Source organism: Phaenicophaeus curvirostris, chromosome 13 (assembly GCF_032191515.1).
Source record: "Phaenicophaeus curvirostris isolate KB17595 chromosome 13, BPBGC_Pcur_1.0, whole genome shotgun sequence".
Lineage (NCBI taxonomy): Eukaryota > Metazoa > Chordata > Aves > Cuculiformes > Cuculidae > Phaenicophaeus > Phaenicophaeus curvirostris.
This window is the reverse complement of record NC_091404.1, coordinates 13,922,740-14,162,878: the sequence shown is the minus strand read 5'-3', so window position 1 is coordinate 14,162,878 and position 240,139 is coordinate 13,922,740. Positions and strand designations below refer to the sequence as shown.

At 45.2% G+C, this 240,139-nt stretch overlaps 1 protein-coding gene across 1 annotated transcript; it reads left to right on the top strand.

Annotated features, from left to right (window-relative positions):
• The first annotated feature begins 87,963 nt into the window (after window positions 1-87,963).
• HS6ST2 (heparan sulfate 6-O-sulfotransferase 2) lies at window positions 87,964-216,974 on the top strand. The gene is made up of 2 exons (XM_069867322.1): window positions 87,964-88,514; window positions 215,262-216,974. Exons 1-2 carry the CDS (start codon window positions 88,003-88,005, stop codon window positions 215,962-215,964), a joined length of 1,215 nt encoding a protein of 404 aa, XP_069723423.1. The 5' UTR covers window positions 87,964-88,002; the 3' UTR covers window positions 215,965-216,974.
• The last annotated feature ends 23,165 nt before the right edge of the window (window positions 216,975-240,139 follow it).

Genomic DNA, 240,139 nt, shown 5'->3' with positions numbered 1-240,139 from the left:
GCAGGACTGGAGGCAGCTTTCATTGCGTATGTCTTCACATCACCCCTCTGATTTTGGGGTGAGTGGCTGCCCTGCCCTATCTGCAGGTGAGACTGTTCTTTGATTGTGCTTTCAGAAACACTTCAGTACTGGGTGAGAACTTGTCGCTGAAAAATAGTGGGATTTTTAGGTTTGGGCAGGAATAGTTGGGGCAACACTGTTTACACGAGGCTTGGCTAGCCAGAGGCTGAGAGGGTCACTATTACAAAGAAGCTGTTGTCTTTGATAGAGGTCTTCTGGAGCCTTCTTGTCTGAAAATAATTAGCCAAATAAATTAGGTGTGTTGTTCTCTGTGTTTCACACTAAATAATGCTGACATGTGGCTTCCTAGCAAAAGTGGGGGGTGTATATGTAGTGGGTAGCTCAGCTGGTCTTTTGTCAACTGCTCCCGTAACTCCCCTGCTCACTGCTGCCCACCTGGAGGGAGCAGCTATGGAGAAAACAGGGAGGTTTGTGCTTTGCACAGGTAATAACGGGGAGAAGAAGCTGTTGGGGAGGCTCCTGCTGACCAGAGGGATGGGGATGAGGTCCTTGGGGAGCTCATGTCTGGTGGGATGGTGGTTGGGTCGAGCTGCCCCTTGGCTCCCCGGTGCAAGCGTGTCCTGCCACCGAAGGCATGTTTACCTGCAGCCTGGTGGTTAGTAGAGAGGTGTAAAAATTCCGTTCCTTCCATGTGTGCTCCATCACACTGGTGCAGGCACAGCCTGGGGCGAGGCTGCAGTGCATCCCGGAGCTCCCAGCATTGTGCGGCCGACAGGTGATGGCTAGAAATGAGAGGGACACATGAGATGAACGCCATGGGCAGCACTTGAACTGCTTCTCTGCCACCTGTCCTTGTCTTAACTTTGTTGCTATTTAAAGTACGTTAAGTGGAGGTCAGCCTTGTGGTGTTGTATTAGCAGCTTCTTTCCTGAGAGGGCTGGCAGTAGCTCCTTTTGACCCATGCTCCCGTGTTGGTTTTCTCCATCAAAAGGCAGTGGGGTTGCAGTGTTTCCTGTGTTCCTCCTTTCAAAAATTGCAGAGGCTCTCACTGACCACCCTACCGACAGCTGTGCTGATCTGATCTGTGCTTTTTACAGCAGTGTTTGAACCCAGCTGCAAGGTTAGAGCATTTCATTTGCAGCTCGGATGCAGCTCACAAGAGGGCACAGGAGCCAGGTTTGTACATGGGTTTTGTGCTGCATCCTCCAGGCGAATGCAGAAACCAGAATTTAATTTGAGGCTTCTGGAAAGGAAAAATTCCTCTGGCAAGATTTGTCTCTGTTGCGTTGGTGGTTTGCTCCCTTCCTTAGTTTCATGCCCTTGCTGCTAACACCTGGAGCATTAAAGAAGCAGGAACCCCAGCTGTGGGGAGTCGCTCAACTTACACAATTGAGAGGTGCATGGAAAACTTGAGTAAAACCATGAGGAAATGAGTATTTTTGTCTTGTCTAGATGGATGGAGAAAGCAATGGATTCCATCCTTTGGTTTTAAAAAGCATTAAAGGGGGAAAAGCCCCAAAGAGCCCTCCAGCCCCACTGCCACACGCACACTTACTGGGTAGGAGGCTTCCTAAGAGCTGGCAAGTGATGGAGGTTGTGCTGAGGCTGCATGTCCCCAGGGGACAGACAGGACCACGGCGCAGAGCCAAGCACAGAAATAGTCCTGGTCGTAACGAAGCCAAACTCCTTCTGTGAAAGTCAGCAATGCTATGATGTGTCTGCCGTCAGAGTGAAAATTGGGACTCCATGCAAGTAGCCTTTCCTCCAGGAAGATGGGGATTTTGGGGACCCGTGTAAGCAGCCTTGAGGCTTAACCTTGGTCAGGCTGGGGTGTGGTGGTGTAGCCACCTCTGACAATCTGTGGGCGGTGAATTCATGGCTTTCCTTTCTTTTTCCACTTTTCCTCTTCTGGGTCCGGCACTGAGACCGAGGGGTTTTAATGAGAGCACATAAGTTAAAATTGGTTTTCTCCTTTCAAAATTAGTGGCAGACTATGGCTGTTCAGGTTGCTATTTTAACTGCTCCAGATGTCAAACATGGCTCAGCTGAGATCAATGAGTAATCCAAAGGAAATACTATTAATTTCAAAGGAATGTGGTTAATATTTAAATGTTTTGGATCTTTTAAATATGTAGATGGTGGTAGTGGTCTAGCTGGGCTTATTAACTCTGCTTTTGGAGCGGTGATTCTATTAGCATGAATTAATGTCTGTTAACATTATTGATTTTCATTTATTTTAACATGTGGGCCTGTAACGATATTGGTTATTTTAGACATTCTCTGAGGCTGTACTGAGTCAGGAGCTGTTGGTTTAAGGCCTGATCCCACAAGCTTTTATCCTTCCAGTTGCTACTCAAGCCCTGACTTAGCTCCAAGCTTGCAGAGCGGCTCCTGCTGGCTCCAGCAGCTTGAACCTGCTCTGGGTCCTGCTTCAGCCAACCTCTGCCTCTCCATCTAGAGAGGCTTTGCCGGTCCTTGTGTGGTCAAGGTGGATTTAACCCTTGGAGCACACCAGTAGGCACCATTAAATATCCCCTCTGTTCTTCCTCCACATCATTCTGCTCTGCCAGTATACAGCAGGGAGCCAGCCTGGCTCTCACGTTCGTAACCTTCAGCAGCAACAAGTGGGGTGGATCCATGTAAGTATTAAACTCTATTTCTAAATCAAGCCTGGGTAGATGAATTTTCCACCCTCCCCTGACTTTTTGTGCCCATTAAACATATAAAACGCTTGTAAGGCAAAAAAGTTTGTAATGAGGAACAGAGCAATCTTGAATGTTTTGTTGAAAGCATGGAAAAAATTGAAAGCTTAGAAAAAAAATAATGTTTCCCTTTAAATCGGGTTGGAGAACGACTTAGGAAAACAGTTGGAGATAGAGCTGCATCTTTCATAGCTAGAAATGGACCCGTTTTCAATGAAACAAAGTTCATACATACCTCATTATTTTCTTAAAAAAATATCTGTTTTCAATAGCTGTTGAAATATTTTGCTTGTAGAGGTCACACATTCTTAGTGAAAGACGTATCTTTTTTTGGTAAGAATATTTTTAAAAGTCAAATTATTTCCACTTTAAAAATGTTTAAAATCACTGGTAAAAATACAGAAAGGTTGCACAAGAACAAAATTATGATCAGACTACATGTATGTTTGGAAAAAGTAGGCACTCAGGAAAAAAAAAACGCAACCCAAAACGCAAAATATTTCAGTCTGCGTCAGAGAGCGTTCTCAATAAAAGAAAACTTTGCTTCCTTTGTCTGAAGAAACCTCATCCTTTGTTCATGTCTAAGAAAAATGTTTCTTGTTACTGAAAGACTGTTCGCTTTGCATGAAAAAATGTTTCTGTGGGAGATGTTTTACATTCGAGTGACGCCAGAGAGCCAAAATGTTGAGCTATATTGGCTGTAAAGACCACGGGCTGATGAAGCTGGAACAGTTCAGTTAGAACCCTTGGGGGAAAGGGGAGGATTTCCCTTCCCTCTCAAGGCAAGTGGGGATTTCTGGATAAGACTGGGCTGTGTGAGCGTGGTACCCAGGGGCCATGCCCAGAGCCTGGTGCCTCTTCTTCCAAGTGACAGGGGACAGGACAAGAGGGAATGGCCTCAAGCTCCACCAGGGGAGGTTTAGGCTGGACATCAGGAAAAAATTCTTCACAGAAAGGGTCACTGGGCACTGGCAGAGGCTGCCCAGGGAGGGGGTTGAGTCACCTTCCCTGGAGGTGTTTAAGGCACAGGTGGATGAGGTGCTGAGGGACATGGTTTAGTGTTTGATACGAATGGTTGGACTCGATGATCTGGTGGGTCTCTTCCAACCTGGTTATTCTATGATTCTATGATCACTGTCTCTACCGCTCTGGCTGAGAGCGTATCTGGCCTGCACAGCTGGCGTTGTGCACGCCTGCCCGCCGGTGGACACTGCTATTTCTGCCTCTATGCACTAGATGGCATTGCCAACTTAGCTACGGGGAGTGGGCTCTGCTCGCCTCCAGCACCCTGAGACCGCTGCCCTCTCCCAGAGCATCCTTCTGGGTAGTGCTTGGGGAGCATCCTGAAAAGGCGTAACGCGCACACATCCCAGCTTTTGTGGACTCTGCGCATCAGCAACGCTGTTGATGTGTATTTGCGATTTTTATGTTCTGTTTTTAAACTTTCTGTGAGTGAGAATTGGCTGCTGCAGTGTCTGACACAAGCTGGCTCCGAGGTGCTGGTAGCTGGGTGTCCCAGAGCTGCTGGCACAGTCAATGTGCCTTTTGTTGTCTCAGAGAGCCTTGCACCCCTCCTCTCTGTCTCAGTGTCTCACCAACTGTGCGTGCTGAAGTGTAACAGAAAGGTGTGAGAAGAGGGTGCACCTGAGCAGTAGTTGTTACCTGGTTCTTTGGGTATGGCAACTGGCACTGAATGCCTAAAACGCATCCTAAAGCTAGAGGAATTGTAAACCTGGGAGGCTTCCTAAGCTGTCACTTGCTCCTTCAACTTTGAGCTTCTTCTCAAAGGCCAAAGGTACCTTGCTGCCACTTCTACGCTCCTCGATCCTTAGATCCATTGGCAGAGAGCCTGCAGGGGCTCCTAGGATGAATTTGCAGCACAGCCGCACCCCTGAGAGCACAAATCCTCTCCCAGGGTGGCTTCTCCAGAGCCGCCCTCCCCACTGCACAGCCCTGGGATGCTGGAGTTAGTTGGTGCCATCTTGGGTATTGGTGCTCCAAGACTGTGAGCACCTCCTGCCCTGCCAGTGCCTGCCCTGAGGCTTCACTGGGACAAATGCCTCGTTGTATCCTGCCATGCAGTTTCTCTTGAAAACAGTTTTTCTTGAAAACAACATCCTGAGTAGCATTCAAGTAAAACTGAGTTCATGCTTTCCCAGATGGTGGTCAGCGAGGCGTATGCTCCCCTAGAAACACAGGCTGCCTCTGGCTCTTGTCCTTCCAGAGCATTCAGGCAGGCTGAAGGCAGTTGACTTTTGGTTTGAGTGCTTTTTGCTCGTCTAGGGTGTCCACACAGGGCACGGGTGTGCGGCTGCCAGTAGATCTAATGATGAACAAAAGTATTATTTGTGTTGTGTTGACATCCCAAAGTATCCATGCCCTCAGACTTTCCAAGCTGCTGGGTTACGTGATCAGTGCTGAGGTTGCTGAAATGCAACCAACGATTCTTGGTTTCATGCTGACATGAGACATATTTTGTATCATCTTTGTGGAGTCACTTCTGTCTCTGTTTCTCCCTCGAAGGAACAGACATAAAACATCATCTGTAGCAAAGAACTAAGATAGCCGCGTGCTACAAGTGCTGCTGCAGGACTCTCCTCTCCTGCCAACCCCCTGCTTTACTGCCCTGCACCAACAGCCCCACCAGTGCCATGTCCTGCCTTTTCTGATGGATTGTGGCAATTCTGTTAGTGTGAGCCAGCTCTCAAACTCAGTTTGCTACACAATCCTCCAAAAATGTGGTGGTTTATTTTAATGCTGAGATGTATTTTAGTTTAGCTTCCTCCTTTAATTTAAACAAACATGCTAATTGCCTTCGGAAGAAAAATATCTGGCATCCTAAAGCAGATAAACTTGCTGCCCCCACCTCATTTCACTAACCTAAAGCACAATTCATTCCTGGTAATGTGACTTGTTGGGAAAACCAGAACATCTGTGTTGGGGACTGTGAGGTGGACAGGAAATGTGCATTTTTACTGCATGCTCAGGAAGGAATCTCATTGGCTTCATGTGATGTCAACTCAGTTAAATTCCCCACGCAAAAACCAGGCCTCAGGCAGTACAGCCTGTATCTTTAGGGAATGAAAATGAAGCATCATCATCTGGGGTGTCCTTCTTAATGGGATGAATTGTGAAGCGTATGCATGGATGTAATCCTAGAGAATATTATAAGCATAAATGATCGTAGAAGGAGGGTAAAAGACTGTGTCAAAGTCTTCAGCTTTATTAAAGGAGTCAGTTATGCATATGCATGAACTTGAGTGCCAGTGTCTAAGTATTATGATTGCACCAGTCACTCCAAGTGGCATTTGTCTGCTAGGTAAATAACAATGTGATATTCGTATTTACAGCTTAAATTCCCTGAATATTCAGATGGCTCTTACTCTGCCAGGCTCGACTATTTTCATTACAGGTTACTCACCAAGGCAATTGGTGTCTTGAGAAAGTCTTTTGATGAGACTTTTCTTGAAGGGGCTGGAGAACAAGTCTTGTGAGGAGCGACTGAGAGAGCTGGGGGTGTTTAGCCTGGAGAAGAGGAGGCTGAGTGGAGACCTTATTGCTCTCTACAACTACCTGAAGGGAGGTTGTGGAGAGGAAGGAGCTGGGCTCTTCTCCCAAGTGACAGGGGACAGGACGAGAGGACTCAATGATCTGGTGGGTCTCTTCCAAACTGGTGATTCTATGGTTCTATGACTGTGTGATGACTTCAGTTGGAAGAGAAGGTTAGAAACTCTTCCCAAAGGTTCAACTGATAGCTTAACTCAATTCTCAGTGTCTTTCTTGGCTGTGCAGTGATACATCCTCCCACCTGCATCACTACCAATGGCTCTTGCTCCATCCCAGCATCCCTCTGAGCATGCTGGGCAGGCTGAGGAGGTCAGAGCAGCCTCAGTAGCCCATAGCAGTGGAGCCGCCAGTGCTACAGGACTTTGCTGAACCCCAGACTGTTGATCTCACCACAGCCTTTTCAACTCAAGCATCAGTTGGAGGTCGACTACTGAATCAGCCATGTAAGCCCTGCACCCCTGTGTCAGTGGCTGAGCAGTTTGTAAACATGGTAGGTGCTGTCCCAGCTGCTTTGTAACTCTGATGCGTGTCCGAGTAATACATCATGTGATATTTCTGGATTGTGTGACTTTGGATTGATTTGGTTTGGGTTTTTTTTCTGGTCCTAGAAGCAATTCCTTTGGCTGCACGGAATGTGCCCTTAGTGAAATCTAAAGTAATGTCTGTGCTACGTGTGATGACAAATCAGGGATGACTCTAGCTGCTTAAGCTAAGCCCTTTTACTCCTGGTTGTAACTACCTCAGGTTGGTGCCCAGTTCACATATGAATAATGCAGGGTATGCTAGTAGGCACAGGCCATCTTTAGAAGTTAAAAGAAATTCAAGTAAAGACTTGGACGTTGATAGGTTCCTAAATTATGCCTCCTTGCACCACCATTCAGTACTAGTAGCATAATGGGTAAGGCTTATTTATACTGATTTTGAGCAACGTGCTATATTCCTGCTATTCTGAAAGGATATATAACCAGCACATTCTCATATTCAACAAATGCTTCATTAAGTTTCTTATGGAGATGATTTTGTGTGGAAGGGATGGTGTTCATTTGCTGCTAAACAACATCCGACCTGCTATCCCCTCCACCCTCTCTCCTAGAGCAGCTTCTATGTAGGGATTCTGAGTAAAGGAGATGGAGCAGATCTGCGCTCTTCTGGCACTAAAATTAACCTTTAGCCTGATGGCAAACTATCCATTTCTGAAGGTGATCTCAAAAATAAGATAACTCCTAAATAATCCTAGTGACCAACAAATCTGAGAGTCCAGCTTGCAAGCTAATACTCAGAGGTTGTATGCCTGTGCAAGATATGTTGTGATTTTCACGTGTATTAGCATGATCAACTCTGGTGTAAATGCAGAGCCAGCTCCATCTATAGCTGGGGGCTGATCTTATTGCTTTCATAACAGAATTAATACCTAAAAGTATGTTTTAGAATATACTTGAGACATGATCTGTCTTTCAATGTGTGAGCTCTATCTTAAAATTACAGCTAAACGTCTGCAGTTTTAGTATCTGGGTGAAAGTTTGATTATCTAGGAAGAAAGAAAGAAAAAACCTTAAGCATACAGTACTGAACAGTGGGTTTTATCTCGATGGATTTTGTTCGTAACCTCCTTGTGGAACTTAACAGAAAATTAGATCTCTGCCACCGAATTCTTAAAGGCATTAGAAAACATTGTGGAGAAGATCTTACCTTCCATCAAATTCCACTCCAGTGACTTTTAAAGAATGCAGCTGCTTCACTCTTTTTTTAGTTCTTTCAGACTTTTCTGTAGGGGATATTTCTAGGTTTCGCAAACAGTTTCCCATCAACTCAGTGAGGAGGAGGGGGAGGAAAAGAAAGGCATTTTGTCTTGAGGAAAATCTCATGTGCTCAGCCGGAGCCCTTTTCCTGCACTGCTGCTCTCCCAAGGCCCAGGGAGCTGCTTGAATTTCCCATGGCTGCTCCTTTGCTTTGTGCGCTGGGGACTTGGGGCGCTCTCCCTGAGCACGAATAACGTCTTTATATTGTGCTGTATTTGTAGGAAAACTGCTGGTGGGTTCCCAGGGCTGAAGTCCCTGAGGATATCAGCCAGCAACCCCCACCATGCCCCCGAATCACCATATTTTAAAAAGAAAACAAAAAAAAAATTAAGAAATATTGTGAGGAACATGTTGTTTTGACTGGCCGTGTCTTTCAAGCCAAGGAAGACCCCTCTGGCTACTAAATGGCCCTGCTATGAGCCATTAATAAATGTCCTTCCTCCCTTTGTGACCACCTGCACCTATCCTGACAAGCAGGTTTTCCTTGGAAAAACTGGCCTTTGTGGCTGAAGTTTTGCTGTGTTTCCTCCTAGCCCAGAAGATTATTATTTAAGGATCTAGTCTGAATCCAGCCAAGTGACTTGAGTGAGGGAGGAAGACTAATTCATGGAGAGCTTTGCAGCCGGGGCCATGAAGGAGCCCACTGAGCTCAGGGACCACCTTGGCGCCCAGTTTAAACGCCAAGCCAGACTGGGAGCTGTACTGGGAGGTTTTGTCTTTCCTCTGCCTCTATCCAGGTGACTTAGGTTTGGCTTCACCGAAGGATCACAGCATATTTTGTGACTCTGGCAGCTTATGTTGTTCAGCTGGGACAGGATGGAAATGGGCTTCAGTGGCAAAGGTATGAGGAGCAGGGTATTTCCTTGTGCTTTTCCAAAGTAGCTGTGCATGATGCCAACTATGAAGCTAAAATGAAAGATGTCTTTTGGTGTGCCTTGGGTTTTTTCCTTCTTTAAATAGATCTGTACTTGTGGAGGGAGAAGGAATGAGAGAATGGGGAGCTTTTGGCTGGTGCCTTTGAGCAAACAGAAGAATGACCCAGCAGCGTTGCTGGCAAGTCAAGGAAGTTAAATGGAAGTAAAATGATATTATTAAAACAAAAACTGATGTGAAGGAGAATCGTGTTTCCTGAAGGGCTTTGCTTCTCTTGGGTGTGGTGGTCTCTATTGGCTGAGTGTCGGGCTGAGCTCACCGCCAGGCGGTCACGGCACAGCCCAGGGTGACCGCGTACCCCGCTTTGTTCTCAGTGTGCAGGGTGGGGTGTTTTATTTATCTAGATAGTTTAGAGCCCTGGAGGACTCCAGGCTGCCATTTATCCTTCTGCAACATCAGCGTTAGTACAGTATTCCTTTCTTTTATCTGGCATCTTTTTATTTAATAAGTGCTAACTAGAACTATATGCTTTCCAGCTTTCCTCTCGCAAATACTGTGTAGATTTGGACTTGCAGGGAAGATAACAGGCAAGTAAAAGCCCAGGGGAATGCTGAGCCCTTGCCTGCAACACCCTGTTGCAGCCACAATCAGGCTTTTAACCCTGTCCCCATCCTGAAAATGAAATGTGCTGCAGGCAAGACCTTTGCCTCACAGAATAGCTGACATGAGAGTAAGAAAAAGACAGCAGGAAAATCTGGGGATAACAGAAGGAAAAACCTTAGGTCAAGCCAAAATACGAGCGTAGATGTGTTGTATGTCCCAAGCAGGGAGCAGCAGCAATGCTGTTGAGGCATTTTTGGGACTCAGTTTTCTCTGAGGTATTTAGTAACTTGTGTGATGGCACAGAAAGATGGTTAACAATGAATCTGCTGCCATTCAGGGCAGTCTTGAGTCATTGTGGTTTAAAAAATAAATTATCATATAAATAGCTGCTTAGGAATCTCAGCCTGAAGACCACAAAATCTCACCAGTGCACAATTTTTTTGGCTTATGTAGCACCATGTCTACTTGCGGAATGTTTTGGCCACGTGTCATAAAACCACTTCCTATTTAAAAAAAAAAAGATATAACAGGAAAAGAATAGAGTCTATTGTCAATGACGATGGCTGGTGGTTTCCTGGTGCCTCTCGTTCCAAGAGGCTGAGCATTCCTAACTGGATTTTGTATGCTGTCTTCATTGAACCCACCCTGAGATGCTGCTGCCTTAAGGGACCTGTACACCCACCACTCCAGTTACCCAGAGGAACACGGTGATCAGCAGCACCCAGGGATTTGGTTTAACATGCTTTATGGGTAGTTTTTATGAAGGACTGGCAGGTTTTGAAAAGGCAGAGGAGAGTGTGGTGGTGAACAAGTTAGTGCTTGCACTCCTGCAGCTGAAAATTAACATGGGATTTTCTTTTGCCAGCTTCCTCTGTCCATTCTGCTGTCCCGAAGCAAAGCTGAAGATGACCCTTTTGAATCTGGTGACTTTATAATGTGAAAAAAATGTTAAGGCCTTTGTTACAGGCATCCTTCCCTCTCCCAGTGCTATGGATGGTTAATAACAAAATTTCCATTGACTTCAATGGGAGCAGGATCAGATACCAAGATCTAAAATGTTCCCAAGAAAATTGTTCTGAGTGAACTGCAGCCAGTCAGCTGAAGCATAATCCATCCTTGGGTTTTCCCACTATACTAGTTCTGCCCAATAAACCGCTCATTTGTTTTATTTCTGTTTGGGTTTGTTTGCTTTATTTGCTTATTTGTGACTTCCCTTTAAAAAGCAAAAGCTGGGAGGTGCAGCAGTGCCACGGGAGGCTGTGGGATAGTGCCTATGGTAATGACCCTTTCCACAGGTTTTTTCTCAGATGTTTGGCAAAGGTTTGCAGTCCCAGCACAAAATGTGAGAATGATGTCTGTATCACAAAGGCATTTTCCCAGCGTGGCTGAGCTGTGATATGAAACAAGCTGATTTTCTCATGAGAGGGGAGTAAATCCTTGGAAGTGTTATTTTTCTAATGTTTTATTTGAAAAGTCCTAGCATGACCTTTTCTTGATGTTGCTTTTTCTTTCTCTTTTTTCTTTGTAAAAACCCTGCAGGACTATGATTAGCCAGATAATGAATACCATCTGCTTTTAATCAATTCCTTCCTTTTCTCCCAAACCTTCTTAATTTCTAATATTAATGGAAACAGATTTGAATACTGGAAGGGCTTGCTCTGGAGAGTGCTTGGGTATTTACTAGGTGAAAAGTGAAATTGCACAGGTTTATTTCATGGGGTAGGGCATTTGACAGGTGCAATTTTTCTTCTAGATGTGTTGCTCGCCTGTTTTATAAACCAAAATGGATACTGACACTTGAGATTATAATTCTGCATTGGAGGGAAATTTTGAGAAAGGGAGTTGACCTCTCACATGAACTGGAGCTGTTGCCCAAGCTCTTCCAAAGGGACAGCTCTAGTTTACTGCTGCAGTGACACACCTAGGTGTAAATATGGTTTACAGTAAAGGAGGGAAGCAAAGGGTGTTTCCTGGGAGGAAGGCAATGCTGACAATAGTTTGAGTGTCACCTTTCAGCTTGTTTGGCAAAATATCCAAACGGGACTTATTAATAAAACTTTCCTCAGTGCCCATGCATCCAGATTTCAGTTGTATTAGTTTATCTTGGAAGCTGAAAAAATTTTAATTCATCTACTGTCAAGCCTTGTCTCAGATCAAACCTAGCTGGTTCTTTTTTTTCCCTGGCTAGGAATAGGTTTGATTGGTGCTTTTCTCTTACGTTGGAATCAATCATCCTGCTCTGATTTGAATGACCGTTTTACCCCTCTAAAGGTTTGCATTAACTGGCATTCCTGGGATGGCTTCTTGATTGGGTTCAAGGCATCTGTCTTAGCTGATTACAAACCAGCTCTGCCAGCTAGTGCTGGCTGGGAAAATTTTCTTTCATGCATTGGTCCAAATTGGGCCTTAAGAGGAGAAATCACTCAAACGTTTCCAAACCTGTAGCGATTGTGACAAGGAGGTCCCAGCTGGGATTGCTGGAGTTCTTCTGTGCCTGCTAATGGGATGGATGCACAGTGCAACCATGCAGCAAAGGCAGGTGGTTGGGATGCCATGGGTACCTTGTCCCAGAGAGCTTGAGCTACAAAAAGACAAGACAAGAGTAGCTGAGAAAGAGCTGAAAGAGGATACCCAAGGGCTTGGGATCTGTAGTGTCACTAGAAGAGATGCTGAGTGAAGACTGGGTTACCTCCGGAGACCTGCATGGGCCAGCGAAGGCACTGGGCTGCTTGTGTCATCTGTTTGGACCAAACCCACAGTGGTTTGCTTGTATAGTTCCTACGGGAAAGTTATATCACCGTGATTTTAATAACCTCTGTTGATATTTTGCTCCACTTTTTGAAAATATTATTCACCTTTTCACTGAAGTCCTGGATGTTCATTCTGCCTCATGCAATACTTGAGATTTTAGGGTTCAGATGGGTGATAACCTTGGAGCCTAGTCAGATAGTCAGCCTTCCGATACCCCTAATCAGTGACTGTGACCCTTGGATCAAAGGCAATGCGCTTGTTTCCATTGCACAAAGCTTTCTGGGGGGTATTGCTGTGAGGGGTCCTGTGTGCCTGTGTCACTGTCTGAATTAAATCAGGACTTTCACCATGAGAAGAGAACAAGATGCTTTGTCCTCGACTTGGTGCAGGTTCAGCTTGTGGTACCGTGTTTCTGCTTGTTGCCTTTATCTTCGCAGGGTTGTTTGGTGAGAGTTGGGCTGTAGTATTTGCCATTTTTCAGCTTGCCCTGTGCACACATGATCCTTGGGCTCGTGAGGTAAAGCACAGACAAAGCAGCCTCTTTTCTGAACAGGAGCTGGCTGTAAACATCTTGAAACAAATTTCCAGTGGAGAGTTTTTACCTTCACCAGCCTATTCTTTAATCTCTTGTTACAGGAGCTTTTGGGGTGAGATGTCTGAAGTCGTACACGAGACATGCATGTAATACAGCTGATTAGCTCACACAATTGCAGGAGCTAAAGCCTGATGCTACCAAACAACGCGCTCTTGTTCCCTCTCTCACTTTACAGAGTGATGCTGGCATAACATCTTGCACTTCCCCAGGACATGGAGCCTGAAGTGAGCAGGCGTGGGCTGGGATGGAGCCTGGATTCTGTCCAGGGCAGAGATGCCGATACTGCTGAAGCGTTAACACAGGTGCCCAATTGTGCTTCTCTAAAGAGGGGGGGGGTGTGTGTGATGCTTTGCCATGTGCTTTTCCCTTGGAGAGCCCTGAATAGGGTGACTGCAGGAGCCAAACCTTCTTCTTGGAGCTGTTGCTGAAATTCAGTGGTGGATGGAATGGGGGGTGGAAAATAACAGTTGACCCTGTTTGCCTCCAAGAGCATGAGTGTGCTTTTTCTGCTCCTAGGGACATCTGAAAGGCTCCAGTTATAGTCTGGTGAGGGCACTTCTGGGATATCTCAGGAAGATGCCACCTTCTTGGCTTGGCCCTGAAGCTGTGCATGTGAAAGCTGTGCATGGTGAAGGCCACATCAGGCACATGGAAGGAGCTCCACATCTGATCTCTACATGGAGGATGGTCCTTGTGCCTCTTGTTGGCAGCCACCCACTGCCAGCCAGCCTGCAGAGTCACATGAAGGTCAGTCAAAAATTATAGTTCTTTTGCAAGGGTGATTAAATGAAAGAGTTAGGGTGGAGAAGGGAAGAAAAATGGTTGTGGTTTGCCAAAAAAGCCTATATCTGACACCTACAGATTGCTAACAGGGACAGGCAGAGGCAGCGATGGGTAACGAAAACACTCTCAGCAGCCATTTCACATGTTGTAGACTTAAGAAGCATCCCTTGTTGCCTTGCTTGTCTGCAGCTCCAGTCAAGGTGGGTGTGGAGCTTGGAGATTTTTCAAATTCTGCATTTCTGGCCCCACCAAGGCTGCCCTGGCTCCCTGCGATGTAACCACAAGGGAATGCGCTTGCCCTGTGCTGGGACATCTCTGACCAACACCAGATACCCTTCCTTCCTGCCTGCTCCCATGGTAGGGATTATTGCTTTTGGCTTCTCCTGGCTTTGAAAGGCATCCAAAGAGCTCAGCTCTTGCAAGCTGAGAGCAGAGACAGAAAGCCCCACCTCACCTGTTTGTGGTTACTCAGCTCTCCCCCTTCAGCTTTGGCACAATAATGGCCTGAGAGTAAAACAAGAGGCAAGTTCTCCCCTGGCTCAACGCACTGAATGGAACCGAGCCAGCGGGACCGATTGAGACAGCATCGAGACAAATGTCAACTTTAACACAAAGAGGCTTAAATGACTGACACGAAAACGAATAATCTCGGATCTGTTTTCCAGGCTGCTCCCCAGCATAGTTGTGCTGCAGACGGAGACAATTTTCCCTTCCCCAGGGAGATTGCGTAGCCAAAAAAAGATACTTGGTGGTGATACGCTATAAGACTAGGTCATGAGAATGGATGTTTGGAATAATGACAGAATTCATTATACACAAACTAAATTAAGAGAGTGTCTTGAGAAACATATGGGGAGGAAATTGCCACTGAAGCCCTGCGAAGTGTAGCTTTATTTCTCATTGTGCTGGACTCCCCCAAAGGCCTCCATGAAACAGGACAGGGGGTTATGAGAGTCATTTTGTGTCAACTCATTGAACTGGTTGCCTTTTTGTTTGCAGATAGGGAAGGCTGCTATGGCTATTTGCCTCTGAATCTTTTGGAAAAGTAGAAGTAATTAAGTCTCTTAAATTATTGAAATGAAAACATAGCCAGTTTCTCCCCAGAAGTGAGAAGCAAAGGATGTCCTAACGGGTATCTTCTCAAGGCGCACCTTGCTCAGACCTTAGCAGTTAGGTGGGCTGAAGCATGGGTGCTACACTCACCCATGGCAGGCCCTGAGAACATCCCTGCCTCTCTCTGTGCTGCATTTGTCCGTACTGGGCACTGCATATCCTTGCTGCCCCTGTGGCACCTCCCAAAGCAGCCACTGGTCCAGCTGTGCTTGGTTGCAAAGAACTTTGATCCCACAGCAGCCCTCTGAGGGATGTGTCTGGGGGCTTACAGGAGGCTCCACGCAGGGTGGGCTTCTCCCTGGGGTGTCAGAGAGAGCTGAGGAGCTCCCCAGGAGGGCCCAAGGAGCCTGAGCGGTGCAGGATTAACAACAACCCCTTGGTTCAAGGGGTTTCCTCTCCAGGGCTTTGATCATCAAAAAGTGTGTTTACCTTTTCCAATTATCTCTTAATTCAAAGCTGCCTGGTAACAGCCCCAGGAAGTGTCCCTGTGCCTCTAGAGCCGGTGATCCTGTGGTGCTTTTGGGTGTCAAATTGGTGACCAGATACTTGGGGTCCTGGCCATGGGCTTCCAGCAGGAACAAGGGTTCTGGTGTGAGGCCAGACACCCTCCCCACATGGAAAGCTGGGGAGCTTCCTGTGCATTTCTGACTCGTATTCCCCTAGAGAAGATCCCCCCGGACTGTAGCAAGGAGCTTTTAAACTCATGAAACAGTGAACAGCTGGAGTATAACAGAGTAACATTATGTACAAAATAATCAGCCCAGAGAAAGTCAAGATGAATAAATGAATAAGAGGGAAAATTAGGTGGTTACTCTGTCATGCTTTATTTATATTACTATTTATTCTTACACATACATAGGTAGCACCTATACATACATGTCTGAGAAGAAATGGAAGCATGTCACAAATCCAGAGCAATGTTTGCCTAGATCATGGTGGAGGAAAAGCTGGAGGATGCTCTGGTTAGCCTGGCATCCTTTGCTAAGTAATGGCAAATATGGTCCCAGATTCAATTAGTAGAGAATTAAAGGATTGAGATTCAATTAATGTGGAGCATTATGGAAATAGTCCTTTTTTTCAAAAGAAATCTGCTTTCATTTTTTGCTTCCCCAGGATCTGTAAGTCAAGGTGATAGGGAAGCACAATGCATTTTGCAAGATGCTTAGCTTAATATTTCAGCAAGTCCCAGCGACGGGACATGGCAAAACGTTTAAGAACAAGCTTAATGAGCAACCTCAGATTGGAGCTTAGTGGGAGTCTAGCGCAATAGCCTCCTTGGGTCTGGAAGAGAAGAGCTGTAGTTCACAAAGTAGTGTTATTTTGGGGGGGTTGCTTTTGGTTTTGTTTGTTTGTTGGTTTGTTGGTGTTTTTTTTTTTTAATTTTTCCTCAAAACCCCTTTCAGAGTTGTAAAGATTTGGGGCTTGGTCCAGTGAGAATGAAAACATATAAAAAGTGTGTATGTGTATGTGTATATATACTTACATCTCCTTTTTGTTAAGTGTTGGTGCTTTAACTGCCACTGAGCTGGAGGCCTTCGGGGAAGGCTTTGCCTTCTCCTGGGTGGTTTGGAGAGTGGGGTAGGGGGGGTGAGACAAAGTGCTAACCCCAGATTTTTTGGCTGTGCTTAAAAGGATTTGCCCTTGCCGCTAGCTCTGATGCAGTGTGGAAAAGGAAAGGGACGGGGAAGCTCAGAGGAGCTGACAGAGGCAGAAAAAGAGTGTGAAATTCATACTATCTGGTGTGTCTCCTTTGATGTGTCACGCAGAGATTGTGCAGGCGCTCAGACGGGAAGGGGTTAATGCGTTTCTCAGTAACCATTGAAATAGGGGCTGTTATGGTCTATTTAGGCAATGATCTGTTACAATATCAATGGCATTTTCGATGGCAGTGTCTCCTATTCTTCTATTGAAATCACAATGGCTTTGGAAGTTCATGGCCATGGCAGTCTCAGGGACAGATTTCTGTTCATTTTTCTTTGTTGTGAAGATTTTTTTCTTTTTCTCTTTTTCTTTTTTTTTTCTTAAAGTAAATTAACTCCCACAAATGCGAAAGAAGCAGCAAGTGTGTGACCTTTACACAAAAGCTTCAGATTTGTCATTCTCTCTCCTTAACTTATGCCATTGCTCTCAGCAATACCCTGATACAATATAGAGCCCAGCTTGGGCTACCTGGCCACAAATAGCTGGGCAAGGCTGGAGTGACAACGTGAAATCTCCATTTCTATGCTGTTGTCAGCTTTTAACACTTAAGGGGGGGAAAAAGTCAGAGTTGGGGAGAGGTTTTAGCTGTCTGCCTCCCATGAATTCAGATAGAAGGGGAGCCTCCCAGCTCAGCCCCTCTCTGCTTCTTTAGAAACCAGGGGCTAATGCGTCCCCAGGACTGTCTGGAGAGGTTACTCGCCCAGCCTTCACTTTGATGATTGATGACAGTGGAGAAACTAATGATATTTTATTCACCTGTCAAAAAAATTACTTGCCCTGGGCAAGGCAAGGCTAGCACAGCAGAATTTTAACGCCGTCCTTTTTACAAAAATGCGGTTTATCCCATTTCCCCTAAAATATTACCTCAAAGGGAAAAACGCTGTCCTGCTGAGCCCATTGCTCCAGGATGCTGGTGAGGGGAATCTCTCCCACCTACAAAGTGCCTTGAACTTTGAATTGGGAGCATGAAACAGGCATTGCGAGTGCATTCCCAGGGGGTCCCATTGCCTGTGCCCCTTGCTGCGTACCGGCAAGAAAAAAATCACCAGGGCTTGTGGATGTCTTGAAGTATCTTCCCAAAGAAGGCGAAGTGTCTTTAGATCAAGAGGGGCCCCAATAACCAGTTGTACCTAAGTGTTGTGAGTTTGAATCTCTACCGCAGACAACTTTCTTTTGGTCTATTCCACTTGGGTGATTTATTTTTACTGTGTGCATTTCATGTTATTGCGATCATCTCTTTCTTGTCAAGGACTGAACTAAATACCACCTGCTCCTGCAGGTACCTGTTACAGATGACTCTTCCTAGACCTGGTATATTACATATAATCGTTAGCAAAACTGTTAGCTACCCTGTTTTCTTTCTGGCTGTGAAGCCGTTGTCCACCTGAACCAGCCTAGATGCCCCATCTGAGTCTTTCTTACAGTTCAACGAGAGCTGGAAATCAGTCCGGTAAAGTCAAAGCCATGAAAGCTGTGGATACATTTTTTTTTTGTGCATCCTTTATCAGCAGATAGTTCTGCTGGATGTTACTCCATGCTCCATCACGAGTTAGAGAGGAAATGTCCACCAGAGCCCAGCTCTTCCTCCAGCTTCACCCACAAGAGGCTGGGTGGCGTGGGATGGTTATGAGCTGACCACCTGCAAGTGCCAGATGAAAAGGAGTTTTTTGAAGCACACTGGGCAAAACATTTGTCTCCTGGGGAGGGACACTGGGAGCTGACTGTGCTGGCAGCAGATCCTGCCTCCCCTGCTGCTGCAGTTTGATCATGAGGACCTCCTTGCATCTGCAGCATCTTCCCTTTAGACAGAAATGGCAACAGCACAAAGTCACCCCACTTAGGGTCCTGCTGTGTTTGCCCGGGGATGTTCCTGTGGCAGAGCACTCCTGGCTCTCTCTTGGCACATGCTCCTGAGCCTTTAATCATCCATGGTGTTGGCAAAATGTTTCCACAAAGAGAAAATTGATGAAACAGATGAAAATGGATCTAAATTCCTAGGCAGGCTCAAGCCTTGAGAAGCTGGATTCCCACAGCACAGCTTAAAGTACAGATGTATGAAAAGTAAACATTTCATCTTAATGCCAGTGCAGGTAGACCTGTTAAAATAGGATGCAAACCACTCTGCAGCTGAACTGATCTGAAGTACCATTAAAATTCATAGCAAAGAAATCCATAGCACAAAACCCGGCTTCATTTGACAGGGGACAGGACGAGAGGGAATGGCCTCAAGCTCCACCAGGAGAGGTTCAGGCTTGACATTAGGAAAGAATTTTTCACGGAGAGGGTCATTGGGCACTGGCAGAGGCTGCCCAGGGAGGTGGTTGAGTCACCTTCCCTGGAGGTGTTTAAGGGACGGGTGGACAAGGTGCTGAGGGAGATGGTTTAGTGTTTGATGGGAATGGTTGGACTCGATGATCCGGTGGGTCTCTTCCAACCTGGTGATTCTATGATTCTATGATTTCTGAGCTTGCTTTGCTGCTGTGGTCCCCATGGGCAAGATAAGGAACCCCCTTATTGAATGCTGAGAGCAGGTCCTAGAGGTTCAGAGCACCTCTGTTCATGGGCCATAGGGGCTTCTCGTTCGCTCCCCAGGATAACATTTTAAGCTATGCAGGGCAAAGTAGTGCTGCAACCTGGTCCTGTATGATGAGGTCTCCAAATTACTTCAGATATTGTAAGGAAATGGAGTTATAGTGTCTCTTTATCTGCTTAGTGTGAGAGAGAAAGGCAATACATGTTTCCAGCCCCTCTGGCAAGGGCCACTGCTGATGCTCTGGTGTGTGCTTGGTGTGTGTGTGTGAGGGAAGTCAGTGAGCAGCGATGCTTGCCTGGTGCCAGAGAGCCCTTCAGGTGACTTTGCAAGGCTGTACTTCTGCAGAAGCTGTGATTAGAGTGAGAGGTGAAATTGAGGGCTTGGGTGAGGTTTGAGTACTACCATTGTTTTATTTAGCTCAGCTGACTTTTTTGGGTTTTTTTAAAAATCAGATAACTTGACTGCCACTTTGAGTTCAGGGTCTGGTTACAAGGACTTACCTCTATTTCACAACAAGAAATTTGTCTCGACATTAATCAATGTGGGTTGTAAAAGAAAAGAAAAAACCAAACTTAAAGAGTTTGCAATGTGAAGGCTCCAGTGTGCTGTAATTTCAGTCTCTTCTCTTCCGCCTCCATGGAGGATACAAAAAAAAAGTTCTTTTTTTGACATCACCAGTGTAATTATGGGGATAGAAACAAAACTTATGGAGATGAAAGGTGCAGGGACACCAGAATTCAAGTACAGAGCCTCCACAGAGAGTGCGCAAGCTGCTTCTCTTGAAAATCTCATTTGATTCTTTAAAATGTTGTCCTGTTGTGATAATTACAGTATTGATGTTATTGCCCCCTGTAAAATCACAACGTCATGACTTACATTCACAGTTTCCATAGAAAATGTTGGCATTTCAGCAGAAGCTTGAGAGCCCAACAGCTTTGCCTCAAAAAGAGCAATCACAACATGGCAAGTGAGCAGGAACTTGGACGGATCTTCCCCTCGTGCTGGGAAATCCCATGAGATATGGTGCTGGATTGTCTGAAAAGGCTCACTTTGCTTTCCAGTAGTTTGCTTTTTTCAGCACGGAGCATGCATATATTTTTCCCCCACAGAAGAAAGACCTATCTCATGGGGTGCAACAGACCCACCTGCGATGCTGTATCTGCCTCACTTGGGGGGCTGCTGGACATTTCAATGCTTCCAGCCCTGACCTCTGAAGGCTGGTGGGTGCCAGTGGAAACCACCAGCCTTCTTATGAATGAAAAGCGCTGTGGAGATGGACATTGTCTTCAAGGCCGTGCTTTTTTGATGGAGATAGAATTTTGTAACCTTCTTCATAACCTGTGGAAAATGCTCAATATTTCTGTTTTCACTCCATACAAGTAACCTGCCCCACACCTCTGGGAAGAGTTACTGAAGTATTAGATTGACTTGCAGAGCTGTGGGTTTGCCCATACACCTCCCAGAGCTATTACTTTACATTGCCACTAAGTGGCAGTCAAGTAAAAATTATAATAAAATGAAACTTTCCTGAATAAATATTTCATGTCAATGCAAAGCACAGAAGCAAAAAAAAAAAAAAATTTAAGCTCCAGTTCCTGTGCTCGGCACTGCCCCACTGCTTTCCCTGGAAAATTAAACATCGGGAGGAATCAACAACAGCAGAGACTGTAGGAATACATAAAGTGTTTTCTTAGAAGAAGCCAAGAGTGCAGTTTGGGGACCAAGTAAACAGTTCAGCCAACTTCTGACTCCTAATTTGGCCAGCACGCTATTTAGCATCTACAAAAATCAGCCAAGTTTGGGGCATCAATAAGTGGCATAAAGGTGTGCGCGGTTGGAGTAAAGGCAGGGAATCAGGCTGGCAGTTTTCCCTACTCACAGTAACTACAAACGATGCCATCCTCAAGCAAAATGAAGATCTCCCACGTAGCAAGCCCCTGGGTAACATTTGGCTCTGATGCATTATTAACCATTTTAATTTTTAAGTGGTTTGAAAGATACTCAGGTAAAGCCTCCTGAAAGCAAGGCAGAACTAGGTCAGTCACAGAGTGCGTTGGCTTTAATTAGTAACCACGCAAATTTTTTAACCTTTTGTGAAATTCAAGGACCTCTGGCACATCCCCTGCTCTGCTCTGGAGTTGAAGTAGAGATGACCTCTTTGGGGAGAAATGGTAATTGGAAGTGTCAGTTATCTGAAACTTTTATCCAAAAAGACAGGATCCTGGGCTCTGTGCCAAGGTCCTTACGATTCGAATATTTTAAAATATTTGAAGAAAGTAGCATGCGTGGCATAAATTTTAATGTTCAAAGGGCTCCTGAGATAACATTTTTTTTCAAGCGTAAAGCAAATAGTAGAAAGAGAAGATAACTATCACAAAGTCATCTAAAAATGCCTGGGAGGGTCTGTCTCAGCCACCAGAAAAATTTGATGGTGTGGACCTGCTGAATTTCAAACAAGGCTAGTCCAAATTCAGCGTTGCAACTGCTGGTTCTGCATATAGTTTTTTCTGACCCACGCTTAAATTGTGCTTACAGATGCCAAGACGGTCTTGAAGCCAAGAAGGCAGATCCCAGTCATCCCCAGTGCGTGGATCCTGGGGACTTCCAGGAGATGCTGCAGCAGAGCTGACAGCAGTGTGGATGGAAGATATTTAGGATACACCAGCGCTACCTGTGCTCGACATGGTAAGCCAAAGCAGTGAGCTCTAATAGGTGTGGGGTGGAGTGCTGTATCCCGTTGAGCAGAATTTCTTAGGATGATCTTGAGCATTACCCCATCTGATGTGATTTCCTGCCTTCCCTGAGCACCCTTGTGTATAAAGTCCCCATGGGAAGCGGCAGCATCAGCCATGTGCCACTTTACCCTGGGATCTCAGCTCATGCAGAGCCTTTCTGAAGCTTGTTTTCCTTCTTCTTTTCCCCACAGAGGGCTGAGCTCACTCCCTTAGGCATCTTACCACCTCTGGATACCAGCAGACATGCGGGACGTTTGTGGGGTGAGGTAACCATCTGCTCTGTGCTCACTGGTGGAGTTTAAACAATCTTTGTGGGATCGACATCCATTCAGCAGGCTCCCTTGTACCTTCCTCCATTTCCTGACACCACATCTTGTTTCACTGGTGTAAGTAACACATGGGGACAGGGCTCTGCGAGGGCACTGCCCCTGTATGAGCTAATTACTGCAAGCAGCCAAGAAGAGGGATTTCAAACTCTACCCAGGCTATTTCCTACTATTTATTTAAAAGGTCTCATGAAGTAGCCGTGTTCTTAGCTTTAAGCCCATCCATTTCCAGTGCCACCCTAATTTAACCTTTGGAGAGGCAAGGGAAAAAAATTAACCTTGCTTCAAAATGTTATATTTGTGGTAAGACCGAACAATGCAATGCAGAATCTTGGCTGAATGTGCAAGATGTGCCCAGACGTGTGAGCCAGGCTCCCCCTGAGAGGATCAGAAAGATACGAGATTTCAAGGTTGTTTCCTGGAGAAGATTGGTGTTTCCAGCACAAATCTGTGCTGCTTCCAGCCCATCCAGTTGCAGCGGTAGCGCCTGCGGGACAGCCTTGGCACAGGTTTAGCTGGGGGCTGGGGCAAGTTACAGCTCGTCTGGGTGCAGTTGGTGGTACCTGCTCCTCAGGATGATGATGCTGGCACCCTAGGGGCTGGCACAGTGGAGGGTCCCTGCGTGTGAGGTGGTTTGTGCTGCAACAGGCCTTAAGTTCAAAGCACCAGGCAGGCAGGCAGCCACGAGAGCATTATCTGTGCTTTGCAGATGGGATGCTGCAGCCAAGCACTGGACATAGGCAGCACTGTGCTGGCAGGGGGCTTCTCTCAGGGTGCTGCTGGAGAGCCCATCTTGCTGAGATATCTTCTGCTGGAGCTGCTTTTCGTCAAAACTGGTGTGTTTCCTCTTTATGGAGCCCCATTCTGGGTGCTCCTAAGCCCCTTTGCTTTCCTAAGGGCTTTTCCCTCACCTTGTGTCTAAGTTTGCAGCCTCCTTTCTTATTTTTGAGCAGAAACACCGTAGTGCAGACTGATCTGTTTATTTCTAGTTGCTTCTTTTCATGGGCTGATTTAGACATCGGGTTTCCTTTGTAGTTTATCTCAGTCTCCCATCTGGATTCAGTCAGATGCTGGGTATGCTGGATAGTGTTCCCATCAGTGTCACACCATGAAATAGCACTGAGCTGCAGGCAGCATTAGGTCTGTGAAGAGGACATGCAGACACCCAGGTAAACGCAGGAATAGAGTTGTCTAGGATGCACTTTGGGAGCTGATGGCATCCCATTTCTGACCAGTTGCGCACCCAGAATTTATAGAGGAGAGTGGAGCTGTGTCAGGGTAGTTTTTCCCCAGCTTGTGACATCCCCTTGGTCCCTGTTTCCTGAACACACCCTGAGAGTGATGTCCTGTTCCCCTAGCTCTGCTCCTGCACAGTCAGGTTTGCTTTCTGTTGGGGAATGTGTTTGTTTCATTGCAAATCAAATGCTTGGCAAACAGTTAATTAGCCTGTGTTTGAATTTCTTCTGCTTTCCACCTGGTGACCCTGGAACCGGTTGCAAATTCAGGTCTATCAAATGCTTTTTCCTTAACCAACATCTCAGTCTACACATGAAAGAAACAATTCTAATCCGAGTGTGTGGTACAATATATTTCTGACTGTTTTAACCTTGTCAGTGAAGTACCAAAATGGATTGGCTGTTGGAAAGCCTACGGCACTTTTCTTTGTTGCTGAGCATAGAAGGGGAAATTACCTTCCACTCTTAAATCTGCAACTTCTGCCCTTTCCATGATGATGAATAGAAATATTGCAAGATCATCCTTTAAACTAGGAGGCATTAGGGACCCCTTTCACCAACAGAGGGAGAGACATCTGGCTTTAAATGTGTGATTACCCTATTATCTCCAAAGGGAGAGTGGTGTAGCTGGGAGTTAGGCATGTCCTGAGGTGCCTCACTGAAACAGAGCCTGACAGCAGAAGAAATATGAGGAATTCAAATTTGCCATTGCCAGTGCTGAGATTTTGCTTTAAGCAGCTAGAGAAGTGGATGCACGTGGGCTGGTGCAGAGGTTCCTTTCCACACAGCAGCTCAGGGACGCTTGCCATGAACAGGGGGTAAGTATACAGGGTTCGATCCTCCCCTGAAATATTTGAGATCTTCCTCTGACCCTCTTGGGTCTACACCAAGGTCTGACCTTCAAGGCTTCTAGAGACTTTTCATGAAAATACCACCTACTGATTTTTTTTTTTTCCATCTTTGAACTTGCAAAGCATCAGCTTGCCTTTGCATGTTCCCATCTATTTTCAGTGCATGCCTTGCAGTTAAATGGCACTAAATGTTGTGCTGTTAATTCATGCAATTGGACTGATTTATATGAAATTGCAGTGGTCTGAATAGGAGCAAGACTTGTTGCTTCTGTTAATATCTAGGGTTAACTTTTGTGTGTATGTGTGTGGAAGATAATAATGGGAAAATGTTGATAGGGAAGAATGATGTCTAGAAATGCAAACATACAGGAGAGCTCTGGGATGTCTCCTCAGCCATCAGCAGTAGCTGATCAGTCACACTGGGCAGAGTATTCCCTTCCTGTGGATGGTCTGCGTGGCTCCCAGTGACACGACCCCTTGTGCTGTACACACACTTGGAGAAGGTTTACTGGTGCGCTAAGACATGACAGGGTTGAGGAATGATGAGTATTCATCTGCACCTAATTATGCTGACAGCAGCTCATGCCCAGCAAAGGAGATCTAAGCAAATATACCGTAATGCACGCATGATCCTCAGCTGATTTCTTCCTTCCACAAGAGTACATGGATATGAGTGGCTGGGCACCACTGGAGTCTCAAGGCCAGCTCTAACGCATCTTACCACTCACCTCACTCGTGTGTCCCTATGTTGCACAACAGGCAATAGTTGGAGGAATGTGTGGTGGCATCTGTTTCAGGGAGCTATGGTACATTTAGTGCAGAGAGTTACTTTGCAATTCACAGCTTTAGAACCAGTTCAATCAACAGGAGTTTACTTCCAGATGCTTTCACTGTGAGGAATGCTGTTGGTCTGCTTTGCTGCTCACATACAGCCTTTGGTTTTGCTTTTGCAAGTTTGATTTACAGATTTCCTTTCTCATTACAAGCAGTGGTGATATTAAGCCCAGGAATCCTTGATGGATTTCAGAGTGAATACTGTGAGCCTTGTATTAATGTAGGCTAGCTGCAAATAAAACAGGAAATCCATTAAGCATGTGGTGTTCATCATAAATATTCCATAACATGAGAGTAGTAGTGTAATGATAAGAAAGGGAAAATAAAGGTGTAGGAGTCAGGAAATGCCGAGTGCTGAAAGCCCACTCTGAACACCCCTAACTTCTGCTTTAACAGCCTTTCGGATGATAAAGGCTGCGCTGGACTCCACATTTTATTTTTATTTCTGAAGAGATTTTGAAATCTTGTGCAAGTTTTGCATAACCAGCGAAGTTTGAGTGAAATAGCTAATCAAATGTAACACTGCAAACCAAGTCTGCCATGTAACCAGTAATGACTTGAGTGATGCTGTGCCCACTTACTGAGGGTGCATTGGTCCTTTGATGTACAATTGGGTAATTGAAGGCCCTGTTTATTAATCAACCCAGAATGAGGCACCGTGCTCTAGAACCACGTAAAGTATGTGGGAAGCCCTGGTGTAACACAGGAAAGTCTGTGACTCCAAGTCTGCTTAATATTTTTATATTGAGACCATTACAAATTCTGAGAGTTACATTAGAAATCAATCCAGTGCATCTGGCTTGGAGTCTAAAAACCTTGAACCAAGCATGTGGAGCATTCAGGGCAAATACAAAGGAATGCAGTGTATTGCTGAGGTGTGGAAGTCTCTCTGCAAGCTACTGTGACAAATGTTCTGGCTGGATTTTAATAGGTGCGTTCATTACTTGTGCAGCTATGCACACTGAGGCAAGGATGGAGCAAATCCAGCCCAACAAACGCACACCCACAGAAAACCCTGTGGTACCCAGGCACGCTCGTAAGGCACAGCCTACAAACCTTCCCCAGCACCAGTGCTTAAGGCTCTCCACATTGCTTGGTAGAAGCAATGCTACGTTCTCCACTACTTGCACCATCTTTTATGGCTTTTTTTTTTCTGGATTATGTATAGTGCACTGTATTCTAGGCATTTTCCTGCTGTGAATTACTCTTAGTGAAGAGGCTGGCTCTTGCAGGTCATCCCCTGCCTTCTGCACAGTCTTGATGCCTACATCATCGCTTCGCTGCTGCTTCACTCACTGTTAGCAAAGCAAGGATGCATTTGTGGTTATTTCCAAAATCTGTAATGATGGAGTGGGGGGAGGAAGTATGACCAAGCCTTTGGTGAACAGCTACTGCCTGTTGAGGTGTTTCTCCAGCTGGCAAGCACCATACACAGGGGAATTTGGCCAGCCAGGGGGAGCTGGTGGCACAGATTGAGTGGCTGACTGCGAGACTTACAGTTTTTATAAGTTTGTTTTCAACTACCAGGTCTGAGCATCACAAGGGATGGGCTCTAGGTTGAGGTGTTCAGGTGTCACTCAGAACTTCTCCAGATTTCTCAGCAGCCATGCTGCTTTGTACCAGGTAGAGATGTTTCAGGTTAACTTCTGGCAACTGCTGCACGCATGGTGTGAGCAGCAACACCTTGATGCAGGTGTGCTGGCAAGGATGCTCTGACCTGCCTGCTGTCTTAGCCCAGCACTGCTCCCCTCTGGAACTTGGCTGTTTGCCCATCCCACCTGCGACTGTCTAGGTGGAAGTGCAGCACTGCCCAAGCCCCACATCAGGGAGGCATGTTGGATACTTGCTCACGTGAAAGCTCAGCTGGGCAAACAGCATTAGTCTCATAGGGTTTGCATGCAGCTCAGCACTGTGGAACAGTGATAACACCTCTGATGTCATCGAAATATCAGGATAACAAAAGCAGTGAAGCCAAAAGAGTGTGGGTCTTAATATGAGTCAGGTTTGAGCTGTGCTGACATCCTCTGGTGACACAGTTATTCTGTTGGGGAGACAGGACTCAGCCCCCGCAGCCAGAGAGCTTGGGTTGGAGTGCACCTCTTTCAGTTCAGGACATATCTTTTCTGTAATTTGCTCTTCTGTTGGTTTGTGGAGAGCCCCTGCAGCACTTCAGGGCTGTCGTGCCTTGTGGGATGAGCTCTCTGCTGTGTGGGGATGCCAGCAAGGCAGATCTGCTTCCTCCACACTGCAAGGCAAGGGCTCCCCGCAGACAGCTGCCAGCAGCAGCAGGGACGCTGTGGACGAGGGAGCTGGGGGTCTCACCTTCTCTCCAGGCTCTGAACTATTAACACAATGTGCTCGGGCTGTCCCAGTTGTCTTTGGAGCCCATGCCAGGTTGCATTTCAAGACTGACTACCCAAAATTATCTAATGCATTTTGTTTTCCTATCCAAAAACTAGTGCTGCCACTGTTGCTCAGTATTTTCATCCTGAAGCAGCACTTAGCCTGACTGAAGTCTTTTGAAGCCCAAGCCTTTTTGAGACCAAAGCTGTGTTGATTATTATCGAACCAGGCAGGAGGGACTGCAGCTGAGGTGGGAGGAGTGGGGAGCATCCTTCCAAGTGCCCATGCCTGTTCTGGGCCTCTCCGGTGGTGCCGTGTGTTTTTGCGTGGTGGTGATCTGACTGTTGGAAAGGATAAGGTCTCTCTGCAGTGTGCACCAGGGAATATTTTCAGTTTGTTTTCAAATGCAAGGTGGTGGCTGGTTGGCTTTTTAGAGCCGTGTGTGTTTGAACTGCAATTTGAATTGGCTGAATGAACCCCTCACACCATGCTGGTTTGAAGGATGCTGTGAAGGATCATGTCATACTGTCCCATAGGCAACCTGGGACCCAAAATCAGCTATGAGATAATAACTTAACACATTGGATCAGCTTGATTTTGGGTCTAATGCTGGGGTTTTCTGCTGAACAGCTCAGTTTGAGGATATATATCAAATTCTAGGGGAATGAGATCCCCTTGTTTCGAGGCTCTCATCAGGATTAGAGCTGTAAGTTGTTTTCTCTGGCTGTTGATGGTGCTTACATATGCTGGATTTGGGGCTTTCTTGTTTTCTAATGTCTAGAGGCTACTGAGCACCAAGCAATTAAAGATGACCTTTCCCTCAGGGGTGCCCAACCCAGAGCACCATGTCCTTCGCTGAGATATGTAAGGCTTGAAGCACTGTCTCTTGCTTTTGTACTTGCTATTGTGTGAGGAGTAGGAGGGCAGATGCTGGGGAACAGCGTGGGCCCTGGCTGCAGTAGGTGTGAGCTGGTTTGTGAGACTGTTTGAGCCCTGCCTGTGAAACCAGCTGGTTTCTGCTAGGATATCCTCAGAGAGCGTAACGAAATTCTGTACAGTGAGCTAAAATGGTCAGATATCCTGCACCCACAAGAGAAATGTAGTTTCAGTACAGGTGTAACAAGATGCTGTGCAATGTGATGGATAGGTATGATGCATGCAGTGTGACACATTTCTTTGAAAATGATGTTAGAAATCCTTGGTTTATTCTCAGTTTATTGGTAAGAAACAGAAGAAAAGAAGATAAATCCATCTATTGCAGAAAGTTTTCCAACAAAAAAATAAGGCAGGTTTTCTCACATGTTCTTTCTACGTAACTGACACTTTCCTTGCCAGAAGCTTTTGGTGTCTTCATCTTCATTCTGTGCTCAGATTATAGGTAAGACATCTCATCAGGTGCTGCCTTAAAGTAATTAAATAGTAGAGGAAGAGCAAGGTTAAAACAGGGGAAAGGCAGAAGTACAAATGGTCTGTTAACTTCACAGAGCCTAAGCTGCTGATTTCTACTAGATCACCACATGAATTAGCAAAGCAGCAGGAATGGGAATGCTCCCGTCCAGCTTGCTAAAAGCAAGACAGTGACCAGGTTCTCATATTGTCTCTTTCTCTGAGTCATTTAGATTCCTTCCTCTTAAAGGACGTTTCTTGAAATGACAGCGTTTAACGAATGCAGAATTCCTATGTCTGAAGGACAGTCTGTGATCCAGTCCATTGACTCCTGATTTCATTCTAACTGCAATTCATTATTTTCTTCCTGTACTCATTCAAGAACCCATTGTTCATTACTCTTTCATCACTCTATGATTGGAACAATTTGTATCTGTCGTTCATACATTGGCCAGATAATGAAATAATCATTTGTGCATCTACACAGTATTTTACATTTATTTTTCACAGTGTAATTCACTTCATAGGGTCATTTTATCATGCTGGAACAAATTGTGATCTTGTTTAAGCATTTGCTAGTTGGTAACAGTCTGCAACTGCCAATGTCAGGACATATATCTGAATATTGGTGTCCTCAGACAGAATGGCACTAAAATTATTGCTGATCCTCCAGCTAACAAAAACCAGCCCGTTTTCTAGGAGAAAGGATTCTGCTGGCTGTGGTCTTCATCCAAAGTACACTGATGTTATTGAGCAAAGTCCTGCAGTTTTTCCCATGGTTTGGGTCAGCCTTTCAGAGAGAGACATAATAAGAAGGATAAGATTACCTTAATAAAAATGAAACTAGATGATAACTCACCCAGAGCACAATTACGGTGCTATTCAAATGAGTTCCTGTTCTCAAGGAGGTCAGCAAGGTTATGATTTCTAGAGGGGTCAAGAGATTAGGAGAATAAACTAATTATTCTGACATCAAATAGATAGAAAGGTGATCACTGATTGGCTAATTCATTTTTCTTCTGTGAATCTATTTCTGTTCAATTAATTAAAATGACACATATGTTATACTCTCCAAATATCACACACATTATTATGTAAAGGTTGAGTTAGTCATTATGTTGGAAAAGGTCAGGGCTTGAATTTAATGCTGGAGGGAGATACTGTCTTCCATTCACTTGTCATAATTGCCATCCAGTTCCTGTCCTGCCCACGATGGCTTCTCAGCTGTGGTTTTCAATGGACTTGCCACACAAAGTGGTTTGGGCCTCCATCCAAGACCTTCTCCAGTAAGAACAGGATTAAATCAAACAATACAGTGTTTAAATCCATAGAAGAGAAGAAATGGATATTGACAATGGTGGATTTTGTGTGAGTACAGACAAGGCACGGAGACTAGTGTTCCCACCTTGTCCTGCAAATAACTCCCTATTTCAAGTTCCTTACAAAGGTGATGCTCTTGGTACTTCCACTATATGGATATGCAGGGTTCGGTCTTCAGGTCCATCACTCCAGGAGACTCCTCTATTCATGGGCTCTTCCCTCAGGAAACACTAAATATTCTAGAGACGGAGAAGGCCAGATGGCTTTTTACTGGCCTCATAAAACACCCACAAAATATTCCAGGTTACTATTGTGTGAAGAGTTTAAACATTTACTTATGCTCTTTGGAACAGGACTGGCTGAGGTGCCACATGTGGCCATGGGGTTTGCCAGTGTCTGCAATCATAAATCTGTGGTCGTGTTTGTGATTTTAATGCCTTATGTGAGACATTTTACACTTATTTTAAAGGCCTAGAAGTGGTTGGGTTTTTTTGTAAATATATTAATTCTTCTTAGTTACGCTCCATTAACTGGTGTTTAGTTAACGTGTGTGTAGACTGTATCAGCCTTTTTAATAGAAAAGAGAGAAAGGAATGCTGTAAGACCCGAGCTGGGACAGATATATCTAGAGAGAAAAAATATCACCAGAAGCAAACTGTCGCAGGATGTTAAAAAATCACCTGCTTCTTAAGGAGATACAATTGGGTAACGATCCATGGAAACATGAACATTTCAGATTGCAGATCTTCTATTCAAATTTATGACCAGCTGTCAGAGCGCTGGTGCCCCTCACTCCACGAGAGGGATTGCTCTTCGCCAAACCATAATGAGCAGATTATGAGTGGTGCTAGAAAAAGTGTGGGACTCTTTGAGGAATTGCAATGCCTCGTGTTAACTTCTCTCTGATGTTAGCAATTTCCCATCATATTGTATTACCAATCACTGTCACTAATATACCATGAAATTCAGACGTATAATGTAGTGTACAACTCAACCTCTCATTTCAAAGGTTTGTTACCCATAATCCTGCATGAGTCATTAGTACTGGCACTGAACAGAGTAAACCTCATTCACTTCTTACAGTGTTTCCCCTGCCGGCAAATAACTGACATATCACACGTGGGCACAATGCTTAATTCTCCAGAGAGCTTTGATTGTGATGTTGTGAAACGAGGGCCTCGTTAATGGGCGATCAGGTCTACACGCAGCCCTCGGATGCCCCACCGGATGGCTGAGCAGCTGGGTGCTCTGGTAAAGCATCTATTTTCTTTTTTTAATTATTTATCTATTGAACTATTGCTTATAGCATATTCATAATAAAGGGTAAAATCACACCCAATAAAATAGGAAAACTTAAGGGTTTTCACAATAAGAGGGACAATCTCTTCCTCCAAGAGGAAAAGACGTGGCTTTTAGTCTCAGCCTACTTGTCAGGTTGTGGTATTCCACAAATATTTTTCCTGAATCTCACCATGGTGCTATTGGGTGATTTCTTCCACCTAGGGAGGCCATCCCGAGCTGTGATCCTGTTGCCGATAGCAAGATGCCCTTTTGCAACCATGCACTTAGTTTTGTAGGTGAAATACTCATCCTGCCAGAAGAAAGACAGGCTGCAGGACAAGGCTGTGTTTGATGATGTGCTGCAGACAGTAATATTGAGAGAGTAGATTGGCAGTAAATTTTTATTTAGCTTCCAGTTCTTCATTTTGCTTATGTGAAAGTTAAATAGGATGGTGTCAAGAGCCTTCCTGTGCCAAGATGTATCACATCTACTGTTCCCTTTTGCCTCCATGCTAATTATCCTGATAAATTGTTTTGCCGTGATTTGCTTGGCAAATCCATTGATCATTTCCTACCTTCTTATTGTCAGAACACACACACAGTATTCAGTTGTTTTACCCAGCCTTTTTTGCAGGTGATAGTTTGTCATGGCTATAGGGCCTCATTCTCCATGGAAACTCAGAGAGTTCCAACTCCTAAATGAACTGCAGAGCCTGCATCTCTAGCAGGAGAAAAGGTGAGTTATGGTAACAGCATAGCCATGCTGATGGGTTAGACCTAATGATGGTGGTCACTAGTGGAGGAGACTGTGCTCTGGATATGCTACTCGTGTCAATCAAATGTCAAGGTCATGCTTCCTTCTGGTTCACCTTGCTTCACAGCATTACGTAACATCTAAAAATTCCACTCTCTTGCTGACTCCTGGATGAGAAATACATCAATAGATTGCCTATGTGTTCAGTTTCTTGTTTAAATTAAGTAATTCTTTTTATATATTTTATTTTTAGTCCTTAATATCAGCTTTGCCTTTTTCTTCCACCACTCTTTCATCAAGTCCAAGATAAGGTCACAAGCTTTTCACCTGGCAGGTCACTCTTTTCACGGAAACACTTTGACAACTTGACACTGCAGCATTTTTAAGGCATTTAGAGAGAAAAAAACACATTTAAAGAAGCAGATGAAGTACACGGCAGGCTGGGTACCAGGGTGGAGTAGGTCTGCAAGATCACTCACTAAGGCACGGATGTAGCCTCTTAATTCTCCCTCACCTGGGCTGTGTGGAGGTGATGTTGCAGCTCTACTCCCAGCTCACAAAGCCAACGAAACTGCAGTGATTAATGCTGAAGACAGCGAGGTTCGTTGTCGATTCTCCCAGCACTAGTGTGACAGACCCAGTGGTTCCTGCATCGCCAATTCAAGTACTTAGCCTGCCAGTCTCAATTTATTTTGTGAAGTGTGTGCAGTCTCCACGTTTGCTGATGTCGTGATGGTGATGTATCTATTCTTGTCCCTGAAAGAATGCAAAAGAGGGACGTTAGAGCCGGGGCAGCTCTGTTAAATACCCGGTTGGCAAGGCATATCAGAAACGCAATCTGGTTTTTAAACACAACTTGCTAAAATTTATATTTCATGAAGTACACGGTTCTTAGGAGTGATGCTTGTGATGGTAACATACACGGCATTTTAGCTGTTCTTCTATATGATCTAGCCGAGTGATGGTTTATGACCTGATTGCCACACCAATATTTTTTGCCTATGCAAATAACCAGACAATTATGCTCAAACTGCAATTAAATCTGAGATCCAAGCTGTTACCAGTTTAAATCACACTAAATACATACCAATCCAGGAATGATAAACCATCAGTGACACTATCAGTAGATTACAGCAAATTAACTTCTGCAGCCTGGCCCAGGCTAAGTGTCATAGTGCAGAAATGTGTTATCTGGCAAAGGCTATGATCCTGTTTCTGGGTGCTGTGTGATACAGAGAGCTCATGAAAAACTTTCAGCAAAACAATTTTTCATCAGAAAATATTAGTTTATCCAGCCCAAAACTTTTGGCAGAGAGTATTTGCTCCAGCAAAGCACAAGGGTTATGGCATTCAACAGAGGCAACTTTATTATCCAAACCTTATTTTCTGAAGCCCAGGGAGAGTGCTTACACTCCTGAGACCTAGGCTGCACTGACTCTCAATCCCTAGTTCATAAGGATTCAATTTTCAGCACTTTTGAAGTTTCAGATCTATTTCTGGCTGCCTCTACCAGTGTACCTCTGCTTGGTGTTGAAATGGCAGGAGGAACAGCAAGGAAGACTTCACTTCAAATCCCAGTTCAGCTCAGCACTTCGGTAAATTTGAGAATTTGCATAAAAACACCAAGTCCCTACTGTGATTGCTAAATTGGGCTGTAGGAGAAAATTATTTTAAAAAACGTCACGAGTGGAACAGAGGGATGTCTAGATGCCTACATGCATCTCACATCTACATGCTTGGGGTTTTTTGGCAAAATTTTCAGATCTAATGCCCAGAGTGGCTCAAAGGTGTTCAGGTAAGCCAGATGTTTAAAGGTTTGTCCAAATGCAACTGCTGAGCTATGAGAAAGCAGAATTTCAACCACGCCTGATTTTTAGTCATTCATATTTGTTATGAGTCACGTTGGGGAACAGGTCTCCTTCTGCTCTCTAATGATGATTTCAGCCCATTAGAAAGTGGCACTGGTGAGACCAGTAAGGTGAGATATGGGTGAGATCCTGAGGCTGGGCTTTCTTTGGAGCCTGAAGGCAAGCAAGGCAAGAGATGCCTTGGCTTAGTGCACGGGTTCTTTATAGAAGAGAGAAAACTTAGCTGCAGTTCGAGGCCTTGTTGGCACAAATGAGGGAGCTGCTTGCTCTTCCAACATGTTTTTCAACCATGGCACTTGCTGCCATGTCAGGCTGTGGTGTCCAAAAGCTTAAATGGTATAAAAACCAATTAGATGAGTTCATGGCCAAGTGATTCAGTGACGGCTATTACACACCAGGAGACTGCCTTTGGCTCAGAAAATATCTAAGTCCACTGGGGACCATCAAAACACCCCAGGCAATAATCCTTGTGTGTTTGTCTTGTCCTTAATCTTTTCGGTAGACATCTGCAGCTACTCGGTATTAAAGACAAGGTTCTGGGCTTAGAGGGACTTCTCAGTTGAGCCAGCCTGGCCATTCTCATAAAGCAGAAGGAAATGACTCGGTTTTTTCTCTGTTTTAGATGACACTTGAAGATGTTAAGTCTGTACTATCTCTTTGGTAAGTGATGCGAGGTCTCAGTGTCCCTGAAAGCTGTTTCTGCTGTAAAGAACCTCAGCTCTCTGTTTGGGGGTAGTCCTGAGGAGGCTGGCAATCACTCCTGTGTCCTGCTAGAGCATCGTGTCTGTGCTGGGGTCTGCGTTGCCTCAAGCTTCGAAATAGAAAAGAAAAATATATGGAAAAAGCTGAGGGTGATTTGACAATTCCAGTGTCAGGAGGAGGCTGATCCCAGCAGTTCAACATAATCACTGAAAGCAGAGAAAATCCAGGAGATTTCACTGGAACTGAGCAAGAGCTTGACAGCTGGCAAATGCTAATGTTAATAGGCAACTGGGAGCGAGAGGTAGAGGGGAGGGTGGTGTCATTTAGCATCGCTTGTACAAGCGTTGTTTATGTCTGAAAAGAGCCTGTAGAAAATGTGCCCTTTTTGCTCAGCCTCCCTCCTCTGTCACGCGTCTCTCCCTGCCCAGCCCTGTGTTTCTGCACTGGCAGAGTCTCATCTAATGCAAAGCATCTCCAGAGCAGCCTCGGTGTATCCAGCCTGAGGAAAACTGCCTCCTCCGCTGCTGTCTGGAGTGTCAGCACAGAGATGCTCACGGTGCAGTGGAAGCATCCTCTTGCTTTTTGCTGAACCGCTGGTTTCTGCTTGAGGGATGGGGAGGGGGCTGATGCAGGGCTGGCACAGGGCAGAGCTGGGTGTCCAGCCTCAATGCAATGGTATTTTTTTTTTGTGAGTCCCTGCTCAAATAGGCTGTTCCTTTTGGTAGAGTATAAAGGCTGGTAACATTGGTATGTGGCTGCCGTGCTTCTCCTGGTGGCAAATTTTCCCTTTTTTTTCACCAGTCACTGGGTTCTCTGGATGCTCAGCATTCAATTTAATTTCTGTCTTACTGCCTCTCTGCATTTCTGGCAGGGCTGTCACCAAACGAGGCCAAATCCTTTTTTGGATAGGGACAAATGCAGCCACTTTTGTTGTATTAGAAGTAAATTTCTTGCATCAGCATCAAATTCAAAGCAATATTCTTGCAGTGGTGAGTTGGTGCCAAGCACCCATGCTGTGCTGCAGACAAGATCTACCCCAACTCAGTCCAAGATTGCATCAGAGTAGCTCACATAGTATTTAAGCTGTCAGTACACCAGCAATAACCTCCTCTGCAAATAGCAACATTCCCTGGCTCTTCTCCCTCACTGTGGAATTAACTATTTAGCATTTAACAGCTCAGAAAAGCTTGATTGTGCTTCGGCAATAGTCTCTCAGCCCATTTCACAACTTAATGCTCTGAAGTCACTCCTGTCCTCCTTTTCCAGCAGCCTTGTCCACTGCTGAAATAAAGACCTGAAGTGATTGGAGCATGTTCATTTTCTAACATCAAAATTCATATTTTTCTGCATGTAAATAATAATTTTGTTGTCTCAAGATAAGCATTTTGACCTGAGAGCTCTTGCTTTGATTTTTTCTCTCACAGGCACCTATCGTATTAAATATCCATGCTGGACGCTCATTTTCTAAAAGAAAATCAGCAAATGACATGAAGTTTGTCACTGCAAACCACAATCCTGTCTCATTTCCTGAATGGTATCATGCTGTTCAGAGCTATCATTTCCTATTGTAGACCACGTAGCATGAGATACACTCTGGTAATTCTCCATGGAATAGGCTTAATATTGAGCAGTTAAATGTAAAGTTAAAGAATCAGATCTATAGGAAAGTTTTTTTTGCTTTGTGTACTATGTTAATGGTAAAGTTCTGCAAGAAGATAATATTGGGGTTGCTGTAATTCAGCCTGATTTGTGCAGGTTATTTCTGGTTTCCAGTGAAACATTTAAGCTTAAGGTACTCTATAAGGAATTTTATTTGGATGTTCTGCAGGCATTCCTGAGGCAATACCTTACTGGTAATAGGCTTCAGGAGCTTGTTGGTGTGTTAATTTGAATTAATTATAGCATATCTGACTTGCCTTTGCTATAAAATTGACTTGCCTAATTTATCTAGTAAAAGTTGTCACTATTAAATCCAGAAGCTTTATGAGGATAAAGATCTTGGGATTATGGTTACTCTCCTAAATACTTAATCAGACCAGAGCTGAAATCAGTCAAACACAAGGTCCCATGCCTGTATTTAGAGCTGATGGGCATCCATGAACCCAGGTGCATGCAAAACCCAAACATTTCATTTTAATCATTGATATCATTCTAATTCAGAAGGTGTGGGGAAGTCCACAGTGTCCTGGGGAACTGCATTAAATATGGATTTTCACTTTGTGTTTCCAAAACAGGCAATAGGTCGTCCTGGCAGAGGTGAATAGAGGCATATGCAATTCCTGTGACTTAACAGAAAGCCACGACAGGGACAACTTCATTAACCAGAAGGATGGTTCCCTGGGGCTGGGGCTGCAGCTGGAGACCCCACGTCTGGCAGAACCCTGGGGAAGCCTGTTATCACATGGGGAATGACCAGGTCCAGCTGCTTTGGTAAGTGAAAAGGTAACAGCAGTTCCAATAAGACTTCTCAGCTAGATATCAGTTTCTTTGGGATGGGGAGTCCAGACACATTGGACCATGTGGGTGCCCTGGACTGGGAATGCTGGTATGCAGCTCCAGGGTTGGCAGGGACCCTGCCTATGGTCCATCAAGGAAAAGCTTAATCAAAATGAACGCATTTCTACAGATTATTTCTTACCCAGTATGTTGATGTTTCCTTAAGGACGACATCACCATATTGAATTAACAGTGCTAAGCCAGCAGCCCCTCAGTTTGTGCCTCTTAAATCTGAAAATTAGGGGTCATGGTGTTCAGTCTTAATGTAAGAAACACTGTCAAATGGGTAACAACAAAAAGAAACTACCATAAGGAAATAATATATTTTTAAAAGGAGAGAGAGAGAAAGCCGAGGACCCTGGAGGTTGAGGATTTACCTAGGGCTGGCAACCTTAGTGCTGGAACAGTCACTCACATCTCACACATCCCTGTGAAAAGTTTCCACTTCAACACACACCTGCCTTTTTTTTTTTTTCCTGTTGAGGAATAAGAAGAGCAGGAAAGAGAGATGAAGTTTTGTCAGCAGTTTCTGAATGAGCTCTAATGTGAGGCTTTTTACCTTTCAGTGAAAACAGGAGAATTATATACTGCCCTGCCGAGCCAGACTCCAATATCCTGTCCAACACTCATGTGTGGCTAATTCATCTTTTTATATTGTTAACATAAAGACACTTTACACCAAGATTAACTCTGCTGGTAATTTGACTTCATTGGTGCCTGGAACACTGCACTATGTAAGCTGCATTTATATAGCTAATATGGGGAAGAATATTTTTGTTCTTTTGCGTGTGCCTCTCTTGGGCTTTGTCTTCATTAGGCTCTGAGCACGTCTAAGATGGTAAAAAGCCCTGCTCCTGCTCGTGAGCAAAGCCAGAAGGGTTTCATACAGGCCATGCTACAATTTTGAAAGGAGTCTTACTCAGACTTAAATGCCCTTTGATTAATAAAACAGATTAATTTACATCCAGTTGGAAATTAAATAACAGCTGATGGGAGGCACAAAATGAGGCAATTCTTTTCAGAATATATAAGAGCAGGTTTGGAGATTCTCTGCTGTGTAGAAGATACACAATCTGCAAAATGTGACGTGTTGCCTGACAAGCCCTCACAGATCACTGATGCAACTATTTCATCCTCAAATGATTAAAGAATATATGGCAGGGACTGTATGTAGGAGAGTTGGTGCAACCTGAACTGCAACACAAAACTGGGAACAGATTAATAAATTCTCAGTCTCTTTTGCATGTAATAAGAAAACTAAAGTAAGAACAAGATTACCTGTAAAAGAGTTAATTAGAATAACTTAAACACAGTTTAAACTATCTTTTCCATAATAATCTGTGTGGCTCAGCAAATGTAGATTTAAAAGTTTGGCTGCATCACTTTTTAGACAATTATTATGAATCAGCATGGAATTTAAGGATAAATTATCTATGGCGAAATGCAATCAAGATAAAATTTAAAAAATAAGTTCACAAAATTGAAATGACTGAATACAGCATGGAATGATAAAACTAAGGACTGATGAGATGTGAGGAATGGGAAGAGCTGCCCAAGTGACCTCAGTGAGCGGGTTGCGTAGCTGAGGAAGTCAGCTTGCCAGGGCAGCGCTAAGCTTTTCCGTAGCAGGCAAGGTTCAGACCTGAGAATAACTTGGCAGGCAGCTACTCAAAGTGGTATTTCTTCCCTGAATTGGAATTACCAGTTAGTAAGGATCTGAGGCTAAGAAGAATTCCATATTTTGTTTGTTGTGTTTCTTTTTGCAGGGCATTAGCGCACCAAGTAATGAACCTGGAGCAACTGACTGATTTGGCTGAGTGTTTGCTCAGATGATAAAGGTGGTTGATGATAAATTATGGTTTTGTTGTTCAGGAAAACGCTAGTTTCTAGGAGCATTAACTTCAGAGTGTGTAGTTACAGAGGAAAGCAATGTGGTCTGAGATTATTTTAGTCTGACTAGTTCTAGAAGCCTCATTATTGGAAAAATGAGACTCAAAATTATGCTTCCTATCATATTTTGAATTAATTTTAATTATATTGTTCTTCCTTTTATGGAGCATCTCTGGTGCTCATAAACCACAGAAATTGATATAATCTACTCTGACTACAAGTTTACATGATAAATTGTTAGATGCAGAATTTGCCCATTTCTTTATGAGATTTAATACCTGACTTTGTTTTGGCATTAAGAACATTTTCCACCACTTTGCATGCAGGTACAATCTATTCCCTGCTCTGGCCGTCCTTCACACCTGTCAGAAATGCACATAAACATCAGACATCAGTTATCTCAAGATCAAATCAAATAACCCCACAACCACATGAATGCAATTAAGATAAACATACTCACAAATCCCCAATGGATTCCACCCAGCCCTGCCAACCTCCCAGCACAGAATTAGAGAAAGAAGTGGATTTTTGACTATAGCATGTGCCTTTTCTATAAAATTACTGTCTGTCTTTTTTCCTTACTAATTTCTTTTAGGTTTTTGGTGCATATTGGTTGGTTTTTTTCCTCAGCTTGGGAGCTTTCTGAGTTTGCATGTGCTTTTAGCTGTCTCTTCAAGCTCCAAAGCAGGCATGCATCTATTTCTGATGAAGATCTTGTTTTCTTTAGGCTCCCCTTTGACTCACGTAGTATGTGTTAATTAACCATCTTATTGGCTGATAGAGAAATATGCCCGTAAAGCCAGGCTGACAATCCACATGAGGAAAAATAGTGCAAAGGAAAGCTTACTGTTCGAATAAAGAAAGCTCTGCAACTAAAATTCTATTCACAAGAATGAAACAGTGGTTTATTCAATGACAAATTGCCAAAGGAGCTACACATGTGCATGCACATACACATGAAAAATCAATATAGTTGATGAATTCCCTTCTATTTTACTGTTAAGGGTAATTAATTCCTAGTGACCCTCAGTATTTCTGTGTGGGAGCATCAAGTAGATCAAGAACATTAACAATCCTAAAAATTTGGCTTATGTGTTTCTTATTTTGTGGTCTTTTTGTTTGAAGTCTAAGAAATTTAACAGAATTTAATAGACAAATGGACTAGACTACAAAGTTGAATAGCAATAAAGAAAAGGAATATTTTATACATTAAAAGGTGTACCTGACAACATCTATTTTCATAATAGTGTTTTGTTGAATGAACAGCTTGGACAAAACCGCTGGTAAATCGCTCCAAACGAGACTGCCTGACGCTCAAATAGCTGCTAATGGTGGGTAGCTCCTTGACTCCTTGTTATATTTCTTTCTTACATTAAATCCTATTCTTCTCAGTCCATCATGCAGAAGGACATTGCTTTGCTTAAAGGGTTATCAGTGTCACTAAGCATTGGAAAAGGTCTGGGTACGTTTTAAACATCTTTTTGCAGGGTGGACTCAGGTGTCCTATTGAGATTCAGACCTTCACTGAGGTTGGAAACCTTTGGAGAAGACCCCTGGGAAGGCTTTTCTGCTGCTTCATGGTTGGTGAATCTCTCCAGGGGAGCAGAGCTATTAGCAGCTGTTCTATCACTAAACACACAGGACGTTTTCCATTTTAACTCCTATTTTTGCTCCTTTACCAAGGGAATGATACTTAGAAGTGGGAGCTAAACCTCTCTTAATCTTAACAGCATCTTTAGGCTCTGCTGCCCTAATCTTGCCTTGTCTCCGTTGGGTGTTTCTATGGCAACTCCCCAGGGAGTTTTTCTGTTATCTGGGTGAAGTTAACTAGAAACAAGTAAATACGCTTGAGATGAAGTGGTGTTGGAGAAGGCTGATGTGGCCTTCAGTATGCTCTGAAAAGGAGCCGAATTATTTGTAGGAACTCCCCCTTGGAAGGGGCTTGAAGCTCCTGTGGTCAAAGATTTCTCCTAAAGTGCATTTGCCCTCCATGGTGCCAGCACCGTCCCAGGTAGTGGCAAATTTTGCTGAATTATTAATAAAGCAGACAGATCCCAAACTGGCCAAGCCTGGATGTGCCTTGCTGGGAATGGTATTTTCTCACACAGTTTGAGAAGATTGATAATCCCCGTTCCAACCAAATTATGATAAACCTGGTGCAATGTTCTTTACTACCCGTCCAATGGTCCTTTACGCCTTTACCACCCATCCAATGGCAGCACAGCGGAGCCAGACCCTGCATCACTGCTTGCAGGAGGCTGCGCTCCCGAAATGGGGGTGAGGGACAAGCCTGGCTAAAGGGATGCTCTAGGGGAAGAAGTCTTCTTGCAGCTTTATGCAAGGTGCCTGGAGCCTGTTGTGGCAGCTTTTCCCCAAAAGAATAACTCAGATTATACCAAACCAGAAAATCTGTGTCCTAATTCAAAGCACGCTCCCTTCTTCACCTCCTCTTTCATTTCAAGGCTGTGGATCAGACCTCTCCAGGTCTTAATACAGGACCTTAACACACCTTTTTTTTTTGTTTCAGACCACCGTAGACCAAGCTGTTGCTGAGCCAGTGGCTATTTCAAAGCTGCCAGACCTCTGCTAGCCGGTGAGCATTTCTCTTGGAGGCTGGGGAGCTGTGACCTCCTGCTGCTGTCACCGTGGGGAATGGAAAAACCTGCCTCCTTTGCGGCATGAGCTGCGGATACCAGCCAGCTCTTTCCCCTGCTTTGATTTTTTGGATACCAGCCATGGGTTGCTTATCATCGGTTCTGATCCCTAAAGCCGAGGTGCTGATTCTAATCTGTGGCTGCAGCCGGGTTTAAATCTTTATCTGCAATTGGTGAGTCTGAGCGCTGAGTGTGCAGAGACGTTATTAGATTATTAAATCAATGACACTCAGGTTATTAGTCACACTCATCCGCATTACCTGACACTGTAATGATGTTCTATTTTTACTTCCAGCCTGCTAATGTCCCAGAGGTACTGAAATTATGACCAGAAAATTAATTTCTATACATTTGAACAAGAAATAGAAATATAGGGAATAATCCCACATTGACAGTGCAAATCCTAATGGAGTTGTCTAGAAAAGCAACGGGAAAAGGGAAAGGGTTGAGATCTGCCTCTCACATGCAGCCTTCCGTCCGTGCTGCTATGCCAAGTTCTTACAGGTATAATGGTTGCTAATAACTGGGCCAGACTGTTTTAGCTTGTAATTAATTTGGGGCAATCAGGACTTCTGAGCTGGCATTAATGATTTTACTCGCTCAGCCAATACTTCCTTGCAGAATCCCTCCGCCAGGATGTCGCAACGGGCTTTTTTTTCCAGGCGTGAAATCAAACCCAGTAAACAGAAAAAGGCCAGCACATAGCAAGATGTTGTTTATGTTTTCAAAAATTAGTCTTTAAGTGCAGGCAAATTATCATGCCAGCCCCCAGGTTGAGTTAAGAAGGGAGGCCCAATCTGACAACTCCTCAAGACTGAATGTGATGTTATTTCTGCTCTGCGTCACTAACCATCTGCAAGCTGGGAGGAATCTGCTGCTGTGGAAAAATAGCACAGGAGGTGCTTAAGGTTCATCCCCACCCTTGTTTATCAGAGCAGGGCTTGCACCTTGCCCCTGCAGGCAGAGACACATAGAAATGTGGTCCTAAGAGCTCTGCTCTCTGCTTTGAAGCCGCAGGTGGGAGCTGCAATGGGGTGCAGGCATGGGATGGTGCTGGAATGGGGCAGAGAAAGGGAGACACAGAGACATGGAGTTCGTGGAGACAGAAGCTTGACCGCAGGGGAGGTGGCTGGAAGAGGCGAGCTCTGGCGGGGCACCTACAGCACCCAGCCAGCTTTTGGCTGGAGCATCTCTCTGGTTCACGCAGAGCTTTTATGAGGGAAAAACAGGGAGAAGCATATGGTGAAACACTCCATGAGGGGTGAGCCGTTCACACGCTTTCCCCACGCCACCCACAGCCCCAGCTTCTCGCAAGTTCCCTGAGCTTATTTATTACTGGCTGAAAAATCTCCATATTGCTTAATTATAACTTGCTTTTAATGCATATCTTCACAGCGTATTTATTTCATATTTTGCAATTAATTCTAAAGCACTCGCTGTGCCAGAAACAGAGCCAGGATGATTTTCTGAGGTCTTCAGCTGAGGAATTTCCACTTAAAATGGGAGAGACCTATGAGTACGAGTGTGGGGGTAGGTGGCATTGGTACCTGCTAAATGCACATTGTAGGATGCTCTTGTGAGCAAAGTTTGTAGTAGAATTGTAATATGCTGACTTGTTTAGGTGTAATTAAAAGATAGGGTGAGAACTTGCATGGAAATCTTTTTCTCCAAGCTTTGGGGAGGCTGCTAATAAGACATAAACATTTAGCAGCTCAGCTGGAGTACAGTGTGCTCTTTGGTTAAACATTAAAGGGACATTGTCAAGTGGTTTTAATTAATTAACTATGTTTTAAATCAAATCAAATCAATTTGGAGCCGTTAAGCTCAAAATTAAAGTTGTTTTCACCTGGTGGGAAATGTCCTTCAAATTCCAAGCATCTTAAAGACAATGAAAATTAAAAATGTCTTTAAGAAATTGCATTCACACAGTTCCCTTTCCTTTTCTCATTTACCCAGAGAATGGCCAGTCTTCTGATGATCTGTGATTACTGTAATTGCTATAATAATATGTCTAAATTAGAGACTTTTAGTCCATATCCCTTACAGTCAGCATTTACACAACTTCTTCTAGACATGCAATACACAGAATTCATGTCAAACCTGGATATACAGTCTTGAATATACTTTTCTCTTTTTATTGCATCTTTAGATGGTGCAAAATGGCTCTTACATTAGCTGGTAAATAAAGAAGGTGAGCAAATAAGTTAATTTGCATGTTGTTAATGTGATGGACATGGGTGGGATGTTCGTATTTTATGCTCAGCCTCCAGTATCTCTGAGCTTTCTCCCCAGTTTTGGTCACATTGGGTGTTGGGAAAGAAGTTTCAAGACTGAAAAAACTTTTTCAAGTATTGTGAAAAGCCACAGCTGGGAAGGGGTGGGAGACCAAACAAGTGCTTGCACTGAAGGGAGATGGAGCAAGGGGAGACCAGGGAGGGAGGCAGTGGATGCAATCCAGTTCTGGGCAGGGAGGCGTTTCTATTTTCTTTCTTGCTGTTTTTGGAAAGCAAATGCTATTCTTGATTTTGGCTTCTTAAAAGAAAAAAAAAACAACAAACAACATAAAAGTGAGAGTTTAAGCACTAGTTATTAGCCCAGCACAATACTGTATATTATCTTAGAATCTTTGTGTTAGATTTAGGGGGGAAACATCACCACAAACGTCCTGTGACACAAGAGGCCATAAATGCTGGAAGCCATTATGATCTACTACGTGAAGCTGTTATAGTCTATTGAGTAAATAATCTACAGATTAAAGCTTTCTAAGTACACAGGAACTTGATAGGTAACCCAAGAAGCCATTACAATATGTCATGTCAATATGAGGAGGATTAAGGTCCCCGACACTTGGTGCAGTGACAGAGTCTGTGCTGCAAACTCATGTCAAAAAAAGTGATCGACTTTTAAAAAAATCTGCAGTGCTGTATGCTCCAGGGCTGGGGACCGGGATTTGGAGAGAGGCAGCTGCTTCTGCTTTAATTTATTGCAAACCAAGGATGATTGTGCAAATTAGTGACTGTGCTCAGTCTCCAGCCTCGAGGGCTCACCTGCTCCTGGACCACGGGTGGCCAGGGCCAGGACCATCTGCCATGGAGAAAGGAGCAGGTTGATGTGTTTGAGGGCAGTTTCCAATCCTCTTCATGGAAATAAGGCACAGGGTGCTATCTTTCCAAAACTCTGTGTGTGGAGAGCTTTACTGTGAGGCAGTAGGACAGGAGGAGATAAAACCCCACAAGCCCACACACATCCCAGGGAGAAAGCAGCATACTTGGTGGGAAGCCAATGGGTTTTCCTCAAGCAAAATGTATTTCTGCTTTTCTCCCTCGCCACCCTGACAAGCCACGGGATGCTGCTCCTCTCCCCTTTGTGGGAGCCCAGCTCAGTGCTGCCCCAGAGCACCCTTGAATCCATCCAGGGACCCTCCTGCGCTTCCTTTTGCAGGAGCCTCTGGGCTAAGGGCATGCAGTGTCCTGCCTCCCCCCCAGCATTTAATTACTCCAGGTTTCCAGTCACTCTGGTGAGTTTAATATGAGCTATGTAAATTCCTCCCAAGAATGATAGGATTTTGACAGCCTGATTTGCCTTGCAGGCATCCTCAAACCAGCTCATTTTCTCTTCCCTGGAATTTTTGAGTGGTTGGGTGGCATTTGATTATCATTGGCTGGCATATCTGAGCTCTGGGGCTGAGCATAAAGATATTTTAAATTTAATAGGTTTAAGATGTCATTATTTCCATGCTGATGAATTTATACTTGTAACCAGAGAAACTTAGAGCATTTAATGAACTTATTTAGTTATCATGGTGCAAGCTTTAAACCCAATCCCAAGTATAAAATTAAATCATGTTGGATAAAAACTAACACCCAGAAGCAAAAACTGAACTAAGTAAATGAATGAATTTCAAAAGACAGAATAAATACAGACATAGGGCACCTAGGGGACAGATTTGCTAAGAATTTTTGCACTGTTTTCAATGGAGCTTGTAGCAGCATCAAAATATTAAATCTGATTTACTAGAAAGGATTTGTATAGCATTTCATTGTCTGCTTCCCAGTACTGGCAACCCCTTCCCCTTTGCTCCCAGCCCACTAGCAAGAACTCTGGACACAGATGAACTGTGTGGAGAAAGCTCCAGCTTTGCTGAGGGGCATGCAAGCAGCCAGAGAAGGAAGTAATAGAACCGTTGAATGATACGAAAGGATTAACAATGTGATCCTATGAAAAGCAATTCTAATTCCAGAAGGGTCAATACAGAGCAGCCCTGCTGCTCTGATGGGGAGATGGGTACTGCGTGCTCACCCATGGGACAGTCCTGCCTTCCCTCCTCAGGGCATTAGAAGTTTGGAAACATCATAAATGTTTATTGTTTTGTATTGTATTTGTATTGTTTTATATTTTTGGGTTTTTTTAAACCGTCAGAGAGCCTAGATGAGGAGAAACCGCTCTTGATTTACTCCCAAGGACTTCATTCAAGATGTAAGTACTGATAAGCTGCTCTAGTAGTGATTGTTGTTATCAAATTCAGCATCCCTATGGAGAAAATGGTCTACCACTGTTGTATTTCATTTTAAATAAAGAAGCTTGAGGAGAATGATGAAACAGAAGAAATCGGAAGGCATTAAACTAAAAAATAAGAAAGAGAAGAAAAATAAATGTTGCCTTAATGTTACCTATAAGCAGAGATTCCTCATTTTATGCTTACCAAAAGCATGCAAATGTACCAGAAAGCAAAGTAGCAGGGCTGAATGACAGAGAAGAATCACTAAAAGGACTTAATGGAACTAGGCTTTCACACGATTAATCTTCTGTGGACTAGTAACAAGTAGGAAGCCAGGATTAAGAATTAAGTCCTATGTCAGTTTTTACATTGAGTGGAAATCAGAGTAGAAATCCCGCAGGTACCTGTGCTGGACACAGCATATTCAGAAATTATCTGGAAAAAAGAGGCGAGTGGTGAGGTGTCAAAGTCTGCAGGTGACACAGATCTATCCAGGCTTGCCAGACCTAAGCAGAGGTTTTCAGAAGGATCTTGGAGAAAGAAAGAAGTAGTAGGGTGATACAAACTGGCTGGTGAGACTCAGTGCTGATGCCTTTGTTAGAACAGGTTTACTTACATATACATTCTGATGGACTTTGAATTAACACTTAAACTTAAGCAAGAAAATGTGCTGGAACCTTTGCGACTCTTCCTCTCCAAACGCTGGCACCATCCTCATGGCCACAGGGAGGAAGGCTCTGACAATGAGGAGCATTCCTATGCCAAGGTTAAATCCCTGCACACCCGCACCTCCGATCCTGTGCGCAGGTCTGGTTGGCCATTGCAGAAAGGCTGCAGGAGAACAAGAGAGGGTGCGTGGAAGGCAACAAATCTCATTAGACCCAGGCACCAGCCCCTGTGATAGGAAAAGCTAAATACATTTAGGGCTCTTGCCTGGAAAGGACATAATTGAAGGGAAAAGGGTAGAGGTCTGTGCCGTTATAAGTGATGTGAAGGTGGATAGGGATGAGTGTTGCTTCTAATGCAAGAGTGCCAGACTCCTGGTTTGGGGAGAAGAGGGCTTATTTCTTTATTTATTAATTTATTCTGAAGTGCAACACTCAGCTGTATTGCTGAATGATCAGCTACCAGTGGAGCGGGTCAACAATTTTCCAGCAGAATAGTTTTCTGAGCTACTTTCTGTTGCAAAATGCTGATTCGATGGTATCAAGATGCTCTGTGGGAACATGTCAATGCCATCAAAGCCGTCAGCAGAAGCCAGACATCTGCCCAGCCTCCTTGCCTGCTGCCCAGCTGGCTGGCTCCCGGGGACAGCTGGGCCCCCACGCCACAGCCTGCAGCCCATTTCATTTTTCTTTACTTCATCATTGTTCTATTTATATTGCATTTTTCCTCCATTTTCATCTTTATATTTTATATCCAATATACTTACAGCATTAGAAAATCCCCTGTTGCCTATCAGAACATCAGATGTCAAATCAGAGTGCAAGTCACACAATGAGAATACTTTATACTACTATTTAAATGAGTTTCAAACATGTATTTTAAGATAAAAATACACAAATCTAAAGAATTCATAGGGTAAAGTGTTGCTTTTTTCATTTACATATCATGTCATATATTAATATAAAGTCATATTTTATCTTGCATAGAGGTTGGGTCTGTGAAGCCAACTTCATATTTGGATCTCTTTCTAACTCACTGTGCTAAATTGAAATAGCATTTTCATAGGACGCAATTTCAGAATTTCGCTCCCTTGGCAATTGAAACATTTTACTGTGTTTGGTTGCTTCATTTCACAGATGTTTCCATCTGTGCAGGAAAGATGGACTGAGCGTTCTCTCTGTTTAAATGAAAATACCTGTTCTTAACCTGAATCAGGGCTAATGGATCACACAAAATGGATGAGTCAAATTTTAAAGGTAGGTAGAAAATCAGCCGTATGTGGGGTAAAATGAACAAGCAAGACCCCTTTCTTAGTCAACAAACACACCACTGGAAACGGGAACAGGATAAACTATGTAAAATACCCATCTTTGTAATCTAAGATGGAAAGAAATCAGATGACCTGGGATTTTTTGTTTTGCCTGCAACAACTAACACCTACAGAAGAGCAAAAACCTGCACTGACATGAATAGTGCTCGTGCCATGGATGAGGTTGTCACTGGCTGGTGGTGGGACCAGCTCTCACCAGATAACCAGCCCTTGCTCATCACTAGATAAGCTGCTCCTTTGCAGTTCCCTGCATGCATATTTCGATTTGCAAGGCTTAAGCTTGAAAGGTTGATTTGCAGGTTGTTTTCCTGGTGAGTTGATGGTGCTGGATCCAAGTTAGTTCAACTCCTGTGTGCAGTGAGCTGCAGGAGGGTTTGTGCCCAGCATCCATCCCAGGTGAAAGCAAAAATGCTGGTTGGTTCAAGCAGCATCTACAATCCTCCCAGTGTGATGATGAGTCTAGCTCATTATACTTATGAGACTGCTCTCCTTCAGAGGAGGGTCGTGGGGACGCAGGTGACGGAGATGATGTTTCAAGTCATATCTGGTAAACCACCACACCATCATCCCCAGATACCATGATCACCGCTATCACTTCTCTTTCTGGGGTGATTATTTTCAATACACTTGAACACTTGGCTGACATAAGTGCAGGGGGCCGCTGCGCCACGGGCCACCATTAGCAATTAAAATTAGATAAACAATTAGCCTGTGAACTTGGCACTCTGAACACTGCTGCCTCGACAGCCACCGCAGGAGCCTCCCGCAGCCCCTGTGTGGCCTGGAGTTCTGGGGTCAGAGCAGGGCTGGCAGGCTGGGATGCGGTGGGATACCTCGAGGAGGTGCCAGCATCAGCAAGGGGACTCCAGGGTATATAGTGTTATTTATTATGCCTTCAGTTTCTTTTTCTTCTCCCCTTCTTTATCAGGGCACTGGAGGGAATAGGAACATGCTATCTAATTTCCTAATTTTCCTGTCAGCTTTCTGGCTTTCAAAATGATTGCAGCAGAAATCTAAAAAACAAGGGTGAGGGAAGCAACCTTAATACCATTGTAAATCTCAAAAATGGATGCAGAAACACAGTACTCAGATAGGAGTAAATAAAAGCAAGGAGAGATTCATTCCGGTTTTCTCCTCTGTAAACCTACTGGCAGCTTGGAATTATTCAGAAAACAACATTTAACTGAGAAAAAGGGAACCCTGTAAAATAGTAAAGATTATACCGTAAAGCTAAGCACTCTCCATAAATCATAGCTGGGAACATTGCTAAGTTATAGGAACCTGCAGATGGCTGTCATTAAAGGGAAAGAGCCTCTCCCAGCCTGGCGGGGCCGTGCTGTGCCGTGGTGTACAGCTAACAAATCGAGCTGCTTTCATGGGGGAGCCACAAAAGTGGTTTTAAAATAGGAATTTCAACCAAAAGCCGCATGAGCTGTTCAGCAGGACTTGGGCTTATTGAGAAACCACAGTGGTAATTTCAGGCCTGATTTACAGGAGACTCTAATAAGCCTTCCCTGCTTGAAATAATAGGGCTGGGAGGGCAGGCATGGGGCAAGGTGCTCTGGTACTGAACCTGGTGTTATCCCCGTTACTAATGGGGACAAGCTCTGCCCATCCAAAGGGATGGTGGCTACTGGAACAGGTAAGAGCCTGGGGGTTCTCTCTCCCAGCTGTTTTTGGGAAAGGGGGTGGGACGTGCCAGTGGGTTCCTTCCCTGCTCTGGACACATTCCTGTGTGCTCACCCGAAGCATTGCTGCTTTTCTCTTGGAGATGAACTTGTCTGAGGCTTTGACTGAAGAAATGGAGAGGGCGCAAGCTCAAAACAACCCGGCGAATCTGAAACAGCACACAGGTGGCTCCTGCTTTCAAGATAAAGATGTCACCAGGTGAGCTCCTCTAGGATTATATACTAAGCCACACCATGACTTAGCATCAAGACCCCATGGGGTGGTGCCAGCTATCCAAGCCATGCATCACAGATGTGCAGGGATGTCCATGCCAGCACTGAGCTGGGGAGCAGCCCAGGCTGCGCTTGCTTCCCACAAGGGCTCTGCCAGGCATCACTTGCCAAAGGCAGGTCACACTTTGCCTTGAAAGAGCCTCTATGGAGACTTAACCCTAAATGCTGTCCTGAGGCACAAGTGCTCCACATGAGCCTTGGTCCTGTGCCAGGAGGTTCAGGTGTAGGTCTGGCAATCAAAACACTCAGTGTGTAACCAGACCTCCACAAACCTATCCTGGTTTTGAGCTTGGAAATGCTGCGTCTCATTCAGCCACACTCACCAGAGTTCATGGTTTATCAAGGCCACCATCTCTAACAAGGTCAGCAGCTTTTCCTGATAGAAAATGCACAGCAGCTGATGGCACTGATTTTAATTCCTTCACTACCTCTTATTTTTAGTGTACCTTTCTCATTTTCCTTTGTTGGCATTTCTGCAAGAGCATCATCTACCTGCAGATACTTGCGAATACTTGCTGGGCTCAGTATTCACAAGGCTGGAGGCTTTCCCAGGTGCTAACCAGGCTCCCTGCAAAAGCTATAGTCAAAATGTTTTCCAAAAACATCTCCGGGGGTGTGGATCCCATGGTATTTTTCTTCTTCTGTCTCTGGGAGGAATTGAGAACTGCTCACTGTATCTCTAACAACTGTGTTTATGTCCTTGATACAACTCCCTTTTGTGCTTTGGTAGAGAAGTCGTCACTAGCAGATGCAATTTCTTTCAGTGCTGGAATTGTGTTTATTTTACTGGAATGGTACTCCATTTATCTGGTTGCAAAGGGACTAGGCAATTTATGTTGGCAGCACTGAATGTACCGAGATTGGCAGTGGTTGAGCTCTCATGGCTTGTTACCCAAGGAAAGTTCAGAGCGTACTAATTTATCCCACTGTGGAGCAGCAACAGAAGAACCGTATGGTTGGAATCAATCAGCCTTACATTAGTAACACTGTAAACATTTTTTAAGACGGTAAAAGATCCAATAAATCTACTTTATTCTATTTCATTGTAACGTCCACTTCTTCCTTTCCATCATACAAACAACTTCCAGGTAATGGAAAGGATATTGCACTCACTATTCACAAATCACAGTTTGACCTATTATTTGTAATTTTCAGTGCCTGCCTCCTTATGTGGTGTTCATAAAATGAGATTAGAGTGATTTACAATAGTGAGAGATGGAACAAGACGAAGAGGAGATGGGACTCGTTAGACATCGTCCTGTGGCTGTTGGAAGAAACCTGCATCACTCACAAAGATGTGCTGCGATTTTCAAAAGTTGCCTAGAGGAGTTAGATATACACTTGAGGGGTTTCAGTACCAAATGTCTGTGTTCCATCTGAAAACGTGACCCACCAGCCCTGCTTTTATCTTGCACAGAACTAGCCAAGAAATTCTCATTGAAAGCTCCTGAAACTCCTTTCTGACCCACTAGTCTTCATTATGATTTTGTTCTAAAATGGTATCCTTCAAATATTGAGCCACTGTGCTTTTCAAAAGTGAAAAAGATACTTTCATTTGCATCCAACACAGGGAAATTATACTTGGGTTGTAATTTATGGTGCTTCAAAATGACCACTATTTGTTATTTTCAACTGCTTAGCTGCTGTATCTGGACTTATGAAGGAATTTTCTTCCCTGGTGCACCAACCAAAAATAATCTTATGTATTCTGTTAATAGGTATGAATTGAGCTTCATTGAGCAAATGCAAAAGAAATAGGAAAGACATCCACGGCTTTATTTTAATGAGCAAGGAAATGAACTTCAGCACAAGCCAGTCCACCTCCTGGAGTCACGGATGGTATTGGGAGCAGGTGAGGGGGTTCCTGTACAGACATTTGGAAGGTGGTAATAGCCCTCCCTGGTTTAGTATCTCCTGCTGCTTGGTTTTCTCTTCTTGAGCACCCACATATTTCTGCCAAACTGTTTAGTGCATCTCCCTAAAAAAAAATTGCTTGTCAAGAAGCAGTGCTCACTTCTGTTCTCTCTGAGCAGACAGGATCTGTTACAAATGACTCACATGCAGTAATTACATTCTATTTCTTCCTATCTTGCATTGATTATTCAGATGTAGGAAGAATAGCTCTCCCTCAAACGAGAGAATAGATGTGAAGACCCAAGTATTGTTTCGTTGTTATGGTTTTTTCTTTTTTTCCTCCTCCTTTGTTTTTCAGGTACTGTTTACAGCCATGGTATGGTGAGATGAAACATTTATAAACAAAACCTCCTGTCAGAGTGCTTGTAGTTTATGTTTATTTAAAGGACAATTTTGTGTCACCTCTTTGTATTTTAATAGTCAAAATAAATTCTGCATAATAATTCAACTCCTCTCTGCTGCCTGTAATGACTATCTGCATTTTTCTGATGGATGTTTGTATTTGTTTCCTATGATTTACATGACCTGACATCTCATATAATGAGCTTCCCAGCACAAATGCCATTCGTGATACTCTGTGCAGCACTAATCTATCATTTGATGACCTTACAAGTGCTGGGGTCACGGATTCAATCAGTGAAATGTTTCAGGGTGCAATTAATTAATTCCCCCCTCCCCATTCTACAACTGTTCACTTAAAATTTGATGAAAGTGGTGCTTTTTCGTAACACTTCTTCAATACATACAGTTTGTTTGTGTAATCAATCATGCTAAGTTGGGGAGTTCTTAGTATTCATGGCTTTATCTTGCTTGAAACTTCCAAATGTTTATTTTCCAGCATAATTTCATACTTTAATTAGCCAAACAACTAGCTGCTGTACTTTTTGAGTGTACACTTAGGTTGTGATTTAATAATGTGGTTTTGCCTTTACTAAGGCTGGTCTGGATTGCTGTGGTAGATCTATAGGCTGTCTGCTTTAGGCTTCTCACCAAACTAAAAAGGGAGTTCATGGCCTTGGTCTTTAGCACCCTTTGCTTGTGCCCATATTGCTTAGAGATGGTGTGAACGTCAGATTTGAGGGCTGCAGGCGATGACTGTCTTGCACAGGACTTTCATGCTGTGGTTCAGGCCACTCTCTAGAGGTGCGTGGATCACTTTCAGGGGTCTGTGCAAAAACAGCTAGCAAAAGCTAAGCTTAAATTCCCTGTCCTGGGATTTGCATCTTCACCAGAAAGACACTGGGACCTGCACGCTGGGGAGAACTGCCACCTGCTGCAGCAGCACTGCACGACCTGGTGGCATCTCTTAATGGAAAATAAATTAATGGAAATAAAAATAGGGAAAATGTTCCAAAACAGCCTCACAAATTTTGGCTTGGAAGAGGCACAGGCATGTCTTTAAGGGACAGCAGCCCTTTAGCACAGAACAGCATTGCTTGGAAATAATGCATCAGCAGCATCTCCCCAAAGTTGGTGGTTTTCATAAAGGGCGTGACACAAAGCAAAAACTCTTTAGAGTGAGGGGTTAAACCAGTGCTGGGAAAGCACCAGATGAACAGGCTGCCCAGGGAGTGGGTTGAGTCCCCTTCTCTGGAGGTGTTTAAGGGACAGGTGAAAGAAGTGCTAAGGGACATGGTTTAGTGATTGATGGGAATGGTTGGTCTTGATGATCCGATGGGTCTTTTCCAACCTGGTGATTCTATGAGACCAGGCTGCTAACCCCATCCCTGGTGCTACTCATTTGCTGGACTAGGGTTATCCCACATGGAGCTGCCCCCATACCAGAATGACCTGTGTAGGGAGGGGGCCTTATACCAACAGGGGTACTTATACAAGGGGTACTTATACCAACAGGGAGGTGAGACGGGGACAGAGGCTGGGAGGTGATTCCCCAACATGACCTCAGTTGCTGCTCCATGACTTGCTAGAAAGATCTCTTCCTCACAGATGATATTTTCTTTCCACTGTTTTGAACACACTGTAAGTAGTAAATCACAGTGACGCTCAGCTGGAATAATGGACTGTTGTGAAGTGGTGTAGCAACATATTTTTCTCATAGTCTATAGCCATTACTTAGATGGAAACCGGGCAGGGAATGCAGCAATCCAAGTGTTTAGGGGTAGCATTTTAGACCCATCCAACTCCATGGGGTAGCTCGTACCTACTATAAACACACATGTAGGCATTCGCAGAATTAAGGCTTAATATGTTAGTTCACTGGGGACTGGCTGTATCCAGCATGAGACATGGTAGATATTGAGAATAATATATACACGTCTGCTGCATAGACTATAGTTATTGCAGCGGGAGAATCGCTATTGCTGCACAGACTTCTTGCAGTGGTATTTGGGCTATGTAGGATCTGTGTTTTCTCTGAAATCTTAGTGGTCAGGAGAAAATAGTCCCAGCTAAAGAACTAATCACCAGGAGCAAATTTGTCTATAGTGAGAGAGTATTAAAGTAGCATCTGAAACTATGAAAAAGTCCCTGTGCTTTTTGCTCTATCAGCAGACTTTAATGAAATTTTGAAGGGGGAAAAAATTGCTTCTTGGCTTAAACCATGAGCTATGTTATTAATCTCTGCTAAGGAGTTTTATAATTGAAACACCGATGGAACGGCAGTTCTACTAACTCAAATGATGACCTAACAGTATCTAACATGAGCGTATACGAGGCTGTGTAATGCTATGTCATGATCGTAAGAGCTCCCAATAATGCAAATAGGTTGAAAACTATGGCTTATGCTCTTAGCTAAATTCAGTCTCTTTAACATTCTTGTCTTGTCATCTTTATGTCACCTGGTTTGTGTGTGATACCATAAGGACCTGGACTGTCCCACAAGGTCACATGGATTGCAGGGGTTGTCTTTGTTAGGTTATTGGCATGGATTACGGAACATATCGGTAAAATAGCATTAGCGTGCGCTGTCGCTTTTATCAGTAGTTTTTGGAAAGAAAGAAGTGATTTTTTGTACTTATACCAACAGCATCTTGTGGTCTGAGGTCAGTAGCTCACTATTAGGAAAGGCAAGTGTGTTCTTCATTCTACTGTCTACCCACCAAACCATTTATTTGAAATACAGCTGCCTGGCCAGGTTAGCTTGAGGGCCTCTCAGCCAAGCCAGACGCTCATCTTTTCCCAGCTTATCCTGGTCTGCATATCTTATTTTGGGGTTTTGCTCTAGTTTGTTTCAGTTTGCACAGCCCTAAGGAAACCATGACCTCACGGGGCTGGTGCACTCAGGGAGACCTGCTCAGATCTGCTCTCTGAAATGCAGACATCTAATGGTAATTTTTATTCTGATTTCTCTATGTTTTCTTCTTCTTGAGGTTTCAGAAACACTATAAGGAAAGAGACATACAAATTACTAGTCTCAGCCTGTGCCTTCCTGTGTGTTTTTCTGATTAACGCATGCCAACATGCCTTCATTATCACCATTTCTGTACCTATCCATCAGATATGTAAAGCAACGCCAAGATCAGAAAATCTCATCATCTTCTTCCTTTTGTTTGAAAGTAGGTGAATTTGCAAATGAGGTAGGATATATGAAAAAAAACCCCAAAGAACCTGTGAGAAATATCTTTGGCTTTTTAAATAACAATTTTCTTCCCTGAACGGGAACACTGATGTTAAAGCGGACAAGAAATGCAGCGTGTGCTCTGCCTTCCTCATATTTTACATCCAGACATTGAGGAATCTTTCAGAAGATGGGAGGTAGGGAGAAAATAGGGACAAAACCCCATCTTGGAAGAGGCACTGGGGAGCCCCTCGCTGGTGGGAAAGGCAGCAGAGGGCACTGCATGTGCAGGCAGGAGTTGCCACAGTTTTGCCTGTAAGCTTTGAAATAAGAGCAGTTATTTTTGGCGTTATCAGATTTCCGCCTTGGCTGCTTAGACCTAGCATTTCTTCTTAAACAAAGCACGTGTTTCACTTGCCAGGCAGATGTGTCTCCACGAGAAGGGCAGGGCAGGACAACCAGACCTTCTCTGGTGCCACAGACCAGCCTAGCTCTGCAGTGTCATGATGATTTCCCCATGGAGAATGAGTTCCAATTCAAGCCTCTTATGGGTACCTAAAAAGTTCTTCACTGAGGATAGTGAAGAGGCATCAGTGCCACAGAGACCCACATTTTGCTGCTATCTCCTGATCCTGAGAGCTTATGAAAAATGATGCCCTGGTTGTATCGACTGGTTTAATATCTTCACTTTATATTTATGGTGCATGCAGTTCTTTGTGCACCTTTTAAATGTTACATTAAATACAGAGTGGCACCAGATTTAAAGAGTTGAAGCACAAAAGCTCTTTTCCTGCTCTTGTCTCCTACTGTGAAGAATTTGCAAAACGCTCAGGGAGACTCTTGAATTATGGCTCTTCTTCTTCCTCGGGATGCATGGAGAAAATAGATGTATTATTAATCTGCCCACTGTCAGAGATCTCTGTTCTCTCTCTCTCTGTCTGTACACAGAGAGAGAGATTGACAAGAACAGCAGATGTATGCAGAACTGCCTAGCGTGCACTCAGGGTGGTGAATCACCAAATGCTTGGGATGATGAGATGCTTGGTTTGAACTGAGGCTGCAGAGCCCTGAAGGCATATTTGGTGTAGGAAGGTAGCTGTGAGGAGCATCTTGGTCTTGGACAACAGCATCCTTCAGATATTTGCAGGAAGCTATTTATTTATTTAAATAAAAAGCCTGTTGGTTTGGGGATGCTTAGCTCTGGTCAAAGTGAGCTGCATTTTTAGAGGACTTTGGAGGACAGCCTGTTCAAAGGGAGGAGGCACAGTGCCTGGTGGGAGGGAGCAGGAGAGCGAACAGCCACAGCGTGTGGCAGGGCTGCCAGGAGCAACGTGGCCTGAAGAAGCTGAGGCAAAGAGAACATCTCGTCCTTCCCCGAGAATGTTGTTGTATGCAGAGCAGCCTGGTGCCCCTGCGCGCCCACCAGCTGCAAGCCACTGCACAGCTGTGCTCCTGCTTGAACTCTCCCCTCTGTCTGCTCAAACCAACCAGCACAGCTCTGCACCGCTGCCTACACCTGAGAGGTGGGGACTGAGTGAGACTGGGAGCTCAGCAAGGGCTTGTTTTAGCTTAGGAGCACAAGAGCCAAGGTGGGAGTTGGCAGACGTGAACGTGCCTCTGTTGTGACTCAGCCCCTGTGGGATGTGTCGCTTCCCTGGGGGAAGCCCAGCAGCACAGAACACGCCAGCGTATGTCTGCATCTTGCTGAGACTCCTGCCAAGCGCTGCCTTGGCTCCCAAATAAAGAATGATTTCATGTTGGTTTGTAAGCAAGGGCTTTCCCACCGGGGCTGCGAGGTGCCTCACCTAAGGAGAAGGATTGTGCTGATGAAGGGAATAGCCTGGGGGATGCGGGGAGAGACTTGCTGAGGTGAAAATCCTAGACGTTAAGGCGACACCTGAATTGCTGTGGGTGCTGGGTACTCTCGGAGCCCACTGGGTCCCCTCAGTGAGATGATGGCTCTTGGCCACACTCTGTTTGGACTGTCCATCCTCCTTTCGGCTCAGGGTGCAGGAGATGTGATGATGACACGTCCCAGTGATGTCTGTGGGTATTGTGGCACAGGGATGTTGTTAGCCCGCTCTGCTGTGTTTCTTGCTCCCATATGGACCACTTTCTTCATTAATGCATAGCTCCTGTGGGAATATACTCACACTTAGATGATATTCAAAAGGAACTGGTTTGATAGTGTATCACGCAGATCCTCTGTGGTTTGCTTTTTGCAGCTCCCTGAGCTTAGCTGCAGAGCTTTACAGCTTGTAGAAAGTCAAGATTTATCTGGAAAAAGACAACCAGTATATCTCACCCTCCTACTCCCCCAGATCGGATTAACTTCTATCAGAAAGCCTGTTGGAGTATCTGGGCACTGCCAAGCTGAGATAACTACATGTGTCATACATACCATGTGCAGCATAGTGGTAGGGGGCTTCTAAGGAGTTTTAACATCTCCCAGTGCCTATATAGTGGAGGTCCTACCACTTTCTTAGCCCTCCGCTTGGCCATACAAGAATTTTGACTGGTAGTTCTGGGTTCCCAGGAACAGGAAATTCTGCCTTTCCCAGACCAGAGCACAAGGCTCAGCCTGGGACAGCGGTTACAGGATGTCTGGTTGCAGTGGTCTTAGAAGAGCCAGGCAGGGTGTCACGTTTTGCCCACTGTACGCATCCCTGACCGAGCAGAAGAAGGGTGGGAGAAAAGCTGTGCTTGCCACATGAATTGGTAATGCCTCTTTTACGGCTAATTTTTAGTGGTTTTCCTCTGTTGTTATTCTGCTGGCGCCTTGTTAGTTCTGTTTAGTGCTCAGCAAGGCCATCACACTCCTTATTGCATACCAAGAAATTGCTGTTTTCTTCCAGAAATTCTCATTTGTGCACCCCCCTGTTTTCCAAATTCTTTTGGAGGATGGTTCGGCTCCTGAGCGTCACGGGGCTTCAGGAGGGAAGGTCGGTTGTATTTGTATGAGCAAGTTAAGAGTCTGGAGACACGTATCGATGCTAATTGATTTCCTGTCTCTTTTTCCATGCCCAAATGATCCGCTCTATCGCTGCTATAAATATCAATAACCTCCGGTCTGAAGAACGTGGCACCAAGTCATAGCCTCATTGCTGCATGTGCAAAGGGCAAGAGAAACACCACCTGCTGATCAACTTTTCTGACGTCAGGCCCTCTCTCCTTGACACCTGGATTTTGCCTATGTGTTTTCATCTCCATGACGGACTGTGGAAGCTGGTTTTTCCCCTGCAGAAGTGGATAAGGGGTGGTGTGACAGTGCCTGCAATGCACCAGTGGTGTTGCTGGAAAGGCTGCATTTGGCAGATGCTCGTGCTAGTCTGATAGATACATGGAACCTGGAGGCAAGGAGGGCATCCCAGACAGCTTTGTCCCTCTAAGGGGTCCTGTAGACTGTAAGTGTTATAAAGAGGCAAACAAAATCACTGACCCTGTGAAGGCAAAAGTTTAAAAGAAATGCAATACATGAGGAATGCAAGAATGACATGACTTCATGTCAACTGCATGGAAGCTGCGTTCAATAGATGGATAAGTTTGAGAGAAAGATACCCGGACTTTAGATTTTATGGGACTGCTCTGATGGTTTGGTCTGCCCTAGAAATCCTCGGAAGAGGAGGATCCTTCCACCGAGTCTTGCATTAAAGCAAATTTCTTCTGCTTTGACCAAGGATATACCTCTTACTTGGCACCTTTTGAAGTAGAAGCTCCAAGTTTTAGAGAATTCACCACAGCCTTTGAGCTGGCAGGTAATTACCTTCTATATTAAAAATGAGGCTTACTTTCATCACAAGGGAAGGCTTGGGAAGGTCTGATAAAAATCTGTGCTCCTTGGCTTCGGTAACTTCTGGGGAATGATATGGTAGAAAAGGAAATACAACTTTGTCATAAATTCACCATCAATTAGAAGAATAATTTTCATAACCCTAATAACAATCTTATATCTCATACTCATTGAACTGATTTCCTGGCAAATAATCATTGCTGATGAGACGTTAAGGGAATTCTCTGCTAGGAAGAGGGTAAAGACTGTTCTGTGAGAAACAGGTGGGTAGTAAGATGGTGCAGAGCCTCTGCCAAGGTAAGTTTCATTAAAGCATTGTATGACAGGCTGTTTAATTTTGCAGCGTAGGAAGGGCTACCAGAGGTGGTTGTGGTGTTACTGTGCTGGTCCAAACTTCGTAGAGATGTTTCCAGTATCACGCTCCAGATTATTACAGAGTAAGATTGGGCTGAAGAAGCTGGGATGCATGGAAGTAACATCCCACTCTGATGGCACCAAAGTAAGTCCTGAAAGGACCTATATTTTGCCATTTTCTCAAAAAAGTGTCCTGATTTATTAGGCTGAATGGAAATGGTTAATCCTAGACAGCAGGGACAATTTGAAGAGCCTGGAATAATGTCCTCATCTGCCTCTTGCTCGGGGAAGGTGAGTGACATGGACCGGGTCATGATGTTGGGTCAGGTAATGGAAGGGCAGATTTTGGTAAATAAAGTGCTGAAGGAAGGTGAGATAATTCATGTCAGTCAATGCAGGGTTGTGAGAGGATTAATGCATTGTTGTTTTCTCATTAGATTACACCTGGGGTCAATAAAAGCAATAGTATTGACCAAGTACACGTAGATGTCTCTAAGCATTTACGATTTCTGCAAATTTTTACGATCAATCAAGAATGATATTTAGTCATTAGGGCACACATTAAATGTTTTAAAGAGTGGTCAGGTGCTGTCCAAAATGACAGCTGTTTATCTCATTTCTTATTCCTAAAAATCAGCTCTTGTTCCTTTGCTTTTTCTAATATTTTTATCTACAGCACAGAAAAAAGTATTCTGAAGGTACAGATACAGTTTTCAAGTGATTGGAAGATTGGATATGTAGTAAACAAGAAAAGGCTCGCTGATACACAACCTGGGCAGCTAGCTGGGCCAAGAGCAAGCAGACAACTATGCATTTCAAGACATGCAAATATAAGGCCAAATATTTAGAAACAAAGAATGTAGGTCAGATTTGTGGATGAGGAATCTGTCTTAGGAAGGAGAAACTCAGGAATGGGATGGTGAAGAACTAAATGCATATGACTTCCCACTGGTGGTTGCAGCTGAAAGATCAGTAAGATTCCCAGGTTTATGGCTAAGTATAGAAGGCAGCAGGAGCAGAGAGGCTGTATTACCTCTGGGTTCAGCGCTGGTGCACAGCTGCTGGGTGCTGTGCTCATTTCTGGTGTCCACATTCCAGAAAGTATGGAGAAAAATTGCAAAGTGACCGAGGAGAGACACAAGAATGATCAACGTGTTGAGAAACTGTCCTGTGGAGTTTGTGAGAATTGCTTTGTTTCATTTATCAAACTGAAGGCTAAGGAGTGCTTTGAATAACAGTCAGTGAACGCGCACTGGAGGAAGGCAGCTGTATGGTGCCGCAGAGTTCTTCCATCTCTAAGACAGATAAATTCAAGTGGAAAATAAGTTGTACATTTTTGACAGCCAGGGCAAAGACCTGTTGCAGCAATGGCTGCAGTTTCTCCCTCTCTTGAGATCTTAATAACCAGATAGGTTTTTTCCAAAGATACATGTATTGCCCTCCCAGGACTCTTCCTAATGTCTGTGGCCAAGGTGGGGTGTAGGATACCCGGTCTCTAGGCTGCTGCCCAACCCAACTGATGTACCTGGTACAGAACTTATCTGCTGTGCAGGATGGTAGCCGTGCCGCAGAGGCAGGCAGAGAGCCACAGGCAGGTTATCTGGGAAGTGGGGTGCTGCAGCCAGGATCAGTCCTTGGTGTCCTAGGGGTGGTTGGACTCGATGATCCGATGGGTCTTTTCCAACCTGGTGATTCTATGATTTTATGATTCTATGTGTGCGCTGCTTTCCGGGTGCATTAGTCTGCCCCGCTTTGTGTCTCGCGCTAAGTTTGATACCTCTCTGGTCGCTTCATTGGCCGATTTGATTGCTAGGTGGTTTTGTCTGTTAAAAATGTCTGTTTGCACGCAATTTATTTTCTCTTATCAACGCATCCCAGGCCCACCTTTACATTTTTGCAGGAGTTATTTATATAAAACAATTTCTTTTCCCATAGGTCTCTCCACCTAAAGTAATACTGTAACCTAATTCCCTCCGGTAAGCAGTCTTATCCAGACTTTCCGCATTCATCTAAAATCCAGCAGTAGAGTTTTTTAGAGATCTGAGGCCCCAAGATATCATGCTGGAGCAGCTGAAATCAGTACAGGAGATCAAATATTAAAGCAGGTGGGTCAGGGTGAGGTACAGTGCTCCACGAGGGCTTCTGAAGCTCTCAGCTGTGCTGCTGACTTCTGCAGAGACTGCATTATTGGATCCCATTTCATTGCATGATTGTAATTATTGCTGCATATTGTCGTTATTGTGTCTTGGATTTTTGGTTTGCCATTCCCTTGCAGTGCTTCTGCACTAACGGCAAGTAAAGAGCATTGCCAATAATAAATAACCTCTGATTTCAACATACTGTTATTTCAAAGGTTAGGTTATCTCCATGACAGCTTGACATTCAAGGATCACAAAGCTTCCCCATAACAACAGTGTGTGGAATGGTCTAATTATGCTTTGACAGGTCATGCCACAAAGCAGTTAGGTGGGACTGGAGGGATTTTATCAGGTTGCTGTGTGCGCTACAAGTCAAAGACATGAACACAGGAAACCTTTAAAGCAAATAATGCTTCCAGGGCTAGAAGTTTCTGCTGGGGTAACCTGTCTGATTCCCTTCCTCCTCCCACTCCCTGGATGGAGGCTGACTTGCACCAGTTGAGGTTGTGTTTCTTAAAAATTTATCTGCCTGCTTTTAGCTATAGCAAATTGTCTAGGAAAATCCTTTTAGTGACAGAATAATTTGGACCAAGTAGACCTGGGGCTTCAAAACACAGCAAATAATTTGCTGTAAATATTTGGTTGGTGCTTTCCTTTGGTTTGTAGCTGCACCCAAGCCTTACTGTGGTGGGGCTGGGTCTCTCGTTTCCAATGAATGGGTTAGGGGAGAACTTCTCTGCAGCAGCTTAATTGCTACGCGTATAGTGTCGAACCCACAGGCTCCTACCTCTGCACCCATGCAGGGATGCCTTCTTTTATCTTGGAGCTAGTCGTACTGGTATGCTAAATCCTAACTAAATGCTTCATAACCAAGCTGATATTTTTTCCATGAACTGCACCTTTCAGCTTGTTGCTTCCTCCTCCGTCGTAATTTGCAATGAGATATTGTCATGTTCTAGGCAGTAATTACACGCGTATTATTATAAAGGTTTTGTTGATTAAAAGGCTAGAATGCATTATTTAAAATGGTCCAAATATTGTTTCCATTAAGATAAACTGATTATTTAGTATAATAGAATGCCGTTGAGCACTTAGATGGCACTCTTCCTCTTCCAAGCATTTTAGCAAAGTTGATCTAAGGAAAAAGTCTTTTACTAAAACTGGAAGAGAACACTGGGACCAAGGGGGCAGCTCTCAGAATTTAACATGTCATCATCTTCTGTTGAAAGGCTGTAACTCTTCAAAAAGTCTTCCCAAATAATTTTATTTAGAAGAGAGAACTTGACGTGTTTTACTTGCCTGCTATGCAGGAAAACGGTCCAACCCTCCAATCAAAACTCCAGGAGAAATTGTTTCCTGTTTTAGAGAGCCTGTGCCAAGGTTTGGCCCCAAAGAGAGACCCTGAGCATTAGGAAATGTGCTATGAAAGGAGAAACAGAGTCATCCCGACTAAGAGCGGCTGTAGTCTTTGCAGCACCTTAAGAAGGCACTAGGAAGTTTAAAAAAAAAAGATACCTTTAATTGCTTTTCAAATTATTATCCCATTGTCCTTGGTAAATGCCAGCCTAGAAGATGCTTCATACAGCAAGTTACCTTCCTTTTTAAGATAAAGGTTAGTTTAAGCTTACCAAGAAAATTAATTGCCATTGCAATGTACCATGAAAAAAAATGTTTTCACTCTATCCTGAAAACAGCTGTGAGGCCGTAACTCTCCTTCTGGATACAAGAATAAGTTCTTTGCCAGGGCAGTAATTATCTCAGCATCTGTCTCTTCCTTTTTCTACTCTGAGAGAATTGAAAGCCTCTGACAAGGTTTGCAGATCAGCAAACACAAGGGAATTCTCAACCTCCCTCCCCAAGGACCAGCATTGTACATCTTTACCTTCTCATATCCTCTCTCCTTTTCCTTTGCTCCAGAAATAGGAGTGGAACCACTGTTCCCTGCACATGGCTGAGGTGTGTTCCCCAACTCCACCACCCCAGCAATGGGGGGGTTTGTGACAGCCCCTGCAATACGGTTTGGCTGGCTCATCATTGCTCCAGCACCGTTTGGGCTCCAGCTCTAAGCGGCTCATGGACAAGCGCTGGCAGGAGAGATGTGCGTATGGCTCCTACAGCGCCAGGGGAAGCCACGTTTCCCTCTTGGAGGAGGAAGGGGGTAGGAACAACAACAACAAAAAGATATCATTTGTTTTATCAAAGTTTGACCCTAAGTCTTTTGAGAAATTAATCCAATCAGCTCCAGCCCTTCTCTGAAGGGCTCTCCTATGATGTAGTCACAGACAATCCTGCTGCTGGTGCTTTCCATTTACATTGTCCCTGTTCATCCAGTGGCTGAAATGCAGGATGTTCTTGGACCCAAAGGAGGGGCACAAAGCCCAGTCCTCCCTACACCAGCACCGTGCCTTGTCTGTCCCATTTCTGAGACCCACGTCTTCGCAGGTTGGTCTCCCAGCTGCCATGCCAGCTCCTGGGGCAGCTAATCCTCACTGCTCAGTCCACTTCATGGAAATATGTCTAAATTTGTGAGCTCTCCTGACCTTTGATGTGTTGCTTACGCTCTTCCCCGTACAAAGGTTTCAAAACGCACAGGACTGCAGAATTTGCCCATTTCCCTACTGACTTCAGTACCTCTTCCCCCTTGCTGGCTGAGGTCCCTTTGGCAACCCTTGCAGTGTGCCTCTCGTGCTCTCTGTGGTCAAGTGCCGTGCTTGAGGGCTGAACTTTACTCATTATTAGTGATATTTTGTTGTGTGAGATCACTGAGATGGACCCTGCCTTTTGTGGCTGTCCCTACTGTCACTTCAAGTGCTCTTTGCTTGCACCTCGTTTCTCCTCATCCAAGCCAGAGAGCATGGTCCCACGTGTTGACAGTTCCTTTTGTGATTGTTTTGTACCGTGAACAAATTGCATTGCTGGTCTGTGCCTTCATCCTTCCAGGTTATTGATCATACAGATTAATTAAACTGATTCCAGTATCGATCCCAATGGCAGTCTATATTTTGCAACTCAAACTGCTTTCATTTAACTACTCGTTCTCATCAATATCACAGCCAGTTCTTTCTCCACTCTAGCAGCTCCATCCATGCAACAGCCAATACTCACGTAATGACCTTCCAGAACAGCACTTGCCAATTCCTCCTCTTGCCTAAACCCTTCTTTACGGTTTTGTAGGGTGTGATCACTTCTTATGCTCCTAGCAGAAATTTAAAAAAAAAAGAAAAAGCGATGAAGGCTGTACAAAGAGTTTAAATGAGGAAATAATCACGTATGGAAAGAGGGAAATAATTCTCTATATGCACAGCATCTTCCACTTTAAAAGGCAGCCCTTGTTTGTGATGACTGCAGTGCAGCTTCCAAGGGTAGAGCTCCCCATTCCAGGCAAGCAACAGGCAGGGTCTCTGGAGAACTCAAACTTACTTCTCCTCAGAAGAGAAGGCAATGTCTGTCCTCTCCAATTTCACTGACCTGCTACTGGCAATCAGCACGCTTGTGCTCGGCAGAGGTGCCAGTTTGAATCTGTGTAACTCCCAGGGGTCTGATATGTCTCTCTTCTCTCCACTCCATAACTAAGAGAGAGCCTCTCTGCCTGTTTCCAGTTTATCATGATCTTCTTCTGCCTTGGGACTGACGCTGCAAGATCTATTAATTTCTCATTGCTCTGAGTTTAAAGTGAAGACCCTCTTGTAACCCACTCATAACCTTCATGGGAGAGTGGAGTATCCTTGCCAATTATCTTAGAGATAGCTTTATAAACTCATTCCCTCCAAATATATTTTACAGCAGGAATAACTCATATGAAAAAAGATTCACCTTCCTTTCAGCAATGTCACTGGAGTCACAGCAGATTCAGAAAAAGTTGAAGCACTAACAGGAGTTTTATGAAATCACACGTGCCTCCTGCTTGCTTCTTGTTTTCCCTCTGCCATCCCTCCTGGCTGTCAAAGCTCCCAGTCACATCTAGAGCAAAAGGATCTATATTTCTAAGTCCTTGTGCCCTTTGACATAGTCGATTTGTCCTTCCCTCCCTTCGGACTGAAAATAAATGGGAGACTTCTTCATTATCTTCCAAATGAGATGTGAAACTGAGGTCTTGACCACTTGTGATCATTAGAAAAATCCCATGGCATTTCTTGCAAGAGCAAGACCATTAGCCCTGATGTCCTGGCAGAACTCCAATTTGCGTGATTATAATTACATTTTGCCTGCTTTTTTAGCTTCAAAGGGATAATATAACTTCCCTCCCTTGCTGTCCCAGCTCGCCATACAGGGCAGCAGCACCAGCTGTCCTGCTCCCCTATCTATGTGTTGGGGGCAAGTCGAACGTGGGTTTGCTTGGCCCAGGCAGGCTCTGGGAGAGGCAGGTCATGCGCTGCTTTATTTCCAACTGCATTTGCTTGTCTGGGTCCCTAGAAAGATTCTTGTGTCTCTCTGCCAGAAGCCCCCAGTCTGAGCGCGGGCTGCAGCTCCAGTAACTCTGCTACTTGTTGCAAAAAGACCTCTGGGCAATTTTCTGGTATCTCACTGTGGTTTCTTGCTCCTGGTCATGGCCCTGCTATAAAAACCTTCCAATACATAATCTTGGTTTTCTATTCAGCCCATGACCATTTGTATTATATGAGGTTGAATAACTGCTGCCTTCCGCTATTGCACTTTTATTTGTGTTATGTTTTAAGTTTTTACAGCCACGCAATCAACCCAAATAACATGCCCATCTGCTCCAGGTGGAGGAGAATGAATCTTTACTAACCTTTTGCATGTTTGCCTCTTGCATCTGTGCTAGGAGGTGTCTTGCCTGCTCTCCACAACCCTTTGGAGAGCCAGTTGCATCAGGGCCTAGGCGGACACTTCTAAATGCAAGTTACAGGTCAGGATCCAACATCAAATGGAGCTACTTGCAGTGAGTGAGTGCCACCGCGGTTGAGTGAAGCCCTAAGCCTATAAATAGCTTAGCCAGAGTTTGAGCTATGTTGAGTGAGAAGCAAACTGGGACGAGTTATTCTTCAGAGCTGCCTCAACGGGAATTAGGTGTCCCTGTCCCTTTGAGGACATGTTTCAAAAGCCTTTATGGGGCACTGTGAGCAAAACATTATGAAACTGGGTAACGCAGCTAACACTCCCTTTGTTGGCTGTGTCATAGTCTTGAAGGGGAACTTTAGAAAACCCAGGATATCTCACCTAGGTATTTTCAGATGCACATTTGCATTTAATGCAAGCTGAGGTACACGACTCTCCAAATCAGTGTTGATCAAAATGAGGGAGGAGGGTTATTTTTTCAGAATAGCTACCAAAAATTATTAAAGGTTCTCCTACAGAAAACATCAACTTCACTGCGAAGCAAAATGTTAAACTCCAGAGGGGTAGCGGAAGGTGGGACCCCAGTGTCTCTGCAGCCTGTCTTCCCTGGGGAGGGTGGGATAGACAGTCTCACTGCCCCAGAGCTGCCGTGCACCCACACTGGTGCTGCGGCTGCAGGGTAAAGCTTGGAGCTGCTGTGCTCTGGACATACCAGGAAGCCACTCAGCTCTTTAAGGCCATTCCAATTTTTATTTTAAATCCAGAGTTTTGATCTGAGTTCATTTGGTCAGAGGCTCTGGCTTTTTTTGCCTGTGTTTATTTGCCCATTCAGCTGGCTCAGTATGTGTTTCATTTCCCTGGCTCCTTTGGCATTTCTTTGAAGTCTGATTAGAGCAAATATGCAAACTGCCTTTCCTAGTGGGAAATTCCTTCTGCAAACATGTGGGTGCCAGGCTGCCTCTGAAGCAGCCACCCCAGCTTGTCTGGGGGAGCAGCTTGAGGGGGTTGTCAGTGCTAGTCTGCACAGCCGTGCATCAGCCAGGATGCACAATACCAGTTCCCATTGGCATAATGTATGGATTCCCATGATGAGATGAGCTGCTGCCTGCACCACATGAGTCTTTGCAACATCATCATCTTCACTGTTAAGCAATACAGGGACTAGCAGTGAATGTGCTGGTGCCCAGGAGGGTGCGGGGTTGGCACACTGGACCTGGGGCAAACAATTTAGGTCAGGGTTGCCTCTCCCCACTGCAAGGTGCGGAGGTTCCACATCCCCAGAGGCTGCAACCTGGGCAGCCGTGGGGATGGTGAATGTGCAAAGTCATGAGGTATCCTTCACTGGGCTGGGAAAGTCACTGCTTATGTTGTGCATAGACACGTCTTGGCATTATTACTCCCTGCTGCATCTTGGAATGGCCAAATACTGCAACAGAGAAGGACTTGTAGAAACAAAAGATGTTTCTCCCCAAGCCAAGTGTCACTGAAAAGGGCTCAGGCTGCAGTAAGCTCTCACTCCCCTATCTCTATACATAATTAAGATTTGCATTAATATCAGATGAAATTAATGCTCAAAGCTTGTTCCCTATTAATTGAGAGGGTGGTTGCTGTTGTGCATGTGTGTTTAAAGCAGATTTGTACCTGCTGATCTTGATGAATGGGTCATTTGTGCTCTGCGTTTTCTCTGGAAATGAGGAAGAGAGTACACAGCCCTGTGCTGATAAGGGATGCTGTTATTTTGTGTTCTCTAACCATTTCTCCAGGAAGTCGTTGCTTCATTTGCATTGCTTTTTTAACCTTATATGCTCAGTGGGCCCAGGCAAGGCTTCTTTCTTCTTGAATTAAATGTAATCAGCCTGAGCAGTGAGGAAGAAATGATGAATGAGGAATCATTTTGGAAAACACATATCTCCTGACTGCTTATCTCAATGACATAAGAGGACTTGAATACAGTATGGAAAATAAATGCAGATGGGGGCTCAGCATATCGTGCTGGAGAATAATAGCTCAGAGGGCTAGACCTGGCCAGAAACTATTATTTAGAGTATTGCTGTTGTAATTTATAAAGGTTAATCGTTAAAACTTTAATTCTCCTAGGGGAAAATGGCTGAAGAGCTCTGGCATTTGTCATGCTTGCAGCCAGAAGGGACCATAGCAATGAAAGAAGCAACCTTGCAAGGAGAGGTAGAGCGTATGCTGACCCATCCAAGAGGGCATCATTGTCCTTCCTACCTGCGACCTGATTCCGCGCTGACCAGAGCCACTGCAGGAGGGCTTTGGGGGCAAGGATGAGTGGCAGGAGGGTGCGTGCAAGGAAGTGAGATGTCAGTGATACACAAGAAGGCATGCAGAACTGTAGGTACAGCACGGAGCCATTGAACTTCAGGGAGGGCTTCAAATGAAGTCCCCCCACTCCTGCAGCTCACCTCCTGGCCACCCTCCTGGGCTGGCAGCAGCAACTCAGAAAATGCTGCAGCATGCGAAATCTCTAGAGGGAAAGAGAAGAAAAGGACCCAGAATAAAACTTCATGGCATGGAAGAGTGGTAAGGTTGTCTTATCATTTCTACTGCTATATTTTCAGTCCAGGCTGCATTTGTTAATGGCCCTATAAACCAGCAGAATAAGGAGGAGAAGAAAGGGGGAATATTTGCCAAATACTTTGCTTTTTAAACATTCCAGTATAGCACTGAAGTTATTTATTTGTGATGTGACTTCCTCTAGATAGAATAAATCTGATAAAGTCTAGACACGCAGAGCTAAAATAGCATTTGAGCTGGCTTGTTCAACACAGGTCAGTGTGTAATTATGGAAACATTCACATTTTCATCTGGAGCAGAACAGACCACTTTGTCATTAAAAAAAAAAGGAGCTTTTTCTACACTGATAATATGAGTTCCATAAGAAACAAAGTGCCTTTGCAAATTCAAGTCATGGCTGTGTTCTGGTGGGAGATGCTGCTCTGCACAGGAATGAGGGGTACAGCACATCCCAGAACAAGTCCAGGGAGAGTCCGCATTAGAGGCACATTAATTATGGCAAATAAAGATGGCAGAAAAATCAGTGTTCAGAAAATAAATAGAGGCCCAGCTCAACCCATGCTTCACCTCAAACAACCCTCAGACTTTGAGTATTTGAACTTTGCGACTGGAGACAGTCTTTGGTGCTAATTGAAAAATGCTTATGAATGCAACACAGTGCAGTTTATCTGACCTCCATGTCAAGCGTATTTCATTGCAGAAAAGACCTTGAACATCACGGGAATCCTGGCCCACCCACCAGCAGGGCTGTGCAGTAAATCAGCTTACATTACAGCTCATTGCCCAGGGAGCAGCCAGATTCTTTGAGGAGCCGAGGGAAATATCCAGCCTTGCTCGAAGGTTTGCAATATCTGGGTGGGGGAAGAGCTTTGGTTAGCAATTTGAGTCCCAAATGAATCGAACTGAAACAGGTATTAATTAGTGTCTCTGTTCATGGGCATTGCTGTAAGATTTTCCATTAATTCACAGAGTAGCTGCTTTGCCTTACCCATGAAATCCAGGTATCAGGGCCCTTCGATATCCTGGGATGCAGCCCTTCACACCACTGGTGTGCAAAACACTTAAATGCAGCTGCTGGGAACAAGGTGAAAGCAACAAAGAAAGCATTATATTTATGTATTTATTCTTGTTGTTGATCTCATTCCTGGGAGGCATTGGTTTGAGCAATCCCAGCCTGGTGGTATCTTGCACTTGCTTGTGGTACTATGGGGCCACTGCAGCCCAAATATTGAGAGCAGCTGGATTGAGAGCAGGCACATGGCAACCCTCCTGACTGCAGCCTGTGATGGAGGGCTGGAGGATTCAATTCAGAAAGCCTATGGGTCCCTCAGGATTGGCTGCTTAGGCTCATTGCAAAATGATGGATAAAGGTTTAGCAAGGCAAACTGAGAATTGGGACTGGCTGGTTTTGGAAACCCTTCAATGTCCTCCTTACTGAAAATGACAATTATCCTTTTGGTATTTCTTTCTCCTCCTTTTTTTTTTTTAAAAAAAAAGTCACTTTTAAAGAGTATGATATCCTGTTTTTATTAGATATCCCCTTATTTCTGACTTACTTCAGCAATTATCTCTAAGTAGGACGGCACTGCCACGAAACCAAGGTGCTCTTCTGCCTGCCAAAAAGCCACTGAATCTTGGAAACTAACCATGAAATCTGAAAACTGAAGAGAGACAATGGCTGGAGCAACGCATCCTTGGAAAAGGGATGGTAGAAACCTCAAACACAATGAGCTCTTTGCATCTAAGACAGTGTGTGATGAAGTAGAGGGTAGCACGTGGAGTGCTCCCATCCTGCTGTCCTGGGCTCAGCGGTGTCCTGCTGGCTGTTGTAATCGAGTCAGCCTGTGCATGGAGCTGCCCTGAAAAATATGCCTCTTTCTCCCTCATTCTCTTTCCATCTGTAAACTGGGACTAGAGAGAGAGCACCTGCAAACTGTAATTGTGCAGGGGCTGCTTTCTTAATATTCTGAAGACCACTGTACAATGATCTCACAGATCACATGGTAAATGGCAAAGCCTTATATGTGACAAAGGGAACCTCTGGCTTGCAAAATAACTCTTTTTGGAGGTGCCATAGGAACCTGTCAAGTGCTCATCCTTCAAAGGCTGCTGCTGCATAGGCCAAGGTCTCTGCACCTGCATGCAGAACAAAAACAATGTCTGTGAGGTAAGAAAGTGTGAAGGGGAAATAGTCTTCCCCTCCATATTTGCACACTGGGTTTTAGATTGCATTATATAAATCAGCCCCACCAACTAAACGTGGAGTGTTCTGAAATATTGTATTTGCTTTGGATCAGTTCACAACCAGATTGCTTTTATTTTGTCTCATAAGAAGTTGAGATTGGAGATGTATGGCCATGTTACACTTTATGTTTGCATCTGCCACCCTGGCAGGAGAAAAATGGTTGCTTGGGTTTTGCAGACATTCTCCAATTATTTTCCTAAAATGGTTTGGATGAAATACTGTTGGTTCATATAATTAGCTGAAATAATAAACTGGCAAGAGTTTGTTTTTGTTTCCTTTTGGAAGGAGAAAATACTGCAATGAGCTCAATACCCTATAGTGCAGCTTGGCATGAACTGTAACGCTGTGATATGAACCATCTGGGGAAGCTGCACTCAGCCCCAGTGGTGGCTCTAGGTGGAGGGACCTGAATTCCCAGAGCTCTGTCTTCCCTACAGCCACAGGATTTCCATTCAACTCTGGAAAAGGCAGCGCTGTTGGGATGGGATGCGATATCGCTGCGAAATGGGATGTTTCCAGGGAGGCAAAGGGAGATGCAGAAGAGGACAATGCTGTGGAGCCTCAGGTGTGCATGTGCCTTACATGCCAGACAAGCCAGCTCAGGTTTGACTTCTCATTTTCTTACTAGTGTCATTATCCGGACAGAGTGAAAACTTACTCCAGTGAGTGCCGAAGAACAAACCTCTGATGCACACGAGAAGAAAGGAGAGACGCTGCCAATGCACAGCTACTCATGGGCAGGAGAGCGCTGCCGCAGCCCCAGTACGTTGCGCCAGAAATTCATGGCATTACGGTGGGCAACTCGGTTCTCTCCTTAATCCTTCTTTCAGCTCTTGAAGCAATTTGGTGATTTTATCACTCCCCTCAGGAGCAGACAGAGGTGTACTGGGCATGTTCATTTGGGTCTGCTCTCTCCGCTCTGCATCATCTGCTGGTGCTGGCGAGCAAATGCACACATTGCCCTGTTACACGCACAAACCTCTTCTGCTTCCATTGCCCACATGTAATATAAGAAAAGCAAGCAACAGCCTAAGTAGCAAATGGCGCAGGCTACTAAAATGATCTAATTTTGAGTCAGCTTTGGAAAAGATATGTGGGTGTTTTAAACACTTCTGAACCTGACAGTACCAATTTTTATCCCTGACCTCTACAACAACCCTACCTTCTTTCCCATCTCTCATCATACCCTTCCTGTGCAATAACCTCTGCTCCTTCATCCTGCAAGAGTTGTGTACGCTTGGATAGCGGATCAATCACCATAATAGCTGTTGTCTTCAAGGTTTATTAATGCTTTCCAACTGAATTCCTGTTTTCCTGCTAATAACCCTACCAGTGGAACACTTCTGTGGACACGCTATTATTCACATGGCAAACTTGCCACCCGAATGCTGGTGGGTAATTAGTAAGCCTTGCATCCAACTAGAAGCAAGCAATTTTTAATTTCTGCAGTAGGCTTGAAGCTGTGATTATTTTGCTGCAGAACTGTCTTAACTCCAAGAAATGCTTAGGAAGAAAGAGCAGATGGTGTACATGGAGGGAATGAGAGGGGCAGAGGTGCCACTCGCAGGGATTTGTTTGGCCCCATGTTTCGTATTAGCAGCTTTGTTCCTGCACTTGGATTTGTAGAGTTGCAACTGAAAGGAGAGAGGTCTGAAATGAAGGGCGCAAACAGAAGCTGCTGCTGATAGGGGTGAGGAAAAACTGTGTAGAGAGAGACGTATCATAGTGCTGGAGCAATGAAGTTCTGATGGGGTTTATGTGGGGCAGGCTTGTTCCTGCTTTGAGCAATAGTGGGTTGGTCAAAACCATGACAGAAATGCTTCTGCAGGAGAAACAGGGAATTTGGCTATGGAAAAAGCCAGGCTGGGTTTATTTATGGTCCTTTTGTTTAAGCAAAGCAGCAGGCATCACTTTCCTAGCTCAGCTAATAGCTGCTCTCTGTGCCCAGCAGTTCTAGTGTTTTGGAGATAGGCAAGGGTCAGGACTAGATCCAGCTGCTGAGTACAGTTCCAGTTCCCTGTGGTAGAGGCAGATATAGGCCTGTGTATGGACTGAAGATAGTACGTGGTCTTTAGCGTTGTTCTGCTTTGTCATTCACTATATATTATATTTGGCAGTCAGAATAGTTGGCCAAGCTGGGACTCATCTTTTCTTCAAAACACTGTAACTTGGCAGCTTTGTTTATCCTTTCTGATTCATTTTTGGTGGAAGTTAGAATCTGAGAAGTTTTAAAATTAAAAGGATTGCTGTAAAGTATGGGTTTAACTTGTGGCTTACTTTTTTTTCCTTCCTTACGCTTTCCCGTTTGGCCCCAAGCACGACAGCAGAGCTATCCATACAGGCAGCATGAGCATTTTTATGCTGACTGTAAAAATACCCCGAACCATTTACTCTGAAGAAGCCAGCACCTCTCTCAAATGCAGCATTGCCAGGCCCAACGTATTCCTTTTCAAGACTACTGAATATGGAAAAGGATGCAAAACACACTGGAACAGCAGAACCTGTCAGTCACCCCTCGACGGCTGTCAGCATCAGAAAGGATGGACGCAGAAGTCAAACACGGTCATCTTCATCCGGTCGCTTGCATGCCTAGCTTAGAGGTAACTCTTGGGGAGGTGGGATGGAAACTTCTCTGGGATGTTCCTTCAAAATATGTGGCTTTGCAGCTGAATGGAAGCACTACTCTGCTGCAGGGCAGAGAGAGGCTGTCACCAGTACGTGTTTCACAAGAGGCTAGAGCAGAGAGATCAAGAGTCCCGTAAGCCATCCCAGGAGCTGGGATGCAGGAGCTGGGTGTGGGGTTATCCTGGGGGAACCACCTGTTCACAGGGCACCTCTGACTGCACCTTCTGCAAGAGCTGCGTGTGCTGGACCTGACCCCACCCCACACGAGGATTTAGGGGTTGGTGGCTTTGGCTCTCCACGAGCAGGGCTGACACTAAGCCAGGTTTGCCATGGCAACCAGGGCTGCTGGCAATGTTTTCCACCTTGCCTTCCTGAGCATACAACATATCAGAAAGCTCTTGCACGGCTGCAATGACCCTACCGCTAGCCTCTTCTCCATCCATCTCCTTCAGCATGAGTAATGCATGATAAATGAATCACCCTGCATGCATGGGTACAATCCTGATCATTCCTTAGATGGTCAAGTGCCCACCAGTCCACTGGAGTCATTTTAGACTGCTTTTATTCTATTTGTTTCATTATGCTGTTACAGCTCTCCTTAGACACCGTGCTAATTAACTCAGTCCCATCCTAGCAAGTCTTGGCTCCCACATCACCTCCAGGGTTTCCAGTCCAGGGAATCGTAACAGATCATTTATCCCAGTGGGTTTAAACGGATGCTTTTCCATAATGAAGCTATAGGCAGAGGGACTCATGACTGCAGAGGTGAATTCAAGTCTCTAATTCACTGTGTAGCATCAAAATTTGTATAAATTTTAAATAATACATCACTGGATTTCAATATATTTAGTAATTCAAATTAGGAATGTAGAATTCTGTTGTGCAGAGAGCTAGTGTGTGTCATTGTTAGAGGGTAGCCCTGCCGCTTGTGTCCATGCAGAGGAGTTCAGACAAATTAAGTTGGAGGAAGTCACTGACAGCAAGAGATACAGGAAAATCTGTGACACTTCATAATGCCATGTGAGCCTGCAGGCAGCTGTGGGCTGGGTGATGTTGGTATGTGGTCCAGCAGGACCCACACTACCCAAGTGTTGGGAGACTAAATTAGCAAGGATTATTGTCTGGGATTGCAGAGTTAGAGCCATTTGCATGGTCTAGGCAAGGTCTCCAGCCCTCAACCCATGAGCTTGAGGTGCTTGAGGACAGTCTCCGCCTGTTGCCCGCTGTTCTGTGTGTGGCTTGCAAACCACTGGAGGCAGCGAGATGCCCTTGCTCCTTACTGTGTCCTAACTGTGACTATAACACGGGTGACGCAGATGCTTATACCCATTAGTGAACACAGTAGCAGTGGTGTTATAGCTGGTAGAGACCTGAGGTTTGGCATATTCCCAAACCCACCACAGCGGCACTGAGTCCTGCTACAAAGCTGTAGTTTAAAAATATGGACAAATAGCTTCATTTTATCGCTACATGTTTTCTAGCCTGGATCTACCTTCCCCCCTTTATTGAGCTGAAGGATGTCCGTGAGAAGGTACTCCAGTAGTGATGAAATGGGAGATGGTCTGCGTGCAGCATCTCCCAGATGATGCATTGTGCTCAGTGAGTCAAAAGTTAACCCAGCCACAAAATATGCTGGGGCCTTTTGTCCAAACAATAGTCTATTTACGGGAAACGTTGCTGTTCAGGAGGGGGTTTGTTCTGCAAGATCTCAACATCTATTGACCTTGACAGGAGCAGGAAGAACTCTGCACCTCTCCTAGGATCTCAGCACATTGCACGGAGCTGAAACCCTTTGTCTCCCTCTTTTTTTTTATGCATTACAGTCACATTATAAAGAAGTCCTGCAGAACATTCAATTACTTACTGCACAATTATAATCATATTTGTATACCGATAAGTAGGTCACCAGTCTCTTAGGTTAATCAATTATAATGGCATTCACACCGGTTTCTTTCATAAATCACTGGCTTTTACTGTATCTACTGAGATAATGGAGGAAAACCATCTAATTTTGATCTAACTAGAATGAAATGTGAACGTGCATAATTTGCTCTTACAAAGTGTATCTAATGTTCTCTACATCTGTATTTATTTGTGCTGTTTCATGCTGCATATCTCTTAAGTAGCAAAAAAACCACAGAGGCTGCTGCACTTAAAACTAAATGACCCAGAGTAACACAATTTATCTGCATTTATTTTACATTGTTCATCATGACAGATATTTTAATAACCCACTTCTGATGGTTGATGCACTGATTACCAATCACACTGAAATTGGAGGCTCGACAGCAGGATGGTTTGATGTGCTGTGAGAATATTTGGGAGAGCTGTTTTGCCATGTAAACTAAGCAGTTAAGTGGAGAGGGAGGACTTTACTGAGGCTGGAGGCTGCAAAGGCTTTAGGACATAGCTAGATGTCACCAAACAGTGAACGGCTGCTGAGCCACAGACACCACAGCTGCTTCAATCCTGCTCAAGCTGCAGTTTTCAGACAACTCAGTGAATGGGATAAATCATAACTAAATGCTTTCTCTTTTTTGCCCACTTAATGTGTGTGCTTCAGCACTGCTGCCAGAGAAAAAGGGTGGGAGGTTCCTCAGTGGTGGCTAAGAGCAGTTATTGCTTAGTGGGCTCCAAGGGAGTGAGATGTATGTTGCAAAGTACAGAGCAAGACTGTGCTACCAGATCTGGCTTATCCCAGTTTAACTGGAGGAACTGGAGAGGAGATGTTCAGAGGCTTGGGATGCCTAACCTGCAGATCTGGCTGCACTCGTTGCAAACAAACTCTCAGTGTCCGAGTGATGTGTTGGCTCAGATCCCTCGTGTAGATGCAAACCACTGCTCTTCATCCTGCCGATCCCAATGCTCGAATGGCATAGCTAACAGGGCTGCTGTCCTACCGTTAATCCCAAAAGCTTGCGAAGGAGAGCTGACAATAGCGATGGATGGAAATTGCTCTTTTTTTTTTTTTTAACCTTAATTACAACCTGCTACTAAAAATCTCCACATTTTCAGAAGCTGCTACGTGAGAAATGAACAGTGTTTTCAAACCGTCTTCTAAGGGTTTTCATGCGTGTTTTGCAGAACAACAAGATACTTTTTTTCCTGGTTTTCTTATGGAAAAAAACAGCAATTTTTATCCAGGGAATGCTTGCTGCATGGAGCTGTTTGTTTTTGACGAAAAGTTGCTCTTTTTCTTGCTCTTTTTATTTTCCTGACATTGTTCACTGACAAAAGAAATACTCCAGCTACCTGTGACTTGGCCAACTGGAAGTTCTGGCTCATTATTAAAGTAACTAATTAGTGTTTTGTTTGTGGTAGCAGCAAGTGCCCTCCACCCATCCATGGGCCCATCAGCCTTAGGAGCTGTTTGGTTTCCTATGCAGATCTGGTGACCGTGGATGGTAACGGGTTGGGGTGAATGGGATAGAGATGTTTTAAATTGTTTTATATCTGACTAGATGGATTTAATCCATTTCTATTTCTATGGGATTTCAGAAGTCCTAGACAACTGAAATGACAGCAGATGGCACAATAGAGGGTTTAGCGGAGTTTTAGGTATGCAGAAGAGTTAAATTAATTAACGTTAATCTCTCGAAAATGTATGGCAGAGAAATAACACTTTAGTCTATAGAAAGATTCTTTGAGCCTTAATAAAGACCTGGGAGTAATTAATTGTGCAATAACCCACGGTTAAGCAGATGATATCAGCCAGTCAGTGAGTAGTTTGGATTTGCCATTTTCCAAAGAGAATCCTTTGTATTTGCTATGTGAAGTCAGCCTGCAGCAGCATTTATGAGGGGTGTTCATGGCTCCTGAAATTCCCCTGTGTATCACGGGTGTAGTTGTCCACATTTTGCTGGAGGAAAACTATTACAGCATAAAGCATGCAGGCTCAGAGCAGGTATGGTTGCCAGGGAAAATGGGGTACTTTGTTAAGAACAGACAGTTATCTTATTACCTTATAAGCACCTATCTAAGCTCTGTTCAATTAATGAAACGCGATTTAAAGCACAAAGGATTGGTACCAACCAAACCACTGCACTATAAGCTTTTCTAATTATGCAATAAGATAATGTCCACCAGATTAAAATTTTAATTAGCTTAATTTAGAAATAGAAAAAAGCATTAGATTTCTAGTTCTGGAACACCTAAAATGACCTCGGGGCAGGGCAGAGAGGGGTGTGGGGAATCAAAAATCAGTTGAGAATTGTGCATGTCCTCATGTCTGCTGTTTTCTGCAAGACAACAGCAAATCTCAGTGGTTCGGGGCTCCTGGATTTGCTTGTAAGAAGTTGTTTGGAGGGTTTGTGGGGTTGTGAGTGCAGGCAGCAGTGCACAGGGGTGCCCTTGGTGTTCCCCAACACTCATTTCTAGCTCCAGCTGTCTGCTTTCAGAAGGCAGAAACATGCTGCCTATAATAGGGACTTTTGTTTGGTTTTGTTTTTTTTCTCTTTCCTTTTCCCTATTCACAGATTTAAAGGCGAAAACAGACCATTAAGTCCAACTAATCCTACATCCTGCATAACAAAGGCCATCCCGCCCATCCCTTAATTCCTCAATACCATGGTTGACCATGACCATGTGATTATACACCCTCCTGTAAATGCACTGAGAGCCTCTGTGTGCTCCAGCCACTGAGCGAGACCCCACTAAAAACACCCAGTCTTGATTTAAAGACTTTAAGTGGCAGATGATTTATCACATCCCTCATGAAACCACTCCAATGCTTAATTACACTTACAGTAAAATAAGTCATTGGGGCTGAAAGCATGGGGAGCCGTAACATGCAAAGTGCACGGTACACAGTTGTGTTTGGTTATGAGGTAAGGAATCCAACAAATCTCTTTTATGTCTTTTCAGGGAAGAAACAAAGACATCTGAAACATTTGCACAATATAGAATCCCTCTAGCCCATGCCTTGAAAGCGCTAGAGGTTTGCTGGGGAAGCTCTGAGGAGAGGGAGTAATAAAGAAAAGAGGTTTTATGATGCAAAGTCAAATGGGAAACGTTTATTGGAGGGGTTTGGCCAGCTCCTAGCCCCATAGGGGAAAGGGAGGAATTTGAAAGTAGTGGTTTTCCCATTGGGAAGGTCAAAGCCATTCCGTACAATTGGAAAGCAGCATAAAAGAAATACACTTATTGCTCTGTCATGGCTGCCAAAAATGGACGAGGGGAGGAAGTACCAAACGCTACATTTCATCAAAGCCCTGAAGGTAAAAATGATCTGCTGGCTTGGAATTTATCTTAATGAGCGAAATCCAGCCAATGGAACAAGGTGCAGCTGAAAGTGACAGATGGGATAATTTAAAGTTTGAGTCTTTGCATGAAAGGAAATAATATTTTTGATAAGTTCTTTTTCTCCTCGTTGTTACAGTGTTCTGCATAGTGTCATAGCCTCCCACTGCCAGTCCCAGGTCTTTGGCAGATGAATTTATCCAGAGTCCCTTGAAAATTCAGAGTTAGAGGGAGCTCCTGGAACTCCTCAGCTCATGTAAACCCATGGAGCTGGTCCAGCAGCCAGTGACAAGTGGAGACAGTTTTCTTGGCCAAGAGATTTTTGCTAGGTAGGGACTGCAAGTGAAGACATGAGAGAGTTTATAATCCACTGTGTGCTTTAGTCATTCAGTTAAAGGCGAGCAATGATGGATTGCTCCCCCAAATGGTTAAAACTGCACATCTGATGAGGAAACGCATTTTGCTGGACATCCTATGGAGCAAGGTGAGTGATCCTGGATTGAACAGTCTAAAGGAGAACGTGTCCTGCATCAAGGTTCCTCCACAGGAATGGCTGCAGCAGCTCTGCTTTGGGAGGTCCATCTCTGAGGCTGGATCCTGAGTCTGAAACCCTCCAGGATCAGCACTCTAAAAATATGAGCATGCATCAATCAGGCAGGTTGGAAGAGTGTATAGAAACGCAGCAATTTGTTCCTGAGCATTTTCAGACACAAACAACTGCGAGAATTTACCACTTCTATATAAAAATATCACTTGGGACCTTGGCAGGTCCCTAAAAGCTCCGTGCAGTTGGACGATAACATTTCCTGCTGCATTTTGATGCTGAGAGGTGCTGTCATCCACCCCTTGGTGTGCAGGAATATATTGTTAGGTGTTGGTTATCTTTAGTAGGGAAAGACGAGCAGGAAAAGGAGCAGAATCAGCATGAAAACAATAGCTCTCTTTACCATCTCTTTCCTACAGTAACCTAGTGCATGCACAACACTAGTGTATAACAGAGCGTACGCAGAGCAATATTGAACCTGCCACCAGTGGCAGGGCAGGAAAAAAGCCTGAAACCATCCTCCTCTGCCCCTTTGTTTTCTGGTTAGATCAATTCGCAGTTGACAAAGGTTCAAGACAAAGAAAAAGTCATCTGTTAGCTTCTCTTATTTAAGCAGCGTTGGGCTAGGTTTTACAATCTACACGGCAAATGTTTGCCTGTGCAGCCCTCAGCCTGGCGGATGAAGAGCTCCCGTTGGCATCAGGCAGCTGAGGGGAAGCTGAGGCTGTGGTGGGGCTGCTGCTGGTCCCCAGACATCCCTTCTAGGAGCCTGCAGCATCCCAAACCAACTCCAAAGCACTGAGAAGGAGGCGCACCAACGATGGGGCCAGCCCATCCTGCTCAGCCTTCACCTGCTGAACTGGTGCTCACAGCATGGAGCGGGTACCCTCACATCTAATTCTCCTTTCCAAAGCAAGGATGGATCCGGCCAGAGGACAAAAACTCCCTGCCACGAGGCTCTGTGCCAGCTGGGTGGAGAAGAAAGGGACTGCAAGGAATTTCTTCAGATGTATTCCAGCAGCGGATTAAAATAGCTGCTACTATTTTAATCTGGGGAAGTGGCAGCTAAGGCACATGCAGGACTGGCAGCATCTCCTACAAAGCAGGGATTCAAAGACCAGCCTGTTCCTTTAGTGTAATGCAAATGCAGGGCTGGCTAGGAGCCCCTGGGAAAGCATGGCCCCAGGCCAAGTGACCCCCACTAGACAGAATTTAGGATCAGGAGGTATAATTTCAGACTGCTCTGGTTTTCTTTTAGGTATTGCAAGGCATTGTAATGCTATGAACCCTGAGTATTTTTGGGAAGCAACAAGAAATCACAGTGCTCAATAATCTTTATTTACATCCAGCCCAGATGGGGATTGCCTACTGAATTCTGTTGTGGTGACATCTAGATTTTAAATGTTGATTTTTTGTTTTCTTATTCCAGAAGTGTCAGTGTAATATAATGCAAATATTCTGCTTCCCTGTGAACTTTTGGCAGTGAAGGAAGGGGCTACAGAGAAAGGTGAATTTTTCCTTTTTTTAGGAGTCCTTTTACACATAACTGGAAAACAAAACTCTTGCTTTGTCCCTCGTTTGTATTTTGTAGGGGGATGTTTGCTGTGGGCCTTTTGCAACTGGCAGAACTAGATATTAAACAAGGGAAAGAAAATTTATCTTCACGTCCTCAGAAACTGTGAATTATTTATTTGCTATCCCTGGTAAATCTGCGTTTGCAAAATCTCACTGTGAAACGAGCATTTCTTTGTTTCACTGGACTACAAGATCACTGAAGATTCATCAGCCCTGCTGCTCAAGAGGCTCCGGGAAGAAGCTGGCCTCAAAGCTTCCTTTTTTATTATTATTTGGTAATGCTTGGGGTTCTTTTTGTTTCACCTTCATTTATTCTTTCATTCATTTTACAAATTAAGTAATTGAATGAACTCATCTGTGGAAATTTAAGACCTCTTCCTGTGATTTTGTTTTGCTCCTGTATCTGATTCCCTCTCCCACAGATTACACAAGACACTGTTGCCCAAATTCAGCATCAGTGTCAATAAGCAAATATTTATACAGCTTCCAAGATGCAGTCTGTATACAGAATGACACCAAATTAAGTTAAATCAATATCAACTACACTAGGATTGAAGAGTGTCCAGGCAAATGGGTGGCACCAGTTTAACTGAATATGTTTCAAAACCAGCGTAATTAAACAGAGGCAATTTCACTGTGAAGGGCAGATATTGTCTTTCAGATTTCTTGAATGCCATTGGATCAAATCCCACTGTATTTACTCCGCGCAGGACTGCCTATTGAGACAGCGTTACATAATATTGTATCTTTTCCCACTGTTCCTTTCAGGGCCATGTGAAAGAACTGCCCCCTTGGTTTTAAAAAGATGCAACAAATATTTGTACGAGTCTTTTAACAGCCTTTCTCTCCTGCGTGAAACCACAGCCGAAGACCACTCTGCATATCTAAGTTAGTCTCTTACCCACCTTAATTGGGCAAATGCTGCAAGTTTTGTTCTAAAGTAGGTCAAACACACCAGGTTTGCATTATATATCTCGGAAGTGGGCACAAAATGTCTCTTGGACCATACAGCCTGCAGCCCTGGGCTTCATTGGCTCAGGTTCTTTCTAATTTCTCCTAATCTGCTCATAAGCACCTCCAAAAGGGTGCTTCACACACACCTCACCACTAATCTCTTTCAATGCCTGGTTGCTCTTTGGCTCTAATGCCAGGTGGCACTAATATACCCATCACTGTAATTGTTCAGACAAGCAAACAGTGGCAGGAGCAGTCCCAACTTCTCCCTTTTCCCACTGATTCAGAGGCATATTTGAAAGAGTCTTTTCATCCCCATGGATCCTGTTCCCTGGAGTTGTCCCAGGCTGTCCTCATCAAAAGGGAATGTGATGTTTCAGCAGTTTCTCAGCCAATGCCATGCTGGGAGAAGAATCAGTGGTGATGGGACAGTATCATTTATTCAGCCTCTAACTGTTGCCCAGAAGCCTGGTATACATCCAGATGCCAGCCCCACATCAGGTCCTCCAGTTAAAGCTTTTCACAGGACTGAGATCTAGGTGTGAAATAGAAATACTGCCGATGCCTCGTAACTTTAAGGCTAGCCTGCCTTTCGTATGGCTCCAACTGATGGTGAAAATTCAAGATTTACTGCAATGAACAGCCATGTGTTGGCAAGGAGGTACTTCTGAAAGCTTCCTGCACCCAGCAAGAACTGTGCAAATACCTCACACTAAATCCATCTTCCCATGTGTGATTTCTACAAAGTCTACTTAGCAACCAGTCAGCGGCGAAATATAGAGGATTATCTTGCAAGGTGGGTCCCTCGAGTTTCCAGGTGTTTCTCTCGAGCTTTTAAAGCCTGCCCACTTTCCCACGCACCCAAAAAGCTTTAGGCAATGCTTGTATTCAGGAAGACAAGATGTAGAAGTGGAGAAAACGGCTAGATCAGTTCAATAGCTGGAAAAAAACAGAGGTGGCTCAGGCTCTAATACCCATTGCATGATCCAGAGTGAAACCTTTAGCTCATATACAGTGTGCTTGGTTTTAGGAATGAGTGGTGGTAATGCCATAGTGACAAGAAGAAAGGTTTTGATGCCCACACTACAAAGGATACGCAAACTTGTATTATTCCTTTGATTAGCTACTCCCTGATATGTCAAGCCCATAAATAATCAAGCCTCACTTTCTGATTAGCTTTACTCATCACCCCGCTGCTCCACGCCTTTGCTCATTTGCACATCCTTTTTCCAGACAGGGGCCTTATTCTGTGAGGTGCTAGCAGAGCTTCTGCCCCTTTCTCACCACATAATTTCTTTGGTCCCTTGCCAGCCATTTCCTCGCTGCTTCTCCACCCGTGCAATGACTGTCTCATCGCTCTGTCTCATCCTCAGGGAACAGAGTGGTGTCTTCATGCTGTCTGTCCTCCTGTGATATCTTTTAATTCCATAATCCAGTTTTACCCAGCTTCAACAGTGAAGTAAAGCTATCAAAGTATGTGGTTTTCACAGGTCTTATGGAAGCGGTGGTGGGAAAGGTCCTTCTGGGGCAGTGGAGGACAAGGCTGGAGCATCACTTTGGTCACCCACAATGGGAAGCGTGGATCACAAACATGTTCAGCCATCAGCTGCTCCAGCTGAGAAAGACAATTCCATAAAACAAAGCTGCAGCACTTGGACTGATGACAGTTGTGTTTATTGTTTTCAAAAATATGCCATTTTCACGACACAGGAAGGTTTTTCTGTAGTTTTTTTCATGTACCTTCTTCCCCTTCCTGCACAGGTACTGGAAGAAGAATCAAATTACAAGGAGATTTATCAAAGCAAAGTTAATGGCTCGTTTTCATTCCTTTTAATCTAGTGATTCTAATTGTTCAAATATAGTTTCCTTTCTGATTTGAAAAGACCTCAGCCTCCCAGCAGCAGCTGAGGGAGTTTATAGCTGCCTGCACCCCTGCCCGTACCCCTGCAGAGCAGCCAACCCTGAGAGCTGCCCTGGTTGAAATGGCATGACCCTTTCAATAAGCTGCAGGCGTCAATGCCTAATAAAGCTCAGGTTTACACACCCAGAGCTCAGCTTACCTCAAAGCTGGTGTGTGTTTCCCTTTTGTTGGGGCCAAGCAGTCACCGATTGCCAGCCAAATGCTGAAGTGAAATTCAGATGGTGTGGAAATAGAGGTCTTTAGAAAATAGGCAGGGATGTGATGATCGGTCACACATGAAAAGCTAACAATATTTTCCTAAAGCTGCAAAGATCAATTGAAGGCTTGAGGCATGAGGCATTGTATTGATCTGGCTCTGGACAAATACCTGGTACCTTTGCAAACAACCCCCTGCCTTTCAGAACGCAGAGAAGGGGAGGTCACCCTAAGATGAAATTCAGCACCAAATCAGCTTGACCCTGCTGCTGCATCCACAGAAGCAGAAAGGTGCTGTGGCTGGAGCAGCTGCTGGGGCAAGGGGCACAGAGGACCAGCCAGTAGGAGAGGATGCTCGTAGATGGGAGAGAAGAGGAGCAGTGGCCATTCCCACGTGCTCATCTGGGCACAGCCATGCATGCACACATCGGGGTTTTAGCAGAGGAGACTGGTGGTGTATGGGGAGCGGGATGGGGGTCCCTTTGTTTGGGGTCCGTGGGGTACTGGGAGACAGCAAAGATTTTTTTTCCACTAGATGCTCAGCACTTTTGCTTGACCTCTTAACTTAAACCAGCTGCTGCGCCAGCCATTGAAACTTGCCCATGCTGTAAAACCTTAACAGCTCTGTTCTGTCCTACTTTTATCTTGTTTGGGGCAATTTTGATTTCTTTAGAGCCTAAGCAAATGTTTTGCATCCCTGGATCAAAGCTAGGGAGCATCATTTACATACTGTGGATGAGAAGGCAGCAGACTGGAGACCATCACTCATCAGTGAAAGGCTGATCATTGTTTGTTTAGCCCATTCCAAAATAATGGCTCTGCTGGGAACACCAACCCAGTACGCATCATATCTTTTATAGTATATATTAATTCAGCATAGACATTAGGCCATCGTTATTCCCTCCTTTTAATTCCCATGTATTAGCATTCAGGATCAGTTTTAATCCAGCACACATCTTTGTTATTTCATAATGTAAAATAAATAAAAGCTGGAGGCAAATGTACTTCTTTTTATATAAACGACTGTGAGAGAGTGATGGATATAAATCACAGAAACATCTTCATGATTTTAAGGCTTGGATTTCAGAACACAGCATTTTCATTAAACGGTGCAATCCATTCATTTTGGAGAGAGATATAAACAGAAGCAAATTAACTCAGTAGTTCTCATGCCTAGAATCTTTGTGATAAAATTGCCTATTCTTGTGAGTGTAAATGTTTCCAAAATATTAGAGACAATTGGCAAAAAAAAGAGGAGAGACAGCATAGGTTGCTCAAGAATGAAAACCATAAAAACATCCCCTTCAAACACCACATGTACTTGGTGAAATTACTTAAAGTGAATTGCAGTAGCACTGTGAGAGGAAGAGAAAGGAGGCAGGCAATTTTTTTTTTCTTTTTATGATGGATAAAGGTCTAGGAGAGTGTTTTCAAATTATTTTCTTTGCTGTCTGCTGTGCATATTAGAAAATTCAGCTCCTGGCTGATTGGCCATGCAGAGAAATGTAGGCATCACAAGCAACAGGAGAGCGAAAGCTGAGGCGCTGCAGAGGACTGCTCCCTCCTCCTGCTCCTGCTCCTGCTCCGGAGATGAAGGAGAAGCTCAGGCATTTGCAGCCCTACCTGAAATCATAGATTATTGTGAGGGAAAGATCATTTCAAGATGCTGCACCTCGGTGTAACATCTGAGCCCAGCAGTTAAACATTGGAGGATATCAGTTAAACTGGGGGCAGCCAAACCCCAGGTCCTGCCCTGTCTGCTTCTCCTTGGAAGGACAGAAGGACACTAGGGACAAGGTGAGAACCCCTGTTAGCCTCGTTTGATATTTGAATTTTTTAAGTCACTTGCAAGGCTGCGGTTTTCCCAGGCATCATTTGCTACGACATCAGTTGCACTCAAGAGGGAATTAAAAAAAAAATCCAGGCTTGCTTGCTGTGCTCCCTGGCTGTGCCGGGGGATTTGCACGCAGCGGGCAGGCGGCTCTGCAGCACAGCAGGGTGAACAGCAGCTCTGCAGCCACGCTCAGAGCACACCTGGACAAGCGCTAGTGTGATCCCATCCACCAAACCTGACAAGACACCAGGAGCCAAAGGGCTGAACAGAATTTGCATATAAATATAGAAAGGAGTTTGTAATCAGAAATATACCCAGAGTCCTTGTTATTGTTGTTTTATTTACAGAACACACACATCGTGCAGAGGGGTTTTAAAATATGCTGGCAGAGATAGCGCATGTATTTGATACCTGAATTAACTGAAGCCCCTCGGGGCATCAAGGGAAACAGTCAACGTACTCACCCCCCTGCCAAACCTGGGTGTTAGCGTAGGGAGAAAGGGCGGCTCGGTGCACAGCGGGGCCAGTACTGGAGGTGTGTGTGATGGACGGGCTGGATGGCAGCACTGCGGGCCTGCTGCTGCCATCAAACCTGATGTTACCTGCTGGAATGGCAGCCTGTGCCCAGGGCAACCTGCTGGGAATGGTTACAGGGGCCATCCCTGGGCTTCGGGCACCCGGTGCCAGGTCACACTCAGAGTGTGGTGTGTCCAGCACCCAGTCACAGTTGCATCAAAAGGAAGGATGGCCAGCAGGTCGAGGGAGGAGGTTCTGCTGCTCTGCTCCACTGAGATCCCACCTGGAGTATTGCGTGGAGTCCTGGAATCTCCCACACAAGAATCACAGAACCACCAGGCTGGAAAAGACCCACTGGATCATCGAGTCCAACCATTCTCATCAACCACTAAACCATGTCCCTCAGCACCTCGTCCACCCATCTTTTAAACACCTCCAGGGAAGGTGACTCAACCCCCTCCCTGGGCAGCCTCTGCCAGTGCCCAATGACCCTTTCCGTGAAAGATTTTTTCCTGATGTCCAGCCTGAACCTCCCCTGGTGGAGCTTGAGGCCATTCCCTCTCGTCCTGTCCCCTGTCACTTGGGAGAAGAGCCCAGCTCCCTGCTCTCCACAACCTCCTTTCAGGTAGTTGTCGAGAAGGATCCAGCGCTGTTGGGACGGGTCTGGAGGGGTAGGAAAAATGGAGAAAAATGGAGAAGGCTGCTGTGGGGACAGGCTGAGAGAGAGACGACTCCAGCTCCGAAGGGGCTGCCGGAGAGGTGGGGAGGACTCCTCGCAAGGGCAGGAGCGATAGGGCGAGCGGGAACGGCTTCAGGTTGGAAGATTTAGATTAGCCGTGAGGAAGAAACCCTTCCCGGTGAGGCCCCGGCGCGGGACCTGCCGGGAGGCGGCGGCCGGGAGGCGCCGGCGGGGGGGGGCGCGAGGCCCCCGCGCTCCCGGGCCGCGTGCGGCGCGCGCCGGGGGCGGTGCCGGCGGCGGGGGCGGCGCCGGGGCGGGCGGGGGCGCGGGGGCTGCCGGGAAGGGCCGGCGGGGGCGATGGCGGCGGAGCGCGGCCGGGGCGAGCCCCCGCGGCGGCGGCGGCGGCGGAGGTGGCGGCGGCGGTGACCGGCGGCAATGCGCGGCGCTCCCGGCGGCGATGGAGGACCGGTCGCACAAGGTGCTGCTGGCGCTGGTGATGCTCTTCCTCTTCGCCGTGATCGTGCTGCAGTACGTGTGCCCGGGCACCGAGTGCCAGCTCCTGCGGCTCCGAGCGCTCAGCCCCGCCGCCGCCGCCGACCCGTACCGGGCGGAGGACGAGACGCCGGCGCGGTTCGTTCCGCGGTTCAATTTCTCCGCCGGAGACTTGCTGCGGCGGGTGGACTTCAACATCAAGGGGGACGACCTGATCGTCTTCTTGCACATCCAGAAGACGGGGGGCACCACCTTCGGGAGGCACCTGGTCCGCAACATCCAGCTGGAGCAGCCGTGCGAGTGCCGCGCCGGGCAGAAGAAGTGCACCTGCCACCGGCCCGGCAAGCGGGAGACCTGGCTCTTCTCCCGCTTCTCCACGGGCTGGAGCTGCGGGCTGCACGCCGACTGGACCGAGCTCACCAACTGCGTCCCCTCCGTGGTGGACAGCAAGAAGGAGGTGCGGCTGCGGCCGTCCAGGTGAGGTCCCGGCCCTTTCGCGGGGGGCTTCCCCCCGGTGATCCGGGGCGGGGGGGGGGCGGTCCCCCCCCACTTCCCGGCGGGGGACGGAGCTGCGGGGCTGGGAGCTCGGTACCGAGCCCTCCCGGCAGGGACCGGGGTGCAGCGGGGGCTCCGGGAGGCCAACCGGCTGCCGTGGCGGGTGCAGCGCGCCTTGAGCTCTGCGGAGCCAAACAAAACCCTACACACACCTCCCCCCCGTCTCTGCTGCGGGACTGGGGCTTGAGAGACTGTAACCGCTGGTGGGGAAAGACTCGGGCTCGAGCGTCTTGCCCGGGGAGAGGCGAGCAGGCCTGGCAGCCCCCGCTGCCCCGCGAGGGTCCCCCAGGCCGGTCCTCGCAGCCCCGGCCCCCGCGGGTGCCGTTCACCGTGCACCCCAGCGTCAAAGGAGGTTGTGGAGAGGAGGGAGCTGGGCTCTTCTCCCAAGTGACAGGGGACAGGACGAGAGGGAATGGCCTCAAGGTCCGCCAGGGGAGGTTCAGGCTGGACATTAGGAAAAAATTCTTCATAGAAAGGGTCATTGGGCACTGGCAGAGGCTGCCCAGGGAGGGGGTTGAGTCCCCTTCCCTGGAGGTGTTTAAAAGATGGGTGGACGAGGTGCTGAGGGACATGGTTTAGTGGTTGGTAGGAATGGTTGGACTCGATGATCCGTTGGATCTCTTCCAACCTGGTTATTCTATGATTCTACCACCCCAAGTTTGGCTTATGCGGGTGGCAACCTTGCAAAGTGAAGGTTGCTCCTGCGGCTGAATTACCTGCGGGTATTCGCCTTGTCCTTTAGCCCTAACCTTGTTTGTTTTGTGCTTGCGTTTTGATTTCTAGCGGCGCTGCTCCCTCAGCCCTGCACCTTCCTAGCAAGTTGCCCACCTTGCTGGCCGTGGCCTCTCAGGAGCCCAGCTGGCAGCCTCTCCTGAGCAGTGAGGACCTGCTCCCTCTGCTCCTGGAGCTGTTTGCTTCCCTTCAGCTGTAACACACGCAGTATCTTGTCCATGGCTGCTGTACAGCGTAGTAGAACAGCTCAGGGGTTTAGTGTCTTTTCAAGTAGCTTCGTTAGGAAATTAAAAACTAGGGTATTGCTGCTGTTGCGCTGTTAGGCATGTCCCCTTACAATGAGGGTACTGCTAGATATCGTACTATCTGAAGTCAAGTCTAAGCACAGATTCACTTGAAATAGAAAGCAATTTCTTTCTAGAATTCCTTTTATATAGCGTGACACTACACTGCCATCTAGTAGAAAAATGGTTAGCGTCATTATCTTCCTGTACCCGAGAAGCAGCTCTTTATGAGACTTGGCTATTGTGATTCGTGCTCCTTTGTTTTCCTTACTGCTTTAAAATTTAATTATCTCGTTTTTGTGACATCCCATTTGCAATCATCGGGAACCAATTCCTTCCCCTCCAGGTCTCTTAGCTTCCTGGTTTCGGGCCGCTGAGTCTTGCAGGCTACGTAGTTTATTTTACCTGTCCTATAAATATGTTGTTTGTCAGCAGAAATGGAAATTGCATAACTTGCGCTGTCTTTTGCTGAACAGCTTCCAGTGATCTTTCTTTCTTTTCCCCCTGAGCCTGGTCTGCAGAGCTGAAGATGCGGGCAGGGATTCGCTTTCCTTCCACAGAGGGTCCATCTGTGCGTGGACTTAGTTGTGCCCCCTGGAAAAATTGGAGGCTCCTTGTCCGGAATCCACCACCGTAGGCAGAAGGGAGTGCAAAGCTTGAAGAGAAGAGTGTTTTTGTGTAGCTTTTGGCTTTGTGGGTTTTTTTCTGTTGAATTACCTAATATGCTTTTCTGAATCAAAACAGAAGTGTCGCGTGTACCTGCCCAGGAGTTCAGAGCAGTGATTCCTCATCCAGAAAATGATGTATATCATCATAGCAGACTTCCGAGAGGTTACTGAGACCCATGACTTGGGATTGAAGCCAGGAGAGAGGGAGGAAAATGAAACTGTGATGATTTTCTTAGGTAGAGGTCTACTCTCTCAAAGGCTTTGAAATTATGTTGTATTTTTAATAACATAATTGCACAGCTTGCTTAATAGCTACAGTTAGTCTCCCAAATAATGTCTTGACAAGCAATTATTTGGACTGCAACTTCTGAATGTTTAAAAATACAGGAAGAGAAGGTCTGAAATTAACAATAGTCCCTTCAAGTCTTCCTGCCCATTGTAATACCTTGTCTTTAACTTTATTTTGCGTTTTGGATTCAGGCATATTCGGCTGACAACTAGTTAATTAGCACCTATTCCTAGTGCCTGTAACAGAGGTAATCTAGGCACTCTCTGGACAGATAATAGCTGCTTTCAGAGCAGCAGCAGGGGCAGGGTGAAGGGGTCTGAACAGAGGAGCCTTGCTGGCTCTGAGTGGGGCCAGCCCGGCAGTTGCTGCTCTGGGGTTTGGGGAGAGGCCTTGTGCTGTGTTAGTGGTGGCAGGGAGGCAAGGAGAAGCACAGCCCTGATGTGCAAATCCTGAGAGAGAGGGGAACAGCTTGGAGGAGACTATCTGGGGAGCATCATCGGGGCAGGGAGCGGGATTTGATCAGAAGAGGAGGATGATATCCTCGAGTGAAGCTTGGCTTGACAAGGGTGGGAATTCTTGCATTTACAATCAGGGTGATTAAAAAGTGAGACCTGCTGTAATGGTGGCTTGAACTTCGTGGTAGCTGCATAACACAATCTGTAGTTACTATCTTTGGGCTGTATAGGCTTGTCTGGCAATAGGCAAATCATAGAATCACTAAGTTGGAAAGGACCCACAGGATCGAGTCCAACCATTCCCATCAGTCACTGAACCATGGCCCTCAGCACCTCGTCCACCCGTCCCTTAAACACCTTCAGGGAAGGTGACTCAACCCCCTCCCTGGGCAGCCTCTGCCAGGGACCAATGACCCTTTCCATGAAATTTTTTTTCCTGATGTCAAGCCTGACCCTCCCCTGGCGAAGTTTGAGTCTTTGTTCCAGCAAACTTCTTAGCTTGCACCTATGTGATTCCTTTGCATGGAGGTTTGCCTTGTGGGGCATGGAGAGTGTACTTGTCAGACTGCTGGGTAGCTGTGCTGTTCTGTAAGGGCCTTTTCTTTACTTTAAAAGTTGAGCCTTTGTTAATCTGGAGAATACCTTGTCCTGGGCCTCGTGATGCTCAAGACTAGGTACAGAGCATCACCATGATGTGATTTGATCTGATGGGATCAGCCTGGAGGGTGTGCCCATGAAGAACCCTGTTGCCTACAACGTTCATCCTCCAGCCTCTCTTCTTAATCCCATCACTAAGTCTGTTTCTCTCTTCTTTGGAAATTGCAGGGTTGGAGGGCAGATTCTGGCACTGGAGCAGAAGAAATACTTGGGATGGATGTGATTTTTTTTTTGTTTGTTTTGAATTTAACACAATGATGCTTTCCTGTCTGTGAGCATGTAGGTTCCCAAAACTTACTTTCCTTTGTATAGGTGGCCTGTGCTCCTTAAGCAGTTAGGTAGCTAAATAGATCTCCCTCTCCTCCTTTGTTCCCTCCCTCCCTTAGAGGAACATGAATCTCTGGGTTTGGGGAGAGGGATTTTTTTAACCCCCCTCTTTGTGTGCCATCAGGGTGCATGATTTCTGTGCCCCCGTTCCTGCTTGTCTCCTGTTTCACCACTGCAGCATCCAAAAATCCTGGGAGAGGGAAGGGGAAGGTGCAGGCACAGCTGAGTGCTCTAGATTTGCTGCTTGGGAGGTTGGTGAAATGGGCTGATGGTGGTGGCAGAAAGGAGGGGGTTGTCTCAGACACTTGGCATCCATGGTGAGAAAGGAGAAATGTGCATTTTCCTAGTCATGAGTGACTGACTTGGGTCACTTGATTGATTGTGGAAGGCTCAAAGCTTTTGGCACGCTGAACTGAGGCAGCATCCAAAATAACTGTTTGTGAGAGCATCACAGAACTGAGATTTCGTTTGCTCCGGCTAATTATTATGGGAAGTGTCTACTGAACTTGTCTATAGCAGTAGATCCAACGGCACCATTGCAGGAAACAAAAGGCCTTGGGGTTAGACAGGAAAATGTAACAAGACATGGGAGCAAATACAGATATCTACATTCTTAAGTGCTGTCATGGCTTTGTACCCTCATCAGGTGAGAGTCACGGCTGTGGGTAAAGGTCAGGCTGTATTCGGCATCCCTCCCAGCTAGAGTTAAAGGAAAGAAAGAGTCTCTTGTTGAAAGGAGAATGAGCTTGCCAAACTACCTCTGGAGCCAGAAAGTCTGAGATTGGAAGAAATTTTACACTGCTCGTACAGGCCTGTTGAAGCAGGACCAGAGATGGTACCTACTGGCTTTTGGGAGACGACGTGTTGTGATGTGGGACAGAAACCCCTGGCAATGTGTAGACATTCTTGTCTTGTCCCTACATGATAGTTAAACTCTTCCAAGTCAAGTCTTGTGAAAGTTGCATTAAAACATTTCTCAGCTAACTGGAAGTGTTTCCTGTGTGTGGCTCTGTTGGCTGAACAAATTAATCCTCACGTTTGTGGAAATGTGGTGGGATCTGCAAGTCTTACCCACTGCTGCGGTGTGCCCAGCTCCTTGCAGGGACCGCTTGGAAGAAGGCAAGTAGTTGCCATCAGTTCTGGTGTGAGCCTGGATCCTCCTGGCACAGGCTGGGCTCTGCACGTGGATTTTCCCAGTATGCTGCTTCTGTGTGGAGGGGGAAAAAATCATGTAAGGCTGCCAGGGAGAAAAAAAATCACTTATTGGGGCGGAGAGTGTCTTGCTTCATAGGGAGAAGTCTGCTATCGAAACAGCAGAGGTGTTACATAGCTGTGGAGGGGATGAGCTCTGTTGTTTAACCTGTAGCGGTGGAATTTGGGGAATATTTAAGCCCTGTTAAATCAACAGTAAACGTCTTGTAGGCAGGAGCGATGCTGTAGAGTCCCACAGCACCTCAAGGCTTGGGATTGATGATAAAGGCGTTGGCGGGAGGTGGATGGTTTAACACCTCTGGGTGCTGATGGGGTGCACACTGTTTCCAAAGATGGGGATCCCCCAGTGCGGCACCTTTGGATGTGAAGCCTGGTCAGGGGGGCTGCTTGGGAAGAGAAGGGGACCAGCATGGCTGAGCTGGAGGCTGTGAGTGAGCAGATGGGGTGACCTGCTGTAAATTGGGTCCTGGCCAGAGCACTGGGATGGTGCCTGCCTGTCCTTGAAATGCACATCGGTGAAACTCCCCAGGAAAAACTCTGTAACAATTATAAAGCTGGAAAAAAAAATTTAACAGAGCATTTGCAGGGATGCTGCCAGGCCTGAGTGACTCTGTGCTGCTTCATTTATCAGCACGATTTCCTAATGACCCTGCTCGTTTCAGTGCGGTGGCTGCTGTGGCTGCAGGAGGAGATAGGCAGTGAGTATTGCCTCCCCACCTGTGAGTGTGAGCCTGCAGCAGCTCTATTTCTCCACCTGGCACCTGGTGGGACTGACACTACGTCTGGGTTTGGGGTGTTGGAAGCGGTGGGCCAGGCTGCAAAGCAAAAAAAAAGGGCCTTGGAGGGGAAGAACAGGGGATTATTTTTCATAAGTGCAGGTGGTTACCTCACCTAATCCCATTACGGGGCCTGACCTTGAAGGTTTTGGTTGTAAACTTCAGTTCATGGGGTTTTTTTAAGTTTGGAATGTAGGACTTGTAAAATACTCTAAATGGATATCACTGGTTTTGCAGATCAAGTGTTGGACTTCTTAAAGGGATTAAAAAATAATTTTCCATATTAGGTCTCTTTGGTTCTCCTCTAAATCTTTATTAAAGTGCAAATTGACTTTTAGTTATTTAAAAGTATATGGTTCCTACTGCCCTTCATTTTAAATTTGGAGACCTTTTTTTAGATAGAGGGATGCTGTTAATTGTTACAGAAATAAATCCCAGTGATTGTGGTAGAGCAAGAAATGAGACATGGGTGTTGTTTCTTGCGCTATTCATTTCTTTTGTTATCTGAATTGGTCCTCCCTAAAGAGTGGAGTGTGAATATGAACACAGTGGCATCATGCTGTTGTGCTAAGACAGGATTACTTTTTCTTGAAAAGGTGCCTTTCCGCTATTTTAACAAAAAAAATTGTAAATATGAAAATGAAATTATAAATGCATGCTTTGACTCTTAAAATAGACACAGATTGTGCCTTGTGATCCCTCTTCATAACTTTATAACCTTTAATAAAGGTTATCAAAGATGCTTGTAAGTCAGGCATCGCCAATAAGTTATTTTTATTAAAAGACAAATTTTTAAGTTTAACAAGTTGGGCATCAGTTCGGAGGCGTATTAACTGAGATTAATTTGTCCCTCATTTATTTAATCTGAATTGTCAGGAATCATGTTCTCCACTGATGTAAATGTCAGCAAAAAGGACTTATTAGTAGATTTGATTGCTTTTTAAATTTAACTAGCAGAGATGCACCGGCATGCCTAAGAGAATTGGTGTGTTTCCTGTGAACAGTTCAGTGCCTAATGAATCACTTCAATGTACTTTTCTGAAGGAAAGCAGAGCAATTCAAATGTGCAATGCATTGATTTACCTCAAATGGATTAGACCTCTGTGTGCAATCCTTTGCATTAATTTGCTTTATCCACAACTGTAATAATAAAGGCAGTGTTTCTGTACGGCATCAACCCAAATTAGCTCATGTCACTTGCTAGAAAGCAAAATAATTAATATGTGGCTGAAACTGTGATGTGGGAATGGATCTTTCCGAGAGGGCATGGGTCTCGAAGTGCTGTTGGGAGCTGTGCCGGGGGCAGGACAGTGGGGCTGGAGCCCAGTGCTCGCTGTGAGCACCATCTCAGTGTGAGAAAAGAGAACTGTCTCTGAGTACCGATGATTTCCTGACTTTATTATAAGGGCTAAGTACGAATTTGGTGCAGCATTAAGTGATATTTTCTTTTTGTGTGTGTCACGGCTAGGTTTGTTTTTTAAAATGACTGAGGGAACAGTACAAAAATCTAACTCCTGTGGATTGGAGCACGTTTTATTGCTGTAGTAACTTTGCAGTCCCCCTCTTCCCCTCCTGGAAACCTCTATGCTGTGCGGTTACAGTGTTGGACTAGCTCTGTCCCTGCTTAGCCAGGACAAAAAACTTGAGTAATTTCTTATTTAACTACTTAGCTGCAGAAATGGTACCTGGGCTTTGTTCTGCTCTGCAGGGATTGCTGTGTCCAAGCAGCCCTCACCATTTTCAGCCTTTTTTGGAATTACCCTTGTAGGCTTCTTACATACTTGTGAGGATTAATTCCTCCCCTCCTCCTCAACTGGCTAATTCCCATTGCTGGGCAGCTGCCTGCCCAGATGTAAACTTGTGGGGAAGCAAAAGCGATGGAGCATCTCCAGCCACTGCTGGAGCCTGATTCCCTTCTCCCTGCTGTGGGCTGGGTGTTTATCCACGTGAGCAGCGCATGTTGGAGTGTGTAGCACCTTGGATGGGAGCAAAGCCCATCAGGACAACAATGTGGGACAGCTTTTTTTTTTTTTATGGGAGGATGATGGCAGTTGTGACTGGGTTGGGGAGACAGTGCTGCTCCTGCCTTCCTCCTTCTCTTCTCCCTTGGCAGCTGGCACCAGAGAGCGAGCGTGAATTATTGTTTGTGATTGATTTGCTGATGCTGGCAATTGTACAGTGTGTTCTGGGACTAATAGGGTAGCACCGAATTATTCAGGCATTATTGAAATGAATCACATTTGTGATGAGTAATAAGTAGCAGACTTTGGTATTTATGAATAATTAACACAGTAAAGTTTTTCTTAAACAGACATGAAGAAATGATTTAATTTCTACTGTGAATGCTCTGTAAAATTAATGAAAGATAATTGCATTTGCTAATGTGAGACAAAGCACTCTATTTTTTGTATGTGTAAGTTCATATTGCTGATGTAAACAGTGAATATATAATTCCTTCGATATGCTTTCATTGGGTGGGACCTGTGTTTAACATCCAGTGGCGTGGTTTTTGTTGAAATAAAAAGTCTGTTTGTGAACAGTTAACTCACTGTTGCCATTTCCATCCACTCGCGTATTTCTGGGTGGGTAGCATATATATATGCATACAACAAAATAGTGTTTTTGAATGAGTGGCAATTAGAACCAGCTTTTTTTCCCTACTGCCAGACTCTAACCTTCTTCCTCAGCTGTTCATGGTTTTAAAGACAGAATCCATTTAAAATATTGCTTATATACATCTTCAAGTGAAAACTCCATTTATTTAGTCTTGGAAAAAAGCATCAGTATTTAGAGACTTATAAGTCATAAGATTCATTAGGGTTGAGACTCAAATCATGTTACTTCTTGATTCTCAGCTGCCTTTCTAACTCTGAAGAAGCCAAACTTTTGACATAACTGAATTTATGCAGCTATGAGGGAGATAATCTTGTGGCAATAAATGATTTTGCACATCCCCATAAAAGCATGAAAAAAACTATGCCTTTCATGAGATCCTTGTAGCAAATGCTCCTAATTTCCCATAATCAAAAGGATAGTGAAGTTTTGATGCTGTTAGAGATCCAAGTAGCTGGAAGATTAGGTCTTCCTTTATTCCATTTTGGTTGGGTAAATTAAAACATTGCAAGGCTTCCAGCAGCAGGAATCTGCTAATTCTCGCTGCTATTTGAACTGTGGGGTCATTCAGCAGATGCACAGATCAAGTGAGCAAAGTCCTCTCTGCAACTGATTGTTTTCTCCAAGCTTCCTTGTGTTCAGAGTAAAGCAACTATTTAAAACCCCTTATTAAAAATATCAATATTTAGCCTGCTCTAAGTCAGAGAAGAGAGTTGAGGGTGACTGAAGGGAGAACGTTTCCCTTTTCCTGTGAGAAAGCTAATCCCTGGAGCAATCCCAAGCCGTTCAGGGGCTGTTTTTTTAGTTTGCATGTGTGTTGTTTTGTTTGTTGTTTTTTTTTCCTTTTTCTTGCCAGTTTAGAGAAGGTTACTGGGAATGTTTTTGTCCTGCTTGAGCAAAGCCTACCAGGCATTAATTCCATCCCTTCCTTTGGCAGCAGTGAAATCATCTTAACAGGGGAGATGCTACAGGAGTCATCCTCTTGTGGTACTTGCTGCCAGGGGAGGACTTTAATGGGGTTGGATGTGGGTGGAGGCATCTGTCTGTAGGATGCTTCCAGAAGAGCAGCAGCCTTTGTTCCCCCTGGAACCGATGTTTCTGTCTGGAGATGGGGAGGAAGATGGCTACATGGCTTCTGCCTTTCACAGAGCTGTTTGTTTTTCTGTGGGGGTGTTGGATGTAATCAGTACAGTGGTAGCGGGGAGAAGGAAGACAAAGAGCTCAGGGAAATGTCAGACACAACAGGATGTGTCTGCCTGATGATAGCTCAGTGAATTGCAAAAAAACATTAATGGCATAAATTAGGCTTTAACTTCTTCAGTTCTGGTGTGCTGCAAGTCAGTCACTGTTAAAGAGAGAAAGGTTTTGTGTTAGCATAGTCTCATTACATTTTCTCTTTTCTTAGGTGTACTTCTTTCAATAGTGGTGTTTGTTCGGTTTGGTGGTTTTTTTCTTTGTGATTTCCAATAACTTTAGGTCGATAAAACATGGAGTGGAGTTTTGGCTTTCAAATAAAATTGATTTAAAGGTCAGTTTTCAGTTTCCTGATGGCGGGATGCTGATGGGATCTGTCTTCTTGGCGCTGGGCTATGTGGGAGGAAAGTGGTGGCTAGATGTATGAGTGGGATTGGAGAAGCCAGGCTTTTACACCTGGAATGAGATCTGTGTCCATCACCCTGCCCTCTTCCTATTGCCTCTGCCTTCTCTATTTAATTCAGTTCTTTGCATCAGGATGTCATTCTGTGTCTATGTAGCATGAGGGGTGTTGGATTTCCTGGCCTGACAGCATGTAGTAGCTCTGTTGCCTGTGCATGACTATTCTTAGGTAAATGCACTGAAAATATTTTGAAGTGTTTAATTTGAATGCAGGAAAGCTGTAATTTTTATATATAAATCAAATGTACTGTACTGACAGGTGACTCCAGCCTGCTGTATACACCCCCGTGCTGGTGTCCTATGGGGACTGTGATGTTGGTTCCCATCCTGGGAAGGGAAGAAGAAAGCTTCCTGACCACATAAGTGCTGGTCCGTGGTCACACTGCTTGGAGCTTTAGTGCCAGAGCTCCTGCAATATCTAGTTTTCACCCCCTTTCATGGGTTAAGTAGTCTTTGACTTCACTCTTTGGAAGAAACAACTTGGGAAGGTTGGGAGCTTGGTGCTTTTCCCTTAAAATGTTGCCTAATCATGCCCTAAAGGTAGGACAGTGAGCCTGGTGCCCTGGCTCCTAGAAAAATTTAGTGAGAAAAGCAGGTAGTAGGACCTGCTCTCCCAAATAGATGACATTGGGCACCTAACACCAGGTGTCCTCACCAAAATCAGTAGGAATGAAATGTCACTGATCTGCTTTAAACTTTTGCTTTGCCTGCTCACAATGGGTGAATGTTAAGGCTTTCTCTACTCAGAGTGAACTGCAGCAGTAATAGAGACCTAAGGGAAGCTGTAGTTGGTTTGTTATATCTCTTGAACACTGTTAGTTTGCCAAACTATCCTATATAGCCATTTAAACCAGTCCTGCTTGTGGAACAAGACAAATAAACCCCAGGTGAGCCCATCTTCTTAAATAGAACTGATGCATTTTGCAAAGTAGTTATAAATGCTTTTTTTCATCCCACTTGCAGAGGAGAGGCAGAGAGAACAAATGAAAAGAGTCGTTGCGCCTGCAGCTGCTTCTCCTGAGAAGCTACTGGCTCACTTTCTGTGCTGCTGGCTGTGTTTGGGATGTAGGCAGCATTCTGCGTTGGAATATGAGCACTCCTAGAATTTTTATGGATAGAGGCAACTATCTTGTTGAGTTAGATTTATGGGGTAGTGCTGAGGTTCAGCTGATAATACCTGCTTGAGTTTAGAGATTGCAGCTTGCTAGCCGTCATGTAGGGAAGCTGAAGAAGAGGACAGTGGCTGGGAATGAATGTTGTCTGGGGAATGGTTCTGCAAGCTGTTTTTTGCAGCATATTCAACATGCTACCACATGCAAGAAGAAATTGTGATTTTGCTAGAAATATGGTCAATAGAAAATGTTGCATGGGAAATGCATGAACGCTGCCCTATGTTTGGATTACTGAGGGCTTTTGTTGCTTGCAAGGACAAAAATGCAAATAACTAGTCTTGTCCAGACATGGCTAAGTGCATTGGACCTGAGCTTTGGTACAATACAGCTTTTGGAAAAATCTTCCCTGAATCTTCTAAAATTTGTTTATTGGAACATTTAGCTGGAGGCACATAACTGAGGGCAGGGCTGATATTTATGGAGAAGGGTTTGGAAGGAGGTTGTGCATAGCTAGGTTTAAGATGGATACAAACTCTATCTTGTCAAGCCTGAACTCTTTAATGTGAACAGAAGTACTTAAGTATATACTTAAAAGTGTTTAAATGTATTGGTAAGAGCTGTGCAGAGCAGGGGTCAGTGTAATGGTGTGAGCACCTGTTGTTGCCGTGGGGTGGTGAAGTTTCCTGCTCTGCAGAGTTGGGATTTCACATGTGTCTCATTTGGGAGACCAGCTTACCCTGCTGTAATTCTTCCTTCCCTACAACTTGGAACTGATCAAGGCTGCAGCTGTGTGTGGACCGAGAAGAGCAGAGTCTAGGGTCCAGAGACTTGCTGAGACAAGTGAAAACTGAGATTCCGTGTCACAGAACCCAAAGACAGAGCAGCTTGGGTAAGTGGATGCGTCCCTGTGGTGGTGTCCATCCTGGCTAGTGTACATTGGGCTTGGGGACCTGGAGAACCAGAAGCAGCAGCTGTTTCAGACTGTGTAGCAGCCAGGCCTCTGCAGGAGAAGGCTGTTAGATGCCTTTCCCGGGCAGGTTTGGTTTGAGGGTGTTGGGAGAAAGCGGGGTTTTAGACCTCTTTTCCAGCAGCATCTGTGAGAGCAGATCCGAAAGGCCAGCTTCATCTGACCTGAATCCAGACCTCCCGTCAGCCAATCCCTTTAATAAAATTGGTCAGTGGATCAGTCGGCACAGAGGAAAGAGACACAATGAATTTAAGAATAGCTGAGCTCATGGTGAGATAAAAATTTCTCAGAGCCTGGATTATGGAAGGATCCGGTTATTTGTAAAATATATAAGCAGATTCTCTGCCTCAGCGGCTCAGCAGTTGTGCTAGAGGATTTGATCGCATGCTCAGCCTGTCCCCAGCTCTCCCAGGTATAGCTGAGGTTTGGAAATTGATGGCAACTTGTGTGCTAAATGTTGCGAATTAACTGTGCTTGGAAAACAGCAAATACAGGGTTTTTAAAGGTATGTAAGGTTCTCTTGTTTCTTGTCTGAGGGGTTGGTTTTGCTTTTCCTGTTGTGTCATGTTATTTTCCTGGAATTAGCAGGATGGTTTTACTTCTGCTTTTCCTCATGTGTCACCTGAAGTCATGAAGGTGAATTGCTTCCTGCAATAAACCCGTACATTTGTGGAAGGATTATGGGTGTTAAGTACAGTATTATGCTTTATTTTTTCCCTTACAGTAAAAATATTTAGTGTCTTACATGATGTTCTAGCAAGATAAGTGAAATTCTGGTCTCTTTATTCCTGTGATTTAAAGATCTTTTTGAAGGTATTTTGTGTGCATTTGGTACATGCTGGAATCCCAGTGCTGCTACCTGTGGCTTAAAATGGAGAACAGCTTGGTTAAACCTGAGTTCTGATGTCTTGAGATGATGGATACCGGAGCTGAAATCTGATCATCAAGACAAACTAAAACAGCTGTAAAACAAGTTGCTTTTTTTTTTGGCAGCAGGTGTTACTGAATGTTCTTGTGACTTTCCTCTGCATATTCAGCTCACCTAGAACCTGTTTCCTTATTGAGGACAGCTTTGGGGTGGAAGCCTCATCTCTTTCCTCAAACATGGGGCAGGTAGAAGTCATTGGGCACATGAGCATTTGTAGATGGCTTGCCTGGCTAGAGCTGCATCTTTTACAGTGCAGCTAATAGCTCTCATTACAGCAGAGGGCTGCGGGAAAGCAGGCATCTGGGATGTGATATAAAGGTAGCAGTTGCAGTTCTGTGCTGCAAGAAGTCATTGCATTTTTGTGTTTGTGGGAATTTGTATTGGGCTCTGTTATAGGGCTTGGGAGACGCGCTTTCTTTTGGAAGTGAGTTATGGTAGGATTCATAGATGCTGAACAGCATGTTGTGTCTCAAGGGCATGACCAGTGTAAGTGGTCCTAAAATCTACAGTGTGCTATCTCGTGTGAGTCAATTTGGGAGCTTTGGAGAAGGAGGGAGCAAAACACAGGGATTTTGAATCGTATGGACATCATCCCTTTATTTTACAAGTTGTTTTTAATTGTCTGGGTAGCTAAGATGAAACATTCCTTTTTGTTAAGAACAAAAGCCTTTAATGCAGGGACTAGAATCGGGATGTGCTGTGGTTACTTATTGCATTGCTTGGCTTTGATCCTTGGTTGTGGTGTAGGAGTGCACAGTACAACTCAGGAAGTTGTACTTCTGAGTGTTGAAGTGGTTTTAAGTCCCTGGTCTAGACTGATGCTTGTGTTTCTGGCCCAGAGTAAGCTGAGATTGCTCGAGGCTCAAAGTGCTGTCTAGCTCTTTGGGGTCCCCTAGAGCAGCCTGATGTGCCCAGCCTAGCCAGCTCTTCTCTTACCACCTGCTTTCCCTTCTCATGTGCCCCCCAAGCAGGGAGATTGGAGGAAATATTGCTGGGAGGAATGTTAAAAGGCTTGTCCGATCCCTTCCCTGTTTGAAGACTGGGATTATAATACTGGGTTTTATTTTCTACATGGGGTTTGTGTTAAATAAGAGCAGCCTGTTTGCAAGCTCCACTGCTCCTTGGGCTGGGAGCAGGATGAGTATCTGCCTAGCAGAGATTTTGTGGTAAAAATTACTGTTGCTGTACTTGAACACTAACCTGAGGGATTTTTTTTTTCCCCTTCTCTCTTTAAACAAGGATTTTTGTTGGGTTTTTTTTTCCCACTAATGGAAAATTTCAGCTTGTCCTCTACTTAACCACAGTTCTGGCTTTTCTGGGAAAATGGAATGAATCAGTAACACTTCCCTCTTTTGATTCTTGTGTGCTTAGCAAATTGTGTTATTTTTATTGTGGGTTTTGATTGCATACAGGCTGCCTTTTTCTCCCTAACAAACTAGCATTATTTTCTAGTTGAGAGAACAGCCAGGACCTCTAAGGTGATGCTTCTCCCTCTGAGGCTGTTATCCTCAGACCTTCAGAGTCTGGAAATCATGGATTTAGGAAGAGGATGATGCTGAATAAGTGCAGACGGGCACTTCTTGCTGTTCAGTGTTTTATTCTGCGTTGAGGGTTTTTGGTTCAAATGATATGCAGGGATGAGCATCCAGGAGCACATTCGAGTTTCCTATTTGACAGCAGAGAAGCAGCAGCTTCCATCCGCAGCTGCCAGGCAGCCTCTTAGTATTGCTTGGCTCCCTTGCTACCACTCACTCCTCCTTGGAGCTTGTAACACTGTCCTAGAGGTTTGTTCTTGATTGTTTCACCTTTCACATAGACTCGATGCTTTCTAGATTGGTGTTTTGGGGTGTCAGTTTAAAAATCAAATGGCTAATGACTGCACTGTAATGGATGTTATTGCAGTAGACGTTATATTTTAGAAGTCACTGTGGTTAAGTGGAGTATCTCTGGAATCTTGTTTTTATCAAGACGTTTATGTGCCCCTCTATTGTTTTGTGGGGAGTAGTTTAGATGTTTTCCAGATTAGAGCATAATGGAACTGCTAGCTATAAATGTTCAGATGAATCCATTGCACATGGTGATTTAGTGGTTAGTCACAATTACTTTGGAGTTACGATGTCAAATTTAACGCTAGCCTTCAAAACCATGTGTTGTGAGGTCCAGTCATCCTTTCTGTAGGATGCTTCTCCAGCTTCCTAGGGAAGAAAAAGCAGTTTGGAGGGGACAGACTGGTACTGGAGGAATGACTCTGTGTAAGAAGCAAACATGCAGGCTGTTTTTCCCCTTAAGAGTTTTAGCCATTTTCTTTCTACTTAATTAAAATCTAGACTATTGATGGTGGCAGTGGGTTGGTGCGCTTGTTTCCTTTCCTGCAGGAGGTGCTGGTGGATACAGTGACTGATGGAGCTGGAGCAGGACAATCCCACATGCTGCAAGCTGAGATCGTCTTAGAATCATAGAATTCTTGTGGCAGCATGCGGTGCAGGGCTCTGGCTCCTGCCATGGGACAGCTGGTCTCGTGGAGATCCAGACTGATGTTTTTGTTAACACTAGTGGAGGTGTTTGTGCAGGTTTGTTGAAGACGATGCTGTAGGCTGTAAAGCTAGAGCTAATAATTGGGGCAACTTTTTTGTAGCAGAAGCATCAGCAGTTTATTTTCACTTGCTATAACTATGTATAGACACCTGCTTTAACCACAGCCTGTGAGCGGAAGCTGTTGCCTCTGTTTAGTGTTTGAAGAACGATGTTTTTCCTGAGATAACCACCTGCTTGTTGCAATTGGCTGCCTGTTCCCATTTCTGACCCAACAAGAGTTGTGTGCAGTGTCTTCAGCTGCACCTTCTCTGACCTCCTGGGGTGGAAGTCATTACTCTGAATTGAATGACCTCTGTCATGCTGGTTTTTGTTTGCTGAGCAGAGGTTTTATGACCTGCAGGGCTGTGTGTTTCCTTGCTCTCAGCTTGTGAGTCAAAACCGAGTGCATCTCAAGGTTGTTGTAGCACTCTGTGTCGCAGGTTTTAAGCCCAGGGTGGAGGCTGTCAAAATGAAATGCCTAAATCTGAAATTTAGGGGATGAACAAGTAAATCCCATTAAATTTGTGTGTCTTGGAGTCTGAGAATAAAATTTGGATTAAGGGACAAGCTTGTACAGTTGGGCATCCCAAAGCTCCTTAGTCATCATCTTTGGACATATTTGTTTCTGCAGTGGTTGGTACTAGAGATGCCTGCAGGATACCTGAAAGTGCTTCCTGTCAATATTTTAGTAGCGATTACTTAATATCACATTTTAAACAGGACATTATTTGGGATTGTTAAGACTGGATCTTGGTTTGGAGTTCCTTCTTGATACCTAGAGGAGACACTGAAATTCTAGGTTTGCGCAGACTTGAAAGGCTCATTGCTGAGTTTACTGATGAAGCTTTGTGAATTGTCTGGGAGTTTTCAGCTAATTCAGGTCAGACCCCCCCTTCTTACCAGCTGCCCAGAAATTTGAACTGCTTAAAAGCTGTGTAACACCCATCATCCAGCCCTTTCATTCCCTTGGGTTTAGAATGTTACTTTCTTTAATGAGCACAAAATAAGCTTTTGGAAGAGGTAACATTAGAGGGCTTCAGGTTTGTGTTGAAATAAGAGTTTTCTGGGAGCTGCAGCATAGCAGCAAGGTTGCAGAGAGTCTGAACTACCTCAGGAAGGAGTTTGTGCTTGCTGGTTGTGCCTTTTGGAGCTTGTCCTCTGCTTACTCCTGGAGGCATTTGAAAGGTATGGAAAATGTCAAGGTGGACAATGTGACCTGGGGTGTGTCTACGCTGCCTATTCTTTGTGTCATGGGGTGCTGCCAGGTTTGATTGTGGCTTGATCTCCAGTGCTGGTCAGTCTGGCTGCTGCATAGCTAAAATTTGCACACTACCCATCATGGATGCTGTAGGCTTGGCAGGGGCGATGCAGTCATGGCCCAGCTTCTCCCTATTAGAGAACACGGCGGTGATCCCATTGATTAAATGAAGAACCCCATTCCCTGGAGGTAATTCATGCCCTGCACCAGCTCTGGCCTAAATTGGTTGAAGAATGGGATCTGGTTAGCTTAAATAATAAGAGCTGGGTCTTTGCAGTGTCGGCTGTTTTCCTCACTGTTAATGCTGAGACCACAAAACTCATTAGAGTTGTATGATGGGATGAGAGGTTAAAAGCCAGTGTGATATCTGCAGAGTGCTCCAGCCTTACAAGAAATGTCACTGCATCCTCCTTAAACACTTGTAATTAGTAATTCCTGATTTGCCCTGGCTCTTCAGTGCAGTCTGCTGGGAGGACAAGCCTGTGAACAGCACTCAGCTCCCTGGCTGAAGCTGTTAAACAAGTATGCAGTTTTTCCCATTCTTCATTTTTAGAACTTAGTTTCCACAGCTTGCTCTAACTGTTTTCATTAGCAGTTTGCTGGGCTTCATTTTGGTGATGGGAGAGCGTTTTGTGATCTCTGAAGCATTCTCTAATGCGGCAGTGTACGAGAGTAGCAGGATATAAACCAGAACTATATTATTGCTTTCTAAGTGTATTTTTAAAACTTATTTCTTTTAAACTAATTCCTCTTGGCAACTCAACTGAGCATATGTGTCATTGCTAACATTTTCTTAGAATGAAATCTGGTACCTACAGTTTTTTACTGTTGCTTTTCAAGGACTAATTTCTCTTTTTTTTTTTTCTCCGGTAGACTGTGTTCATCCTGCTCTCATGACTTTTTTCCTGTTTAATTGCTTTAGTATTGTATTACATTCTGCTTTCACTTTTTAATTGGCAATCAAAGGATGTCCATGGTGGGAAAGAGGGAATTTCACTGTGGAATTGAAAGCAGAGATTTGGAGCTCTGTGTTTTCATTTAATGAGAAAAATACTTTGTACTTCTCTTTACACTGTATCTACTACAACAACAAATGGTGTCTGCTTATGCGATGCCTATCAGGTATATAACACACACTTCAACTTTCTCTTTAAAGAATGATAAATTAGGGCCTTGATGGCAATTAATGAAGACTTTGTGCCACGGCACAGCTGAGGAGGAAGACTGGTGCTGGCATGACTGCCGGTGTGGGCTGTCACGGGTGATAGGGATGCAATCAGAGGATCCTTTGCTCCTCTGGCTCCTGAGTGGTTGGGTGAGAAGGGTTTTTGCCTTCTCTGATAGACAGCTTTGTGACCTCTTCTGTGCTTGTGGTCTTTGCGTGGCAAACTGGTCAACCTGGCATCAGCACTGCCACAAAGTGGGCATTATCAAGATGAGCCAGCAGTGGCCCAGGTGGCCAAGAAGGCCGATGGCATCTGGGCTTGTATCAGAAACAGCGTGACCAGCAGGTCCAGGGAGGTTCTTCTCCCTCTGTACTCGGCACTGGTGAGACCGCTCCTCGAATCCTGTGTTCAGTTCTGGGCCCCTCACCACAAGAAGGATGTTGAGGCTCTGGAGCGAGTCCAGAGAAGAGCAACAAAGCTGGTGAGGGGGCTGGAGAGCAGGTCTTACGAGGAGCGGCTGAAAGAGCTGGGGTTGTTTAGCCTGGAGAAGAGGAGGCTGAGGGGAGACCTCATTGCTCTCTACAACTACCTGAAAGGAGGTTGTGGAGAGGAGGGTGCTGGCCTCTTCTCCCAAGTGACAGGGGACAGGACAAGGGGGAATGGCATCAAGCTCCACCAGGGGAGGTTCAGACTGGACATTAGGAAAAAATTTTTCACAGAAAGGGTCATTGGGCACTGGCAGAGGCTGCCCAGGGAGGGAGTTGAGTCACTTTCCCTGGAGGTGTTTAAGGCACGGGTGGACGAGGTGCTAAGGGACATGGTTTAGTGGTTGATGGGAATGGTTGGACTCAATGATCCGGTGGGTCTCTTCTGACCTGGTTATTCTGTGATTCTATGATTGCAAGGTTAGAAATTTTTTCTCAGTGGGTTGGGATGCCCCTGCTGCCCTTAAATACCCCGTGCATGAATGCTTAGGTGCAGCTTTTATGTGTTTTCTTTGCAGTGACTGTGCTGGGAGCTGGCTCGGGGTAGAGCTACAGCTGAAACTGGGCAGCATAGCTGCTCATACTTTTGCCAACTTCTCTCCCTGGGTCCTGTTTAAACCACACAGCCGATTTTGTTAGCAGATAAACACTTCAGCTCTGCCGAGTTAGTGTATAAATAGCTTTTTGATATTGGAGTTCAGCCTGTACAAATGCTGTAATGTCTTGTCTGTGATGGTTCCTGCACTTAATATTTTAGGGTTCTTAGGGTATGGCACAGACTAGTATTGATCGCTTCTTATAGGTGCCTGTAGTTAGCATAAAACAGGAAAGTAGAACTTGTATTGTGGGATATTTTTAAATATCTCAGAGCATCCAAGGAGACTTGGAGGGTGCAGTTTGGGCCCCTCAGTGTGAGGCTGTGTACTCAAATCATCCCAGCGCCTGGACCAGGGAGTTCAGAGCCGAGACCTCTAGCCCTGCCTTCAGCAAGCATCATCGCCGTGCTCTGGGAGCTCGCTGCGTGGGTAAGGAGGCGTGAAGGAACAGCAAAGCAAGTTGCACTTTTGCATAATAACTACGAGTCTCATCCTGCCACCTGCCTAGGCATTGTTGCTTTGAGGTCACATTGATGCAAATGTGCTGTGCTGTATGCGAGGGGAGCCTGCATCTTCCCTGCCACTTCACCCTTTTGAAATGCAAGCTGCACAGCCCTGGAATTCAACTTCATCAGAGGCAGGAATGTTTGTATGAAGATTGGCTCATGTATTTATTTTACCCAGGATTAATTTATAAGCTCTACCGCTACCTGGAGAAGTTTGATTAGCATTATAAATCCAATGCACAGTGGATACTGAAGGAGCTTAATCTTAAACAAGAAAAAAAAAAAGGTGGAAAGCTTGAAATTCAGGTTTAAATTTCAGGGTTGCCTGTGGTCTGAAGCTGAAGTTGGCAAGGTTCTGTCCTTTGATTAAAACATAGCCTATTTGAGATTTATTTTGTTATTTTATAGGTATCTGAAAGAGGCTTGACGCAGCATCTGGACATGTCTTAATGGATTAGAGGTGGTAACAATAGTAGTACTTTAAAAAAGGCATAAATTTAGTTGCTAAACTATAAGATATTTCATTTCCAAATTTGAAAATAAAAGCGGAAGTTCCCCTAAGCAGCCGTGGTTGTGGTTTTTCATCTCCACGATGCATGAGGTTTTCAGCAAATGTGAGGACCTGAGTGACTAAACAGTAGTGACATGACGTGCTTCTGTACCGCAGGCCAGATATGCGTCTCAGCCTTGGTCAAGCTCCTCGTGGCCATCCTGCAAACGTTAGCAGAGCTGCTGCTTGCAGAGTTTACTTCTACAAAGTTGGGATTTTCCCTCAAGGGTGGATGCACTGATTAGGGAGTAAAGGGAGGTCTTTTCCTGAAGTGTAGTGCCCAGTGTTGGTAACATTTACTATTGAAATTGGTTGTAACAGCAAGCCTGTTTGAGGGCAAGGGATATTTTTATAGAATAAGGAATTTCTTGGGTTTTTTTCTGTTATTCCCAGGGAAATATTGCTTGTTGCAGCTGCCTCTAAGATTTTTGGAGTCATTGGGGAAGGTACTGGCCTGATTTTTTTTTTCTTTTTTGTTTGTTTGCTTGCCTTCCCAGCTGTTCCCCACTACATGCTAAATGAGTCTTGTAACCTAAATGGATGCAGCTCATGGATGAAAGAAGGCAGCTACAGGGAGAGAGGAAAAAGTGAGGAAATATTTCATGATGCAGTTGAAGTGAATGGTTTTGTGATTGGTGATGGGGCAGGCGGCCATCTGCTCATTCTCCTTTCCAGTTGACCTTAGCTTTGTTCTTGGTGGCTTTCACCTAAAGCCCATCATAGAGTCATTGGAGAAGCATTTACAGAGAGGAAAAATCTTCACCACAAACTGATGTAGAGGAGGTTACTCCTTCATCTCAGACCTTACCTCCGTTGTACCAGGTTGCTAAAGCCACTCTTGTGTCATCTGTCCTTATCCCGGAGCAAACGTTAATGTGGCCGGTGTCTCTGTACTGCTGACGCAGGCAGAGGGTCCTTGAAAGCAAGCAGTGACAATGCAGCGTTGGCATTTTCCACTAGGTCTGCTAATTAATTAAGATCACACGTTCCAGCTATTAGTTTGGCCATTGCTTTTCTCCATTAAGCAGGCAGCAAAACACCAGGGGAGGGGAAGAGGGCTTCTCCCCTCTTCTGAGCGCTACCAGGAGGCCCAGGTAATAGTTGCAGGGGGCTGTTGTGCCATGGGTTGGCCAGCCTGTTGATGGAGCAGTATCATTTGCTGCTCCAAATGGGAGAATTTGTTTCATGTGGCAGTAAATGATGGGAGATTCTGTGTGATATTGTTACCTGTTTATCTTTCTAAGGGTCTGCTATGATGACTTGCTAGAGTGAGATGTTAGCAGAGAAACTTGCTAGGTGCGTGGTGGCGATGCTGAGAACTAAGCTTTGTTATTTTTAAATAAGCAATCATTGGTCTGGTTTGGTTTTTTTAAAAAAATATTTTTAATCAAGACTTATTGTTGAAATCCAGTGCAGAGTATGTCACCTCCGTGATTGTCTAGACAGGTTACCCGTGTCCCTGTTAAGCAACCTCATTATTTATTTATAGTTATTTATTATAATAAATGTGATTGCCTGCAGTAAGATGCTAACACTACTGAGTCGTATTGCAGATTGCACAGCTGTGTTGGTTGAATTTTCAGAATAAATAAAACATTTGCAGCTGTACATAGAGCAGCCTCTTTGACTCCGGGCTGACTCCAGTAGGTGCTGTTCCTGGGAGAGGCACAAGAGGAGGAGGTGGTGCTCGTTTTTGGGGAGGAGGAGGCGGCGGTGCCCTTCAAGCCTGCATGCTGCCTGACCTTGGATGATGTCCTTGTGGGATGCAGGAGCCAGTGGAGCTTGCTGTTGTTGTTGACTTCATTAGGGCTAAGACAGTACCACAAGTGCTGCGTTTCAACACTTTAAGCAGTTTAAAAACGTGCGGTCTCTACATACAAACTGATGGTTTATGGATTTCATGTATTATCACAGAGGTCATGTTCTCTGTTTGGTACAGGCCCATTGACTTTGGTAGAGTTACTTGAGATTTGCTTCTGTCAGTGAAAAAATTGGTGTTTATTTTTACCAATTCTGTGGTATGGAAGGAGCTTCGAAGCATCCTTACAGCTTGGGTTTACAGGGAGAAACCAGAGGCTGGAATGTATTTGACTTCTGTCCAAAGAAGGGTGACTTTCTTTTTGCCCAGTTACCCAAAATCTGTGGTTCTCTGAGCTGTTTGGGCAAGGAGGAGAGATTGCTAGGAATCCCTGTGTCTCCTGTTGAATAAATACATGGTACCAAGCCCTGTTTTCCTAGATGCAGATGAGACTTGACTGGAGGGAACAGTTTCTAGTTCAACCTAGAGATGTTCCTTGCTTTTTCTTCCATCAGAGTCTTGGGTCTGGAACTACTTTAACTGCTGTCCTGGCTGTTCAGCCTCTTTCAGAAACTTTGCAAAATTCCTCTGGATTCCACTAAATTTTGGACACGTGCTACTTGCATATGCCCATCCTCTGGGTGGATTGCAGTCAAACCCATCTATTCGGTGAGGTGGGATCAAAACCCTATGCAGAAAGCAACCTTGCACACTGCCAAGGAGTGGTGGAAAGCTTATCCAGTAGTATATTTTGTATATATTCTGAGCAATGGGATTATGTACAGTAGATCTGTTTTGGTTAGGTTGATATGATGGCAACTTACAGTTAAAATGGTTGAGCTCGGGTAGAGGGGTATTTTCTTTCCTATAGAACTTGATTTTATTAAAGTGTGAAAGAACATTAAGTTGGCATTTGATGAAATTACTTGAGGGAATTGAAGTTAGTTGTTCCCTGTAGCATTTGATAAAATACACAAAGTCCAGAAGGAATGAATGATTCACTTCTCGACTGTCAGCTGTGGTGGAAAAATGAGGTGAAGCTGGATTCGTGATTTGAAAATCTGTTCATCAGCACTGGAACTTGTCAAAACATAATTTCATCTTGTTAATTTTAGTGAGTTATTGACTCAAAAGTAAATCATAAAGATTTGTAGGAGAGCAAAACGGTGTTTTACAGCAAGTGCTTATTTTTTTCAAGCTTGATTTTTTTTCAAGGAAGATTTCATAAAACTTCCTGCTGTTATAAAGTTAACATGTGCTTGCTCCAATAACGCCTGCCTGATTGCAGAATTTGAGGTTTAATCATGCACCATCAAATTCTATTTTCAAATTTAGAGTTAAAACAGTCTTTCAGGCTTAAGTTAACCTGCTCGCTTTCATTTCAGTGCACATAAAGTGGCAGATAATTATTTTGCGTGCTGTATTTCTCTCATTAAGATTAATAGGTTAGTATTACAGCTTCTGCCAGACCACAAATAATAAGAGGCACTTCAAGTATGACTTCAAAGAAAAAAAAATCCAAGGAGTCGCACACAGTGAGGTAATGAGTGTCTTGCAGCAGAGACCAGGTAAATGATTTAATGAGTCCAGATCAGCTGAAAGTCAAACATAAAACCTGTTCAGGCTTGTTAGCTAATCTCATCCATAAAACTAACTGCCTATTCTTCATGGACGTTAACTCACTTATACTAATGTTTTAAGGTGAAAAACGTACAAATGTGGAGAAGTTGCATTTGAAAAGTGAATAATAAATGAGCCTTTTTGCTGTAATTAAGCAGACTGTTGATTAAGCAGACCTGTGGGCTGATTCAGACACTAGTGTTCATTGTGCACAACTCATTGTTCAGTTACTGCTGTTGAATGTGATTGACCAGCTGCATCCTAAGCAAGCTGCTAGGATGGGGACTTCCCAAATTTCTGTGCCAGTAGACACTGGCACACAGTAAAGAAAGTTCAAAGGGGAGGAAATATGCTGGCTGAGGGAAGGATGTATGCGCAGGGAAGGTGCATTTACAAGCCCTCTTGTATCATCATTGACTTAAGTGAGTTCATGTCTGGTAATATATGCAAGTAATGCAGCATTTTAGGTCTGAAAATTACTCTAGGATCCCTGGATGAAAGAACGTATTGCTATGAATTGCTCATAAGTAATTTTGCTGGAGGCCTAATGAAATAGCAAAACTTGAGTGGTTTGGGCTGTTCTTGGGCAGTGCAGGGTTTGCTGTATCCTCCCCTCCTCCTGCTCTCTCCAGAAACACTGCAGTGGCACACAGAAGTCCAGTTTTGTAAAAAAAAGTACTGGGATGTGTCAAAAGTAGTGCTTATCTTCAAAACTGGCTTGCCTGGAAGAGTCCCTCTGCAAAGCATATTTTTTTCAAGTGATCTTGCTTTTTTTTACTGTTAAAAGACAGTGCAGCCTTGGGTTCCAGCTGTTCTTCCCGCTGCTTTTGGAAGCACGTGCCATGGAGTAACACCCCATTTTGCTCCGAGGTGTGTGACAGTCCCACCTCCAAAGAGACCGGAGTTGGATCAGGAGGTTTCAGGGGAGCTGTGTCTGTTGGCACCATCAGCAGAGACCTGGAGGAGCGGGAGGTGGAAGGTTCTTGTAGACACGTCAAGGCACTCTTTGAAGTGGTTTGGTATAAGTAGGGGAGGTGCTTTCCAGGTGCTTTCCTTGAACTTTATGGAGGGGCTTGTTATGGGAGAAAGCCCTGAGGCTGGTTGGTTTGCTTGGCTTATGGATGGGGTATGGAGGTGGCAATTGGGAAAGGGAGGGAAGGGCCTGGAATCTGAATCCAAACAGCTGGTTTGGTAGAGAAGCAAGGAGTAATATATAGGTAGAAGCTGCTGGCTATGAGGAGGACCTTTCTCTTCAGCTTTCTGAGTGGATAACAGCAGGGCAAGATGCCATTGTCAAGGTCAAGGAGTGTGCTGTAATTGAGTTGTGAGATGAGTGGTCCCCAGGTGGGAACTGCTGTGTGTGGCTGGGTAGGAAAGGCTGTTCTTTAAATCTTATGCAGAAAGAATCTGCAAACCTTAGATACAGCCTGGCTGTGAGGATCTCAAGTGGTTTGTTAAAAGCATGTTTGATGAGTGTAGAGATGAAGGAAAGATGGGGAGGCAGCTGGAGAGACAAGTGCAACAGAGCCTGGGAGAGAAAAGCCAGTGTGCAGGGTGAGGGCAACGAGCTAGCAGGGAACAGGAGGGTGGGAGGAGGAGGGCTGGGGGTTCAGGTGTGCGGCTTCATCGCTGTGGGAGCAGGGCTGCTCCTCAGTGCTTTACATTGCTGGTGATGGGCTTGGAGAAATAATGTGCTGCCTAAAGGAATGAAAATCCAAATACTACTTTGCTATTGAGGATGCAGGGTGCTGGTACGAAAAGCTGGAAGAAAGGCCTGCATTAAACAATGAGGATAATTTGACACATTGTCCATCTATTGCTTGTCCCCTCCCACAGGTTTGCTGAATTTTAGTAAAGGCTTAGTAAGGGGGGAAGAAGATCCTGTGATCAGTTTGCTTTGCAGTTATTTTGGAGCTGATTTCTGGTGGCTGTGGCTGCAGCTGGGGTGGGCAGGCATTAGGAGAAGGAATCTTTAGCAGAGATGGTGCTTGGAAAACTAAATCAGCCTCCCCGCAGGTAACCAGCTCTTTCTTCCCATGTCCTGCTTTTAACCTCCGATTAAAGTTTGCCCTTTTAAAAAAGGAAGAGGCTTCTAGAAGAACTTGATGATGTGTTAGTGAAACTTCTTGGTGTTGGGTGTTTCTCCTGTTTCCTTTATCAGTGCTATTGAGACTGAGCTTTTCCGTGGTTCTGGTCTCAAATTCTTCGCAGGAGTTGTAGGGGCAGGGGGAATTGTTCACTGCTTTCCTGGTTGTTTACCCTGTAATGTATCTGTGAAATTGGTGCTTGGCAGAATCTTCAATATATGTAATCTGTTAAAGAAATATTCTCAAGTTGGAGGTGAAGAGCTACAGTATTAATTTTGGAGAGATGCATTTCTCTCTTCTGCATATTTTGTTGGGTTTTGGAGGTTTTTTTTGTTGTTTGTTTGGTGGGGTTTTTGTTTATTTGTTTGGGGTTTGGTTTTTGGTTTTGGTTTTGTTTTCTGGTGTTAAGATTAATTTTGATTAAGTGCTGTTTTGGTGGCCAGAAGCAGTAAACACAGACAGCAGTTGAAACAGTCCTAACATGGCCAGGCAGAGGAGAGTAATCGTTCATCACACTCCTAGTTCGTTAGAAAGATAATGTTTGAGGAAATTAAAGCGTGGTGCAGAACTGTTCAGGGGTTCATTCCATGGACCGTGCATATGCTCACGCTCTATTTGCAATTATTCTGCTGTTATGTATGTTCAGCTGCTAGCAAGCACATGAAAATCTAATATCAGGCTCAAACTGTGCCTCCTTTATTTATAAACAGCTTTTCTTTTGTGTTATACTGGTGGAGCGTGATACAGACATCTTGCGATAGACTATGTCAGTGTATGGTGCCAAAAATGAAGAGGAAACATTTTATGTGATTAAACAACTGAGACGTTCTGACAGATGTTTGCCTGACAGAGTCTGCAGGAAAAGCCGCGCTGCTCAGATCTGGTTAGTACTTGTGCATGTGGTTTTGCCCCAGACTCAGGGGGAGGTGTTAAGAGCTGGCTGTCTCGGCAGCCTTCTAGGATCCCTTCCCTGTCCCACCCTCTAGGACCCCTTCCCTGTCCCCCGGTCTCCTCTCTGGTCTTTCTTCTCTAGACAATTCCATTTTCTTAGCATCTTCACATTTGGTTTTCTGGCTCTGTTATTTGCTTGTCATTCAGGAAGTTATTACTGGATTCAGTGAAGGTTTTTAACACAGATCTTGCCAAATTTAGATCGAAGCCAAGGTACTTGTGACCTCTTAGCCCTGGCTGTGAATGTCCTTCCATTTTAATTCCCAACCAGATGTTTTTGTGCTTTAAGGGCAGTTTATGTTGGGGCTTTGGCAATTTTTGAGTATTAAAATAGCTTTAATTTGAAGTTTGAATTCAAAATAGTACAGCTATGGCTTTTGAAAAGTTGCAGTTGTTTGTTTCTTATTTTGCAGGTGGCAGAAAGTCCTTAAATATTTTGAAATTGTATTTGGAGAAGAAATAAAAATTAATACAGACCTGTCCAAGGTTTTTTTTTTTTTTTCTGTCAGATTAGACCTTTTTGTGATGCGTAATCAAGTTGGAAACGTGTTTTGAGTCAGACTGCAAAGGTGTAATCCCCTTCAGGGATTATGGTACGCTTTGCATATTGCCTCTAAGTGTCTATCCAAGGATTGAATGGATGCTTTAACCCTGCTGCTACCTATAGCACTTTGGTAAGCAGTCATTCATGAAAATGGATTTTAACAACAGCTTTGCACAGACCTGAAGGAGAGCAAGGGTACCTGGGAGAACAAGGAACAGCATTGATTGCTCAGGAAGACATTGTGCTTCTGACAACTGCGGTGATGGAAAAGGACACCTACCTCGTGTGCCAGGAGTACTGTAGTTTATTTGGGGTTGAGTTCACCCCAAAAAGCAGGAGCAGGGTGAATTAATACAAAACCAGCTGTGGGCTACTGAAGATGCAATGCTTGTAGAGCCAGCCCAGGCAGTTTTCACGTTGGTCCCCTTATTTTTTCAGACTTGGAAATAGGGTGAGTTTAAAACATAGAGTCAGATAATAAATATTTCTCCTGCTGCCAACCTGTGCGGCCCTCTCCTGGGGAGCCTGAGCAGTATTAATTCTTCATAGACTCCCGCTGTGTCCATCTGTTAAACCATCTCCCCAGCTTATTGCATGCCCTGTCATGAGTCAGTGTACTAATACAAGAAGGAAAAAAGGGTGTTTGGTCTGCCAGCTCCCTGAACCTGGTTTTTACTACAGGATCACTAAGGTGAAGTCTTATGACAGCAGCATGTGCCAGGGACGTTCATGTCCAGGAGGCACAGCTGTTCTCTTGTGGCCCTGTTAAATTGCCAACTGCATTGATACAGCAAAGTTAAATCCACCTGAGCCTGTCTGCCCATCTGCCAGGTCAGAATAAAGGCTTGTCCAGCCCTGGTGGCAGATGCTTGGGGACGAGTATAAAAAATAATCCAGATCTATTCCCTCTATACCTGATAGAAGTCAACAACTCAGTGTAAGCTGCAAGGCATTGCTAAAGTGCCTCTTTGTGTTTAATGGCAAGAATTGTCTGATTTTCATCAGTGGGACTAAAGATATTTTTGAGTTGAATGACAAGATTGCGAGTGTTTGCTTTCCTAGGCCAGTTCTCTGCTTGTAAACAGCTGGTGGTGTTGGAGTAAAACAATCATAGTTTGCTATTGAATCTTAATTAGGTAACAAATGGTAATGTGCTACATTATATTTATTTAGTCTAGTTTGCATAGGGTGGAAGGTAAAATGAGCACTCTTATTTGTTGGTGCGTGGTTAAGAGGATCAGATGTGGCTCTGTAAAGGTGCAGGCAGGATGGCAGCGAGCTGGGAAGGTGGGACCATGTGTGCTATACATGCTTATGCCATAAACGTTTAAATAAAACTCCCCCTTTATCCTGCTGTGCTCGTGTTGAAGGGTGTACGTTTGTTCCTTTTGACTCAGTTGTGGGAGAATGTTAAATTACTGCTTCATCCTATAAAGGCAGTTGGCAAACAGGGTGGAGAGATAGCATAAAGGCTAAATAAGTGTAAAAGATTTAAGTGTTTCTAATTTATGGCACAGCGCTCACAGGGGAATATGCTCACAAAGACCTGCAGCATCTTTTCCTATTGAATGAACGGATTAATGATGGCAAAGTTTGCCGTGTTAGGGACGTGTGTGAGGTCACTCCTTGTGGCTGGCCGTAGGAAATACTTCAACTGGAAAAAGCCACCGTTTCCTTGCGGCTGCTTTGGATTCTGCTTTTACAGTTGAGAGAGCAGGCTTTTTCTGGGATAGTTTTGGAAAATATTTAATTAAGCGGCTCTAATGAGGGGCCATTATAACTGCAAACAGAATTATTGTTATCATCATTTCAGCTGTTAACATTTTAAGGGCAGTTGTTCACAAACTGTTCAGTAATTAGGGCCCAATTCACTGTGGAAAAATTGTGGTTGGGCTGCTGCTGCGGCAAGTGTAATGTGAAGAGGAGCATTTGAAAAGAAGTCGTCCTTCCCAGGATGTGTAGCGGACACGTGGTCCATCACTTCTGCGTAACGTAATCTCTCCTCCGTGCAGGCCACAAAGGTTTAGGTCCTAGAAATGGTGTGGAATGCTTGGGCATACTTGTGATTAGGCTTATTCACCATCAGAAGTATTGTGAAGTTTTTTTGTTGTCCTTTTTCATCTGTGCAGAGCAGAGTTTTGCCACAGAACTGTGGAAACTTATCCTTCTGGCCCAGCTGCTCTGATGATTACAGTCTATGGCAATTCTGCAAACATAGTAGTATCGTGATATTAATAGCCAGGTGAGTGTTTCGACCTCCTAGGAAATTAAACAGTATGAGGAGGGGAAAAGCGCAAATTACCTTTCTGTTCTTAGTAAGAAACAGCACCTTTCACAGCTTGATGCAAATTGTTTCTAGTTAAGGAATGTCTTAAAATGCAACTCTGCAGGGTTGCTCAGCTGTAGCTATAGTTAGAACTGCAGCTATAGATAGCATTACATTTATTTCAGTGCTAATAAAGTGAGGTTTGGCATTTCCTCTGCGACGTATTTTAGATCAAGTCTGTCTGCAGCTTTGTTCACCTCATGTCCAAGCACCTTCCTACCGCTTAGGCTGGGCAAGTTAGTGCAGGGCTCTGTCAGTGCCTGGCTGAGCAGAGACATTGATTCCTCAGCTGGGTTTGGGATGGTCCTACACAAGGTATTCTTGTTGTACCGGCCTTCCTGCTGCTCCTACTCCTTCCAGGGTGGCCAAGTGCAGCCAGACCATGGGTCTCTGCTTCCATGGGGAGCCAGCTTTGATATTAAAAGAATATTGTATAAATCTCATGCTGAGAATTCCTGGTTCCTGTGGTTTTGCTTTCTGGATTAGAGCACAGGCTACAACTCTTGATCAGTAAATGCTTTCTAAGCTGGAGAGGTGGTGACTGTACAGGGGTGTCCATGCAGACAGCAGGTTGAGAGCTTTGGCTGAAAAATGGGGTCTGGTGGTGGCACGGAAGGAGCTCTGGAAAATGTTTGGTGTCATGTTTGAGCCCTGAGACTCTTGGAACTTTCTCGCATTTTCAACTCTTCAACTTTAGTAAATGTCTTCTCTCCTGAGACTGGATATTTTGTTGGATCTGAGCTAGGTGTTTTCTAGGTAGCAGTGGTTTGATCTTGGCAGAAAACATGGTGGGAAGTCATTCCTGGTCTCAGAGGGGCTACCAGAAACACCTCTGCGGTGTTGGTGGGAGATCATGATGTCCCTGTCCAACAGCTCAATGGCCTGTCATTACAGGACTTTGAATATGTCATTAATTTCCCTTGCTGTCCTCCAAACCCATTTTTTGCCACTTTACAGGCTGGAACCACGAATAAAATGGGGGTCTAGTTTGGCAGCATGTTGTAGCTGCGGGAGAGAGAGGTAGTGAAGTTCTGTGTAGCTTTGGTCTGAGAAAAGGTGTTTTTCCAAGGGAAGGGAAAGTTGTCTCATGCCGTGAACAGTCGCTCATGGTGTTCCTTGGGCTACCACAGAAAGAGAATTAATGATGCCTTCAGAGACCTGTGAGCCGGCCAAGGAGAGTGTGGTAGCCGCAGGACGTGTGCTGGCGTATGGACGAAGGCCAGCACTGCTCTGCTTACTTGCAAGCTTATTCCTGGAGCTAAGGCAAAAGCTGATTGGGCAGTGAGCTGAAAAACTTGTTTCAGTTAGCATTTCCAGTCCAGGGATTAGCCGTCGACACCCTGGAGCTGAAATCTTGTTGCTTTGCCTGCAGGATTGTGTCAAGACAGGCTGAGAAGCTTCCCAGTGGGCACTGCCTCTCCTCACCTCCTGGGCAACCTTGGGGGTTCCTGGAGCAAAAGGTGGTCTGGGGGAACTTTAGGGTGGGCTTAAACCTCAACTCCTCAACGAAACATCTGTGACTCATGGTAAATCATGTACACACTCTCTGTGTTTCTTCCTCTTCCCCATAGAAAGATCTCCTGCATTGTATTCTCTGTGTAAGGTACAAGTAGGTCTACAGAGCCTCAGAGCGTGGAACTGTGTGGTGCCGTTGCAGTTGTCCCCAGTCCTGCAGAGGTTTGTAGCAAGGCGAGCACAACCCTATCATATGAAAGCTTCACTGCTGTACTGCAAGGAGTAAGCCAAAGTTTCCAACACTGGAGAAGGTGATGCTCATTTCCGTTCCCATCTTAAGCAGTCTGCTAGCAAAGGAATTTATGATAACAAAAATATTTTTTGTGCAAAGTGCAGTAACATAGAGCAATAAAACCCTGTAATTGCTGTAGGAATATTCCATATTAAACCAAACTATCAATTATAGTTAGCGCAGAGGTTTGCTAGACTAAAAAGGTGGTGCTTTCATGTGAGAAAATATTCATTATCTTCTTTCAAATACACCTTAATTGCCAGCATCAAAGTTATTAATTAAGCAATACATCTTGCAAAACTGGATTGCCTCATCTAATGCATGTGGAGTGTGGTAGGAAGAGTATGGGAGAGCGTATGAGCCTTCTGGATCCTTGCAAGGGAAACTATAAAGGCTATACTCAAAGGAGTTGATTTTATGAGAAATGTCATGTTTTAGGGTGCGGTTTACTTGCTTTGGCAGCAAAACTGTAACAGAAACAGTGACAAATTCTTCAGCTAGTCATTTCACATTGGTTCCCTGCTTGAGAAACGTTGTCTGCGCAGCCCTGCACTGCAGCTGGCTCTGGGGTTGGCAACGCTTTGTGGTCAGCATCCCTGCTTCCAGGCCTGCCCATCCCTGGGGCTTAGTCCCAAATGGTCCATGTGCCCCAAAACGTGATTTGGAAGCAATCATAAACAAAAGCGGTTGGAGCAAGGAAAGACAAGGAAAGAATCTGAATTTTGTTTTGCTTGTCTGTCCCCAGTTGTACCTGTGCTGCTGGTTTCCAGTTACTTCCAGTGCTGTTTTTGAAAGTAGCTGTGTTTTTCGTAATAGAGATGTTCTTCTTGAGTTCCTTATTCCTGCATACTTTTCCTTAGGAGGCATTTTGGATTTCCATGCTAGCAGATGTCTGTTGTCTTGGATGAAATTTAATTTTAAGACTGCAGGTTTAGACCTGGAAATTTAATTTCTTTAGCTTCTGGTAACTCAGTCTTTGCTCAAAAATAGCCTTTCTCTATAATGTGGCTGGTTGGCATCATATCTGATTAGTGTGAGAAGAATCTCAGATCAGCTCTGTTATGTATCAGATGCTTGTTGTTTTCTTTCCTTTTTCCTTTTCTCTCTTTTGTTATACCACTCAGGAACTTCCCAAAATTAATAATGAAAGCTGTTGCAGAGAACAGTCCTCACGCTTACAGATGAGACTTCAGAGCACAGTTGGATCACTGGATATCCAGCTCATGCTGTGCCAACCGAACCTTCCCCTTGGTGCACCCTCCCTGGACAGAAACTCTCCTCCCTCTTTGCTAATGTGCATTAAGTCCTTTTATGACCCCAATTTTGTTGCAGATGTGAACTTGCCGTGATAACATTGAAATTTTTTTTTTCTCTATTTGATTTTAGGGAATGATACTACCTTGTTTCCCACTAGCTCTTGAGGAAACAATACCTGTAAAGTATTTGTCTCATCAATTTGCAAAGACATCTTTATTGCCCTTGGTGGATCATAAAGGCTGCTTTCCAAGAGGGATGTTTACTGTAAAAGTTAATGAAGACATCATTGCTTTCCATGACATCTCGTAGCTTGTGCTTCAGAAAGTGTGATTGATCCCTTGTTGTGGTTGTATTTTAACTTCTGCTAGGTGTGTGTTTTTATGAATCTTTTATCAGGTTGTTAATGGTGGACTTGAAGGATCAGACAAAGAGATCATAGTCTAAACTGGCAGGGCTTGCTTGCAGCAGGCAGGAAAAGTGCCTGGCACTCTATTTGCCTTCTATTTTTTTTTTTTTTATAAGGAAGTGTTAGTGTGTGCATCAATTAAAATTAAACATTTAATAATTAAACTTTTTTTTAATATTTTTCTCTCCCTTATCTCAGTGTGTGTAGGAAGAGTGTTCCCAATTACACTTTTATGACTATAGATTTTCCACTTCACATTCTGAAGAGCATGGCAACATGATTAATGGCAAAGATTGTCAAACAGCATTAATCACTGTTGATTTCTTATTGATTCCTGCCCCCACCTTTTCCCAGAGAGTCAGTGTGCTTGCACCGGCTGGTCAACTTCTGTGCAGTGAATAAAATCTTACACCTTTGGCAGTGCCCTCTTGCCCTGCCGTTAGAAGGAGTGCAGTGAAGAGCCCTGGAGCTGCTCATCTGGGATTATTGGGAGGCTTTAGTCACAGCAGTGAGAAATAATGGGAGGAGAGGATAAGCGTATTTTATTTGATGCTGTTGCTGTGCTGTTACATGCACTAAACTATGCGCTCAAGACAAGTGATTTTATATCTAATGTATATTTTCAGTCAGGGTGGCCTTTGTGAGACATAAATGACATAAGGTGAACAAACTGCTTATTAAGGTAAGACAATGAAGGCCCAGTTTTAAAAGGTTAAGATGTACTAGAAAGTATCAGTGCATCCTCCAAGTCATTAATGCTGTACAGAATGCACAGCATGTGGTATTTTGAAAGGCCACTGTAACCTTTTCAAGCATGAAGCATGCTAAAAGGAATCTATTTCCTCACTGCTTTGAAAAGGGAAATCAGTCTTTAAAAGCCTTAGTTTTTATTTGTTTTTAAAAAAACCCTTTTTTGAAGTGTAAAAAGAGAGGGAGGATCCTTAAAGCAAAGTGAGCAGCGAGCTGTCTGTTGCAAGGGAACAACCCTGCAAGTCCGTAAATGATGCAAGATGTAAAATTTCGAGTACTTTAAAGAGAAAAATATCCTCATTGTTGTATTTTCTCCCCTAGATCCTTAGCTGACTTTTAAGCATTGCACGAGCTTGGTTTTGTCTCTGTTTGGAACAATGAAACATGGCAGATGGACAAGTCTTGTGATGTGGGATCTCTGCATCTGCCTGCAGCATTTCCAGTGGGGAGCAGAGGTGAGGAGGCTGCAGGGTGGAGGAGGAAGGGGCAGCTTTGCCCTGCCTGCGTGTGGGCAATGTCCTGGGCTGCAGGATCTAAGTATTGAATCAGCAGTTACAGATGGATATGTTTGGAAGTCTTGTATTCATTTTGGGGGGTGGGAAATCCAACAGACAAGTTTTCTGGCAAACAAGCTACAAAAACCTGAAAAAGGCTTTATATGTTCCTGATAGCTCGTCTGGTATTTTGAGTTAGATTGTTTGGTCTTACCTAAAGGATGACAGCTCCCCTAAGAGCAAGCCTTGCTGTCCTGTGCTGTCACACAGCAGCAGCACTGCTCCCACTCGACAGGTCTCTGTGCTTCAAAAAGCATCACTTCTTATTACCTGCCAGCACCTGGAAGTAGCTGCAACCATTCCCTCCTGCCCCATAGATGCTGCAGCCACGTGCCCATCCAGTACAAGTTCTGGGGGCAGCAGCAGTGCCTGAACAGACAGTGATTGACCTGCTAAGCCCCTCTTCTGGTCTCTTGGGGAGGGCTGGCCAGCGCCGTGCTTTGGGTGCTGTGGAAGGGCAGTCGTGCCTCCTCCTCCTCCTGCTTGCTTCGTTCAACTTGAGGACTGTTTTTGGGGGTATTGTTCCCCTGCCTGTTTTGCATTTGCAATTGCATTTTAACAGAGAAAGTTGTGAACGGTTAACAAGCCATGTCAGACTTGAGGAAGCCCCCAAGCTGCCTTTTGCTTAAGTCAGCTTGGCTGTTGGATGGTTCTGCTGAGTTGAAGCAGCTGGGCTTTGCACTAGGCATCTTGCTTTTGTTGCTGAGAAGGTCTTCATGAAACAAATTAACCAGATGCGAGTTTTGACTTAAGCCCACTGGGAAACTAGGAAGATAGCAGACTGTCTTGCCATAAGTTAAATATGAACACTATGAAAGAACGATGTAAGTGCTACTTGTAGTCTGTCCTTGGCATCTGTTGGCTAAATGGCCTCTTCAAATATACACTACAGCTAAGCTCCTGATTGCAAGATGCTTTTTCCTTGCGACTATTCAGCATTCGACTCTTGCAGTGTCAGTGGAATTAAAGAGCATAAAGAGCAGGGTTTTACAGTCAGTGCTGGTGCTTTTACTTGTGAATCCTGAAAGCTGCTGTGGAAAAACAGAGGTTTTGTGTGTGGAGGGAAGAGAATAATTAAAATATTCTGTCCTCTCCTGAACACAGAGAAAGAGAGTCCTTATGTTTAGATGATCTCATATAGTGGGTGTCTAAAGACTGAGTGAATGATGTTCAGTGTGCTGGGGCTTTCAGTACATGTGGCATGGGAGTGTGTTTTTCGGCTTTTCTGAGGGGATGGGGGAGATTTCGGTCCATCTGAGGTTTCTCCAGGTTTGGGATTTGATTTGCAAGCTAGGTTGTGCTGACTGGCAACCAGGCAGTTGTCACCCATGTCTCTCCTTTCAAATGTTACTGCTCCTCTGCCCACCTCGAGTTCTCATATTCCTGGAAACTAATGGCAATTTCAGTGACCTGTTCAGGGACTCCTATGGGACTTCTCCCAGAGTGACATATTCAACAATCAGATCATAAAAGGGGAGTCTAGAACATGCAAGGAGGGGACAAAGCAAGGATCTTGGCAGCTCACCAGCCTTGCTATCTTTCTTGGCTGAGGCCCGAAAGCATCAAGTTGCACTCCTGTGTGGAGGAACAGGGGTTTAATGTTTGATAGTGATCAGATCAGGAGGAGAGCAGAGCACCATGCATCCGACAGGTTGTCAAACCTGTCACTCCCCAGGCTTTTCTTTTCCTTGACAAGGTTAGCCACTGACTGACAAGGGTACACTTTGCCAGTATGGCAGCAGAGCCTTTAGAAGGAGGAAAAATGCTTTCAAAAATTAGTTCAGCTGCTTTCCACGTATCATAACATCTCTGAGCAGCGCTGTATTCTCAGATGTGCCTTTGCAATGACTTTGAGTCTCTGCTCCACTTCCCCGTTGCTGGAAAAACAAACACATGCAATGCCTTCTCTGCAGACTTCAGTGGCTTGTTGAGTGAGACATGGATAGGCTGAGGGCAAGATTGTGGGGCCATAAGCATCCCCTACGGCAGGTCCTGGTGTGGGATGAACACCTGCAGTCTGAGGACCGGGTGCACCCAGCCATGCAAGCAATGCTTTTGGTGGTGACCTTGGTATTACAGATAAGGAGACTTTGGGAAGGGATGAATTTCTTATCTGAACTGGAGAGATTTCTCTCTTGATCCCTTCCTCCTCTACCCACCCTTGCCTCTCTTATTTTTTTCAGGATATTGAAGGAGTGAAAGTGCCAGAGTCTGTTCATTGCACACAATATTGACTGTTTGATAAAAACAGTTCTAGCTAAATTTTTTTTTTTAAGTGCACATTCAATAATTCCTCACCCCTGAGTACCTGTGAATTTTTGCAAGGCACGTTGGCGCTAGGATTTTGTAATCCAGACTGACATACATTTATGTTGCACACTTTCCCCTGTTATGGGCACATACTCGTACATAAATGTATTTGTCCTCGGTGTTTGCTGCAAGAGGAAATTCTCTTTTCTCAAACTGTGGACGACCTCAGTCGCGTTAATGTTAAGACCATAGGTTTGCAAAACCTTAGTGGAATCTGCGTTCGCTGTAGGAGTGGAAAGATGTTTGTTAATCCTTTTCCCATCGCTCATTTTATACTGCCTTGAATCTGGTATAGTTTTTGCATTTTAAATCAAAATCGTAAAGATGATCGTCATAAGGCATAAAAAAGTTAGCATGCTCTTATCTATTTTAATTTTGTTTGAATGATGCCATCTGCTTTTCTGAATGTGGCAGGTAGTTGAAGGAGGAGAATGTACCAATTGGGAACTGCAGAAGCAAAACAATAGTATATTTCTTATGGCTGATGGATTGTTATTTTGTCTTTGTTAACATACTCAGTCATGAGTGAGAAAGCAAAAATCAATGTTAGGGAGAAACAAACGAAGAAGAAAAATTGAATTATCAAATTTTCAAGTAAAGAACTTGAAAAGCGAATGTGCTGATTAAGTGAGAAAGCCATGCATCCCTGTAGGTCCTTTGTGCAGAGTTCATTCAACAGCCTCCAAGCATTGCAGTGCTGGTTTCTTCTAAATAATAAATTGCCAGATAATCGTAGCTAGAAAGAGGTAGATAAGTGTGTGCTTTTGCAAGACAGGTTAGTTGCATAGATTTCTCTTTTGGGAATAAGTTATGCTTACACCTTCTTTGTCTGTTCCTTGAGAGGATGGAGGCTGCTCACGTGTCCTTCTGCCATGGGGAGTACACTGGGTTGTTATTTATCCCACAAGTGACCACGCGCTTGCTGTGATCTCAGCTGTGAGGGGGATCCCAGCCTTTGCAGACATGTGTTCCTTCACATCCATGGGCCAGTAGCTTGGGATTGGGCCTGAACTGCAAGACTTTCAATGAACTCAATTATTTTTCTGCTGAAGTATTATTGTTATTAGCTGAAAGTTGGTGTGCAAGTTGGTTGTTTGATACTCATCGTGTTCCTCTAAGCATTTGACAGGTAGGAAGAGTTCTTGGTGAGCAGGGTCATGGCTTTTGTTGCCCACCAGGTTATAACTCATGCTTGGAAGGCTGACAAGTTAGTAGAGAACTACTTTGTGCTGTGTGGAAATCTGTTAGCATGGGTGGTTATGGACTAAGCCAAGCAGGTAAGACAGACAATAAGCTAATGCCTTAGATGTGAGAGTGAGGAGTTGAAGCTGATCTGTTGTCATGCAAATGCTACACAGGAGCATGTAGTTAAAAGTGGAGATATATGGCAGTTGCTTCATGATGTTTAGTTTCCATGTCACATTGGGAATTCAGTTTAAACCTGGAAGATGATACTCATCTGAAACTGGTATTAGTGAAACAACCAGCTTTGGAGACTAAGAGGGTATTTGGCTTTGGAAGGTATTTTCCATGAAGTTGGGTAACTTCTTTCTGGATGTAGAAAGCACAACCATTTAAGTGAGATTCATGGTGTTTTAGTACTTGTCAGCTAGAAGCCTCTCAACTAGAAGTTCTTTGTGACTAAATGATCTAAATGACTTTAGTCGGGAAGGAAAAAAAAAATCAGCTTTTGACGCAATGCCTTATATCTACTGTGTCTTCAGAATGTATGAAGACAGTCTTTGACCTGCTCAGATATCAGAGGTCCATACAGTTGCTTTAAGGTCACTTGAATAACCCCATAGAATAATATGCTGGCATTGCCTTTGACAGATAGCCTGGAGATTTGCTTAGTGAAGCCAGTCTTCAGAGTCACTGTGTCTTGGTAGCAAAGACTGTAATAAAATTGTTTGGTTGAAAACAGACCGTTCTTCATTTTGACTCATAATCAATAACTGTCTGTGGCTGGTGTCGCCTTGGACTCTATCTCATGGGGACTTATTGTACAGTGAAGTCCTCTATGCTAATCTGTGTCTATAAATAAAGATCCATCTCTGTGAAGACTTCTACATCTTCCTTGGCCTGGTGGAGAAATAGGGGCTGAGAGCAGAGCCTTCTTTGTTTAAGGGCTTAATAAACTTTGATTAATTTGGATTCTGGATCTGCTTTTTCCTGAAGATATATAAGATTTAGTATATTTAGCTGGACAAGTAGTATGTTTGCCGTGTCTTTGGCAAACGCCTTTGCGTTCCTTGAGGCTGAATAAAACAACAGCCACAGTGTTTCTGGCAAATGTGCATGAAAGACGAGTTGTAGCCAACCCATCTTGTGCGTGGTGAGTAACAGTATGTGCGAGACTTGTCCCCACAGTCAGGGACCCCACGCTGGTTGAGCCCAGCTCTTGGTGGGTGCCCAGGGGTGTGTTTGGGAGCAGGACAGCCCTGCAGCGATGCTTCAGTGACCCCTCTGCTTGACAGGACAATGTGTTACGGTGGCACCCTGCTGCCTTCTAGTGAGATGCTGGTTGGTGGTGGGGGTTTTTTTAGGGAAGCAGCTAAGTGGCACAGGAGTCTGGCTGGTTCCCCGTGTCCCAGTTTAGGAGCAGAGATGTGGGAGGGAGCTGTGGGCAGAGCATCCTGCTTGAAACGTGAGACTCGTGTGGGATCTGCTGACTTGGAACTTGCTTCTGCTGTACTGGAGTTGGGGATATTTTTTTTTTTAAAATGCCTGCAAAGGAATCTTCATATGGGTGTCTGAAGGAGAGGCTGGTGGCATGGTGGGAGGATACTGAGTTACTTTGAGCTGCTGTAGGATGCAGTTGTCTGAGCAGGCAAGTCTCTGTAGGCATGGCCAGTGGTGAGCATGCAAAAGGTCTCGGGCTTCTGTGTGAGCTACTGTCTGTGCTGATGTCAAACAGCCAGATGATGGGGAGATTGGAAATGCTTTGCGTTCCCAAAATGGGGCTCTGTGTAATATCTGATGTGTTTGCTGTCCTGTCTCTAACTCTTGCCACAGCACTTGCAAGGACGCAACCTAGATGCAGCAGGGGACCCATCTTTGATGCCGTGGTACCTGCTAGAGGGGCACAGCTGTGCTGAGCACTAGGAGAAGGGATGTGTGACTGTGGTGTGCGCTTATTCCTACAGCCGCGCTGCCTCGTGGGCACAGGGGGGGTTGCACACAGGGGGCTTTAGGCACAGCCCAGCAAGGGAAATAACCATGTGCCAGAGATAAAGTAGACAGGCTGAGCATGGCTGAGCTCCAGAAGAGTGGGGGGACCGCGTTGGTGGCTGCTGCTGGATGATGATGAATATGAAATAGGAGCGGGAGAACATAGATCTAACTCAGTGTCTGCCCACGCTGTTTCCGACCATGGCTTAAAGAGCATTTCTCTCTGTTAGCTGAAGGTGCCTCTGCTCCACTGCATTCCTTTTGGTGGCTGTGGTGAACCAGGCTGGGGAGTCCATGCTGGGTAAAAACAAGCAGGCTGAAAGAGGGAGCCTGGCTATGGCTTGCCCTACCTCTGAGAGAAATGCCTGCAAAAAATGTACCCACGGGGTTGAAGCAGAAACACTACATGCTTCAGTTTTTCTTCTACACTAGTTTTTGCTGCTGTTGGAATACTTCTTCCTTTATATCAGGTGGCTTACGCTACAGGGGAGGCTAAAGACACCAGTCTTGAGGTGTCCTGGCTTTGCGTGGTTGTCTTGCAGTGTGGGGTGATGCTCCAAAATGTGCAGATTTGCAATCTTTTTCCATTTGGCTATCAGCTTCCATGCTTAAATTGCATAGCTGGCAGTAAATGCTGCCAACATGTCATGTAGATGAAGCAGCTTCATAAGAGCGTTAGTGCCACAACCTTTCCCAACCCCTGTAATTACATTTTAATTCAATATTTCATTGGAGTTTTCAAATAATTTTAAATTAATAGGAGCCAGATTGTAGGGGGAAGAGTTGGCATCGTTCTCTGTTTGCTTGCAGAGTCTTCTGCACTGCAGATACCCGGTTGGTACACACAGCTGGGAAACCAGGTTTTGTCTGAGGACTGTTAACAATTCCTCTTACCAGTGGGAAACCAAAGCCCACCCAGAGGTTAAATGCTGAAAAAGGTCACAGGAAGGGAGCTGCAGGGTGAGGGGACATGGCAGGGGGTAGGTGTGGGGAAGGAAGGCAGAAAGAAAAGCACTGTTTTAGTTCCCTCCTTGGTTTTAGAGGCAAACAGGCAGCAAAGAAGTCATATAGAAGGTCCTCTGCTGCAGTGCCTGGCTCTGGGCTTCTGACTGTACAGATTGTGAGCAGGCGTGCAGCAATGTCTGGGGGGGCTGCTTCATTTTGGGTACTTACGGGGCTCTTACCCTGGCAGGCATGAGATCTGTGCTTGGTTCCTGGCAGTTTGTTTGGCTTTTGGAGAAATCTTTGCAGTCATGGATGCAGGGAGCTGTGGGCACTTTCACCTTGGTCACCATGCTCACAGTTCTAGCCTGGCTCTGGCTGTCCGCGACATCTTATCTAAGCCATCTCCTTGCCAGTGGGTTCTCCTCCCTGGTGCCAGGGCTCAGGATACGCTGCCAGAGACTGGCTGGGAGTTCTGCATGGCATGAGGCTGAGCCATTGGTTTCCCAGGTAATTCTTTAGCGATAAACACAAAGAATGGCAAAAATTCCACCAATTCCTCCAAAGTCAGGATTTCACTCCTTTTGCTTAAAAACAATAAGGTGAGGAAAGCACAGGAACGATGGACTGGAGCTAGGCAGGCTTGTGTCAGACCTCTTACATGTGTTAGGCTTGATTGATTTAAATCGTGGGTTTAGTCACACTTTAGATTAGCAAGCAACAACCTCCATTTAAATAATTTATTTGAATCTTGGTTTTTTGCATTTATATTTATTAAAGTGATTCTCATGGGCTGGTAGTACTAACGTGCAGTGAGGAAGAGTGGATGTGTTCCATTGGTTTGGAAGTTTAAAATGTGGAAAATATTGAACTGATTGCCGGTTTGTACAAAGCTGCTAAAAATCTGAGGATTAGTAGATCTCATTGTTTCTTCCTAAACAAGAAAACCCAAGTAAGTTCCCTACTTTATCTAATTCCAGTTAGTTTCTCAAGTCTGGGAGGATGAAGCTATTTGAAAAGACTAGAACTAGTGAGGTACTTTTCTTACAGGAATTATCTACTGAGCCCCTACACGCAGAAGTCATCTTAGTCTGGAAACTTTTGTCACCAAACCTTTTATATAAAGGTTTTCTCTTTGTAACAAAGGCTAAACTTCCATTTCTGGTAGCAAATAATGAATAGAAGTATTTGGTGTCTTCAACCAATAGTGGGAGTAAGAAAATATATTTATGGTATGTTCTGAGCGTGCTATTCCTTGTTTAAAAAAAAATAGTGGTGCAGATTTGTGACACAAATTATTGCTTCACATTCTGGTCTTGGTCTTGCAGCTGTATTGCATTCATGTGGGAGTCCCACTGAAAAATTTATTGTCCAGATATAAGTGCAGGCTTCGAGCCACTGAAAGTATTTCCAATAAATTCACTTTCTGGGCAGCTGAAGGGAAAACCGAGCTTCTGTTAATAAGAATCTTTGTTATCTTGGAAAATCAGTTATGAATGGAGAAACAGAGCATCATCAAAAAGTGTAAAAATAAACAAACGGCAGTTTGAGCATTTTCTAAGGAAAAGATGACAAGATGACAAACCAATGTTCTTTAAAACCTAAAGATAGGAACTCTGATCATAAGAACAAAGGATTGGCCATCTCTGGGCTGCTGTGGTTTCTGATACAGGAGGGAAATGCATTAGCTTCATTCAAAAGGGAGAAAATTATTTTTTCATCATGTCTATAAGCAGCTTCATTAACTTTTCACTATCGGTAGATTGTGAAAAAGAAACAATAACTGTGTGACAGACTTCTTTGAGGTCAGAAATGTTGTCATTTTTGTGTAAATAAAAAGACTATAGTTCTTTGTTGGTGTGGCTTGACATAAATTAAGCCTAACATTGCCAATAGTATTTAAAATATTGGTAACGCGATTAGTGATTTAATGCTGACTTTACATAGAAACGTTCTTAATATTTAATCAAGTTAAACAGAGCTTCAGTCATTTTCTGTATGGCTTAATTTTCCCCTCTTAATGTGGGCACTTTGTAGACTGTGGGATATTGCAAAGCTGTTGGGGCATGAGCCAGCGCAGTGCGATGCGAGCTGGTCGTAGCCTGTCCCCGGGTCTAAAGGGGCATCTCTGGCTCTTGAGAGCTGTCAAGTCCTAGTCTTCCTGTGATTTGGTCAAGCAGGTTTGATCTTTGATTGCTGCCACCGTTAGAGATGCCCCATGGGCCCATAGTAACTGTCTGGTTATTTGCATCTCTGCTCTGCCCTATCAGTCCTTTTGCCTGCACCTCCCTGGATGCTTTCTACCTCAATGACACCTTTGCAGTGAAGCTTAGCCACCCCTTATTTATCCCCTCATTCACTCTATTTTTTAAGATCTCTCATCACTACTAAAATCAGCAAGAGAGATATTTTAAATCGATCTTTTTCAAACTTCCCAAGTTAAATTCGTACTTTTTTTCTCCAAGTGATTCACTTTTATCAGTGGATAGAGTAGTAAAACATGCTGTTTACAGTTGTTAGCATTCCTGCTCTAAATTTGTTGTTACACTAGCTGAACAGGCAGGCAGTCTCAGAGCTAATGATGTGGCTTAGCACATGTCCATCTGCACATATTTCTATGTTGGGAACGGTGAATGCCAGAGCTCATGTTTACTACAAACTGCTTATCTTGGACGAGCACCAAGTTGCATTTGCATGGGGGCTGGAATTTAATTGATACAGACATGTGGGCTTAATTTTTTTTTATAAGTCTTAAGTGTGCTAGTTGCTTTAAAAGAAGTGTTTAAACGTTGTTTTCTACTGATTTACTAAGCAAAGGAAAGATGGAATCAGATGGGTCACTGGGGTCAGTTTTCAAGGGACGTGGGTATCAAGCCCTATTTGTTACAGCTGGGTGGGGGCTGTGAAATACTCTGCTACAGTTGGTACCAGTGGGAGCTGGGTGGCCAACTGATTTGAGGATGCTGTTAAAAATATGTACTGAGTTCTGTTGATGTTATTTGGGTCTAAAGAGAGCTCTTAATACTTGTGGTTCATGCTGGGTGCCCCAAACAGCTGGCCCTGGGCTGTGGTGCTGTGGATCTTGTGTGTCTGGTGGGTTTTCTTTAGTTATGGTCCAGCTCTCTGCCTGGAAATATGTAGACCAGGTCCCCCCCATGGTTTCCTTGGTGTCTGCTGTATAAAATTCATGTGCTTGCCTATTAGGCAGCAGACTTTAAAACCTAACCTGTCATTAGCAGCTAAAAAGTTCCCTGTGAGGAATCTAATTTGACAGTAGGTATTCACAGTTTGACAGAGGCAAAATTTAAACTTTCTTTTCCTCCGGGAGCTGCGGCTGGCATGGCCCCAGAGTGTCTGCTGTCTAAATGGATGCTTACTTACATGGTGCAAAAAAGCCTGTGTTTTTGAGTTGAAGGCTCCCAGGCGCTGGGGTGAATTTTCCTGGGATCCCTGTGCTTGGTGTGTTTGCATCCATACACAATGGCGCAACAGGACGTAGATGAGAAGAAAGCTGGAGCAGAGCATCAGTTGCTTTACTATCCTACCTCTGACTGAAACAACCTCCCTGTGTGGGAGATAATAAACATTTCTTGTCTCTTAAGGGAAAATCATGCACAGACAGAGACAAGCACATATAAATAATTTACAAAGCTGTAATACACTGTAAATAACAAGCCTACTGAATAATGAATTAACCCAACTGCTGATTCATAGGTAAATATCTCTTGTAAAGCAGAATTTTTATAGATTTTTACAGCTTAGTTAATATCCTCTCGTATTTTATTAAAGCTGTTCAGGTGAAGTATTCTAGTAATAATATGTATATCTTTGGAACTGAGACAGGGCGGTTGGGGGCTGCTGTGCCGGCATCAAGCCTGCCGTCCCTCCACATTGAGTAGACACAGCCTTGCTGGTCCTGGGCAAGCTCTGGTTCTCTGGCTTTTGTTAGTCAGGCTTTTCTTTCCCTCTCAGGCAGGAGAGATTAAGCAGGAAGAATTTTGATGCGGCCAAAGAACTGGAGAGCCACAGGGAGGAAGGAGTCTCTGAGCATCTTTTTTCTTTCCCTCCCCCCCCAAGCTTCTGGTAATAAATAATGTATCCGCTCTACTTTTGGCTGTGCTCTAGATGTGGTGAGATTTCTTCGTGCCTTCGAGGACAGGGAGGATGGCAAAGCTGTTGGGTTGGATCCCCACCCACCGATGCCCAAGCACCTCCGTGAACATGACATCTTTCCCGTCCATAACACCCCCGCGTACTTAGCCTCTCTCGTCAGCCACTCAGAAGGAAACCAAACATGACATTTGCTTCCTTCATGCTTTTTTATCCCCCTTGCCCCTTTTTCTTAGACGAGCCTTAAGAAATAAAAACAGTTGCTAAGCTACCGGATAGGGAACATCGCAGCATTTTGTTGCATTCCCAGTATTAACGTGCCATTCTGAATACTGAGGAAGTGGGAAGGATGCTCTTGTAACTTCAATTGTTTGTCAGTTTATGTATTAGACTCCTAATGCAGATGATATTGAATGTGTCAATTTAATGCCCAAATAGATGGGGGCTCTTCTCCCTCCCCTTCCTCTTGCTCCTATTTAACATAGGCTGGTGGAAAAAAAGGTATTATCTGCTTTCTGTTCATCATTTTGGGGGCCATGACACTTGTCAAGCATGTTGTTGGGGTTTTTTTTTAATTTCTGATAGCTTAAATAATTGCTTTCATAGAAGATAGCTAGATTTCTTTCATCTGAATGTACGTTAGTTGTAAATTGCATTTTCTGCTAAAGAGTGGATGTCAACACTGATTTTCACTGGCAAAGTACAGTGCTGCCATTGAAGGTGTCTGTGACAAAGGTGCATCTGTAAGGTTGAAAAGAATTATTCTGGGATGGTGTACGTGGGGTACTTGCTGTGCTAATCTGGTGATTTTAAGGTGTTTTCTTGTAAAGAAATGGGCGTTTTGTTCAATATGCAAGGCTTTTGTATAAAATAAGTTCCACACCTGTTTGACTCAAGAGATGGGATGTGCCAGCACGAAAGTATTCTCTCTCTGTGAACGCTCTCAGTCTTCAATTCTGGCCTGCCATAAGCACCTTATCCTATAAGAGGAGAATGATCCTGAGGTTTTCATTGCAGAAGAGAACACTGTTGCCTGTTCTGTTCTAGGTAGTTCAGGATGGGATTATACCTGAGTTTAAACCTATTTTCCAGAAGTGTGGATCTTCCATGTAGAGTTTATTCATAGATAATTTTAAAAAATAACCAGTACTACTAAGGACATGTTTCATATAGGTTGCGGTGAAAGCAAATAGCACAGTATTCCGGGTTCCTATCTCCTCTGCCTGTCGAAATACCCCATGAAATCCTTGCCAGTGCTCAGCAGTGTATTTAATTAAGCGAGCCATCAGTCCAGCGTGCTGCATGGATGGCTTTGCAATGTGCTCGCTGCTGCAGTCACTGACAGGGAAAGCAAGGTAACATTTCTCCGTGCCTGGGGAGCAGGAGGAAACACTAATTGGTCACACATACGGCTCTCCTCGCAGGCTGCGTGGTTCCATGTGGCATTGGACCCCAATTAATTCAGAAGGTTGGTGTGCATGCATCTTTTCCCACATTGCGCTTCTGGCAGGAATAGGGTGCTGGATTTTTACACTCAAAATGTTATTTAAAAAGTCTCACCAAATTACTAGGAATGTTAACTTAGGCTTGAAAGGAGCAAGGTGTAGTTAGGCTCATGGCAAAGCATAGATTTTTTTTTTTTTTTTTTTTTGGATTAAAGATGTTTCTGCAGTCCAGCTGGCTGGAGAATTTCAGGGTAGCTCATTGAGGCTTCAAGGCACAGCAGTGGAAGTAATTTACAATGCAAAATGCTTTTTTTTCTATTTTAAAGATTAACAGAACCTACTCTGGAGACAGGAAGGTGTGTGAAATTAGTTCTCTAACATTTGTAGCTTGTTAATACTTAAATTCTTCTTGATTAAGAGAATATAAAAATGCTTCTGTAGTGCTCTGCTTTTTTTGCCCACAAAGCATTTTCCTTTATTCTTGCCATTTTGTGTAGAAGGATTTCCTGGAGGGCTGAGGAAAACTTTCTGTTGCAAGGAAAATGGAAAAATTGATCACTATGAAGACTTTCAGATCGCTTGGGAAGAAAATAAGGGCAAAATCCTATCTGGTGAAATTCTAAAAAGATTTAAAAAAATCTCTAAATTAGGGGTATTTATACTTCCGAATTAAGTCTGTATTTATAAAGAAGAATGTTCTGAGAGCTCAGCTGGGATCTGACTCTTTACCCTTCCAGGTGCTGTGAGCATCATCGTGCAACGATTGCTGGAAGAGGCTGTGGGCTGCCCCTTGCTCCCTCCACATGTGGGACAGTGTTCTTGCAGAGGTGGAAAAATAAAAACGATAAAGACAGTGTTTTTAGTGGAAAATAATTAAAACTGTGGTTTCCACCACTCTGTATTTACTCACTGTCTTCTGTCTGTGGAAGAAGTTTTCTGGTTTCTAATGAAAGCACTGGACTGTGAGTATGACTTTGCTGCCTGGCATTCTCTCTTCCATGAAAAGCCTTTGAGATCTATTGCCTTGTCCATGGGGGGATGTTTGTAGTGGTTACCTCTGCATGATGGTTGCAAGTTGGGCTCAGAGATGCCCTGGCAGATGCCACAGGGAAGCAAGACCTGTTGATTCCTCTGCCCCATCCTGCCTCCAAAGCAGGAGGATGCTAGTCTGTCCCACCATCCTTGTTTTTATAAGGACTGAGGTTTGATGCTGGAGCGTCAGTGTGTGAAGTAATCTGTGGGTTTCGTGTCTGAGGGGGTGGAAGCTTCTCTTTGTAGTAAACAACCTGAAGGACAGGTTACAACCATGGTGCTTCCACTGCTCTCACAGCGCTGCTGAGCATCTCTTAAAGCTGTGTCTTTGGGCCTGTTATGCAGCTAAAATAAGAAAATATGAATAGATTTGCCCATAGGTTAATTATTTTTTTCTGCATCTAACCATTGTCAGCTTAACCCTCTTGTAGTTAATGAGACTTCTTTTGACACCTGAACCTCCTGTTCCTCCCAGAGCCGTGGTGGTCCCTCTCTGCAGGGGTAACAACCCACGGTGATCGGCTCTGCCTGCTGTACTGCCAGCAGCAGGGCTGAGCTGTAGAGATGTGCACAAAAGAGCTCACACTGGCTGGAAAACTGCTAAGGGGGGGATGAGGGCATGATCAAAACCTGCAAAAGCAACCACCTATGGCTTGGAGGGACCGAGCAGGGGATGACTATTTGCTGTCTCTCACAGTACAATGGCCAGTGGGCATTAACTTCAGACAGCCTGTGGGAGGTAGTTCCTGATGGCTCCTTGTCACTGTGGGTACTCAAAGTTTGTATGAACTCGAAGATTGGACAGATTCACCTTAGGGTGCTGGGTTAGACAGATCTTAGCCTTAAGCAAGTATCGCAGTCTGTATGTTTTAAAGAGGCCTTATTGTCTGCTGAAACCAGCTATGTTCTTCCTTGTATCCTGCTTCAAGAGAGGCAAGCTGTGCCTTCAGCGGTGTGCAGTCTCCTGGGTAAAACCCAGGGATAACAAGGTGCATTTGTGGTGTTTCAGTGGTGTTCTGCAGTTGTGGTGGGGGTCTTCAAAGCTTGGTCTGTCCCTGCAGTGTCCGTCCCAAAACCAATTCACTGAGGATGCTTGTGCTAGGTTCAAGAGCGTGGTGTAGGGTTTTTGCACAGTGCTTTTTTTCTGCAGTTCACGTAGTTTTCTCCTAGCAAAGCTCATATCAAAGCCTTGTGGCAGTAGTAAATAAGTTCAGAGGTGTACTGTGGCTTGAACCAAGTTGATGACAGAACCAGACTGTTGGAACGTCCTGCCTTGATTCCCTTTCAGAATCTACTGGAACTGAATGTCTTCAAGTAAAATCTATGATTACTGATATTGCTGCTGGGTGAAGGGTTAAGGAACAAGGAGATACTGTTGGCTAAAACTGACAGTATTAGCAATTGTGAGGTACACTTGGGTGGGAAAGGCTAAGCGTTGCCCTAGGCTTAAGTATCAGCAGGTCAACGAGTCAAGTGGCCTCTTGGCATCCTTCAGCCCTACCTTCTCCAGTTTTCTACTGGAGGTTGCTTCTGCCTTGCTCCCTCGGTGATCTCAGTTCTATACTGCATGCTCTTGCCCTCTGAAGGTAATAAACCAACAAAAGTTGCCTGTCAAGACCCTTGGCAGCCAGAAATGAAGATGAAAGGAATGAAGAGAGACAGGGTCTTTCCTTTAAGGCCTCAGACTCTTTTTCAGCTCCACTTGCTCTGAAATCTCCACTCTGATACCAGTTCGATCAGTGTAAATGAGGAGCTGATTCACATGCTGTTAAGTCAGTCCTTGGTGCATGAAGAGCTATGGACTAAAACTGTAGCTGTGATGGCTCTGGGGCTGATTGTAGGTGGGCATGTGCAAAAGCCATTGTAGCTCTTTGGTGTCCCTAGGGAATGGGCATGGATGGGCAAGCTATTGTAGGGATGGGTGTGAACGTAGGATAATAGGTGTACGGGTTTCTGGCCTTGGAGCATCATTTCAAAATGAAGCAAAAGTATCCAAGTCCTTTAGTTAAGTAATGTTTCTGAAGGCACCTGGATTTGGCCCCTGGTATTGAAGTCACGTGCTCTGTGCTGCCTCCCTTTGAGTTCGACTTACAAACCAGTGTGTACCCATCTGATCCAAGGCAGAGGGACAGCTTGCTCTGCTGTGAGACGCACTGTCCCAGCCCAGTAACGGCTTTAGCCTAATACTTTCTCTTCCAGACTTTAAATGAAAAAGGCCTCCTTTTGTTGGGCATTTATCATGGCAAGTGATGAGTTTTCATCTCTGTACTTGTAGCTTCCAGGTAGATTCTTCACTGAGGACTCACAGGCAAATATTTTGAAGCATCAGAGATCAGCGATAGGTCCCTCTGTGTGGATGCACTACTGCTTCTCCTACTAAAGGAAGCGTATGGTTGGACTCGATGATCCGGTGGGTCTCTTCCAACCTGGTTATTCTATGATTCTATATACGGTGGAGAGGAAGATGGAGAGAGCCCATCTCTTCATGTCACTTCTTGGCTTGGACTCCAGAACTCAACAAATACTTTCTCTGGTTCTTGAGATAGTGAAGAGCTGTGAGAAGCAGCCTGATGTGCAGATGTGCTGATAGATGTGACAGTCCATAGAAACTCCCTACACCAGCTTTCCACACGGAGTTTGTTAAATTTAAACTTGTTTAATGATCTTGTATTAGAACTGACTTTAGAAGGATTAATGTGTTTCTGGAGCCTTCTCAGCAGGATTGTTTATCTGCAGGGAAGCAGATGCATCTTCATTTGCTAGCAAAGCCCCAAACCTGAAGCTGAATGCTTATGGACAGTGTGTTACTGTGGGGATGAGCTCGCCAGAAATACATTTTGGCTGGGTCTTAAGAGGGTTGAAATGTTCATTAGAGCAAGAGGTTGTTCGCAGCCCCCGGGGAAGACAAATTCTGATTATTTCCAGGGTAGAGCTTGTTTAGTCTGAAGAAGAGGGATGAAGCTATGCAGCTGTCTGGGAGAGAGCTCAGTACATGGAGGTATTTCCAGGGTGGTGTCCCAGCTGTGCTGCAGGACCCAGGGACAGAATGAGGTTCAGAAACAAGCAGATCTTAAGGGCAATGAGGGAATTGCTGTTGTCCCAAACCTTGAAGGCTTCTTTGGTTTCAGGTTTCCTTTTGGCTGGAGTAAACATGTATGCCAGCTGATTTTTTTTTTTTTTTAATTTTTTTTATTACAGCATGGTATAAATGACAAGCCAGCATCTACTGTGTCTCCTGTTTCCCTGGGGAAGCATTTCCCCTGCATGCTGTTTTGTGCCCTGCTGCAGCAGTGTATCTTGGCTAGGATTATCACATTGCTGCGCACGTTTGAGATTGCAGACGGGATGAGTAGGATGATGATTTGCATGTATAGTATGTGCACGTCTGTCTGTACACTCCATCTACCACAGTCTGAGGAGGTCATTTTGACCCTTGTGTTTCTAGAAGGCAGTTCCTTTTGGACTGATCGTTCCCCATTCTTCTGAACTCATCAGGTATTTCTGGCCTTAGGTTGGCTTGTTCTTGATGGAAGACATGGTTGCACATACAGGCTAAATACTGCATCACCTCTTCGGAGTGTGATGCTGTTCCTGGTGACTTCAGCCACAGCACTGCTGTAACGTCTGCTAAGATATCTGGGTTTGGACAAAGGAACGCTCTCTAGCCCTAGATTATTTTGCTGGATATCTTCCCTAAAGCACTTTTAATATTTTGTAGTATGTCAGTTCATTGCTTTTGGATGAGTACTGATCTTATACTGTTTCCTGACTGAAAAGCCTTCGGTTGTGTATCATTGCTTGGTTTTGGATGCTGTTGAGGACAAACGTGGGAGACTGCCCTGGCCCAGGGCATTGTGGGGTGAGGATGCTCAGGTGCCTTGTCCCAGGGGCTGCCTGGAACCCTGCTTGCATCAGACAAACCCCACCGATTCCGCTCCTACAAAACCGATCAGTGGGCATATGGGTGCAGGGGTAAGCTAAGCAGAAAACACATTTGAATACTAAGATGGATCTGCTTTTGATCTTCATCATTTTTATAGAGAGTTGTAAGACTTTAAAAAAATCCTCTTTTTATGTTGTTCATGACTTCTTTCACTAATTTGACACTCTGGGATGTTGTTTTACATTTCGTTTTAGTCTCTAATCACAGAAAATTATAGCTGGCCGCACATGCTGGCTTTGCATTCTTGCATCTTGTTTATGTTCATTTGTACTAAGGGATAGCAGTCACTGTGTCTGCCCAATTTATTTTTCTCCACAGCAGCAGGAATTTCCAATACTCTGGAGGTTCATTACCATGTACAGGAAACTAAATTCAAGGTTATCTTATTTGAACTTTATGACTTCTTGATGTATGATGTTTTATTTATTTATTTATTTATTTAAGGTTTATTAAACATTTCACAACAGAAGCCATTTAGAAGTAGTGCATGATGTGTAGCTTATTAAGGAAACTTAATTTAATTTTGAGGTTTAAAGAGCTTGAATTATGAATGTCCCATATATTTGATTTCTGCCCCGAGATATATGGAGGGGAGAGATGAGCTGTTGGAGCTAATGCCTTGACTTCTGATGTCTCCAAGCCACCAAAAGGCATGTTTCCAGAGAGGTGAATGTATAGGTTTCTTCTAACGGTTCTCCTTGGTGGTTTTCTGAGATCCCATTTTATTGTTCAGGCTTCACCTCATGACCTTTCAAAACCTCCCTCTACTGATGACTAGAAAATAAGGTTGTGCCACACCCCCGTTTGATTAATAACTATTTTATGAGTCACTTTTACTGCAGGTTGATTTTGGTTGTTGGTTTGTTTATTGACTGAAAGACTATTTCTTAGTTCTGAATGCATCTATGGTGATCAAAACAACATTTTCAGGTGTTTTATAGAGCTTATAGTTAACTGTAGCACCTGTTGGTTTGTATTTTGAAACCTTTCTGTGGATAAAATTCTTCATGAGGTGGGTTTCTACTGTAATTACTTCTCTCCACAGAAGATGGATGGTCTTTTCGTGCTAAATCCACTCCCTGCTCTAACTCACAGCTCTAAAGGTTGTGTCCTTGCCAACATCTCCTAGAGCAGAACAGCCCTTTTTTGGATACATGTAGTAAATATAACTCACATTACTTTTTAGTAGTGGCTGAAGGAATTTTTTTTTTTGCCTTTTAGAAAAATGCCATTTAGGAAAGCTTGATCTTTGTCTTATTTCAGCAAAAATGAAAATGGCATTGACTGCTAGGGTTTCTGGAGTTGTTCCTGTGGTTGGTGTTGTCTTGCTGGCCTTGGTCATTCATCTGTATGGGTGATTGAGGAAAGCGCCTGTGAACTGTGAGGTCTCCGACTCAGAGGGGGAGTCTTCCTGCAAATCTGAGTCCTGGAGCTGCAGAAAAGTAGGGTTTTTCTGTATTGCTGTCACTTGAGAAGCACCTTTTGGCTTCGCCCGGCTGTCGTGTGCATTCCGAATAAACTTGTGCTTTACTCAAGAGGGCTGTTGTACATCGATGTCTCCTTTTTGCTTTCATCATCTGACAACTAAATAGCAACCTGAGCACCAAATAATGCTGCTTTCAGGAGAAGTCTCCACGCATCTTCCCCCTCTGTGGGGAAAACGCTGTCAAATGTTCTAATGAATGAGTTTGTTTTGGTGCTTTGGAAAAGATGTGGCCAGTGGCTGCTGAGGGAGGTTGTGCTGGTGTGAATGGGATTCTTGTGAAGTCGGTTGAGATGGCAGATGTCTCTGTGTCCAGACAGCAAATTCACTGCGATGCAGCCTGCAATTCCTCACTGTTTGCAGGCTTCGTGCATGGCATGCAGCAGGTACCATGCTTGTGTTACCTTAAGCAGTTAGAAGCTCCTGGCTTCCCTTGTCTGTAAAATAACCAGGCATTGATGAAGGATTAGTGAGGGATTTTAATTTAGCACAAATAATTGGATTAAGCTGGAATTTGCTTCCCGTTAGTTTTGGATTAGCCAATACAAATAGATGAAGCTTGACTTTGGCCTGTTCTGCATGTGCAGAGCACTGCATGGAGCTGTGTTAGGAGCTGCCAGCCACTGCTGATCCATCGACTATCGGTTTCCCTATTTCTGTGTGTGAATGGTGAGCAGTTAGAGATGACTGTATTGTTCCTTGAGACTTACAACCTCTAGGGGCTCATTCTCTCCCTGCAACTCGTTTAGTGTTTGATAGGAATGGTTGGACTCGATGATCCGGTGGATCTCTTCCAACCTGGCTATTCTATGATTCTATGATTCGTTGGTGATAATATATATTTATCTTACTCAGACTTAGGTTCTGTAATATTGCCATGTCTGTAGATTTAAATTACAAAGCAGAAGCGCCGTGTGTGTTTCTGGCATTAAGAACATTGTCAAAAAGTTTATCGGAGGGGCTGCAAGGAGGACAGGAGATGTGCTGGATGTAAAGGAATCGTATCAACCTGCTATGCCGCAGGATGCTGGAAGCAGGAGGGGATTTCTCTGCTGTCTCAGCACAACCATTACCCCCACGCATTGCCAGATGGGAGCAGACAGGCTTGTTTTGCAGCCCAGGAGACAGGGTGCGTTCATTAGTGGTCCGTTCATGGCTATCTCATCTCTTTGCTGAAGTCTTTCTTCTTCTAAAACTTAGCTTAAATCTCCCTGAAGGGAGACTTGTTTGTAGTACCACTAGGCTGCTAATTTTTTCCAAGTGGCCTCAAAGCACTTCCTTGAACAGTCTTATTTGCAGTCAGCATTTGTCCTAGGGATGGATTTTTACAATGGGCGCTTTGTAAAACTATTTAGCGTGTGGAAGTTCTTAGGTTTTTTTTTTTATCTTTCTGATGCACGACTTCATTTGATATTTCTTTTCTTATCATTTCTGTTTAAGGGTTTGTGAACTGATCCCTTTTTTTTCCAAAGAGAATACCAAATAAACAGTGATTAGCATGAAATATGACTCATGGCTTCCTAAAGGATGTGCTTTAGAACTGGTAAACAGTTGTAATTGCTGTTAGATGAAAGTAGCAAATTGAATACATTCTCATAATAATTATAAAGAGACTATTCTTGCTCTCAGATCTAATTGGGATTAGTATAATGTTCAATCTTCCTTGAGGAGGATGATCTGTGTAGAAGTTAGATGTAGTTATAAATGTATTCATAAAGGCTGGTTTTAAATTGGTGAAAGAAGCCTGCTTCTACAAAGGGGCCAGGGAAGCAGTTGTGCCCTGTATTTTTTTTTTCTGTGGACAAAGAATTGAGTGTAATATTCTAAGGTCTGGAGACCATCTTACCTGGAGTAGTATTAGAGCTTTTCTGGAATGGTGGCAAACTACTAGTGTCTTTGTTTGCAGAAGACCCTAAGAGTGAGCCTTTGACATGTCTTGGAAGCTTTTCTGTTGCTGCCAGAGTCATATTTGAGAAAGGGTGGCAGGTGGTGTTTTTGCAATATCATTAATTTAAATCAGAAACCTTAAAAGAAATAATAATAAAGATAACACTTTATAATTCATCATAGAAAAACCTATATTTCTCTTAATGCAGTTGTATGCTGTCATGAATTATTGGTTCCTTTGAATCCTGGTAAATCGTAGGGAAAAGCCTAGGATGCGTACATGCTTTCTTCAGCATTTCTGTGCAAGGTGTGGAGCTCCATCAAAGAGAAGTATCAGGTGTGTTCACACTCACCCTTTGTGCAGGCATAGCTTATGATTGTTCAAAAATGAGGGTCCACTGGAGCTGTCAGGTGGCCCTCCACTGGCTTTGCTTGCACTAAGCCCTGGGAATGCTAGCCCTGAACATGGCTTGTGTGGTGTTCACCTGAACTAATAATCGAGAGGAGGAGAAGGCTGCTTTCTGCCTGTGTGCCATCCTGCCACACACACTTGTTCCCACAAGCGTGCAAGGAGGGACGGGGGAGCGCTTGCAGGGAGATTTTCTTCCCCTTTACCATTTGTTATGTGACTAAAATGGCTTTCCAGCTGCAGGGAAGGTGGATTTCAGTTCACTCAAGTTGCCCAGCAGTTAATCACTGTGTCAGAGCTGCAGAGGCAGCAGTGTGATCCATGCTGGCTGCTTCATCAAAGAGCAGGAGCAGGGAGCAGGCAGCAGGGCTTTTCCTGGGGTACTGGTTGGATTGCCCAGTGCTGCCCACAGTGGGAAACGCCAAGGGTGCTCCTGGTTTGCTGCCTTCTCCCAGCTCTGGCAGCACCCAACTTATTGCTTTGTGGTGCCAAGCAGCAGCCGGAGGCTCTGCAGTCAGCTTCTTAACAAGGAAATTAGTTTAAAAGAGCCTGTTTTGTAGCTAAACTTAGTACGCTTGGATGTTATCCAAAACGCCACAGCAATAATGCAGCAAATACAACTGGTTTAAAAAACATTAAGTATGCAGGTTGGCTCATGGTAGCTAAGCCCTTGCAGACAAAGAATAGGTGAAAACCACTGACTTGTGCTGTGTTCATATACAGCATAGTTAATCGTTTGCAAATAAACATCCAAGTGAGGAAAAAATAGTAAAGCAAACCATCAAATTGCAATGTTACAGGAATGTATACTTGGCAAGAGCTCTTTCATTTCTAAACTGAAATTCTTACTCAAATCTGAGCTGTAAAATATACCAAAGGAAAAAAAATGATAAGCATGTTTTAGTTAAACAAAAGCAATGGATTCAGCATTTGCTAGAGGCAGATTTTGAAGAGAAACTCAGCCTGAAACTAGCACAGGAGTCCTAATTAGCGTATTTTCCTAACAATAGCATCTTCTTTCCAAATGAACAGGGGCGTACAATTGAGGGATTTTTTAGCAGAGTGATGCTTTGGTTTTGAGGCACAATTTGATGAATCTGCAGTTACAGCGTTCCCAAAAGTCTGTCCTCATGTGGTTCTTCCAGGTTTCCCCTACTTAGATCTACAGATGAACACTGATTCACCTGAGTGTTCAAAAATAGCAGCAATTAGCCATAAAATGGTAGCAGGCGGGTGATTCACATTTGTAAAGGTTATTTGCATCGAAGGTATATGTTTGTTTGTTTTTTAAATACTTGTACCTATTGGTAATTTCTATATGTGACTATTAATAGAGGTTTTAATGTATATTTTCTCAAAAACATCAACAAAACCACCACCAACCCCCAAAGAAACAACCCCCTAGCCCAGCTCGGTTAGATGTTGACAGGCTTGAGCTGAATGCAATCTTTGAAACTGATTTAAGTAAACAGCTTGCAGCTTTGTGGTCCCCTTTTTATGGTGGATGGGTAAGGTGTAATGCTTTTTAATTAAACAGAGATTCAGAGGGAAGAGTAGCTGAATATATTTCTAGGCCAACTCAAACCACGCAAATGTGACTGACTTGTGCAGATCTGTTATTTTCAGTCTCTGCTGTGGGTTATTCATGGATTTATAAGTGTTTGTTGAGAGTTGATGGGCCCAGGATCAGAAATTGGGCCAACAAGGGGTTGCCTACAGGGGGCAGAGACTGAAGATGAGGAGGTAGATGAAATTTCCTCCCCATAAGGGCTCCTAGTTGCAATCTGGGCTCTTGGTGGGGATTTGGACCACCTCGATACCAGCTGGACTGTATTCTTCTGTAGTGTTCTTGTGGCCAAGCTGGTAAGATAGACTAGATGGGTGGACCTTAAGCTGGGGAAAAAAATGGCTGGACCCATCAAATGCAGAAGAGGGTTGTTAAAGGTTGTGTTTGAGTGGTGTTCCTTGGGGGATGGATACAGGGACTAGCGCTGTTTAGCATCTCCATGCTAAATATGATGGAGATACAAAACGTTGCCTTTATTATAGAGGTGTTAGAGGCAGGATATGTTGTGTTCCTCTTGTACTGGAGATCCAATTGCTTTAAGTACCTTTGTCAGCCTCCTTAACAGGTGCTGAGAGAATATTTTTTTGTTTGGATTTGTTTGTTGAAATTTAGAAATTTACTGGGAGCTGGGAAAAAGGTGGAAGTGGTGGTACATATTCCTCCTCCAACCCCTTCCCACAGCCTTGTTATAAAAGTGAGCAGCGGAAGACATGACTCCAGGTCCTGCAACCCAGGAGGAGGGTCCCATCCTTAATGTAAGAATATATACGTTGACTCCTGGAGCAGTTGCAGTGAGCACCTAATCCAATCAAATATTGAACTGCAGTTGGTCTCAGTAGGAAATAACACCTCTGTCTGCATTTAGAAATGCTGAGCTACGTTTTGGAAATCCAGTCTGTTGCAACTGGAGATAAATCTGTCAGCTTCACTTTACCTACGTTTACACCCCTTTCATTAAAGCAGTTTGAAGTTGCAGGCATGTTGTTAAGAAGGTGTCATTTGTGCTTTGCCAGGCTTCAAATTCAGCTGCCTTAAAGGATCCGGAATCTGTCCTCTGGTATTGATAGTTTCCCCTATTCAGGCTGTTGCCTCTGTGGTTTCTGTGGGGTGACACAGACTGGGGTAGGCTGCAATTTTCTTTTCTTTTTGTCTTGTGGTCACATTGTGGCAAGACCATAGTTATCAGCTAATTGCAAGTAATATCGCTTGCTCTAGATCCAGTTTTCCAGAGGAAGCTGATTGCTGGTGGGAGAGCCACGTTTTGTGAAGGAGGCATGGAGGTGGGTGCCTCCTCCAAGAGCCCATGGGTGAAGGGAAGGCTTTGTTGCCCAGTGGGATGAGGGGAGCGTATGTCATTTTATAGAGGCAGGAGGAGCACGCAGCTAATTCCCAGCAGCGAGTTTTGAAGTGAAGCAGAGGTACTTGGCAGATGCCTGTGTATTTCTGTTGTGTTTTTTTTTAACAGCCAAACAATAAAATTTAATGTTTGGAGGGCACGGGATGGGGCTGACTTTTATTCCTTCAGGATGTTTTTTTGGCTGCTCTTCTCAGGCATTGGAGTTGTTTGGGTTCTTCAGAACTGCCTTGCCTGATAGAGCTCTGCCTGCTGTAGGAATGAGGATGGGGGAAAGGATTTCTGGAAAAGACAGCTTTTAAATGAAGATGCTTTTTTAAAGTTTATGCATGTGCTGCTGTGTTCTTTTTCCCTGAGTCTCTAGCATTTGTTCCAAGGCCCTAAAGGTCCTGGATATAGCAGGATATGGGAGCAACTGCTCAGTCAGGACCTTTGTGTTATCTGAAGTTTGGCTTTTCTGTCAATGGCTTTCAATAGGGGCAGACAGTCACTGAGGTGGAAGGGAGGGAAAGGAATAGGTTGACTGCCTGGCCAGCATTACATGAAAATAAGGACCTCATTTCATACATTCAGTTTTGGTCTGGGTGTCTGCCTTTCTTACACAGCTTTTCTGTGTCCAGAAAGAGAACCTGCAGCAGTGCTTTCATGTTAAAACTTCTGGTTTAGACAAAAAAAACAGTTTTCTTGCTTGGAAGTCAGGGTTTTGCCTCCTATGGGGTTGCCTGTTATCTGATTACAAGGCAGTACATGGCGAAGGCATGCTGAGGAGTGGTAGTTACACCAAATGCTGCAGCTGTAATTGAACTGCACCAAGCATCACCTGCTTTTATGTTATTAATGAGTCTGAACTATTTATAAGTAAGGAACAGTGTGAAAAGAGGTTTGTTTGCCTCTGGAGGAAGGCCCTTTAAAGGTCTTGGAGCAATGCTTTTATGGTGTGTGGTCTGATAACGCCAGTCTAGCTGAGTGGTGTGGTGGGTCTGGCACTCAAGCGTCTGAGTGAAGCATCTGGTGCCTAGCAGAGCCCAGCATCCATCATCGTCTGAGCATCTTCTTCTTCCTCCTCACTCCCCAGGAGGATATGCAGCCTTTGACTGTCTGGTGCAACATTAAAATGGCTCCAAATGGTTGCCACGCTTGGGCTGAACAAGTGGTCAAGTGTGATTGGATTGAGATGTCTATCACTGCCAGAAACACTATTCTGCTCAGTCAGCTCTGCTGCTGCTGGGTGTCTTCATGTTACAGCAGCTCTGGCAGTATCTCTGGAGTGTAGGTCACTGTGCTTCATCTCTAGATGGCTTGGAAGGGAGGCGTTTCTTCCTTTCTGTTTCAAGAACTTATTGCCAAACTGCATGGTGACATTTGGTCAAGTGAAAATCTCACAGGTAATAGTAGAGCATAGGTCAGTGTTGGCTTCCTAACAGGAAATAAGAGGATGAAAAAACAATGGTATGGATCAGATTTCAGGGGCATTAAATAGACTGCTGTTGGTGTTATCAAATGTGATTTGATCTCAATGAAAAACAGATCTTCACTCCATCATTTTAAATCAATTTCATGCTTCGGCAGTTCTACCCACTTCTGTTGTCTCAGTACCACGGTCACGAATGGGACCCATGCAACTTGCAGAAGCCGAAGCATTACTGCAGACACCCTTCCTGCGCACAGCCCAGGGGCTATATAGAGCTATAAAGGCCAGGCAAAGCTTCTTTTCATGTCTGCAAAACTGAGACCTTAAATTGGGCTGTTTAAAAGATTGCAGTGTCTTATGGATGATATATTGGAGCAAAAATGGAGACTGCTTGTCTGACTTGAGGGATTTAGCTGTGAGGCTGTGACCTCTAGAGGCTAAAAATAAGCAAACATCTTTCCATCATTCTCTGTTCCAGCAGAAATGTGTTCCTGTGGTGACACATTTCTGTGGCATCTCGTGAGTTCTCCCTTCACATGGTGATTCCTCTAACTTTGGAAGGGTAATTATAGCACGCTGTATATTTTTAACTTTTGGCCATATTATTAGCAATAGACAGTTTGTTTGCAGAAGTCATTTTTATAGCTGTTGTTAAACTAACACCTTAAATTGGTAATGGACATCTAGACTCAGTAATATTTGTGCCTGAAGTGCCATATTGTTTGGTTGGGGTTTTTTTGCACATGCATATTTAAGTGCATATTACATTAGATTTAACTTTAAATAACCCCTGCTACTTTCCGAGATGTAATATATAGCCACAATTTGTTGTCGTTAGCATTGCATGCCGAGGGAAGTGGAGAATAGATTCTCTGTACTATACCCAGCATTGGTTAGCTTATAAGCTCAGATGGAATCGCAGATGGTGCTGCTGATATGGCCATGGGTCTTACTGCAAACGGAAAGCACTGAGAGTGAAGTCTTGCATACCCTAAATAAACCAGCAAAGTAGTCTTGCTTACTGTCTATGGAGTTTCCAGTTTTTTTTCTGAAGTAGTGTAAAGTTTAATGTCTTAATCTTTGTTCTTCACATCCATTTCAAGGTGTAAATGGGACAATCCCTGTGCTTGCCCAGCAGTAAACAGAAGGGATCACATCCATGGTGCCTCAAAGGGAAGTGCAAATAGGCTATAACCTAAACTGAGGAGAAGTTACATGCAATATCTGAAACTACGTTCTTTGTACTAAAGAACATTGGATTGTGTGGCAGAGACCCTAGTGATGCCTGCTGGTGGCAGATCCTCCTCTCAGACCTGGTGGTGTTCATGCTTCCCCTCTGCACTGAGTTCTACCATAACCTTATGTGCTGCAAGGGAAAAAAAGGCTATTTTTTTTTTCCTCCTTAGTGTTCTATAAAATCAGGTTGCAGTTCCAGGGCTGTAGTTGCTCCTACCTGACCTTGCTGCTGCTGTCACCTGAGGTGCTGGGGACCAAGCAGGGGGCATGTGAATGGACCCTGAGTCTGCTCCTCTAGGCTGGTCTATTTTTCCAAGGCGGAAGGTGACAGAAGAGGGGATGGAGAAGGGAATTTGTGCCCCAGAGAGTGGGGACTTAATTTTTAATTGCTCTTTTGGTGAATTCAGTGTGTGCAACCCCTTGCCCTTTCCTAGTTGTGGTGGAGAGGACCTAATCCTTGTCCTAAAGGAAGTCTGGTATTCATAAGGAACCCAGTGTTCAGAAGATTGTGCCTGTGGGGCTGGTGTGGTGTTAGGGCCAGTACTTCGATGACAGCACATGCATTTTTCTCGGAACAAAGACTTTTCTTGCATAAGCGTTGCTGTGTTTGCCCTCTTGCTTTGTGAAACCCATGTTCTATCAGATGGCTACACTCTGTCACCTGGTAATTGTCTAAATATGGTGGTGTCGATTTGGTTAGCGTTTTTCTTCTGTTTTCTTTATTTATGCTTGTGAACCTTTTTACTCTATTTTTTCTGTTAACGATCTTAGCCTTTTGTTCTCAGTCTATTTTAAGGCTTAAATTGTTCCGCATACCATGATGAGAGTTTCACAGAGCATCACATAATACTGTTATTTTCTTGACTCCCTTAACTGAGATACAGAACATTATCTTGTACTTCCATGTGCCAATCCTGCTGCCTCCAGCACACCTGGACTGAAGGTCTCCTCCTTGGTGGAGGAGGCAAGCAGAGCCTTTCAAAGTTTGCAGAGGGTTGTGGAGATCACACGGATGTCTGAATAAGTGGAATTATGGACTGAGCAGGTCTAGAAGAATTATAAAACCCTAATGAACATCTAAATAGCTTTGTAATACAGGGTTGCCATAGAAACATAGCTTCTACAGCACCTCGTCATCACAGTTGTACCAATACTCCCTCCTACTTCACCCAGTTGTAGAGCTGTTTGAAGCAGCTGAGTGCCCTTGGCTGGAATATCTTTGGGGTTTTCCATGCACGTTAGCAAAGGTAACCCAGCTGGCCTGAATTTAGCATCTATCACAGGGGGACCACGGGGTGCTTTGGCTTCAAGGGAATGCTGCAAGGGCTGGGTCCCCCCGGGTGTTGCTGAGCCCACCGGGAGCAAAGAGTGGGCTCCTCGAGTGTGCCGGCTCACGATGTGGAATTGGTGATTGCTCCTTCTAGCCATGGGACTGCTCTCTGCAAGGAGTGCCGCTCCTCTGTGGTCAGCTAGGACATGCTGAGCACAGAGCCTGTGACCCCGAGCATTAATGGCTGTGGTCGTTATCACTATGTGCAGACCAGGCTGGGCGTTTTCTCTGTGCAAACACACTCATGGAGAAGTGCATCCTTTTATTTTACAGACAGTACTAAAATATGTGGTTTTCCCATACCTTTCCTCTCTTCCCTGTCTCTGTTCAGGCTTGGGATAAGTGATTGGATAAGGAAAGAGCATGCAAATCCGTGACAAAGAGGAGTATAAGCATTTGCAAAATATGCTCAAAGTCCAATCCTCAACCACCCAAAACAAACTGTGAAGCATTCAGGGCAGGCAGTGAGAGCAAAACCCCAAAACAAACATCTGAGAAAAATAAAAAAAAAGCTGCCTAGTGAGTCCTGAGGGCTGCGCTCTGCGGAGGGGCTCGGGGCACTGCAGGAATGGTGCCAAGCACCCAGGGGGGTCTTTTCTTAACGGAAAAACAAAACAACAACACTGCCCCCATAGACCCCTGTGCTACAGGGACTTAATTAAGCAACAGCATGTGGTTCTTGTGCTTCTTGATGATAACCGAGTGCCAGATGATGGGATGTAGTTGAGGTTTTCTCATTTAAGTACTAGTATTGTGCTGCGAAAATGAGACAGGCATTAAAAACAGTCCTGCCGATTAATACTGGAAGTTGAGTGCTCTGGCTTGTTATGTATGAAATTAAACATTGCGGGTCTGATGTAAAATGCTTGCAAGACAGGTAATTAATAACATTAGAAACTAATTAACTGGAAGTCCCATGTAGCTGATGACGACTACGTGAGCAGATTTGATTTGCAAATCGCTCTGAATGTTGTGGAAACATCTGTGGGGGTTTCTTCATCCATGGGCTCCTGCTCCCTTGGCTGCAGAGGGGACAGCCCCAAACAGGGTCTTGGTGTAGTTCGAGGCTTGAGGTGATCTCATCATCCTTACCTGGAAACATATGAATGAATGAATTGGCAAACAAGTACAGGTTTCTGTGTTTTCCTGTCCCAGTGACAAAGATCCAGTGGGAACCAACAGCTGCCGCCTGGAGAGGAGAATGCAGCAGGTCTTGATTTGTTGTGTGTTAATGAGATGGTGCCTTCCTTAACCCGCACTCCCCTGGGCCTGGACCACGCTGGGTGACGTCTGCCAGGGCTGCAGTGAGGCAGAGTTGTGTTTGATCTAATTTCAGTAATTAGCACTGAGACCTCCTCTGGTGCAGGCAGATTTTTTCCACTTCTTCGTCTTCCTGCCTCCATCCAGGAGTTGCAGCACAAGGATGGAGACGGGTGCTCAGGGGCAGAATGTTCAGTGACTCCTTGTCCTAACAGCACCCCGTTGTCCCCATGATCTCCTTCTGGAAAGCTACTACCATGTTTCTTTATGGGCTTCATCGTTGGTTCACTCAGGATGGGTTTTTTGGGGGAAGGAAGGGGCAGAAGTTAGTAACTCTGCAGTCTTAACTGTCGTGGATCCTGTCCCCTGGCTGCTGGTTGGCAGCATAGTTTTCAGTCTTGGATGTAGGGTTTTGCAGATGCTGTGGAGGTGCAGGAGGAGGGCAGGTGCCGAGTCTGTGGGACTTGGGGCAGCGGGGCTGTCCCCCACCACTCTGACCACAGGTCCTTGTGTGCAGAGCAAAGATGCTCTAGACATAGGGGCTGCTTTTTAACGCAAACCCCCTCAGTCTAAGCACATGGTTGGGAAAGGGCTGCAGGACCCAAACCAGCAAAGGTACAGGGAAAAGTTAAAGGGATAAGAGCGTAAGAACAAGCTGTGTGTCTGCCTGCGTGGTTTGAGGTGTTGTCCCAGGGTACCACAGGCACTGCCGGGGGCACTGCCAGTGTGAAGTGGCTGCTTAGAAGCGCTAAAGGTGAGCAAGACCCTTTGGTGGTTTTTGTTGCTCTTTTGACAGGTAATAAACAGGGCTCTCTTCTCATTATTACTAAATCAAAACACTATTGATTCCCTGTGTGAAAATCCAGTGTGACATAAAATATTTTATTTATGCTTTTAACTTGGCCTCACCACAAAAGTGCTCTGTTTGTAGGTGAATGAAATGAAATGAAATTCATTGCCAAGCCAGAGGCTCTGAAACCAGCTCTCCCCAGTGTCTCCCAAGTGGTGGGAGGCTCAGCCATGCCAGCTGGTCCCAGCAGAATTATGGGGCTGTTAATGAGCTGCCTCGGGCACCATGTGGTGCTGGGACCAGGATCCAGCTCTGCATGCTGTGTCAAGACCGAAAGTGCTGTAATGTCCCTGTCTGCCTCTTAGCACTGTGCTTCCTCCAGGAGCTCAGAAACTACTGTGATGCTAGAATGCCTTTCCCTTCCCAAAATTATTCCCTGTCTGCTCTGGAAAAGAGGAGCAAAAGGTTTTAAGAGCAAAATTCTACTCAGCAACACATCTCTGCCCACTTTGCAGATGTGTCAGCAAAGGATGTGACAAAAGAAAGTCACTAGTGCTATGTGCCACTGCTCTGTTCATGGACAGTCAGGGAGAACAGCTCTGGGTTTGGTTAGTAGAAGCATCTAGAGCTGGTGGGACCAAGTTCAGACCCCACAGCTGACCTGGTGTAGGGGTGGTTGTTCAGAGCACTGAAGATGGAGGCGTTGTGTACAGCATGGCACTTTACTTGTCAGCACAGCATTAATTGTAGTTGTTTAATGCAGTGATTAGTGTTGTTTGTTCAGATGTCTAATGTAGCAATTAGCCTCGGCAGGGTGTTCGGTGATAGGTTATGAGTGCTTTCTTCCTGCCAAGAAATACTCTACATCTCCAGCTTTTCCTCCCAGTGTTCCTGGGTGCTGCAGTGTTCCTGCACCTCATCTCTCAAACACTGCAAGCATACAGGTACTTTGCTGCGAGGCAATGGGATCATCCCCAGCAGAGAGGTGCTCCTAGGGTACTGTTCAGTCAGAACTCAAATTTTCACGAGTGCCGTCTCCTGCTCAGCTCATGGAGTATGTGGACTTATGAGGAACGGCTGAGAGAGCTGGGGGTGTTTAGCCTGGAGAAGAGGAGGCTGAGGGGAGACCTCATTGCTCTCTACAACTACCTGAAGGGAGGTTGTGTAGAGGAGGGAGCTGGCCTCTTCTCCCAAGTGACAGGGGACAGGACAAGAGGGAATGGCCTCAAGCTCCACCAGGGGAGATTTAGGCTGGACATTAGGAAAAAATTTTTCACAGAAAGGGTCATTGGGCACTGGCAGAGGCTGCCCAGGGAAGTGGTTGAGTCACCTTCCCTGGAGGGGTTTAAGGGACGGGTGGACGAGGTGCTGAGAGGCATGGTTTAGTGTTTGATAGGAATGGTTGGACTCGATGATCCGGTGGGTCTCTTCCAACCTGGTTATTCTGTGATTCTATGATTCTATGATTGTCCTTCTGGCAGTGCCTTTGCATGGCTTGATCCGCTTTGGTCCATCTTAGCAGGAATGGATTTGACCCAGAGAAGTGGCCCATGGCTAAAACTCCCTTTGATTTGCCAGATGTCCTTAGCTGCTGCAAAGCTGTCACTGGTGTGTTATTTGGGATCATGTCCCTTGATTAAGACCCTGGGAGAGGAGACAAAATGCATCCCTGGTGCTGAGGAAGTTATTGATTTTTCTTCCACTGAGTGAGATCAGTTTCTGGGGTTTGATGGATGACAAGTAACATAATCCCCAAGCTGCGGAGGTTTGGTGCTCTCCTGGGCCAGTACCATCTTATTCCCAAAGCTGTTAGTGCTGGCAGGCTGCATGGTGCTGCCCTGCTCTGGCAAGAGGGGCACAAGGGGAGGGGGAGGCATCACAGCAGCAGCTTTGCAATGGATTGTTTAATTAGCAGAAGCTTGAACGCGAGCCTCAGATTAAGAGGCTGAGAAGTACTGTGGCCCTCGAGGGGAAAATGTACTAGATTTATGCATTATGGGCTGTAAAGTGTTAGCAGCTTTCTCTGGGGGCTTGCTCACCCCTGTGTCAAAGGCTGGCAGGGGAAGCTCTGCATCCTACTGGCTCACGCTTCGTCCATGGGATGCTGCCCTGCCCCACCCAGCTGCTCGGGTCTGCTCTGAGAGCCTCTAATTGCATCCTCCACTCTTCATCCTCCAGTATCCTGGAAATGCATGAGGGGCATCTGGGACATGATGTGGAGGCAGCTACACAAGCAGATTGGGGAGAAAAGAATTACTTCTGGTCCTTGGTGAGTTCCGGGCTGTAGTCTGGTGCTGAGCAGTGATGCCTCTTGGCTGCAGTCAGTTCTCCTGGTGGGCTGAGGTCTGGGAGCACTGAGGTGCCCAGGCTGGGGGTAGGAGAACCCCTGCAGAGGTGGCTCTTTATTTTTCAACTGGGCTCCTGCCAGGTGGCTGATGAATGTGGACACTTCGGGGGAGGTTTCTGGGGGAAAAAGGAACTAGACAGTTGCTTCCCAGCCAGGTGAGTTGCTCTGCTGGGAACAATTTCAGAGAAGGTTTTGAGTTGGAAGGGTTGGAATCTCTCCCAGTTCTGCATCATTTAAAAAACAGATCCTTTAAACAAAGTTGTTCCTCAGACTTACCAATTTTATCAGGAGAGCAAGCTGAATTTTTCCTGATTTTTAAAAGTAAAACTGGAAGGAGAAAAATAAGTGCTGGCAACGAGCGCATGTCATGATAAAGCAAAGCAAAGATGCAAAAGATGAAGCTGCATCAGATGCGTGCCAGGCATCCTATCACTTCGAGCAGCCCCTGCCTCTGCAGGATGCTGGACCACCAGCTGTATCTCTGTCTGACCCAGGGAAAGGATTGCTAAAATAAACCCTATTCCTTGAGGAAGGCAAAGCAGTTCTGATGTTTACAAACCTACCAGGAAAGATGTCAGCGCTGATAAACGCTGTCTGTTGACTGAGAGTTTAGAGAACGGGATCAACTCTGTGTTGGTCGCTGCCTTGCACTAGAGGCTGGGAACTTCAAAGTGAATTAGACAAGTATTTCACGTCCGTGCCGGGAGGGTGGCTGCTGGAAAGAGCTTCTTCTGCCCCCTCTCTGGCAGCCCTTAAGGCAAGAGCAGAGCTGGCTGTAGAAGAAGCACTAATGCAGCCCCGGAGGCAGCAGGGCTGTGGCCAGGAACGACAGCTTGGCTGGACATGGTTGAGTGGAAATGCTGAAGTGTAAGAGAACAAGGGAGAACAGTGCACTGAAGATGCATTCTCACTGTGGCATCAGGCTGTGCCTCCCTGGGGGGGGTCTCTGAGGCTTCCCTCCCCTTCTCACACGCGTACCCACACGTGCACCCATCCACCAGTGTTGTGTGCTTGCTTTTCTAAGGCTTGTCCTCTCCTGGGCACCACTGCTTGCCCTGGCTGAGCTCAGGATGGAGCAGGGGTGCTGGCAGCAACTCTGCTGCATCAGTCATAGCCTGTGGAGGCCAGTCCCAGGATACCCTGGAAGGATACAGTGCTGGTGGTGGCTGCACCTTGCTCTGCACAGAGGTCCTGTGGCAGAGCCCACCACCCGAATCTGTGCACCGAGGTCTGCTTCTGCCTCTGCTTTGGTGAATGAAAGCCTCACTTTTTTCCAGCACTGCTTTTTTACTCGAGTAGTCTGCTGTAGCAAACCTGTATTTCCCCAGATGGTGGCTGCAGTCTGCAGAGGACATCTGGAAGAGAGGGGTCAGGTGTTCTCCAGGTACCAGCGTGACCCTTTGCCCTGGGCTGTTCCTAGGATGGCTGTGGGATGAGGAGAAGGGTTGTCCTGGAGAACCAGGAGCAACAGGCACCCCAGGGAGAGGGACACTGCAGCAAAACTGGACATAAAAAAAAAAATATTTCACGGAAAGGGTCGTTGGACACAGCAACAGGCTTCAGAGGGAGGTGGTTGAGTCACCATCCCTGGAGGTGTTTAGAAGACAGGTGGACGAAGTGCTGAGGGACATGGTTTAGTATTTGATAGGAATGGTTGGACTCGATGATCCTGGGTGTCTTTTCCAACCTGGTGATTCTGTGAAAACGGCATCCGCTGTTATTCCCGGTGCGCTGTGATAAGCTCTCTTGATTTCTTTGTGAATTATTTAAAACGCAGGAATTGCAAACAGAAGCTGGGCTGGTTTTGTTGTGTGCACATCCTAGATTAGAGCGGGAAGCTTCATTACAGTGAGCTTAGAAGTCTTCAAAGGCTGGATATATTTTCTCCTTCATTGATAAGCAATATTGATTTCGGCAGCGGTTCCCTGCTATGCCTGGCCACAGGAGTGTGGTACTCCTGCAGACCCAGAATTGTGCTTTAGCACAGAAGTGTGTGCTTACTGTTGAGCAAAATAGATTGTTTCCCACACGCTGTTAATTCACTTGTGGAGGAGAAGCTTCACAAAATGTTTAAAGGGGAGATTTGTATTTTTTTGTGCCAGGTAAGGTCTTGTGCTCTCTGCCAGAGTGCTGCTCATCCCAGTGCAGAGTAAAGCAAGTTATCTTAGACCTACTCTACTCCTGTAGGAAGCCCTCCCCAGGGAAAAAGGAATGTTTACCTCAGGTCTCTGTGCTGAAAAAGATGCTCTAGGTAACATGCTGCTTCCAATGATGTCTATAGTCTTTTTAAAGAATAGAATTTTATCACATATTGTGGTGTTGCAGGAGTATAAAAAAAAATAATGGTAATTAAACAACTAAATGCAGGATTTTGTTATTTGCGGAAGTGAGTCAAACTTCTTGCGATGGCCAGGTACCAGAGATGGATAAGAATAGGATGGTGTTAAAGGGGTTGGGAGACATGGGGGAAGGAAGCGCTTCCCTGGTCTGCGTGGACTCTTGACATAATTAAGGCAGGCAGCTAACGGTGCTGAGTTCACGGTAAACCAGACTGAGCAAAAGCAATGGTTAGAAACATTACCATTATGTTTATGTGCAAAGACTTATCCTAATCAACTGTTCCTTGTGTATCACATCAGTGGTGCTTGCCCAGATTCAGTGATACAGCCAGACAGTGTGTAGGCTGGGGTCTGTGTACCCAGGCATCTCCCGTGGTTCACACACATGTTGCTTCCTTTTTCTTTCCTTCTTGTGCTTCTCAATTTTTTTCAGAAGCTAAAAAAACAAGATAAAGGCTTAAAAAAAAGAAAAAGCTCGGATTTCTTTCCTGTAGGAAATGCTTCCTTGTGGTTCTGATCCAAAAGTTGTCCAGAAATATATGACCAAAATAAGATATACTCCATAATAATGGATTATAAAATACCTGCTCATGCACACTTGGGTGCTGGAGTGTCTACTGCAGCATGGAGAGCTGTGTGGAAGTGTTCCCACTGGGGTCCTGTGAGTTAAGATCTACCAGTGTTGAGACTTTTAGGAGCATGTCAGAGGTGCCTAATGATAATCTGTTTATGGGCTCGGCAATGTTGGAATTCAGCTTAATTGAGCTCTTGGACTATTCTCAAAGAGATTTGAGTTCTGTGAGGATTTTAGCTCAAATTGCATCACGATTTGCATGACTAACAATGTGTGTGTGATGCTCCACTTAGAAGCATCCGTGATCTGAGCTTGCACGTGGCAGCTTTTCCCCACAAAATGTTTGACTGAAACATTAAAATCATGAGACCAAGGGAGCAGCCACATCATTTTTTTATTTTAAGCTTTTTCGGATTCACTTTGATCACATTGAATTTTTGGTTGTTTTCTTATTATTCACTTCCAGAATGACATCCACCCAAATATTTTATCACTGGAAACCCAGATGCCAAAAGCTGAAACTACAAAATATTGAGTTGTGTCATAAAGCCACATGAATGTCAGCACTGATTCCTGGAGGCTTGATTTTCTTCTTTACACTCACTTAAATCCATGTTAACCCTGGTTCCCCGGCTTTAGGCTGGCGTTAGATGGGCCCTGAATTGGGCTGTTTTGGTCCTAAGTGGGTTCTTATGTTTGCAGAGGGATCTGAAAAGGTCACACTCTCAGATGCTGTCATCTGCCTCCCAGTTTCTCTGGCATTGATCATGCCCTTCTGCCACTAAGCAATCCAGGCTTGGAAGTTCCATCACTGGTTTTCACTTAATTAAAAATTTACCTTACCAATCCACGATCCGAAATGAAAGGCACAGGCACTTCAGATCATGGTTGCTTAATCTTTCATATTATTTCCAGATTTTCTTAACATTTTTGGCTTACCCTTGCACTCTTTTAACTTACAGTTATGTTTGCTGCAGCTGGAGGGGATTAGAGCCCTTTTCCTTCTCTCCCATCAGCTAATTTGCTCCTTGGAGTAGAGTTGTGAATAGTTCTGTTCTTTTTCTGCTAGTAAGTATCAATGAGAGGTGATGATTAAATAGTATTATCATGATGATGATGGAAATGTTGACAGCTGGCACTGAACATGATGGCAAAGATCTGTGGCAGGTGTTTTGTACCTGGGATCTACTAAATAAGAAGAAATAATGAAGAGAAATTGTCATTTAAAGGTGAGCTGGCTGAAGCCAAGAAATACCGGAGTCCTTGCAGCCCCTAGATGCTGTTGAGATTAGCTGAAAAGAGAGAGGCTTGGGTAACAGAAATGCATCCTCTGCAGGTACGTACAGGTCAGATTGCAGGGAGCTAAGGAACAATAACTGATTACAGCTTCACCTTTAGAGAGCTTTGTCTCCTGTTTCTGGCTGTTGTGTTCTGAGGCTGATGCTTCGAAGTCCACTTTATCTTTTATTCACAAATGCTGATGTGTTTTAAATGAATGGTGCAGTGCAGTTGCTATAAATAAGTGAATGTCAATACAAGGCTTTATCACATGAAAGGCTCATTGATGGGACCCAGCACTGATAATGGCTCTGCGGGTTCCTTCAGAAGTCCGCAGGATATAGGAGAGGAATCAGGCTTGTGATCTGTTGCAAGAACTTTTTGATCTTGGCAGTGATGCTTGCGTGCTCTGTGTAGGATGGGAAATAGGGAAATAGTGGAGAAACCGTTTATTGTTATCATGAAAAGATGAGGGAGGACCAGCGTAGATGGCCATGATAAACTGATATTTTATGGGAATGTTTTTCTGTCTTAACCTCTCTTCTGTGGCTGCAGGAACCTGTACCTGTCGATACAAATCAGTCCTTTCAGCTATCTGCTTGGTATCCTGCACCTACAATCCCGTCTCTGGCTTTATTTGCAAAGGTAAAAAAACATCAGCAAGCTACTTCAATCCCATGCCCACATCTCTCACCTGTGGCTCTTGGGGGCATATGTATGACATTCCTCGTACCAGAAGATAAATGCTCTAATAACAGATGCTGCGTCGCTAGATCTCCAGGCGTAGCAGAGAAGCTCCAAGTTTAATAAAAAGAGAACAGTCTTCTGCCTTACTGTAGCCCTGCTGAGACTTGGGAGGCTCAGTAGGGGAGGGTAGCACTGCACTGCCCTCGGGGGGCTGCTGCAGAGTGGGTCCCACTGGATGATGCTCTCCTTGGGAGATCTCTTTAGCTATTCCCTGGTGCTTCTTCCAGCTCTCCGTTGAGGACATGTATAGCTGAATGTGATTGTAGAGTCAAGTCTTACTTGGATCTGGACACTGCATCCTGGCTGCGGCAACTGACTCAAACCATGCATCAGGCTGTGGAAGGGAGGTGGTCCTTGCTTGGCCATGTTTTGAGGGAGGGAAGGGGCCAACGTGTAGCATGTGGGTGAAGCCAAGGGCCCACTTTCAACCAGACATCCTTCTGAGGGAGTGTTTTATTGTTTATTTTGTTTTATTTGTTGAGAGCAAGTCAACATTGGAGCAACTCAACATTATTTGTTGGGAGCTCAAAGGACTTCTACTAATGTGCTCAGGAAGAGACTTTGTCCTTTAGAGACAGTCTTCCAGGCTTCTGTTGGGGTTTAGGTGGCTCCAGGCTGGCTGTGCATGGCCAGGCTGTGAGGCTGCTAGCCTGTCCCCTTGCCTGCAGGAACACTGCAAGCTGCCTTAGATACAGGAACAAATAGCTTGTACAAGGCATTGGCTTTAATTTTAAGGCTTTTTCCTCTGGGGACAGTGGATTTCCTCCTACGTGCAGCATCTTGACGAGGATGTGTTTTATTTTCATATCTGTCACCAAGCCAGACAGAAGGCTGGTGGTGGTGGTTGTGCTCAAGTACTCCAACCGAGATGCAGGTGCTTTCGTGCCTTGGCAATTCAAGGGGTGTCCTTCTCTCTAAAAATGCTGTTGTTATAGAGATGGGTTTTCTTAATGAAGAGATTGATCCCTTCCCCAGGCCACATTGCATTCCCAGCTGGAAGCTGTTTGGTTTCAAATTAAGGAGAGACTGTGCCTTTTGCCGCTGCTGGTTTGGGACTGTCCTGGAGTGACAGCAGGGAGCAGGCAAACTTGCCTACTTTGCTTGTGTCCATGCCCCTTTTTGTCTACTGAAGCTGTTCTTATTCCTGGTCCTTACTGGGCCACTGCTGCACATGATGTTTTGCTGATGCTGTTGCTTATTTTTCCCGTTTTTTATTTTTAATGTCACCAGGGCTATGATAGTGGCTGTTTTCTTTCCCCCTGCTGCAATAATTGGAACTTCAGAAGAACTGAAATAGGCAGCCTTGCATTCCTGCTGGATTGCTTAATGCATCTTAATTTAATTAATTAAATTGTCCATTTGGTTACGTCACTGGCAAGTCACAGGAAATCAGGACCTGGAGTGGAGCAGGCTGACGCACCTCGCAGCGCCCAGCCTTTTACTGTGCTATTAAAGGCTTTGTTAGAGGTATGTGTTGCTGTCTCTCCCCTCTGCAGTGGCTCCATTTAGGCTGTAGCTCTGCAGCTGGGGCCAGATTGGGTGTTCCAGTTCAGCATTTTTGGATTCTTGCTTTTCAGTGTCCTTTTCTCCAGACTCTTGAATGGAAAATGATCCCGCAGCGGTGACTTGCTCAGCTTTCAGAAGATATTTGAGCTTGGCGTCTCCTAACTTCATTAAAGATGGTGTTTTTGTGGAAGAGACTGTCTTATATCTGTGTGTAATATCTCTCAGGCCTCTCTTTCTGTTCTAGTGCCTTTGCATGAAACCAGAAGGCAGCATTACTATTGCATTGGTATTGTTTGCTTTACCTCCTGATGCAGCCATCCTACTTGAATCACTGAATGTTCAGCATCATCTCCAAAAAGTACTCACAAGGCAAACCCTAGAGGTCTGGAAACCTGAACTGTTGTTAACATTTTATAAGGGCATCCATTCAGCCTCTCTGTTACAGTATTCATGGGTGGAGTCTTTAAAATTGCTGCCCAGAGTGGGGAAAACAGATGGATGAACGAAAAAAAACCCTAACTTTTGCTGATTTGGTCTTCCATCATTTGGCAAGAGGCAAGCTGGCCGCAATAGGAAATGGTACAGCAAGCAGCATTGCGATAGTTCATCCATCAAAATACTTGTCCCGTTAATGGCTACAGCTGTTTTTCTTGCTGATGAGTCCACACACGAGGGAAAGGCTGTTTGCCCTGGGATCAGTTAGGCAGTTGTCACCCTCTCAGAGTGGAAGAGCAGCATTGGGGTAGGACCAGGGATGCTTTCTACATTCAACTCTGCTAAGCTGAGGTATAAATCAGATGGGAAACTTGCTGCTCATGGTGAAGATGTCTTGGAAGTCCACAACTGAGCAAAGGCCAAGGAAAAACTGTTGCTTTTCTATGTGGCAGCTTCTAGGTGTGCTGCATGTATTGTGGTGATGGGTGTTATGTGGATGCACTGGGGAGATGAGCATTTTACCTTCCACACCACCAGCGAAGGTGAACTGTGCAAGGCTGCTGTTTACCAACTAGGCAGAAAAAAAATTGACTGCTGATTTACCTGCTTGCAGCCCAGGAAAGGGCAAGACCTTTGTTTTTTAGGTGCTGTCTGTGTGCAGGAGGGCAGGGTTATTGCAGTGAGAGCTCCCGAGCTCTGCAATAGGGCAACTCAGCCTGTCGGAGGCTGATGTGTTGGAAAGGAGAGTACAGAACACAGCTTGCTTAGTTTAGTAAAGCTTTGAGATAAAGGATCAAACTCCAATTTAACTTTAAAATGGGATTCTCAAGAACTGTTAGGGCTGGACTTATCAAGTGATGCTGCATAATTCATTGCTGATTTTTATCGCATCATTTAAACATTATAAAAGCTATCAAAGGGTCAGCCAAGGAAAGCCAGCTCCTGACAGCAACCCTCTCCTTCACTCGCCCTCTCTCACACCTGACATGCTGGCAGACTGCATCCAGCAGGCAGCGTAGACCCCCTGCTGATGGAGCCCAGCAGAGCCACGGGGAGCGGGAGGTGGGTTTTGTGGTGTAGCTCAAGGAGAGAGACAAAGGGAGGCTTGAAAATGGTGATATGCTCAATCTCAGCCTTGCCTCCTGGAGAGCAGAGGTGCTGCATTGTTGTCCAGAGAGGTATAAAATACAGCTGGCATTAGCACACAGTGACAAAAACATGGTCCTTGGTGCTGGCCCTTTGCTGCTTCCTGTGGGGGCTGTAACTGATGGAGGCTTCTTGCAAGAAAACTTCATAAAGCCTACATTTTATTTGGTTTCTTTCAGGGCTTTGACAATTTGGGGGTTAGCACTTCTCCTCAGACCCCGTGATGCTCAGATTGTGCTTTTCCTGCAGTGAAATAGCTTTCAGAGGTCAGTAATTCCTCGATCCAGGTTTGTTGCTTGGCCATAGGTTATCTGAAACATTTCCAATGTTTCACAATAATTTTGTTTTTCTTTCCTGATTATCCTTGGGAAATCCACACAAAAAGTTGTTTTGTGTATCTTGGAGCACGCCATAAACAAAGCTGGCATGTGTCTGTGTTGTGCTGATTCAGGTAGTTGTTTTTGGAGGTGAGCAGTGAGAGAGGACAACAGAGGAAGATATTTGATTGCAGTATTAAGTGTTTGTTCACGACTCGTTTGACAGAAGTTAATTTAGATTCACCGTGATCTAACTTCAAAAAATAAATGAGCTCTACTTGAGGTGTTAAAAATAGAATTTCTGATTGTGATAGCATCTGGCAGAAATCCTAGCTTTTTAAGTAAAGTCAGACTTACTCCTACGCCATAGGTGAGGTTGAGTCATGGAGGTGACAGGTTTCTATTTGAGATGAAAGTAATACATTTTTGTGTCTGTGTCAAGCCCTACCAGCTAATGCTGTGGCCTGAGGTAACATGCCCTGGGCAATATGCCACCTTGTACCCAGGCAAGTCTAAAGAGATGGGTCAGCATTCGAAGCTCTGGGTAAAGGCTTGATATTTGTATATGAAGATTACATCTAATAATGCAAAAAATGTGTTACCAGCAGTGCCAGGCAGTTTAAAGGTGAGGCTGTTTCTGTTCGGATTTCAATGCTATATAAGAGTCAGCATGTTTTCTCCTGCTGAAGGAGCCCTGGCTTGTGACAAGATGCCTTGGTAAGCCTGTCTGTGCTTGGGATTATTTTTTTTTATTTGCAGGGTTTTCTTTTTTGTTGTCTTTCTATGCTGAAAAAGAACTCCTACTTTTCGCTGTCATTTGGGGCAATCCCATCAGTCTTCCTCCATCTCTTCTCCTATTGACCAGAAAGCACAGAGAACTGCCCCTTCTTCCCATCACAGTTACATTCCCATGCTGGGTGCTGCGCTCTGGCCCCTCGCAGCCAGAGGTGCTGGCGCCTCAACCAGCACCTGTAGTGTTTTCAACACCCCGATTGTTGGGTTTCCTTAGGCTCCCATGGCTATTACAGCTGCTGAGCTTCTTCAGCTGCAGCCCTGAGGAGTGAATCACCAAAGCTGCTCCCCAGAAAAGTCTCTGTGCCTCTCGCTTTTTGCTGCTCTCTAGACTGGAGTCAGCCAGCGCTGGCCAGGGACCTGCTCCTCTGCAGGTCATTTTTCCACTTTCATTTTTCCTACATGGGAAGGGAAGTCTCCACCGAGGAGCCCACTATGATATTTATGAAACTTTGTTTTCATAAACTGCTCGTTGTTTAATAGGGCATAAAACAGCCAGTATGAGATAGTTATTTGCTCTACAAAATCATTTTGTTCTGTAGCTCCAATTTTACACGGCACTCACTGCATTTTATTTTGTTCTCCAAGAAATGTGACACAGTAGATTAACTATTGATAGCAAAATACAGTGTTTCCTGTACAACTGTCACGTATCTTCCTCCATCCTCTCTCTTTAAGCCCAGATGATCAAGTAGTGCCGGACCATGTTGCTCCTACAAGGAAATAGGTTCTGAAATGACTCTGTGAAGAGAAGTTTTAGGCATTCCTGCCAATCTCTACAGCTCCTCAAAGTTAGAGAGTAAACTGCTATTGTCTTTAATGACTGTGAAGCATTTTGCTCAGCCTAGGTAGCAGTATCTCTTGGTGACTAGTCAGCACCCAGCACCTTCAGCACAGAGAAAATTGCCATTGTCAACATAGATGACCATGTTTTAGGTTAATAATGCATAATAATGACGTGGTAAAGAATCCATTGTGCAGCCAATTAAACAATACACACTTAAAAAAAAGAAAAGTAAATAGGTTGAGGAAACCTATCAGGAGATTTGGTGGGTTTTTTTCTTTCTTTTATTCATTTCTCATCTGTTCAGGATGCCCGTCCACAGCGCCGCGGGTGTGCCTTGCCAGTGCTCGGGGAGCCTGGCTGGAGAAGAGGAGGTCAACCACCTTCAGCAGTTATTTTAGCTCAGAAGATGTTTAGTGAGAAGAGGAAAATCACCTGGCCAGGGTGAGATTTCCCTGTTGTCCCCCAAGGCCTGTGCCCTGTGCCAAGGATGATGGAAGGAACAAGATGTGGAAGCTGGGCAGCAGGGAGGCTTATTGCCCCACTAGCCATGGTGTTGTCCCACCATTCATGTCACAGCGTTGTCTCCACTGTTCACATCACAGTGTTATGGGGACCAGCTCTTTAAAAAGGGTACCCAAAGTTGAGTGCCAGAAGAGGATGCAAACAGCCTCTAGCTTGTCATGAAATTGCCACAAAGGTGGCTAAGGGGATGTGGTTAGTGTATAGATACCTTCTTGGAGAGAAAATAACATCTATTGAAGAGCTCTTTCATCTAGTAACAAGAGCTGATGGCAAGAAGCTGAATAACCTGGTCCTGATTTCTTTGCATGACTGGCTGTGCTTTAACCATTGATACAAAAAGTGCAGCAAAATAGTGAAGAAATGTCTGTGCAGTGCCAGAGGTGCCAGTGTGCTCCTGACTTTTCTGCAGGATTTCCTCTTTGTGCTTTGAAATGGATAAAACTCAAATGCACGTGGAAGGTCCTGGGGCAGGTGGTGTGTGCAGAGCGCACGACAGATCCTTGCAGAGGTGGCAAAACGACTTCTCTACAGCAACGAAAGGTGAGCTGTGGGCACAGAGAGAGAGCATTATAAATCCTGTGTTATGTAAAGGGCAAAAATAGCTCCCTTGCCACGATGCTGCTCTGTGTGAGAAGCTGCAGGTAACAATCGCAGCACCAACAGGGTGAAGTGCAGATGGGAGTTTGGGGTGGCTCTGGATAGTTTTCAGACCTGGCTTGTTTGGAGTGGATGTCAAAGAGCAGGCTGATTTTTGAGGGACAGTGGTTGGAAATAAAACCACTTGTTCATACAACCCATCTGCTTCCCCTCATGACTCCACTCTGCTTTTCTTTTCTAAGGGGAAAACTATAAAATTTTGCTCCTTTTGATACCAGTGCCTTGGAAGCCTCAAAATTGCAGTGTTTCTAAATGGGCATCTGAGTACAAAAAGCAAGTTACCGGTGTCTCAGTGGAGTACTTGACTTGTAAAATACTTGTTACCAACACTGATGCAAAATAAATCAAGAAGTGGTCTGGGTCTTCCAGTGCCAGCTGACTTTTGCAGAGGTGTGGAAATAAAAGGGGCATAAGTTCTATATTTGTAAGCTGAGCAAAATCACTGGCAATTACTGCAAAACAATGAGTTTTAGTGTCCTTCCAGTGCTTTTTTTTTTTTTTTTCCAGGGAGATGAACATTGCCTTTAGAAAAGGATGCATCCACTGTGGGTTTCTCATGGGAGAAGCGTTTCTTATGCCTTTTGGCAAGGTGACAGGGAGAACACAACCTGCTCCTTGTAAAGCTGCCTCTGTGAATGACCTGGCAGCCTTGTGCTGGATAAGGGATGCTTCCTAGGGAGCAGGAAGGTTTCCTTGAAATTTGGAGGCAAACTGTGTCTTGACAGCCCTCTTCTTTCATGCATGTCTCATTAGTGCTGGGTTCTTGTAAGCAGAAATTGTTGTAACTCAGTCAGGCCTAGGAGGAGCAACCTATTTAATTTTAAAAACTGTTGAATAAATAAATAATGGGCAAGGTCTCCATAGGTCTTCTAAAACTGAAGTTTTTGACCAAGATTGGTTTAACCTAGTTATTTGCAGGAGGGTTGTGGTCCTGCTTTAGCAGGGAGGTGTCTGCTCAGTGGTGCAGCTGAATGCAGGGATTCATGAGCCATCCTGCTGCCATCCAACCCACGCAGAGCTTGACTGGGAGCCCTGAGGTGAGGAGAGGCTGCACTCCCTGCTGTGAATTCCCTTCCTCAGCTCATTTCTCACAAGTCTCCAGCTAGAGATTTTAATCCACTGTAGTTGAACAAACATTGATGGTGCAGAGAGGTTTGGAAGTGTGGCTGTTTATTTCATATGCATTTTTAGACCTTGTCTGATGGTCTCTCCTGGACTGTGGATGACCACTGGTATGAATCATAGAATCATAGAAAAAGACCCCAGGGAGTGTAGATCCAAGTCTTGTGCAACTACCCCAGTAGATGGACATTGTTGCCCTGCTCTCTGGGGCTTGTGTTGGCACAAACAAGTGTGGGAGCGTTTGAAATTGCACTAGCAACTCGGGCATTAGCTGGCCTGGAAACTTTGGAACTATTAGATTTTCAAGAGAGGGAGATCAAAAGTTGGATTTCTGGTTTTTAGGGGCCCTCGCTTCCTCCTTAGAGGGTGAAGTGTAATTTCAGGTCTTCTTTGCTTGACCTTTTAGCTTGGAGCTTTTATACGTGATGCATGTCCATGGTTCTTTGAAACCTGCAAGAAATGGTTTGTTCATTGAACATGTAAACAAATTACTTGCTCTGACCTGGAATTGGAACTGACATTAAGCTCAGAGAACATCTATATTTAATTATGTATAGGGGCCAGAAAACAATTTATAACCTTAAAATGGTGTAATTAAAAGTGAAGCCCTCCCTGTGGAAGGAATTTATCCTAATAAAGCCCTAGGTCTTTACTCCTTGGAAAAGCAAAGACATGTTAATTAAAGCCAACCATTTTTAGTACAGAATGTTTCTCTGTTGTGTTTTAGGACTGGTATTTGGATCTAGATGTTACTGTCTGCAGCAGAGTGTGTAGAAGCGTTGTTGGAACTGACCATCTCCCTCACTAAGGACTTTTTTTTGCCCTAGGCAGCATTTCTTGGGAGCACCAGCAGCAGCTACACAGCGGCTCTTCTGGGGCAGCTCTCGCCTCCTCGCCTTCAGCTGCTGTTGCAGAGAACCAATGCGGGAGACTGACCCTGAATACTTTTCATCAGATGTTTAATATTCTTTCCATCCTGCTTTTATTAGCACAAATAATCTCAGGCTGGAATGGGTAATGGCTGAGGGAAGGAGTGAAGATTTCTTTTCTGTTTTCTTTGCCCTGCTTGAGGAGTTCAGAGAGGATGGAGACTTTTGAAATACATGTTACAGTAGTGCTTATTAGCAGCTACAGCCTAATCATGTTGCTTTGGGTTTTTTGGGCATTTCTTCTTTTTGCAGCCACGTTTTGTGCCCCTCTGCCCTAAAACATTACTGTTCCAGGCAAGCAGTTGGACCAGCTTGGCTGTTTGCCATCTGCTGTCAGAGGAGTCAGCATAAAGAATTATGGATGCAATCTACTGGTAGCCCTTTGCAAAACTGACTGTAAAACGCTGAACTGTAAAACCCTTTCCTCCTTTCAGAAGCAAGGCCAGGGTTATTAAACACAAAATATTGCACATTAAAACAGCATTAATCAGCTCAACTGAAAAATATCTCTGGGAATCTCGCAAAATCCAAATCAACGATAAGGTTTGTATCTTTGTCCTTGACTTGCTCTGTTTCTATTGTGTGCACAATTTATCCATTTCTCAAGATCCCTGCAGGTACGGGCTCTTGACTGAGAAAAACAGTCAACTTGAAAAGGCTTCAAGCTATTAAAAATTAGTTTAAGCTATGGTATTTGGTGAATAACTTTTAAAAATTCTTAATCTTCAGACTTTCTGTTAATATTTTTGCTCCTACCTTGTGGTATGCTAAGTTTATCCTTCTGGAGAAACTGATTTCACAGAGGGAAGTGAGTGCAACCTCTGTCTAGCGCCCAAAGCAAGAGTGACTGGTGAGTTCAGTGCTATTTCAGCTTGGGGTATGTGCTAGAGGGACATGATCTTCCATGAAGCTGTGGAGATGGCAGAATAAACCATCTGTATCAAGGGAGCTTGCCTCTAAAATGGGAATATCGTGCTACTTGCTATATTGAAGCGCTCTGCAGCTGCCTTTGGATGGTGCTGTCATGCTGCTTGGGCAGAGAATTGCACGTCCACCGTTCTGGGCTGTAGTCTCTGCATCCTGGTGTGGGATGGCTTGATGATACACTGGTGTCAGCATGGAGTCAGTGGCGGGGGGAGGTTGGAAGGGGTCTCTGACCATCCCTTTTGTAAGCCTTTGCTTGTAGCAGGGCCAGCTTCAGAGTGAAATCAAGTGGCCTACAGGAATTTCAAGGTGATTTCTGCTTTTTGGGGAAACTCCATACATGCACGTGGGCATCCCACGCTTGGACAAATTACTGATCACTTAGCCTGTCATCAGAAAAGAAATTATCTAAAACCTTCTGCTTAGAAAGGTCCCTTCCTGTGGTAGTTGGGAAGCATTTTAGGAAAACCAACTGTAGAATGTAAAAACTTTTTAATCTTTGCAGAGCTTCAGGCAGGAATGAATTTCACAGCGAAGGTGCGTTTGGATGAGCAGTGCAAGCCTGCAATGCAAATCGTGATGGTGTTGGAGAGTGTTGGGAGGGTATGGAAACGGCCAGGCTTTCCTCAGCTAATTCATGCTGCTGAGCGGGAGAGCTATACCTATAAATACAGGGAGCTGAGTGCTTTAAGGACCTTTATATCAGCTGGTGTGGCATGGTTAACATTCGCATAGGCAATAAACACTATTTGCTGAAGATTTGTTCAGCAGTTCTCATCATTGAATCCACTTACTTTAAAAAATGTGATTGGTGCCTTGGTGAATACATAGCTGCAGGAACATGCCTTCCTTCTCAGAGGAAATGGAAGAAATATCAGAGTCACTAGTGTTTATCACTGCAGTCCAGCCGTAAAAGTAACATTTGGGGAAAACATGAGAAATGAGCATTAGTAGAATGCATGTTTATTGTTTAATGGCCACTGTAAAGAAATAAAAAATGTAGTTTGTTAATGGCTTTTCAGTGTCTCCTCTATCCTGCTTCTGATTGCAAATAGTCTGGTTTAAAAAAGGAGACTAGCAGAGCTTTAACCTTCTTTGTTACCAGCTGGAAAGCACTTTGGCTTGCTTTACAATACAACATGGGTTTTGTTCAGGTTTTCATCCTGTCTTGTTTAATTCTGTGCAGTTGCTGTCTCATTGGTTTTGGCTTCCATTTGGTCTGCTAAGATGTCTTGTTGAGGTCTTTGGAAAATGTCATCATGGTATGATGGGTGCTTTGGGTGGGAAAGGAGCGTGTCCTTTTCCTTTGCTGTCCCCGTGTGATCAGGTGGTAAAGGCCACTAGCTGTCATCAGGCAACTGTCCGGCCTTAATAGTTCAGACTCATTAAAAGCAAGTGATGGAAGAAGAAGGTGGTGTTGAGTGTGGCATTGATTTTCCCATTGTCCGAATCTGCTTGAAATGACCCTCAAGGAGATGCTAAAACAGTGAATTCCCATCAGAAGCATGTCGGGTTTGAGGATTGTAGGATTTGATGCCAGAAAAAGAGACAGTTTTCAGCTGTTTCTGAGCGCTCACTGGTAGGCACTTTTCCTTGCTAGTTGATTTGAGCAGATATGTTGGTTGAAGACCCACTGGGCATTTCAGTGCCTGATAGACACTTGGGCAAAATCAATGAATTTATTTTTTTCTTCACCAAAAGCTTCAAAATGTAGACAGCTATTATTTTTCTTTTCAAGACTGTAACGGAGACTGTTGATGGTTTGGGGTGAAAAGCCATAACAATTTTGTAGGGTTTTTCCATTTTGAGCCTTGCAAACTTGAAGTCGCAGAAGGCATGGAAGTCACGTTTATGTTGAAGGTACTGGAAAAGGTCCTGCGATGAAGGTGGAGGCAAATAGGGATTTTGGAGATGTCTCGCTTTTTGGTGGCTGCTGCCCTTCCAGACTCCTGGATGGGGACACTGAAGTGGTGGTCAACAGCTGCCCTGTTAGATTCTCTCAGCCTCTGAAGATCTGCAAAGACCTTTCACCTCTCTGAAGACTGCTGAGTAAATATTTTTATGCAAACATATTAAGCACAGTTTTCAGTGTTTAAATTAAAAATCGTGAGCCAGGCTTTCAAGAAGCTAAAATACCATTAGGTTAAGGCCTAAGACCTTCAGATTTTTTTTTTTTTCCTGATTTGATCCTACAAATCTGGTGTTCTTGGAGTTCTCTAGAAGCTCACAAAGTCCCATTGATTTTTGCAAAGCTAAGCATGCATTTAAGTGCTTTGCAGGATCAGAGCCAAACTTTGGTTTTCTTTATTTGCTTATACCAAGCCTGTAGGGATCACATTTTCAAGCTTTTCCTAGTAATCAAGGAGTAGAAGTTATTAATGTGTTTTTTATGGCACTTCAGATTCTGATTTCACATGATTCGAGGAGCTAAGATTGTCTAGTGTATAGAATGATTTGGGATGGAAAGGACCTTAAAGATCATCCATTTCCACCTCCCTGGATCAGGTTGCTCAAAGCCTCAGCCAAGTTGGCCCTGAACACCTCCAGGGATGGGGCATCCATGACTTTTCTGGGCAACCAGAGAGAGGAGAAAAAAAACAACTAAACAACAGCAACAAACTATTAATTCTAGCTAGAATTTCTGTGTAGCAACCCCTGTCCTATCCTTTCCTAGGGATGCACTGCAAAGGTAGATTCTCTCTTATTGCTCAGCCAAGAATTGCTCCTTCCCTGTGAGCCAGGTCGGTTATAGCTAACTGCCCTGCGAGTTTCCATCTAGCTGCAGGGGGAAAAATGAGAGCCCCAAAAGAGCTGTGAAAGCCATCTAAAATTTGCAGTGTCTAGGAGTAGATGGAAAGCAGTACGCTCCATCAGGTTGGAGGAACTCCTCAGCTGTTTAAATGTGTGCTCAAGTATTATAAAACTATGTTTTACAGAGTTCTTTTTATTACGGCTATGTGAGGCTTGATCACATAAAGTTATATGGGCAACAAACAGACTGGTGCTGAAATGAAGTTCTTATGGCTTTGTTTTGATTTCCACAAGGAAAAAGAATGAATTTGAAATGCACCTTCCAGCTGCAGATAGAAATCTTATTAAAAGTAAAGCAAACTTGGATTTGGAAGTTCTTCTTGCTACAGGGGATAAATTACAGCTGTCCCTTACTGACTCCTTTTTGGTGGAGAGTGGTTTTTTTTCTCTTGGTTGGGGGACCTAGGCTTTGAGGTCTTGTGTTGCCTGCAATTCTGTGGCTGTTGTGAGAGTTTTGCCTGAGGGAGGGTTGTAAGATGGAGCCCAGCCTTCTGAAAAACTGTATAAATCCAGTCTCAAGTATAAGCAGTTTCACTAAAGCAGAACTGGAATTGAGAACTCTTGGATCTAAGTGGAATTATGAATGCAATTAGTGCTGCAAACATTGTATTTGTTATGCTAATCAGTGTCTTTTTGTTTCTTTCCTAATGCCTTTCACCTGCAATGATTGGAAATGCTTGAAATGGCTGGATATTTGGCATTTTCCATTACAACTCTTCTGGAAATTCCTACATAAAGGTAAGCCCATTTTTATTGAAAATACTTGCATCTGTATCTTCAGTTTTACATTACTCTTTTTGGAGGGGGTGCAGGTTGGGAGATTTGGAACTGGTCAGTCTGTCATATATTCCATTTTGTCACCAAGGATTAGGTATCAGTGCTGCAAAATGATAACCAGCCCGGGTAAAATGGAATTTAGGGTGCCTGTTAAAGCGTCAAACACAGCATAATGCATTCAGGAACCTGCCAAATGTTTTCAGCACTCAGGACCACATCTTGAAATTGGTGTGGATTTTTTGATGGTTCCTTTCCAGGTATTAAGATTTTACTTGCATCGTTCTTCTGCCAGGAGCAAGCTAGGTTTCTAATCCTCTGTCTCCTAAGGACAGCTTGAAGACAAGAACTTAAATGCTCTGAGAGCAGAAGTCAAATACAAATAACCCAGCATGGATCATTTTTTTTATAGCTTGAGGATTCTTTGGGCTTTTCTCAGGTTTTGAAGGCTTGATCCTGGATTGCCTCTGTTTGCTACTTTTGAGTTGCTGTCTTACACGCTTCTGGAAAGCTGCTACTGCTAGCCAGCATCTGCATTTAGGTGCAGCTCTTCCCTGCTGTTGCTCTCCACCCTCTGCAAGGCTGTAGGATGGTCCCGTGGGCACCAGGATGCCCTCAGGTGGGTGACAGGCTGCAGGGTGCCAGGACCAGCTCTGATGCACTGGGACTGGTGTGTGTTGGTGCAGGGTGGTGTGTCTGCCAACACCACCAGGCTGGCTGGCACAGTATGAGTGGGAACCCAGCCCTGCACATTTTTACTCACCTACCTGGTCGCCTCTAACTACTTGCAAGCAATGAACCATGCTGAGCAGCACACGGCTGTCGTGGCTGCTTCCTCAGTTCCAGCGCAGGGTGGCTCTCCAAGACATGCCCTGCTCTAGTCGCTCACCCGGCAGAGGCAACCGGCTCTGAGCAAGCCGTTTCTTCCTCTGAGTTTAATATCTCACCAAGAATCCAGAAAAGTCCTTAGCAATTCCTCCCAGGTCTGCCCAATCGGTCTTTTCTGTTTCCATGATGCAGCAGGTTTTTTCGTCAGGACGCAGATTGCTGCTCTTATTTTGTGGAAAGAGATCTAATTACGGTACGAGTGAGCCACATCCATCATTTCCAGTTCAGAGCTCATCCAGAGCTTTACTCTGTGTTTTGGGTACGTGAAGTCACAGGGTTGTCTTCACTGCATTTCCCTTGCATTTGCCAAAACGATAGCTGATTAGGGCAGAAGCAGGCCATCTTGCAGGCTTTTCCCTTGCAGATTTTTTTTTTTTTTGGATGCCACCATGCACTTTGCCTAGCGTTGCAGCACTTTGTGCTCCTGCCTCTATTCTTTTCCACAGTAAGTGGTGGAAGCTTCTGAAATCGAAGCCTTAAGTGAAAATGATAGTGCAATGCTTGTTTTATTGAGCTGGAATAACTGGCCTGGGAAACTGGATAGAAATAGCAAGGTGAGTGTGCGCCAATTGAGAGCAAATGAGCAGGAACTGCTTTAAGTTAGGACATTTTGTGTTTATGTTGCTGTCTTCCTTCTCCCTCATGGGTGTTTTGGTGAATGTTTGGTGTTATAAATCAATCTCCCTCAGTCTGAAGCTACAAAACATCTCTGAAGCTGATACTTTTTATTAAAATTAAGTTCAGGATGAGCATTGCAGCTCAGATTTCATGTGTCCACTTCATTGGTGGTAGAAGTATCATATTTTGCAGAAGCTCCAAGACATTTTCTTTTCACTCCAGGGAGTTAATGCCAGAAAATGAACCCTCTGAGTATGCCTACCGTCTCTTGCACTTTTATCTCAAATGTACCAGGTCAGGGTTTGGAGCAGATTGAACCTGACCCTGTGGTTCTGTTGAGCCCTGAGATGCCAGGGTCTGAAGCCCAGCACCATCTAGAAGTGGCTGAGCACCTATGTGAGCTTGGAGTGTGGATGGTTCTCAAGGGACGACTTAAAACCAGAGGGGATGTTTTTGACATCAAGTCTCCTATTTATTTTTTCTCAGGGGTACCAGGACTTTTTATTCCTTTGACTACATTATTTTCTGGTATATTGAATCTTCTTTTTTTTGACCCTTTTGTATCCTGGGGACACGTGGTGGCTTCTGGGCTGTAGTACTTGCCGCACCAGGCTGCGACGTTGTGCAGTGAGTCAGCTCATTGGCACGACTTTAAAAAGTGCAGTGAGGACAATAAGGCAACTATTGCTTTAGTTATTCCTGTTGTACATGCAGTTGCATAAATGTGCTAGATTATGATTATCTCTGCCTCATAATTAGCAATTTGCATAACTGCTTGCTGTGAACAAGAAGTCCCATCAGTGTTATGAAGGATTTATTTAGCTGTCTCAATATATTTTTGTTATCCAGTGCAGAAAGAAAACAATCGAAATGGAAGCAATCCCAAATGCTTGGTGTTATTTCTAACCAGCACGCATAATTAACAGGAGTACTAATTGTTCAGCACCAGAAACTCATTTGTTTCTCTATAGACTGGAAGAACATTAATTCTCAGAGTGCCTCTCTCTCTTTTTCCCCATAGCAAGCAGTATCATAAGGTCTGCAGTCGGTTGTAACCAGATTATATTTGTTGTGTTTGCAGTGTAGCATTTGTGATAGTCTTGTCTTTTCCCAGGCTTCTGTCTAAGCAATGAAATGTACGTAAATGTATGTAGTCAGGGCTGCGTTTCAGTCTCCAAACAATGGATCCTTGTATCTGCTGTTGTCACACGAAGTGAGGGCTCAGACAAGGTGCTGTCACAATACCTTGGGTACCTGCTCGTTGCTCGAATGTTCCTGCCCAGTGAGTGCCAAGAGATGAGACCCACCTTTCTTTTCTGGCTTTACCTTTACATCTGCTCCTACGCTGCAGAAGATAAAATAAACCCTTGGAAGAGGGACTTGGCATATGTGGTCCTGATTTTGGAAAATCAAGTGCAAAGTTGATCTCGCTGTGTAAAGGGCCAGACTGGCCCCATACAAAACGACTGCTTTATTTGCTTTGTGTAGCATGGACATTATGGGAGCTGGGAAACTCGCGTCTGTGAGCATCATTTCTTTTGAAAGCTATTTAAGTGTACATCTTTGAGCACTTTTTTTGTGCCACATTAGCCTGAGTTTGACATAGAGTTGGGTCATTAAGATGGAGCAAAGGATAGGCTGGCAAAGACCCTAACTCTGGGAATGTCACAATTTTTTAACGTCCATTGACTCTTGAGTTACGGCTCTTGGGAATTTTAAGAAGTACACGGCTTTTCCTCAGGAAGCTCATGAGTCCTGACAAAACCACAGATTCTGGGGATTTTTTTCTGAGTCTGAAATCTGAGATGGGACAGCAGACAGTGGATGTTTCACCGTGTATCTCTTCTGCAGTCTCATACTGTCTGATTGCGTGGCCACTTTCTCTTTGACATTAGATAAGTGGCAGGCATTGGTTTGTACCTAGTTGAGAAGCAAGGGCTGCAGAGCCTGTGGTTGAATCTGTGATGAAGAGCTGGAGGAAAGGTGTGAGCAGCAAATGGCGGAAAGTGGTTGGTTGAGCAGATCCTTTTCACTTTTTGGTGACAATCCTGGAACATAAGGTCCTCTAAAGATTCTTTTCCTGTGCCTGGCTGTGGCTTTTTCTGCATAAATAATACTAGAGAGAACTTACTTGCTTGTGGACTGTATGTTGTATGTGGTGGCCAACATTTATAGTGTCTAGGCCAAAAAGAAAAAGCAGCTTTGAAGCACACACCACAAAAATCATGGGCCCTAGATATGGGGTAAATGGTGGCCCTAAAGCATGCTGGCTAAAAGTACAGAACAGTGTCTTTAGGGAACTTGCTTGAAACGAGATGATATTGTCTAATCCAAGAGGCAAGTGATTTAATACACAATGAACCCAAAATCTTATTTGAAGAAGTAGCTGTGCAGGCTTGTAGCAACATAATTTACTTATTTTTATGAGTAGCTTCCATGCACCGCTAATAAATATGAACTATTAACGGGTTTTTAATCTGATTTGCATTTATTAAAGGTTGAGTTGAGGCTGTAAATAATGCTTACTTAGAGGCATGAAGTATACAGCTCTGTGAGTGGGTCCATCATCCGTTTGCAGAGCCTGGGGTGTGCAAGGCAACACTGATTTGCAATGCTGATCAGCAACTAACTGAGCACGGCATTTAGTTAATTTGTTGGATGGGTTATCTGCCTGGCTCTGAGGATGCTCTTCTAGAGCATTTGCGCTACCGTCTCATAGAATCATTAAGATCTTGCTCTGTCTGCATGGGTTGAAACAGGTGGTTTGGGGTATAATCAATGTTTCTCTGTTCAGTGGGAATTTAGAACTTAAAGAGAGTTGTTTGGGTAGGAGAAGAGAGGCCTGGGAGGCACTTATTGTTGATGTTTTCCAGTCTCCTTTGCATTCATCTCTTCTTCCCACCCTTCCTCAGCCATCAGGTGATAGGAGTAATACATGCTCACATGAGGAAGGGAGGAGTTGAGCATAAGTCAGTGGAGGAAAAGGGGGCAACATCCTCAGGGCTCCTTTGTGAAGCTGAATGGTTTTAGTCTTTTTTATTTTTCTCTTCTTTCATGAAGCCATTTTCTCATACAAGGCCGGGTCCCCAAACAGATGCACTTCTGTACGGGGGACAGAGGTTGCAAGTAGAACAAGGACAAAATGGAAGTTGCTTATTGGAGCGTTTCCTGTTTCCAACTGGGAGTTTTCAACTTGGCTAAAGGAAGACATGAGCATCTCTGGCATCCCAGGACAGAAATAGCTAGGGCAGATAAGAAATTATTGTGGCTTTCTGGCTGGAAATGTAGCTTATCGAGGAGGAAATAAAAACCAAGAATTGCAGAGAGGCTTTGCACTCTCATTGAATAGCACCAAGAGTATATTTAATCCTGCACAGTGTGTGCGTGTGCTGTCTTGACAGCATATGGGGTCCAGAAGACCCCTCCTGCTCAGGTGCTGCCGTGCATCGAGCAGTGTAGCCCAAACCATGGAGGTTTGTCCAGGAAGAGGAGAAAGGCACCTCTAGGGCTGCACGGTGAGATGGGGCAGCATGGCTTCTCTTCTTGGATGGAAGCTCTCTATTTACTTTGTCTCCAGTGTTTACCCTCCTGATGCACGGAAGCTCCCTGAGGAAAAGGAACCCTTCAAGATAAATAGTTTTGTCAAAAACCCAATTTTCCTTCAAAAGTGTTCCGATGGGAACTTCTTAGTAACACGCACTCTTCTTCCTTATTTGCACAAGCAGGCTTGATTGATGTTGTCCTTTGATGTATCATGCAACTGCAGTTGTGAATGAGTTGTGGGAGTGACTGTTTGATGGTTCCCAAGATTGCATTAACGAGTGGGGGCAACCTGCAGTCTCAGGGACTGCCTGATGGAATTACAGCTTGCAGAAATTAATTTATAGGCATTAGTCTAAAGTATGCAACAATGTGGATACATTACAGATCTCGCAATAGCTGTGTTTACTGGTGCATTATGCTTTTCACACTGGTTTCCATTCAGTTATGTGGCTGATAATTAATTGAAGAGAGAGGAGGCTAATGCCCTGTTCTGATGCAAGAGCAGAGAAGGTTCATATCCACTTAGCTCCATCTAGTATCAAAGGCAACTGAAGTTTGCGTGGCACTTACATTATTAGCTGCATGCTTGCATTAAAAGAGATGTGGAACATTATAAATATTTTAGAGTGCTTTACAAGTTGGGGGGGAGGGGAATTTGAGATTGTTTTCATGATGTATGTTATGTCATCTTCGATACAAGAGCAGAAAGGATGTGAGGGTTCAAAACTTACTTATGGTGCCATCTTGTTACTGCTTAATGCTTTGTTCTTGTGGATCATTCTCTTGTGTGTTCATTGCCCTGCATGAAAATCAATAAATGAAACATCAGACCTGAATCCCACGCTCTTCCCAAGGCACAAGAGAGGGGAAGAGTTCGCAGCACAGCTCTTGTGACTGCAGCTGGTTCCCGTTGAGGGCTGCAGAGATGATAAAAACTTGGCAGCATCTGCAGGAAATTCACTGTGGGGGTTTCTTACCAGCACTGCAAAAGCCAGCTCTGCACAGGACGGGGTTTCCTTTCAGTGGCAGCTTTGTGTGGTTTCAAAATGTGTACTGAGTGCCTCCATTGTGGGCTTTCTAAAAAGGCAAGCTGCTGCCTTTTCACTTTTGCCATTTAGTCGACTTGTATGGGTTTTATTGCAAAGAGTGATGGTGCGGCTGGTCTGGTGGGCGACAGGCAAGAGGGCTGTGGTGCATAAGGCAGGTGTTCATCTCTCTCAGGTGGCACCTAAGCATCCAACCTTTATTCATCCTGCTATGTGCTGATGTATAAGTACCTACTGAATGCAGCCTGTATCCCAGGCTAACTTTGCCACCTAGACTACATTGAATGTAATAACTTTGCAGCACCTGCACTGTTGTTTGCTGTTTTTTCTGCAGTCTAGAGTAAGAGTGGGTCAATGCTGCATTAGTTCTGGTTTGATGTGACCTTTCTGAAGTCACCGTAGTGTTTTTATTTCTTTACCGGAGTCTGTTCTTCATGGACTTAACAAGGAATTCGTCTTACTTTGATTTCACTTATTTTGAAAGGAAGAACGGTCAAAGCACTTAGTCATGGAAAGGCTTTGTGCTGGCTTTCAAATACTCCTTGTATAATGTTTCTGTACTGCTTTGGCCTGTGGATGCTCAGCTAATCCATCTGACCGTAACTTTCACAAAGTCCTTTGCAATCCTCCACTCCCCAACCTCCGAATCCCAGCGAAGGTTTTTACAGCTGAGACAGCACTGTAAATACTGCAGTTCTTAGCTGGGATTTCCCCACTAACACACACACAATTCATGGACTTCAGTAATGTGACTTTCCCAGTGAAGGGGCATTTATAAATGGCATTCTTCTAGTGCCTGATCTGTGACCCACTGTAGTCAGCAAACGTCTTTCTGCTGACCCTGTCTGGCTTTGGATTGGGTTGTAGGGAGCCTTTGAGTGAAAGCTATCAGCTCCTTTCTAATGGCTGATCATATGTCATAGATGTTTTTTGGTTTTTTTTTTGCTGGTTAGAAAAGGTTATAAAAGCTGTGATGTTAGAAACCATAATACTTTGTTAATTGGATTCCATTAAAGCACGTTAATCAAACTGAAAGGGAGCATTAACTGGATTTTCGTGTCTGCTAAAGAAGCACTTAGAGCCTTCTGCAAAGATGAGGACCTGTTTTATGATGCTTAAGGAGACAGGAGTGAAAGCGGTGTTGCCTTGTAAAGATGCCTTTGTGACTTCATGGATGTGGAAATTACTGGTGAGGTGCAGAATCAGACCCCATGATCCCAGCCCTTTCATCATGTCGGACCTCTAAAGACCTGAGTTCAAGCCAGTTGAGGATTCAGATTGGTTTGGCTCCTTAAACGTGTGATATGCAACAAGATTTTCATCTAAATAACTGGAGTCTATCCATCAGCTCTCCCCATTTTAGAAACTGGGGTTTGTGAGGCTTTCCTGGCAGGGGTTGCTTTTTCTCTCTTCCCAGCAAGTTCACCAGGCAGAGACAGAAAAGACAAGACTGTGGATGTGTGGGCACCCTCATAAATGTGCCGGCATTGCCAGTTTATGAAACAGTGATGATGGGCTTTAAGTCCACCTTTACATAAATAAGGATGTTAAAAGATCTATGGATCCTTTTCTAGGAATCACTTGTAAAGGGCTATGGATGAGGTGATAAAGATATTGCGTTGCCTATTAGGTGGCTCCTTTGTAAATCTGTCTTCTGGGAAGTGTCTTGGCTGCACAGTTGTCACCAGCCGCTTAAACACAGCAGTTTTGGGTTGCTGGGATTTTTTTTTTACAATAAAGTCTTTGCCATTTCAGTGGCAAATTCTCATTATGCAAAAGGAGAAACAGCCAGGCAAGTGTTTAAAACTACTTAAGACTTCGACTGTGTCATTTATGTGATTAAAAAGCACTTGGGTCATTGTTCAGTTGCAGCTTTGCTGCTATTGCCTGGCAGATCCTTCCTGACTGCCAAACCTTGATGTGCTCCAGGACCTCCTGCTCCCCTGGCATGTGAAGTGCATCCCTTGGAGCTGCAGCAAAGGGAATGCGCTGCAGCTTGATTTCCCCCAGTACAGTCAGCCTGTAAGTGAATGACCATTAATCATCCACCCCGATGAACTGGTCCTAAATCAAAAGTGCTTGTTAAATTCCTGATTGTAATTGTGGTTTGCATTGCCAAGCAGCACCTAGGGTTTAAATAATCGATGTTTCATTTTTTTGTTCTGTTTGTATGTGCTGGTTGTGTCCCTGCAGGGAGGTTTGGGCTGACTGTTTGGTACCTCTTGCTAACCTTGGTCCCCTCATGTTACCTTTGTAGCTAATTATCAGGGTTTGGGTTTGATTCAAAATTTGCCGTGAGTTGTAGCTGGGTTAAAAGAGGCATTCTAGAAAGTAACTTTTTACAATTTGCTGTTAATTGACTAAAGTAACTCAAAGGTAAAGAGCATATAGGAAAACTAGCAAGTTTCTTGAAATGTTTTTTTCTTGTGTTCAGCACTGACTGGGAAAGGAAATACTACGCACACACACGCCCCCTTTACAATCAAGCTTGGTGATATCCAGTCATCCCATCCTTCAAGATGAACAAGTCATTTCCATCTTCTTGCATCTTATTTTGATTCATAAATTTACAGAAGAGCAAAAGCTGTTGTCTTTTGTCTCTTTTTGATCTGCTTCTCAACTCTGAACAGTCTGGATATCAGTGGAGCTGCCTGAGTAACTAACTAAAGGTAATACCATCGTTTCTCAGCAGATGGTTCCTAGGGTCTCCTCATTCTGGCCGATCCAGCAGACCTGGCAGCTGGAGGAGCTGAAGGGTCACAGGAGCATCGTTCCCATTGCTCAATACTAGTCCTGGTCTGCCAGGGGGATGCAGAGCAGACAAGGTGCCCCCCTGGGAGCCCACATCCTCTCCCAGGTGCTCGTTCTTCTGCTCCTTCTCAACTCATGTACAGTTTTTCAGTATGAATGTACATCACTGTCTCTATAAAACGTTTTAACACATTTCTGAGAAAGAGGTGCTCCCCGAATAGCAACAAAGCAACATGCTTATCAAGGAAGTATCCAAGCCAGGGTAAATCAACAATGTGGTGTTGATGGCAATTCATCAAATTAGTGAAATCCCTATGTAAGGATTGATTAATTTGGGTACTGATTTGAAGTTTAGGAGGGTGACTCTCATCTGGTACAGGTCATGCAAGCTGGCTAAATCATATGGAAAATAAATTGTTGTCTAACACTTCAGCTACTACAAAAGGGCTTTCAATACCTTTTGGCTTGTCGTGCAGTGTTTACTCACATCAGGGCTCAGGAGCAGAAGAGGGTTGCTGAGCTGTGGAGTAGGTCTGAAGCTGTGGTCTCTCCCTCGTCTGCCGGGGAGTGTGGTTGCAGATGGCTTGTTGGTGTGTTTCTGGGGATTGCAGATGCGTTTGGTTTAATGAGAGGGAACTAAAAGGCCTGCTGCTTTTTTAGACACTTTTACACGGTGCTCAGAGCTGGATGCAATCTATTCCCCTTTTACTGTAGGAAGAAAGTGAAGATAAAATGGGAGTATAGGTTTCTCGAGGGAGGATGAGCTTGGAGCATCCCAAGAGGTTGCAGCAGGGACCAGAACAGGAAAGGCAGGTCTATACGAGAGGTGATCTGTCCACATGCTTACCTGAATTCCAGAAGCAGTGAAATTTCCTTACTGCACAAGGTCTTGGGTACAGTATGATTGAGACATGGGGTACTGCCTACACTGTCAGTCATATAGGTACTCAAGGTATAAGCCCAAAAGAGCAGAGCTGACAAAAAGAAAGGATGGCAGGAAGGGGAAAAAAAGATGTGGAAAGAAAGAGTAATTTGTCCTCTTCTTACTAACTTAACTGTGTGCAATACTTTCATCACATTGCTTTTGGTATGTGGTGAGAGGTTGCAGAGAGTGTTGTAGCTCAGTTGGCTTCTATAAGAAGCCAGCATATGAAGGGCTTTGCTGGGAGCTGGCAGTGTTGGCACAGATACCCAACTAGAAGCGCTTCTTTTTGCAAACAGAGATTGAAGCTGGGTTTGTGAAGCTGGCCCCATTCGTGGCAACTTACCTCAGTGTGTTAAGCTGCAGGCCAGGGCTGGGTTTCCCACGAGCCCAGCTGGCATGTGCTCTGCCCAGCCCCAGGGAGGTCAGTCTCCAGATGAAAAGCTGAGAATTGCTTCCTCTAATGGTTTTTATTTGGCAAAATGTTTTGTTGCCTTCCTCCGTAGCACAGGAGCATGGGATAAAAAGGCTAAAGGCTTCCTTTTTATCTGCAGGTTCCCTCTCACTGCCACAGACTGGCAAGTTCCTTACCGGGATGAAAGCTGAGGCTGAGGCTGGCCTTCCCCTGAGTTGTTTCATTATGCTGTTGACATGAACACTAAATCCTGCCTTCCTTTGCTGCGTGCTGAAGGTCACTGCTGCAGTATGATCGTAATGAGCCTCATAAGCCAGTGTCTCATCTCAGCAGAGCTCCCCGCAGATCACCCAAAAAAAAACCCCAACCATTTATTCTTTAACCTTTATCTGCCTACAGATGCCAAAGGCATCGTGTGAGCTTATGGTCTTGTAGCTCATCGATGCCGGATGATGCTTTGATCATACAGGGTTTGCGGGGTAATGGAAGGAATAAGGCAGCGGAATAAACATAGGCAGCGCTTCAAGTAGTAAATGCAAGACATGGCACCTGAGTGACCACTCTGAAAGTGATGCACCTTGTGCTCTGTATCCTGTATATCCTGGCAGGGAGAGCTGGCTGGTCAAGCCCACCCTGACTCCTGTGTACACACAGTGTATGAGAGGCGTACGGAGGAGTCCTCCAGCACAGAGACCGTGCCCACTCATTTCAGCAGAATGCAGTTCCCGAAACAGAGGGAGAAGTTGGAAATAAGCCATTTAAATAAATGTACCTGCAGCTTCTCCACCCCCTATCTGATCATGGTTTCCAAATTAACACCTGTACATTTAGAACCTATTAAAAGGATAATTTCGTGCTCCACTGACTATCCCTGGCTGATATAAACGCAGAAGAATAGCCGAGGAATACCCAAAAAATATTCTTGTAGGGGATTTGTCGTTGCGTAGATCAACATCAAGAAGCAGCCTGTTGTAAAAATGTTCATTACATTGTCATTTAGATTGTGTAAGTTTAAGTTAATTAAAATACAAAGAGGGGAAAGAGAAATCACATGGAATTTGGAATAAAGCAGCTGACAGAAAATGTTTATCAGAGTCTTTAATATAATCTATACAAGTTATCTATATAAGAACTTCTCTATCTTTGGGTCAGAATATGTGTTCTAGGAAAGTGATAACAGCTTGTCCCTGTGGGCACTGTCACCTACACCATGGGGAGGAGTCCCTAATGGACGGCCAGGTGCCTGTGGAGGCACAACTGTTGGCTTTCCATTCATTTTATTGCTTGTCATGGCTGCACCGTGCCCTAAGTGTGCAAATAAAGAGCTTTTCAAAGACTCAGAGGCTCACTAGGCTCAGCAGCTCTGGACATTCACCTTCCTGGACACAGCTCCTCTTCCCAGCTTCATGTTGCTCTGTGTCCTCCCCTTGCAAAATGAGGCTGAGCTCAAGAAACATGGACATCTTCCCTCTTGTGCTTGCTAATCTTCACAGGTGTCATAGTCTCTGTGTGCAAGCTCACTTTTGTCTCTCTTCTGTTAAACATGATTTCTCCTGAGTCAGCTTTGGGTCAGCAGGAGGAGGGAGTTCATCTTCCCAGTCTTTCAAATGTCTAAAAATTACTTGGAAACTAAAGACTACATGAGCCTGGTTTTCCTTGCAGAAAAGAGAGGAGAAATGTGGTTGTCTAAAGGCCGATTCCTTTCTCCTTATCCCTCATTTTGCAGGAATAAACCTGGAAGACAGGCTGCCTTTCTCTTGAGCTGCTAACAGGGATGTGCCAGGGGAAGGAGGGAGGCATCCTGCCCTCTGGTCTGGAGCAGAAGCTCCTAAAAGCTCCTGCTCTGCACAGTGGTCTCTGGGGATGCTTTCATGCTCTGCTCTTAAGCAGGGCAACGGTTGAGCTGGCTCTGACATGCTGTGCTTGCAAAGCCCTGTTCTGTTGTAACCCCAGAAGAGTTCATTCGTTCCCGCTTAGCTAACTGCAGGAGGGTGAATCGCATGAGCTGTCGTTAGAGTGTGGGAATTTTCCTTTGGATTTGTGAGCCAAGACAAGGATCAGGGGACCTTTCTGGGGCTGTATTTAGGGCCTTTTTTGCTGCCTGGCATAGTGAAAAAGAGATTGCTGTAAGAGATGAGGGAGGGCACTCATCTGTGATACAGACAGTGTATGACAGCTGATTCAGCCCAAATCGGGCAGCCGAGCATTCAGAGCGCAATAGGCTTGTATATCTTGCTCTGATCGCTGTTACAAATATTCCTGGGTAAGTGCCGCTTGCTGACGGTGCAGACACCCTGCAGGGGAGAAGGCAGATGCAGAGCTGGTGCTGTGCAAAAGCCAATTATCGGGACGTGTTTTTCAGCAGGAGGGTCTTTCCAGAGCACGTGAGCAAGGAGGTTTGCAAACCGAAAAGGCTACCTTATGCCTCAGTAGAGACCCGAGGTTCTTCCTGTCTTCTCCTCTTTCCAAGGCAGGCTCTCCTGTGCCTTTGCCATCCTTGATGTGCTAAGAAATCTTTTAAAAATGTCAAAGAGCAGAAGATCCCCCTCCTCCCTGAGCAATCCGTCAGCATCCTGGTTAGTGGTCTGCCCATGGGCATCATTTAATGCTGTACAAGCACCATCCACAGAGAGGTAGTGATCCTCCTCTGAGCATCACGGCACCTTGCTACCATGGGCTGGTTTTGCCTAAAGCTCCCTTCAGTTGGTAGAGCTGGGTCGGTGAGCAGAGCTCTAAGCCGTGATCTGTCTGCAAATGACAAGGGTATGGGATTTCCCCCCACCACACCGCTCTGATGTGGCAGTGCAGTTTTAGAACTTGGTGCTAAGGTTGGCTCTGCTGTGAACATGTATTACTGCCAAATTCATGTTCTTCCACGCTGACTTGTCTCTCTTGAGGGGAGACCTTATTGCTCTCTACAACTATCTGAAAGGAGGTTGTGGAGAGCAGGGAGCTGGCCTCTTCTCCCAAGCGACAGGGGACAGGGACGAGAGGGAATGGCCTCAAGCTCCACCAGGGGAGGTTCAGACTTGACATCAGAAAACAAATTTTCACAAAGGCTGCCCAGGGAGGTGGTTGGGTCACCTTCCCTGGAGGTGTTTAAGGGACAGGTGGATGAGGTGCTGAAGGGCATGGTTTAGCGGTTGATAGAAATGGTTGGACTCGATGATCCTGTGGGTCTTTTCCAACCTAATGATTCTCTGATTTTTTTTGTGGTGGTGTTGATTTCTTCCATGATTTTGTACTGCAGAGCAGCACGAGTCTACATGTTGTGATCCCTTTAGAATTTGTTTCCCCTTTGTTTTCTTTTGCATCTACTACTTTTAGTTGTCATCTGAGCAAAGTGGAAGTAAACTTTATATTGAGTTAATAAACACTGACACACATTGGTTCTGACGCAATGCCTTACAATATCTATGGTGCCTTCTGGATGAGGAGGAGGCCACCAGCAGTTCCATCCTGCTGGCACCACAAGCTCCTCTGGCTTGGGTGATGAATTGCAGGGCTTGTAGTTTCTACCAGGAGAGAAATGTTAAGTCAGGCAGAGGTGTAAAATCAGCTGAGATTTGGTGCTTAGTTTTTTTGCAGGCATCTACTTAGAATAAAGGGACTGCCCTTATCATTTGATCTTTAGAAGAAGAATGGGCTGACACAAACCAGCAGGCAGTTTTCTGGCTGCATGCTGCTTAATAACACATTCAATATTGATTAACTGTAGTTTTAAGCCCATTTGGACAATTCAGCCACTTGACTGAGGGGTTGAAACACAGTGGAAGAAACGTTAATAAATGTAGTTCCCTGTTTGATCATGAGTTTAAATTTTAAAATCCTTCATGTACGAATCGAGTTATTGTATTCCCAGGGAGACACCAGAGTGATTTATGACCTTTTGATGTCCCAAATACAATTGGCACTCCATCAGCATGCAGACGCTATCACGGGGTCCGGTAACTTGAATGACTTCCAGTTTCCCTTGTATCAGGAAAAGGTGTCACAGCTAATGAAATTCTCTCCAAAAAGTATTGATTCATTAGACAACACAATCCTTTGACTGTCCTTTGTCCAGTGAACTGTCGGGAAAATTGCATCTCAGGATGTCAAAATGTTCGTCCTGCTTCTCATCTCTGTTCTTTCTCTTCAATGTTCGCTGGGATCACACACGTTGTACAGGGCTGATACCAACAGACTGGGGGCTTCTGTGCCTCTAAAAAGTGTGGCCCGATCCTTTGTCCTGGGTTTGCGTGCTGCAGATCTGCCTGGCTGAATAGGTGTGATCTCCTGAGCTGAGATACTCATCTGGCCAAATCCAGGATGGAGGATGCCAAATGCATCTTAAAATTTTTGGGGAAAAGGAGATGGATTCAGTGATTTGCAGAATAACTGGTAACTCTTGGGTTTAACTTCATACAAGTGATATTTTTAACAATTAGTGACAGCCAGACCCTTATGCAAATACTTTCAAAAGCGTCTAAGTAACAGCTCCCTAACCTTAAGTTAATAAAACTCTTCCCTGTGTCCCTGCAATACGCTAAGACACTATTAATGCTCTTTTTTAATAGGCAAGGGAGATGGAGAACACTGAGCCGCAGGGCTTTGGCAGTGCCACCAGGAGTACAACTTCAAGTTTTCTGTTTTCAAGTTTCCTTTCTTTGTAGATGCACTTTGGGCTGTTTTCCTTTCATTTAATTACCTTGATGATAGCTGTAGTGTTTCCAGATGCTTTTTTAATTTATTTCCTCTCCCAAACAACCGCTGGAATAGCTGGAAATTCTAATATAGCAGCAGAGGAACAGGGCGATGCCCATCTGAAGCCAGGCTCACCAACAGCTTGTGCCTGCACGTGTAGCACAAAGTCTTCACTCACCCAATATCCAGAGCAAATGAAATTTGATGAGCTGTCTGCCTTTTCTGAGGGGGAGCTGGGTGGTTGGGGTTTTTGCCCTCTTCATACTGCTGGCTCTGTTCACCAATTAATCCGCGCTAAAAGGACTTACAATGAGCTTGTTATTCTGTGGGTTTGTGTAGTGGCGGCTCGCCAGATTTGAGCTCGTTTCAGATGTTTAATAGATAGAAAGTTGATCACTTGGCAGCTGAACCAACACCCTGGAGACTCTTCCAAAGCTGTGCAATATTCTGGGATGCAGCAGCTTGGGAAAGACCAGGTATTTATGAGATAGAGTAACTTTTAGCCTAACTGAAAACAAACACATGGATACCTGCCTTAGCTCCAGATTATTTAAACTCTGGCATGACTTCCCCTCTGCTAATGCAATGCTCTCCTATTTCATCTCCCCGTCAATGTAGACAGCGATAAGCAAATAAAAAGATAATCACTGGCAGATTAGTTGTTGCTGTGAAAGATTATGCTTCAAAGTTATGCAAATGTTGGTCTCATCATTGAATCCATGTGCACGTAGAACTAAATTTTCTTGGTTTATTGGCCTTGGTCGTAATAAATAAGCCTAAACTGAAAAGTATGTCTGGAGCCTATAAATATGGATTTGTTTGAAGCAAGGTGCTTCTTGGGCAAACTTAGAAGCATTCTTGCCAGTGATTTATGAGTACAGGCTGTGTGTGATCCCAGGAGAATGTTTTGCCGTCAACATCTGCTGACACCTTAAAGGACAGAACTAAAGCTTGGTAAAAGGCAGTAGTAACCTAGGTTGGGAAGAGATTTTTGTTTTGCAGCTTTGGGACATCTCTTTTAATCAAATTAGGAAAAAATAAAAGCATCTAAAGTACCACTGTCTGGGGACAGAGGTTAGAAAACATTCTGTACTCAGAATTTGTAGAGATAGCATCAAAGCAAGCTTGCTGCAAATGTTTTCTATATAAAGCTTAAGGAGGAGTTGTCCAGAAAAGGAATACAGACAATAAACTGCATGCAAGTTTGCAGACTGCAGGGTCTCTAGATAATGGCAGAAGCTTTACAGAATAGTCTGTTCCAGTGCCCTGAACATTGTGCCAGAAAATCAGCAAGACAGCAACTGTAATGAAATTCTGTAGTTGAAAGCAGCAGAGAGAGAGTAGCTTGTGCTGGGTGTTGTTTTCTCTTCCAGATTTCTATTTTTGGGTTTTTTTGGACTTACTCATGCCTTGCTCATTGGTGGACTTAGGCCTTTTGAGGATGGGCTAAGTTGGACTTTTGCAGAGTTGGCAGACTGAGGTGCTTCTGGTTCATCTCTCCACAGAGTGCCCAGGGAATGGGTGGAATTCCTGAAGATTTAGTGTTTTTAACAGGTTCTTTCACATGCCCTTGGAGGATGTGAGCCCTGCTCCTTTCTCTTCTACTTGCCTGTGTCATGGGATGCCCTTAGATGATGTAAAAAAAAAAAAAAAAAAAACAAACCAAAAGAAATGTTAAAGAGTGTTAGTTTGATGGAAGGCTCACAGTTGTCTTTATCCTTGTGGTCTGTTACATAGGGAACAAAAGGTTGGGGAGTTTGAACTTTCATCACTTAAAAAAACATTTGATCCCAGGGTGCAGGAAGCTGAACCCACTTGCAGTTGTCCTTGGTTAAATGAGAGCAAAAGCTGAGTCCTGGTGTATCACGGCTGGACCGAGCCCCACCCTGACCCTGAGGATGCTCTGCTGTCCTCCACCACTGTGGAGCTCTCTTGATGTCTCTGTATCTGCCACAGCAGTACGGGGAGAGCTGCCCAGCTCCAGCCGTCATCCTGCTGCAGCGCTGTGGGTGCTTCTCTGGCAACCTAAATACTTGTCTTGCACCTAGGTGCTCAAATTAGTATCACAGTAGGTCTCAAGAAGGTCCAGATGCCCTGCAGAATTAACCAGGGGCCAGACTTGGGTTTTGTTTTTTTTTTTCCCAGCCTGGTTTTGCATTACCTGTTGGAAATGCCTGTGTGTGCAGCTCTGTTCTCTTTCCTGCCTCAACAGCCTATTTTGGGGTGGCCTATTTTTGGATCGCAGCACAGGTGACATGCCTTGGAAAAGCAGCGTTGCATCGCTAACGATTGCTGCGGCACCACTTAGAAGATGACACCTTGCTGTTCCTCTGAAGTGAAGGGTTTAAATGAGTCACTGCCTCTGTGATTTATTGGGAGGTTTGGGTTGTCCTGCCAGTTCTCAGCGGCTGACAGGGGGAAAGGTGAAAAAAAAAAAATCACCCTGCAAGAAACCCCTGCTAGGAAAGACTGAATGGCATGTTATATCTATCCGTTGCAGCCTTAGGTATAGAATGGGAGGATCGGTGTACTAGTTTAGATAAAAATATAATGATGTTACCACTGCAGATATGTTGGCTTTCAAAAATGCTAATGATTAAGTAATTATTCTTTTTCTCCTGCAAGCATCCTGCCTATTGAATGAGATACATCCGCAGAGCGGTTGATTAGCACCTTCAGTGCTCAGATCAGTTAAATCTCCCGTTTGAGGGCTGTTCCTAAAAACACTTATAAATGGAAAGTTGTGTGTTTGTTATTGGTGATCCAAGGCCTGTTATTTAGCTGGGATTGGTATGTTTGTGTGCTGAACAGAACGTGCTTTGTTTATTGAGGTTATTTCCCTATGAACACTGTAATTGATTTAACGTACCACATTCCACACCCTGCCCTGCAGAAGACTGGTATGTACTTACTCAAGTAGTCTGTTTACTAGTGATGTCTTGGTGGTTTGTTAAACATGGAAACAAAGATGTTTCCAATCATGTTGTCCCCCAGAAGTTATGTCAGGCTAAGTGAAGCTTGCAGGTGATACGCTGGAATTAAATCCCAATTATGTTAATAAGGAGAAAGCAATTGGAGAGCTGCACACGTATCTGCTAAGGCACTGGGGCCATTGCATCCTAGCAGCAGGCATAGCACAGGGCAGAGGTTTCTGAGAGCCCTTGGGTGTGCTGAGCTGGTCCAGTTGGTGTTTGCAAGAAAGTTTGTTCCTTTGCTTTATACTGAGATAAGAAAAAAGCCTCAAAATAAAATAGAAAAACAACAGCTGTCCTGTTACAGCCTTAACATTGTGGTGAAGGGAATGTCCCCACGGTAGAGACAGCAACAAACTGCATTGAAAGAAATTTTAGAAGGGAGGGGAATATTTGGAAACCTGTGCTTCGTGTGTTTTCAGCACAGCCCCCCTCTTGCTAGGTAGTGGCTGCTGCATGTGAGGGGCTGTGTTCTTCCCTCCATCCTTCCCTCAATCTGGATTTACTCCTCTCAAATGACTGCATCAATGTGGCTCGAGCTGTTTTGGCTTCAAGTCCAAAGCCTAGAAAGTGTATGTTTCCTGGAGTAATTCAGAGAACCCATAATGTATAGTGTTCACCACAACTGGTCTCCAGTTGTGAATTTTTAATTATGCCAGATCGTTTTCAGTAAATGGGACTTCAGGCTCAATTAGGGCTGTCAGATCCAATTTTTCACTCACCTACTATTGAGCTCATCTTGTGTTGTTTGCGATAATTGCCAAATCCACAGGAAAGATGAGACTTGCAAAAGATGAATGTCTGCGACATTTCCCATCCTCAGAGCCTTCTTCAGCAGAGTCCTAAGAGTGCTGGATCCAAGTGAAAGTAAGATGCTCAGAGAAACATTTTGACTGTTAAATATTTTACTCAGAGTAGTAGGAATACCAAGTCTGGGCTTTGTATAGAAGGCAGCTCATTATACTAAGACCAAGGACTTCCATCTTAAAAAAGCAGGTGGTTTCTTCCAGTGTGAGTGGTTTTGTGGGGCACTGGTCTGATGGAGGTTCTAAGCACAGGACACTAAGCCTGTCCCTGAGATGTGACAGCCTGCTTGGAAGTCTGCTTGAAGTGGCAGGGTTGCAAGTAGTCTGCACTGGCCTGAGGGGATCAGTGGTTCTTCCCCTGCTCATCTTCACAGTTCATCCCACCCTGGGGCTGCCCAGGACCCCTGTGCCTTTCCATTTCTTCCACGTGCTGTAACTGTTGTTCCTCTAAAGGGGAGACAAGGAGGATGCCCAGAAAGAAAAAAAAATGTTGTTTTTGCTCTGTACTCTCATGCAAAATTTGGGTTTGGGAATGAACAGCAATCGCTGTATGCACTGACCTGGAAGAGGCTGGAGATTTCTGTTTATCAGACTGGAGCTGCACAGTGGCAGCTTTCCTATTGCCTTTGGCTCCTAGGGCACCACAGAGCCATGGGTGCACAAAGCATCTTCTGAAATAAGCCCTGAGCCGACAGTGGGTTTTATCCCTCTTGAGCTGCCTGCTGTGAGTACCTGTGGGGAGAACCCCCTCCGCTCACCCCAGGGGGTTGGGAGGTGTATCCAGGCCCCCTGGTTGGGCGTGGGATGCATGGAGAGGTATATTTGGGACAGAAAACAGCACACAATAGCAATCTGTCTTGGGTCACCCAGCTCTGCACCAGGATACTTGGCTCCTTAGGCTTCTCAGATAAAGTGAGCCTCTCAACCAGATCTGCCAAAGAAGTGTTTGAAGCAAAGTCCCTAACAGATGCTAAATGGCACAGTGATGTCCATTGCATCCCTCAGCCAAAAGCAGCGTGAAGCCTGTCTGGCTGTGTTGTGAACCCACTCTGAGGAACAGAAAGGCTGCAACTGGGTGTGCAGGGTTTAAACAGCAAAACCTCTTCCCAGGGAGCCTTTTGCTGACCATCCGCTTTGCCCGGGTGGCTGCTGGGGCAGGGACCCAGTGCAGTCACCGAGCCGTCTGCTCAAAGACCGACTGCTCTGAAAGGAGAGCTGACTGATAAACAGCAGCATCTGTGTGGATCGCTCTCCCCTCTGCTTTCTGCTGATGGTAGCACTGGCTAATGGACCCAGCGGCATTGGGCTGGGGAGCATATTTACCCAGCCACTTACCTGAACTCCAGAGATGGGTTTTAATACCACTTAGACCTATGGAAACTTAATAGCCTGCAATCTCTCCCCATCCTCTTAGTAACACTGACACAGTTGAAGACTATGCTAACTAGGTGAAGAAAAACTGCTTCTCGCAGCCAAACGTGCTAGCATCTATGGCTTGGTCCCTGCTCCAGCAGGCACTCTTCTGATAGGAGCTGCTCCTTTGGTTTTGATGCCTTTTTGCAGACAGGAACAGCCAGTTCTTTCTGCATCCTTGGATCTTCTCAGTTGCTTGATCCAAGAAAACTATTAAACAACAATAAAAGTACATCAACAGTGACGCTTGGCAGAACTGTCTTTTCCTGCTCTTCTGGCTTTTTGCAACTTTGTCCCGTTTTTATGCCTGATTTCAGATGACATATCGGCTCCTCCTGGCAGGAGGGCTGTAAAACGTCCCTGGCGCTCTTGGGAAGTGGTGAATGCTGCTGTTCAGCAAAGCCATTGAGCGATGCCTCTGTGTTCTGCCCCTGCTGCATCTTCCAGCTTTCTATGCTAAAAGTCACCGTGCATCTCCATCTCATCTCAAGCACGGGTGATGGGAGGCGCTTTTGCCGTCAGGCCTGCCGCAGCTCCCGGCGATGCCTGCTCTCCATTGCCAGCTGAGTGTTTTCCCCTACACCCCTTCTCAAATGCTTGTTTATCTTCCACCCAAATTTGACAGCAGAGTCTCAGAAAAGAGAACCGATTAAAAAATTATGAGGTGGCTGGGGAGAGGGGAGGGAGACAGTGTGTTCATGAGAGGCTGATTTCTAAGGAAATGAGGCTAAAAATAAGTTTAATAATGTTTTACTGAGCTTTTGCTTCAAAGCAATCTGCTGAGTGCGTCTCGCTCCTTCCTGCTCTGGGCATCTAACTGCTGTCATGTTCTTGGCTGTAATTTTCCCTGCTCTTTCAGGGAGGCTGCGAGATCTTTGCTAATCATAGAGAGCAGACAAGACCTCTGTTTTAAAGGTCTCGTAAGAAGAAGGAAAAAAAAAAAGAAGGAAGAGGCATGCAGTAAATGGCACAGAGCTCCAGTGGATCTGCCGTGGCAGGATGAAAGCTTGTACTCTGATTGCCAATATATGAAGAGGCATCTCCAAAGTCTCTGGCAGAGTTAACCCACTGCTGCTGGCAGCAGTCAGTTATCTGATAACAACCGGCTCTCCCACTCCGTGTCTGATGCCGCAGCACCTTCGATAACCACATGTAACTGTGGACCAGCTCTGCAGGAGCAATACTGGTAAAAAGGCTCTGATTACCCTGTATATGTGGTGATAAATAAACCAGAAAATTAGCTGCATGGCTCTGAGTCATCTCCCCCCAAGCCCTTTGATGGAGAAAAGGATCCAGAGGAGCATAGAGTCTATTGCATTTTACTGATTTTAAATACATGGATATCTCTGCCCTTTACGAAAAGGAGCACAGCCCATGGTACCCATACATCTAGACATGCAGGGACGTGGCATCCTTTGTCACCCACCGATGCAGTGGTTCTAGGGGTTTTTATTTTTATGGAGCATTTAGGAAGAGCTGTACTTAAACCTTCAGACTGACAGCCAGGAAGGCATGCAGAAGAGCACTCAGGTATTAATTAACTTGTCCTGCCAAAAGCAGATATTGATTTGCTTTTACAGGACTTTGATGAGTCTTGATTATGATTCTATGGAGGTACAGAGGTTTCCTGCCCTTAGAAGACTGGAGCAGCCATAATTATAAAATAATTGTGCTTGTTTTCTTCTAAAGTACTATTTTATTATTTGATGAATCTCTTGTTTGTACTGAGTAGACAGTACGACTTCACAAATTACTTGTTTACTGTCATGCCCTGATTTATAATTCTCCCTTAAAATTTTAGAGGGTGCATTTTTTTCCCAGATATGCGTTCATATTACTGTAAAAGTAGGTCACATCATATTGGTGCAGATGTTACCCTTCCCCTCTCGCTCTGGCTTTCTGCTGGTACACAGGCTGAAGATAAGTTTGTGCTGATGACCCGAGGCAGCACTCATGAAAAGTGAACCAATCTCATAAATCTTTCACCATGTTCCTGCTGTGTGTTAAAGGCTTACATGTAGTTTGGAATATTAATTAAAGACAGTTAAACGACAGGGTTTTTTTAATTGTGTCCTTAGTGTCTCCTACCTAGCAGAGATGCTTATTCTGCATTTGCGTTGCGTGCGTGGTCCCGTGGCAAGTACCAGCTGGGACTTGGGGGATGTTGCTGATGTGGGAGGGTGCAAGTTGCAATGTAACAATGAATAAGATGGGGTAATGGTTTTTAACTAAAAGAGAAGCTTAGACTAGATATTAGGAAGAAATATTTTTGCTGAGGGTGGTGAAACACCAGAACAGGTTGCTCGTAGAGGTGGTAGATTCCCCATCCCTGGAAACATTCAAGGTCAGGTTGGATGGGGCTTTGAGCAACCTGATTGAGTTGAGGATGTCCCTGCTTACTACAGGGGGCTTGAACTGGATAACCTTCGTGCTCCCTTCCAATCCAAAGCATTCTATGATGTCCCTACTGGGGCAGTCCCCGAGCTTACTGGAGGGTCTGTCCTCATGCTTTGCTCCATCAGCACTGCTGGGACCTGCTGTGAAGCTGGGGGGGGGAGTATTTATGGCTGCTTGCTTGGAGAAGGGAGGCAAAACCAGGGTATAAGAGCAGTAAGGCAAGGAGGGAGCTGGTCTGGCAGCTGCTCTAAGTGCTGAGGTGGGTCAGATGTAGCGGAGAGACGATTTACACCGCTGTTTCCTCAGCACTGAATAAGAGATTTCCCTTAGGAGGTTTTTATGAAGAGGTGCAAAGAGCTGTTAAGTCATTAGTGCAGTTTCCCATTGTAGCAGCATTATTCCTCGTTATCGCCACTTTATAGCTTCTCTTTCTTACCAGCAACTATTGACCCAATAAATATTTGCCCTGACTGTATTATCTGCATCCTAAATGCTTACCTTTTTCTTTTGCATGCCATTTCAAGACAGTTCAGCTGCAGCCCCTTCTTCTGCCTGCTAGGGAGAGTCCAGGTAACCAGTGTTGAGGGCAGCTGCCTGCGGGGCAAACAAATCCTGCCTTTGGGTAAGGACTAGGGGAGCTTCCCTTTGTTGATCCTTCGGTTTTTTAAACCCTCGACTTCCCAGGCATGTCCTTGACAGCTTCTAAAGCAACCTTCCTCTTTCCCAGCAGCAGCTCTTTGTCGTCTTTTTTTATGTTCCATTAACTCAGTGTTTTGCAGCTAACGCTGCTGCTAATTAGGTGCTAATTTATTATTCTGACCAGCTGTTCTGACAGCTTAAGGCCCCAACAGACCCTGGACAGATACCCACCTCTCCCCAGCCCTTGGCTGTCTCAGGTCTGGGTCTCCAGTGTGCTCCCAGCCATGGCATCACTAGTGGGGCTGACAGCATCCCCAAATTAACATCTGAGGGGGTACCAAGGCTGCCCTGGCCATGAAGGAGGAAAATGAGGTTCCTCCGGGTCCCGTGGACAGAGTGAGGACTCTGGAAGACATTTCTCATGGTTCTGTTCTGCAGATCAGCATCATGCTAGTGTGTGGACCCTGACTCTAACATGGCCCTTTCCAAGCAAACCATCCTTATGAGCACCAGTAGGACCTTCCTTCTGAGGGTTTTGTGTCTTGTGGTTGGTTGATTTTAAAGAGGTGTAAGCCCTAATGGAAGCACTTCTGTGTTGGGAGGAGCACGTGTGCCATCCCTCTCCTGTGCGTACCCCAGCTTGTCCGTGGAGCCTGGCAGCATCACCTTGAGGGAAGCATGGATGACAGTAGGAGTATCAGGCAGCAGTTTTTTCACTCTATTCTTATAATTTCTTCATTAAGGATTCACAAGAGCTTTTTTGGATGAAAATCAAATTAGTAAAATCTCCCAAAAGAAAGGAGTCATTTCCCAACCGACTCTTGTCAGTGCATTTCATGGCTATCAAAACCACTGCTTTCCTAGCTCCCTGCCCTTGGTCTAACTCATTAATTAGTGCTATTAACTAGTTGTAAAGTATTAATTACAATCTGATATTTCTAATGTAAAGGAGACTGAGTGCAAGAATGAGCTTCGTAACCTCTCTTTTTGTAGGTGAGTAGAGTTTTCTGAATTTTGGAGCTGCCCCAGAGAGTTGTGGTTTTGCCTGCCAGGTAATGAGCGTAGCTGTGTTCGTTACTGCTAGCAGGAGCATCATATAGTCCGGGAGGTAAAATACTCATTTTAATGATGTTGCGTGCGTGGGTGTACAGGGTCATGACAGGTGTGCCAGCATTTTCCACCTGGATAGATATTGGAATTGGTCCTTGCCATCATGTTGAGGTCATTGCTGTTGCTCGATGTCCCGTTGCCCTCTCATGTCCCCTCCATGATCTAGATACTCTGGGGACTTTGTCCTTGTTGGTGCAAAGTAAGGGGCCACAGTGGCCAGTTTGCTGCTCTAATGCAAAGAAGATGTATGTTGTTACCCATCCAGGAGGTCCCCAGTTCACTCCCTGGTTTGTTAGCCAAAACAGCAGCCTCTCTGCTGCGTCAAGCACGCATTGTCTGCTGGCGTCACTTGTGTCACTCGAGAGTATTAGCACAGTGGCATCGAGCCCTGGAAAGACTCAGCCTTAGCAACATGGTTGAGGTCATTTGTGCAACCAGACGTGCTAAGGCTTCAAGACAGTCTGGCGCTTGATGTGAAGATGTAATCATGTAATTTAGGCTGCCTTTCAGATCTTCTGTGTATGCCACAGTCACATAAGAGGATCTCTTTGGTCAATGAGAGCGAAGCACTGCCATCAAAGAGGAGAGCTTGTCTCTGTGGAGATGGGCATGTGAGGAGGAAGGTCACAACTCGGTGGCAGAAAAGGCTGAAGCTGCAGATTAACAAAAGATGGTTTGATAAAAGAATTGGGGATGCTGCAACCAATAATCCCGTTTGGTGTTGTTTATGCTGTGGTCAGTTGACTCTTGTGATTCCCTGAGCTTGATAGGAGTGGGTAAACATCCTGTTCAATTTATTTAGCAGCAGCTTCCAAGACACGAGCTGAGCAAAGATCTGTGAAAGCAGGGAGGTTGGTGCAGCTCCCAGTTCTGCTCCTGCAGGGCAGTGCTGGGGTGGGCGATCCGCACAGCCAGTGTTCCTGCTGGAGAAACTTAAACTGCTCAGCTTTAATCCCAAGGATGCTTAGAGATCAAGTGGTGTCAGTGTAATTCGTAATCTTTAGATTTAAGATGTGCAAATCATTGCCAACTCTTGCAAAATACTTATCTGGCTGGTGATTTTTCTTTTCCCTCTCCCTCGGTTTAGATCTAGAAATGTCGCTAAATATTAGTGCAATATTTTGGACTGGATGAGCCAGTGAACCAGGACCACGTAGTGGTTTTGAAGAGGCGTTTGGACAAGTCCTATCCAGAACATGGGTTCTTATGTCATGTTTTCTTTCCCCACCATGGAACGTTGCCCTATTCCCACTACGTTTATCACTTTCTGTTGCAGAGTTGCCCCCCAGGAGTTCAGTGCAGAAGCAGCTGAGAAGGTGGTGGTGAGATGGATGTTGCTTCCACTGGTGGGCCAGGAGAAACCTACTTGGCTGAAAACACAATGTTCGCCAAGGACTGTTTCTTCTTCGTGCAGTTCATTCCTCTATGTGGATTAGTAGCCCTTTAGACTAACTGAGAATTGCGCAGGCTTATAAATTTTAGGGGTACAGCTCTTCAGTGGTTGCTTTTGCAAGGGGCTGCAGAGCCTGGACTACATATTTCTGGAGCTGGGCGAGCACTGGGCTGCCGAGTGCTGTGATCTGCACTGCGGCTCAGGGGAAAATGCTCAGACCCTGGGGGTGCAAAGTTAAATATTAAGCCGACTCTTCTCACTGTTGATCTATGAGGGGAGAGCTCTGTAGGTAGTTAATGCTTTTCCCCCTGCTGTGCACTGTGTGCTCTCACAACTTCAGGTAATTTGGTGATTTTTAACAGCATTTCTCCCTCACACCGAATATAAATAGGCGTTTGGCACACCTACTGCATAAACGCAGCACTTCTGGAGGTGGGGGGCAGAGACAGCCGCGAGCTGTTGGTGTTGGAAATCTGAAAATCTGATTTCTGCAGTGCACTAGCCGTGTTGGAGTTGTGCTGCAGATAAACCCCTCTTGCTGTCGCAGACCTCCCAGCCCATCACCTGAACCCTCCGTGCCATGGGCTGGACCACGGCTGGGATGCTCTTTGCACGCTGTTGCCTCAGATGCCCTGGCTGCATCCTTGAGACGCCCTAATGTGTGGATGGGGTAGCCTGAGTGTTCTCACAATTAATTAAACTAGAAGAGCCACAGATTCTATAAGGCATCAGAACTCTTTTTTTTCTTAGTTTCTTTTTTCTTACTGTTTTTGTTAATGAATGCATTCCATGTGCACATGGAAATATCCTGGTGAGGCTTGAAGAGCTGAATTAGAGGGAAAAAAAAAGCCTCTCATTTTGCACCAGCAGTTAGCTGATGAAATGTAAAGATGCAATGAGCTGATTAGTGATTCTGGTAATGTAATTAATGTCTCTGTTCTTTCATACGTGCAGAGCTGGAGGTCGAGCTGAGCGCTCAGTGAAAATTTGCCCTGAATGCGCAGTTCAGTGCACTCAAAGTTATTGCTCCCTAGTTGTGATTCCTTCAGTAATTCCAAATTAAAGTTGATATACTTGTAAACGAAAAGCAGGGCATGCTTATGAATTACAAGGGCTGGAGAATTTGATTACAAGAAGTGAATGTTAATGCAGCCAAACCGCTGCAGACTGGACAGGGGAGGGACCGGCAGCAGAGCTGGGGGCTCGGAAAACACCTTGGTGGTGTTTCACTTCTTCCAGATGCAGCACTAGTGGAAAGACTTGCCCAAAGTCTTTGTCTCCGCATCCCTCGCTGCTGCAGACAACCAGCTTTATGTAGTTCTGCTGTTACATCTCCTTAACATCTCAACCATCCTAAAACATTAATATAATTCCCAGTGTGAAACCAGAGTCGGCTGAGCTCATCTTTTGCATGCAACATGATTTTGGCGTGCCTTACATGAAACCTTTATCTTTTTTTTTTCTATCACCTATTTTTAATAAACATCACATTATCAAATTTTAGTGATCCTGGATTTGCTGCCGTTGGTTTACCATAGATAACAGCATGGAGCGTTCTTTCTGTTTTGATTCAATAGTGCATGACAAGGGAATCCAATTTGTTCAGATTTAGATGACATGCCTCCAATTATGTAATTCCATTAGGAGGTGCCTGCAGCCAAGTCTGTGCTCACAGTCTCAGCAGACATAACTCTAATGGGACGTGTTGCAATATTGCTGTGTGGTAAGCGCAACTTTGATAGAGAGCACGACCTGTCTCTCCCAGTCCTGTTTGTGGGAATGGAGAAGATGAAAAACGGTCTAGCCATACTTAGGGCTCTAATCTGGCCATGAGTTATGTCACTACAAGAACAAAGCTTTGCAGTGAAAGGTGAATTTGTAATGGCTATATATTTTATGTATTCAAAATCAGACAGTAAATGCAGCACTTTGAATATGATCTTACATTCAGTTCCATAAACGGAAGATATATTGGTTGCAGTTTTTCCTCTTGAATACCGTTTCAGATTCCTATGTACTTGGGAATGTTGGATATTTATGAGAATATAAAGCAGTGATGAAAACATAAGACTAAATCTTGGCATAGTTACAACTTGCTTTAAATTATTAATCTTTAAGAAGCATGATAAAAAATTCTGCTATGCAAATTCTGCGGGACTGGGGTTGGTGTACATAGACATTACCATAGAGCTATCTAAATAATTGTGTAATGTTGATGCAGACTTACAGTTTCTGCAGGCAGGAAAAGGCAATTCTAGTGCCAGATCTGTCTCCCCAAGAAGCGGGATGTAACACCACTCATAAATAAAGCTGTTTAGATGAATTTAGCATCACTTGCAAGCCAGAAGATTCCTGCAGTGCCTTTGAGTAACATTGCAAAGGCTTGGTTGGATTCAGTTCTCCGAGGGCTAGGAAGGGGCTGGATGGGGCACGTGATATATTTTCGGTAGAGTGTGTTCAGATCTTTGGAAGCTGCAGACATTTAAAAGCACTTCATCACCTTAAAAAGGTCAAAGTGTTGACAAGCACGAGAGATCTGTTGCTTAGTCTTGCCCTGGTTGGGTTGGATCTGCAGGCAGGTCTGTTCCACTTCTGTTGGCCAGTACTAACTAGGGCTTGGCCAAACAGACATTGTTTAAATATATAGATTTTATTAAGAAGAAAAGCTCGCTAGTCCTTGCTCTGGAAAAGTATGAGTGATGGTACTTCTACTGCCACAGTCTTTTGCAATTCTCCATGAATATATGAAAGAATTTAATAATGTTCTAGATTAGAAAACGGCCATGCGTATGTGTACATCTTTAAAATCTATCTTCTCTGACTTTCTTTCCCCTTATTTATATTGAGAGAGGAAGCCAGCAAAGGATTTCAATGTATGATGCATCCAATATCACCTTTCACATAAACAGGAAAAATATGCTTCCTGCATTGATATGATGAGACTAGGGTGCGTTTAAGTGTCTAGAGAAAGTGTCATTTCGTTTAAAATAATGTGAAGAGAAGCCCAAGCTCAGTATGTTGTAATGAGTTACAGAGGTGCTGCTGTTTTGATGACAGGATGACAGAGATGTAGCTAAAGGTGCCACTGCTGTGCCTGAGCCCTGGCCCAAGGTGCTGCTGTTGCGAACCCTTTCACACCCACTGCCCTCGTCCACATCCCTGCTCAGATGCTTTGCCAAAAAGCCCCACTCAAGTGGCATTTGGTGGTGCATTTATCTAGCCCCTCAGTGGATAGGTCAGCCCACAGACATATTGGAGTAGACCAACCTCAGGTTCAAAACCCAGTGTAATTTTGTGGGAATGAATTGTTCAGATAAATTTGGTAGAGCACAGTTTCTTAATCTGCTAAATGGGAAGAGACACTGCTGGCTGGCACTTATTGGATTTTGTGCAATTTTGGAAGAAATTAGATTATTTTAGATTAACCCCTCCGGGGTTGGACACCTAGGAAGAGGCTGTTGTTGCTCAGGCAGTTGATTTTCAGGTTTATTTATTGCAGCAATCCAGCTGCTGGTGTGACTGAGAGCAGAACCTACTCTACTCTGCGACACACTTCATCATGCTCTGGAGCACCCATTTGCTGAGTTCAAATGAGAAAACATTGATCTGCTGCAAACCAAACTGTGTACCCCAGCATCAGTGATACTGGCTGGTGCTTTGGCTCCTCTCCCTGGGAACCAAATACCCAGGCAAGTTTACCTGAGCATTTAGGGGCTCACTGGAAAGTGTTTGTGAAGGCACCTGAGCTCCAAGGCAAGCGCTGCCCTTGGGTCCCTCCAGCTTTGCAAGCACCCTGTTTGGCTTTTTTTAAGAAGAGGTTTTCCAAGTGGGCTCAGACAACCACCACAAGCCTTGCCATCTTCCTCTCTGGATGCCAACGTGTTGCTGGATGAGGTGGCAGCTAGTAAAATCTGCATGCAAGAGTCAAAGCCTCCGTGACAAACACTTCTCTGACTAGCAAGTGGAGCCAAGCATCAGTGGCTGCTTGCAAAGCTGGTGTCAGCCCCTCCACCTCTGAAGGTTCGCACCTAGATATGTTAAACACCAAAATGGGAAGAATTTGGGGTCCAGAGAGGCTGTGCCGTGCAGCATATTCCCATGTCTGATCTTCCACATCTTTGGGATGTCTGCACAAAGGTGAGTCGTGAAGGCAGAGCTGGTGTTACCAGCGATTTGTCTGTGCAGGGGGTGCAGCGGGAGGGGTGCTGGTCCTCGCAGACCTAGCTGGAAGCCAGCCTGGTGCTGATGTTGAGAGAAAGGGTTATTACTTGGTGCTGAGAGCGGCGAGTGGAAATGTTCAGCGTATTATATTCTGGGACACCTTCGCAGAAAACATTTTCTTGTGGTAATTACAGCGCTGATGCTGTAAGGTCCAGCAGAGGCTCCGCTTTGCAGTAGTGGAGATGAATGGAGCGGAGGAGTATCAGGAAAGCTCTCTGAGATTAGGTTTGGCCACGGCCTGTTACATCAAGAGCCCATTCAGCAAGGGCAGCACGTGCTCCTCAGCCGGTCGGGGCATAGCCCAGCTGTGGGGAGCAACTAAATCTCACCCTCTTTCTTGCTTGGACTCCAGGGATGCTATTGCAGCTCTTCCCCAGTGGCTGCTGGACGCACGCTCTCTCCTGGTGTGTTGTCTGAGCTGGATTGACAGTGCTCTCCTGCTACCTACGTACCGTGCTTCTGGGGTGTATGGAGTTGCGTTCAGTTTTGTTTCCTCACTGGAAACATGGTGTGTGTTTCCTTGGAAGAATACAGCTTGCACTGAGTTTCTACTCCCAAAGCTGTGCTCCCAGCACCAAAAGGGTTGCAGGGGTTCAGGTGGGTAGGGGAGATGCAGTAGAGGCAGGACTTGAAGCTCGCTGATTGGTGAAGTGTAAATTTGAGCTGGAAAATGTGGCTGTACTGTAAAATTCAGGACACCATCTGTTTCATTGCTTGCTTGCAGTAACATTTGTACTTGATAATTAAAATGTCACACACATTTTTAGCCAGAATAATCCACGGAGGAGTAGAACTGTGGCTTCTGAAAATCATTCAAGAGCTGATCGCAGATAGGGACGATGCTGTTTTGAACCATCTCTCACTGCTCATAGAGCAGAATGTTTTGCCCTTTTTTATATATTTATTTTGAGGAGGAAGGTGGAGGGATGGGAACAGTGTCAGATCCTTTTGGAAGGAGCTGTGAATCTCAGTTAATAACCCTGGATGGCTGTTACCATCCATGGTTTATTTTGCTTGAGGTTGATCATGCTGGGACTGGGCTGATGGTGCCTCTCCCGGTCTCCTTCTTGGCAGTGGTAGGATAGCTTTGGCTTCAGCTGCAGTCAGCTTGTTTCTAGGAGTGTCTGAGCTAACCTAAGCAAGACTTTTTTTTTCCTCCAGCCCTTCGGCTGGTGCAGAGGACACCTGGGCTCCTCTCCTTGTCTGGCCCAGGCTGCTGCATCTCCCCTTTGTGGTAACCTTAGTCCAGCTGCCAATTTGTCTGAAATTTGCTTTGTGGCACTGAAAAGATGCAAAAACTAAATCTGGTTTTGGCTGTCCTAAAATAGGATTTTGAATATCTTAATGCTGCATTAATTAATGGTATGGGAGGCAGCTGAAATACATGAACATGCAGTGTGTCCTAGCTGATATCTGTGCTGAATGCACTGTCGTTGACCCTTGGGAAAGCATCTGATGAGGTTTTGTCATCTCAGGCTCTGGTTCACAGGCGTATCACACGCTTGAACTGTGTAGATGGTTCTCCTCTGAGCACAACGCAATGGACGCATCCCTGCATTGGTTCAAGGTTGTATAAAAGGCATTTTCCCTAAATGTGGCTTTCTAAGAGCATCATCTTAACTAATTCAGACTAAGTAAAATATGCTTTTGCTTGATATATAGGGTGGAGCTAGTGGACATGGGAAATGGGATGTTCTGCGCATCTTGTAATGTTGGCAAAGTCTTGCTTGCTTAGCTGATATAAAACCCCTCCCAGCTGAGCTTTGACACAACAAATGTATCTGCAGAGTTTTATTAGACATGCACTCTGCTATCCCATGAAAATTTTAAATCCAGTTATGTCAACTATGTGTGAATAAGATTTTTTAAATCCTGGTCTGCCGGGAGACATTTGGAGCTCACAGCTTCATGGTGCATCGGTGTGTGCTATCAGTAACCAGTCAAGATTAAAGATGAAGAACTGCAGCAAGTACTTCGGAAATGCTCGCCAGCAAGCGAGGTGCTTTCCAGGCTGTTTCCTGGCTTACATCAAACATTTTGGTGCCATCCCAGCATCCATGCAAACCTTCTAGTACATCAAAGCTCAGGGTGTGTCCTTGCAGGATCTGGTCCGGTGCTTCTGCCAAAAGACCATATTGTAATATGTGAGAGAGGGTTTAAAATATTCTTATTGTCTGCTATGAAATTACAGTTTTGTTCCCTGGAGTAGAAAAGTGAGTTTAAATCATTAACGCCACAAGTCTCAGTGATGATTACGGAAATGTTTGCAAGTGACTTAATCAGTATAGTTTGTCTGAGTGGCCCATTTTAATATTATTGCACTGATTAAGTTTTCTTAGCTAATATGTGTTTCATTTCCAGTTCAATTAAATGAGAATCCCCTTCCATTACGCGATATTACTGAAGTGCCCAAATGGGGCAGGAACGCACTTGGTATTTTCAATTGATACAGATTTCCTCATTATGTGGTCTCGTGGTGATGAGTGAAATCAATGAAAGCTGAAATTAAAATTGTAGCAAGTTGCAGCTGTAAATATGTTGTCCATTCTTCAGTCCCTCTTTTAGCAATAGGCTGAGAATATATTAGTATCAGTTCATTAATTACATTTCAAAGACATTTTCAGTAGATGCCTGCCTTTGACAAAATTTTAGAAAGCTGCAGAGGATTTTCCTTGGATTTCTGTACGCCCCATTATTATGATGAGCAAAGTATAAGTTGCATTAACATGCCTTTTTTATATGCTATATATCCTCACTCCAGCTTTTAAGAGCATTTACATGTAACCTATCATGGCATATATTAACTGGCATATGGAAGATTATCTGCAAATGACTTGTGAAGGAATTAACATCAGCCTTACATTCTTTTACATGAGCCAAACCTACTCCTTTTATGTATTATTGAAGAGAATTGATTGAGCTCTGATATGGTAACAAATGATTTTATAAATACCTCTCTGGAGTTAATTCCCCATTGTGAGATACGCAGAGCACTTGGAGCTGATCGTGTGATTCTTTTCTTGAGAGCTCCAAGATTTCTCCAGCTTTTGTGGCAGGGCTGTTCAACAGTCCGTACTTCTGTATACGGAGGAGTTGGGAGTTACTACAAATCAAACAGCGATTGGGAATCGCAGCAGGCGCTCAAGAAATATGCTAAATCACAACTTCTAAACACGTGTTTGTACCTTCATAAAAAAGACAAATGTGTGTGTCAAGGGGAGGCGGGCGCCCTCCACACCCTCCTGCTTCGAGATCAGATTAACACCACCACTTGCAAGTGAGGTGCACGGGCTTCAGTTGTCACCTGCTTCACCAACACCTTTGGGTGGACGGTGGGTGGCAGGATGAGTGCCCGCGGCGCTGAGGGACGTGGGACAAGTTCAGCACAGCAGCCCCTGAGTCACATTTCTGCTTTTGGGCTGCTCCGCACAGCCGCGTGTCAGCTCCTGCCCCTCTGCTTGCACGCTCAGGACACAGCAGAGACTGCCTGAAGTGTTGGGTTTGTTAAATTATTGAAAGCATTTTCATCTGGTCAAAGAGTATGTGGCTTAGCGCGTTTAAGACATAACTAAATACATATATGAATATAAGAATAAAGCTTTTTTTCTTTTATACAAAATATACGCTTTTTATAAACAAGAACCTGGATTTTTTTTTAAATATAATAAATATTTTAGCATAGTTATACTGGCTCCATAAGTGCAATGAAAATGTTAGCCTTGGCATATCAATCGTGCTTTACAGATGACTGTAATTTCCTGAATGTCAAAACTCCAAATTTTTCTACTAAGCAAACTTTTCAGTGGCAAAATAGATTGCCTCCATAATATATCACTGTGTGCAGGAAAAAATGAAATCTTTATGTACTGTATTATGAATCAATGAGGCATTAAGATTCTTGGAAGGGTGAGTGGACTCTGGAAAATGAAAAACTGCCACTATTCCCTGTCTGTAAACCACTGCTTAAGGAGTGCAGGCTATCTTCTCTACCGCAAAAATATCAGTTACAAGTTGAAACCAATTCCTGCAACAGCGTTTAGATAGGGTAAATACTGTTGTAAATATCTGATTTTATAGCAACGTCCTGTGGTTATTCACCAGTTCTTTCTGCCTCCTTTTCTCTTTGGGAGGTGTGCTGTGCTTTTTTAGCTCTGCGAATGGGGAGGTGCTGTACCACACCTGGAAGGTGCTGTGTGCCACAGCTCCAGGAGATGTGAGCTCCTGGGGATGGCTCCTTGCATCAGGAGCAGGAAGGTACTACTGGTACTCTACGGGCTTCAGAGCTTGATTTTTGAAACAGCGTCACTCACACCTTGGCTTTTCCGCATCCTATTTTTTAAGGTATAGTCGCCCTTAGCAAGAAAGGCACTTTCCAAAGCCAGGACCTTGCATGCTTCCAAGGTTAGTTTCGCTCATACTACTGATGCTGCTCTACCACCTTCTCTCTCCTTTTCTTGGATTTGACCTCCCAGGTGCATCTTAGAAGCTTCGGCACCACTATCCTGATACTTCTATCTTATAATTATGCTAATGAGGTGGGAAGCTTTGCTGCTCTGGGTAGGTTGTGATGTGAGATGGATGTTTCCAAAGGGCAGTTTGGTCCTTTTCCAGGCAGGTGGGGTGGGTCCAGGCCCCTCTGCCCAACGTTTCCACCCTTCCCTATACCAGACTCTGGGGTGGAGGCGGTGGATCCAGGACTGGCTTTTGCGGCTGAGTCACTCTTCTGTTTGCCGAGTCTAAAAATGGAAACTTGCTTCTCTTTTTATGCACCACTTAAAAAAAAAAAAAACCTCTATAAGTAGAAAGGCCACTGTTTCTGCTGAATTGGTTGTGAGCAAGGGTAACCTGCAGAGATCTTAATAATACAGGCAATTATGAAATTAATACCACTCTGGCAAATCTGCAGGGCAGCTCTCCCCTCTGCAGGCGATGCTGTGGACAATTAGTTTGTGTGTAAGGGTAGCTGGGAGCATGCGTGTGGGGAGGCTGCCTATTTTTTATGTATTTAAAGCCTTACTTTCAGTGGTTTTGTGTGCATGTGCCATACCTGCACATATATGAACGTGTACCTCAAGCAGCAAAAAACAGTCTTCCCCTGTACCTGACATGCAGCTTCTTTGCAGTCTTTCCTATTTGATATCGGTTGTAATTTCCATTCCTGAGAAATCCAGCTCCTTTTTATGGGTTCCTCTGGCACTTTCCTCCTGCTGCCGTTACTGTGGGTAGGCTGTTGGCTTCCTACCCCCACCATTAGTGTTTCTAGACAAAACATCTCTGTGATTCATTGGGTGCTGATAGGAGTGAAAACATAATGATTACTTAGAGGAAATGTAAATTTACATTCGCTAACGGCTTTAATTCACAGTTCTGAAATACTTATCTCCTTTCCTCCCAGGCCTTGTTTGGAGCTAATGCATGGTACGATTCTCTAGTGCCGTCCTGAGACCCGGAGTAAAGGAATATAGTCCTTGTGCATATGGTTTTGCAGACTAGCATGGAGAAAAGTGTTTCTTCTCCTCCTGTCTCTCCCCATAATCTTTATACTTCACTTCTCTAATGGAGAAGTCATTTGTTCATCTAAATTTTGCTGTGCTTAGGATTTTGGATAAGGTGGAGCTGGAAGTTCAGATTAGTAGAAATGATTGAATGAAGAGAGGTCTTGTAGGAACAAGTAAGTCCCAGCCCTGGGTCTGTTTGCTCAGCAGGAGCTGCACTGGGTTCCTTGGGGAGAGGACGTGGGGAGCAGACCTGCTCTGTGCTCACCTCCTTGCAAGTGCAGCAACTGCAGCAGAGGAGGACCTAGTGTGGGTGGCCAGGCTGCAGATTGTGGGAATGGAGGCAGCCAGGCCAGCCTCCGTGGGTCACCGGGTGTGAGAACTTGCCTCTGAACATCCCAGGAAGCACAACAGCCTCCCTTGCTCTTCTCCCGCTCTGAGATGGGACCCGTTGCCCTTGTCTGTGGGGCTGGGAGCAGGGAGAGGAGCACTGCCAGAAGCCCACAGGTGATTCTTCTTGGTTGCTGCCGTTGCCATCCACATCACTGCTGTGAAGCATCTGGGACCGATACGGAGTAGATGCAAACATTTGATTCCTGGCGCTGCATCACTGAGCTTGCCAAATATTTTGGCCTCATCTCTGCAAGCTCTGCTGCTGAAACAGCTCTCGGCAGGAAAAAGGTATTCCCATTTTGAAGGGGTTTTCCAGGCTTGCATGGTTAAGGCAGGAGAGGTTGTTGCTGGGATGCTAACTCCTCTCCTTTTAATTTTGTCTGGGGGTGACAAAGTTTGTTAAGGATCAGGATGAGTCACAGTAGAGCATTTTTCCTCTCTCTGAGTGATCTCCAAACAGACAAATAAGGCAGCAGGGGTATTTCTCTTGGAGAAACAATTTGCAGTATTAGCAAATCAAATTCTCAGTGGGCCACTCTTGATGGGAATTAACCTCACCTACTGGGAGCGAAGCACTCTTGGTGCTTGGCATGGTGTAATTGAGTTTGACTTCTTGTATAGACATGATGGGCATGATTGATCGGTGGGGAGACCCTCTGCCAAAGGTTAAAATCCATCGGCAGCTACAGAGTCATGTGGGGGTGGTTTCTAAGAGCAAAGCAAGAAATGTGAGACTCACACCATTCACGTTACTGACCTTCCATCATTTCCATGACTTTGCTGTCAAATTATTCCGAGTGGAGACATTTCATGAGCACTGTGGGGTGGTGGAGGAGCACAGGAGCGTTCCTGCAGGAGACTTTCAGTTCACTGCTGGGAGCGGTGGTGGAGATGGGGATGGGATCCTGGACCAATATACAGGACCACCCTGCAGGAGCATCTTCTTCTGGTCAGATGAGCTGTGTGAGAGAAGTTGCCAACTCAAAAAAAGCCCAGATTGCACACCTTTTAAAAGGAGTATGCAACTACTCTTATAAATGAGCTCAGTGATTTTTATTCAGAGGCGTGAGCAGTTTATGGGGAGGATGGGAAGGACGCTGATTGTCCTTGTGCTGCTTGCCGGTTCTGGTGATTGTGCATTGTTTCTGGTGCCGAAGCACCACCCCTATGATTATTTTTCTTTTTCAGTAGCTCAGTCCTTAATCCTTTGCATTATATCCAGAATCTCTGCCGCAGCGGTTTGTTTAATTTTATTTGCTTTTCTGCTGGACATGGTACATATCTGATCTGTTCCTTTGGCCTTGCCCCTTCAGAGGAAACTTGCCTTTCAAAATGTTCATCTGAGGTATGGCTTGGTTTCACGCTGCCCTGCTGAGGTACCACAAAGTCCATAGACTGGGGGGAAAAAAATCCCCCAGGATAGGAAACTTTCCCAAATTTTCCTTCCTTCCCCATCTCCGCCCAACAAAATGGAGACACTTGTGTAGAATTGCCTCCTATTCATTGCACAAACCCATCTGCATCTCCACACCAACCCAGCCAGGCTTGCCATCTGGATGAGCTTGACCTAGATACAAATCAGTGTGCGTGAGCCAGCTTAAAGAGTAGTCTTAGTTTTGCTGGGTGAATGGAACTGCCCCAGCATGTTCCCTGGAAAGCATAGCTATTGTTCTTCTGCTGGGAAGAGACAACTCGTTGCAGGGACGTGTCTGCAGGGAGCCATTGGAGTTTGCATTAGGCTTAGGCTTAGGTTTAAGGTTAGGGTCAAACTTAGGGTTAGTGTTAAGAGTTGGAGTTGTCCCACCAAGAGTTGGCCGCGAAGAGCTGGCCACAGAGAGTTGCTGTAGACTCTCCCTGTGCTAAATCTGTGTTTTCCTGGATTGCTTGGCCCCGGGCACAGTCAGAGGAGGAGGTAGGGTTGTTCGTGGGGCTGTAGTGCTCCCTGTACAAAGGCTATAGGTTTCTCCCCCTCTCTAGCCTACAAAGTCCTTCTTGCTACAGCCTCCTTTATCAGCAGAAATGGGGAAAGGTCACTCAGTCCCTCACCTACTGATCCATACGCTAATGGATGTAATGGTGAGTGGATATTTAGCTTTCAGCTCCCCTCTCCAGCTGCTGACCTCATAGCTCCATCAAGACAGGCTCAGGTTTCTAAGCTGAAGGCATGGCAGCTGCCAGCACCTGACCTCCAGCCTCCCTCTGCCTCAACGAGCAATTAAACAGCCTCTGTCCTCTGGTAGGGATCGATAGTCCTTGGCCTTGGCACTAGTGGAAGTCTTGACCCGAAGGGACTTGGACACGCTGAGCTGCAGCCAGCCCTAGTTGTGGTCCTTATGGAAAAGGCACCTGTTGGGACCCCACAGCAGTTGCTTAAAGCCTCTCTGTCAGGGTTAGAGTGCCCTGGGAGCAAGTGCGGTGATTTCTGGTGAGCCCTGTGTCGCTGCCACACATCCCTCTGCTCTCTGATCCTTAGGATTGATGCTGATCTGCTGATGGTCCATTTTGCCAGGCCTCTTGTGGTCTAGGAGGCAAGGGAGCTGTGAGCCTTTCCCTCACTCTCCATCCTCAGTTTTGCCTTAACTCCTTTCTCTCTACATCGCCTGGGCTGTTGGCGCTTTACAGTCCTGGTTTGCACAGCCGGGGCAATTGGGTTGGGATGAGATATACTCTTACTTTGGGAGGTTCTGACCCATTTTGATGCTTGAGGAAAGTCACCTCTTCCTCGCCTCGTTTCGGCAGAGCAGCTCTGCACATGATGAGCTTCCTGAGCGCCACAGCTTGGGGGTCTGCGTGTCCCTTCGCTGGCAGCTCTTCTGGGCTCTGAAGCCTCTGGCTTTACTCAGTGCTGTCATCCCCTAGGGTTTCACACCTCCTTACTTTCACTTCAATTTATTATTTTTTCTTTAATATTGCTTTTAGAAGCTTGCTACAAGGATGCTTTTAAAAAAACGATCGTTAGTTTGGCAAAAAGGACTCTCATTCAGCCCCTGTGCTGGGCAGAGATGGGGAAGGGGCTGGCACGGGTGTACTATGTGACCAGAGACTTACCTTTTAAAGCAAGTAGATGGCTCAGTCTCAATAAAACCCTCAGAGAAATTCATGGAGGTATTCAAGGTTTCACTTTGCTTTGTATTTTCTCCAGGGGCTGTGCAGAAAGGAGAGAGGGGGTTGCTTTAGGCTGAGGAACTGGGCAGCTAAAAGCGGGTCCGCTGGCAGCACACATTTCTTGCTCCCTTTCAACAAAAAACATTTTATCTTAGCAGAAGTCATCTCATGGCAAAAATATGTCAGGCAGTGGCTTGCACTGTGCCCCCGACCTGGTATGCGTTGCTCCTGCGTGGGTTCCCTGGGATGCTGATGTGGGGCGGCAGTGCCCGTGCAGGAGCAGGAGGAGTGAGCATCTTCATGACCATGCAGGTTGTTCAAGTGCCCTGGCAATGGCTGTGGGACATTCTCACGGCAGCGCCACCGCCCCCGAGATGGTGACCATGCTGGGTCAGTCAGAGCACTGCAGTTCTCGCCATGCGGCTTTCCTGGCACCACTGATGCTGGGATGGTGTGGTAGCTGCTGTGCCACAAAAATACAGCGTGAGGGCTGGCATTGTTGCGTCTCTGGGGAGGCCAAGCACACATCTCTCTCCATCCCTGCCTTCCACCCTGCCTGCTTCTGCTTTTTTCCTGTTTTTCGTGTCCTACACGTGGGCAGAAGTGTCGTAGTGCCAAGAAAGCCCAACTTTCACACCCTGGTGGATGATGCAAGCTGTTAGCTGGGTGTTTATCTGAGGGGAACCTCTGACCTTTCCTGAGCTCTTCTGTGGTAATGGATCATGCATAAATAATTCACGGCTCCCAAAAACGCTCTGGGCTTCAACCTTGCAGTGACATGATAAGCCGGGGTGGGTGATGCAGCACGGGAAGCAAACTCAGCACTGTCAAACTGTTCTGTCCCCGTGTTCCTTGGAGAAATAGCTGCATGCAGGGAGATACCAAGAGCAAGTGACTGTCACGCGATCACACGTTCCTGTTGGCTCTGGGGTCAACCTAGTTTTTGAGTTGCCTGCAAGATACTTTTGTTCTCTGCTTCAGAGACATCCTGCTCAACTTTATCAGAAAAGCCGTGTTTCTGTTGAGTGCACCTTTTTAAATCAGAGGGATGATTCACAGTAAAGTTTGAGCTCTACCTGCAAACCTGTTTTCTTAGGCTCTGAAGCACAAGCTTCAAGGAATGGGCAAGAGCTCAACACCCCTTTGTTAAGGCAGCAGAAAGAACAAGCTGGTTATGTACAGAGCTAAAAATAATTGCAAAGCTTTGAGTCTTCCTCCCAGCTGCAGCAGAAGGATGCTCTAAGCACTGATGGCCGAATCCATCTCTGGCACGGCTCTGAGTTGACAACACATTAAAGCTTTTGTTACATTTTGAAGCTCAGTTCAGATAAACGCATAGCAGTGTGGCTGCTTTTCTGGAGCTGATGTGATTTCTAACTTGGATGAGAGTGGCTTGGGGCAAACCCAAAAGCTGGTGTTCCCCAAAGGGATGGCACTTTTTTCGGTAGAGCTTTAACGGGGAAACTTAAGAAGTGGAGAAATGCACAAAATAGCTGAGATTGGTGCAGCAGCTGACAAAGCATCTCTGTAAGTCATATCGTGAAAGCGGGATTCATCTGTGACGTAAGGACGTGGTATACATAGACATGAGCCTATTTGCTGGGAGCCCTGCTCAGGCCAGTTGGAGTATGGTCTCTGTCTGGGGCATTCCATAAGCAGCCCTGCCAATGGGCTGCCTTCCCGAGCGTGGGGTGCTGGAGGGAGCCCAGACACCTTCACACTCACTGCAGAGTCCAGTGAGCATCTTTACTTGGCCTCCTTTCCCTGATCTCCCTTGACTGCAGCATTTTCCCCTGACAGGCACTAATGGACATATCTGCCTGGATGAGGCTGCTGGCCACCTGGGGTGATGGTGATCCATTATGACGCTGTTTCTTCTGCCAACATACAAGTTTTTATTCATTCTTTTGTTTTTACAACAGCAGCCAAGGGAGGCGCTTTGTCACTGCCTGTGACCAAGGAGCGCAAAGGGAGAGCGGCTGGAGAGTTTGAGCTATGATAAAATGCTCACCGTATTGATCTTGGCTCAGGATTTGTTTCTTTTCTTGCATTAACTCCCCATCGATTACTGTGACGACCTTAAAGCATATGGTTTTGTTGGCCTTCTCCCTTAGCCATGTGCCCACACCCTACTCCCCTCCCAGCCTTGTCGAACTGCTGATGGGCCAGGTTGTGCAAGGTGCTCTGGGGTAAACGGAGCTTTGCTTTTGCCTCCTCCCTCAGCAGAGGCTCGTGCTTTGTGTTTGTTGCTAGAGGTTAGCATTACATGGCACTAAGTTGTTACTGCTTGAGGGTCAGGTTTTTGGTTTAGTACCCAGTAAACTGGACCCAAGGGCAATGAATCCTGGCAGGAGCTAAAGAAGGGGCTTGAGTGTGGCCCAGAGCTGCTCGCTTTCCCGGTGTCGGGGATCACAGGCGTGACCAGGGGCAGCTCCTACTAGTCAGAGTGGCTGGTTGGGGTGACAGTGCTTCTGGAAAGCCCCTTCCCTTTGTCAGGTTGGGTTCTGCAGCGCTGCCAGAGACCTGCTGAGATGACACAGAGTGAAACTCTTCCTACCTTTGCAAGGGACAATGTGGTGTTGGTGGCTGCTGCAGTTGAGCAGCATGAAAGTCAGCTTCATCCTTGCTCCCTCTTAACTCCAGCTCTCACTGTGAAAATGTTTAAGGGCACTTTTGGGAAAAAGTAACTTCCTTGGGATCATGGTGGAGGCTTGGGCTCCCTCCCCCTGTGTGAACCTGTGTCCAAAGCCCTCGGAGCCAGAGGGGTGGCAGCAGTGCCAGGATGAGCGTGAGGATGGGGGTCATGCTGATTGCAGTGTCGCAGCTCTCCGAGCAGGAGGTGCCATTGTGTCCGGCCACTGATACTCTACTGAGCTCCTTGGCTTTATTTGATTTTGCAAATTTATTGTACTTCATTTAATCATTTATGAGCTTGGATGCTCTAAGTGGGAAGAGGAATGGTGATTCTCCAGGCTTCCTCTCCCCTGTACTGTTGGATGCTTTCCCTGCCTGTGATTAGCTTTTTAGTCCACCCAGAGACAATTCTCTGTAAAACATTGACATCTAGTGGCTTTTCTGCCAAAGGAAACCAGAGGGAACAAAAGATTGGCTGCAGGGTGGCCAGTCATAATGCCACTCGGGAAAGCAAATGAACGTCCCTTCTCCTCCTTAAGCAGCACTGAGGACATGGTGATTGCACTCTGGGGGCTCACACGCTCCTCAGTGTCCTGTCCCAAAAGAGTGGCCTTCCCTGGCAGGGGAATTTGCCTATTGAGCTGTTCTAATTCCATTTACTTAAGCAGATCGCTCGTATCCAGACAGCGTAACTCTGGCATTATCGCTGAGGTCGTGGTCATTTGAAAGGAGGTGCAAAGAGCTCGGTCTGTATGGCTTCAGGCTGCCAGTGGTGGAAGACACAGTGTTTGAAAGCGGATATTAATGTGTGACCCAGAGTCATCTCCTAGTGGGATGCATAAGGTTGAGCTTGCAGCTTTTCCAGCTGGCAGTCTAGTGGGGTTCCCTGCAGCAGCACGTCCCCCGCATGTGCCACCCCCCTGTTGCTCTGAACCAAAGCCAGCAGCTCCCTTGGAAATGTTTTCTCTTACAAAATGCTGTAATGCATCCTTTAATTTCCTGTTATTCACTGTCTCTCATCATTGCAGTCCGGTATGAGGAGGATAAAATGGGATTTGCATGGGCTTTTCCCAGATCCCTCATTTCAGTGCTAGTGGGTTGGGGCTTCTGAGCATATCCCGTATCTGGGCTGTGGAAGGAAATGTGGGAAATCTCTTTGTCGCAGGCGTAACGCTGCGCTGGGGCTCACACAGCTGAGACCCACGGCTGCCCACCTGGAAAGGTAGCACGAGCAGCTTTTGCAGACCACGTAAACTTGTCAGTCCAGCTCTGTTGTACAAGGAAATTAAAGATAAAAAACCAAAACAGAGCTATCTGTGCCCTCCTTGGGCTGAGGCTTCCGCCCTGGGAGGGTGAATTATTCTCCCAGGGTCTGGGAAGAGCATCAGTTGAGGCACCATCAGGAGCGCGTTGCCACATGGACAGCCACATACAGGGTAATTTGGGGGTCCCTTCCACTTCTGTAAAGGCAAAACTTGGTAGCTATGACCCTTCCCGCTGTCCCCAGAGAGTTTGTTTAGCTGCCTTTCACCCCGGAGAGATGAGCGTGCAGAGGAGCACTCTGTAGCCGGGCTCCTGAAAGCCTCCTAAGTGCATCTCTGAGTTTGTATTGATTTTGAACTTTAATGCACTGTGTGCTGAGGTGCATGGGACTAAACACTCTGCCTTCCTCTCCCCTTGGCAGGAATTTTTACTACATCACCATTCTGCGTGACCCTGTCTCCCGCTACCTGAGCGAATGGCGCCACGTCCAGCGAGGAGCGACGTGGAAGGCGTCCCTGCATGTCTGTGATGGCCGGTCCCCAACTACTGAGGAGCTGCCCAGCTGCTACACCGGGGACGACTGGTCAGGCTGTTCCCTGCAGGAGTTCATGGATTGCCCCTACAACCTCGCCAACAACCGCCAGGTCCGCATGCTCTCAGACCTCAGCCTGGTGGGATGCTACAACCTGTCGGTCATGCCCGAGGAGCAGAGAAATAAGGTTCTGCTAGACAGTGCCAAGGAGAACCTGAAGCGGATGGCCTTCTTCGGCCTGACCGAGTTTCAGCGAAAGACTCAATATCTCTTTGAGAAGACTTTCAACATGAACTTCATCTCGCCGTTCACGCAGTACAATAGCACAAGGGCCTCCAGCGTGGAGATAGACGAGCAGACTCAGCAGCGTATCGAGGCCCTCAATTTTTTAGACATGGAATTGTACGATTATGCAAAAGACCTGTTCTTGCAGCGGTACCAGTACATGCGGCAGAAAGAGCACCAAGAAGCGCGAAGGAAACGCCAGGAGCAGCGCAAGATCCTGAGGGCGAAGCAAGCGCGTCTGAGAGAGCAGGGAGACAACAGCTCCAGCACTGACTACATAGGGAACGTGGAGCGGTGGCGGCGGTAGGGGCAGGGGGGCTCCTCCGTGACTGTGAAAGCAAAGCAGAACCCAACCCAACCCAGAAATCGGAGACGATGGAGCAGTCCAGACAAATTACGCTTCTCAAGGGTTTGAAATAAAAGAGGTTAAAATGTTGCCTTTGCAGTTGCCTTTGCAGTAAATGTTGTACTGTACGTGGAACACTTAATCTTAGCGTGTAATTAAATTGTCCTTTTTAGGTTTGTTGGATTATTTATGAAATACAGGAGCCAAGTAGGCTCATCGGAAATGGTTGCTTGGACGTTTATTTAAAAGAAAGGGAAAAGAAATCTTTAAATTAGTTATAAGTACAAAATGAGATGCTGGAAAGTGCTTATGATGCTCGGCTGAAATCTATCTGGGAAGCAAACTCATTTCCTAATAATGAGCATTTAGCATACTCTCACAATACAGTATATGAGCTAAACCTTTTCCCTTTGATTTTATCTTAATTTTATTTTAATAATGTGTTTTCAAGGGCACCGACTGCTTATGATATTTACCAAGTTAATGAATGGACGACGAAGGGAACAATAAAGGTCTAGAAAAAATATTGACTAGTTTTATGTATAATATTGGCTTTTAAAGGGAATAGAGGTAATTTCTCTAGTTATATAAATATTTAAAATTTTAAACTTTTTCTACCTACTGCTGTTTAGAGTTTTAAGCTTAGTCTATCTCATATTAAAGAAAAAGGAAAAAAAAAAAAAAGACATACATACTTTTCTGAACTTAATGCCAATATTAAAGACACTGTTTCCAGAATTTTTCAGGGCAGTATGATTTTAAATGTTCTGGAAAAGTTAGCACATCTTCATGTTTCATAAAGCCTTTTCCAAATTATGATCTTGTGACAGTGTCTGATTTTAAGTCTTTCTTACCCATTAGAATACTTAATGCAGAATTTATCATTCCTTAATAATTGGTGGTATAAACTAGATAAAATTATGTTGCAGATATTTGTGTAGTGTCTTTAAAAAGTCATAAAACTCTCTAATCCCAGCAATATTATGAAGAGAATTGTTCAATGGAAGAAGTAGATTTACACTTGAATTAGGATTTGCTTCCAGTAAATCTTTGCTACACCAGATAAGACCAGGGCTTTTTTTTTTTTCTCTCCTATGCTCTTGAGCCCTTCTTAGCGATGACGACTGAGCAACGACTGAAAAAGATGGAAACAAATCTTACCATAGCCATAGTTGTACAGGTCGAGAAGGCTGCATGATGCACGGGGACACGGCAGTGCGCTCCCAAGCAGGCTCTGCTGGGCACAGGCTGCGGAGCCGGAGCTGGACCAGGCTCACCTACAGCCCCTCAGCTTGGGGAGAGCAGACAGGGCAGGGGATGCGAGGGGCTTCTATAAATCTCTATGCAAAAAAATAAAAAAAAAAAAAAACCTCTGCAAGGCTTGGGCTATACATTCAGCAAGTTCAGAAATTCTGTATGTAGCCTGCGGCGCTCCCGGGCTTGGCACTAAATGGTGATCTCGGGGCGAGTGCGCGGCGACGGAGGCACCCGAAAAGGATGCTCTTTGTCCCGATGCACACGACGCTTACAAGGCTCACTTGCACTATTGCCTTTCGCCTGTAATATTCTATACACAGAGAGGGCAGGGGGACATTAAATGGGGCAGGAGGCTTTAAAAACATCTTAGGGCTCCATGCCCGAGTTATGTGAAGGCTATTTTACATCTGATTACAACCTGGGGGGCAGCCGACCTGCCTGAGGGAAGCGGAGAGCAAAGCAGCAGCAAACCAATACCCTGCGTAGCAGCTTGGAAAAGCGAATGACTTCATGTGCAGCAATTTTTTTTTTAACGAGAACTGCCGTTGCCAATATGATGTCTCAGTTGTATTTTGGTTTTTATGGGGGAAAATAAAAGTGCTGAAAGGCACTGCTGTTAACAGGACTTGCCCGTGGGTGAGCTGGAGGGCCTGTTGCAGAGGGTGCATTTTGTTTCTATGCTGTGGTGTGCATGGTTTACAGAGACTAGTTGCATTTTCTTTGTGTATACTGTTTATTGTATATAAGGGATGTACGAATATAAGGATACAATTTTGTCATAACCATATCAAATTCTACTGATTTCCACTGTAGGCGCTGTCTTATTGTGTAGATTTACAGGCCGATCCACTGACTTCGATTGTGTAATTTAACAATAGAACTGATAAATAAAATTTAACTACAGTCTTCTGATTTTCATGTGATAATTTCTTCAGCTGACAAGATGTTGGGAATTACACTGTTCAGAATGAACAGTAATTTTGACATGAATGAAGAAGCAATTGGCAGGCAAGTGTACGAGTTTAGAATCCCAGCTTTTCTGAAGCGTATTTAAACTACAGCTTTCAAGGGCAAAGCCACATTAGACTTTCCCTGGTTCAGGGGTTTCTGCAGAGGTACTCAGAAAAACAAACTGACGTTTCTGGTGATTTTAAATGTGATTGTCAATGATATGCAGCTTCATCAAGGGATTGATCCTGTGTGTATTTGTGCATGCGTATGATTATTTTTTGTCCTTTGTGCAATACCCAGCATTTTTGCTCCAGCTGGCTGCAGAGGATGCTGTCTAACTGCTGCCTTTCAGTGTATCCTGCTGAATCCCTTCTGGAGACATTTTAAAACACACAAAAAAAAAGCTAAACCAGAGTTAGATGCAAAATCAGGTAAGAATGAACTGAGCATAATGCCCTGATCGACTAGAAAAGATACTTTTGGATATGGTTGGACTCGATGATCCGATGGGTCTTTTCCAACCTGGTGATTCTATGATTTTTGTATGATTTGAATCGAGTTGTTTTTCTGTTGGTGTGGCTGTAAAAAGATCAGCAGGCTTGCAGGACTTGTGATGAAGTGGGAGACCCAGAGGTGTCCGTAGGAGACCTTGCCTTGACCTAGTTGAATTCCTCAGTGAGCACAGAGTTGCCTCTCCTCTTGCAAGTACCTGCAGGGGCATCTTATCTCTGCAAGGCTTTTTTAGTCATGGGAAGCAGGGAATGGAGGGATCTGCCAGTGAATCTGCATTTGACTGACGTGACTTTATATATAGGTCTATTAGCACACTGAGGAAGCTGCCGGTGAAGCTGCTAATGGGATAGAGGTCGTGCAAGGTGCCTCCCTGCAACTGAAAAAGCACCCGGTAGCGAAGTCTGGTGTCAAAGCAATTGGTGTTGCCTTTTGAGAGGAGTACTTTGGCAGCTGAGAAGATTCTTTCCCTGCATGAGAGGAAGGATAGAGGAGGGTGGGATGTGTTCGTACAGACCAACTTCACTTCAGAGGCTGAGGAGCTACAGCAGTAAATCGAGTAGCACTCAAACCCGGTAAGTTTTGAAAACCCTGGACACATGTTAAGAAAACCCTTCTGAGCACCACAATGTCTCCTAACTTTGATGCTGGGGATGTCAGCATCAGCCTCGGGCTGTTGGTGTGAAGCCAGGGGCTGTTTTGGCGATGGAGATAGTAGCAGGAATATGTCATGCTAAGAGGAACAGGTTGGTTCATTTCACCCTCCAAAAGATTGGAAAGTCGATAGCTGTGAAACCTGCATGGCCTTGCAAAGTGCCGTATCTTGGGCTGATGTTTTGGGACTAAAGCTTGCCTAAAGGGTTTCTGGTATGCAAGGGTTGTTGGAAGGGAACTACTCAGTTGATTTTTGTCGATGAACTTTGCAACTTCTTTATATAATACATGATATATTTTAGTATGCGTTAATGCATTTGCTTCCAATTATGTCATTTTTGAGTAAAAATGAACTAATGGGTCTGATTTTTTTTATGTGATTTTTAAAATTCGCACATTACCCAGAATGATCAGAGCTGTGAATAAGACCTGAGAGATACCGGTGCAATTGATGTTCCAGCTCATGAAATCACTGAGGAAAGGAGAAGAAAAACTGATAGGTTTCCTCTCTTAAATTTCAGCCAGAAATACGAGATAACTGAGGGAACCTGTCAAACCCATGCAAGCTTTCAGCTGCTGACCCAGCCTGCCTGGCTGGCCCATGCACTCCCAGGGAGGCACAGAGAGCAGCTGCACGTGGAGAGGTTAGCTTTACCAAGGCATCTTCTGGAGGAGGAATGTTTTCCAAGCAGATTATTCCTGTTCTTAAAGCATTTAGGTGGAGCTAGGGAAGGTTTGGTTGTTGCTGGACCCTGCTGGGGTGACAGCGCGAGGGAGGAGAAAGAGCAGAGGGTCCTTCCCACCCCATGTCGGAATTGGGGGTGTTGGGATTGGGGGGGGTTTGGATCTCCTGCCTCCAAGGTGGATGAAGCAATGACAAACCAAGTCACGATCCAAACAAAGGTGGGATCTGGGCTCTGGAGGCAGCCAGCACCATCTGTCCCTTCCACCCTGCTGCCAGCCGCGGCTCCTGCACGGCGGGGAGGAACAGCCGGCACGAAACCTTCCTGAGCAAATAGCACAACATCTGAACTCTTACCTATGAAATTCAATTCTGGATTTCCTAAAGCAATCTCCCTGTTCCACCAGCCTCATCAGGGAAGAGTGTAATTTCATTTAATCCATTTCTTGAGTTCAGAGTCAACTGCGTTGCCATCATGCTAATGTCTCTGCTCTGCTATCTCTAGAGACAGAGTGACGAGTTTAGACCTGAAATCAAATTTGGCTCTAAGCTTCGAGAGGATCTATCAGCCAAATTACCCACAGCCTCTACCCAGAAGCTTTGTCATGCAGTTTAGCTCTACAAGGATGCATTAGGCCAGGTAGGTGAGGTTATATTGCTTTTTTGTTTTGGAAGCAATGAAATGCTGAAACAATATATATGCAAAGCAATCAAAGTATCTTTAGTGAGGACTGAGTGTTTATTTTCAGGACAGTATGACTGCCACCTTTTGGTACTCGCAGCTTTCTGAAGTTGTATCTTCCCTTCTTTGACTGAAAATAAGATTTTTCAGTTGCAAGGATGTTCGCAAGCAGTTGTTGACATGAACCTTTACGTAAACTATATGAACTATAAATGCTAGAGGCTTACGTCAAGTTTATGTATTTTATGTATAGTGAAAAGAGATGAGTTCAAGGGGTTTTTAAGCCAAATGAAAGGTGAGATTTCAGAAAAGCTCTCTGTTTTGATGTTCTCGGCTCACATCTATTGTTGTTCCTCTTTGAAATTATGCTCTTTTAAATACTGTTTTTACTAAAGGCAATCTGTTACGAGTTCAGATGATCTGTGAGTGAAATTTAACCTTTGATTTCAGGTCAAATGGTTTAGCCTGACCCAAGATGGTAACGTGACGTTTTCCTTTAAATAAGCCATTACAAATACAAGCTGATTTTTGGGGGGTGGGCTGCAGCGTGGCGTGAGCCCTAGAGCAGAGTTTCCCAAGGAAGGAAGGATGCTCAGGCTTTTCCAGTGTGGTCTCCACAGCAGAAACTGCTGCTCTGGAGCAGCGAGGGGACGAAGAGCCTCAAGGGGTCTCTCTCCCCCTTTGCAATCGGTATAGCGACATCTCTGTAATGTTATTAATAGTAGGTGGAGCGCATGGAAAGTATCATATTGCGCAATAAAAGCAGGTGGATGGGGGGTTACACCGCGTGGGAGATGTGTGCTCCACAGGGGGATACTGGGAATTTCCCCTCTGGGCACGGCAAGCTGGGAAGCGTATTAATAGACATCATTACATTAGAATAATTGCTGTGGAATCAGCAAGCGCGTACATAATCTTTAATGCCTGGGAAATCTCACACAGTTTCAAAATAATTAAAAGTGGAATTAATCTAGATGCCAGACAACGCCTGCCTAATTACTAATGAATAGAGCTGTCTGAATGGCTGCAGCACCCTCAGCAGCATCAGCTGCTCCCGAACTTTGAAGTCAATCCCCTATTAACACACAGCGGGGCAGGGGTCCCTCTGCACAGGCTGTGACTGTGATCAGGGCCAGCTCCTGCGCAGGTAGGAGCCCACTTAGCTGCAGCACCTGCCAGGGATGCTCTGGGGAGATGCTGCTGCAGGACTGGGGATGTGGGGGGCCTCGGGCAGAGGGCTCAGGGACCACCCCATCCCGCTTGGTTGTGGCAATGTGCTCTGCGTGTGGTAGGACAGCCTCACGGCAGAGATTTCAGGGTAAAGGGGTTCAGAAAGTGCTTATGTGGCCAGGGGAAAAGAGAAACCTCAGCTGGGCAGGGGTCGCCAGCACCTCCAAGCAGCAGGACTAATGGGAAAAAGCACCCATTGGGAAGATGATCCATCCTCACACTTTGAGCAGTACTGTTTCCATAGAATAGTAGAATCACCAGGTTGGAAAAGACCCACCGGGTCAATTTTTTCCTAATGTCCAGCCTAAACCTCCCCTGGCGGGAGGTTTTGCAGACCTGACTTTAATATCTCATCTTTTGATTCCTTTCAAAAATAAATCACCAGCACAGGGAAGAGTCTGGAGCCTTCTAGAGCCCCTACATCCCAAATAAGCATCCCCTTCACCGAGCAGTGCACAAACCCAAAATCAATGCAGCTTTTGCTGCTGCAGTGTTGTGGCAATACTCGCTGTGGCAGCAGGGATTTGCTGCAGCTTCTCCACTCCAGCAGCCCGTGCAATTGCTGCATCAAACAGCCGTGCACCAGCCCACGCCACCAACTCACAGCCCCAGCCGCAGCAGAGCAAGACCCCGCTGTGGTGCTGCTCTCGGGAGCGTTGCAGCCAGGCTGGCTGTTCCTGGTGGCTGCACACGTCTCGTGGGCCAAGCACGGAGCTCTCCTCCCTCTGGGCAGCTTCATGGTTGTACGGGGCTGAAAATATATGAAGAGCTAAAATCCTCCCTGCAGGGTATGTGCTGCGATGCACATGGCAGCCGAATCCTGGAGATCCTGCAGCACTGACTGTGTGTCAGGGTTGGGATGGCTGTGCTGCCCTCAGGTAGGAGCCACCACGTACCAATTGTCCCCATGTACCGATCGTCCCCACGTGCCACTGCCTGGTGCCCAGCGTGCCCCCCAGTTCTGCCCCCCAGTGCTGTGTGCAGAGACCAGCTGCAGATTGACAGTCATTACTGGGATTTTTGTGTCCCCTGGAGAACTGCCACGCCTGGAATAACTCCTACAGCTTGAGTTAAAGGACAACGTTAGAAATTCCCCTTTCCTCTGTACCCCAGGCTATGGGTATTTCAATGTTGAGGGAATAACCTGAGCTGCTGCTGGGAAGTGCATTGGCTGCTGCCATTGCCCTGTTTGTTCTTATCCTTAGATGTTTTTTAAGGGCATGTGTTTATTTTGATTTGGTAGAAAAATACATTGTCAGCCCCCCAGATCAAGGATCAAGAAGGGCTAATTGCTCAGATGGACAGATGAATGCAGGGAGCAGGTCCCTCTGTCTCAAGAGAGGCTCTGAGCTCCCTTGTCTCCTGATGGTGAACTCACCATCACCCTCTTTCAAGTGGCAGCTCTTTGGTTTCTGAATAGCTACAGATGAAGAGAGATAACTGGCAAACCAATTTCTCTGATCTCTCTTTACAAGCGGCTCTTTTCCTCTGGAGATGTCATTGTGTCCCTGGAGTAAAGAAGCACGCTTGGGCTTTTGCAAATAAGCAGCTCCTGAGACACTGGGGCTAGCGAAGCTTGGGGTTTTTTTAGAAGAGGATGTATTTGTTACCATCAGTTTGGGAGCTGCAGTTGGAGCTGCGCAGCTCAGGCTGGTGGCAGCGGGCACCAGGGTTTCCTGGGGCAGAAGCAAAGGTCCGTCTCACATTCATCCCACTTTTCAAGTTCAAGGCTGCTTTTTGCCGCAGAGGAGCTGATCTCATCACCTGCGTGTGGCCAAAGCTGTGGGGGCTCGAGCAGCCAAAAACTGGGGGGGTCTTTGGCTCCTGGGATGAGGGTTGGGCTGGCAGAGGGGATGGGGATGGAGGGGATCTGGAGCCGGGGGGGAAAGCTGTTCATCTTCTGTGGGAAGCACGAGGTAGAAACCGGAGTGGGAAAGCTGTGCAAGCTGGCATTTCACCTCTGGTTGAAGAATATAAAGCTGAATCTGATGTTGTGCAAAAGTAATGGGTCTGCATTGTTTATTCATATATGTAAAAGTTACAGGTGCTTCCTAGGAGTAATGAATTGTGAATAAAAAGCAGTAGTAGGCTGAATTTTTTAAATATAGAAAAACGTATTCTCACAATACAAATGTACAGAAATAATGAGTAGAGACTCACAGAACTGTTTCCCTCAGGTCCTGTGCCCCAGAGCCAGATTTGGCATGCAGAGGACTCACACCTGGCGGTGCCAGGTGCCCTCAGGTGTCTCTATGGCCGGTGTGGGGCCCACGCTTTCCTTGGCAGGTATCTAAGCCAAGAGGTGGCACGTGGGTGGTTATTGCCAAGAGGAACGACGGAGAGCTCTTCCTCTCACCAAAGAGCCTGGGATGTGACCATCAGGCTAGAAGACACCGTGGGTTGGTGAGTCGTGAGCGTCCCACCCTTGGAGAGACGTGCGCGGGAGCAGGGATCCCCTCGGCTGGCGCAGCGTGGTGGCTCTGGGACTGCTCGGGGCACAGAGAAGGATGGTGTTCAGGGTGGGTCCTTGTCACAGCCCCAACGGGCCTCTGCCAGGCCACGCAAGGCTGGAAAGCTGCCTGGAGGAGAGGGACCTGGGGGTGTTGGTTGACAGTGACTGAACATGAGCCAGCAGTGGCCCAGGTGGCCAAGAAGGCCAATGGCATCTTGGCTTGGATCAGAAACAGCGTGACCAGCAGGGCCAGGGAGGTTATCCTCCCTCTGTACTCGGCACTGGTGAGACCGCTCCTCGAATCCTGTGTTCAGTTCTGGGCCCCTCACCACAAGAAGGATGTTGAGGCTCTGGAGCGAGTCCAGAGAAGAGCAACAAAGCTGGTGAGGGGGCTGGAGAACAGGCCTTATGAGGAGCGGCTGAAAGAGCTGGGGGTGTTTAGCCTGGACAAGAGGAGGCTGAGGGGAGACCTCACTGCTCTCTACAAGTGCCTGAAAGGAGGTTGTGGAGAGGAGGGTGCTGGCCTCTTCTCCCAAGTGACAGGGGACAGGACGAGAGGGAATGGCCTCAAGCTCCACCAGGGGAGATTTAGGCTGGACATTAGGAAAAAATTTTTCACAGAAAGGGTCGTTGGGCACTGGCAGAGGCTGCCCAGGGAGGGGGTTGAGTCACCTTCCCTGGAGGGGTTTAAGGGACGGGTGGATGAGGTGCTAAGGGACATGGTTTAGTGTTTGATAGGAATGGTTGGACTCGATGATCCAATGGGTCTTTTCCAACCTGGTGATTCTATGATTTCAGCTGCCTCCATGCTGGGGTTGCTGATGGATTTGCTCCACAGCTCAGCCCAGCACCGTGCTGGGTTCTACCCTGGGAGGCCACACACACTGGGCTTTGCCAGAATAACAGTGGCTGCCGGGGCCGATGCGGCAAGCCGGGGAGGCAGAGTCATTGCCAAGGCGAGTACAGGGGGCAAGGTTTGCAGCAGCAGGCATCCTGAGCAGTCCAAGATTTCAGGGTAACAAGAGCGAGGCGGCTCCCTTCTGCTGTGTCCTCAAGCTCTGTAAGGGAGAGAGCACAAATTAAAATTAATGATGGCTTGCCTTCCTCCGGTGCCCTTCAGAGCACGTTACGCGCCGCAGCTGCCTGTGCGGCCGTGCCGATGGCGTGCGTGGGGTTGGCTCTGCGGGGACACTGCAGTGCTGCTGACTCACGCGCCGTGGTGCAGCTTCCCCTCGCTGCCGGGTCACACTATTGCAATGCATATTGGTTTTCCTTGCCTTGCCTTTTTTTTTTTTTTTTTTCTTTTTATGGCCTTGCTGAGAAAATGTTGCATTGACATCAGCACGTGCAAAGTGCTGCCTGCAGAATTTTAACTCACTCCCAGGGCCTTTCGGGATGTCGCTGCCCGTCTGGAGGGAGTCATGCTGGCTCTTTGTCAAACATCACATTGATTTAAAAATTACTTTGATGGCTCTTTAAGGCAGTGCACTTTTTGTGGCCCTCTGCATTTGTCACAGCTGATCTCTCTCTTCTCCCCGTGGCGCGCAGAGGAGCAGCATTATCTGGTTTGGCTGCATTGATTTTCTCTGAGTGGCGGGTTTGGATGGGGAGAGGGAGCTCAGAACTGAAGCATTTGACTCAAATTTCCCCCAGCTTTGCTCAGCTCTTGGGCAGGATGGGACCCACTGAACATGTGCTGCCAGCAGAGGATTCCCTCCCAAGCCACCTGGGTGGTGGACAAGACGTCGCTGCCAGGGCTAGAGATTTATAAGGTGCAGACCATGAGCTTTGATAAAGGGATTGCAGCCCACACGCTTCTGCCTGCTAGTTCTTTGTAAATCTGGCAGCCCATGCCCTAAATCCTAACCCAACAAGCCCATTTGACCCAGCTGCTTTTCTGTTGCTTCTGTACGAGAATGGAACATAAACCAAAGACTGCAGAGGTAACACTAGAAATTAAGATCTAAAGGTGACTCATTCTGTCACTTTCTGCAGGCTGCAAAACAGCCTTTCCTTGAGGATAAATACAATCTTCGTTATCTGTACACTCAGCTGTTAATACTGTAAACAAAGTACAATGTTTTTCAGATTATTGAATCATTGCTGTCAGTAGAACAAGCAGCTCAAGCAGGCTGCCAAGGCAGGAGATGAAAGAAATCATTAATTTTACGTTACTAGTTCATGCACAAATTTCTGAGTGGGGGTGATTAACTGCTGGAACAAGCCACCAAGAGGAGCAGGGGATTCTCTGGTTCCTCCTGTCTCCAGATGAAGGCTGGCTGCTGCTCTGTGATGGATGCCATAGCCAGAAAAAGTTGTTGGACTCGGTGCAAGTGCAACTGGCTGAACTGTGGCGGGACCCCACCACGTGCAGGGGTCCAGTGGAGATAATCTAATCATCTCAGCCATCCTTAACAGTTGTGACGTGCTCTTAAAAAAGGTCTTGCTGTTCATGCAAGCTCTGAATATTCATGGGTCGGTTCATTGTGACCCTTTAAAGAAATATCTTTCAGCTGGCAGCAGCCAGCGGGCTAGGGATGCTCTCCCCTGTGCCTCCAGGGATGCTGCAGCACCTCCCTCCCCTGCAGTGCTCAGCTGGATGCTGCACAGGGGCCGTTCCGTGCATGTCACACAGCTCTCCTGGAAGGGAAACGCAGCCATAGAGAGGTGCAGCGCCTTGCTTTTGGGGGCCAGAAAGGTCTTGGGATGGGAGGGAGGCTGCTCTGAGGGTGACAGCAAGGCAAAACTGCCTTTCATCACAGTCAGCTGCAAAAATGATCTTTCTTGCACTGCAACCAGTCATTCATTCCACATATTCTTGTGTGCGATGGGTCACAACAGAGGACATTGGTCCTGACTGCCCATCTCTGGCAGTGCTCACCTTTCTCACTGACCTCACACAGGTACCTGTATGCAGCCCCTGTACACGGCTCCATAGCTCCAGTCCTGGGAAACAGCTGTGATTAATTTTCAGAGCTGCTAATTAAGCAGGATGCACCTTGGATTTACTTGAGTTTGGGTATGATTCATTTGTTTTGCTTTTGCTCATGTTCAACCTGGCTCCTCGAGGGAGAGCTCAGCATCCAGGGGAGCAAAGAAGATGCAGCCGGGAAGAGAGGGGAAACATCTAGCGCATCTCGGGGGTGACTTTCTTCATGAGACTTCAGAGAAGAGCCCGTTTCTCAGGCTCCCTGAGCTGAGGATGCCCTCTGCCATAGGCTGTCGTGTGAGGAAGAGTTTTCTGTTAATCATGGGTCTGAATATTCCGTGCTTCTTTTACCTATCAAGCAGCAGAGATACTTGGGCATCACACCCCAGCCCCCTCTCTGCCTGCAGATAATGCTGGAACCTCTGCTCTCCAGGGCAAAGTCTGCCCCTCCTTAGCCCCATCTGAGCTCCGGGCTGGAGGTCTGAGTTTGGACGCAGGTTCCTTCAGCCACTGCTGGCTGGCAGGCAGAAGAGAGGGTGAGTTGTTACTGAAACATTATTTACTTGAAGCCGTGATGGACCAATTCTTTCCAGTACAGTCATGCCTTTCACCTTAGAATACGTGCAAAGATAACATATATATATACACTACAGGGAGGGGAAAAACATTTATTGAAAGGATTTGTATGTGCTGGCCAAGCTCTGATTGGTATTCAGAACTGGAAGAAAGTAGGAACCTTAATGTTTACATCCGTACCAATTTAGGCTTTAATTTAGGCAATATAATGCAATCTATCTTTCTCTGGATTTTAATAGCTTTTCTATTATTTTGTTCCATGGATACTTGGAAATGTGAGCTCTTTACTATGTGATTACTTAGAACAATAAAAGAGCTATTTACTTAACACATTAGTTTGCAGGCAGCCTTCTACGAGTCTGCTTTTTGAGGTTGCCTGCTGTCCATGGCTGTGGGTATGAATATGCATAATTAATAAATGTTATTTGCTGGACATCTATTCCTGAGTGTCTCAGCTCTCCTTGACCGAGAAATTCTGTCTCTCTCAGATCTAATGAAAGGTTTAGACTTTTTAATTTATTTTCTTATATTAGACTCAAAAAATAACCTTATTATTCTACTAGGTGGATTAGTCCCAGAGGAAGATATGAATAAATGAAAAAATAATAGGTAAAAAATAGGCCAGAGCTGCTATTACAGCAGAGTCTTTCTGACCTTTTAATTTTTGGTTCTAAACCATGGGAAAGCAGATTCCGTGAGCATCCAAAATGCAGCCAGCAGGACCTGCTGCCCCAATAGCTGTTTTTCTGAGCAAAATGAGAAGATTTCTAATAGAGCAAACATTTTCTCTGAAAATACATTGGAAGTGCCTATTGTGGTAAATGTATTTTGGATTGGGTCAAGACTGCAAAATTCGATATACGTGGTAAATCACATTTTGGACTGTACACACTAGAGGGAGCTATGGAAAAAACAATCCCAGGGCTGAGGGCTTTTCTCCCAAAGGCTATGATCCCTGCCCTCTCTCCAAGGAAAAGTGGTGTCTTTTAGACCAAATCCTGAAAAGAGCAGTTTAGAGATGTTGGAGGAGCAGTTTTGTTGAAAGTGAAGTATATTGCTTGAATATGCTGATGATTGTCAGAGTATTAGATGGAGAAAGGGCTTTTATTTCAATCACATCAAAATGTTGCATTTTGAGAGCATTTCCTGTTAGGTGGTGTTGGTCCCATTGGATGTTGGTCCTATTGGATGTTTGCCCTGTGTTCCTTCTCCACACCAAAACATTGTGTATACACCCGGGAAATGCTTTTACACAATGTACAACTCTCCACAGGACAAATTACCACTCTTAAAGGTATCCAGGATCCAATTAAAATGTTTCAGGGGACTGGAAATTATTTTTGCAGGCTTGTTTCATCTGAAATTCCAGATTTTTCTCCTGCTTCCAGCATCTTTGCTTTCCAGCCTGGGAGCTGACGTAGGTTGCTCTGGTCCTCATGTGCCTATCACCCACAAATTTGCCTAAACTCTTCTTCAAGTCCCCTGTGTTCCTAGTATCTGTAGCTTTCCATGGAGGAAAGTCCTTGGGACTCGGGGAGATGGAGCTCTTTTGCTTTTCTTCTGCTTGATCCCTTTTGTGTCGGGAAACAGAGAATGGGATTTCCCAGCTCACCAGCAAAGTCCCAGCTTCCAATTGGCTTCTGGACCCTTGTTTTCTTCAGCTGAATAATTCTTGATTACAAAAGCCAATTTATGATGACAGAAATGCAGATGATCTTATTTTTCTCTGCTCTGGGAGCTAATTTTAGGAACTGGGGAGATAATCCCTCTGCTCCAAGGGCTGTATTTTCACAATGACTACTTGTATCGATGGCTTCATGGAAAAGAGAGGGGCTGTTACAGGAACAAGGCTGAAATCAGTGCAGAGGTGTGAGAATTTAGCCCATGCTGTTATTAATAGTCGTTACAGTGCTGCATATGTGAGGCCTGGATGATAACAGGCGCAGGCTGTTTGCTTTGCTGTGTTACAGTACAACAGCAGCTTTGTTGCAGCTTTGATGAGCTGTCTGTGCTGCAGCTCCAGGAAGGGCTGCTCTTCTGTCTGTAAGGAAACATCATCTCTGTTAAGGCAGAAATATTTCCCTCTGAACGACAAGAAAAGAAAAGCCGAGCAGTGGTCTTGTCAAGTGCTGTTCCACTGATAAAACAGAAAATAGGACAAAAGTTTTCTCTCATCAAACAGGGTTATTCTCAGCAAAGAGCAGACATCTCCTATTTATTTATTTTTTTTTCTTGCTCCTGTGCTGTTGTTTTCAAAGGGGCTCTGGGTCTGATGCTGCAGTTCCCCAGAAGACCTGTCATGGGGGATAAAGAAATCCAGCAACAGGCTGGAGGAGAGAAGCACACATTAGCTAACTGGTCGGGGAGGCTCTCCAGGATTTCGTTTGAACTGTGGCACAGCAGTGGATGCAGAGTTTTGTGCATAGGATATGCACACAATTGCGTTTTGAGGTTTGAGCCGCAGTGGTGTGAGGAGCGGCAACCCTTCCCGGCCTCTCCCGCTCTCCCACAGTCATTAGTGCACCTTTGGTAAATCACTGGAAAAAAAAAAATTAGCTGAGTAATGCTTAAACAAAGCATCTGTGTGTTTTGGTACAGTGAGGAGTATGCAGGCTGGGCTGCCCAGCCTGGCTCAAGATCAAATTTAGAGCAGCCTTTAGCTTTGAGGAAGCCTGACAAGCGCTTCTGCCTGGAGTGATGACACTGGAGGAAGCAGTGGAGACCCATTTGGGAAAGGGAGATACCCCCTTGGCATCAGCCACATCCTGAGTGCATTGGTGATCCAAGCAGGTTCATTTAGATTGGAAATGGAAATGTTATTCCAACATGATCTGAAATGCATGGCAGGCATGGTATCTATCTGTCTGTGCTGTGATCTGCAGGGAAGGGTCTCCACGGCAGATGGAGCTGGTTGTGTTCAGAGGTGATGCCGTGATTTGGAAGAACATGCTGGAGACACTGTATGTTAGGGTTCCCCTGTATGCTGGGCGCTTTCGGGAAGCAATTTTTCTCCTTCTCAAATACATCTCAGACTCTCTGAAGGCACAGCTGAGCACTGAGTTATGTACTGTGTGTTTTTCCCCTCTACTGTACCTAGTTAGGAAAAGGACAGCAAGACTGGCAGAAGCTGCTCTTTGCAGTATGATGCAGCAGCTGAAAGTGGAAACTGCTTTTTATGGCTCTCATAGCAAGGCTTCCCATTTAGCCTGGGAGTAGCTGCTGTTCTCCTGATCTACAACACACAAACAGACTGCATTGTTTTCTGCTTTGCCTTTTTAATTACAGCAGATATTGAATGGGTAGCTAGTGGGAAGAAGAAAAAAAATAAAAGGAAAGACCAGCCCAGCTGGCTTTTAGATATTTAGGAATTGTAGGAGCTCAGCACACACTCTTCTAGGCAAACACTGCCCAGGTGCCCCTGCAGACGGTGCTGCTCTCTCTGGATGAATGGGAAAGGGGTATTTCTTTGGGGCAGAACATGCAGGTGGGTGAGTTAGTGAGCTGGCAGTCCCAGGGGAGACTAGTGTATATGGGGTCTGTGTGAGCCAGGAAAGAACGAGCCCGTGAGGCTGCCTCTGCATGGCTGGCAGGAGTGCTGCTGTCAAAAGGAACTTTTTTTCCCTCAAATTATCAAACACAACTGCATTAATGCCAGGGAGCAGACAGCTGAGTAGGCAGGGGCCATTTTAACAACGTGGTAATGTGGTAATGCTTTTTTTTTTTTTTTTTAAATCACACCTGCAAATGGCTGAACTGATTTGTCTGAACTGATTTCTGTAACTTAGGTTCCTCTGTGTCAGGTGCTCAGGGGGAGATCGCTTCCTCAGCTGATTGTTCTACAATAAGCCCTGGATTTTTTTTGAGAGCTTCCTCAAGCTCAACTACCCTTGGAGCTGCTCTCATGCTGTAGCAAAGCAAAGGGGCTTCTATCAAGGCCTGCCAGGTAAGCCGCTCTGCGGAGTTCTCCTCTGCCTTCAGGTGGCTTGGGTGCTTGTGAATTGGCAACGGGTTATTAGCCCTTGCTGGAGGCAGAGACTGTGACAGCACGCTGGTTCCCTTCAGCGCATCGCTCTGGTGATTACAGCTTGACTCAGCCTTGCAGTGTTGCTTTTCTTCCCATCTGAGCCTCTCTTGGGAACCAGAGGTTTTGGCAAGTACTTCTCTGGTGTAAGGTAGTGTCACTGGGGACTGGGGTTCATTTACTGCGACGGTCTCGTGTGTGCCCAAATTGGCTGCAGGCTCCAGCCGTCGAGGAAGAGGAGTGAGTGCCAGCAGCCAGTGAGTCAGTGCTCTCCCTCGGTATTTGCAAGGCTTGGGTGGGGTTCCTCTGAAATGCCAGTTCACTTCCAGAGAAGCATAAATCACTATGTTTATACATGCTTCAGTTCTGCAGATCCACCTTCAGCAGCCAGGATAAAATAAAAAAGAAGGGCATGTGAAAGCAAAACCCAAATGTCTTTAATAATTATCCCAAGAGCAAAAACTTTCACTCTTCCTTTGGGTGATGACAAACACTGGGGAGCAGCCACCCCCGGAAACTCAGGCCCCTCCTGCCTCCCCTCCCTTTGAAGCTTGGTTTCCTTCCCCTTGGCTGGGCGACGTGACTGGGGACAGCGTGTTCATCATGTGCTGGCCCTCTTTCCCTCTGCGGGGCTGTGCCTGACTGCTTCCACAGCTGCCCGTGTCCTTCAGAGTGGTTCCTCTGCGGCTGCTGAGGAGAGGACCAAACGGGGCAGCCACTGCCATTTGCAGGCTGTGGAGAAGAAGCGAACCCTCCTTCCCCATCTTGCCTGGCTCTGCACATCTCGGTATGGGTGGCGTGTGCAGGGCTGGAGGGGGACAGGAACGCTCTTTTGCAGGAGGAAGGCACCAGGTGTTGTTCTGTGGGTATCCCACCATATTCGTCAGCAAAGAGAAACTCCTGAAGCCTTTAGTTTAACATATATGGGCCTCCTTTATCTGCTCTGATAAATTAACTGAGAGCATTTTTTCCTGCCCTCTCTTTGCTGATCCAAGTAGTCTCATTTAAAAGCCTGACTGCCCAATGTTTGAGGTTTTCTTTCTTGCTTGTACCTGATGCTCATCCATGGCTCATTTCCTCCCTTGTGAGTCCTTGTTCCCCTCTGGTGTTTCTACCTTTGACGTTACCTTCCTTCTCTTGCAAGTCCAGAGAACAAAGCTGTCCTCCCCACGCACTCAGGTGATCCTTCTTTTCCTAACTGAGCTCTGCAGTGCAGAGTTATTAATAAAAAATCACAACGTCATGTACAGCCCGCACCATCACATCTGTCAATGTCACCACCATGTGAGATTGTGTGTGTTTTCCATCTTTTAGTGTCTCTTGCTGCAGCAGTTCTTTTAAAAAAAGAGGAGTAAAGCTGAGAAATCCCTCCCCACCTGGCAGAAGTGAGCCATGATTTCAGTTTGGGGTGTGGCAGCTTGGCATCATCATTTGTGATTACTAAAAACTGTTATTTGCCAACATTCAGCTGCTAAAATGAAAACATTTCTAATATTCTACCAGGATTTATCTTACTGAAGGTGTCAAACTGATCCTGGGATGTCAGCCTTTTATGTAGAATGTCCTTTTCTAAGCTGAGCTCATGGCCTACGCCTCTGCCTACCTTGGTAATACACATAATGTTAGCGTTCTGCTGTGAGCATTAAAAGCAACTTCTGCTTAAGTTAAGTGGGGTTAGGTGTTGCAGACTTATTGTAAAAATTCCCTGTAGTTAGCACAGTCAGTAGGAGAGCTCAGAAACACAGTGCAGGACCATCTGACAGCAAATGCTGGGTTTTGCTGCTGTGGCAGTGAGTGATATGCAAAGCAGCAGCAGACCAAGAGCCCCTCTGCCTCGGCACATTGAGGAATTCATGACAAAACCTTCTGAAGAAAACTTTGCAGCAAGACAACGCAACACAACATGAAGTTAGAGACCAGAGCAGGACTTTATGGTGGGGGTAAGGGTGGATGTTTTTCTCTACACATTTTCTTTCTGTTTTCCTTGGGGCTTGTCACAGCAGGGATGGGAACTGTAATGACTTAATACCTCCCTGGTGCTCCCCAGAGCAGTGTCTGGTTTCCTCTGTTGATGGATTTGCAGCCTTTAGCAATAAAATTGAGAATTAGCGGTTAGCTCTCTTAGTGCTTTGGAGGATTCAAAGTACCAAAAAAATGTGGTATAGGGGAGGGAGTCAAAGCATCACCCTGAAGAATCGGATCCCTCCAGCACAGAATGCAGAGAAGCACTGGGTCTCACAGCCCTGCTAGGGAATCTGAAATAGAGTCTCTTTATATATATGTGGTGGACTTGGCATTTAGGTTAACAGTTGGACTCGATGATGTTAAGTGTCTTTTCTAAACTATATGATTCTATGATTCTCTATATATACATTGTTACCAGGGCACAGCTCTGCAGCTTTCTTTCTGCATGTTGATTTGTTTACATTTTGTGTCTGCAGGCACGCTGCGTGCATGTCAGCAGCGCTTTGCGAGGCCAGGAAAGGCCATCAAGAAGGGCCATTGCCATGGCTGGTCCCCAAGGAGAAGATGGCAGGGACAAGCAGGAGTTGGCAGTGGGCTGCATTTCGAGGAGCGCAGGAGCCCACCTGCCAGTGTGGGTGATGCAGCCTCTCCTCACAAAAATGGGACCCAAACGGGTTTGCTGTGAGCAAGACAAAGCTGGAATTAGAGAGTGACTGTTGTGTCCACAGGGAGGGAAACAACAGCCCCAGACCAGCTCACCGTGTAGGCAAACAGCTGCCAGGAAAGTTTGGTGGAGCCAGGGGGAAAACATGATGGAGAGAAGGCTGCGTTGGGATTGGAGGCTCTGTCTAGTCCTTGTCATTCCCCAGTACATGAGACTCCCGGGGAATCCATCACTTGAAGGGATTTAAGATCTCGTGGACCTTGGGGGAGAAGGGGGAAAGTGGTGTGGGCTAGGCAGGAGGTAGGAGATCTCTTCCAAATGTAAAAACCCCCAGATGCCTTGTGCTGCCTTGTGTGAGTGGTCATTTGCTTTCCAGCTGGAGAGCTGCACAGTGAGTGCAGTGGAAGGAAATCCCGTGCTGTGCTGCAATCGCTCTGGGTCACAGTGTTCGCCGATGCTAATTTCCCTGGTGCCTGGACAGCCATGCCTGCCCCGTGCCACCAGTCCTGCCCTCCTGCCCCTGTGTGCTGAGTATCAGGGATATTTCTTTGTCTGTTTTTACAACTACTTTACACCAGGTGATACTTTCTGTTGTTCTATGTGGCAATAAAGAGCAAAAGGCTGCTTGCTCTCTGCAGCCTTATGGGGTAAGTGTGCCATGGTGCATAAAGCAGGAAGGATGTCAAATCTACCTGCTCCTTCTGCTCTCCATGGACTCTTCACAAAAACACAGTAATATCCCTTCCCTCTAGACACCTGACAGAGACATAAACCTCACCTGCTTTGTAATTCCTGCCCAGAAGGTTTTGGGAAAGCCGATGAGAAGCTGGTGACTGAGGGGCCCCAGTCTGGTCCTCTCTGGCTTCCTTCCCTTCCCTGGGGCAGACCCAAGAAATAATTATTCCTGTTTCTCCTCTCTGCAGCAGGATTTAAGGTTCACACAGCTGGTCCTCTGCTTGTTCACAGGGTTGTGTGCACAACCCATCTGAGCACCTGGCCTCAAATACAGGCCCTCTAAAGCCACCAGCTAAGCGACATGCTGAAGTCCAGCAGCTTTGTGCAAATCCCAGCCCAAGTTTCCCAAGCACGGGCACAGCCAGGCGGCCTTCAATGGATGTTGTGAGATCACACGCTTCGAAAGCGTGCAGCCAGCTGGGGATGTAAAGCACCCATGCATCCATCTACAGAGAGGAGGCTGCCTCTCAGCCTGTCCTGCACCAAATATGGGATGTGGCATGAGTAAAAATGAAGAACACCAGAAAATAATAGACTTCCCATGAAGAAGAGCAGTAATTTGCAACTGTAAATCACCTTTCATCTACAGATCACAGAGGCGTCTCAAGCACTAATTAATGCAGCCTTGCAGCATCCCTACTCCATAACTAGTACGGGGCGATGGTTATTCCAGCCACTGGCAAGCAGCCACGTGTCCTTGCAGGCACCTGCAAGAGGGAACTGGCTCACAAGGTTGGTCCTGTTCCACTTCCCACGGCTGTGCTGAAGGTGCTCTGGCACCCATGCCAACGTGCTGGTGTGTGTCCTAAGCATGTGCAGGTTTGGTGGCTGCTTCCACAGCAGGCAGGTGAAGATGCACGAGGGCTTTGCACCAGTAAATAGGCAGCTGGAGTAGAACTCAATCTGGATTCAGTCCATCAATGCTTGGGTTTTGTTTGATATTTTCTGTGTGGAAATCGCTATTTAGCTCAAAGAAAACTTGAGTGAGAAAGGTAAGCCCCTCCAGCAAAAAAGAGCCCTTGCAGGGTTGTAAATAAAGCATGGCAAGGAAGTTCCCAGTCTTCTGAACTTTTCATAAATTTATGTATGTGTGTGTGTATATATATTAAAATATATATTTACAAAATATTTTCAAAAAAGCTAGAGTTCTTTACCCTTAGTAGTTATCTATGTAAAGTTGGAGACAAACCCAGAGGACTTGCTAACACAGACATAGAGCACAGAAGACAGGTTCTCAAGGATCTGTACATGGGTTTGTTCATATTCCTTGAGCAGCATGTGGAAGCTTGGCCAGCCCCAGATTCAGTCCCCTGCTTCCCTGGGTTGAGCCATCTTTCCTAGGGAAAATTAAATACGCTTTACTGTGGAGAATTTAAGTGTGAGAGAGAGCTAAGAAGTGGCATAATCGGGAAATTTCCCTGTTAGCCATAGGTGTACCAAACTCATCTTCCCTCCCCATGGGCTGGGTATCTACAGCACGCACCCTGCAGCACTCTGGTGCCTGAGGGATGCAAGGAGACTGTGGGCTACAAAACTTGTCTATTTTGAGTTTTGAGTGAGCAAAATGAAGCAGAAGTTACTGGGCATGTGGGAATTCCAGCATGTGGGAATTGATATGTAAGGCTGTGAAATACAGGAGAGGGGAATCAGACTGGGTAGTCTCTCTCTGCAATCAAAACGTCTATGAACATTGTTGAAAAACTGTGTGTGATCATTTTGCATGGCTGAAAATAGCTCTGTGAGGTGCTGGGCGACAGTGAAAGCCAGCCTCTGGCAACATGCAGCTCCCAGCACCGCTTTGCAGTCACACCAGGAGTATAAAGAAAGCATAAGCGGAGTCTGCTATTTTGTTCATGTTACAAGCAGGTAAATTAAAGGTTAGAGAGACTGTCATTTGCTTCAGGCCACGGAGAGCATTGGGGCAGGAGTGAGATCTGTGAGCCCTAGCTGACAGTCCCTTGTTCCGATTTCTGCATGATGTGGGATTTGTTTCCTTCATTAAAAATAACCTTGTTTATAACCTCTGTTTCATGATTCAGCTTTTCTGCAGTCAACGACTGATCACCATCTATGCAAGGTAGCATCAGATTTCAGGAGGAAGATGCATTGGGCTGTCACAGCTCAGGGATGCTCCTTGCAAAGGCCAGTTCAGCTGAGGAATTCAGGGTTACCTTGTCAAAGAGCTGCTCTTTTTGCAGAGGAGTTCTCTCTGAGATCACTGTGCCAAATTCTAAACTGCCCGAAGCTCCTGTTGTACAAATTCCCACGCATGGCTTCTGCCCTGCCAGAAACACCAGTGCCTCATCACCATGAATGTGGCCCTGTGCAAGCTCCAAAGGTACAGACAAATGTGGTTTTCCTGGTTCCTCTCTTCCATCTTGCCTGCAGGTCAGAGCATCAGACATGCATCGCTCTCTGTATGGGCACCCAGAGCCCTACCAATGGCACAGCTACTGGTTTTACGTCTAAAGCGAGACTCATTGCCAAGAAAAATCTCCTAGAAAGTCCCACAGGCCCACTTCTATTCCTCACGCTGCAGTGTGATGTGTCTCACGAGTAGCACAGCTCTCCTAGCTTTTAAGGACCATGTTGCCAAGGTTTCCTTGCTGCTGTGTTATCTTGACTCCAAAAGCAGCTGCAGTCTTCACGCCGTTTAGCAGATGGGGAAGCGAAGGCACAAAATGATCAGGACCAGCATTTTCCAAAATCGTGTCACTGCTGGCCAGCTGTGGGTTCACTTTCCACTTCCAGGTGGGTCAGCCCACTGGTTGCTTCAGCAGCTGCTGGCCCAAGTCATGCACCCATGGCCCCACAGAATAATCAGTAGCAGAAACCTGAAGAGAAGCCAGAACCCTGAGGCACAGTCCAGTGATGTGCACTTAAGCTCATTCTTCCTTTTTTTGGGAGCTAAGCCTTTGTCCTTGCAGCAAGAGGAATTTTCCATAAATGTGGTATTTTTTTTTACACATCATTGTGTGTTTAATGTTTAACAGTGGGACCATTATGGTTTTATTAGCAGCATGTAATGCTTTTTCATCTTCAACTGACTTTGCAAACATTAACTAATTGATCTCAACTGTGAATCAGTGGTGGTAGCTAGGAAGAGAGGAGAAATGATCTGCTCCCGGTCACTGAGGAAGTGGTTGTCAGAACAGGATGAAGAGATCGGGGCTCCTGCTTTGCTGCTCAGACCACGAACATCGGTGATTTTATTACAGTCATTTCCATCAGCATTGCTGGCAGTGAGGGCCGCTCTGTGTGCAGTGAACAACCTTTGGCTGCTTCTTTCTGCTTCTGGTTGAGTTCACACTTAACAACATGTAGCAAATGTCGTGAAACCCTGTAGAAAGCTGATTTTTAAAAGAAATACGCAATTGGCTTCTTTTTCTTCAGTGATCTGGTAGCTGCTGGTTGTTTTCAGCTCACCCTGACAAAATGTGTAATTAAAATGTCTATATTTGTGGGAATTAAATGCTAAAATCAGAGATGAGTGGGGTTGCTTGCAGCTGAATGCTGTGAGGTTTTTAAGGGCCACGTTGGTGAAGACTGACTTGAAGCATCCTGAAGAAGGCTGCCAGGAAATTAGCTCCTCGTTTGCAGTATGCAGAACATGTACAACGGCTTTATGATTTACTCTCTCATCTGCTTCACATTGCGCCTATTTTCCCTCACGACTGTCCTGGCGTACACAGTTTTCTGTTGCAAAAGAGGAGTGAAAATGAGCACTGCAGTGTGGAGGAGCTGTGCTGCTACCCAGGTAAGGGTGGCCAAGCCTGGCAGGACCGCGGCCCCTCCGTAGAGGGGTGAGGGTGGCAACAGCTTTGGGGATGGAGGGGACCCAGCAGGTGCATGCGGTGGTTGCTCAGAAGACGGAGAGGGATGCAACGATGACTTTGGACATAAGGGTGGGTACAGTGCGGGTGTGTGTGATGGTGGCTTTAGGAACAGTGGGGACACAGTGAGCGTGTGTGATGGCAGCTTTGGGAACAGCTGTGACACAGCGGGAAGGTGTGATGCTGACTTTGGGGATGAGATGGAGGTGTGATGCTGGCTTTGGGGACAAGGGGAGACAGCAGGAATGCATGATGGTGGCTTTAGAGATGGAGTAGAGTTGTGATGGTGGCTTTAGGGACAGAGGGGATATGGCAGGGATGTGTAACAGAGGCTTTAGGGACAGAAAGGACATGGCAGGAATGTGTGATGGTGGCTCTGGGGACAGTGGGGACACAGGGAGGGGGTGTGATGATGGCTTTAGGAACATCGGGGATAGAATGGGGAAGTGTGATGGTGGCTTTGGCAATAGAGGGGACACAGAGAGATGGGTAACAGTGGCTTTGGGGTGGCTGGGGTTGCAGCCCCTCAGCAGGAGGCTGTAGTGGTGGCTTTGGGGACAGGAGGGACACAGCAGGGATGTGTGATGATGTTTTTTTGGGACACAGGGAACATAGCGAGGAGGTGTTATGGTGGCTTTGGGGACTTAGGGTACATGGCAGGGACCTGTAACAGTGGCTTTGGGGCGATGGGGGATGCAGACGCTCAGCAAGGGGCTGCAGTGGTGCCTTTGGGGACAGAGTGGAGGCGTAATGGTGGCTCTGGAGACAGAAGGGACACAGCAGGGATGTTTGACGATAGTTTGGGGGCCAGGGTGGACAAGATGTGATGATGGCTTTGGGGCCACTGGTGGCTATTGGGGACACAGGGGACACAGCAGGGCTGTGTAACGGTGGCTTTGGGGACAGAGTGGAGGGATGATGGTGGCTCTGGGGACAGAAAGGACACAGCAGGGATGTGTGATGATGGCTTTGGGGACATAGGGCACAGGGCGGGG

Excerpts from the sequence above, each read along its gene's own strand:
- HS6ST2 (XM_069867322.1), top strand. The coding sequence starts at position 88,003 with ATGGAGGACCGGTCGCACAAGGTGCTGCTGGCGCTGGTGATGCTCTTC. Across the intron at positions 88,515-215,261 it reads GTGCGGCTGCGGCCGTCCAG|GAATTTTTACTACATCACCA; the intron begins GTGAGGTCCCGG and ends TCCCCTTGGCAG.